The 246,512-nt window shown below is 40.8% G+C and overlaps 10 protein-coding genes across 13 annotated transcripts; 3 read left to right on the top strand and 7 right to left on the bottom strand.

The window, feature by feature from the left end:
• Positions 1-2,152: 2,152 nt before the first annotated feature.
• Positions 2,153-29,443, bottom strand: disp3 (dispatched RND transporter family member 3; the record flags this gene model as incomplete). Its single annotated transcript, XM_084055489.1, has 21 exons — positions 29,334-29,443; positions 21,730-22,734; positions 21,147-21,366; positions 20,215-20,351; positions 19,385-19,519; positions 18,374-18,534; positions 18,068-18,207; positions 17,849-17,940; positions 17,550-17,714; positions 15,624-15,785; positions 15,382-15,540; positions 15,157-15,293; positions 14,889-15,058; positions 14,659-14,789; positions 14,332-14,519; positions 14,096-14,222; positions 13,870-14,015; positions 4,796-4,955; positions 3,208-3,321; positions 2,719-2,891; positions 2,153-2,509 (listed from the first exon to the last, which is right to left on the bottom strand). Exons 2-21 carry the CDS (start codon positions 22,724-22,726, stop codon positions 2,153-2,155), a joined length of 4,071 nt encoding a protein of 1,356 aa, XP_083911615.1. The 5' UTR covers positions 22,727-22,734; positions 29,334-29,443.
• A 3,644-nt stretch (positions 29,444-33,087) lies between these two features.
• On the bottom strand, positions 33,088-50,177 carry LOC311043880 (dynamin-1-like protein). Of its 2 annotated transcripts, XM_084055287.1 has the most exons (18): positions 50,033-50,177; positions 48,834-48,968; positions 47,105-47,246; positions 41,890-41,928; positions 41,314-41,360; positions 41,144-41,215; positions 40,958-41,044; positions 40,600-40,762; positions 39,585-39,705; positions 38,066-38,404; positions 37,587-37,707; positions 37,307-37,462; positions 37,088-37,177; positions 35,472-35,573; positions 35,151-35,270; positions 34,950-35,059; positions 34,695-34,854; positions 33,088-34,569 (listed from the first exon to the last, which is right to left on the bottom strand). In XM_084055287.1, exons 2-18 carry the CDS (start codon positions 48,933-48,935, stop codon positions 34,513-34,515), a joined length of 2,028 nt encoding a protein of 675 aa, XP_083911413.1. In that variant the 5' UTR covers positions 48,936-48,968; positions 50,033-50,177; the 3' UTR covers positions 33,088-34,512. The 2 variants fall into 2 exon arrangements, with proteins under 2 accessions (XP_083911413.1, XP_083911414.1); XM_084055288.1 differs by lacking the exon at positions 41,890-41,928.
• Positions 50,178-50,479: 302 nt separating this feature from the next.
• ubl4a (ubiquitin like 4A) lies at positions 50,480-54,337 on the bottom strand. The gene is made up of 4 exons (XM_084055122.1): positions 54,156-54,337; positions 51,935-52,040; positions 51,249-51,457; positions 50,480-51,087 (listed from the first exon to the last, which is right to left on the bottom strand). Exons 1-4 carry the CDS (start codon positions 54,201-54,203, stop codon positions 50,980-50,982), a joined length of 471 nt encoding a protein of 156 aa, XP_083911248.1. The 5' UTR covers positions 54,204-54,337; the 3' UTR covers positions 50,480-50,979.
• Positions 54,338-57,793: 3,456 nt separating this feature from the next.
• prkg1l (protein kinase cGMP-dependent 1, like) lies at positions 57,794-68,455 on the top strand (the record flags this gene model as incomplete). Its single annotated transcript, XM_084055140.1, has 19 exons — positions 57,794-57,974; positions 58,166-58,283; positions 58,489-58,655; positions 60,091-60,204; positions 61,862-61,967; positions 62,294-62,357; positions 62,697-62,774; positions 62,929-63,023; positions 63,407-63,472; positions 63,627-63,692; positions 63,797-63,896; positions 64,011-64,150; positions 64,488-64,577; positions 64,801-64,942; positions 65,071-65,234; positions 65,393-65,515; positions 67,769-67,831; positions 67,933-67,999; positions 68,131-68,455. 19 exons carry the CDS (start codon positions 57,794-57,796, stop codon positions 68,227-68,229), a joined length of 2,043 nt encoding a protein of 680 aa, XP_083911266.1. The 3' UTR covers positions 68,230-68,455.
• Positions 68,456-70,944: 2,489 nt separating this feature from the next.
• Positions 70,945-84,992, top strand: acsl2 (acyl-CoA synthetase long chain family member 2). 3 transcript variants are annotated; one of them, XM_084056214.1, is made up of 20 exons: positions 70,945-71,043; positions 76,118-76,368; positions 76,893-77,007; positions 77,214-77,278; positions 77,366-77,467; positions 78,386-78,485; positions 78,634-78,812; positions 79,907-79,939; positions 80,158-80,209; positions 80,391-80,464; positions 80,807-80,884; positions 80,976-81,110; positions 81,853-81,987; positions 82,440-82,608; positions 82,730-82,818; positions 82,916-83,032; positions 83,119-83,262; positions 83,596-83,697; positions 83,787-83,858; positions 84,250-84,992. In XM_084056214.1, exons 2-20 carry the CDS (start codon positions 76,120-76,122, stop codon positions 84,388-84,390), a joined length of 2,151 nt encoding a protein of 716 aa, XP_083912340.1. In that variant the 5' UTR covers positions 70,945-71,043; positions 76,118-76,119; the 3' UTR covers positions 84,391-84,992. The 3 variants fall into 3 exon arrangements, with proteins under 3 accessions (XP_083912340.1, XP_083912341.1, XP_083912342.1); XM_084056215.1 differs by lacking the exon at positions 70,945-71,043 and adding an exon at positions 73,439-73,663; XM_084056216.1 differs by lacking the exon at positions 70,945-71,043 and adding an exon at positions 73,439-73,659.
• Positions 84,993-85,256: 264 nt separating this feature from the next.
• On the bottom strand, positions 85,257-126,486 carry bin3 (bridging integrator 3). Its single transcript, XM_084056217.1, has 9 exons — positions 126,365-126,486; positions 116,213-116,261; positions 115,486-115,526; positions 106,375-106,436; positions 104,489-104,625; positions 97,866-97,906; positions 91,550-91,691; positions 89,879-90,013; positions 85,257-86,979 (listed from the first exon to the last, which is right to left on the bottom strand). Exons 1-9 carry the CDS (start codon positions 126,370-126,372, stop codon positions 86,833-86,835), a joined length of 762 nt encoding a protein of 253 aa, XP_083912343.1. The 5' UTR covers positions 126,373-126,486; the 3' UTR covers positions 85,257-86,832.
• Positions 126,487-127,246: 760 nt separating this feature from the next.
• On the bottom strand, positions 127,247-136,651 carry egr3 (early growth response 3). The gene is made up of 2 exons (XM_084055804.1): positions 136,167-136,651; positions 127,247-133,384 (listed from the first exon to the last, which is right to left on the bottom strand). Exons 1-2 carry the CDS (start codon positions 136,324-136,326, stop codon positions 132,282-132,284), a joined length of 1,263 nt encoding a protein of 420 aa, XP_083911930.1. The 5' UTR covers positions 136,327-136,651; the 3' UTR covers positions 127,247-132,281.
• Positions 136,652-143,670: 7,019 nt separating this feature from the next.
• On the bottom strand, positions 143,671-203,566 carry pebp4 (phosphatidylethanolamine binding protein 4). The gene is made up of 7 exons (XM_084056335.1): positions 203,481-203,566; positions 202,451-202,572; positions 201,699-201,831; positions 174,806-174,904; positions 152,704-152,749; positions 152,433-152,546; positions 143,671-143,971 (listed from the first exon to the last, which is right to left on the bottom strand). The coding sequence occupies exons 1-7, from the start codon at positions 203,481-203,483 to the stop codon at positions 143,880-143,882; spliced, it is 609 nt and encodes a 202-aa protein (XP_083912461.1). The 5' UTR covers positions 203,484-203,566; the 3' UTR covers positions 143,671-143,879.
• Positions 203,567-206,370: 2,804 nt separating this feature from the next.
• rhobtb2a (Rho related BTB domain containing 2a) lies at positions 206,371-221,171 on the bottom strand. Its single transcript, XM_084056293.1, has 10 exons — positions 220,998-221,171; positions 218,313-218,514; positions 215,733-215,836; positions 214,991-215,176; positions 213,684-214,624; positions 213,393-213,511; positions 212,204-212,354; positions 210,947-211,035; positions 210,682-210,787; positions 206,371-209,871 (listed from the first exon to the last, which is right to left on the bottom strand). The coding sequence occupies exons 1-10, from the start codon at positions 221,054-221,056 to the stop codon at positions 209,666-209,668; spliced, it is 2,163 nt and encodes a 720-aa protein (XP_083912419.1). The 5' UTR covers positions 221,057-221,171; the 3' UTR covers positions 206,371-209,665.
• Positions 221,172-228,919: 7,748 nt separating this feature from the next.
• ido1 (indoleamine 2,3-dioxygenase 1) lies at positions 228,920-239,273 on the top strand (the record flags this gene model as incomplete). The annotated part of the gene is made up of 10 exons (XM_084055490.1): positions 228,920-229,010; positions 229,749-229,840; positions 229,938-230,057; positions 233,725-233,843; positions 234,598-234,612; positions 235,060-235,159; positions 237,390-237,507; positions 237,613-237,664; positions 237,883-238,031; positions 238,861-239,273. 10 exons carry the CDS (start codon positions 228,920-228,922, stop codon positions 239,271-239,273), a joined length of 1,269 nt encoding a protein of 422 aa, XP_083911616.1.
• Positions 239,274-246,512: the final 7,239 nt, after the last annotated feature.

Genomic DNA, 246,512 nt, shown 5'->3' on the forward strand with positions numbered 1-246,512 from the left:
ATTTCAAAAACTACAAATCATTTCAAAGTAAAACATCTCAAGGATGCATGTCCACAGTAAGGTGGAATTTTTGAACTGTGAATGGAGTTTCTAGGTGAAAGTGTTTTTTTGAGGTCCCAAAATCTTCCATCGGCCTCCATTATAAATCTCTGAACTTTTAAAGGAGTACATTTCTAAAACTATGAAACATTTCAAAGATTCCTTTTCAGGCAAACATGTCCACAATAAGATGAACATTTTAAAGTTTGAATGGGGGTTGTAGGTGTTATTATTTCACTCTATATATTATATATATATATAGGGAGTATATTATATTATATACCCTTCTAATCTGAAAATAATTTTGATTCATTGAATTTTTTACTATATTTGTTTTTTATTTGTCTGATACTTGAAATGAATTTGAGCTGTAGCAATTAATGGAGTGTAATTCATACAGACAGAAATATATATCAACAAAGTGTCCAGTACTATTTTGTTATTTTTTAATCATGTACTTATGATTGTATGCATCTCACATACTATTTAGTAGCTACTAAGCTTTCAGATATACTACAAAGAATTTGGCATACTAAATAGTATGTGATTTTGGACGCAGCCTAAACAATTGCCTGAATTTAGTATGCATCATACTGTACATACTATTTAGTAGCTTCTGAGCTTTCGGACATACAAAAAAGTAAATTGGCATACTAAATAGTATGTTAGCATGTGATTCCGGACAGGGCCATACTCTCCAATGGGTGTTTGAGGCAGTGTCTTGTCTTCTTTGGCCTACCGGTAGCGTGCACAACAAGATTGATGTTGATCGGTCCAGCGATTTGCGAGATTAGCTGAACACAGAGAGAGAGAGATACAGACATACAGGAAAACATCTCCATCCTCAGGCTTCGGCCTGGAGGAGAGGAATTATTAGCTGACCAGTGATCTGTCGCTGTCTAGCTTCATCCAGTACCACTACTATACTGTGGTATGTGCTTACAGAGAAAAAGAGGACAGAGAGCAATGCTTTCACAAGAAAAGACCTAAGGCTTTCTGTGCCTTCTTTATTTGACGTTTTACAAGTAATGCACACACAATATTCACTGCTCCTAGTGAACACTGACTTACTCCCCCTCTCAAATCATTATTGTTTGACACAGTTTGACAAACAGCTTTGACCCGTAGCTCTACATGTCTGAGACCAGTGGAGAAGGAGCAGAGTGTGTCACAGTAAGTACTGTCAAGGGTTGTGGAGTAAAAGTAGAGGCTACACCTGAGAAGCTGACATCAAATTAAACTGGTGCTCCTGGCAATAATAGAGTCCCTTAAGCCTCCACCAAAAGAAACAGTTTGAAGAGGTCTTAGTACATAAAAACACAACTAGAAAGAAGTATGATATGCACTATGTAATGTACTGGCATAGCCTAATATGCAAGTCTTAAGAACAAGTGCACTGGCAGCATAGATGATACATTTCAAAATGTGTGAGAGCAGCATATTTAAACATTAACACCACACTACATTTAACAAAAAGTTTGTTACAACCATGTCATGACATTTGTAAACCTATATTACAGATATGGCTTAATACTGAAAAATCACACCCAAGAAATGATAAGTAAGACTAGATAAATTAACTGTATGATGTCTCATAACATTATTTTGGATGATTTGAATCAGAGATGAATCATAAACACTTGAACACTATGAATGTCAACGTGCAGTATCCTGTCAGAGGTTCTGTTCAAAACACTCGGGTCAAAGAACATTTAGAGACTCACATTTCTCAATTACAACACAACATGTGTCATCTCCGCCTCCAGGCTGAAGTAAGCATCTGACAGAGAAGTACGTCAAACAACTCATCCTCAACCCAAAAATGGTAATTCACTTCTTTGAATTACAGGATTTTACGTTTTGAGTCCGCTGATCAATACTAGCTTAAAAATGTAATCGGTATGTTATTACAGTACAACGAGTTTGTAATTGTGGAATAGATATTGTGACATCTCTGAGTTGTAACGTACAACATGTTAATGATCTGACATTCTGCCCCCAACCCCAACGCTCACAGAATAGACAGCATTTAGCAGCTTGTCCTGTTGGTCCACCTCTGCTGAAGAGAGGCAAAGCAGTGGCTTGACTGTCATTGGCAGAGCAACAGCTTTGTTTACACGGTGATTAGACTCCAGGCTTGTGGCCCCAGCTGTCCTCCTGCCCAGCACAGGGCAGCTCCCAGGGCTGTGGTCAACATCACAGCCAGGCTGGCCTTGAGCACGGCCCCGGGAGGTCTGGTGAAGCTGCCAGGGGCCACGCTGGCCAACATAGCCACGGTCACAGTCAGTGTGAACAAGATGGAGACGGCTGTGTTAATGGCAACAATCTGGCCAAACTTGGCGAAAGGCACAATGACGCAGAAGAAGAGGGGAACCGTGGAGATCACTGTGGTGACAGCGCTGGACACTATGGCAACGCCCACATGGTTGACTGCCTCCAAGGTCCGCCTCTGCCTCTTTGCTGCGAGGCCCTGAAAAACAATGCACAGGCAGATGAATGGAAGGAGCCACTCCTATTTGTTTACGGCTCCCGGGGCAATTCATTCCCTATTAAATAGAGAAACTGACTCATCATCAGTTTGACACAGCTTCATGTAAACCGAATACAAGCCCTCGGAGGGAAGTTTGTTCAGATTGCTCATCATGGTTGAGTAACGTGATCAACAGAGCAGACACATACCAAAGTGTGTCCCGGTGTGGAGGGAACGGTTTCCCAGGCCAATAGGTATCCCTCCACTAGGTGCAGACAGTAGTCGACTGAAGAGCCCACGAGTATAGACAGAGAGATGGCTTCCACTGCTCCCATCTCCCAGCCCAGCAAGTACATGACTGCCACCACCAGACAAACCACTCCTACGAAGAATTTAGAGCTCACAATTACAATCGCATGAACTCAGGGAAATAAGGACATCTAGGATGTGATTTAATCCATTGTTTCTCAATGTCTGGTCCGGGGCCCACCAGGGATCCAAAATGAGTACAAATGGATTTATTTTTATTTTTATCCACACTGTAAAATTATCAGCGTTAATTTAACTCTCAGAGTTACAGTCCCTTAGGTGGTCTCCGGACCCGACTTTGAGAACCAGTGATTTGATCAACTATAGCTCAACATTTAGCATTCATTATCATGCAGTTATATCAAGTTCTAGACTCCTCACTCTTTTACCTAGAATGGTAAGCAGTATTGACAGTAGCAGAAGTGGATGAGCAGTAAATACAGACACAGCTGCCACACAGATGGCGAGAGACAGCAGCAGACTCCAGAGGGCACTTTCCACTCCTACAGAGAGACCAGGGAGAAATGCCTTCAATTTATGTTCCAGGCACACCATGAAACTATGGTGGCCTAGAGGCGCAAAACAAATGACAGTTATGAAGCAAATGGTGAAATTGCAACACACATCTCGGAGAACAAATAAGAAATATACAGTATAGTAAACATAAAGCATGACAGTGCCTGTGTTGCCTGAAACATCACTCTCTTTTTGGTGCATTAAGTGATGTGAAGGGATAGTAGTCATGTAATGTGCAAACTGTTTAAATTCTATACTATATTGCCATAAACGAGTCATTGTATAATACTAGAAGTTCGGGCCGCTACGCGGCCCGAACGTCTAGCGTGACGCGTCGTTCACTTTGCAGTGCCACCTTACAGGCACCTCACAGTGTGAGAGAGAGTTTTGTGCTCTCCTAAATCCACGGCAGGCTTTGAAAGTACCCACTTCAGAAAGAGGTGACGTGCATCACCTCTCCAATGACCAAAACCCACTATGGAAGCCGTCGAACTGGTGCGATCTGACGGCATCCTAGAATTTATAGGTAGGATGTGATGTCATGCGTGATGTCATGCTGTCGTGAGATTACGTCACACTGGCGTTGTGTCCATATTCGGAGTGATGCAACGTACATACAACATACTGACAAACATACTGACAACCGACATGGCGCAGGATTCAAATTGTATATATACTAGAAGTTCGGGCCGCTATGCGGCCCGAACGTCTAGCGTGACGCGTCGTTCACTTTGCAGTGCGCCATGTCTGGCGTTGTATCTCCAGCCGTTGTGGCTTTGGTGAAGTTGTCGTCATTGTGGTGGAGAGAGTTCTTGTGGTGGAGAGAGTTCCTTGTATAGATTATTACTATTTATCACTATGGAAGCCGTCGAACTGGTGCGATCTGACGGCATCCTAGAATTTATAGGTAGGATGTGATGTCATGTGATGTCATGCTGTCGTGAGATTACGTCACACTGGCGTTGTCATCGTGATGTCAGATTACGTCACACCGTCACACTGGCGTCGCATACGGACAACCGACATGGCGCAGGATTCAAATTGTATATATATAGATAGATTCCATACGTAACAAATGTCATACTACAGTATACTATGTAAAAACAAGATCGGGTCTAGTAACTACATGATGTCAGTGTGGAACTCCATATTTGGGCAAGACTAATTGTAGGATGGGTTGGACGGTGGATCTGAGATTATGAATGAACAAAACTAGAGCGTTGGCCGTTAGGCACGCTCCAACTAGTTATGCTGTTGTACGTGTTGCCAGAGTATCCGCTGTTAGAGTACCCGTTGTACTCGTCTATCTGTGTCCCTTTTACGCGTTGTCACATGTTGTGAGCTTGTAGATCGGCTATTTTTGCAACTTTACTGTGACACTGTAGTATAGTAAAGTATGGAATATGGAGATACAAGGTTTCTGCCCAGCACCAGCGAAATGCCAGTCACGTTTTCACTTGCCTATAATTTCCATGAAAATCTGCTTCCAGTGTTCACAGGTCTGGAAACCTCGTTGCAGGGCAGAGGATGGCGGCAGGGCAGCAAGTTGCTCACGGATGAAGGTCTCCCATTGGAGGAAGTCTGAGTAGGTCTGAAAGGAGGATTTCCCCTTGTATGTGGTCTTGGGAATTACAGAAAAGATGGAATAGAAGGAAGCAGGGATTAGTATAAATGGAACTGAATACCAGTGGTGGACAAAGTACTCAACACCAGTACTTGAGTCAAAGTATAGTTGCGTCAGTGACAAAATGGTGTTGGCAAGATGACAATTAAAAAAAAAAAAAAATCTTATTTTAAAGCCATGTATCAGGTTTGTTCAAATGTACATTGTACAGTCATGTTGCTTTCATCTAATTTGAAAAGACATTTGCACCATTGTTCACAATGAACATTACAAATGCGCATGAAAATGTCAAGACTGTAACAACATAAAAATGAGAGATATTGCAATATTTTAAGATTATTATTGTTTTTTACTTTATTTTAAAATATCAAATTAAAACAGATTTTATTATTATTATTGGTAGCACTTTACAATAATGACCCGTTATAAAGCATTTATAAACGTTTATAAGTACTTTGTAGACTATTAACAAATCATTAACAACCTGTTTGTTGACATTTGTAAATGATTACTAAAACCTTTATAACTACAGTTACAAATCATTTGTAAAGTATTAGTAAGTAGTGAACTATTCATGAATAAGCCATTTATATAAATCTGTAAAAGATTATTAAATCATTTGTAACGACCCATTCTAAAGCATTTATAAACGTTTATAAACAGTTTGTAGACTATTAACAAATCATTAACAACCTGTTTATTGACATTCGTAAATGATTACTAAAACCTTTATAACTACGGTTACAAATCATCTATAAAGGTATTAGTAACTATTCATGAATAAGCCATGTATAATACATCTGTAAATGATTATTAAATCATTTGTAACTGATGTTACATAATAAATACAAGCTATTGGTAGCTTGTTCATGTTTAACATATGCTTTGTTAAACATTCCGAAAGTATCTATAAATCCTTAGTACATGTTATTATGTGCCCTATAGTAAAGTGAAGACAGTTCATCATTTACAACTGTCTGTTAATGTGTTTGTTCATGTTTAACATGCTTTGTAAAACATTCCTAAAATATCTATAAATCCTTTTTGTACATGTTATTATGTGCCCTACAGTAAAGTGAAGACAGTTCATCATTTATGACTGTCTGTTAATGTGGACTTTCTCCTTACCTGTTGCAAACTACCTGGCTTTCATGAATTCAGACACCAAACAATTACTAGAATTATCATTCATGTTAAGCAAATGATGCGTAAGACATTCGTAAAGAGTATGTAAACCATTTGCAGACGTTATCATGAGCCTGAGCCTAGTTGCTTCTTTTGGGCTTGTTTTCATAGACCTGTCCGCTTGTTTCTTTTGCAAAATCTGGCAACACACTGATTACCTGCATTACACCTGCAGTAGCCTACTAGGGAGGAAGTGAACAGTGATGCAGTTGCAGACTGGACAGAAATATGTCTAATTCATGTTTTATGTGTTTTAACTGTCTTGTTGCAGGTGATCGAGGTAACATAAAATGGCTAATCTTACACACATGAAGTAGCATTATGACTAGGGGGTATTTTGATGGTGGCTGTTTGTATCCACAATGTTTGTTTTGATGTGTAGGCTAGTAATGTCCTCCATGCTTAGCAGTTTAGCTTAGCAGCTAATGCTAACTTGCACTGGGAGGTGGTGACTGCAGAGGCTCCAAGCTGCTACTCTGTGATTCTGTTGTGATTAATGTCTTTGTTTAAATGTCAGTGTGTGTGCTGTGGCCAAGAGTTGCTACATTTTATATCTTAATAAATTGTTGTATACTTGTATACTATATAACGTTACTTTTGCCACTTTTTGATGTCACATGTTTTACTAATCACTGTTAAACATGAAATAATAATGCATAGTCTTCACTTTACAACAAGGCCCATGATAACGTTAGCAAATGGTCAACACACTCTTTACGAATGTCTTACGAATCATATATTAAACATGAAAGATAATTCTAGTAATTGTTTGGCATCTGCATTCATGAAAGCCAGGTAGTTTGCAACAGGTAAGGAGAAAGTCACATTAACAGACAGTTGTAAATGATGAACTGTCTTCACTTTACTATAGGGCACATAATAACATGTACTAAGGATTTATAGATATTTTACTCTACTCAGAGTCATAAGTTTACAAAATGTACTAAAGTACAGTGAACGTCTGTGCGGTTTGTCTTCATCACTGAAAATAACGTACATGTAAACTGATATAAAACTGCTGTCATGTGCAGTTGGGGTGAAGAAACACAATCATTTCACTCCAAATAATACCTATTTGATTTGACATCCTGACTTGCTGCTGTAGCTGAGGCTTGAACCTGTTACCTGTGGCTCACTAGTCAGTGACTCTATCCATTCACCTACAGCTGTTTCCTTGGAATCTGTGGTTCTGAAACCTTTTGTTGTCAACCCCTCAAATTGACATGTATTTGGGCAGTGGACCCCAATGTGAAAAGATGTAGTGTCAGGGCCCCCCATGAAAAAGATTTATATTTATGCTGTAACACATTTTTTTAAAAGTTATTTGTCTTGTTTGTTGTTCAAGTCAAAGCACCGGGAAGGCTGTACTTGTCAGCCATCTGTTAGCTCAATGGGTTGAGACGCAGTATTCATGATCCAGAGGCCATGAGTTCAAATCCCATTGATGTCTTTCCTATGATTCTTTCCTTTGCAGACTGGCTTCCAGAAGATCAACTGAAAACTACCAGGAAGGCTATATTTGTCATCCAACTGTTAGCTCAATGGGTTTAGACGCAGTATACATGATCCAGAGGCCATGAGTTCAAATCCCATTGATGTCTTTCCTATGATTCTTTCCTTTGCAGACTGGCTTCCAGAAGATCAACTGAAAAGTACCTGGAAGGCTGTACTTGTCAGCCATCTGTTAGCTCAATGGGTTGAGACGCAGTATTCATGATCCAGAGGCCATGAGTTCAAATCCCATTGATGTCTTTCCTATGATTCTTTCCTTGAGTGGGTTCGATTCCCACTCCGAGTCATGTGTCCCCGGTAACTTGGGGCAACGGATAAATTGACTGATATCCTTCGTGATGCTTCCCTTTGCAGAATAACTTCTAGAAAAACAAGTTAAAACCACCAGGAAACCTGTAACTCTCAGCCAACAGCATAGCTCAACTGGTAGAGCGTCTGTCCAATAACATGACTTGACTTGACTTGAGTGGGTTCGATTCCCACTCAAGTCAAGTGTCCCCGGTAACTTGGGGCAACGGATAAATTGACTGATATCCTTAGTGATGCTTCCCTTTGCAGACTAACTTCTAGAAAAACAAGTTAAAACCACCAGGAAACCTGTAACTCTCAGCCTACAGCATAGCTCAACTGGTAGAGCGTCTGTCCAATAACATGACTTGACTTGACTTGACTTGAGTGGGTTAGATTCCCACTCGAGTCAAGTGTCCCCGGTATCTTGGGGCAACGGATAAATTGACTGATATCCTTAGTGATGCTTCCCTTTGCAGACTAACTTCTAGAAAACAAGTTAAAACCACCAGGAAACCTGTAACTCTCAGCCAACAGCATAGCTCGACTGGTAGAGCGTCTGTCCAAAAACATGACTTGACTTGACTTGAGTGGGTTCGATTCCCACTCGAGTCAAGTGGATAAATTGACTGATATCCGTAGAATAACTTGTACAAGTTATTCTACGGATATCAGTCAATTTATCAGTTGCCCCAAGTTACCTGGGACACTTGACTCGAGTGGGAATCGAACCCACTCAAGTCAAGTCAAGTCATGTTTTTGGACAGAAGCTCTACCAGTCGAGCTATGCTGTTGGCTGAGAGTTACAGGTTTCCTGGTGGTTTTAACTTGTTTTCTAGAAGTTAGTCTGCAAAGGGAAGCATCACTAAGGATATCAGTCAATTTATCCGTTGCCCCAAGATACCGGGGACACTTGACTCGAGTGGGAATCGAACCCACTCAAGTCAAGTCAAGTCAAGTCAAGTCATGTTATTGGACAGACGCTCTACCAGTTGAGCTATGCTGTTGGCTGAGTTACAGGTTTCCTGGTGGTTTTAACTTGTTTTTCTAGAAGTTATTCTGCAAAGGGAAGCATCACGAAGGATATCAGTCAATTTATCCGTTGCCCCAAGTTACCGGGGACACATGACTCGGAGTGGGAATCGAACCCACTCAAGGAAAGAATCATAGGAAAGACATCAATGGGATTTGAACTCATGGCCTCTGGATCATGAATACTGCGTCTCAACCCATTGAGCTAACAGATGGCTGACAAGTACAGCCTTCCTGGTACTTTTCAGTTGATCTTCTGGAAGCCAGTCTGCAAAGGAAAGAATCATAGGAAAGACATCAATGGGATTTGAACTCATGGCCTTTGGATCATATATACTGCGTCTCAACCCATTGAGCTAACAGTTGGATGACAAATATAGCCTTCCTGGTAGTTTTCAGTTGATCTTCTGGAAGCCAGTCTGCAAAGGAAAGAATCATAGGAAAGACATCAATGGGATTTGAACTCATGGCCTCTGGATCATGAATACTGCGTCTCAACCCATTGAGCTAACAGATGGCTGACAAGTACAGCCTTCCCGGTGCTTTGACTTGAACAACAAACAAGACAAATAACTTTAAAAAAATGTGTTACAGCATAAATATAAATCTTTTTCATGGGGGGCCCTGACACTACATCTTTTCACATTGGGGTCCACTGCCCAAATACATGTCAATTTGAGGGGTTGACAACAAAAGGTTTCAGAACCACAGATTCCAAGGAAACAGCTGTAGGTGAATGGATAGAGTCACTGACTAGTGAGCCGCAGGTAACAGGTTCAAGCCTCAGCTACAGCAGCAAGTCAGGATGTCAAATCAAATAGGTATTATTTGGAGTGAAATGATTGTGTTTCTTCACCCCAACTGCACATGACAGCAGTTTTATATCAGTTTACATGTACGTTATTTTCAGTGATGAAGACAAACCGCACAGACGTTCACTGTACTTTAGTACATTTTGTAAACTTATGACTCTGAGTAGAGTAAAATATCTATAAATCCTTAGTACATGTTATTATGTGCCCTATAGTAAAGTGAAGACAGTTCATCATTTACAACTGTCTGTTAATGTGACTTTCTCCTTACCTGTTGCAAACTACCTGGCTTTCATGAATGCAGATGCCAAACAATTACTAGAATTATCTTTCATGTTTAATATATGATTCGTAAGACATTCGTAAAGAGTGTGTTGACCATTTGCTAACGTTATCATGGGCCTTGTTGTAAAGTGAAGACTATGCATTATTATTTCATGTTTAACAGTGATTAGTAAAACATGTGACATCAAAAAGTGGCAAAAGTAACGTTATATAGTATACAAGTATACAACAATTTATTAAGATATAAAATGTAGCAACTCTTGGCCACAGCACACACACTGACATTTAAACAAAGACATTAATCACAACAGAATCACAGAGTAGCAGCTTGGAGCCTCTGCAGTCACCACCTCCCAGTGCAAGTTAGCTTTAGCTGCTAAGCTAAACTGCTAAGCATGGAGGACATTACTAGCCTACACATCAAAACAAACATTGTGGATACAAACAGCCACCATCAAAATACCCCCTAGTCATAATGCTACTTCATGTGTGTAAGATTAGCCATTTTATGTTACCTCGATCACCTGCAACAAGACAGTTAAAACACATAAAACATGAATTAGACATATTTCTGTCCAGTCTGCAACTGCATCACTGTTCACTTCCTCCCTAGTAGGCTACTGCAGGTGTAATGCAGGTAATCAGTGTGTTGCCAGATTTTGCAAAAGAAACAAGCGGACAGGTCTATGAAAACAAGCCCAAAAGAAGCAACTAGGCTCAGGCTCATGATAACGTCTGCAAATGGTTTACATACTCTTTACGAATGTCTTACGCATCATTTGCTTAACATGAATGATAATTCTAGTAATTGTTTGGTGTCTGCATTCATGAAAGCCAGGTAGTTTGCAACAGGTAAGGAGAAAGTCCACATTAACAGACAGTCATAAATGATGAACTGTCTTCACTTTACTGTAGGGCACATAATAACATGTACAAAGGATTTATAGATATTTTAGGAATGTTTTACAAAGTATGTTAAACATGAACAAACACATTAACAGACAGTTGTAAATGATGAACTGTCTTCACTTTACTATAGGGCACATAATAACATGTACTAAGGATTTATAGATACTTTAGGAATGTTTAACAAAGCATATGTTAAACATGAACAAGCTACCAATAGCTTGTATTTATTATGTAACATCAGTTACAAATGATTTAATAATCATTTACAGATGTATTATACATGGCTTATTCATGAATAGTTACTAATACCTTTATAGATGATTTGTAACCGTAGTTATAAAGGTTTTAGTAATCATTTACGAATGTCAATAAACAGGTTGTTAATGATTTGTTAATAGTCTACAAACTGCTTATAAACGTTTATAAATGCTTTAGAATGGGTCGTTACAAATGATTTAATAATCTTTTACAGATGTATATAAATGGCTTATTCATGAATAGTTCACTACTTACTAATACTTTACAAATGATTTGTAACTGTAGTTATAAAGGTTTTAGTAATCATTTACGAATGTCAACAAACAGGTTGTTAATGATTTGTTAATAGTCTACAAACTACTTATAAACGTTTATAAATGCTTTATAACGGGTCATTATTGTAAAGTGCTACCTTATTATTATTATTATTGTTATTATTATTATTATTATTATTATCTCTATTGTATTTTTGGCAGGGGACATAATGCTGAGAAACCCTGTTTTCTAAATAATCTTCGACAAATTATGTAAACATTTTTATTACTGTAATGATCCAAAGTGATATCAGCAAATGTACTTGATTAAACAAAAACGTTCTGGTTGATATTGTTTAGGTAATATACATCTAAGGAATGACTAAGATAAGACAATAAAAGGTATGGATTTGAATGACATTACTAGTAAGGCTAAATCTAATCATCTCTCTTATTTGCTGTCAATGAAAGAGTAAATGTTGGTTGCAGAATAAATGTTGGTAACAGATGGTTTTAAGCAAAGGTTGTGAGTTTGAATCTTTATTTTTAGTCTTTGCAAGGCGAGAAGTATGGAGGCAGCCCGCCTCCCTCCTCACGCTCTCTTTTAGCTCCGGTATAGGAAGTAGCATGGAGCCCACCTCCAGAGGGAGGAGCTTAAGAAATGTACATATTAAGCAAAGTGATTTATTTATTTATATCCTATTTATTATATCCTATCTATTAATTGTATGTAACTTCCTATTAACTTGAGGTTTTATTTTTGTCATCGTTTCATATTATTAGTTTTATCTGACAGTTTAATGTATCTTTTTTAGTTGCATCATGTTACTGTTTTAGTTTTTTGAATCTTTTTCTTTTTTTTTGCACCAGTTTGATTTGAGAGTTGTTTTAGTTTGAGTTGAGTTTTTTACTAATTCTAAGTACTCTTTAGTATTTGTACTCATTGAAAATACATATTACATATACATATTTTTACTCACTTTGATACATTTTTTACCACTGTAGTTACTTTTAGTCACTTCAGTTACTTTTAAGTACTTTAAGTACTTTTACTCAAATTGTAGATCAGTCATTTTAGTGTGTGTGTGTGTGTGTGTGTGTGTGTGTGTGTGTGTGTGTGTGTGTGTGTGTGTGTGTGTGTGTGTGTGTGTGTGTGTGTGTGTGTGTGTGTGTGTGTGTGTGTCATTGTGTTGCACTGTCTTCTGTTTATGTTTAATTAGTGTAACTGGTTGCATGTTTGTGTTGCAATCAGCTGCAGCTGTTGAGGCCGTGCTCACACATACATACAAACAGGGTCACTTGCAGTGTTGCCCCCCCCCCCCCCCCCCCCCCCCCCCCGTTTCCATACAATAACATTGGAGGGTTATGGCAAAAGAAATAACACCCACTTGAACTTTTATGTAAGAATAGCTTTTCTTCTCCTTTGAGTAACAACAAACAACAAGACAAATAAAACTAAAACTAGAACATTGCAACTGCATAATTTTCTATTGTTTATTGTGCAGTTGCATGTCTAGATGCTTGAATGGTTAGGAGCCAAAATGTCTATCTGGGTTAAGAGTTTGTCTGGCAAGCAGCAAGTCACGGGATTGACTTTCTTATCTTATCTTTCTTATGGCACAAAATATTTGCCAAATACATAATCAATTTGGGGGTCCTTGACATGAAGATGTTTAAGAACCCCTGAGCTGTTTTACAGAGGCAGCCATGGCTCAATGGGTAGAGTGACTGCCTGGGAATCAAAAGGTTGCAGGTACAATTCCAAACCGAGGCAATCATTCAGGTGGATAAAACTGAATTTCCCCTGTGGGATGATACCAGTTTACTAATTGTACTTCAGGTCAAGTGGAAATGGACAAGATCCTTGTGAATATCATCATGATTAATCTTGATTAAATCATCATGTTCTGCCATACCATTTAACCTTGTCCAACAAGGGCTTGGCTGTAGTTTTAAACTCTCAATAAGATCAATGAATCACTTTTCCAATAGCTGACATACAATAAAACAAGGCTACTAACAAGTGCAACACTTCTAGCATTAATAACACTTTGTTGAAACACAGAGCACGGTGGTTCACTGTGTTAAAACATGTCTACATGGTCCAAAGGTCTATGGTTCAAATCCCACCAAGGATGTCCTACTCTCTACATCCAGACGATCACTTGGCGCACTAAAGAAACCTGTGATGGAACACAGGGATGTAGTGGAGTGAAAGTCCTAAGTATCCAAAAATACAAATACTCAAGTAAAGTACTTGAAAAACAGGACAAAAACAGAATTACTCAAGTAAAATACTCAGTTACTGTCCACCACTGCTGAGTATTACAAATATATTATGGAGAGATATATAGTATCAACATTAACAGTACTCACAGACTCAAAGGCCATGGAGAGCCAGCGAACCTTGCCTCCATGCATTCCCACGGCTCCATGAGACAGTTGTCCAGGTAGGAGATTGGGCTCAGGGAGAGAATGACATTCAGGATGGAGAAGAGGCAGAATAGAGGACAGCTTGTTGCCTGGGATTGAGAGGAGGAGACTGTCATAAATCAGAGACATATTTCATCCAAGGTTGTCAATAGTTTCTATGTCTTGTTACCTGAAGGCAAACACTGGGCTCCTCCTGGCTTCACAAGCTGTTTATTTGCACTAACGACTTTACAGATTTTACAAAGATGCCCCATCTCTTGGAAGATATCAAATTCTGGATCCAATATAACACTGCCCTTTGGAGAGAATGATGTACAGTAGACGTCAATACCACAAGAAGAAGTTATTAAAACTGTGGTTGCGCTGTATTGATTTTGGTGTCACACAGAAGCAGGTGCGCCTCACCATATCGCCAATGACATGGTTGTCCATGCGTTGGGTTCGGTTGACCCCCAGGATTCCAAACACTACAAACACCATAGCGCCAGTGTCCACAAGAGGGCGCACTGCTGGCTGGCCGCACACACCGCTGAAACACGGATTGAAGCCAAAGGTTTTGGATGAATGTTTCAATTTTGCAGCCAGTGTAGGATCTTTGAAAATAGAGGGGGAAAAAAACTCTCATCAGCATTCATTTAAAATACATGCTAAAACCAAAGCGGAGCATGCAAGCGCTACAGTTATTTTGTATTAATGATGCTTTCAGACACAACACACCCCTTCCTCACTTACCACAGGGGATGGGGACATAAAAGATACCCTTTGTGGGTCCATTAGGCCCAAAGCTGATTCCACAGCCAGGCGGATTGGCACACACCCTGCTGGGATGAGGTCGCAGACGTTGCTGGGCAAAGTACAGCCTCCTGGTGAAATGTAATTCACATCTCGCCTGTGAAAAACAAATCCACCAACTAAACTGATTTATGCATGCTTTGCTTCCCACGGCTCTCATTTAGTTTCACCTGCTGTTCTGTTGCTGAGAGGATGCCACGTAGAAAGAGAAATCATACGTCCACCCGTGATGGGGGTCACACACATGAGATGAGATCATCCAGCTGGGGTTGGGCCGATATACATGGGACACACACACCGTCATTCGGGTGCTGTAGTTGCTGTGAGGCTGATTATAAGCCTAGTAGGAAAAACAACATTAGTCATGAAGTGATTAGGGCTCATTTATTGACACGTCTTAAGAGGTGTGAGTCTAATTTGTCTGTTTTCTTTCCTGACCTGAAATGTTGATAATTCTCCGTGTTCTAGGCTTAACAGCTTCCACGGTGAGGGAACACTGGCATTAAGGGAGTAGCGGTAAATGGGGGTAGAAACTCCTAACTCCAACTTTGAGATGAATACCGTCATCAACGGGCCTACAGTGACAAGTGCAACAGTGGTGGGCCTGTGTGCAATATTCCACGTTTTTTAAGTATTGTCAAAAATAACCACAGAATCCTTTACCTGTAGTGTTGGAGTTAGAGCTTGGTTTTGCTGGATCCTTCTGAAACGTAGTGGCATTTGCAGGGCTATGTGTATGCCCAGGGCGGGTGGAAAACTTGAATGTCGACGTGTACGTGCGAGCAGGACTGGACAAAGAATGGGGCTTCTCCATAAACACTCCTGCATGACACAATGCACATTTTAGAGATCAGAGTGCTGGACAAGAGAATGGGTCTCTGTCTCTGACATACGGAAGGTCTCACCAGAGCACATGGGGCAAGCAATGCCTTGGCCACTGAGATTGCTTCTCAGCGCCAGTAGAGTCTGTAGGTTAGTGTCAGGACGGAACAATAGAGGAGCATGAGTGGCAGGCCTCAGGAGACAGCAGCAACCAGCAGATACCAGCAGAACGAAAAGGTACACACCTGGGGACGAGGAGAAAGAGAATAGTAAACAATGACAAGGAAGAGGATGTTACACCTCATCATCAGTTCAGGCCATGAACTTAACCCCTAGTGTTTTTTGTTTGTTATTTTGAATTGTATTATTTTACCCGCACACACACCAATACAAATTCCAATCAATGATTCATTGAAATGGTAATGAATGATTGAATCTTGAATGTGACAGTGACTGAACAGCTGAGGGACACACAAGGAGCCGGTACGGCGGTACGTACAGATCAATTACAATCACTTTTGAATAGAGTGTATGAATAATTCATTGTACCTGCTTGTTCAATTTTAATTCCAGGGATAGAGTAAACAAAGTTGCTTGGAAATGGCGCAACATTTTAAAACAACTGAGAGAAACAATAACTAGACAGGTAGTAGTGCAGAAGAGCGCAAATCTTTGCCAAGAGGCAGCCCTAATACCTATCTCCATTTTTCTCTCTGACTAAACACTGCTTGGTCTCGTTTGAATGCTCTCAGAGTCAGACATAAGACTTTGAAAGAGTGGCGTAGCATGTGATTACCAGTTGTAATTATCGTCTCTGCCTGTACTTGAACAAGCTAGTTACTCTACATTTAGTCTGGGAGGGTTAGCGTCGGAGCTTGGACAGCAGGGGCGCGGCCACTGCGTTGTGATTCAAATCAACAGCCAATGAAGAAAAGGGGGCGGGATCCACATGCAGTGGGTGTTGCATCTAAATAGGATCGACGGGAAGCAATTTCCCCTTGAGAAATTTCGGCCGCCATTGTTGTGTACTGCTGTTTGCCTCTCGTCGGACTTTTTAGACGAGTTGCACAGCTCTCAGACCGGTAAGAGGCGTGTCCGCTCAGATTCAGAGCGTAAGGTACATCCCGCCCACAAATACCAGGGCTCTGGCCCAGAAGTTCCTCGCCAGAGCTGGCGAAAACTTCTGGGAACTCAGATTACTCTACATTAAACGAAGCTTCACTAAATCTACCAACTGACTAACATAGCATGGCAAAAGTAGTTTAATTCAAAGTTTTTTTTCCCATCATTGAATTAAATCAAACAGTGTTCGGTTCAATTGGCGAACAAAAAAAGTGTGCGACATAACAAAAAGCAGCCGAGAGTGCGTGCATGTTTGTCTGTGTGTGCGTGTGAGCACGTTTGTGTGCACCTGCGTTTGCAGGACAAACTGTCAGTTAACGCAAAACTCAATAACTCAACTGAAACCGCAGATGCAAAAAAATAAAGACTTGCTCCAATGGTAACAATATGGCAAAAGTGTGTGTGTGTGTGTGTGTGTGTGTGTGTGTGTGTGTGTGTGTGTGTGTGTGTGTGTGCGTGCGTGCGTGCGTGCGTGCGTGCGTGCGTGCGTGCGTGCGTGCGTGCGTGCGTGCGTGCGTGCGTGCGTGTGCGTGTGCGAGAGAGAGACACGCACGCGCACACACACACACACACACACACACACACACACACACACACACACACACACACACACACACACACACACACACACAGACATCCAGACTGAGTGAAAGAAGGATATGGAGAGGGGGAGGGAGAGAGAGTGAGAGGGTGAGATGAGATGGAGAGAGGGAGTGAGGGAGTGTGAGAGGGTGAGATCTAAAGAGAGAGGGAGAGGAAGAGCAAGAGGGAGAGAAACACTATTTCACCCATGCAATTACCCGGCCATTGCTGGGCATTTACCGAAACGTGAACCCGCTGGAATCTCAGTGAACTCTTGCAGTGTGTGGTCAACTGGTCACTCTCACCTAGAATAGCCTTCCGCCTCTGTACAGCTGGCTCTGCCACCAAGTGCTTCAGGGCCCACTGGAGATTTGTGCTCACCACACCCACGTTGTGCTGCCCTGAGGTAGAGAGAGGTGTCTCCACAGACAGGGACAGAATGGCTGCATCTCCATCTGCGTCACAGGACCCTGGGGAGAGGCAAATAGCTGTGCTCAGTGGTGCCTTGGATGGACACCAGCGTTTTACAAGCCGAACTCATTCTTCACCCATCACCCATTCTTCACCCATCATTCATTCAATACCAGGGAGATAACAATCTCACCTGGCTCCATCTCCACTGACAAGAGTGCCACATCATCATCATCATCCGACAAAGGACTGTGGCTCACTGACAGGCCCGCAAATGACTTGCACCTTTAACGGGACGAGGAAGGTTGGTGAGAGAGACAGATGCTAGACATAAATCACATGTCACTCACGGTGGCACTACTCAGCATGTACAAACTGCCACTCAGAGAGAAGTAAGGAAACCTTGCCTTACCATTTCAACCAGGCATGTTCTTGGACTTGAACACACTGGGTCCAGATACACAGGGCAGCTGGCATTAGGATGGACACTGAAAGCCAGCAGCAGCTGACAATGAGGGCCATGAATAGACCAAAGTCATGCACGGCTGGAATCTAATTAGCAGTTAAAAAGAAGAGCAGAGGACGTTGAGCGATTCACTTTGTGCTTATCACATTAAATTGACACTTCTGAGAGCGGTATTTCTGTCACATTAGGAGAGTACGTCACACACGACATTCTCAAATCCTATTAAATGTTGGGTTTCGCTGACGTGATTACCTGAGAGAAGGTATTAGCGGCATAGGCAGCCGCAGTGGTGAAGGAGGTGAGGAACGTTGCTCGACCAGCTGTTTTAATTGTGTACACCATACGCTCCTCTGGCTTATGCAGATGAGAGGCCTGTCTGAAGGTGCTGATGAAGACAAACACATCATCCACACCTGGCAATAGGAAAGAGAATGAGTTACAGAGAGACCTCCATAGTTATTGTGATATTGTAGTCTGAATCAGTTGTTTGGCTGAATGTGTTCACACAATCTGTCTTGGCACACTATAGTAGGGTTGCTACAAGGGCCATCCCTTGAAATTGGAATTGTCCCTTATTTGGAAACTAAAAGACATGTCTCCCATGGCATTGGTTCTCAAAGTGGGGTCCGGGGGGTCCTTGAGGGAGTTCCAGGGGGTCCGCAGCTAAATCATGGATAGTGAACCAAATGGACCCATATGGGTCTGTAACTCTGAGAGTGTACAAATGGAACCAAATGGACCCTACCGGATCCATTTGTACACTCTCAGTTAAATTAACATTGATTTTACAATATAAATTGGGGTCCCAGAGATAGAAATGCCATTAAATGGGGGTCCATAGCCTAATGCATGTCAAATTGGGGGTCCTTGAAATTAAAATGGTTGAGAATCACTGCTAGAGCTATAAAAAATCTTCTCTTATGGGGGTCCCTGGCATATCTTTTTCAAATGGGGGTCCACGGGCTAATAAGTGTCAATTTGGGGGTCCTTGATATGAAAATGTTTGAGAACCACTGCCTTATTGAACTGAAAAGGGACACACTTTGTTCCTTATTTTTGAGAATCAATTGGGGTTCAAGTGCTTAATATAATATGCTGTACTTATATACAGTGAGATTTTATCTTTTTCTAGGCGTCCCTTATTTTTCTTAGGGATAAGGGACTTATTTGAATTTCAGGTAGTTGCCAACCCTATACACTAGGTTGTGTTCTGTATACACATTAAAAACACAAGCATTATGGAGTATGAAAATGTCTCCTCACCAATGCCGATGATAACAAAGGCAGCCACTCCATTAAGAATGCCGAGATACCTCACCCCGAAGACAACATGGTACAAGAAAAGAGCCATGAGGCAGCTCAGTCCAATGCTAGCCAGTCCAAAGAATGTCAGAAAGACTGCAAGAGACACCCAAACACAAAAAAGACAGGCAGTACATTATATCAGCATTTCACCTGCCAAATTTGAAACAGACTGACAACTGATAGTTCAGGAGGTCGATGCCTATTTAAATAAGATGGGGTTAGGCCTGTCACAATTATTACATAATCACCTAATCGCAATTGTTTGAGATAATTGCAATTATTTTGCATAATCGCCTCCATATTGAAAAACCTTCATACATTTTCAAACATTAATGGGTGGAAATGTGGGTGGAAATAGCTGATCTTCAAACTCATTGCGTTGTGAAAGTATAAAATGATTAAATATGTCAGTCATTGCTTTGTATATTTAAGTTATTTGTCATATCGGCACTGTGCAATTTTTGTTTACAAAACATGTTCCAGTGTTCAATGCCAAACACACAATTGCAGCATAATCAAAATGGCATTGAATGAGGGCTCCAACTAGAGTCTTGAGAGCACTTTTGTTGACTACAGAGGAAATCCTGCCCAAAAATCGTGTTCTTTCATTGACTTTCTTTATCACTTTTGAAGCCATTTTTTCACCTGCCAGTTTGATGTCTGATGAGATTCAAATTAATCTTTTCCCGAGCTAAAAGGTTTGGGAACCACTGTTATCCGCTTCCTGCAGAGATATGGTGTAATAATACACATAAAGGGGTACTTAATAATATAAGGTCATGCTGCACCAGAGAAGGAGGTGAGGACGAAGACCAGCACGGTGATGCAGGCTCCGCTGATGATGGCCAGCATCATGTCATTGTAGAAGGTATGCCTCACTTCATCGTCAAACAGCTCTGTTCCCCCATACAGCACCTTCACCTGGCTGAACCAAGAGACGTGCACAGTGCACACACAGACATCATCATGGTGTTTTAATGCACTCAACCATTTCTGGATAACTTGGAAATGTTAAGTGGGCCCTGACGGCTGCCGTGTTAAGTGGTCAGATGGGAGGGCATGCGCGCGCATTTTCAGAACATGTTAATTTGTGTTCTTTTTTAAGTATTTAAGTTTCTATTCATCGGTATCACAATGAAAACTCATTTTTAAAAGTTGTAAAGAAAAAATACCATACTTTTTTTTTTTTACCTTATTATTTTTTTTTTTTATTAATGTTATATTATCATTAAAATCTTGCCCACTTGCAATATCCTCAAGGCCCACCAGTGGGCCCCGACCCACAGGTTGAGAATCACTGTTTTGTTATTATGTAATATGCATTGCATGCAAAGATTTATGTATATCATGACCTTGGAATTAAACGGTTTTATCTGTGTTCAGGGTGGTTTTGAGATATTGAGCTTCAAAAGTTTACACATTCCATAGCATTTAAAATGTGTTTCTGTATTAAAACTATTAAAAGCTCTTGTATACAGTGTATGTAAGGAAGATTGTACTGAAGTATGGTATAATTAGGCCTATATGACTGACAGTAAGGTCTCAATATATAATCAATGTAATGACAACTATATTCATAAGTACGACACTTTGTGATAAGATGATCACTTTGTGATAAATTGCAACGTTCTTAGAAAGAAAGAAATTATACCATTGCAATTGTGTAGCAACAGTTGCAATCGTTTAGTGAATATTCTCACGCTGTCCCTCTTGTGCCTACCTGGTGGATTGCTTGGCCAAGATTTTAGCATATTGCACCACAAAGCTTTTGAAGCGGCTCCTCTGCTCTTCCGCTCTGTCCTGGACAGAGTAGTAGGATGGAAGCGGAGCTCCGAAGTGGATTTCACTGCGCAGAAGAGAGGAGGAGAGATGCTCGGGGGACAGACTCTCATCCACGTACCAGTAGAACTGTGGGTGTGTGATGGCCAGGCTCAGAGACCCTGCGGAATAAACACAAAAAAACAAGGCAAACCATCACCAACCCTCACGAGGATACCATTGAGGATGGAGAGATGAGAGATGAGAGATATGCCTTTGAAACAGTGGCTCCCAACTTTTTTACTTGACACAAGCTGAGATCTACACACACACACACACACACACACACACACACACACACACACACACACACACACACACACACACACACACAGACCAAAAATTGCCGATCTACAAGCTCACACTGTGACAAACAGTGTCCAAACAGACAAGGCCCTGTGATATTTGGTGCTGCCCCTCCTTCCCCACAGGTTGGGAAACACTGCTTTAAAAGACTTTAGAACATTTGTGACTTTTAGTCTCACCATGGATGTCGGCCAGGTCAGGGCCCATGCCATCGTAGTAGATCTTCCCTCCTCGTTCGCTGGGGAAGAGGTAAGACAGGAGAGAGCTTGGTGGAGAACAGTAGGAGGGTCCCAGGGGCAGGTCCCTCAACACCTCCAGGGGCTTCCAGCAGAACTGATGAAACTGGGGATGCTGCATGAGCAGGTGCTCTACATGGTGGATGGTCTGGAGACGCTCAGGGGTGAAGATGTTGAGATCACCCTCCCCTTGAGCTACAAACACCAGCTCGATCCTCCACAGAGCCTGGCTCTGCAGGTACAAGTAATTTGGTGCGAGTCTGCGCCTCCTGGTGAGAGGCAGAGTGCTATTTCTACCCCATAGTCTCGATCCTGTCTTTGCTTTAATACTGCCTGTCAAGCTCTTGTGAGTCTCCGTCTCCTGCTCGCTGCTCAAACAACCCTTTGTCCTCTTATCTCCACTCTCAGCTGCTCTCTGGTGACGAGCCTCTGTTTGTAATGGCTTATTTGAAAAGGAGGTAGAATTATTTTGTAATGCTGCATCTCCCTGACTGCCCAGCTTGTCCAACAGAAGCTCCAGCAGGGCTGTGGACTCCAAGTCATCCAAGTCACGCCTTCGCCTGTCCCAGGATCCCCCCAGCTGAGTCTTAATGGCGACTGTGAGGGCATCGAACCTCTCTGCAGAGAAGTGACTGTGGACCTCAAAGGCACTGTAAGAGAGGTCTATGTCCAGTGGGGGGCAGTAGAGGAACATGTAGGCGGACAGGGCACAGGGAAGCAGGACTCCTACCCCTAAAACGAGCCCACTGGTCCAGGGCTGTGTGCCCACATAGCCCACAGCCCTCCATAGCCCACACACTGCAGTAGGTCCAGAGAGGCAGCTCCCTCCTCCTGCTGTTTGTGGAACAGCCTCCTCTTCTTCGGGCTCCACCTCCTCTTCCTCCTCTTCCTCTCCCCGCCAGCTGGTTTGAAATACCAACAGCTCATCTTCAAAGTCCATGTTGGCACCTGTCACAGAGAGAACACAGCAGCACCTTATCACTGATAGGCAGTGGTGGAAAGTAACTAGATACATTTACCCAAGTACTGTACTTAGGTATAATTTTGAGGTTCTTTTACTTTACATTTCCATTAGTTGATGCTTTATACTTCTACTCTCCACTACATAGATGTATTATAGGTTAAGCTACCAGCACAATGTAACATAATTAAAATCAGCAGCACCTTTACCACCTGCAACATTAATGGGATAACTAATTACAATCCAATAATACAATGTGAAATAGGCCATTCTGCATAATGGGTACTTTTACTCCAGTACATGAGTACATGAATTTTGAACGCAGGATGTTTACTTGTAACAGAGTACAACATTGTGGTATTGCTACTTTTACATTGAGAAAAACAATCAACATAGTTCTTCCGTCACTGCTGGTAGGCTTACACTAACATTGACACCATTCTTCTCCTTGGGCTGGTGAACATGTGCAAAAAAGAGCTGGCTTATACCAATTTACATTGGCAGTCAGGATGGAGGGACTTGAGCTTAATTTGCAAAGCACAGCCAGCAAACCAATGGCATAACGTGTGCATGGCGTTAGTGTGCATGCAAACAGCTTGTGTCATTGGTCTCATACTCTAGGCTCAAGTGGGAAATGGGCAGGGCAGCCGTATATTAGCATACTGTAGACTAGTCCAGGGGCCAACACTGATATTTTCACAAATTGGTACCACCTAAGGTGACCGTAAAGTTTTTGTATTTTTGTCTTCCTACATGTCTCTAGTTTATATTTTGGTATGATAACCCTTCCAATCTTGTAGCTTAATGGCAGTTATCACTACCTACCGGCTAATGTATCCGGTAGGAGACACAAAGTAGAATCTTTGTGTCTCCTACAGGAAATACAACCGGGTATCAAATTATTGCGACAAAAACCAAAATATATCCATGTATTCAAGGCTTCATGGGGTGTGCAATTGATAGAGAATAAATCATTTTTTGGGTGAACTCCTCCTTTAAGTTTCCCAGGGGGACTCTCTACCCATTCAGCTATGACCACCCTAGACCGAAGGAGGGTCAACTTTTACAAGCTTATGGAAAGCAGTCTTTTTGCAAACACCAAAAATCTGAGAAGTTATCAATTGCACACCCCATGAAGCCTTGAATACATGGATATATTTTGTTTTTTGTCGCAATAATTTGATGCCCGGGTGTAGGAGACACAAAGATTCTACTTTGTGTCTCCTACCGGATACATTAGCCGGTAGGTAGTGATAACTGCCATTAAGCTACAAGATTGGAAGGGTTATCATACCAAAATATAAACTAGAGACATGTAGGAAGACAAAAATACAAAAACTTTACGGTCACCTTAGGTGGTACCAAAATATGGCTTGGCCCCTGGACTAGACCTAGTGCAGAGAGCAGCAGACTTGAGCCCTGTTTTAAGATGCTGATCACAATATAAGGCCCAAGACTAAGACAGGGTAAGAGCTGTGATTTAATTATTCTCACTGTCAGCATATACACCAACATTACACAAGTGTCTGTGGCAGCGTTCTGTGTACCACTTCCAGCAGTCAACTTGGGTTTGTCTGAATTGTTGCAAATTAAATCATCTCAATTGTGTAATTAATGCCAAGGGGTAAGATGAGTGGGATATTAGAGGGAGCCATGGAATGTTTTTTATGTCTTGCAATTGGCGCTTTTTCTTTACATAGAGTTTGCATTGAAATGTCAGTAAGCTTGCTAAAAACGAACTGGTAAGTCATCTATTCTTTTTAGATGGGGACTTAAAGGTTAGCCAGGTGATACAGTGGACCTTGAATTATGTGCTAAAGATAGCTGTGCTCAGCTCATTTGTTAAAGTGAAAATCCATTGTGAAATAGGATTCAATAGGATTTTATTATTTAATCAATAGATGTGAATATGAGAATAGCTCTCTGAAGCTAGAATCCAGAAAAACAAGGATGGTGTCCTATATTGAATGTAACAGACATTCAAAAGATTAAAGACAGGGGCTTTGTGTATGAGATCTGACAACAGAAGGTTTATTTGTGGTACTGAGTAAGAAACCAGAGAATGTGTTGTATATTAATGCAGAATCAGCCTGGGTTCTGTCAGTGTGGCCTCAAAATTGGTCTCCTGTTCACTGTTAAAGGAGCAGCTCAGTCTTCTTGGTGATATAATCAACCAAGTCTTATCTCATTTTATTTTTTATAATGGGAGAGATGTTCCACATGTTCCACAATCTAGACAGATCTGTCCAACATGTAGCAATCATAGCATTTTTCAGAACCAATGTGTTTTAGGTGGATTTCCATAACTCTTTAATTTAAGTAAGTGTTTCTCAACGGGGGCGGTACAGCCCCCCAGGGGGTGTACAGAGAAGTTTGGGGGCGCTGGAAGCAATGTACTTTAAAGGGGGGAGCTGAGGTGCTCTTGGGCGGGAGTGGCAGTTTAATATTCAAGTGCACATTTTCTTAATTTCATGCAAAACTTTTTTCATTAACTCTGCAGTCAAATGAGGCGTGGTTTCTGAATTGTGTGTAGTTGCATATTTTTTATTGGGATGATGATGGAAGATTGGCTACATGATTCTGACCTGATACTGTAATGATACTGACATGATACTGACCATGATACTGACATGATACCGACCATGATACCGACCATGATACTGACCATCATACTGACATGATACTGACCATGATACTGACATGATACTGACCATGATACTGACCATGATACTGACATGATACTGAAATCCATATACTTTACTTATAATCGTCATACCAGGCTTTTTTTTCTCTCCCTAAGGAAGTAGGCTAATAATTACATAATAATCACATACTAACAGTCAGGTTTAAATCTGAGATTTGTAAATTGATTAAATGTTTTCTAACACATTATATAAGCAAATCACAGTAAAAAATAAAGCTTCCATTTTAATTGTGCGTGTGTGTGTGTGTGTGTGTGTGTGTGTGTGTGTGTGTGTGTGTGTGTGTGTGTGTGTGTGTGTGTGTGTGTGTGTGTGTGTGTGTGTGTGTGTGTGTGTGTGTGTGTGTGTGGGGGGGGGGGCGGGGGGGTTCTGAGGCAGTGAGGGACAATTCAACAATTAAATGGAAAAACTCTGATTTATGATACCCTGTGAAAATATTCCTGTAGGCGTAACAAAACCACATTTTAATCTGCACAGCACCCTGTATAATCGATGCCATATCACTCATTCAAGGACAGAAAAGGGCACCAATATATCTTTTAGTGGGAGTATGGCAGACCAACATCTGTCTACACACAGTGTGAATATGAACTTACCGCCCCTTCAGAGGACAAACTCATCAACAAGATAGGGAAGGTATTCTGTGTCATATTGTTGCATATAATGGTAACCAGTAATCTATCCTGGTAGCATACATAAACAGAGTGATTTACCCTGATTACTTTCAGTTAATTTTGAACAAAACAACAACAATAATTAACCAATTATAAATTGAACTAAGAGTTATCATAACCTAGAGGTTTGGGGAACCGTTCTAAATGTATGTGAGGTGGATATTGTGTTCTATAAACTGCAGTAGATTACAATTACTTACTGTAAAGTACTATAAAACTGTAAAATGTTACTTGACCCATTCCATCCCAAGATATTTATCAACGGAAAGTAGAAAGCAGCAGGAGGGAAAGGAGAGAGAGACTGTTGGTGGGGATGGGTGGGTGTTGAGGACACAGGATAGGAGCGTCCTATATAGGTTGCTGTACATTAGCAATCAACTTCAAACAAATGATTAACATCTAAACATCTGTGATCGAGGCAAGTAGGCTACTTGCTCGCTGTTCAAACTGAATAAGGGGACAATCTGTACATCTCCATTATAATCATTATGTTACAGCCTGCCCTTGACCTATGTCTGATTCAACTTTGAAAAGTGCTGATCAGTAACAGGAAGACATAAAAAAAGGCCTGATACTTTGGGCCACTCATCAAAAGATTGCTGCAAAGCATTAGTGAACTTATATCACATGGCTAATACTCTTTTGTCTCAGAACCACTGTATGGTAGGCTACTGTATAGTGGAGCCTTTTGCAAGATCGCCACTACAATGCATCAACATCAAATAATCTCCTCCCTGATGGGGCCTGGGGAGAAATCCTTTTGTCTGTTGTTGATGAATCCAAGCCCTCCTCACTGCCAGCTACACACCTAATGTACATTAATTATAAGTGGCGCGCGCAACTGCAAAGTAATGCATGCAGCACTGAGCTGGGAATGAATAATGTGTTTACAAGCTGCCAAAAACATTCAACATTGCCATTTCTTACCAATGAGTGTGAGTACAGAGTCAATTTGAAAATGTGTGCAGGTGTAGATTAAAAAGTAGAATGTAATTTGGCAGAGTCCAGCTGTATCCATGGGCATAAGCAGTCTTGCAAATGGTTCAGTCAGCATGATTTTGTCATCCTTAAAAGTGAGCTGTAGCTAGTTCTCTTGACTGTAGCCTTAAGTGTTAGCAATATTTATTGGATGGGGTTGGAAGACTTTTTCCTGGTTTTCTTTTCCCTTTTTATTAAATATTAATTGCTTAGAAGCCAAACTTATACTTGTATTTTCACCCTGTCAATTAGATGAATAATATGGCCTTCGTTGGGCTTCATCTGGTGAATAACCTTGCACACACTCACTTAAAACTCACTTGGGAACTCTCTGTGCTGGTAGTTCAGTGAAAACTAAAACTTGTATATACAGTATGAGGGAGAGAGATTGTGTGCGTGTGCATGTTTGTGTGTGTGTATATATATATATATATATATATATATATATATATATATAGAGTATATATATAATATATAATATATGTATTATTTACAGTTTTTTAGGGGAAGATACATTTTTCATTCATACTTCTCTAAATCAGATATTCTTAAGTATGTAATGCATTTTATATACTGTACTATAATGCATTGGTATTCAATTATATGCCAAGGTCTGAATGTATTAAAATTGTCAAACCAGTCAAACAATACCCTGGATTATATAATAAGTAATTGTTGGCACACCTTAATTCAGCCAGAGGGCGCATGGAAGTAATTAGTGAAATCACCTGGCATAGTTTGTTTGGATAACAAAGCCTGAATTCACTTGACCTCCATTGCACATAATAGAATACCATTTAAAAGAAAATGGGTTAACTGTATTTAAGAGAAAAAAATGGCATGTATTAGTACGACTATTGTATACCTAAAGAGAGTTGAGGCAGCTTTAGCCTCCACTGCATCCCTGGTTGTGTAATGCTAGAATGTACTGAATTGTGTTTTCCTGTGCCAGATGGTTCCCTGTACACTGTACAGGTGATGCGAGAGCTCTCAACATCCCCTGCATTCCTTGAGTCTGAATGCCTTAAACTCATCTTCCAGTCATACTGTGTGTACCCCATCTGTCACTTTCCCTCTGTCTTTCACATTTCTCCCCACATCTTGTTTTCGGGTACTGCTTCTCCATATGTATGAGAGTGTGTGTGTGTGTGTGTGTGTGTGTGTGTGTGTGTGTGTGTGTGTGTGTGTGTGTGTGTGTGTGTGTGTGTGTGTGTGTGTGTGTGTGTGTGCGCGCGCGTGCGTGCGTGCTTGTGTGCGTGCGTGTGCACGTGTGCATCTACAAAGGTGGGTGATTTGTAACCTTCGTTACTGACAACATCTAAAAATAGCCCACACCATCTCACCCAACCCTCCCTCTTTTTTCATCTTCCCCCCATCTCATCCAATATGGATATCACACCCTGTTTCTTGCCCCACACAATCAGCCTGGTGTACAGTAAGCATACCACTTGGTTTAAAGGGATGCTCTTTAGATATACAGCATATTGCTTAATGCTCATGTATGTTCTCTGAGCTGTATGTCTACTGGAGGTGATGCCTCAATTCTTCACACCCAGTCCCTTGTTTTTGAGGTTATTGGTCCCTCATATGATCCATTACACCTATGACAGTGTTGGGCTTGTTATCAGTGATGCGTGCATAACCACAGTGGAAAACAGCACATTGAAGGGTATCCACACTATTTGTGAAGGATCCTAAAGATCTACTGTGCAATTTCATCTACTTTGATGAATATTTCCAGTAGTATAATGTTATATTAGAAGACTATAATAATTACTACTGAATAATTAGGTTTATATCACATTGAAGAAAAATGCCAGTGAATTGTTATAATTCTGTAGTATAATATAATAGTAGGCTATAATAATTACGACTAAAAATGTTGGTTTTATATTATATTGAACATAAATCTACATTTACACAAAAAAATCACATGCCTATACCGACACATTAAATCATTAATGCTAAAGCTTATCTACTTAACAGTTATTATGGTGCACAGTGCAGTGCGCCTACTCTTTATTATGCCTACACGTAGATAGATGGACTTTCACTGATGTAATAAACCTTTGACTTTCTTCATAATTTTTAGAGATAAGTGTGTTTAATATAATCCAAGTAAATTACTCAAGCATTGATTTAATTACTGATCTACAACGATCTGATCATGATAATACCTGATTCCCGTCTAAATGTGCTCATACAACAGTGAGCAGTGAACAAGAGTCTTACCTGGACCTGATGAGTTGAGATGATTACAGGTTAAATGCTCTGGCCTAGGTAGTCCTCTTCTGAGGTGAACTTGTGCCCTGCAATTTCATCTTTTTATACGTTGTTGTGACCTGAACAAAAAAATGATTGTTTTATATATGATTTACTAACATAGTTTTTAACACACCAAGGAATGTACATAACAGAGAGCCTATACCAAGAAATGACCGGGGTAAGAAATACCCCTTTTTCCTCACTCTGTTGAAATCCTCTACAGTCTCAGCAGTTAGTGATGTTGTTTTCTTCTCCTTTATGCTTTCTGGTCCTTCTTTCTTTCCTTTCCACTTCCTCGTCTCTACCCGGTTGTCCAGGCGACCGTGTCAGTGAGAGTCAGTTCTTTCACTCCCTCAGCAGCTCCTCTCGCTCATGGCTTTGTTCAGCCTTGTCTCCTGACTGGCTCACTGAAGGAACGATGGTGGGGAAGGAGGCTGTGTCCAAATTGTCAGATACCACGGGTGGATGGACAGTGAAGCTTGACTACTCTTTAAAAGGACCTAAAGAGCGCGCTGGGGTGGTTTTACCTGCAGTCACTTGGTCTGATGTGGGCAATATGAAGCATTATGTCATGAGACAGGCAGCAGAGCTCCCCTCTCACATTAGAATTGGTATGGTCTTGTCTAGTCTCAGTTGGGAGGGGGATTGTTATATGAGGGTAATCAAAATAACTGGCTACAGTAGGAGGAAAAGTGCAAGCAATTTAAAAGAATCACCTGGAGCAGAAGTATATTAGGCGTTGGCTCATTTTCAGGCCAAAACTAATTAAAATGCTTAATTGATCTCCCTCTGAATTCACACTGACATAAATATTAATATGAACATCATCCTTTAATATAATAATTTACCATAACACTATAAATAATATGCCAAAAAAGGTCTGCATAACATCTTACTGCTCCAACACGTTTGCTGTGCGAAATACACATGTGGTTGAAGTATTTGTTTTGCACAGTATAAGTGTGGCAGCAGCAAGCTATTGTGCTGACTTTTTTCTTTTTGACCTTGCCCTGCACCAGCACTGAAGTGGATGAGCATGACATTTTTGTGAATTATTAAATGATATGGTACCCTGTGTAATTATGCAAAACTTAATTGGTATGAGCTTTTCATGTTTGCTTTGCTGTGCCAGCATTGCCTCTCGCTTCCACCTTACAAAGCCATGTTTAGAGAAATAATCCTGTCGCTTTCTCATCTAACATTAATGACTACCTTTGCCCTCCAGTTTCACACTCAGTCATATCCTATTCAACTATCCCCTCACATCTCCATCTTTACTCAAGCTTATTGCGTCCCCTCCCTCAGTACATGCACACACAAAAATGAACAATCTATCATCCAAATGGGCACATCAGAGACCAATCTGGCATCTACAGTACATTTCCTCTGGTTCTAAAGCTCAGTGGCACTGACAAGCAGTGACCAAGGCAAAGAAAGAAAATGGGGTTGGAGATTGTGGTGCCAGTGTCACTGCAAGTCAATCTGTCTCGGCACTCTGCAGCACACTTTGTCTTCATCCTGTTGGGGCGTCTGTGACAGTCTCATCTGACTAACAGACTATTTCAGCCCCTTGGGATCAATATGGGAAAATAGAGTGAGTCGAATCACATGCAGTGGCTGTATAGCTGGATCATGAATGATTCAATAGATCTTATCATAGTGAGCAATTGCTGTAGTTAGTGTATAGAGAATAAAAACCACACAAAGCGTCCTTAGTTCAAGTTTAATGAGTAGCCTACCTCTCACACCGACAGACAGTAATAGTACTCATTCAGTAAACATGTCACACACATTGGCAGGCAAGAACTTCCAGGCAGTTTAACAGATATGTAACAAGTACATTTAAATAATACAAAATGTAACCAACTAAAACTCATTCATTCATACACACACATGCACACTGTGAGGCCATGCCTATGTTCCTTCAGTCCCATGTTACTTCAGTTTAAGGTATGGGGTTAGGGGTAAGGGTAGGGGTTTTGATTGAATACATTATTAACACGTCGCAAACAGCAAGGCAAGTGCAATTTAACACGCTATGCTAAAATGGCAGCATCCATTGTGGTCTTATGTACTAAATTCATCATCAAGCCATACAGGGGCTGAGGGAACATAGTTACGCTCCCCATACTGTACACATACAAACACATGCAGAAGTCTCAGGATAGACTGACTGTACACTGTGCTCTCTCCCTGATCACATAGAAGCCACAATTACTGTGGATGGTCCCATTAAGGCATGTCTTTCTGAGCAAATCGCATCCTTGATTTGTAGAAGTTTTGTTTTTCTTTTTCACCCAACACTTTTGGCTACGAGAACAAATTCACAATTATTAACAGCTACGGCACGTGGGAAAGGTTTTGGATTCATATACACACACACACACACACACACACACTTTTCTTTACACAATGAATAGCTCACAATGCAATTAACATGGGCTCGAAGATAAATGGTCACAGCCTATTGAAGTTATAAGAAAGTTGTACAAAGTTCACATTGCGATTAGAATCGCAGCATAAGTGGAAATGAAACCAACTGCATGCAGGTACTAGTAGCTGGGTGGTGAGGTGGGTGTTTGAGGGGAGGTATTCTGTCTCTGCCTAAGGCGCAGTACAGCTTTAATTGGGGTTAGTTCAGAGGTGAAATCCAGTGAGCAGTTTGTTCAAGGATAGCTACACAACATGGTGAGTTCACAACCTGTATGTGGACTGCATACTTTCTATTTGTAAGCCAGTCCCTCAGTGTTGTACTAACCTCTTGTTGCTGAGGCGGGTATATTATCAATATACAGTATATACATAGCTGTCCAAATACATATGAAAGAGCCTCCTGAGAAACCCAACTCACGACCTGTGCGGTAAACGTTTGGTTACCTTGCTTGTGTCTACACACTCATCTGTTTAGACAGTGCAACAGTATACCCATGGAATGATTGCATAAACGTAAAACCTGACACACAGCTCCGGAAAAAGACGTTCATTCCATACTGATCCTGTGGTGGCTGCAGCCGCCCTTGTCTTCATTCAGTGTTATATTGCAGTCAAGATGGATTTTCGCTAGCCTTTTCTTGCCAAGCAGACATAAAACACTTCTATGCTAACTGATTTACAAGTCTACACCGCTAACTGAAAACAGTCACTCCAAAATAATTTTAGCACTGGATCGCGTTAACTTATAGGAATCTGAGGTCAATCCTGCAGATGCAAACTCAGTCAAGTGAAACATAAAGCTACTACTAAGTGCTCTCTCACATATATATATATATATATATATATATATATATATATATATATATATATATATATATATATATATATATATATATATATATATATATATTATATATATATATATAATATATATATATATATATAATATATATATATATATATATATATATATATATATATATATATATATAATATATATATATATATATATATATATAATATATATATATATATATATATATATAATATATATATATATATATATATATATAATATATATATATATATATATATATATAATATATATATATATATATATATATATATATATATGCGAGAGAGCTAGCTCTCGCTCTCTCTCTCTCTCTCTCTCTCTCTCTCTCTCTCTCTCTCTCTCTCTCTCTCTCTCTCTCTCTCTCTCTCTCTCTCTCTCTCTCTCTCTCTCTCTCTCTCTCTCTCTCTCTCTCTCTCTCTCTCTCTCTCTCTCTCTCTCTCTCTCTCTCTCTCTCTCTCTCTATACATACATACATACATACATACATACATACATACATACATACATACATACATACATACATACATACATACACACACACACACACTTTCAGTTATCCCGCAAAGAATCTTACAGCCTGGCAAACACAGGTACAAATTCAGCTATGATGACTGTTTTAAAGTATGTAAAATACTCTTCTATGACTTATATGTTGTTCGGCAGTTGAAGCCTTTTTATTTCAGGTGTAGACTAAGGGCCAAATTATACTTGCTGCGTCCATGTAGCCTTGTCATTTAACATACATTTTGTCACCAGCTCATGTCGGTGGGACATCCGCAGGCATCCCAGATTGTATAACCACGTATACTTTATGCGCAGACAAGAACACTGACTGCACATGCGCTAGAAAAGAAAATAAGACGCTTTGAGGACTATATTATATTATGTAACAATAAAGGACTTGACATTGAACTGATGCTCATTGTTAAATACAATACAAACCTAAATAAAAAATACTTTGCTTTGCTGAGGGAATTGATTAGCAAATGAGTTCTTCTGAGAGTGACAATAATACACAGAAATAAATGACGCAAGATAGACTATGACCTCTTCTCACAATAGCATCTTGTCATGACACAAGTCCACCAGTTGTCTGGAAGAAGGTTATTAGATTGCATCCTGTACTGATTGCTGCTCTAGCTCTTGAACGCATGCGCGTCTGCGGACACAAATTGTAGTATAATCACAACCCCGTTGCGACCGCCGTCTGCAGACCCTCATGCCTACATGGACGTGGCAAGTATAATCTGGCATGAACATTTCAATGGTATTACATCTTCATCAGAGTCTTTAAGTCTGATGAACATGAAATATCATCAAAGGAGGAGTACTGGAGCACACAGGCAGTTGAAGCCTTTATAATGCAGGTGCAGACTAAGATTTTGATGATATTACATCCTCATCAGAGTCTTGACTCTGATGAAGATGTATTATCATCGAAACGTTTGTCAGCACCTGCAATACAAAGGCTTCAACTCCAGTACTCTTCCTCCTTACTGCTACTTGTTCTGCTCCTGAGTCACACTGTGGCCTGCCTGTTATGGCTGAGGCAGGGAGATAACCTTTCTCTTCAAAGATGCAGATAATCTTTGTTAATATTTCAGCAAAGTCCATGCTGAAAATGCCCTGTCCATGAGTGGTGCTGGTCTCCATCGCTGTATCGTTTTCAAGCAGTGAGACATTACACAACCAGTGGCCCTGGTACGGGCAGCAGCTGGCAGGAAGCCACGTGTTATGGTCACTAGTCTGCAGGCGTACTGCTCCCACCCCTCATGCACACACATTCTAGACTTACACACTCTCTCTTGCACACTCTCAAAGACATCCTATGACAGGAGAACGGTTAGTCTCCTCTGGCTACCACAGATGGGTCTCCCTGATCTCAGAGATTATGTTGGTGGCTTTTTGTAATGCCTGTGAAAGAAGGGAGGGGAGGAGGGAGGGGAGGAGATAAGTGCTGGTTATTAAGGGGTCACCATAAGGAGCATCTCCCGATGCAGAAAGCCAATTCAGAAAATAAAAGCAGCTGCCATCATTACCTCAAGCATCTGGGCGACTTCAGTGCGCTGCTGTGCTGTGTCCTGTGACTCAATAAGCAGATCCTGCAGCAGAGGCTGCTTGTAGAGCTGACCCACCAGCTCGCTCTGCAGGCGTTCCTTCACAAAGTTCACCAGGAAGTGCATCACCGTCTTGGGTACACTGTAGAGGCAAGGAACACAAACGGCCATTGTTAAGACATTGAGACGCATAGCATGGAGTTAGCAACAGTCATTTGTACACTTGTTTCAGCCGACCTGTCCTGGATGCTTTGGCGTACGATGAGGAAGTAGCTCTTGATGAGGCGCTGGATGACCTCACAGTCCCTCTGCTCCCTGGTGCTCAGCTTGCGAGATATGGGCACTGCCTTGCAGAGAGGGTGTAAGGCCAATGTCAGCGGTGTGTGATGAATTCACTACTACTAAGTGCTTAAATTCACTGTTAATCCCACTACTCACTGTGTCTAGAAGGTTAATGGCATGGCCTTTGCTGGGACTGCCAAAACCAGCAGCAGCTGGAGCTCTCTCCTCTGCAGTTTTTTCATTCTTCCAGCGTTTACCTCCATCAAGACACTCTGCCTGACGGGGAGGAAACAAGACGAAGTAATTTAGCTTGAGTCTGGAACTGAAATAATATATTTCAAAGAGATCACAACACTTGGTTGTATGTAGAACATTATAGATAGGAACGGAAGCACTGCAGAATGAGAAGCGCTTCGTTTAGCATATGGGCATGCATGATAAATCAAGAGTTACCTGTTGGAAGAAAGCAATAACTACCTGTTGTTGACTGTTGACAGATGCAGAGACCTGCGCTGCATCAGTAAAGTCTGGATGCTTTGTATTGATGTAAGCAAGCTCTATTGCAACTAAATTGTGGACCTGTGGAAAAGTGTTGAACAAAACACATTTTAACTCTGTGTCAATAAAGACAAATCAAAACCTGACCTACAAAAACAAGACATTAGCTTGAGGACTAAACGTAAAGTGCCAACTTGATGATTCTTAACCCCACTAATGGCAGAGATCTATGGATGGCTATGTCTGTCACTCCGTTGTTCTGTTCATCATTTAGTACCAAACAACATATATTGAAAACTAGTGGGGGGATTGCTAAGGAATTTTCTGTGCACAGACATAAATTTGGCTACTGATTTTGGTTAGCCAATGGCCTTTCCTCTAGCGCCACCGTTAGTACAAAATTTCCACTTGAACACAAAATATCTCAAAATCGATGGCCATGACTTGTAAAGTTTACAGCAAGGATGTACCCTACTGATTTTGGTGATCCCATGGCCTTTCCTCTGAACGTTCCACTTGCAGAGATATAACATCAAAGTCTATTGCCAGTTTGCCATAGAAATTGGCTAATTGTGGTAATCATCTTTTTTCATTTGCTTCCGTTCTCTGCGTCTTCCTCTGTCACTCCTGCCACCTGCATGTATGTACATTCTAAACCTCCTCTTTGGCCTTCCTCTTCTCCCTTGCCTGGCAGCTCCTCCTTCAGCATCCTTCTCCCAATGTATCTCTCATCCCTCCTCTGCACATGTCCAAACCATCTCAATCTCACCTCTCTTTTGTTTTATCCCCAAACCTTCTAACCTGGGCTGATCCTCTAATGCAGAACATTCTGAACTCACTCCTAATGAGAATAGTAGTATCCTCAATTCTGCCATCTCCAGCTCTGCCTTTCGTCAGTGCCATACAGCCCTCTCACTCTTGCTGGTACCCGTCTGTCACAAATCATTCCTGACACTTTCCTCCATCCATTCCACCCTGCCTGCACTCTCCTCTTCACCTCTCTTCCACAATCCCCATTACTTTGGATAGTTGACCCCAAGTATTTAAACTCCTTCACCACCTCCATTCCTTGCATCCTCACTATTCCACTGTCCTCTCTCTTGTTCAGAAATATTCTGTCTTACGCCTGTCGATTTGTATGGCTCTTCTCTTTGGTGCATGCCTCCACCTTTCCAGACTCTCTTCAACCTGTTCCCTTGTCTCACTACACGAACATCATAGTCCATGGTGCCTCCTGCCTGACTTCATCTGTCCAGCACCAATGCGAACAAGAAAGATCTCAGAGCTGATCCTTGATGAAGGCCCACCCCCACCTTGAACTTGTACGCCACTCCTGACTTTCTCATGCAATGCCACACTTCCACTCTTGGCACCCTATTATATGCTATTTCTAGGTCCACAAACACAATAGTTAATGTCCTCATTAACTATTGTCAAGCATACAGTAGGAGTAGGCCAACGTTTTCCATTTTTCACAAAAAGTATCTTATGAAGTTTTACATTAGATATTACAAAAGAACAATAGCATTCAGGCTAAAAATCAACAAAGTGGCCCTTTAATGACTTAATACATCTTATCATCTGTGTTGAATCACCATTTCATTGGTAACTGGCAGGCGCTTCCTCAGTAATCCAGTCACCACCTCCACAATAGAGTCGTGAAGCTTTGGGAAACGCAGGAGCTCCTGGTAAAACACAAGCATATCAATGTACAGCATATTTCCAGGAGGGCCGAAGTGTGGTTTATTGTTATTAATGATGATATGAAACAATAATATTGATGTTCGGGATGCTTCGGTCTGTTCTACACAAACCTGCGTGCTGTAGGAAGAGCAGTGTTGGATGATTCGCTGAAGCTCCTCGTGCACCAACTCCACACAGCGCAGACTGGGCTCCTCCAGCCGTTTGATCTGCCTTTTCACCAATAGCTCAAAAGATATCTCTGGCACAAAGAGGGCTGGGCGTGGACCCTGTGGAGCGATAATGCACCAGCTGTACCCCACACTGGCTTCCAAAATAGAGTGCTAGACAAATGCATTTTCTTTGGCAAACATATCATAGAAAGATAAGGAAGCAATGAGAGCTAGGACTCACTGTGGCATTACGGATGGCAGTCAAGATGTCGAGATCGGTTAACCCCCCCAGGGGGTCGATGGACTGCAGGGTGCGGCCAAAGGTCTCATGGAATATGTAGCATATTCGGGCGCCCCCGCAGCTGTGGAAGGGACAGGATTCAGCCGAGGGATTAACACAGATTTCTTGGTGAAACTGCGTGTCAACAATGTCAATAAAGCTGAAATTAAATGCAGTCAACCAAAAAGAGCTAATATTTACATGAATTAATTGGCCAGGGATATGAGATCCATGGAAATGAGTCTGCCAGGGCAATAAATACCACAACTTAATGATTGCATTTGTTTTTACGCCAACACAAAAAATAACATGAAAAGGGGATAGTCTTGTCAACTCTCCTTATGCATTGAAAAAGTAAATATACACAGATTCTTTAGATTAGATTAAGACTTAGATTAAATAATGACTGCACGCAGCATCAAAGTACTGTTGTGACTCACAGCTCTGAGGTCTGGATGTATCTGGCTGTTCCCTCTATGGTGTGGCAGTAATCACTGGCAAACTTAGTGACAATTTGAAGCAGGGTAGCACTGTGGTCCTCGACAGGCTGCCCATAGCCATTCAGCTGGGCCTGGTACTGGGAAGTCAGCATGGTCACACGGGTCTTCAGCTCTGGCAGGCAGTCACGAATGTGGTGCATGAGCAGCCTGCTGAGAGTTTTGGCCATATAGCGTGAACCGCAGCGGGAGGCCAGTGAGGGATAGTGACGCTGCAGGAAGGCTTGCTCATCCCTCGTCGAGTCCTCCAGGCTCTTCTGGGTGTTGATGTCATGCTGGCTCCTGGAGAGATTACCAGGCGAGGGAAACAGAGAAGCGTGAAAGGGAGAGCAACTGAGATAAGACAGTCCACCTAGGAGCACAGCGAGTGTAATTGGGGTATAATTATGAGATAGCTCCAGCATGGCACAGAATTTTAATGTGCACATGCACCTTTAGGGCCAGTTAAGAGATGCTGTATTTCTGAAAGTATGGTACGTTGTGTAGGATGAAACGGATGAGATGTTGACCCTCTCTAACTCTCTCAAGCGCACGCACGCACACACACACACACACACACACACACACACACACACACACACACACACACACACACACACACACACACACACACACACACACACACACACACACACACACACACACACACACACACACATACATTTCCTCTGTGCTGCTATGGTGTCTGAACTGATGTGTCAATTGAATTAGATGTCAAGCTCTTAGAACTACTTTGAAAATAGCCTGAAAGTTGTGTGGTTTTCAGAAATTTCATTTCAGCAAAAGATAAATGAATAAACTGATGGAGTGTATGATCATTGCCCTGCGCACCACTGCAATAACAGATTAACACTTTCAATTTGTCAGAAAAGCATTCCACCTTATGCTGTGCAGCCAAAACACTGCAGGGCAAAAATTTAGATTTACTACATCACACAACAAACTGGTGTACCATTATTACAAGACAAACATAGGCTGGGGTCACTTAATGTGAAACTAACAGGTGTGAAATCTTAAAAAAAAACCCTGCAAGAGCAGTGGGGGAAAAAACAAGAACAAACTAAAACTAAGACAAGCAATTAAATGTTTTATAGTATCCGCCATGCCGAGACTATGTTTTCGCCCCTGTCTGTCCGTCCGTGTGTGTTTGTTTGTGTGTGTGTTCGTCCGTGTGTCTGTGGACAGCTAATCTCCGGCACCGCTTGACTGATCAGCGTGAAACTGTGCACGCAGTTGCACACTCCCTGGAGACCAGAGCGGAATTATTCACATTGGCCTGTTATAGCGCCACCAGGAGGCCAACTTTTGCAAAACACATTACTCACATTACCAGCGCACTTTGCTAGTTTTCTGCAGCCGTAATGACAAATGACAGCAACAGGCGAAACATGTTCATTATGATTGCCGAATGAAGCAAACCAAGCTCTACTCTTTCTTCCCACCTCTTACACACATAACAAACCTGTTAACTACCCCAATAATCCCGAGTCTAACGGGGATGACCCGACCCAGAAGAACCTCTAGAGCGTCCGTTCCGGCATCCATCAGGTCCAGCTTACTGACCACCAGCAGTGTCCTGCGGCCTGAGAAAGACACAGACACAGTATGTGAGTGACTATCTCCACTGGATAAACACATGTTCATTTTGATTGTGCTGATAAACAAGAATTCCAATGTCATGCCAGACAAACACTACCAGCTTGCAGGCGCTTGTCTGCTGTAGGTGCATTACTGCTCGCTATCGAGCCTGGCTCTTAAGCTGACTGGGCCTTTTAAATACGAGACCCCGAGTTCACCTCCCGGCCGGTGCTACATAACATATACACACACACACACACACACACACAGTTGTATATATATAGTGTGTGTGTGAGAGAGAGAGAGAGAGAGAGAGAAGGCCTTTATGCTTATAGCCAAAGTGATCGATTCATTCATTCATTAATTGATAGTTGATAACCTTACTGATCGATTAATCAATTCATTGATAAGTTGCGTTTTTTTAGGACCTAAAGGATATTTCTTGTCCGAAACCGTAAATGAGTGCAGAAACATAATTGCCTTGATGTATATAACATTAACCAGCATCAACTGAACACAGACACACACACCTCCCCTCTGCAGTGCTCTATGGAGTCTGTCTCATTTCTCTCCAAAATCCCTTGAATATGATGATGATTATGGTAAGCTCACATTTGATATCACACACACCATACATGTAACTTTCACTACCCCCCCCCCCCAAAACAATTTAATAGATTAAATTCTTAACGGCAATTAATCGATTATAGATTAATTGTTAACATCCCTAAGCCAAAGTATGATCTTTGTGGGGTGCAACAGTAGATGACCGGACCGCAAGTAACTGTAATTTCCCCAGTTAGCGTGTCTTTCCCTCTCTCAACCCTCACATCAGATAATTAACAGTGATGGGGGAGTAGATGAAAGAGGAGGGTTGGCCAATATACATAATGGCCTACCATCTGGGTCAACCTCACGAGCCAGTTTGAGTGCGTCAGAAGTGGCCAAGTCGGAGTTGGCAGGGGACACGGCGAGAATGAGAGAATTGGGATTGGAGATGAAGGACAAGATCATCTCTTGTACTTGAGATTCAATGTCTTCTGGCTGGTCCCCAACTGGAACCTACAGTGAAAAGATTGACATTAGCATTACAAACTCTGACTTACATCCATGTAAACTGTATAAATTACAGTAATTTAAACTGCAATAATTAGTCATGTAAACAGTACATTAACCTATGAGTGAGATTCTTTGACAATGCCATCTAATTTGGCAGTATCAATTTGAACACAAACACAATTAGCAACATTGGCTAACCTTGGTGATCCCAGGTAAATCAACAAGTGTTAGATTCAGGACTTTGGGTGAGAAAATCTTCAAATAAATGGGCTCTGGACTGATTCCCTGGAAGGTATAAAGAGAGGACAAAGATATGAATCTTAAAAAATAACTTGACAGGAACTGAGAAAAACAGACTGGCTAGGTAGCATTATTAACACTGACCTTATTGTCACCTGAACAGCGCTCAGTCTCTGCTTCTATTTCCTTACGGATTTCCAGAAAATCTGTGAAGATCTTTCAAGCAGCAAAATGCATGAATGACTCATGAACCAAGAGCTTCATACAAGACACAGAAATAATGAATGTCATCGAAATTCCTCAGACAAATCTACCTGGTTCTTGCAATGCAGGAATGTACCCCATTCATCAGCTTTTATGCCTGGGGTAACGCAGAATAATAATAAGAGTGAATGATTTTGTGAAGAGATATCCGAAAAAGGACAAACATTGAATGGAAAACATTATGGGTTAGGGGATAAAGAAAGTAAAATGAAAAAGAACATTCTAAGACAGATAATCTTGCCAGTGAAGATAAACATAACTACCTGTGAGATGTCATGTGAAAAAAGGAGTAAGATATGCTCATCCCCACAGTTTCTTTAAACTGCTGGACCCAAAAAATGATCAAGTGAAGAAAAAGGAAATGTGTGCACACCACACGATAGGTTGCTCTTCCGTCTTTTCTTTATTATTTTATCAAAACAACAACGTTTCGCCCATGCAGCTTGATGAAGCCCTGCATGGTCAAAACCTTGTTGTTTGGTTAAAATAAAGAAAAGACGGGAGAGCAACCTATTGTGTGCAGACATCTGCTTGTTCTTTTTCTTCACCTGTGAGATGTCGCCATAACATATCAACGGAGGTGATTAGACAAAGTAAATGCAGATTAACTACTTATAAACAGAGACCTGGGTAGCTGTGTTGGGTGTTTTGCGTTAGCCCAGTTCCTGAAAAGTGGAAGAGGAAGACAGATTGAATGTTAGAATAGAAAGTAGAAAGTCTCCGGCACAGTACTGTAGCTTCCAGTTCAAGCAGTAAGATGACATGCATGAGTAACCAGGGTGACTGCGTGTTTCAGTAAGTTAAATTGAAGTTATTTAAAGACTATTTTAATACCAGTGGCTAGAATGAAATATAAGACCCACCAATTTCACTAGGGAAAATACATTTAATAAAAATGTGCTACCTGGTGGATTTCAAACTAGGGATTCAGCGTATTAACAATATTATTTTTGGAGCTCAGAGACTATATTTAAGACTTAAACTCCAAATTGAACTCTATATAATCCTTTGATGCCTGTAAATTATCAAATGATTCAAGACATGCAGGCACCCTGGGTTTGAAATTGAGAAAACATGCTCACATGTCATGCATTAACTAAAGCAAGGCAAGGACAGTTTAATTTGAATACCACATTTCAACAATGAAAATGCAATGTGCTTCAAACAAGCATTAATACATTAAGACACAGCATTAAGGGTGCAAAATCAGTATGAAATAGCATTTGAATATAAAGTTTAAAAATGTACAGTACATTAGCTTACATATCTATATGAATTGCATCTTGTATCAATGCTTAAGGGAACTTTTAAGAAGCACTCATGCAATCATGCATAAAGCTCTCTAATAATGCAGCGAGAGAGAGGTGGTTTGTCTCTTCTAAATTTGAAACACTATTATTGGGCCTTTACGCTTAGACCCTTATTAACCTGGGTTCAGCATGAGGCACCAGTGTCATGGTGGGCTCTGGAACAAAGTCTAGTACAGTCTAATCTGCCCTTTACTAAGATGTTCCAAATCCCATTGTTTCACAATTGCTTGCTATCTGTATGGAGAGTGGCAGAGAAACTATGTAGCTGTCCCTTTGCATGGAACCCATAGTCCCCAATCTTCCTATACAATTTTAGTAATGTCTGTCAGTCAGACAGACAGACAGACAGACAGACAGACAGACAGACAGACAGACAGACAGACAGACAGACAGACAGACAGACAGACAGACAGTCAGTCAGTCAGTCAGTCAGTCAGTCAGTCAGTCAGACAGACAGACAGACAGACAGACACAACTTAGTTAGCTCAAACAGCTTAAACATCAACTTCTCATGGTTGGGGGGAACACGCATGTGTGTTCACTGTGGGGTCCGCAACGTGGCGGCAGGTCGCACGGGCGCGTGTTGGAACAGACATCGAACACAGGGTTCTGTGTTACACAGGTCTTGCCCATATACATAACTAAAACTCTGCAAATACTTTGACTGTGCACATTCCCGGGTATGGACTATATTAATAATGCAAGACTGTTGATTGGTGGTGAGTTAGACCCTTGGCAGTTTGCTTATAAAAAAACGGTCAGGAGCACTTATGATACAGTTAGTAGTGTCACCCACTTAATCCTTAGACATAGCTCTGAAGGAGGCTAGCTATCTATGAGAAAGTCGATTTGTGTGTGTGTCTTCGGAGCCAATCTCGCAAACCACTGGACCAATCAGTGCCAAATTTCTTATGCACACGCTAAAAGTTTTTCACATTTTATATTTTTTGAAATATATAACATTACATTTACATTTATAATGGAAGTCAGCAGGGGCTTGGATCAGGCTGAAAATGTTTTGAGTAATAGGCTACATAACTGATACTGTACATCATAGATGCCTGACATCACAGGCCAGCCACATCAAGTCTGAGATTCACATTGGAGCCACGCTGTTCCCATGTGGATAACTTTAACACAGGCTTAGTGTAGATTCTGGATATATAAGAGGTATATTAAGGTATATAAAGCACAGGCAGAAAATATAATGAAATACAGGTTTTTTGTTTTGTTTACCCGAGTGTACAACAGTGTATGGAGCAGGGCATCACAAGGACACTTAATGCTTCCATGTTTACCCATTGACGCTGGTTATTGTACACTTTTTAGAAAAGAATAGATGAGAGAGACACCTGGAGGACACTAAGGCATAATGCACCTTTATTTTTAATTGATTTTAGTTCAGCTTTTAATACGCTTTAGAGTTATGTTACTGGGCAAACTGAAACAGACGATGGAAATTCTATTTTATTATTAGCTGGTATTTCTCTCTCTCTTTTTTTTTTTTTACTAATTAACTCATTGAGTGCCAGAACTTTTTATTTTTTTTTACGTTTTGTTTATTTGTTTTTGTTCTTTTACATACTCCTAGGTAGTACAATTGAGTGCCATAATTGCCAGATTTTTAAAAATATTATTTTGTCCCAGTGCCAGAGTTTTTTTCACAGAAAACAAAAAGTGCTTAGGAAGCGAGATACAGCCTTTTTCAGTTCTAAGTTAAACAAGGAGTGGATGGAGCTGCACATCTTCAGATGATGATATCTTGGGTTCTGAACATGTTTAAAAAAAAAAAAAAAAAAAAAAAAGCTAATTTTTCAAAAACACGTGAAACACGTTAATGGCACCCAGCGCCATAGCGGTAAAAACATGTGAAACACGTTAATGGCACTCAGTGAGTTAAGTCCAATATGTGAACGTGAATAAATATCTTACCCTAAATCTATTAACATAGGTGCATGCACACTGAGAGTGAGTGAGGTCCCCAGTGCTCTTCACAGTATGGGTGTGTGAACTCCTCAGTTCTCTTCACAGAATACATAGTGAGCTCCCAGGTTCTCTTCTCAGTATACTGTATATGAATGGGTGTGTGAGCAAAACACCCTAAATCACATTATGAAATTATCAGATGTCACTGGCTGCCATTCTCAGCTAATCCTGAGCTAACCCATTGAGACCGGGAACACATGTGTGTCATTTTAGCTATAACCATTATTTTATACTTTGGCTATTCAAAAAAAGCAGATATACAAGCTCATAGAGTGCCGCGCAATAATGAACTTGTAGATCTGCTATTTTTGAAAAATCTTTAAAAAATTGTGCAAATCTATGAATATATATATTTTGAAAGGGAACATTTTTGACTCAAATCTTTGCTTCTGGGGGTCCCTGGAAAGAAATTTCAGATGGGGGTCTTCGGACAAATAAATATAATTTTGGTGGTCCTTGACATGAAAAAGTTTGAGAACCACTGATATAGCAACATACGTTTAGGATTTAGAATTCATTTGTAGGTTAAAAAATGTCATCGGAAAAATCCACACCAAGGATTTTACTGTGTAGAATAGATCAAGATGATACATCACTTTACCATTTTGAAATTGAACAGTGCGCGGATTGGTGTGATGCTCACCACCTTACTGTGAGTTTGAATGTGAAGAAAACTGAGATGATGATAAAGTCAACTGGTGATTGATAGTCCAGCAATAATTCACAATGTACCCATACATCTGGTCCCTTCATATTGGTGTCCACACTGACAGCTTACACATATGGCATGTAATAACTAAACAAAAAAAAACGTTGTTCTAGGCTACAGCACAGGATGTATTTTTGAGACAGTTTGAGTCTATGGTGTAGTAAACGCATGCTTCCGTTTTATCAAACGATTGTAGAGAATACAATTCGATGTGGTATGGTAACCACGCTTAAAGTCTAAGCTTGCACGTCTTTTTTAACTCTCTCAGTGCCAATGAAATAAAAAAAATATTGCGAACTGTGCCAAGATCTTTTTTTTTTTTTTTTTAACTGGATTTTTCGTTCTGACAGGGAGGGTATACATTAAAAACTGGGGATAACTCGGGGTCTGGCACTGAGAGAGTTAAACAGCCATGGAGATAATAGGGAAAAAGAACATCACTAACTTCCGTCTTTATGTATATCATGAAAACGCTGTGCTCAGGGAGACAGAAGATTTTGAACGGTGAAAAACACATTCTGAACACAAACTCTGATTGGCTGCTCCAGGCATACAGTTCAAAATGCAAAATACAGACTGAAAAGGTTAAAAAAAAGATGGGAGAGCTCTCGCCTTTAAAACACAAGGTTCTGAGTTTGATCCTGGGCATCACCAATTCAGCGTATGAGTAGCACAGCTTAACTAAGACATTGGGAGCTGATGTGGCGTTCCACCTCAGCAAACCATCTCTCAGGGGTCCAGCCTCTAGCACATTGTAAGGGGGATAGACGCCCTTGTTGCTCGGCTGATACAGACAATAAGCCACTCCGACTCACTTACTTACTCCCTCAAGATATTAAATAAAAGCAAACAGTGATACTATATGATTTTAGTAGAGTAGTGGCACTATATGATGGGGTCTAAGATATCGGGATGTTATTTTACTATCTGGTCTCATTATATCTGCTCTTGTTATATGAGATTATTGTCTTTTTATTACTTTACATAATAGTTCATTATTTTATGTCTATTTGTCTCACACTCAACATGTGAATGTAAAGGATATGGGGTTCCATGGCAAGATCCTCTTGTACCACACCCTCTTCATAAACATTTGCACAATACCAGTGGCACAAGTTTCCATTTAAGTCTTACACAATACCTTTTCTGACCTTATTGAATCTTGCCCCTAACATATACCCCATATTACAATAAAATAAAATAAATAATAATAACAAAAACTCAACTAAAACTAAGCCTTTTCAAAAGAATTTAACGAACCTAAACTAGCATAACCACTTTGAAATATAATTAAACCTGAAACAGAAATTGAAATCATAGAGCCAAAATGAAATGAGCTCTGGAAGATAGCTGCTTCAAACCTCTCTGAGATGAGACGGTGCAGCACTTGCCTGCTAGCTCATTCTAAATGATCTATCTTGGGCTTGACACTGATCAAAACGTAAGTGCTATTATCTGGGCTTATAGCAGTGGAAAAATGTATTGCTACGCACTGGAAGCCACCCCACTCCCTCTTCTTTCGAGTGTGGGTGCTAACATCTAGAACAGAGATGTAATTCGGTCTCTGTGAACCTTAAAAGTCTTTTAGATTGATCCCCTATCAGGGTTAGTACCTTAAGACCTCAGGGGGAATGGGTGGCCAGGTACTGTCATTTTGGGGGTGAACTATCCCTTTAAGTGGGGTGACTGTATGATTTGTTTCTTACTTTTTGTTCTTCCTTCTCTTTTGTATTACCAGTATTTCCTTATTGACATTGATTTGTTCATTATTATTATATATATATATAAAATAACGATTGATTTTGATCACAAAACAATATCAAAAGTATTGTATACCATTTTCCATTTGCTTTCGGTCCTGCAGAGGGGGCACATTGACCAGCTGCAACACAAGCGGTCGTCTTGTGACTATGCCTGTTCCCCTTGGCAAGAACTCCCGTCCTGCAAGGCTCTCCAACACTGAGCTCTTTCCACTGCTCTGTTAATAGAGATAAAGAGAACAAGTTTCAGAACAAGATTTGACATGTCTGAAAGTAAATACACTCATCTGACATGCTGATGTAATGTCCATAACTGTAAACAAAAATGTACATATTTGAAAACACATATCATATACAGTATACTGTGTATGTGAGTGAGAGGTGACAAATAAAAGGAAAAAGTAACCAACAGTAAGTGTTTTAGTTCGGTATTGGGCCACCACAAGCCACCACAAGCCACCACAAGCCACCAGAACAGCTTCAATGTGCCTTGGCATACATTCTACAAGTCTCTGGAACTCTACTGGAGGAATAGAATACCATTCTAACAAAAGATATTGGGTGTTTTCATGATGGTGATGGCGAGCGCTGTTTAACATGTTGGTCCTAAATCTCCCATAGGTGTCCAATTGGGTTTAGATCTGATGACTGTGAGGGCCAAACATTGAGACACACGCATGAGATTCACATAATCAGTGACCCCTTGTGCCCTGCAGATGGGGCTGGGGGTACTAACTGTCATCCTGGAGGAGACCACTCCCATTTGGATAGAAATGATTCATCATTTAAGTTAAAGATAAAAAGAGGATCAGTGATCACTCTGAATAACTTTGTATTTATTTGCAGTGACCTTCCCTCTAAGGAAGGACAAGTGGATTCAGACCATGCCAGGAAAATACCCCACAAAGCATAAAAGACCCCATCACTGTTGGGGTCAAGCATTCAGGCCTGGAACATTATCTCTTGGTTTAGTACACCACCTGAGGCATACCGTATGCCACACATGCACCCGCCCACTTGTCTAGTGGAGAATAGTGTGACTAATCTGACCATCATTATCACTTTTTCCCCACATCCCTGTAGAGCAGTGCCTATGGTTTTTGCACCACTGAGCTCTCAAATGGAATTGTTTATGGTTATGTCTGAGTCAGAGTGACGTGGCTGTGTTCCGCTGGCCGGCTGGTCCTCCCAGTAGCTAATTTTTATATATACATTAATATACGTATATATTTATATATATACACACACACACACACACACACATAATAATACATATACACACACATACAGACACAGTATATAGAGACATGGGACCCAGCTGCCCAGTTCAGCTACCCCCCAGCCTCATTCCGTGTTGGTTATACAGCAAGTGAGGTAATTTAATTTCAAGTGTATTTTCTTTGATTATGTTATGTTTGTTTTATTTATTCTGAACGTTGTATTCTTTTTTTATGTTTCAATACAGTTTGATGTTGGCCTGTTAATGCCGCAAGAGTGCTTTACTAAAGCCATCAGTGAGAAGAACATCGGACCCGTTTTAATCCACACGGGAGTGATAGATATCAGATATGGTGAGGGTTAGCTTTATAACACCATCATTAAATATCTGAAACACACATGTTGCATAATATTAATCCCTTTGTTAACCACTTGAACCCCAGCATCCGTATTGTGGGGAAAGCTGCTGAAAATAGCAGATCGACAAGCTCACAACGCGTCACAGAGCTTGTCGATCGGCTATTCCCCACAATAACAGAAAATACACTATCATAGAGCCCTGTGGGACTCCACTCAGGCAGACTGACCTGTGATCCAACCACAACTATTTGGGGGAGTTGTATGACATCCGCCCCCACGGTGAGGACAACCTCCTGAAGCCGATTGATGATGGGAATCAGAGTCTCCATTCTTCTAGTAAAATGCTGTGCAAGACTTCACAACTTAGCATGAGAGAGAGAGAGAGAGAGAGTTCTCAGACAAACATGAGAAGAATGAAATAAGCTATAATTTGCAACAGGGTGGTATATGTGCATCGCAAATTAGTCTTTTATGGAACATAACGTTTCAAACGGAACACAAAAAGAAGAAGTTCTAGTAAGTAGTGAATAATTCTAACCCACTGATCTGTTGAAATAATTCAATTTAAATGTCTTGACTGTGGTCTGAGCAGCAGCATGCCCTGGTAAGACGGAGCATGAGTAATCTAATACCAGTGGTGTAAAGTAACTAAGTACATTTACTCAAGTAGTGTACATAAGTACATTTTTTTTTACTATACCGGTGTATCTCCAATTTTCGGTATTTTTACTTCTACTCCACTAAGTCTCAAAGGCAAATATTGTACTTTTACTCCACTACAATTATATGAAAACTTTACATTGTAGATTTTGATTATGATTACAACACATACATTAACCACTTCAGCCCTTTGAAAATAGCAGATCTACAAGTACAAGCTAAAAATGCATGATGCGCACAGAGCTTGTAGATCTGCTATTTCCTTTTACTTGAGTAACAAATGTGAGTACTTTGTCCACCACTGGTTTCAAACGGAACACAAATGAGAAAAGGAGGAAGTTCTAGCAGTGAATAATTCTAACCCACTAATCTGTTGAAATGATTCGATTTAAATGTCTTTCTTGACTGTGGTCCGAGCAGGAGCAGCAGGTTCATCATTGCCCTGGGAAGACGGGAGCATCATAGTAATCTAATACTAATATTTAGTGGTCCTGATGAGAGGTCGTGTAGCCAGTACGTTACACCATCTCTCAAGGCAGGAGTGGAATCGTGCAGCTTTACACGTTCTGGGATGTTATAGCACAAGCTAAACATCACATAATGATCCTTAATTAAACTCCTTGCAGATTCAAATGGTCTACAGAGGATGCTACAATGACATCGCAGCAGAGACAACGCTATCTTAAAATGTGTGAGTGAACGATGCTAACTGGTAGCTAACACTAGCTTAGCTGGCCAACCACAACCAGTTGGCGTTCGCCCTTACCGGTAGAAAATTAAGATTTTCTTTTACACCCAACAGGTCCGTCACTTCATGATTTGGAAATATCAATCCGGTTCCAAACCTCTCATATTATGCCGTCTTGGTTAATTTGTCAAAATTCAGCAAGGAATAACATCACCAATTGTTGTTTACGGTGTCATTGAGAAGTAGGTGGGGCTCACATCAAAGTCTATCAACGTGATTGGTTATCAAATATGAATCACGAGCTCATACTCTTGATGATTGGAGAAAACCTTCGTCCGTCACCGTGTTGACCCCGCCCTCTATCGTCCTTCCACGCCCTGGAGACAAATTAAATTCCCCATCTGCCCCATATGCCTTAAAATTACTTTCATTTACAAGCAAATCGCATTAAATTTTATTTTTTAAACATTCCAGTGTTTCTGAAATACACAAAAGATCGCTGTTAGTTTTTTTTTACTTGTTTTTTAATGGTTTATATAAACACAGTATTTACAAATCATACAATGATTACCAGTTAGATACTGAATAAAAACAGGCTTTACCTTCTGACAGAGTTAACAGAAAACACTCAGCCATCATCCAACACAAACATAACTAATAAATATCCTCCAGCAGAAGTTAGTGTCTCCTTGGAGTTTGAGCAGCCAGAAATCAAGTGAAGCCAACAGCCAAACAGGAGTCCTTTGTATTTCAAATTGGATTTGATCCTCAAATCTAAATGTCATTATTTAACAGCAATGGCAGGACAAAAAACAACAACAAAAACAAAGAGGCCAGGTTTTCTTATCCAAGCCCTATTTGTGATATAATCAGCAGACCGGCATATCCACAACGAGCCATTAAGCGTACACCGGACCTGGGCCCTCTGCAAGAAGATAAGGTCTTCTCTGTGCCTTCCTCAAACCCTGAACAGTGAACACCCCTCCACCGACAATCTTAAGACCAGCGTTCTCCGTTGCAGGCTGTCAGTCCATGTACGAGCTGTCCATGCCTTCACTGTCTGGATGAAGTAGTCGTCCTGCCAGGCGCTCAATATCATCAAGACTGAGTTGTCTAAGTGAACGTTCATAATCCTTGAGGAACAGTAAGCAGATATCAGTCAGTACTTTGAAAATGTGGGGAAATGACTGGGAAATATAGATGGACAATTGGTGGTCTATTTTTGGAAACCTAAAGTCAATTTCAATATATTGTTGCAATGAAGCACAGTAAGTATGCAGTGTTCATCGATTACCTTGATGAGTTGGTCCTGAACTTTGGCTGCATCTGCAGGACTAAAATGTTTGGCAAGGATGGTAGAGAGAGTCTGCCACACTGCTCCTTGTGGGATGCTGCTACTGCTGCTCGCCATTCCTGTAGCTCCAATCCTCTCCCCTGCTGGACGAACCACCAAGTTCAACTTGGCCTCTGGTCCGATAGAGTAGTCACTCAATCTGTGTTCGTCTGAAAGTAGAAAGACTAAACTCGTAACACAATAACCCATTGAGACCTGAAGCCGATTCTACATGTCTCCTAAATCTCAACAGTTTTCTGAAAAACGTATGTTTCTATGTCAGTGGTGCTCAATCTTTTTCATGTAAAGGACCCCCAAAATTATATGCATTTGGCCGCAGACCCCCATCAAAATATTTTGTTCCAGGGACCCCCAGAAGAAAAGATTTGAGTTAAAAATGTTTGCTTTAAAAATATATATATTCAAAGATTTGCACACATTTTCACGATTTTTCAAAAATAGCAGATCTACAAGCTTGTAGCACTCGGTGCCGCGCTATGAGCTTGTATATCTGCTATTTTTGAATAGCCCAAAGTGTAAAATCTAAAAATGAGACAGTTCCAGGTCTTAATGGGATAAGGAGCAGGTACTACATGGCTCAAAGTTCTCATCAGATGGGTGTGAAACCAGTTCCAGTGGAAACCTACCTGCAAGCGCTTTCCCTTTATAAAGCAACCGCTGCTGATTTGCAGGTATGTTGAGACGTTCTGAGACAAGTTCCTTGACTGTTGACACCTTCTCGTCTTCAGTTACCTGAAAGATTAAAAACACTGAGTATCATCCAAGAACAAAATCATTTTTGGCAATCATATAAAATCAGTTTAGTTCATCATTATTCAATTGGCCAGTAAACTCTAAAGGTACTTTACATTTGCTTCCTTCCCATATGCTTCAGATCAAATAAAATATTAATCAAACAATAGATGTTAGATGTTTGTCAGTATTCATCATTAGTGCCGATTTTTTCACCCCTGCCGTGAATGTACTTCCATTCATTGTCATGTCAGATCTGAAATTGGCTTGCAACTCCACATTTTTATAAAGTACATATAAAACCCTGTATTTTAATCTATTCAAAGGCCCTAGCAAAACATAACCCGATACTAAAATATGACTAGCAAATGTGCTCAATGTGAACAAATATAGCTTCAAGTAGGCTAAAGGGGAAATAAACAGTACAAGGACAGCAGAATGGTCTCACAGGAATTCATTTGATCATTCTTTTATTTAAATGGAAACTACTGCAACTCCACTGATCGTGTAGGCACTGCAAATGTAAGTAGCGATTGGCCATGATGAAATAGCATTTTCAGGAATATAATTATTGATTTTAAATAAGGTTCAGTTGTCAAGTTTGCAAGATGGAACTTGCAAACAGAGAGCTTATTCAGTACATATCATTACACAAACTATGCCAGGATGGCAGCTGTATTCAGACACCTCAATCAGTGTTAACACTGCACTATTAAAGTGTTATGTTCATGTCTAGACAGCCCACGTGATATGAAGATTTTTGGCGATTCTGAGATCAGATTAGCAAAAATGAGCAACCAGTGATATTGCTGGTAAATCTTGAAGTTGTACTATGTAACGTTTTAGTGAATACAATGTTATTTTGTACAATCTGCATGGTAAAGTATGTTAATACAGAATATATCATATACAATTGGGGTGGTCTCTTCAAGTGTGACATTTAGAGCCAGACTGGTTTGACACGACTGGTTGATAAGTGGTACTGCCTGAAGGTCAAAATTGAATTTCTCCCCTGAACAAACAGGCAGGCTCTATTAGCTGGTGGTAAAATGTCAGCATTTCAGAGTGCAGCTTGAAAATAAACGCTTCTGTGCTGTAATAAACCACACAATCTGGTCTAAACTCTTTGAAATTAGATTTGAGAGCCCCTTCAAGGAAGCACCTGCAGATGGCATCACACACATTGTAATCACCACTACATAAATATATATTGGACTATAGTGTAATGTCTAATGCTTCTTTTAGGCACAGTGCTGTTTCTGTTGAGGGTGGCAAGTGGGGTGGTAAGAAAAAGGGCCCAATATGCAGAGTGTGTGTTCAAAATGTTCAAAAAAGATAAGTTTCACACCAGCACTGTAGTTACAAATGAACAGGGGATGGTCAAAATAATAATAACAATTAGTAATGTTATCACAAGCAAAACTAGCTCAAGTTTAATGTTAAGAAATTAAGTCTACTACATAAAGCGGCAGTAGAGGAAGGAGATGAGGCCATGCAAGACCCGGCTTTTGGTAGTCCCCAGATGACAGTAAAGTGACAATTTAAGGACTTTTAAGGCCTTTTTTTAATACCTATAAAAAGAGAGAGCACGACCACTACTGCATCAAAAGTAAACAACACACTGACAATATACTCCAAAAACCGGTCAAATATTATAAGGAAGAGGGGAAATTTGTGAAAATAGCCGATCTACAAGTTCAAAACACCTCGCAACACGAGGCATTGTGAGCTTGTAGATCTGCTATTATCACAATTTTTATCTGCGGAACAGAGTCAAACTAAATGTAATGCCTCAACTCCTACATTCCAAGTGCTTGTCAGGGTGGGGGGTCCCCAGTTCAAACATGATTATTTTGGGGGGGGGGGTCATGGCCTGAAAAGGTACAGAGAACCACTTGAGTTACAGTCCAAGATTCAAGTTGTCCGAACTAATTCTTAAGACAAAAGGCATAGTTTATAGAGTTCACTAGTAAGGAAGCCTTCATTTACTTCGACGACGCAGCAATACACGAGCCTTCATCAACAGAGCTAGTTGTTGGCTTGTAGAACAAACAAAAACGCTAACGTTACCGCTAAGCTAACAAGCTAACTGGCTAGGTTGCCCCCGGTGCTCACCTGTACATTGCATTCTTTTCCTTGGAGCGGTTTAACAGTTAGAATCATTTTGACAATTCGCTAAATGTGAGACAACGACTCGTTACGTTACGTTGTAAATGTTAAGAGAGAAAGAAGCCACACCAAAAGAGTTTACTGCCTGCTTCACAACAACCTCACAGATCCTCGTCAACGATCCATCTTCAGCGTTGCCAGATGTTGTGAGAGAAATGAGCAACCGGGTCTGGGAAAACAAGCCCAAAAGAAGCAACTTAAGGCCACATGAGCACTTTAGCAATTTGAAAATAGCAGATCTACAAGCTCAGAACGCGTTGTGAGCTTGTAGATCTGCTATTTTCAAAAACTCTTGAAATAAAATGTGGAATATTTGGAATATTTTTCAACATTCTATAAACATTTCAACATTGGAACATTCTAACAACACAAATGCTCCCTAGCTGGCACAAAACATTTTTGAAAATATTTGAGAACCACTGGTTTAAAAAATAATTACTCAAATTTGTAAGCAAGCCTAAATAAGCAACTACACTTTAGAAACAAGCCCCCAAAAAACGCAACCCGCAACTATCAATATTTACAAGCAACTTTACAGAAAAACAAGCCCAAAGTTGCTTATAATAAGCAGACATGGCAACGTGTCCATCTTCTTCTAAGGCATCGGTTTATTCCCAGCCCGCGTTTCCAACAGCGTCACCCACAGACGGGAGTGTGACATGGCATACAAAGAAAGAAAGAAAATGGGAAAGAAGACATCTAAAGTAACTAAGTACATTTACTCAAGTACTGCACTTAAGTACAATTTTGAGGTATTTTTTTATTTACTAGAGTATTTACAATTTTCTGTACATTTACTTCTACTCCACTACATCTTGGAGTCAAATATTGTACTTTTGTATTACAATTATTTGAAAACTAGTTACTAGTAGTTACTTTGTAGATTTTTATTATTATTACAAAACATGCATTAACCACTTTATCCCTATATAATTCGGCTATTTTCAAAAGATTTGTATACATTTTGAACACTTGTGAAATAGGACATTCTGCCTAATGAGTACTTTTACTTTTGGTACTTTGAGTACATTTTGATGCCAATACCTTTGTACTTTTACTCAAGCAATTTCTTAATTCCGGACTTTCACTTGTAACAGAGTATTTCTATATTGCAGTATTGATACTTTTACTTAAGTAAGATCTACTACAATCTCACAATGTGTTAGCCTGACACTCAGCCTGAATTTTCATTTCGTTTCACTCCATTATTCAGAATCGCCTGAACATATTTTTTTAATGGGCGTGGCTAGCGATTCACGGGCTGGAGCCAGGCTAAAAAATGTGTTGCAAAGCTGGCTACTTTTTGCTATAATTTGAGTGACACTCTTGTACCGTCGACAAAGTAGGGTATTCATTTATGGGGAAAATAAACACAAAAAGTTGAACTATGGAGATACACGGTTTCTGACCAACAGCAACGTATCGTTAATTATATTTAGTAGAATAGTATTTTGATAATGGATGTACATTTGAAGTACTTTTACTTTACTTGAGTATTTCCAATTTTCAGTACTTTTACTTCACTCCACTATACATCTCAGAGGCAAATATTGTACTTTTTACTCCACTACAATTATTTGAGAACATTAGTTACTAGTTACTTTGTAGATTTGGATTATTATAACAAAACATAACCACTTCATCCCTATATATTTTGGCTATTTGAAAATAGCAGATCTACAAGCTCACAACGTGTTGCTTTATGAGCGTTGTAAGCTTGTAGATCTGCTATTTGCAAAAGATGTTTTATACATTTTGAACACTTGTGAAATGGGACATTCTGCACAATGAGTACTTTTACTTTTGGTACTTTAAGTATATTTAGATGCCAATACTTTTGTACTTTTACTCAAGTCAAATGAATTCAGGACTTTTACTTGTAACATAGTATTCCTACATTGCTGTATTGATATGTTTACTTAAATACAGCATATGAGTACTTCTTCCATCACTGATTGTTATCTTGGTCATGTGATTCATCATGCCTACTGTCCTCCTGTGCCTGTACAGCCCATATTGTTATAATATGGTACAGCCCAGCAAGCAAGAGAATCAGAGAGGTCTACAGTCACCTGTCGAACAGGTCAGCATCAGCACCAGGAGCTGTCCAGTCACTCCAGCACCTCTCTCTCTCTTAGTGAGAGAAGTGACACAGACAAACTGTGAAGTGTCGACGCTGTAGCCTAGATCTTGTGGTAAGTGATCATTTTCAGAACATTTCACACGGTTTTATGTAAGTTATAGCGCACGTCTTGTGCAGACAAAACCGAATGTAGCTGTTTAAGAAGAAAAAAAGCCTATTAATAATAGTAATAATAATATACTAGCCTATAATAATAATCGTCTAATATTAGGCTAATAATAATTATTATAACATTACGTAATTTGTTACGAAAATAGGTAGGCTATGTAGGCTGCGTGTGTAGGCGTAGGTGTGTGCGTGAGAATGATAAATAAGGCTATTATAGAGGGCATACAATAGGCTATACATAATTATAGAATATAATTTATCTTAGTCAACATACAAATCAACTGGTGTGATAGATAGCCTATATAGTAACAGATTCAGATACCGATCAGTGCGTTGCGTTGCTGAACCATTTCATAAAGTGTGTTTTCTCCCTATATCTTGTCTATGACTGGACCGTTTTCTGCTGCAATCCAATGACTTAAAGTTTGCTCTTAGATGCAGAGGCAGACTGACGCCTCTAGCGTACTTAAGATTGATTTATATTTCGTCGCACGTTTGCAAAAAAGATAATTGGTAATGTAGGCTATGTAGGCCTAAACGACACCCATTGTGCTATGCAAATCAAATGTTTTCTTCTCTAGAATAGACCTAGTCCTACTTACTTTTGTCCTCCGATATTTCAGTGGGTTTCAATCAGTGGTGGAAAAAGTGCTCACATTTCTTACTTAAGTAAAAGTGTCAATATTGCAACGTAGAAATACTATTACAAGTAAAAGTCCGGAATTAAAAATGTAGGCTACTTGAGTAAACGTACAAAACTATTGGCATCAAGATGTACTTAAAGTACCAAAAGTAGAAAGTACTAATTTTGCAGAATGTCCCAATTCACACATTTTCAAATAAATGTATAAAATGTAAAATTATCTTTTTGAAAATAGCTGCTCTACAAGCTCACCATGTGTTGCTTGTGAGCTTGTAGATTTCTTTTTAGACTATTTTCAAATGGACGAAATGTATAAAGCTTAAGTGGTTAATGTATGTTTTGTAATAATAATCAAAATCTATAAAGTAACTAGTAACTGAAGTTGTCAAATAATTGTAGTGCATGGATACAAGTATAATATTTGCCTCTGATATGTAGTGGAGTAGAAGTAAAATGACTGAAAATTGGAAATACTCCAGTAAAGTAAAAGTACCTCAAAATTGTACCTAAGTATAGTACTTGAGTAAATGCACTTAATTACTTTACACTATACTGCTGGAAAGTGATCTGTGTATTTTTATAATGAAAAATGGGTAAAGGCAAAAGGTGGATTGGACCGCTTTTGTTATTGATGTGTGTGTGTGCGCGTGCACACGCTCATAAATGTATGTGTCATTTGGCCTAGATGTAATGGGCACACTTCGAGACCTACAGTTTGCACTGCAGTTGAAGGTTGAAGAGCTTCGCCAGCGGGACACTCTCATAGACGAATTGGAGCTGGAGTTGGATACTAAGGATGAGCTCATTCGAAGACTTCAGGGAGAACTGGACCGTCACAGGGCCACCATTTCACCCCCAGGACCCACCACAGGTATTTTGGTATCTTCACTACTAGGCTATTTTTTTATCTACATCCCAAAGCTGTGGACTATGAACTGGATCCATACGGAATCATAAAATGTTAGATACTGTAAGTGTCCTGTATGATTTTCATAGCATTAGCAATGAGTTAAGTTCCATAAACATGTTTTAAAACTATAGGCCTAAACATATTTATTGCAGGGTGCTCTGCCCAGGGGGAAGAGAGAGAGCAAAGGAAGACCATCATTTCAGAACCCTTTACTGTGGAGCATAAGACCCTCGAAGCCATTTCACACACAAGCTGTGACAAAAGTCCAGAGTAAGAAAACATAGCATACCCTGTCCTTGCTTCGCCTGAAAAATGCATTCAAAACGTTCTCAAGGCTTCTGGTTAACTAAATCAGTCGAGAATTCTACAAAGCTACAGCTACAGCACGCAACTTCACTCACAACCTTGGATTATTTGTTGTCACATGTAATAATGCACAACAATTAAAACAATGATCATACCTTTCCACTCCCAGGGCACAGAAGCGGATTCAGGCATCATTTTTAAAGAGTGTCTTCTTGAAGAACCTTGACGATGGGCAAACCAGAGCTTTGCTGGACTGTATTCATTCCACCACTGTCAGCCAAGGTTGTTGTGTTATTCAAGAAGGATCCATTGGAATTGAAGCATATGTCTTAGATGGTAAATACATAATTTCTCACTTTTGACTATAAATAGACATTTCACTAAAGCATGAGATTAATTCATCAGACAATTCACAGAACAGTAGAAGATTATGACATTGGAACAGCACAGTGATATTTTTGTTATATTGCATATTACAGTATGTGATTACTTTCATTTGCAGCCAACAGTTATGATAGCGTAGACTCCATTGACACTTTTCAGACACAAGCTCATCAATGACCTGTTTGGAATGGACAAGGACATTGGGTTGAATAAGCATAACATCTTTTGGTCAGTGGTTAATATAGTCTCCAGGAATTTAAAGACGTACTCTGAGGTTAGAGGCATATTGGAGACAGCTGCATTCATCAATCTAGAACTCTAGAAACTATAACCATCTTGCTCTTACATTTTTATTATTCAAATTAAAGTGTAATTGATAATTCCTTGTGTCAATAATGTTTTTATCACCAGTCAATCAAAGGGTGTGCTTTGCCTTTGAAATGTAACGGTCAAGATCTCGCTGCCCCATAATCGCTTTGCAAGACCTGCGAGTTAATTGTATATACAACAGAAATGTACACAGCTCCACAGCTATATCTGAATGTTGGTAAACCATGCCAGCGTAGTCCCATGAAAGAGACCTCAGACCCGTGTCTACATGTGTGAGACACAGGTCACAGGCTCTGCAATTATCAATATTAAATAAAGACATACTCAGTAATTGAGGTCCTTGGCTAGCTGTCAGTGTGCACAAGAAATATTACACTGATAGCCTAGTAGTATGTGATGAGATTAGTTATGGACAGACAGACAGACAGACAGACAGACAGACAGACAGACAGACAGACAGACAGACAGACAGACAAACACACACACACACACCTATACACACCTATACACACACACGTACGCACGCACGCACGCACGCACGCACGCACGCACGCACGCACACACACACACACACACACACACACACACACAAACACACACACACACACACACACACACACACACACACACACACACACACACACACACACACACACACACACACACACACACACACACACACACACACACACAAAGATCCATGATCTGTGAGGGTAGCAATCATCGCCTGCGGCTGTGAATGAGATATGGTGGTCTAAAAGGAGCTGATCTGAGGTGAGGTCACACACCTTTTCTGCTGCTGCCTTGCTACTGTATCTGGGTGAAGGTTCTCAAATGTTATATAATTTAACAATATCTCAACATGTGTGGTCACATAAGCAAAGGCACAAGGAGCCAGACAGAATCATGTACAGTACATATGCACAACTGTCAACTGCATATGCATAAGTACTACTGCTATACACAAGCATACACATACGTCTGGTTTAATCTACATGTTACATTTGTTTTTGTTTTGTTTTTCATTTGCTTGACTGATTATTTGTGTTATTTGCAGATGGGAAGTTGGAAATGACAAAAGATGGCCAGAAGCCACTCACAATTGAACCGGGAAACATTTTTGGAGAGCTGGCACTCCTGTATAACTGCACCTATCTGTACAATGTATCAGGTATCTTGAAAACTGAATGTTATTATTGTCTGGCAGGTTATATAAGTGCATGCTGATTCAGGGGGAAAATGTATATTCGTCAGTCACCTTGTAATATGTGGTTTATTCTGATGTGGTCAGATTGAGTTGGCATTCATATAAATAATTATTGTTCATGAGAATATCATGGGAGTAGAACTGCAGTCTCAGATTGAAGACTTCAGCTGAATTTCAAATCAAAATACTTGTTCAGATCTCAGACAACACAGATTCAAACATGTCTCACTGAGATGCGGAGACTACATAACCTATTCTGCCTGAGTCCACAACCTGTCTGTCTGTCAGTCTCAGCTCTAAGAAAGTCTTCACTCATGGTAAGACCATGACCTATCAAACAAATGTCAAGAGCAAGACATAGTTCCTTAGAAAATAGAAATTGTGCTATTGTCTCCCTCCAGCATCTGATCTCAGAGTCCTCTGGGAAAGCTCTGTCTCCCAGCCACTGCTACTCACATCTGACCCGATTTCACAAATAAATAGGCTGTGGAAATGGACCGGATCAGTGCAGATTGAAAAATCTGTTCCTGCCTTGTCCTGCCGCGCGCACGCACGCACGCACGCACGCACGCACGCACGCACACACACACACACACACACACACACACACACACACACACACACACACACACACACACACACACACACACACACACACACACACACACACACACACACACACAGGATGCTCTCCTTCCATTGCAGTTTTCAAGTCACATCAATGGCCCCTTTTTGCTTTTGTTCCTTCTTTACTATCAGTCACTTCCCTTTAGCTGGTTTTGTTCAGGGGCGCTGTTGCTTTATCTCCTTTGTGACCTGAAATTACTTTTTTTCATAATTTGTTACCATCAGAGAGCATCAATAAGATTATTTCTCCCATCGTCTGAATCAGAGAGACAGCAATAAAGGTTCAGGTGAAAACAGGGCTGACTTGTACTGCAGGATTATGGATGCCCTTGCCCAGACAGGAGACTGGGTAGAAAATGACAGAATTTCCTTTCAAGATCAGCATCTCAGTTATTAACAAGATTTTGCACCATGTTCAAATGAAAATGAAAGGCATCTGTTGTGAATTCGATCATACTGTCCATATGACTGAATGACAGATAAGAAGCATTTGACAAAACAAATAAAACATTGACACGTATGTTCCATTCATAACAGAAATATTGGGATGTCACTGTTCTATAATAGGGGTTGTCAGATCTAACTAGACCAGAGAACAGACTATTTAATTTGCAGGAAGCACTAGTGAATCTGGGTAATTATGAATTTATGACACTCTTTTGAGTTTATTTATTGAAAAAAATAAAATAAAAATTGCTCTAGCAGAGGGAAATATTGAGTTTGTTATTCTATATGATGAGCATTCCTAATGCAGTCTTAACCTCCATACCCGTCTTTCAACTGTGCCCTATCATCCAGTGAATGATCACCAGGGAAATGATTACAGTCTAGAATTTTGTTGTGTTTCACATTGGAACCACTGTACTCTACGCCCCCACAAAATACATTCATCATGTTGAATGCTCGCAAGGATTTCTGTCTAAGCTTGAATCTCATGATACTTGTGCAGCCTTGTGCATTATTTCATTTCTTCTGCTTCTATTTTTCTCTGCAGCACTAACGGACTGTAAACTGTGGGTTATTGACCGCAGGACCTTCCAGACCGTACTTATGCAGACGTGTCTCAGCAGCCTATCTCATTCCATGAAGCTCCTTAGCAGGTGTGTACTGACTGGAGCAATGCATTTGATTTGAAGGAGCTGAGCCATAAGGCTGCTTTGTATTCGAGCATAGACACCACAAACAATTGAGGTATCACATTGTTAGTCTGTCAGCTTACCGCTGTCTCCAGATCGTTGAACCCTCTGTTGTGTGGGTACATTTCCATTGACCACAATGTGAGCATTTCAGTGATACAGCATGTTTTACAGCTGTTTGAACATGCTCATCCATCTGAGATCTGTGGAAAAGTAAAGGAAGGAAAGAAAGGAAATGTTTTCTGGAGGAAAATGCTTTTCAAAAACTTGCTGTCTCCCTTGTATCACAGCGTTCCCTTTCTGCAGGCATTGCCAGACGATGTCATCATGAGCATGTCTGATGTTATGGAGGAGGTACACATTCTCTATTGAATACCTGGTTACTGTAGTAATAATGTGTGCATGGTTACAAGTTACAACATCCTGTAATCAGGTCACATTCACCAAATAGAATCACATTACATAGGAGACATTCTTAGATGTATAACATGTTTTGGGTCATTTGATCGGGACATACCTACTGAACTTAATGTTGAATATGTCATGCATGTGTGTTACATCAGTAATTTGACTTAAATTACATGAAGTACAAGAAAATTGTGCAGGAGAGGCAAAGAAACCAGAGTGGGGTTATGTGGGATCCTCCCCTAATGGATGTATACAAAAAACAAATATCTTTAATCTGTTTCACAGACTCACTACATTGAAAGTGATTACATAATTCGTCAAGGGGCCACGGGGGACACCTTTTACGTCATCTGTGAAGGTCAGGTAGGTATTTATATGCCTGAAGCACAGATTGAATGGAGCTTTCAGAAAAAGGCTGTAGAAAGTGGAGAACAAAATATTAATTCAGCATCTGACTGGTGATAACTGATTTCAGTGCTATTGACAGTAGCACTCTGTCATTAATGCTCTTTCTTAGGTGAAAGTGACAGAGAAGAAGGAGGGCTTTGAAGAGCCTGTCATCCTATGTAGGCTCTCAGAGGGCCAGTGGTTTGGAGAAAAAGCTTTGTGGGGGTATGGATGAAATATTTTATCTTGAAAGAGATTCGGGTGGAAAAGGTCAAGAATGGTTGTTAATTGGAACTGAAAACCACCGACCTCTGAGCATAACCCAAATAATATACAGTACAAAAATGTGCTTCTGTTGTACTGATTGTAACTTCATATGCGGTCTTTGCATGATAGTATTTTGCACCTTCTTCATAATTTTCCACTATTGAAATAACAGTGGGCACACATCAATTCAAAAGGGGTCTGGATAAGATTAAATTATTTTGCGCAAATAGTTTTAATCCATTTAAAACAAAGCGAGATATGAGTAACCTATAATAGCATGTTATGTTGCCAGATTTGCAAGCTTATCATTTTCTCTGTCTCTTCTTTCTCTCTGTGTACAGACATGACGTGCGGACTGTGAATGTGATTGCTACTGGCGATGTCACCTGCTTGGTCATAGACAGAGAGTAAGTCAATGAATAGGAGTGGGAAAACTGCCTGCATAGAACAAAACTGTTGATTTATTTATGTTGGTTACATTTTAATTGTTATTATGAATTTTTTAGCATAATCAGAGACCTGAAGCATATTCTGAAGAGAAGGTATGTTAACATTTTGCAGGGCTTTCAAAAACATCATTGGTGTTTTGGCGGATGATGGGAACAACGATATGCAACTCAGCAACAAGTATAGAGCATTTGCAGAAATCATTTGTATCTTGGTACAAACTATCAGTTGAAAATATGTTTATGTTGCCAAAGAATAAATCAGGCTTCACTTTTTCTATTAAGTAGGTCCAATGAGAATGCTACTCTCCTGTCAAACACGACCCTGAGTGATTTCCAGATCATTTCTAAACTTGGAGAAGATGAGCTTGGTCACGTAGACCTTGTAAGTTTTGCCCTTGTAGAGGGTCATTTACAGACCACCTATATTCCCTGTGGTGCACTCTTTGCAGGATTCTATGTTTCTATAATGCAATATATTGATTTCCATCTCCTCCAGGTGCAACTGAAGAGCAATTCCAAGTGTTCTTTTGCTATGAGGGTGCTTAGCAAGAGACTCATTGTAACTAATCATCAACAAGAGCACATCCTGAGAGCGAGAGACATCCTTACGGAGGCATACTGTCCATTCATAGTCAGGTGTGAACCAAACAAGAAAAATCTTACTCTGCTTCTTTATTTTATATTGTTTTTTATTTCTAATAACATTTTTGTTTTTAATATTGTTCACTGTTCTCAATATTGTAAAGCAATTTCAGCGCTATGTTTTTTGCATGGAAGATGCCATACAAAAGAATATACAAAATAATGAGTAATTATTCATTAAAAGTTAAGATTATTAATATGATTAATTATTACAATATAATCATTTGACCTTAATTCTGATTGAAGGGGTGATTCGATTGGAGGCTGTACTTATGTTCATGGCATTAAGAATTGGCTTTAATAGGTTGTTTTCATCTTTAATTGACCCCAGGCTGCACCAAACCTTTAGAGATGCCAAGCACCTGTACATGTTAACAGAAGCCTGTGTTGGCGGGGATCTTTGGAGTTTGCTGAAAGAAAGGTAGTCATTGTTGCATTAATAGATATTTGAAAAATGCTTCTCTCCTATCTCCATGGAGATAAAATTGTCATTGTTCCACAAGCGTGCTCTGGTTTAGGCATTGGGAGGGTATAATGTTGAGTTTAACTAATGACTGTTAGTGTTGATTGTACACGGCCCTACCTCTCCAAATTTTTCATCAAACATTTACTTAATTAAAAAATATGTTACTGTCTTTTCTCAGGGGATCCTTTGATGACTGCAGCGCTAGGTTCTACACTGCTTGTGTTGTTGAGGCACTGATCTTCCTTCACCATTGTGGCATTATCTATAGAGACCTGAAGCCTGAGAATGTGTTTATGGACCAACATGGATACGCCAAATTAGTAAAAATAACTAATCTTCACATGTATTATATCATTGGGAATTCTCCACATTATTAGGTGTGCTATGGGAATCTGCTGATTTCTTATTAATGTTAATTGAAACTCTACTGCCCCCTCCTGCCTTTTAGATGGGACCTGGATGTTCAAAGAAAATCATTGTGGGTAAGAAAACTTGGACATTCTGTGGTACACCAGGCTATATGGCCCCTGAGGTCATCCTGAACATGGGCCACAGCATATCTACAGATCTCTGGTCACTAGGCATTTTCATGTTTGAACTGCTGACTGGAAGGTAGGATTTGAGATTTGAGATTTTTTTATTTTACTACAGTATTATTAAGCACTTTGTAATTTTATTTTTATACTTTTATTAAAGTTTATTATTTTTGTATTCACCTCTCTCTTTATTAGAACTGATATGATACATGTCCCATTTCCCCCACTCTCTAGCCTTCCATTTAGTGGCTCTGATCCAATGATGATATTCGCTGCCACCATTCGCGGCATTGACCAGGTCAACTTCCCCAAGGCCATCAGCAAAAGTGCCTCCAGCCTCATCAAGAAGCTGTGCAGGTGTGGCTTACACAAAAACACATTCAGTTAAACAAATCATTGAAAAATGGATTACTCGATCTATCTTGTAATTTCTTTTACAGTACAGTATTTACAACCTCACCATAATGTGAAAGCTTGTCTTTGTTCCATATTATGAAAAGACAAGATATGTTTTTCACTACTGGGTAATGAAAAACCCAGTAATGTCAATGATGTCTGTTTAGATTTAGATAACTTGATTTGCATTTCCCATCATTTCGTACTTCATCAACTTCATGAAGTGTATTTGTATTGCACATTTCCTATACACAAAGCAATCCAAAGTGCTTTACATAAGGCATAAAATGGTAATTAAAGACATTAAAGGCATTAAAGACAAGATATGTTTTTCATTACTGGGTAAAAATGTTCAATTTCAAGATGTCTGTTTAGATTTAGATAACTAGATTTGCATTTCCCATCATTTCGTACTTTATCAACTTCATGAAGTGTATTTGTATTGCATATTTCCTACACAAAGCAATTCAAAGTGCTTTACATAAGGCATAAAATGGCAATTAAAGACATTAAAGGCATTTAACCCTAGAATGACAAAAAATCCATAACTACTGCAGACTTTTTGCTTATTATTTCTGTATCATTTCCATAATGGACATAACATTTACTGTCTTCTACACCCGCCCCAGTATGGGTTGGCAGCAACAGCAGGCAGCAATACGTGGTGGTGGGGAAATGGCAATGACTAAATTGAGAAAATTCTATAATTGCCTGATATATCTCTCAGCAAACTGGCTTGCTCAGTGTCATATTGTTTTTCTAGAGCCAGTTCTTCATCAATTTCAAATGTCCTTTTCTCAAGATCAACCTTTTTTGTGTCATGTTCCATTTGAAGCGTCAACAGTTCTGAGTTAAAACTGGCAACGGCAATACAGCAAAACACTGAACGACATAAACATTCTTCAATTTAGCTGTCAAAACCTCCATAGGGAGACGTACTCCACACTGGACTACTTACAGCATTGCCCCCAAGACCACTGCTCCAACCACTTTGTCACAATTCAGCTTGAACGCCATGACAAATGACGGGCACAAGTATTCAGTGGTTCTCAGGGACCCCCAGGGGTCCTTGAGGAATTACTAGTCTGGAACTCTGAGAGTGTACAAATGGAACCAAATGGACCCATAAGGGTCCATTTGGTTCCATTTGTACACTCTCAGAGTTAATCTAACACTGCGGTGTTTACCGTGTAGATTGGATAAAATCAAACTGGGGGTCCTTGAAATAAGAAAATGTTTGAGAACCACTGATTTATCATTTATTTACGATAAAGTAATCTAACTCAAACGATCAAAGTGTTTGTGTGGTGTGGCAATCAGTAACTCACTAATGTACGTCAGTGCATGGAGAAGGATAGTTTGGAGATGTAGAATTTACAATTAGAATTTTACTATTTTCCATTTAGGCATTTAACAGACACTCTTATCCAGAGCGATTTACAAGTGTGAGACTGGAATAAGCAGAGTAAACATGAACTCTAGGCAATAAACACATAATCACATAAATAGAGTGCAGAGAGACGGCATAGTCAATTGCCTCAGGTATCCTAGAAACTAGGACACCAAGTAAACACTGAACCTAGCATCTGCCTAAACAACAACATCTAAATAACATTCTGTACATTTGAAACTATAGGATACCAGGTTTAACCTAGAATGCTGAAAATAACAAAGCCAAATGTACCTGCAGGAAAACACTGTGAAACCGTAGCAGCTCCATCTTGGTCATTATAGTGTTAAAAGCATAATAGTATTTTGTAGTATCTGTCAATCCTGTGTCACTTTTGATCCTTATAAATACCATTGTATAAGGAGAATTTTCAGTAAACAGATAAAAAAAAAACATAATAGTAGGAATAATAGAGAAATACAAAATAATAACATACAATAAATGCACGGAATCTCTGTATGTATGTATGTATGTATGTATGTATGTATGTATGTATGTATGTATGTATGTATGTATGTATGTATGTATGTATGTATGTATGTATGTATGTATGTATGTATGTATGTACGTAAGTCTGTCCGTTTGTTATTCACACACATAAAAATAATTGATGACACATTACATTAATGAAACAGTGCAGATGTCATAGACATGACCTAACAGCCTTCTCCACCACTGGATAAATTATAAAAGCACCATTCTTCATTCTTATTCAGTCATTAACCATGTGTGGGGTCATGTTTGCTCTCTTCCTTGCCCTCAAGGAGCAACCCCTCTGAGAGACTGGGGAGTCAGAGAAATGGGGCCAAGGACATTCAAAAGCACAAGTAAGATCAAGAATTGTGCTGGGAGAAAATATTGCATCAGGCCTGTGTTAACGTATAGGCGTACCTTGCCTAAAACCGTTTTATGTTGTCGTTTCATTTAGGTGGTTTGAAGGATTCAACTGGGAAGGACTTTGCAATGGCACTCTGAACCCACCTGTCATTCCCAAAGTAAGACTCCTGCACTGAGTTGCCCACATCTGCTTTGTTTTGTATTGCTGCTATCTATACCGGTATGTGCACATAGTTTTTTGACTGCCTGGTTTAAGTGCTCATGTTATGAAGCCTATATTGTCTTTCAGTTCAACCATTCCGTGGAAAGGGGCACACCACCTAGTCATTATACTGAAGACGTGGAAGGCTTACCAGAAGTGGAGACAAACTGGGACAAGGATTTCTGACTTGTCAATTGTCATCCTGGTTCTGATTAGCTAATGAATTCAGGAGAAGTCAATATGTTTTTGGAGAAATAGGCCTATGCCTTATTTTGATGACTGCAGAACAGCAGCTAGGCCTAGATGATTGTGGCATCCTCTAGGTTTCTGTCATTTCAAAAATTAAAAAGATCCTGGAAAGAACTCCACATAAATAAGATTTTTCTTTTCATTTAGACATCGTCCAAAATGTTCTCGCTAAAACTATAGAGAATTCACACAGGACACTGGATAAACAACTGCATTTGGGAGTGATTACACAAAGAAAGGAGCAGGCAAAATTGGAAGCTGATAAATGGGTACCGTACTTTCTCCTGATTGGCTGAAGATTGGCCACCCAACTGAAAATGTATTTTCTATTTATTAAAGAGCTGGAGAGACACAGAGAGACCCCTGCTACTGAACAAACACTCTATAGCAGGGGTTTTCAACAGGTGGTCCGTGGACCACTGGTGGTCCGTGAAGGTATTGCATGTGGTCCCTGACCATGCATTTAACCTAGTAATTGTGAAAGTGAAAGTGAATATTTTCTTCCATGGAACAGTGCACTAAATGATCTATGATGATGCATCAATGTTGTCAGTTACTGGGAAGTCGGAGGTCAAGAAATTCCTCAGAAAATCTCAAGAAGGGGAAGTGTACGTGATTACCTGATTGAGTCGTCATTATTAGGAAAAGTGCCCATATAATCATACTTGTCTGCTCACTCATACATAAGATACAAAACATGAGTTTAGTGGAAGGTTGGATAAAGTAAGAGAATGGAATAAGGGTAGCCGTGTGGGGTAGGAATTCATCAGTGGTTCTCAACCTTTTTTTTTGTTGCTCTGGACCACTCACATATTTCAGTTAAATAATGCCTGGGCTTGATATACTTTGTTGCACATAGTATCGTGCAAGAAATTAAATCAAGCCCTTAACAGTCATTATTTAATTGCAAGCTTTTTCTCCCACACCACGCCTATTAATTCAAATACTTTCTTATATGTGATGGACTTATTAAATATTATTTGAATACATTTTACAATGGTATTTTATTACTCTCCGCCAGGAGAGTATTGTTATCACTGCGTTTTCACTTTCTAAACATGACACACCGATTGGTCAAGCCTCACGTGACACGTGAAATACTGTGATCTGATTGGCTAGTGACGCCACCGGGCCTATATATACATGGCATCACTCTGACAGTGTCTCCGCCACTGTCAGAGTGAGGTAAGACGGGAACCATGAAATGGCTGCATGGCTGATACATAATTGGCAGATAGGACAGATAGGACATTTATATAGACAGGAGGGATATGACATAGGACACTTATACAGACAGGAGGGATAGGACACTCACACAGACAGAACGGAAGAGGACACTTACCCAGACAGGTTGGATAGGACACTTACATATACAAGAGGGATAGCGACCTATAAATACATGTGTCACTGTGATAAGCCAGATTCCAATACCGAAAATCCGGCCACTAGCTCACTCCCAGACCTTCGAACCGGAAGTAGTCAAGTAGTCGCGGTCCAATTGTTCCTATCTGTCTTATTGGACAGATAGGACAGATAGGACACTTATATAGACAGGAGGGATATGACACTTACATAGACAGGACGGATAGGACAGGAGGGATAGGACACTTACACAGAATGAACGGAAGAGGACACTTACCCAGACAGGATGGATAGGACACTTACATATACAAGAGGGATAGCGACCTTCGCGACCTTCGAACCAACACAAGTCTTCTGGCGGAGAGTTGTGCTCCGAGGAGCACTTTTTCTAGTTCTATTTACATTTATTCTATTTACATTTTTAAACATTTTCCCATGGACCACCTGCAGGCCTAATTATGCCATGGACCACTATAGTAGTCCGTGGACTATTGATGCAGACATGGGATGCATAGAAAGTGTTACCAAAGCACTAATCTTAGTCCATCCCCACCCAACACAACAGTGGTCCCCAGGTTGATTCTTAGTCAGGGTGGTGGTCCCTGGTTCACAATCACAATTAGACTACCACCACACAATAGTGCTTTAACCAAAAACATATCACTTGTCTTTACCTTACCTTTAAACCAATTTTGTTTCACTTAACATTCTGAGACGCAACTGAAACACGCAGTTAAATCCACACCATGGCATAGACCATTGGTTCTCAAAGTGGGGTCTGGGGACCCCCAGGGGTCCTTGAGGGGGTTCCAGGGGTCCCCAGATAATTGATGAATAGTTAGGAACCAAATGTGGTTGTAACTCTGAGAGTAGGCTACAAACCAAATGAGAGTGTACAAACCTAATGAGAGTGTACAAAGAGCGTACAAACCAAATGGACCAGTTTCATTTGTACACTCTCAGAGTTATGGTGGTCCCATGGTCTAATGCAGGAAAGTGGGGTCCTATATCTGCTATTTTCAAAACATCTTGACATTCTTTGAAAATGTCTGAACATGAAAATGTTCACACCACAAATCTTTTATGGGGGGTCCCCCCCATACAAGTTTTGCGGTGTGAAGGACTACTTGGCACAGAACCTTTTCAGATGGGGGTCCGCGGCCAAATACACATTGATTTAGGGGTCCAGGCTTGACATGAAAAAGTTTAAGAACCAGCCATATAGACTGATCCATCCATACCAATAGTTATAAAGTGACGTCAGGGAAAGTGTCCAGGTCCAGCGTTGCAGTGAGACGCTGTGGGCACGTGGTACCGGGTGGATCTACCACACAGTACTGGGAGGCAGCGCAATCTAAAGAAAAATCGGGTGACCTACATTTCGTTCAGGTAAGATAAGCACCGATTACCTTTTGCATGTCCTGTTGTTCCTGTGTTAAACTCTTAAATAGCATAGATCATCAAGTATTCGAGACTTTACTTTTCAACTCCCTATAGCATACACATCGTTTATTATTGCAGCCAGGCGGCGTCTCCCGTTCTGTCGCTGAGACATCTTTGTGTTGAATGCATCCTGAAGTTGAGTGAAATTAATGTATTTTCATTATAATGAACGAGTTCAGCACTCAGAGGAAAAGATCCATTCCACACCGACAGCAACAAAAGCCAACACTGCGCTGCCAATATCAGTAAAGTTTAATTGTGATGAAAACAAAGATAATGTCTCAAGTCGTCTATTATGGACGACTTGACTTGAGACATATCTTTGTTTTATGTGGTACTTAAGAGAGAGCCACCGGAGGATATGGGGGCATTTGTATACGTCTGCGTTTGTTGAAAAGTTGAGCATAGCTCTGTGATTGTTTTTGTTTTTTTCTTTCTTCCCTGAACCAACCAAGATAATTACTAGTTGGAACTCGTGGCGGTTGGCTAGAAGGATACTCTGTTCTCTGTTTAGTTCTGCAGGGTTCCTTCAACCCATCTCGTTTGTTCCCTTGAATCAGTGGTGAAAAAAGTACTTGAATGTTGTACTTATAAGTAAAAGTATCAATACTGCAATGTAGAAATAGTCTGTTGCAAGTAAAAGTCCGGTAACCAACATTTACTTGAGTTAAGTACAAAAGTATTGGTATCAAAATATAGCCTACTTAAACTAAACTACCAAAAGTAAAAGTACTTATTATGCAGAAAATAACAGATCAACGCGTTGCATCGCCATGCATTGTGAGCTTGTAGATCGGCTATTTTCAAATAGCCAAAGTTTAAATAGGGCTGAAGTGGTTAATGTATGTTTTGCCTCTGAGAGTTGTGGAGTAGAAGTAAAAGTATTGAAAATGGGAAATACTCAAGTAAAGTAAAAGTACCTCCAAATTGTACATAATTACAGTACTTGAGTACATTTACTTAGTTACTTTCCATCACTGCCTTGGATAATGTATTTTGCTTGAGATCTATATCCGTTATGTAGCCTATATCTTTCCCTTTCCCAACTTGGACCACCAACATGTTTAAGTGTGTCCATGTGTGGATTGAATGCACGCCTGAATTGGCATTCCCCATGTCTCCCAACAGAGCATAAATGACAATAATATAGCTACAGCTACAGTAGGGCAAACAGCAGACATCTGAAGGCTGTGCTGTGTACTCAGCCATCCAGGCAGTCTATCTGCCCCACTGCACAAAAACACTCTGTCATTCAAGTGCTCCTTTCTTTATTTTTTCCCCCCTAAAAATGTTTTTCAAGGTTCTTCTCTATAAAACTTTTTCATGTCAAGGACCCCCAAAATGATATGCATTTGGCCGCGGACCCCCATCTCAAAATATTTTGTGCCAGCAGGGACCCCCCAGAAGCAAAGATTTGTACAAAAAAAATGATGATCTTGTATATCTGCTATTTTTTAAAAGACATATAAAATGATTGTGATGCTATACAAACTAATTATGGCCCCGAGGCTGGTACCCCCTCAAGGACCCCTGTGGGTCCCCAGACCCCACTTTGAGAACCACTGCTCTAAAACATCAATGTGCTTCTAATCATGCAGAAAGATTTTGAAACTGTTGTAGGCTATGGCTATAGACCCCTTAACAGACGACGTCACACTGATAAGAACCAGTATGCGTGCAACCAGTATGCGCTAAATGAAACCCATTCTATCAGGTCTCGCCAGGACGTGCCACACTAGCCAACACACAAGAGGGGTTTGGGGTGTGCTGAAACTAGCGCACCCCGAAACAACAGGTTGGAAATTGATTGCGTGAAACAATCACCTGCGCATCCAGTCTCAATGTTAGTAAACAATTAATTGGTCTATTCCACTACAATGACAGCCAAAGCTGTTCTAAATTCAGAAATGCAACGCCTTAGTTTTCAGTGCATTTCATACAGGTGTATATTATGATATGTTATGACCAATAAAATATTATGACCATGAAAGACTGTCTTTTAATTGAGCTATTAGGCTGCTCTTCCAGGGCCAGGAGTGACGTGTTCTCATTCCTCTCCATCTCGGCTCTTTGTATCACAAGCCCTTATTGTGACCGAGTATGTCTGTGTTCTTCATGCTTCATTTGGGAAAAAACAGTGCCATTTCAGTCCCACATCCCCTTGCTCATTCCCTCCCCATCCTCACGTGTCCCCCTGTGCTCTCCTCATCTCTTCTCAGACCATTCTGTTCACTGGGCACATGGAAAGAGTTCATTGCTCTGGGTCTGTGTTGGTGTGGGTACTAAACAATGTCACATTGTCCCTCCCCATAAACCACCCCCTCTTCACCTCACTACCTCCTGTAGTTTCTTTTGTCAGGGATAACATTTCCACTCATTTTGCTTTTACCAGAGAGATTCCCTAAGCTACTGTGCTGTGTTTGCACTGTTCATGTGATTCATATATATATATTTTTTAGTGGCAGCGTTTTCCTTCTGATCATTAAAAGTGGAATAAGTACTACGTGACCTTGGCTCAAGCAGGAGACCAACCTTACTAGTCATCTTGGGTGTCAGGTTTGTGTAGGTATGTAGAAGTGTGGAGGGCTGAAAGCATTTTGTTTTAATTCATTTTACCAGTTAATTCAGATCATTTATTGCCACACAGATCCTGATTGAAAGCAATTGTTGTGCTTGCATTTTTACGTTGTTTAGATTTGTGAGGGTGTCTGGAATGGTGAAAACATATACTTCTGTTTTAATCATTGTGAAAGATTACCTGCCATACAGGTTCTTATCGAAACCTAATTGTTTGATTGACAGGGTAAGCCATGGTGTTGTTTTTTTTGTGCCATACAGAATTTTTGCTAGGTTCTCAGCTCTGTCTCTACTTGTCAGCAGGGGTGAAGTGCACAGACATGTAAACTGCCACTGGGAAGTATTTGCCATTTCCCTGGAAACAGCAGGATGGCGTTTTATAGCACCTTTTAAAATGAGCCTCACCAAGTATTCAGACTGGGGAATCTATGTCACACTTTAGAGGTGGCTTGTGTGCTGGGACAAACATACACTTTAACCACAGGTTTTATTTAATCACAATTTAAACATGTACAAGCATTCTATTACAAGGTGTGTGAAGCTGTTACATTATTGGGGTTATACAATCATTTGTAGCATTGTGAAATTATAGCCTACCCACAGGAAATTCAGGAATGTCTAGGATGCTCATTGGTGTCTATTACAATTTCTAAAGGTAGAAATTTTGCTTGGTGACTGTTGTAGAAAATGTAGCTTCAAAAGTCTCTGTTATTCTTCTTTCTCTGGGCTCTGATAGGGAGTAAGTGCTTTGAGCACAATAGTGCCTGTCTAGCCCTGACAATAGCCATTATGAATGGAAGCGAGGGAGGAAGGGGTGATAGCACATTCGGGCAGATAAAAGGAGAGAAATGGGCTGCTACAGCAGGGGATATTCTTCTCACAATGAAGCATCATTTTTTCCCCCATGTGCCACATCTCAAAAGACCATTCATTCCCATGTTATATACCTAAAAGGATCCATGTCGATCCTCATTTGCATTGCTGGTCCAACAGGTGCAAAGTGGCAAGTTAAACGTTTTTAGTTCACATAACTCAAAGCATCATGAGGATTATAAATGTGTTGAGGAAGTGTGGCATTTGCTTCATTCATCTTTTCCAAGGATAAGGAAGTGGGGCAAGATTGGCCTGGGAGAGAGAGGAGAAGGGAGGGACATCACTCTCTACCCCCTCTTCTTTTAAGGAGGGGGAGAGGGGGTAAACTGGGTGAGAGGTTGAGGGCTATTTGGGCAGGGGGAGGTGGTGGAGTTTTTGGGTGGGGGCATTGGCAGCTGGAGAGGGTTGTATTTATTTGTTGGTGGATCAATTTACGTGCCCCAATCAAATTAAAGTGCATTGGGGCAATTTTGGGGGGCAAATGTGTGGGATAGGCAAGAATAAAAGCAAAAATTGTGTGTGTGAATGAACAGTGAAGGTAATTAAAAAGTTTGTTGTGATGTCGTTGGATGCTTTCCCAGTTTTTCTTCCTGAAACATTACGTTTTTTTGGGGAGCGTGAACTATTAAATCTCTGGCACAGACCTACGGGGCGGAACTACAGGCTATGAGCCATCGCGCCATCCCTCCCCCTCACCCCATCTTACCAACCACCAACCCCACACTACTGTACACGGCTGCAACTCAAACTCCTCTCAACCTTGTTCGTTCTCTTGTCCCATCTTTGTTGGGACGACAAAGCAGCGGTACAACATGACTGAGAGTAACCTCAGCGCCTGTTTCTGTTAAGCCAATCATGGTTACTTCCTGATGCCCCCCCCTTCCCAGTTTACTGGCCAGGCCTTTTCTTTTCTCTCCTGAGTCCCCCACTCTGCCAAGCCTGTGGCCCAGGGTTGTTCAGCTAGGCATTGAAACAGAATCAGAACAGGGCTGTGTGTTACTGTAACAAAAGGGGGCAGGTTGTTTTATTCCTATGCCTTATCAAGCTGGGTTGTTCTGCAGAGTTGAGATGGTGATGAAACGTATATGTGAGGCAGTGTACAAATGCTGTCTTTTCATGAAATGTTTTTCCCTTGACAATTGTGAAAAGAATGTATTATTGAACCACTTTTTTTTTTACAGCAATATGTTTCAAGCGCTGTAATGACTACATTACGTTACAGATGAATTAGATAGGCTGGTACCGTGTTTGTATGCCGTTTGTGTCCGTGGACGTACTGACAAGTAGGAATTTTGTTAACCAGTTAATGGTATGGGCATACAATAGTCAAGGTTCATTCTTTGTGCTGTAGCCTATTTCCTTCAGCAAAGCATCTTTTTTTGTTTTTTTTACTTCACCATACAATGACACTTTTGTGCATAATTCTCAGCAACAGTGAGCAGAGTCTTTGAAAGCACTACCGGTATATAATTGCCTCCCGTTTCACTGGAGTCCATTATCCACGTCATTCATTCATCACACTGCCCCCTCCCCTCTGTCTCCCCTGTCTCTCTGTCTTCCCCCCTCTCAGTTATGCATTTTCAAGAGTGGTTACGATCAATTCGTGCCAACGGTGGAATTAAAGTGCCGGAATCTGAGGACATCTGGAGTCTTCTTCCCTCTTTCCCTCTGTCTTCTTTCTCTCTCTCCTCCCTCTCTCTGTCCCCGTCCTCTCTGTTAGGTATAGGGGCCCTGGCCTCACTTACTGCTTACTGGCTGGTGACACGTCCTCGACCCATGCGTCCCCCCTGTGATCTACAAGCCCAGTCTGTGGCTGTCCAGGTGAGTGGATCATGGTTCTGATCTTGGTTCCATACCAGCCTCTATAGTCTCTATACACAGTGAAATTCAAGTGTTCATCAAAGAGTGTACAAATGTACCAGTATGGCTCATTTAACAAAAACATTATATACAGAATTGTTTTCTGGCTTCTTTTTATGTTTATCTTAATATTTTGAATAAATAGCAGTAAATGATATACTGTTGATTCAGTTTGATGCACCAAACTCACCGGGGCAAATTCCTTGTACTTCCTTGTATGTGTAAACATACCTGACAAAAAAAGAGAACTCCGATTCTAATCTGAATCTGTTGTGAATATTACAGTAGGCCTGATCATGTTCAGTATACTTAACTGTGCGCACCGAAAATTGCTGATCTTGTGATCTTGCAGATCCGCTATTTCCGGTGTGCAACACTATGCGCAACCAAGTATAACTCAGGCTTTATACCTCTGCTGTGTGACATTTTTCAAAAAGGGTGAAGTCGCATAATAAACATTTTTGTTTTTTGGGTGTTTGTTATAGGGAGAGCCCAGCTGTAGACGTTCTGCACTTCTTAAGGATGACTCACTGTTAGAATTTTACTATGATGACACCAGGACTGCGTATGACATGTTCCAGAGAGGCCTGAGGATTGCTGGTAAGCTGCTGTGCTTCGGCAGAAGTCGGGGTGGGGGGTGGTGTGACATCCCTCCGGACGGAGGGATGTCACACATTGGTGACATCCCTCTATTTGTGTCGTTATTGCAGAATAACCGATTAAGAAATAGATTTGTATCTATGTCGTAAATACTTTGGATTAATAGCTTTTTTTAAACTAAATTACATGCATGTTGTGACCCCCAGGAAATGGCCCATGTCTAGGTTTCAGGAAGCCAGGGCAGCCCTATGAGTGGATTCCCTACACAGAGGTCTGCCAGATATTCGTTATTTTGATACACAAGTATCACAGAGGTTTTATATAACACTGTTCCTCACTGATGATCCTGCTATTTCAGGTGGCTGAGCAAGCACAGGTGCTGGGTTCTGGGCTGCTGGCCAAAGGCTGCCAGCCGAACCCGGAGCAGTTTGTTGGAATATTTGCACAGAACAGGCCAGAGGTACACAACATTATGCCCATTCTATTTATTTTTATTTTTATATTTGTTCCCACACACTGGGTGGTTACTTTTGAGTTTTAGAATATATTTTTGGTTATGGCATGTAAGGTCATCTCTGCCTACCAGCTGCATCGCTGGTAGGCAGTTAAGAGTGCAGCTTAAATGAGTCGTTTAAGTTTTCACAGACCATCTAGCTTACATTCTTTTGTTTGCAACTTTGCATACCTCAATAGGAGTTCATCAACAGTCAACTACCTGTTGTTTTGCCTATTTTTAATTATCACTTTCGAGGGGGGTAAAACACCCTGAGGGCAAGGTGAGAAAAGTAATTATGTCATACCAAAAAGGACCACAGAATTGACCTGATTTCTTGTTTTAAAAAAAGTAGACAGTGAAGTGAAACATGATTGGTCCTTCTTCTCAGTCATGGCTCTGTGGCAGCAGAACAATCTACCCAATAATGTATTGTACCACGTCATTTTGATTTACTCAACATCAACCGTATTATGGTTTTGAAAAAAGGACTGTTAAATTCTTTTAAAAACTATTAATAATGATTCATGTTTGCGGCCAAAGCTCTGTACTATTTCAAACTCTTGATGTACTCCGATGTAGTGATGCTCCTGTTGACTCTGGCATGAAACAAACTTACCAGCAATTGCTATTCTCCCGCCTGCAACTGTCTGACATGGTGAAAATTAAAATAACATACTGTAGACCCACATCCTTATGAACCAATATTTAAGCCAGAGGAAAAGATGATAATTTTGCTTTTGTGACTTTTTTTGTTTTTTGAGCGTTTTGTTGACCTTCAGGTCAAAAGTCGACCTGCGCATCCCTACTACACAGTACACAGTTATGATATGAGACAGGAAGTGAGTCTAACCGTGTTACTCTGTCTCCATCTATTGGCAACAGTGGATCATTTCAGAGCTGGCCTGTTACAGCTACTCTATGGCAGTGGTGCCTCTATATGAGACGCTGGGGTTGGAAGCAATGGTTCACATACTCAACCTAGGTAAGACAACCCCCTGAAAGCACCACCAATGAAATTCAATGTGATATTTATTGTCTTTGGGCGAGCAATTAAAATACTCACTGTCACTGTACATCAGTGTGACATTATTGCAAGTTAAGTACAACTGTTAATCATTGTCCACTTTTAGCGGAGATCGCCTTGGTGATCTGTGATAAGGAGGAGAAGGCTACAGCCCTTTTGGAGAACAAGGAGAAGGGGGACACTCCCACCCTGTCCTGTCTGGTGCTTTTCAACGACTTCAGTGATGCCTTACTGGACAGGGGAAAGAAGTGTGGAGTGGAGATTTTGCACCTATCACAGCTCATGGTGAGCGATACATAAGAACTCGGTTATGTAACAAACACAGAGGTTGTAGAGCTTCTATGCTCAATAGTTCTCTTCTCACGGCACTGGGTATGGCATGTTTTTCACTAAAATGGTTGTAGTCAAGGCATATTGTTTGCTGCCGTGTATTTTGTGGTTGCTTTCAAGAAACATCAAAGATACAAAGAGTGTTTAAGATTATAATGCTTTAGTACAGTGTAAACAGGATATAAAAGGAACAGTGGCCTTGAGTCGGATTTGAGCCCTTAACATTGTGATTATGTCGACAGTTGTCAGCATTCTTTACAGGTTGACCAGGGTACCTCAAAGATATCAGCTGTTGTCAGTGTAGCCAGCGGTAGGTCCTGAAGCCTGTCAAATACTTGAATTGCTGTATAACCTATATAATCCTATATATTAGCTAATGGGAGGGTGGGCCGCCGGCAGGCGGACCACAGCCACATCACTCTGACATAACCATAAACAAACCCGATACGGCCATATATAGGCATGTCATTATGACCGGTTGTCCAGAGCCACAGATCCGACCGCTAAGCCCATATATGGTCATGTGCATACTGCATATATGGGACCAACCAACTTCAAACTCGTCGCTCACATCGGCAAGGACTCAAGAGAGTGCGGTTCCCACCGTTGAGTAGTTTGGATATGCGGTCCGACAAATATGTCCATACGTAATTATATAGGCATATATTAGATATCCAGTTGTCCAGAACAACAAATCCAACGGATATGCCCATATATGGCCATGACAATGTATGGGCATATACTGATGACATCAGGAATCTCCATATATGGGCTTAAAAGGGATACAGGTAGACAGACAGATACAGAGATCTCCATATATGGGCACAAAAGGGACACAGACAGAAGGGTGCAACGGGTACTCTGAAAAATCCCCCATCACTATGACTCAGACATAGCGGTTGGATCTGCAGTGCGACGTAAGTGTGAGGGCTGCATAGCGGCCCGAACCTCTAGTACTGTAATATGGCAAACTAAATTATTTACTCTGCCTTACGTGATTGATTCAAACAATTTAATTATAACTTAAAACCTTTCTTTTCCCATCGTAGGATATGGGACGGCAGAACCTCAAAGATCCTGTGGTGAGTTTACCGCCTCTCACCAGCTATGTTGCTGCATCAAAAAGGATCCAATAAATATGTAATTAGCCTTTAAATACAAAGGAAGCAGATTTTCTCATTAGCCGTCTCGCAAAAGATGTCTTAAGCCTTCAGTTTTTGCTGAGGATTAAACCAGAAGTGTATGGAAGCCTTTTGTCGTGTTCATATTCATGTTTTTTTGTATTGCTGTTTACTTGCAGCCGCCCCAACCTCAGGATCTGGCTGTAGTGTGCTTCACCAGTGGAACCACAGGTACCGAGCATTTCATAAAGTCTCCCCATAATTACGCTTCTGGTCCTTAACTCTTGAGGTCACTTGCGTTGTTAGAAAAGCGTCCATCAAACGCCTACTAACAACCGCTCATTATGGCATGGCTATATAGTCTTCCATTGCCACACAGGCCACTGCAGTAATGCCTTGTTTATTTATCCAGGGAAGCCTAAGGGAGCCATGATCACCCACGGCAACATCGCCTCCAACACCTCCTCTGTTATTAAGATCCTGGAGGTCTGTCTGCACGACATCCTCATTCCCTAATTGAAAACAGCTTCACGGCTACATTCAGTTCATCTCATTTCTCTGTCACCATCTACACTAGTCTCCATACGTTCTCTCTCTCCCTGCTGTGTGTAATGGCATGATTAATTGGATGTTTGATTGTCCTTGCAACTGGAAGGCACTTGAGCTAATTGCCTCTGTAAAATATTCTCTCATCTAATTGCTATTGTGAAAGCTAGATTATATCTGTGATTGCTATACATTACATTCGGTTTGAAAACATTTGGTTTTGCCAACGACGTGATTCAAAATATTCCCAGTTTTTATTTTTTGTTTCTTTGTCCATCCTAGGGATCATTTGTGATACAACAAGAGGACGTGTCGATCTCTTATCTCCCCCTTGCTCATATGTTTGAGAGGATGATTCAGGTAGTTTAACCTCTGTCCCCGTTTTGTGATCATCGTCAACGTGTCTGTGTATGCGTTTTTTAAATATAAATCAGACCTACCCGTCTTGCAGGTGTCCATGTTCTGCCACGGGGCCAGAGTAGGATTCTACCAAGGTGACATCTCTCTCCTCATGGATGACATTAAAACTCTCAAGCCCACCTTCTTTCCTGTAGTGCCTCGCTTGCTCAACCGCATCTATGACAAAGTCAGTAAAGTAATATTTTCACCCATACTGCAGTATTATTATTTATGTATGTTGATGTATGTTTTTCCTTACTTTAAAAAAAAAACATGACAAATGCCACCGTCTCTGGGGGCACGGTGGCGCAGTCGGTAGCACTGTCGCCTCACAGCTAGAAGGTCCTGGGTTCGATTCCCGCCGGGGACGCTGTGGGCGCTGGGGGCGTGTTCTCTCCTCCGCGTCATCAGCGCCCATACCCTAGGTGGGGTTGGTGAAAGGTTCTACTCTGTGTGGAGTTTGCATGTTCTCCCCGTGTCTCCTAGGGTAGTTAATACCCTCACAAAAACACGTGGTAATCCTGGTCACTATACTGCCTCCCCCTGGTCAGCCGGGGCGCCTGATGGAGGGGAAAGGAACTGGTTGGAATAACGTGTTCCTTCCACGCGCTACGTCTAACCAGGGAAACTCCCCCCTGTCGGGTGATAAGAAGCGGCCTGCTTGCTCCTCATGCACTGAAGGAGGCATGAGCTTCAGCTTGGGCTCTCCCTAGGCTGGCAGAGGGAGAGTAGTGCCCAGGATTACATAGGCAATTGGCACTGGGTGAAAAAATATGGGTTACAAAATCGTGGGATAAAAATTATTTAAAAAAAAATATATATATATATATTCTGGACACTGGAAATTGATTTTATTTACTATGGTTAATGTAACACTGCTTTAAGCTTAATACTACATTCAGTACGTTTGTGTCGACTTGCCTGAGTAGATCCTCGGTTCAGTGACGTCTCCGCTGCGCCGAGCTGTGCTTCACTACGCTGTGCGGAGGAAGCAGGCAGAGCTTGGCAGTGGGGTTGTACGCAACAACAGTCTGTGGGACAAGCTTGTGTTCAACAGGATTCAGGTCAGTGACAGATCCAAGATTCGCCCAAGACAAGACAGTTTTGTACTGGTTTTATACTCGTATTGAAAATAGCCGACCTACAAGCCAGTGCGCCATGGATGCGATGCATTGTGGGCTTGAAGATCTGCTATTTTCAGTGTGCAACACCGTCGTATGACGGAGCTTAAGTGAAGCATTTAGAACCTTAAGAGAACAATCACAGTGGTCTGAATGACACCGTAGACCACTATCTACAACAGTATCTCTTAACCAGTTTGTTGTCAGACAATCCTTTTATCTTGTGACAATGAAGAAAGCAAGCAAGCAAACCATGTTTTTTCTTTTAAAACAATTCATTAGAGTGTAGCACAGGTGAAGCAGTATTTCAGCAAACATGCTGTAAAACGTTGTGGGACATTTACCATCGCTACAACTATATAACATCTGTATCCCACATCCCCCCTCTATTCCAGGCCAATTTGGGAGGAAATCTGCGGTTCATCCTTACAGCATCAGCGCCCATCTCCCCAACTGTGCTGTCCTTCCTCAGGGCCACTCTGGGATGTCTGATCTTTGAGGGTTACGGACAGACTGAGTGCACCGCAGGCTGCACATTCTCTATGCCGGGAGATTGGAGCGCAGGTATAGGGCCGTTGTTTGCGCAGCATCTGTGCTGAAAACGCCTCAAAAACATAAATGTTTCTGTACCCATGTTGGTCATTCAGGTCCTTAGTATGCATGTATGTATCCATGTGTGCACCAGGTCACGTTGGTGCTCCCTTGCCCTGTGCGATGGTAAAACTAGTTGACATCCCTGAGATGAGCTACTACACCAAGAACGGAGAGGGAGAGGTGAGACAGTCTTGGGAAAGGGAAAGTAATTAACATATTGTTTGAAGTAGACCATCTGTTACCTACTAACACCGTTCCTGGCTTTTCGCACCATTAGATCCTCATCAGTGGCCCCAGTGTCTTCAGGGGCTATTTGAAGGATGAGGAGAAGACAGCAGAAGCCTTGGACAGTGACGGGTGGCTGCACAGTGGGGACGTCGGCCAGTGGCTTCCAGTGAGCTGAGTGACAAATAAAGACTATTCATGATCAATGTGGTCTACTGTACTGTAAATCTAATGTCTTTAAAACCTTTCTGTCAGAACGGGACATTGCGCATCATTGACAGGAAGAAGCACATCTTCAAGCTGTCCCAGGGAGAGTATATAGCTCCAGAGAAGATAGAAAATGTCTACATGCGCTGTGTCCCGGTACTGCAGGTGTTTGTGCATGGAGATAGTTTACAGGTACTGCAGGGCTACACATGATATGCGTAATTTATTAGCCTTTGTGCGTAACTGTGATCCTGGGTTTCTCCAAGGTGGCATACCCAGTTCAGTTTCCCACAGCATTGCATGCTTGGTGCGGCAGTAGATTAAAAACCGGATAGAAAAGACACCTTCATGTGTGTAAATCTGCAGCCATGCCAATCAAGAAAAAGTATCGGAAGCTGAACCAGGTGTGCCAGCTAGTTTGGGAAACCCAGGACTACAGTTACGCACAGAGCCTATTCACATTTTAAATGGTCTTATGAAAATGTCTGAAACCATTTGACTTTATTTTGTATTACATGCTGTCAGTCTCATCTAATCGGCATCGCTGTGCCCGACCCAGAAGTATTCACCGAGTGGGCCAAGGAGAGAAGATTTGCGGGATCATATGAAGAACTGTGTCAGAATCCAGTATGTCATCACCTCTTTGTGCACCAAGTCTGTTAGACTTTCACTGGCGCTGTATGAATTTCTAAACTGAATGTTTGTTCTTCAAACAGGATGTAAAGAAGGCAGTATTAGAGGACATGACAGCTGTAGGGAAGGAAGCAGGGCTGAAGTCTTTTGAACAGGTGAGGAATTGCAAACAACATTGTTCACACCTAGAACAAAGATAGCATGACATTGTCATCATAATCTCACGTGTGTCTGTAGTTACATACATGGTGCCCTGACATTCATCTCATGAGCCTTTCAAGGAGTGTTGCTATTAGCGTTGGTGCAAGTCATATTGACACTTATTATAATTTTAAAATACATCACATTTGTCGAGTGAAGGGGCAACGCGAAATTATGTGACAACAGCGCGTTTTGTGGTTCAACTAGATGATGCCTAGTTGTGACTTCACTGATAAATAAATCCACGATATCTTTATCAAGGCTCTTTAACAGAAATGTCCAAGCTATACAGACCAAGATGTTAACAGTGTTGTTGTCCACCTCTCTTCATTTACCTCCTTTCAGGTGAAGGACCTTTACTTGCACCCAGACATGTTTAGTGTTGCCAATGGCCTCCTCACGCCCACTTTGAAGAGCAGACGTATTGACATTCGCAGAGTCTTCCAGGAACAGATCACAAGCATGTACAACAAGAAGGCCACATAGAATTCCGCTCATAAATCCACCATCACCAAGGTTGTCAATCAATGGACAAAAAAAAGTAGGGCAGAGGACAGAATAATAGTTCAAATACCTTACAATTGGCTCGTGCCTTAATCAAAATATACAATCAGTTATATTTTGGGGTATTGATATTCCCTCCTGAAAACTCACGAGTCCGTCCATCTTCATCACACTTATGTGCATTAACACTTTACGTACCATAGACACCGAGAAATAACAATGAATGGGACCAAAACCATTTATTTTGAGAATTATAGAAAGACTCCTAATGCACAATTGTTGTAGCGCTGAGATTATTGGACAAGCTTGTATATAGATAGGTTTCTGAATCACAGTCCTGCCGTGACTATTTCACAACATTACTTCAGTGGCAACTGGCAAATTGTACTTAAAAATACACATTTTATGATTATGAAGTTATAGAGGTACGTTGCATTTTGTTGACAATGTGCAAGTCTGATCATTCCTGTTCACTCTACCTTACATCTAGGAAGGTGTTTGAAAGGGACACCGTTATGTTTCCTTTAATACCATTGATAGAACTTGGATCAAATACATTTGTAAATGGAATACAAGGGTTGAACTGTAAATATTAAGATCAGAAATTTGTTGAGAAGATGCTACTTTAACTAATTTGTTTAAGTGTCACTGAACATGAATTTTAGTTACTGTGAATGCTTGTGTGATTAAATTGCATCACTGCTGCCATTGAAAAACCTCATGAGTTTATTTCTGGTGAAACATTCCCTTGAACAGAGTTTGAGCAAAATCCTCACATGCATGAAATCTCATATATTTATATACACATTGTCTCACTACAGCACTGATGATAAAAAAAAATGGTGCTGTTAATTAATTAAGATTGTTTATTCTATAATTTGTTGTACGTGAAAAAGGACAATGCAAAATATAGTATGTAGTGTAGAGAATAGTCAAATTGATCAGAATCCTGGTATTCATAAAATATTAAAAAGCATGATAAAACCCACTCGTGTTAAATTAACAACATTTTCACTCATTAAATAACATATTCACATATTAATGTTAACAATCACTACTAACTTGAAAAACCTTCTCGATACAATTACCCAACTTTAAACAAACAGGACTTCAATGCAGAACACAGATAAAGGGCACACATTTAAAGGCATTTCCTTCAAAGAGTAATTTCATCATCCAACTCTTTTCAAGAATAAAACAATCAACTTCTTGGTGTGATATATTCCTAAGTCCACCTAACATTCGCATCCTACCGAGACATTTCCTGAAGGCAACAAGGAAGAGGAATGATGACCATACAGTTTGGTCCTAAAGCAGGGAAAACCAAAAGCTGGCTTCTCCAGCTTGATTTGATATGGCATACAGTGTGTGAAGACAGGACTCTGTAATGTCTATTAAAGTATAAAGGCCCCATCCCAATCGGAGAACCTGTAATAACAAACAATAGAACAAAGGATTCACGTTGTGAATAAACTGCAATTGTGTCAGGTGGGAGTGTTGGGTATGTTCCACTAGAGGGTGCAACCGCTTTGATTTTTGATACAGTCTAGTAATGTCACAAAGATCTCCACACATCTCCACAGATTTTTAGTTGTAATCATTCTTTTGACAGGCGAGTTGTTTTCAGGATATTCTACCAGTCAAGACAATAACGCAGGTACTTTATGTACAAATAATGTTACAAAATTCATCCTGAATACCTCAGTAAAGGAGCTTTCATGCATCATGGCACAAAGCTTAATTAGTGATTAAACCTGAGGGTTGAGTGTAGCAAATAATACAAATGTTATAATCAACACAACAGAAATCCTTCTGACCCAACACCCCAGACAGTGCACCTATCAGTCTGTTTTGACATACTGAATTCTTCTGGAACTTCAGGTTTGCTGCATTATCTGACCCCTGCACGGATTGTTTTGCTGTTGTTAACAAAGCAGGCGTGATGAAAATTATTTTCATCCTCCTTACCTACTTTGGAAACAAACACGTGCAGACATATTTGGAAATCAAGAAGTGTTACCCTGCTAATTAGTTCTGAGAAGAACTGCTTCATTCCTTTATTGGAAAATAAATAGATATATTGGCTTACGATGTAGCGCTGGGCTGATGGCTTAGTAAATGTGGCATTTCATTTGCTTCATTTGTGAGTGGCTGAGTCGAACGACAGAATGAATAGATTGGAGAAAAGAAGCAGAGCAGCGCTCCGTGGGGGGTACAGTGATTGTGTGTGTGTATGTATGCGTGCGTGCGTGCGTGTGTGGGGGAAAGGAAAGAAAGTTGTCAGTCTACCCAGGTTAAGGCCCAATGCTGTCCACATGAACTACACAGGAAACCGAAAGAGTGCAATCCATTCAGTGAAGCATGAAAGGGAGGAAAGTCGGTGTGTAGAAGCGGTCCTTCCCTTGTTAAATGTTTCCTCCTCTGTCAGTCATCAGCGACGATGGACAGAGCGCGTAGCTCACTGAGCTTGGCCTCATTCTCCTTCTCTCTCTGTTCGTCCGTCAGCCCCGCCTGGTCGATCTGATCCGTTAATTCGCTGAAGATGTTGTGCATCTCGGTGAAGTACACCACCTGAGACAAGACAAGATATAAGGGTAGTTAACAGAATGTAGAGGCTGAAACGAAAAGGAAGCGAAGCAGGAGAAACAGACCGGAGAACCCTTGGTTTCCCAATTCAGATTCTTAAAACGGCCAAAGAAATAAGAAAACCACCCTCCAATTTCATATCCAAACTATTCCAACCCACAGTGTAAACTCAGTTTGACTTTTTAACAGTTTAAGGCTGCCGGTCACACACTTCTTCAACCCTACTAACAAGAAGTGATTTGGGAGGAATAGAGGGCTCCCGTACATTATCAAACAACTCTAAGCCAAAAAGAAGCGAGCACTTTGGTGGGTAGTGACCCTGCCTTTTCTCCTCCTATCTGAACAAGCCGTGCAGAATGTTCGCTGAAAGCTTTCTTGACATATCCCACCCCTGCTTCCTCCCCTAGTTCATGAGTCAAGATCCCCAGAGAGTATGCTTTGATGATTAATAGACTTTAATCACATTACAAGACTCCACAGGAGTGGGCAGAGAATGAAAGTACTGGGAACTACAACCCCTTGAAACCCTCCAAAACCACCACCACACACCTCAATATTTATTCACATAATCATGTATAACCTAGTGCTCTTTTTTCCCAATTTCTCCCCAATTTAGTCATTGCCAATCCCCCCCACGTTTGTATAGTCCCTGTCACTGCCAGCCCCTACTGTTTGGCCTGGGAAGGGTGTAGACAACCGCGTGTATTCTCTAATACACATGGAGTTGCCAGTCGCTTCTTTACCGAACATGAGGAGTTCTCACAAGGAAGGTTTAGCATGTGTGGAGGAACACGCAATCCCTTCCTGTTCTGCTCCGAACACGCACCCTGACCAACCTCGCTGGTGCAGTGACAGAGTACGCCCTCCCCTGCTGGCTTCCCACCCGCAAACATAGCCAATTGTTTGCGGGTCCCGGCCAACCTGGAAGCAGTGGAATCCAACCTGTCTCCATGTTGGTTGGCAGGAACTCCCTGCATCACCTCTACAGTGCTCTTACGGCGGTATTGGTCACTCATTTGGTATTGCGCCTGTGTTGTACTGTAAGCTGAGGAGGGTGAACACCGGTAGATGCTAGCAGAAGAGATTTTTAGCAATAAGCTGAGTTATGAAATCAGAATAATGGCTAGTTCAACCTGGAAAGAAAAATATACTGCTCTTCAACCCTTGCACCACTAATACATTTGGCAGAATTACTGGAGAAAAATCCCCAAAAGTCTCAACATTGAATTTCTCGCCAGCTAATGGAGGCCTTTGGGTCAGTGCTTAGTCTCAAAGTCTTTTGTGTTTATACCAAAATTTGCCACCTAAACCACATGAGTGGGCCTTGAGTATTGGGTTACTGCTGTTTGTGGGGGTAAAGTGGATCTTTTTTTTTTTTTTTCAAAAGTGGCTTGTTGAAAGGGCATCGGAAATGTCCATGCCAGTGACGATAATGTACACCAGATCAGTGTGTGTGTGGATGTCCACTTTAGCATGGAGACTCTATCACAATTAATCCAGTCATCATGGGACAACGCACAGGAAGCGACTCTGACCACCTACTGTATAAAAAAGGAACCTTTGGGTAAACCGGGGCCTTTATTTATACGACGTTTGTCAAGGCATTTTTACACACCACTGATTGCTTAATATTTATACAAAGAGTGCTGCACTGTGACTAATACGACATCTCTGAAACCTATCCCAATAAAATACAGACACAAATTATACAGGAAAGAAAAGTGTAAGCAGGGAATACATTATACCACATTGCTGGAAAAGTGCTTCAGGAAACAGATTTAAAAATTGCTGTTTCAAAGACTAATTAAATAGCATGTAGAAAACAAAGGAGAAAAACAAAAAAAACACAAAATATACACACAGCAGAGAATACACAAACTGAGTGTGACAGTGGGAATTCTGTGAAGACAAAGTCTCAATTCAGCAACATCTGTACAGGTGGACAGTTCAGGCTAGAGCAATGTGTCCCATCGACAGAGACTGGATGGGACTCCTGGTGGAGGAGCTGGAAGCCTCCTAACAAAGGCAGCCATTGTGCTTGATTCTACAGCCTTGGGGAGCTCTGCAACGCTAGCCTGGAGGAAAGGGAGTGGAGAACTACACTGAGCACGTGTGCTCGGGCCAGCGATGAGTTCCACTGGTGCACTGGCCACCCACGTGTTGCTTTGTGTGTGTGCGTGTGCGTGTGTGTGTGTGTGTGCATGCATGTGTACGCGCACGCATGTGCGTGTGTGTGTGTGTGATAGATACATGAATGAAGATGAAGTGGAAAACATGCAATAAGGGAAACATGTGTAAGTGAATAATAGCTTAATAGTGACAATTAAGGAAGGTTCTCATGCCAATGACACTAGAGATTAAGCAAGCAAAAACTCAGTTTACACTTTGATAGAGCTGACCTGAACTTGAGAGTTGACCCTGGGTAAGGTAAATGTATAGTTTAAAAGGCAAGTTCATCCTGTAATCCTATAAATTGACATAAGGTCTAAGGATAATCTTGTTTCACTAATTAGGAGCATGTGCCAGTTAACTGTCAAAAAAAAGGAAATGACAAGGCTGGTCTGTGGCAGGCTGGGGGCAATGGCGCTGCTGCAGACGCCCAGCTGCTTTAAGGAAGCCAAACAGCGCCAGGTTAGAGAAGGGCTAGCAGGGCCAGAGTGGAGCCAGACAGACGTGGCCTTCCCAGGCTATACGCAGTGTTGTGGGCCGTCACTGAGGGTTAATTACATTAGCGCTGTGTGGACAGAGACGGGAGGCTAGGATAAGGCACTCCTTCACAACACACTTTCTCCACTGTTTGACCCATCGTCTGCAGGAGCAACCACTCGCTGTGTGCATTAAGTTTGTGTGTGTGTGTGTGTGCACGTCCACGTGAAGCACTAACCTGTGCTCGGATGAGTGCCTCAAAGCTGGGCTGGAAGTAATCGATGCGGCTGTGGTAGAACTTGGGCATCTCGTCCAGCAGCTGCTTGTTTTTGGCCTCAAAGTCCTCCCTGACCGGTCTGAGCTCCTCTCTGGCCTGTTGGGGTGGAGGTGAGGGGTTGAAGGAGCACACACCACCGGTGTTCACCATCACTTTTAGCTTTACGCAACAGTCTCCCATATCAACAAACCAAATCATCCAAGTTTTACCTTTCTTTCTTTCTTTTTCTAATTCTTATTGCAAAGACGAACAAACTACACGTGAGAAACATTTCGACAGTGCAGTTTCTTATAGTTCATTAGAAAAACAAAAACATTTGCCAAATTCCCACGGAAAGAGACTGAAAAAAAAAGAAAGAAAAAAAAAAAATCTAAGAAAAAGGCAGTAATCACGACCACAGTGAGGAGGAGTGGGTAATGTGGGCAGACTTGGCTGTGAGGACTCCAAGGCAGGAGATGTGTGTGTGTGTGTGTGTGTGTGTGTGTGTGTGTGTGTGTGTGTGTGTGTGTGTGTGTGTGTGTGTGTGTATGTGTATGTGTATGTGTGTATGTGTATGTGTATGTGTATGTGTGTGTGTATGTGTGTATGTGTATGTGTATGTGTGTGTGTGTGTGTGTGTGTGTGTGTGTGTGTGTGTGTGTGTGTGTGTGTGTGTATTGGTGGGTAGTCATGTAGGCATGGAGCTAGGAATTATGGGATGCACCATGGATGCATGTGTGAGCCAGAGCTAGTGTGAGGATATCTATTATTGCGGGAAGTTGTTGTTGTTGTGGATACAACTCATTGTGGATATTGCATCGTCCGTGTCAATTAATAAGCGTCTTCTTCAGATTTTCTTCTGCCCCCCCCCCCCCCTCTTTTACATATCCTGAAATGGCGTGCTCGTGTTTTGTCAGGATCATTTCTTTAAGTGCAGAGAGATTCAAAGGGCAGGGATGTACGAGGCCTCTTCAGGCTTTGTTCCCCTGACAGTGCTTTTCTCAATGTGTGTGGGTGGCTCGCCATGTGAGGATGTGTTAGAACCCAGGCAATACTGCAGCACTATCTGTGAATGTGTGTGTGTGCCTGTAGTGGCCTCGGTGTGCGCAGGTGTGTGAGAGTGTGTGTGCTTATGCGTGTGTGTCCACAATTCTCAATTACGCGCCTGTGGATCTGCAGTGATGCCTTTTTTTGAAAAGGCAATACTTGAGAGCCTGGTAGCTTGCGTGGGTGAGGGGAGCGCACATGTACAGTATGCATGTGCTCAACTATTTTTGTTCATATCCAGTCAGCATTTGTCTTGTTCACTTATTGCACTCTATTCAAAATACTGGCAACTTAGCGCATGAACTCTGCTCCTCTGCAGGGACAGAGGGAAGAGTTCAAGTGGACCAACACGTGCAGCGATGCAAGACTTTAACCACTTGGCCACAATCTTTTACTATTTTTTTATTTTTTTAATCTACAAGCTTTGCGACACGTTGTAAGCTTGTAGATCAGCTATTTTTAAAACATTCAGAAAGGTTTTGCATTTTCTATTTTTGCCTATAAGGACATGGCCAAAATTGGGTCGCCAGGGTAAAAACAAAAACCACACACACACACACACACGCACACACAGGATTCAGCTGGATACAAATAAGGCTTTTGTACCTGATGTAGTTTGACCATTATGGGTCCAGTCTTTTCTTTTTCTTCGTATTTCTCCACCTTGGACTGTAAACGTTTGTAGTCCTGCAGTGCCTGCTCTCGCCGTTTCACAGCCATGTTGAGGCTGGGGAAGACACCGCTGTACCTGAGACAGACAAGCACAAACAAACTCAGGCACCTGCACATGTCTGACAACTCAGAGAAAAACAATAGTGCACACTGTATACACACACAAAAGCAAAAAAAAAAAAAAAAGGAGAAAAAACAATGATGTCAAAATACACCAGAGACTTTTTGGGAAGCATTGCAGTTAATGAGATCCTGAACCAAAGTGTTATTCTATCCATAAAACTTTAAGACACACATTGTATGTATCAAGGCCTAACTTAATAAGCTTCGGTATCAATTACAAAAATTCCGATCCTCAACATCTTATTGCAGATGCGATTTCAAACCCCAGGGGACAGCATTGCATTAAGCTGCTTCTAATCTATTATCTAATTACTGTAGTGCAAAATGGCATGAAACAATTCATTTGGCGACAATTATTATATTCCAAATGAAAATACAGTCTTTCTATGAGAATCCTCAGTCTTCAGCACTAAAAATAGGAAAACGCTCATCTGTAACTTAGCAACAGGAGTCTGAGTTTCATCCTGGGACTTGTTGCACTGGTTTTTATGGCTGTTTTAATGGGAAACTAGCAGTATACTGTATAGAGTGTAGAGAAATGGAATAACTCGACCTCAGTGAAAACATCTCTGATCCCAAATAAATTATAAATTAATAAATATTCATCACTCATTTAGCCCCCTCTAAGCTAGAATATATTCTCAGATATTTTATAGCTCGATTTATACTTAGCAGTGTGCCGGTGTCGTGCACCAGCAATAGAGATCTACAACCATGACGTGTCGTGTGCTTGTAGATTGGCCATTTCCAGTGTGAAACACAGCACGCAACCAAGTGTAAATCGGGCATACAATATCTGGGGCGCAATGGTAGTTGACTGGATTGTGTTGACCACATACAGTAATTGTAATGTCCCTGGATCGATTCCGACCATAGTTGTGAATTGCATTTCTTCCCCTCTCAACCCTCAGCCAGCTCCGTCTTTTCTACACTTTCTAAATGTAAAAAAATGCAACAATTGCATTAAAGCTATCTAAATAAAAATGATATGTTAATGTTCATATGCAAGTATGATGACTGCCTACAGGAAAACATAGGCTGAATTTACAGATAATGCCGTACATAAATAATGCAAGGTGAGTAATGTGACAGCAGCATAAGTCGGAACCCCTGCAGACCAGGAGTGTCACTTCTGAGAACACTCATCCAGCAGGGAACAAATAATTTCATCACCTCTAATTGCACAACAATTGTAGTGCTTTGTGTAAAAGTAGGCCACAGGATCGTTCACACAGGTGTCTGTTGTTAAGCGTGAAATGAAAGAGGAGTTACACACTTTTTTCTCTCGCTTCAGTGACTCATTTAGACTATTTCATCACTTGTGTAGGCACACTACAACCACCCTAGTTTATTATGTCTCCTTCCACCCAGAGACATATTAATCCATTAAGACCGGGAACTCATGTGTGTGATTTATTTGGCTATTAAAAAATAGCAGATCTACAGTGAGTGCCACGCGCTATGAGCTTGTAGATCTGCTATTTGTTGAAGATTTATTTTTGTGTGCAAATCTTTTATTATATATATTCTTTTAAAGTAAACATTTTTGACTCAAATTTTTGCTTCTGGGGGTCCCTGGAACAAAATATTTTGAGATGGGGTCTGCGGCCAAATACATATCATTTTTGTTGTTTCGTTGCTATATCAGTGGTGCTCCAACTTTTTCCATGTCAAGGACCCCCCCAAATTATATGCATTTGACCTTGTAGATGAGCTTGTAGATCTGCTATTTTTGAATAGCCAAAGAAATAAAAAAATGGCAGATGCGTTCCCGGATTGAACGAGTTAACGGGCTCAGTGTGTGGGCATGATTTACTTTCCTCTCCGAGCTCAGCCCTGGCCATGCTCAACACAACACAGGTGAGGGGGGAATCCGCTGAGGGATCTGTAGAGTGGTTGCGAAATCCCAGAGTAGTCCAAGCACCGTCTGCCTGTGTGTGACTAACCAGAGGGTGGAGGGGGCAGGACAGTGCGCCGGAGGGTGCAGGGGGTGGTGGAAAGGGAGGGGGGCTCCAAGTGACGTGGGCCGAGACTCCACCTCAGGCAGACAAGCAGGGATTGTTCCCGACAGGAAGTAACACAAGTTGTAGAATAAGGGAGTGGTCTTGTATCGCTAGTGTGACATCACAAGAGCCAAGCCCCACACACAGCCCACGCTCTCTCGCTATTTATAAAATACCACTTTGGCCCAGTTTATGGCAGGGGTGGATGCTGTTCCTCTGGTCTTACTATCTGGCCCTGCAGTCTTAGCGTACCACATACTTGGAAGTGCCAAGGGATTATGTAACTGCCCTCTAGGCATGAGTGCACTGCCGGCACGATTCATTTGGCCGATGACAACTCGCAGCTCACCAACTTTAAAAGTGACACAAAGCCTGGGCCACATTGTCATTGAGCTGCGGCTTCACGCCTCACCTCACACCACCCCTTTGAGTCACCTTGTAAGCTACCATGACACGTTGCTGCTCTCTGCAACTCTTAGAAAAGCATGATGATGACGTTATAATAATACACGTTATTTGTATAGCACTTTTCAAAACAAGGTTACAAAGTGATTACTGGTTATAAGGAATGGCCCGCGCTTAGCCTCAGGTAGAGTTTCTCAATATTGTGGGGGCTGATAATGGCATGAGGACTCTGCCGAGTTTAGAGGACAGTTGCTAACCTGTCTTCTATTTACATGTTTGCGAACGCAATTATGGCTAAAGTGGCAATCCTGATCATTCTGCAAAAAGTATTGTGATCCAGCAAATAATGACATATGATCACTAGTCTCTAGTTTACTGTATGTTTTTGCATGTTGGAGTGTCTTAACGGGAACTCTCCATGAGGATATGAGTGTCTCAGTCTCTCAGGATTCCAGACCAGTGGAAGTCAATATGACTCAGCTCTGTCAGCACAATGTGTGACAGTAGTCCCGTTTTAAGGTAATGATAGTTTGGTGTAAAACTGTACAGGAGGCGTACATTTCCCTCGATATCCCTTGGCCATGGCTTGGCCACTACCGGTCAGCCGGATAGGTCTGTATTTGTGGTCGGTTCTCGTCTGGCCGAAGTCTTGCGCTGGGGCTGAAGGCGGCACAGGGCCAAGGGCACACCGCTGTCCATGTGATAGGTCAGGGTGTGGTAAAGGAGGCTGGATGGAAATAGCATCTGGACCGGAGAACGTGTTTATGAGCAGCTGCCAATCCACAGACGGGCCGGTCTGACCCAGCAGCCAAGCCCCAGTCTAGGCCAGACACCCTCAGTCTGGAAGGTTGACCGCCCCACTTTTTGTCACTATCACATAATTTATGACAAAAAGAAAAAAACACTGCATGCTACAAAAACCAAAAAAAAGGCAGACATTTTTTTCTCCCCATACCCACCTACAATGTGTCAATGGTCTGAGGACCCATTGAATAGGACAATGTTAATTTATGATTTAAGTGTGAACAATGTGAGTACACAAAATCAAATTAAATAAATACAAAGGATTGCCATCTGTTGTGTAAGTGGTTCGATAGCAGAGGACCATTGGAGCCGGCGTTTGTGAAGTACGTGCAAAGCAGAGCCCTCTTTGTTTCAACAAAAGAAAGTTTCACTCTGCCATAACTTGCCTTGTGCTTTGTTGTGCATTGTCTCTGTTCGATCGAAAGTGAGAAGACTCATGCAAGCAGGACACATGATATCCCAGATAAGCTTGGCAAAAAGGGACTGGCTACTTGCCATCATGTCACTATATACTGTACAGCTGGAGAGTGGAATGAAAAAATAACCCCTCCAGAAGAAAGAAAAAAGAAAGGTAATTAAAAACTAAAATCAAATGTTACTGATATGTCAAATGAACGAGGTAGCCCCCTGGGCAGACCTACTCCAGGGACCGAGACTTCCTGTGATTGAGGGGGGTGGTGCTGCCTCGTCCAGTCATTGCTCAACCCAGGGCAGAGGTCTCAAAACAGGCCTGCCTTCTGTCTCACCCAAAAGAGCAACGGAGCAGAAAGGGTTAGGTTAGGAGGCCCAGATAACACAAATGCCTCATGCCCACGCACTCCCCCTCCCTTCACATAAACACAGTGATGTCACTGAGTGACCTCGCTGAGTGGATACAGAATACACGGTTGGGACTGGGAGTAAGGGAGACGGAGAGATAGAAGAACAGAGATGGAAAAACAATAGAGAGAAAAAAAAAGGTAGAGGAGAGACAGACGGGAAGAAAGAGAAAGAGAGGTAAAGAGATAGAAATACAGGCAGACAAGAATGATAGAATCGACTCCTTTCTTGTGTTCATTTGTTTACTATATGTATTACTAGCACATTGAGCAGTGAAGCTAAATGCCTGCAAAAAGTGTCAACGTGTGTGCACACCTGGCTAATTCAAGGCTCTCCATTAACATTAACGTTTTCCTTTTCAACATTCTGTCAATTCTATTTACAATCATCCATAACCACCCAAAAGAATATTTTGACAAAGAGTAAACAATGAGATAAATTAATTAGTGGTGGACTAATGGAATCTTAATGGAAGTGCTAATGTACAGTGGCTTTCATGGATCCGTTTTCCATAGAAAACACTGTGATTGTAATAATAGTGTTTTTAATGAAGGGGGAAAAGCAAATGAAGAGGGCGGTTTACCGTGGCTTTCAAAGTCGTCTATGTACTTACTTCCTCCTGCCTAACTTTATGGCCTAAAAATCCACCCTGTTAAGATAATACCCCCACCCCCCACAATCTGTTTGTTGAATGTGGTCTCTTTCAGAGTGTGCGTGTGTGTGTGTGTGTGTGTGTGTGTGTGTGTGTGTGTGTGTGTGTGTGTGTGTGTGTGTGTGTGTGTGTGTGTGTGTGTGTGTGTGTGTGTGTGTGTGTACTGTCCAGAGACAGTCCTGCTCTCCAACCAATGCATGGCCCAAGACCCAGGAAGCTGGGACTTTTGCCATATTCAGAGCCTGCCCACACGTCCGCCTGCCGCCCACCAGGAAGAGGAAATTAGAACCATTCCATCCTGTCACTGCTCCACCATCAGAGCACACACACGCAGAAACAAAGCACATGCAGACGCTGTCTAAAAAACTATTTATGTCTTACAGAGGAGTCTCTGTAGAAATAAGTGTTTTGGTGAGACGGATTAGTTACTCTGAAAAAAAGAAAACGGCAACGTTGTGGGGGAAAGTTGAGTGCAAACTTGTGCGGCAAACACATGCATGCAGTGCACCCCTCTTACTTTGTGTACACATTAAATCTGTCATACACGCCCCCGTCCAAAAAGAAGCCTCCGGGGAGGAGCCGTGAGGAGGAAGCGGAACCTTAACAAGCATTCGGAAGACGGGTGGGATCACTGCTCCCTGCCTGGCCACTCCCTCCACAGCTACCTTGTGTGTGTGTGTGTGTGTGTGTGTGTGTGTGTGTGTGTGTGTGTGTGTGTGTGTGTGTGTGTGTGTGTGTGTGTGTGTGTGTGTGTGTGTGTGTGTGTGTGTGTGTGTGTGGAATCAGTGAGGGAGGGAGACAAGGGCTAGGCTTCAGGAATGGAATAGCACTCACTGCATGCTCAGATGGGGGCGAGTGTAGGGACAGAGAACCAAATAAACTTTCTTCCAGACACACTACACACACACACCACACTTTATTCACTGGCTTAGGTCTACAATTGAAATTCCCTATATGCGCTTTGCTTAGCTGACCTGGATAAAATGGTATTTGCAAATAATTCTGTGCCTGTTTGAACCTGTTCAGGAATGCAAAATCGCTGGAATGTGTCAGAAAGTTCAGACAATCACAATCTTAACACTTGTATCTTTGATATCAGAATTGTCCTGATGCAGTACATTAGTACATTTTACACACATCATTTTGAAATCCAAACAGGCTAAAAAAAATTGCCCAGTGTCTTATATAGACTTAACAGCATCCATATTCTAGGGGAAGCATTAGCAAAACATCTAAATCTAAAAGTTTGCAACGCGTCACGTTGCGACACGTGAGCTTGCCATTTATTTTTTTGTGGAGGGAAAAAGTGATCCAAGTACAGAGCCAACTCAGGTCCGTTTTACTAAGTCTAGAGGGTTTAAGAGGTTAAATCAGAGTAGACATTCCAACATATAGCTACATCTATTAAATCTGAGATTAATAGAAATGAAGAGTGGACACCTACTTCTTCAGGGGATCAATAACGGTCTTCTGAATCTGGTTGACCTGTAAATAAACAAAACAGAAGTTCAGCAATAGATACAAATTAAGGATGTCCGATATTATCGGCCTCCCGATATTATCGGCTGATATTAGCATAAAAATTGATATCGGGAAAATATCGGTATCGGTTTTTGAAAAAAAAAAAAAATGTTCTTCTTTTTTTTTTTGCTTTATAAATAAGTTACAGGAGTTCTTACTGTATATGGTGTGTGTGATATGAAATTTGAGCTTACCCTAATCACAATAATCCCCGCATATATCGGTATCGGTTGATATCGGTATCGGTAATTAAGAGTTGGACAATATCGGTATATCGGTTATCGGTAAAAAAGCCAATATCGGACAACCCTAATACAAATAATAAAAAATGCAGCACAGACAACTGTTGTCTTAAATCAACATCACTGGCTTTGTGGATTCATTGTCAAATTGAGTTACATCAAGATGTAAGTTGAACAGAGTAGCTTCTACAAAACTCACTCATTAGCAGCAAGAAACAGCTGCCGTTCAAACAATCAACAATTGTGTATATTTCAAAACACTGCACTCAAGACAGAAAGGGGTGGGGGGGGGGGGGTCTAGCAAATAAACTTTCATGACGTTGACTCTTTTATTGTACACAAGCCCCGCGGAGAAACCCTTGAATATTCATCGAGCTCAAGATACAAAAGCATAGGTGTCAAGGGACGGACATGAAAGCAAAGCCCCACTGATTTCAAATCCTGTGGAGGGTGGGCTGCTTTACAAGATGAAAATTCTTTGCAAACAAACATTTTAACAATAACAGTTTATATTTTCCAGCATTCTCCAAGCCGACAGGGAAGGGAAAGGAGGAGGAGAGGAGTGTGTGAGTCTGTGTGTGTGTGTGTGTGTGTGTGTGTGTGTGGGGGGGGTCTTTGTTAAATGGAAGTAAATGAACATCCCATCTCGAGGCCTCCAGCCCCAGCACCGAAGTCTCATCGACAGAAGTTGACGCACATTTAATAAAGTTTCCAGTGTCATTTACAATGCAGATTCAAACAGACTTCAACAGCACTACGATAAGAATGCCAAGTTAACCTGGCAAACAACTGAAGCAAAGAGTACAACTAAGAAGGCTGCAATAGAAAAGCATCAAAGACGTGAAATGACAGCTGCATGGCAACAATGAACTGCTCCGCTAATCATACTGTATGTTCACTCGTTATTGAGAGGGTAGTCGATCACTCATGGCACGACACGAAAAGCAAGATCGCAGCTGTGCTTTGTAAATGCCCTGACCATCTCCGAGAACACACAGCACTCAATGTTTCACACAGGCAGATTTCCAAGTACAAAATGGATGATTGTGGTTTGAGGGAAAACAGAGAACCAATAACAAATAAGTACATGGGAATTCACATTTTCTCTGTTTTACATATTCACACCATCCCTCTCCCTCCATGGATTTGAGCTGCGCTGCTGCTTCTAAGGTGAGAGCATGCAGTGAGCAAGGAGAACAACAGCGGCAGATTTGCTTAAGCATGCTGGTGCCCTCTACCCTCTGCCCCTTCCCACAGAGAGGAGGGGCAGAGCTATTCCTTGGAGGCCTGTGCAGAGCCTGAGGCCGGCGCTCAAGCAGTAGTCTCCATCAGTGAGTCACGGGGCATAGGCCATCCCGGCACACAGGCCTCCCAAAAATACACACAGATCGCAGAGGAAATCAATACCCCTCCAAACGGCGCATCCTCTGCCGCCATCCATGCTGGGGCTCGGCTTCGGCAGCAGTGTGCCGGCGGGGCTGTGCACCCTCCTCAGCCCCAGAAATAAACACACAGACCTGGGCCACTGCTGCCTTCATTATCACTGCACGTTTTATCTGCTAGCTCTCTCACTTGCAGGCCCCGCGGCGGAAAATCTCGTCTCAGCACCAAGGAGAGCAAAAGGGTGGATGCTTTTGTGTCTGTTTTGCTTGAGCAATGGAGTTTGTTGGGTTGGTGCCGTCAGAATCAACAGTCAGCTCGAAGGGAGAGCTGGTGTTCTGTGGTGAGCTGTGCTGGGCTTTAAGAGCCTTACCAAACCTGAGGTGATATTCCATAGATATTGTGCCGACTGAGAAGAGTGTCCGCAATCATTGTTTTGCCTTCAGTTTGCTTTCAGACACTTTTATAAAGCAGGCCAACTTATGAAGCCCAGCACAAGCCCACAATAGAACATTGTTTGGTCAAGAAATGTACAAATCAAACTATCACCGCAACACAGGTAATGATCATGCTGTCAACCAAGAAGTGAGTCTACTGGGATCCTAACTGCTTGGCTGGATCACTGTCTGACACCTCTGACAGTGATCCAGGACAGTGATGTGAGAAACAATTGAAAGGGTAGGTAACCTGCAGTTTCATGGGGTGAACAATCACTGCACAACCCTTTCAACCAGTCGATACATTTCGGATGAGACTTGTGTCGTTTCAATTGAAAATACCCTTTTTTTTTTCTTTTGCAAAGGCTTGTGTATAATTTCCCCTTAACATAACGGTGTGGTTTTGCTGGTCAAGGGCCCAGTGAAGCATGTCCTCAAGATGACGTTCAGTTGTGACATCACAATAGAACACACTGATCATCTTTATTTTAGGCTGGAATCGCTGGATCACTCTCTAACACATCCCAAGCACAGAGATGAGCGGGGAAATTACACTCTACAGAGCCAACCAACGCCTACACTCCTACTCACTGTGCAGACAACCTACACCTTTTGTTACTGACCTAGAGACCGCCAGAAATATAAAAATATAACACCACGTTGAAATATCCACAGTTCTTGAACGAGTGACTGGGGTGATGAGGCTGATAAGAGATGACTGTGCAAGTTCAGTCTGGCACTGGAGGTCCTGGCCCCACAGGTTTAGAAGAGGTTAAGTTTAGGAGTAAAGCCAGAATGAGATGCATTATAACACTGGGAACCCATAAGAAAAAAGCATCACTCACGCGCATTACTGTGTGCGGAGGTTTGTGCGTGACTGTTCTCTGCAAACCTGGCAACAGCTGGATGTCTGGTCAATGCGTTTCAATGAGAATGCCAGGCCAGTGAGAACGGCTGCATTCATTAGCATGGAGCGGAAGATTATCTGGGTCTGTGCGCTTATGCTTGCGTGGGTTTCAAGTGTAATGTAGGTAAACAACAAGAGTGCAATGCTTCAGGTTTTGTCTTAACATTAACATAAGATTATTAAATTAAAAACTACAAGGGGCTGGACAGAGCTCAACATAGTCCTCAAAACATGGCGGATAACATTGGTTAAAGGAGCATTTCACCCCTGGAAGAAACTGCAATCACTCAATGGTAATAGTATTTGTAGTAGATAACAGTAGCACAATTTAAAATTTGCACCCTATGGCCAGAAAAATAATGAAATCTGTGTGTTTGACTACGGTTTGACTGGACTGCTGCATTACTACAATGACCATAATGCTTTGGTTTACTGCCCCTCCTTGTGGCAGGGGAGGTTCTATGTGGGTGTGATCTCCAAGAACAACATTCAAACAGCATGGCAGTGTTGCCATGTCTGCTTATTATAAGCGTATTCTTTCTAAAACATAGTTGATATTTGGGCTTGTTTCCAAATGTTTTGATTGTTGTTTAAACCAGTGGTTCTCAAACATGTTCATGTATTTTTCCACAGTCCCCCATCTGAAATTATAATTTGTGCCAGGGAGCCCCTAACAAATATGTGTCAAAAATATTCCACATTTTGCATTACATTTTTCCCCCTCAAGATTTTTTTGTAAATAGCAGATCTACAAGCTCACAATGGGTTGCGAAGCGTTGTGAGCTTGTAGATCGGCAATTTTCAAATATATAATATCCCATGTCTAGGTAAAGTGCTCTTGGCCTAGTTATCCTCTTTTGGGTTTGTTTTCATAGACCTGGTTGCTTATTTCTCTCACAATATCTGGCAACACTGGCTGAAGAACGTGAACCTAGCACACGTTCATCTAGTTACATATATGTCCAAGGATTCGTTAGTGATGTCATATCACTGACAAATCCTTGCTATCTTCATGCAGTTCTACTTCCGTGTCGCATAGTAGTGACATCACTGTCGAATCCTTGGTATTTTTATCCTAGCCTTTCGCGACGGTTTGTTTACCAGCGCTGCCTCTCCATGCTGTCTTTTTTTTTTCACGCTTGCGCTTATGAAACACTACACAGGATTATTATTTCATGTCAACATTCAAGTACAACTATCAGAAGATAACTCAGGTAAAGTAAAGTCTCACTCTGCAACGGGGGTTGCCCGCTGGGCGCAGCTAATGGGAGTGACTGGCCGTGTGGGGACACCCCATTGGGGCGGTCTTTGGAGCTGGTCTGTGTGTGACACGTCGAGACATGTAGTGCAGAAAGGAATTACGTAACATCTCGTGACGTAAATAACGTCACGAGATGTTCGAAGATTACTAGATATCTAAAAACACAGATTATACACACAAAAAAAACAGGACCTTGTTTCTTGAGTCCTAAACTTCATTAAAAGTGATCTGCGGTGAAATGTCCCTTTAAGAATTTCCTTGCATTAAAAAAAAAGTGAAAATGATATCCCTGTGCAATCTGAAGAATGGAGAAGTCATTCCATCTTGAGAGCAGTCAAAATGGCAGGAGTGTTCTTCTTGGCAGTCAACCAAGCCAAGTCTTGGAATGGACCCATCCCCGGGTCACCAACCCACAAGCACAGTCCAGCCTGCATTCTACTTTGTCTAGTCACTCAAAATGGCTCCTGTAAAATTTGATGAGATGTGAGCACAACCAGTTTGAATGAACATTGTTACTGCTGCCGAAGCGGAATGCAGGGGAAACTTGTTTGCTTGAGTTACAGATGCATATTATATACACTACTACCCTGGCATTTTTGTTCTTTTATTCTTGATGGTGACAGTGAGAGACAGAGAAGGCAGGAGATAGAGTGGGGATATCATGCCGCAAAGTGCCTTGGATCAGATTAGAACCCGGGACAGGTGCTGCAAGGACAATAGCCTTATTTAGGTTGTATGCACTGTTCACAGGTGAGTCCTGTACAAAATGCATTTATTTGGGATTTGACGAGACCTCAGTACTATTTTCTATCAAATTTACTGCATATACACTTACATTTATATAAAAGGAATGAAAGAGCCGTGTACAAAATTCCAAAATGGTTATACATTGTATATATATTGTCATCATGGTGTCATTCTTGCTATGAAAGAGAATATCTGTTCCTTTGAAGGATTTCAAGGTGAGTTCAGTTTGAAGAGACCTCTGCTATATTACAAATAACAAGTATTGAATATTTTAAGTAACACAATATTGAGCACAAAACAGTGGGGAAATGAGTCAAGAATGGATAGAAGGTAAAGGTCAGTCCATGCATAGCTTGTTGTGGTCCCCAGAGGTGTTTTTCATTTTGGCTTTGAAAACCTAACCTTCCATAGTGTAGCTAGTGCCTTGAGGATGCACTCATGTAATGCCACTTTGATTCACCTTACAAGTACCAGTATCGTTTTAATCACATACTGAATTTGCCCTGATGTTATTGTCTTAAAGCAAAAATCCACCAGTGTCCAGGGTAAAAAGAAAAAAAGAGGAAAAATCAAACAGATGTATTATTGGGGGGGTTCAATTAATTGCAAGATTCATTATTCATACTCATCCACAACTCAATGACGCAGCTTTAAATTCTATATTTTGTTGACACCATAGATCAAAAGTCTCAGCTCTCTACTTGTAGCTTTGAAAGACTCATTACTTTCACAAATCTATGCTGAAGTGTGACCAGACCAACATCTGTAAATTTAGTCTGAGGAGGGATTTTCCCGTTAAGTGAAGCTCCTTCCATTGTGTTCTTAATTTCAGATGCCAGTGACTCAGAAATGCATTGCTCTAGTCTACAGGACTAATGTGTGTGCAACAGTGTTTCTTTTTCTTTCCCCTTTTTCGCCCAATTTAGTCCTTATGCCAATTCCAGGTTTCCCCCTCACGTGTAGTCCCTGTCACTGCTAAGCCCTACAATTGGTTTTGTGAGAGGGTGTAGACAACCACATGTCTACTCCAATACACATTAAGTCGCCACCGCTTCTTTTCACCCGACAGTGAGGAGTTTCACCAGGAAGGTGTTAACGCACGTGGAGGAACATGCTTTTCCTCTCAGTTCCGCAACCCACTGAACAGGTGCCCTGGGCAAGGAGTAGCAAGTGTAGGAGTCGCTAGTGCAGTGGCAGAGATGGCCAAACTGGATGCAACGTGGAAGATTCAACCCCCTAATCTCCGTGGTGGTGGGCAGGAACTTTGCCCCTTTGCCACCCAGACATCCTGTGCAAGGGGTTTTCAAATGATGACAGAAGCACAGACAAAAAGTCTAAGTCCAATAATACTGACAATCTGATATGAACAGGCATTCATTTACAAGCCAAACGTGTTTAGTTTTACCTTTTCTACTTTTGCAGACATATGTCCCCCACCCCAATGCTGAATGTAACATAATGTGAAATATAGCAATGAAACTGAGGCAGAGTAAGAGACTGAAAGACAGAGAGCATAGAAAAAAAAGAGAGGAAAAGTGTGAGAGAGATTGCACGGGAATGACAATGACTGACCTTTTCCTGGTTGAAGGAGTCCATTCTCTTCATGGCTGTGTCCAGAGCAGTCATGGACTCTAGAAAGGCTTGGTCTTGTTCACACAGTGGGTTATTCAGAAGATCCCCAGAGATCTTCACTGCTGCCTTGGACATGGCTTGAGAAACACAAAGGATAGGGTTAAGACTTTGATAGAAAAACAAGGTCTGGATGAGAAAAATAAAATGAGGCATGGTAAAGAGGGCAGCAAACTCAATGACATCAGCTAGTGGAAGATGTTTTTCACCCACATTTTCATCAAATTCAGGCAACTGTTTTCTAATCAAGGGGTAAATTAAGTGGTCAACATTAGAGGCACTCGTTATGCAAGGATTGAGGCTAATTTATACTTCTACACACAACAATGTTATAAGACAAAACTTATGACACTTTCACAACTTTTTTTCGGTTGAAAATACAGCATTTATGACATACAACATAGCCGTGTGGTACACAGTAAATTAGCCTTAAGGCTATGAACATTTCACTCAAAAGGAGGAACAGAGGTATTCAGAAGTGAGCTTTTGTAAAAAGCAAACGCAGAAGCGTGCCGAGTCTATTGTAGGAATTCGAGGGGGTGTTGGGGCTTGCTGCTGTGATGAACATCCACCAAAGCACCGGGAAACTGCAAATCTTTCAACTCTGTCAGCACCAATTACTGTTAATCTACAATCATGCCACTTTGTTTTAGACACAGAGCACATACCAGATTATAGCATCACCGTCAAAATAAATGAGCTGCATTGCAGACAAAAGTTGTTAAGAGAAGATCAGAGGTGGAAAAGGGGTCTGCATCAAGATTCTACACTTAATTCCCAGACATATTCACAGTCTCTTGTGACTCCCTTAGGACCCATTTTCAACCAGTCAATCATCTGGGGATTGGTTTGATGTGACCTTGTTTGACACGACCGTATCAAGAACTCTTGATTCCATGATCATGAAAATAAATGAAGGTAGTGTCAATTTTAATGAAAAATTAACATTTAAGTTAAATCTTAAATCACTTGAACAGAACTGGAGTAAAACATAACTATTATAACTCTATTATAATGGTGATTTCTACTGCCTCCCTCTCCTTCTCATACATACAGCCTAATTGAAATTATGAACAGGAGCAGGTCTTAAACACATTGTCACCATTCACCAGCTAATTGTCAGTGAGTTTAATGGGAGTCTCCCCATATCACCACTCCAGACATGATAAATGAGAGCATATATGGAAAGCTGTGTAGAGCATGCAGTGCTGACATGTTGAGTTGGTCCACTCCTTTGTTTAGTGGCAGTTGGTGGAGAGAGGACCTGCGCAACAGATGGAATCCATTAACTATAATGAGGGCCTGACAGCAACGATACTTTGATGAGGCAGACATCCATATTCCAGAGCACAAAGGAAAGGAAATGAAGAAGCCTCTTCTCACACCCCCATCCTTCCCTTCTCCTCTACCCCCACAAGTAGCTACCTACCAGGGGCAACATCTCATCTCATACTCTTCCCAAACACACATTTCTTCACCCCCCACAAAATACCCTCCCCCCAAACAAAAACTGAATTCAACAAATACAAAAAGTTATTTATTTGTGGAAGATCCACCAAATAAAATCCTAAGAGCAGACTGAAAATAAAAAAAGTATGTGCTTCCACTGAAGAATGTACAAAATGACACATGACCTAAATAGAAGAAAAAATAAAATGAATTGTGTGCACTCACCAATACCCCCTGCACACACTATAAAGGTAGCCTTGAAAACCCTGCCACACAGCATCGAGTTTGCTATATATTCCTTCCAAGTGTTACAGCTGTATTAACCACCTGGAGATCAATGGCACAAAAAGGCAAGTACAATGGATGTCAGATGAACATACCTATATCAGCCTCTGTGCTTTTTTTCATGTCCTTATGAAGTTTCTTGGTCTGATCCTCCAACCTAATGGGACAAGGAGATGAACAAGTTCAGTTCAAGTTCAAAATCAGGTGACTCAGCGCTTCAAATCATTATCACGATTATTTCAATTTTTTGCCTCAATTACGATTAATGAGCGATTATAAAAAAGAAAGAAGCAAAAATGGCCGATCTACAAGCTTGAAGATTGACTATTTTTGTACACCACCATTGTACAACAAAGTATAATACAGTTTTAAGCGGTTAATCAGACTAATCCATTTAGCTGATTATTCAAAAAATCTATTAGAATATCTTTTGTTGATTTCTTTGATATACAAGAAATTAAAAAAAATGAAAACAGTTCTTGGTTCTAAATATTGGCAATTGCCCTGCCATACTAAGGACTAAAGCGTAATTTATGCTGTGCCGACAAAGTGTTGAGCCTAAATATGTCAACTTTTGCCGAAGCATATAAACATACACATGGACTGTATTTGTATGAGAAACAATCGCAAAAGTTGGAACTTCCACTTCCAGTGTTGGGGATCTTTCTGTCAGAACCAGAGGACGGGAGAAGACAGCAGAGGAGAAAACAGGCTCAGTACATTGTGTCCAAAACCCTTCATCTACAGCCATAGCTCAAGACTTATTGTAACAGGCGAAGGAATCACCCAATCCACAACCAGCAAATAAACACCTACAAAGAGAAATATGCAGAAAAACCAAGGTTCCAAATGGGATTACACATTTCATTGATTTAATATAAAAACACATTATTATGACATCCGTTAGCTAATTAAAAACACAGAGAGTCCTGCTTGTTACCGTCAACTACATTTGCGCTTAAAAGCATTAATGTCTTCAATCATCCCTCCACACATATTCCAATGATGGGTGTTAAAAATGGCAATTACCAGACTATGGAGCCTGAAACGCGTGCCTTTCATTATATCAATTAAGACACACGGGGGGCTGTTTAGAAAGTCCCTAGAGACTGCTGTCACATCACTTTTCAGGGTTTGATGAAAGGGGAAAGTGGAGGGGGTTCCCATTTTCATCTTCTGTCAGAGTCATTATGTTAACTAGTGAAAACGTAGTTGAGTGATCCGAGGTATTGGGGGGAGGGTGGCCTTCATGGTCCTGAGATGCGAAGACAAGGGTAGTATCATTTGACATCTGATCTGCAGCAAGTTAAACGGATTTGTTTCACACGCATAGTCACTCAGGAGCCTGAATCTGTCCATCCATTGCCAGCCTATTTATTTTCAATGAGCAGTAATAACTAAACTTGAAAAGCTAGCTAGCACAACAAGCAGTTGTAACTACAGAACTTAATACTTGTATCTTTTCAGAATATTTATTGTATTTTAAATGTATTCATAAAACTACTAAACTGTAAAAACTATGGACTAAGGGAACGGTGACGTCACCCATAGGTTTCTACAGACAGCTAAGTCAAATCCACCATCTTGGAACTCCCGATCCCAAAAAGCAACCTGAAACGAATGCTATTGGCTGGAAGGGCAGCGAGGGCGGGTCTCCACTCAGTAGAGCGAGCTAGAGCTAGAAACCCTATAGACTTTATCCTACTTTATCATCAATTTTAAAATGAATGGCACCACTATATTATAATTGGCTACTGGCCCGTCACTCTGACTCAGATATAACCATAAACAAACCCGAATAATACATTAGAAAGGGGCACAAATCTCAATGGTGTCAGGACATTGTTTTGGTGTTATGCGCGTGTATGGAAAGGTGCAGGCAATGGGGGGATAGCCATGGCTATGATAAAGGATGCAGATCGTTAATGCCTTGTGTCAATTATGTTTGCACAGACACAGACTGGGAACACAAGGCAGGGCGGGAATGAAAATGACAGCTGCCCCATTCAAATTGGGAGAGCAGTCTAGAAATGGGTCTGTCTGGAGCAGCATGCACAAGACATTTGACACTAGGGAACAAACTTAGCACCCGCCAACTGTATGTACATTTTTCTTCAGGTTGTGAATTAAGGACACCAACCAGCCACTCTGGCATGTAAAAAAAATTGTAAGCCAACTTCCAGATTTTTCCCACTTTTCATGCAAGAAATAAAATCTGTTTGTTCGTGCTTCTGCCTAAAAGTGCTACTTTTTTTTCTAAGTGGGGCAGCCAACATGTGTGTGTGCACGCACTGTGACCGCTTGTAGCATGAGATATGTGCAACGCTGCATGGACCAATCAAACCAGAAGAGCATCGAGACGGAAAGTGTGCAGATCATGTCCAAGAATCAAAGAAGTTGTCAGTACAAGTAAATGAGGGGAGCTGTGATATTGTCAGCAGACGTATTCACTAGAGGGTATTGAGTGTCACAAAAGAATAGATTCACAAACTGTGACGTGTTGTTAGCTTGTAGTAAGGATGGCGCAATATGAAAGTGACATGTCACGATAATTGTGGCAAACGTTATTGTGATTAACGATATTATCACGATAATCAAAATATGCTTAAAACTTAAAATGTCACTGTTGATAACCACTTGAATGCCCAGCATCCCTATTCTGGGGAGAAAGTTCCCCAAAAATAGCCGATCTACAAGCTCGTAGATTTTTTTTTTACCAAAGTATTTGCTCTTTACAGGTCCGTTTTATTAAGTATAGAGAATTTAAGTGGTACTGAGTTTACAGCTCAACAAAAGCTAATTCCTCCTAGTGTATGACGGAAGACAATTTCACAATAAATTAAAATCTCTGCGATACGATTATTGTGAGCATTTCTTTATCACGATAATTGTCCCATCCCTAGCTTGTAGATTAGTTCCTGTTTGAAACCGTACTACGTACTGAAACCATCCTACAGTAGAGCGTAGGCACGGAGGTATATTGCTGTAGCATTGCAGACCTTTCATTATGTACTGTATGCACATCATACAATCTGGCCAGGTTACGATTCCTATGGTTAGAATATACTTATCAGTACATGGTACAAAATATTATCCATGAGTACAAATTTAAATAGTCTAGATGTCAACACAAACATTTCAACAGTGATGTATCATCATACAAAAAGGTTTTCACTTCAGAGCAGCTGACAGGGTTATTTGAGGGTGCGTGTAGACTGACTTGCAGTTTGCAACTGTATGTCATTAAATGTAAAGTTTTACTCTGATAGGGTTCTATATATTTTCCAGATTGTCATGCCATGCCCTGGATCCCTGAACAGGGGTTTGATTTTGGAACTTTTGGAAACTAGAGGTCCACATCAAGAGTTCGACCCTCACACCTACGTCGCACCGCCGATCTGACATCTGACGACAAGGCATTCACAATTTATCAGCAGCTAACTTCAGGTAGTCTTCATAGCTGTTATATCAACATAAAATGCTTTACATGTAGGCCTACTGTACTTTTGAACTGGAATGTCATCAATGAGGAGCCACAAGTTAAATGAAATCCAATACCATAATACTGACTTTTATATGGACTGTGACAGGAAAGACTGTGTACTGAAAACTACCAAACAAACTAGCTAGTTTCAATGAGCCTTTGCTTTAAAGTTTAAACCAGGAATTCTTACTTTTCTTCTTACATTGAAAACAAATCAGCATGGTCTGACATCCAACATCCAAGCTTATGCATTCAGGTCGCGCTCCAGAATTGTTCATTTACACAACTTGGATTAAACAAAATCCTCCGATGTTGTATGTGCTGCATAAGGATAGCGTTAGTGCACTACCTGTGTCATCCTTAGGAGTGAAGAAGGCCTTCTAGGTTTGTGCCAGGTAAGCCTGATTTTAAAAAGGTGCTAATAGAATGGCCTGATGGAACAGCTGCTACTCAGTTGCTCATGTGCCCTGAAGTTTGCCCTGTGCTACTATAATGAGCCTGCAACATCACTTTCTGAAGCACAACCATGGCTGGATTTAAGATGATATAGTGCTTCAGACACCTAATTGCAGTGGGTTTATAACTTGTCCATGACGGGGCCCAATAAATACTTTTCACGCACCTTTAGAGAATTAAGCTATAAAAACACATTAGAATTTTGCTGCCATCATTCTTAGAACACTCTGATCTATCCGAGTATATGCTACCAGATTCTGCCAGAACAAATAGAACATGCAATGATGTGCCTGGGGATTTCAGAATCCATCAACTTCAATGAACTAGCTTATTTAGGCCATCTACTACCATGACACAATGCAAGGATAGACAACATAATATTATTATACTTATCACTACTGGATGTACTACACTTGTCTGATATGGATCTCCAGGGTGGAGAACTTAGATGTCTGTCTGTACATGCCTGTCCCTGACTCATCTATAAGGTCTATTGGTGCCACACCTCACTGATAAAGAGCCCTCCTACTCACCAAAACCTGTGTGCAAAATAGTGCTCCCACATAGCCTGCAAGGCCCTCAGGAGATCTCCTTAACCTCAGCCACACAGAAGGGGAAGGCCCAGATGCACCAAGCAGTCGGTTCTTAGTCAAATGTTGTTGTGAGTATAAACAGTGATGCCACATTAGTCACTTAAAAGAGAACATAACGTTTTTTTTCTGAGTTGCTTGTGTACGTTTGTTTTCAGGTTTAGACTCCTTCAGAGTGATTTAACTTTCCAAAATGTACGATAATTTCACCATTTCACAAAAAAGGTGTACGAATTTACAGAATTGCCTGGCTTCTGATTCAGGACACATTTTGACCTTTCACCTACAGTATACGGATTGAGACATCTGAAATTTGAACCTAGATCTGAACTAGGAGGCATAGTCATTTAAAAACACTGGTTGTGTCTTTCGAGTCAATCATAATACTTGATTTGAGACGTGTGTGAGCACCGCTGATCAGTGTATAAAGATGATCGCAAGTGGATGTGCCAAATTTACGTGTGTAGTATGCTAATGTGACGGACAGTAACTTCAAGGTATGAGTTGAACTCACAGACTAGGGCTTGTTATGAACCGAGACACTTTTTGGACTTTTTGAAAAGAGACATCATTGCCATGTACAAATACTGATGTAAACTGTACATATCTGCTGCGTTCACCTTAGAAGCCCAGGGGTAGTACTTTTTACACAAACATCACATATGGTTTCTTCTCTCAGATATTTGGGCAGTGAACAGGTCGAAATTCCCCGTCATGGAGGTCATATAAACTCATTGTTACACAAAAGAGAAGCATGTTGGATCTATAACACTTTTGACACATTGGCCCCAAAAGGGCTAAATGAGGTATTTCATTTGTGACCTTTTATAGTGACTCGCTTAAGTATAGGCTATCATGGGTCAGCCTTCTATTCACTTACTATATGACATCTTACGGTATGTGTTATGATATGACCTGTGTTTGTTTGCTCTGTTGAACATTTTCAGCTTGTGGGTCATATAACATTTGCCCTTCTATTGCTGTAGTAGTGTTCATTGCCTTTCATTATTGTCTCCAGGCCGATAGGCATGGCGAGAGAGTATGTTTTGCCCCCCGTCCGTCCGTCCGTGTGTCCGTCCTTCTGTCTGCGAGCAGCTAATCTCCGCCACCATTGGCCCGGTCGCTGTGAAACTGCGCACACACACTCCTTGGATGCCACAGCAGAACCTCTGCCCCACATTTTTCAGATCAGCCTGTCATAGCGCCACCATGAGGCAGACTTTTGCAAAACACATTTTTTGCTATTACTCCTACATATTTTGTCCAAAAAACACGCAAATCGGTACACAGTATCTCTATAGCCATGTGATCAACACGGATCTGTCTGATTTTCCATATTCCATCATGATTGGCTAAAATTGGCTTCCAAAGTTTACAGGATTGGTACATTATGAACAAAATGCCTCAAATCATGAACGCAGCATGCGATTTCCGAGAAATTTTGCACGCACATTCCCACTAGGCCGAGGAAGAAATGCCACCCTTTTCACCTTGGCCTGTTATAGCGCCACCAGCAGGTCTAATTTAGCAAACCACATTTTTGGAACAAAATGCCTCAAATCATGATTGCAGTGTCCGATTGTCGTGCAAGGCCTAAGAAGAAATGTCCCTCTTTTTTCTCTTTGTTACTGCTGGACATAGAGTATATGATGTTCCATGCTCTAGTCACGTAATTACAAGTTCTGATCAGCTCTAGTAGGAACATACACGCTCTGTGACCTGACAGAATTGACCTTTGTATCGCTTTTGTGTGTGCACGCGCCATGCGTGTGTGTTTGTCTGCGTGCGTGTGCAAGGTGTATTTTCTTGGGATTTTAGAGTGCATGTTACTATGCATTATACCATTATACAGTATGGTTTTTCAATGAGATGGTCCAATAAAATGTTTTTCTTCCCTATACTGATTCTGATACCCGCAACCTGTGTATCGGCTGATACCGAGTACCGATCCGATACAACACGCAATAACACAAATCTAGGTATAAATAACAATTCCATTAATAATTGTTTAAGTGCAGCCACAAGTGAGAATATAAAGCAGTAGTGCAACATCAACTGAAGCAATCAAAACAAAGAATATTTGTTTACTATAAATGAAATATCATGTGATAAATGATGAGGTATCAGATTGGCATACTCGCTGATACCGCTACCAGCATTTAGGGCAATATCGGCAGCTTTTCCGATACTGGTACTATACCGTTATTGGAACAACTCCACTTAGTATTGGATTTCACGCATAAGCGGTCTCAATAAATGAGAATTTGAATTTCTAGTAGTCTTGTAGTCTTGCATCCTTTATTTTGGAGTGCCGCTTTTTCCACTTCGGTGGTATTTGATTTAAGTTACCGTATATGTATAGCTGAGCACCCACTGCCGAAACTAAAAAGGCATCCGGAGGAAGCACACCTGCTTCTTTCTTACTTATTGGATTTCATTATCAGGTTGTTTGCATTGTGGTGTAATCTTTTATGGGTCTATGTGTGATATACGTATTCAACAATTTATTGGGAGCCTACTGGGGTCAGGTTATCTCCCAGGTGACCTGGCCAACTAAGTATTTGAAGTTTTCTTTGTCTGCGAAACGGCCAAGATGCTGGAAACATCATCTTGGTGGTAATACAATAAATTAACTATGGGAGCACGATCCAGTGTGCAGACTACTTTTCTATTTTAACATGTTCCTCTGTCCAGCACCTGGGATTTAATATTTTGTATGTGCATGCTTTGTAAACTTTATGCATAATTATTTGCATGTGACATCGCTGGAGGTCACAGTAAACGCAGATAAAACATATGGTCTAAGCTGTGCTGAGGTGAAAACACCAAAGTAAGAAAAGGAAGGTCATTCCCAAGAGCTCCAGGGGCCACTGTGATCAGGTGCATATAGATATGAATGGAATATAAGTTTATCTTGTCAGTGTTTCTAAATACATCCGTTTAGAAATAGAGTAAAAAGAACTGAACAAACTCATGTACTTATTGTCTCGCCCCCCTAGTGTTTTTTTTTCAACCAATCACATTGCTTAGACAGAGTCCTGTGAGGGGGTGGCCAGGGGCGGGTGTGGCAAAAAAGTTTACAAAATAATATTTGTTTATTCTATAGAATATATTTTTTATTGAGATATTTACTTTTTCTTTTCCAAATTTCTATTTTGCAAATAAAAAAATCGTGAAAGTGTGCAAATCGTTGAATATATATTGTTTTAAAGCAAACATTTTTTACTCAAATCTTTGCTTCTGGGGGGTCCCCGGAACAAAATATTTTGAGATGGGGGTCCACGGCCAAATTCATATCGTTTAGGGGGTCCTTGACATGGAAAAAGATTGAGCACCACTGATATAGAAACATACGTTTTTCAGAAAACTGTTGGGATTTAGGAGACATGTAGAATCGGCTAAAATAAGCAAATACATGCCAATTAAGTATCAGCAAGATTTGCAGGGCCTGTCACACTGATTTGTGCATTGCTGCTCACCTGCAGACTGGTTGCTGGCATCGTCACTTCCCAGTGAAATTCAATTCACAACTTCTCTCTGATAAGGACTTCTATTTTCTTTAATCTTTCTCCCCTTCCCTGGAGTTTGGCGAAAAGAGCTACTGACACTTTTGTCTCTATCAACAAAAAATATTTCACTTCTAACTCTCAGATATAGGAGTCTTTAAAACATTTTTAAGTCAAATTATCTCTTATTCTGCCAACCAAAATATAAAAGGCTGACTAAACTCTTATTAAACCTCAGTCTATATCACTAATATTCTAGAAACCCTAGCACTGAATTGTATAAGGAATGCATGAATCTACAAGCCGAGTTTGACTTGCTCTTCACCAAGCAAGCAAAATGCATGTTCTGACACATGGTAATTATTATGAGTACAGTGATAAGGCTAGTTGTTTGTTCTCACATCAACAAGTGGCCCTCCCTCTCATACACACTCGTTGAAAGCAGAGGTTGGGTGGTGTTTTTAACATAATGAAAAAGATATTTGAGAATTGAGGTCCTTGTCCTGCTGGCAGAGTGCAAAGGAAATATAGTGCTGATGGGCCCAGTAGAGATCTCACACACACACATCAGACATTCCATAGGACCCCACGTCGAACGCATTTTTCAGTAATCTTTATTACACCCACAATAGACCTGCAACTGCGAGTGACTTATGCTGCGTACGAGCACATACAAAGATACATGCTACCATTCATTTTCAATGGAAGCCAGCGACATGAAGATACAAAGCAACATCCGACGTTTGTAGCTGCTACAAAAGATACAAAGTATTTGTATCTTTCCGTGTGAACGGAGCATTAGATTCAAAATTGAAACTAACCAAATTAGATGAGGCAATAAAATCAGTGAGGTCTCATAAAGTCCCTGATGGCATTACCACTGAGATTTTAAAGAAATGTAGTGATAAACTAGAGCTGCTTCCCTTGGATGTTTATAACGAGTCAAAAGAGCGTGGTACACCTACTCGGATTCAAGCATCAATTTCTCTCCTACTTAAGAGAAACATGACTCCTGCAACACATTTACAGTAGACTTAACTGTCAAGACTATATGAAGGGCATACGTGTATTTTGTTTTAGGGTGTGCTTCCCCTTGTGTAAAGGCCATTGAATGGTCTTGTATGTTTCATTGACCTTATTATTTAAGTACTAGTTAAAAAAGTTACTTACTTTTGGAGTTTGTCATATTCACGTTCAAAGTCTCTTTCAACCTGGAAACAAATTGGAAACATTTTTACCAATTAAAAAAATAAAGAAATCATGTAAACTTCTCACTGGTTACATTATTTAACATGTGGGTTCATTTTAAATGTCTTTCCCTTAAATTAGTGGTTAATCACAACATATGCTAACATGATAATGACAGCGCCCCCCCAACCCTGTCTGAGACCCAACAAACATTGGTTACAGAGGTTACAGAGGTAGCCTGTCTTGTGGTTCTGTGGGACTCTGGATTTAAACACACATTGGCCAAATCAACGAGGGAGGCAGCTGCCAGTTTGTCACCAGCAGGTCATCTATTGGGCTGCTTCTATCCCACTCCATGGTTAAAGCCCTGGACAGCACAGGAAGCAGGGAGGCCAGTCTGACAGTGTCTGTTGGGCCACAGGCCCCATTACACTGGAAGTGGTTTTGTCCAGCAAGGAGAACACCCACTCATTGGCACTTCAAGGCAACCACCTCTGCCCCCTCGCATGGCTCGGACAAATTGGCACCCCACAAGTCTCTCAGCTGAAGCACAACTGATGAGATGATTTAGGCTACTAGATTAATGTAGCTCTAACTACAAGATCTCTACAGACTCCTAAGCATGTTGTTTGTCAGGTAAAGCTAGGGTATTGTTTTACACAAGTAGATTCTGTTAAACGGACTGGTGAACAAAGGACTGGTGACTTACAGTTTTAGAGACAATCTGCTTCTTTGGTTGTCCAATCTTGAATGGAATCCTGAAATGAGAGGAGAAGATTTGACAAATGACAGATAAAACCATTTGACACTGGCTTGCCCTAAAGACTTTTAATGGCTTTGACTGGCATCAGTAGCCTGACGGGTGGGGTATTGGCCTAAGTGAGCAAGCAAGGCATTCGGATGCCACAGACTGTCAATTTGAAGCTGTTAACCCCTGCTTCTCTGGAGTGTGTGGCCAGAACCCTGTGCATTAACTTCCTGTCATCACTCGACACATCTGGCTCCCATTGCAGCCGGATATCACTAATTAGAAGTGGTTGTCCCCTGTGCTCTGTGTGGCTTTTCTGCGGAACCCCCTGCCACCAATCAAACACAGACACACATGCTATATTGTGCAAAAAGCCATAAATCACAATTGTGGTATTTTTAGGCAACTGGGCACCCCTTCAGTCTAAGGTTTACAGCAGACTTGAAACAACAAAGCCAGAGCCACAGCTTGCCTATAAAACAAAACTTGAATCCAAAACTGCAATTCAATAAGAAAACATTTTTTTACAACTCAAAGATGTGTGATTATTACATATAGGGCAACTGCAGGCAGAACAGGCTAAAGTTAAGGTGTACTGTAGTTGTACCTAATTTTCAGAATGGAATCCAAAGTTTTACTCTTAAAATATACAAAACAAACCGACACGCTAGTTACAGATCCCCCATCCCAAGCTGAAGTTTCCTTCTTCTCAGGTGTTTTATACCCCTTCCAAACCATGCTCATCTTTGGGAATCCATGAGAAAGAGAATGCTTGCTTTAGCACCACACATGGCTGCAAGTTGTCATTGATGTGACACTAATAGCCTGAAATCTAAGGTACATGATGGACAGTTGCTGCTGACAGGCTGGGTGAGGCAGCAGCTGCGTCAAAAGAAAGGTGTGTAGACTAATGAGATGGAAAACAGAGGGTGTGAGGAAGAGCTTTATTGTGCAACCTGGGAACAAGTGATGTGTGGGGAAGATCCTTTTGATGACAGCTCAATCATACAACCTAACATGGCCATGTGAGGTTTAAGGATTAATATGAATTACAGGTAAAAGCCTGCTTCCACTGGTGGGAGAGAAAGTCTCTTAGACACTTGCTGCTTATCTTATTTTACATTCATGTGAAAAAAGCGCTCTTTGATTTGTTGGAAATTGTGGAGTGTTGTACATGACTCTACTGTATATAACTCTAGACCTAACATTATTTTCAGTGACTTTCAGATCCAGAAATCACGCTTAGACTTAGAGGACCATACCAGTCTAATTTGGACTTCTAGCCATTAGCAGAGATTGCCCACCTTCAGAAAATGGTATATACTGTACATATTGTGCATTAAGTCGGGCGCTGCAATTATGATGTGCAGCATTTTGTGCAAAACGGGCCACCCCCACAAACTTTGGAAGCCAGTCATAGCCAATCGGAATGGAATATGAGAAATATGACATATGTCTTGATCACATGACTACAGAGATAATGTAGTCAGTGTCTCATGGTGGCGCTATAACAGGCCGATTTGAAAAACTATTGGGAAGAGATTCTTCCTTGGCCAACTGGGAGTGTGCAAAGTTTCCTGTCGATCGGTCCAGCGGTGCTTGTAACATGTTGCGCAAAACGGGCCCCTCCAGCTAAATTTGAAAGCCAATTGTAGTCAATCGGAATAGAATCCGTAAGATCTGACAGAGACATCTTGATCACATGACTACAGATATAAGGTGTACCAATTTGGGTGAGGTTTGGACAAAATCGGTAGTAGCAAAAACTATTTTACCAAAAAAAATCAAAATGGTGTTAATATCGTCAGGTGGAAATAGGCGTGGCATATTTGGGGATTTGCGTAATGATTCAAGGAATGTAGGGGGAAAATGTTGAATGTATGACCTACGGTTCAAGAGTTATAGGCCAAAACGTGAATCGGCCTGTCATAGCGCCACCATGAGGCCGATTTGAAAAATGTCATAGTAATCGTCATGATTTGATGCATTTTGTTCAAAACGGGCTACTCCTGCAAACTTTGGAAGCCAAGTCTTGAGCACAAACATGACTATAGAGATAATGTGAACAGATCTGCGTGATGTTTGGACAAAATCTGTAGAAGTAATATATTAAAAAATAGGTTTTTACTTGGCCTCCAGGGAGTGTGCGTGCACAGTTTCACAGCGATCAGACCAACGGTGCAGGAGATTAGCTGCTCACAGACGGAATGACACACAGACGGACAGGGGCGAAAACATAAGTCTCTTTTTTTTGCGCCAGTCCCTCCCCCTCCCCATCGCACTGTGAATTAGGCTCTGGGTGAAGTCAGTGACATAAGTTCTCTTTTCCCAATATGTAAAATAAAGATATTTGGAAATAATTTCACAAATATTTTTCAAGTTTCAAACTTTTTATTTTCTTTTTCAAATTGTACCAAAACCGAACTGAAACCGTGACCCAAAAAACATGGGATAAAGTTCTGAACCATTGCATACGATTCCTTATGAATGCAACGGTTGCCTTTGAAATTTGGAGACATTCCCTTTGGCAAATTTGGGCAAGGTTTCGGATCAGAGCCCTGTTGACTTCTGTTATGAAATCAAAATTTCAAAAAACATAAAACATATGTGAAAAAACAATTAGTGGAGGTACTTCTGTGGCCTAATGGCAGTGCCAGGGCCTGAATTTCGGTGTGGTACTGCGAGAGCGCATATTGATTCTTGCAAATGTAGTACTTATAATAAAAGGACAATCCCGCACACATTTACAGAGATGTTCATAATATAATCAGAGCCAACCTCAGTACTGGTCACTGGATACCGCTGTATAAACGCACTCCATGCGCTCTCTCTTTCCAGTGTCTGCCTCTATCTACAGGCAGCGAGCCCACCTCTCCCTTCCCTCTCCGCTGGCTATGCTTATTTATACTCCATCATACAGCGAGGTACAGTGCGCACCAAACCGTGCGAGGCACAGCTCTATGGCGATGCATTGTGAGCTTGTAAATCTCTATTTTTTGGCGCAACACCATTGTACAAGGGTATATTGTAAATGATGCATTTATATAACGCTTTTATCCGAAGCGCTTTACATAGATTGTGCATTGCATTCACCCATTCACACACACACTGATGGCGGAGGAAACCATGCAAGGCGCCACCAACCTGCTCATCGGGAGCAATTAGGGGTTCAGTGTCTTGCTAAAGGAACAACACTAACTCTGGGGGAGCCCGGGATCGAACTGGTAACCTTGCGGTTGCCATCCGGCCGCACTCTATCACTGAGCCACTGCCGCCGCAATGAAGTATAAATCAAGCTTAAAGTGTCAAAACATAATTTGAAGGGATCCCGCTCTGTATAAAACACCAGACCAATACATACTGGCGCAAACATTTCTACTTTTCTTTCCTCTTCTCCAAATCTCTCAGTTAGGTCTCTATTTTTCTTCCCCCTTTCTCTGCCTTGTTCTTTAGTTCCTATCTATTTCTGTTTCTGTGAAGTGTAAATGATGTTTTTTATATTATTATTATGGACTTAGAGTATAGAAGTACAGGAGGAAGAGTGAGAGGCTGTGAAATTCCAAATGATGATTTGGGGTGCCATGTCATCTACTGGTGTTGGTCCACTGTTTTATCAAGTCCAGAGTCAACGTAGCGGTCTACCAGGAGATTTTAGAGCATTTCATGCTTGCGACTGCTGACAATCTTATCGAGATGCTGATTTCCTTTTCCAGCAGAACATGGAACCTGCCCAGTGCCAAAACTACTAATAACTGGTGTGCGACCATGGTGTATTACTGTGCTTGATTGGCAAGCCAACTTGCCTGACCTGAACCCCACAGAGAATCTAGGGGTATTGTCAAGACAGAGGAAGAAGAGACACCTGACCTGACCCAATGCAGACAAGCTGAAGGTCGCTATCAGAGCAACCTGGGCTTCCATAAAACCTCTGCAGAGCCACAGGCTGGGGTGCCGATGACCAAGTGGTTAAGGCGTGTCCCACATATGCTTTGATGCCTGACAGTGTCCCGGGTTTGATTTTCTCTCTCTGCTGCATGTCACTCCCCGACCCTCTCCCCGTTTCCTGTCTCTCTCCACTGTACTATCCAATAAATTCAGAAAAGACATAAAACAAATCTTAAAATAAAAACGAAAAAGCAGGCTGATTGCCTCCACGTCACACTGCACTGATGCAGTGATTCATTCAAAAGGAGCCACGACTTAGTATTGAATGCATAATGAACATACTTTTCAGAAGGTAAACATTTCTGTATTATAAATACTTTTTTTGATTGGTCTTGTGTAATATTTAAATATTTTGAGATACTTGAATAATTTAATTTTCATGAGCTGTATGGCGTAAGCATCAAGATTAAAACAACAAAAGGTTTGAAATATTTCACTTTGTGTAATAAATCAAAGATATATTTAAGGGCCTGGGCCGTGGTGTCGCGGTCCAGGCACCCTCGGTTGAAATCCCTTAACTGACAGCGTGTCGCGGGTTCGCGTCCCGTTCCCGACGACCTTTGCTGCGTGTCTTCCCCCATCTCTCTCCCCGTTTCCTGTCAGCCTACTTTCACTGTCCCTCTCCAAATAAAGCTATAAAAAGCCCCGAAAAAAATCTTTAAAAAATATATATATATATATTTAAGTTTCACTTTTTGAATTACATTACGGAAACAAATTAACTTTTCCACCATATTCAAACATTTTTAGATGCACCTGATATATACAGTATGAAAGGTGCACCTTTTTTTTGCATGACATGCACCTTTGCTGCATGTCATCCCCTCTGCCTTTCTCTACTCATTGTCACTTTAAGAGTAAAGCCGAAAATGCCCAAAATCTCAGATAAAGATAGTTTCACTCATGTCATAGTTTTTTGGTGAGCCAACACCATCATGGAAAACTCTTCCGTCACCCACTGAAATTCCTCAGCGCGATCTTGGATGACTCATCTACTTTCAACATTTGCCAGATGACAAGCCTAACTTTACAATGATCACATCAGTCATGATAAAAGACAAATTCGGCTTGTCTGTTAGTCACTTTCAAAAATAAACAATATAGTTAATCTATAGTGAGTGAATGTATGTAAATATGAATGCATATACCAGTAAATATAGTCAGGGAACCAAGACTTTACTTCCTTGAACAGCCATTGATAATCTATGTGAACTCTGTGAAGACAATACTTCCTTGAGATTGTATCAATTATTTCATGGTGGTACATTCATGTTCTGGAAGATGTTCATATAAACCTAACCAACAGAATTACAATGATTAAAGTCACAATATCTGTTTTGTCTACTTTCTCAGTGAGCAGCTCTGGCTATACAAATGTGAATGCTTCCGCCATGACTCCCTTGGGCATGGGAGAACCATGGCTGTGTATATGTAATATATGAAATGTATGTAATATCACAGCCATTCTAAGGCTTCACTAATGCAGACATTTCTGGTGTGAAGTTGCTATAACATAGATAAAATGCAAGACAATCTGTCACATGTTCGGACCACCACAAAGTAGTGATAAGGACAATGTGTTACAGGCAAATATAGCAAAAGAGTGTGATAGTCAGGGAAAAATAATTATGGCAACGAACCAGATGGAGAATTGCCGTGAGAATCATTTCTGATGTTTCCTCACACAGTGATATTTCAGCAGGGTCCGTCACATTTAGAAATATTGGTTACTCTACTTCTGTGAAAGCACATCATCCCATGTCTTACAGTAGGACCTTACCACACGATAGTTACTGTAAGACTATACCTTAGGCTTACAAGCACAAATCTAGGCCTGCTGATGACACATAGTGGAACTCAGAAATCCAACAGGAGTTTCAGGACGTGTGACATCACTGGTTGGACCAAAAAGAAGATCAAACGGTGCATAAGAGCAAGATGGGCTGCATTCATGGCATGCGGCAGATTCCTTAAATGGAGAAACTACTCAGCATTAAAATGGGCAACATAATTCGCTCCTCGCTCCAGGGAGCTGTTGTCACGCTCGCTATCCGCTCATGTTGCTTCCCCCCCCCGCTCCGCTCCCCCCACCCGTTAACAATCATCCCGCTCCGCTTACATGCACTGACTTGAGGCACCAGGTAAGACTTTGGGCCGAAAGCTAGCGCTCAAAATAAAATTAAAATAAAAAAATCACACCCAGTGTGAAGTGGGCGGTGTGTGGTCATCACAACATGACTCACTTAAAAAAAAACATAAAAGTGTTTTTTTTTAAGTCCATACTGCTATTCATAGGGCTGCACATGTGTCATGTGTTTCGCTAGCCAATCACAGTCCTGAATTTGCAAAGTCAGCCAATCACATTACAGCTAGTGGTGATGACACTAGCTGTAATGTGATTGGCTGACTTTGCAAAAGTACAGATTTGCATTGACTGTGGAAGGGTTAGCGTTGTAGACTGCGTTGTAGACTATTGGCCAATCACGGTGCAGGATTGGTCAGTGTCCAAACCTCACTTATAGGGGGCGGTTACACCGCCCCAAAAATAAAAAATAAATTATTTAACTGAAACATACAGTATATATACATAATAAAATTGGCTTAAGCTAGGACCTGCTGCCAGCTGACCAGTGTCACGCTCATGTCACCATGACTCAGCCATAGTTCCCAATGCAGCTACACCCAAATAGGCGCAAACAAATCAGTCAGCTCCATATATGGGCACAAAAGGGGGCATGCCCATATATGGGCATATACTGATGACATCAGCGACCTCAAATGGGCATAAAAGGACTACAGAGATAGGTACAGAGATCTCCATATATGGGCATATTGGTTGTGCAGCGGTGCAACCTTCAACCTCTAGTTAAACAAGGCAAAGTTGTCTTATCCTTCTAGCAACTTCTTCCCTTTTATTCCCAGGAAATATCGGATATGGCCTACATTCAAGGCTAAATAGTTGCAAAACCTCTTTATGACACAGTAAGCACTGTCATAGGAACCACTAGGCATAGTTGAAATCATTTATCTGATCATTGCTCTGACCTAATGGGCTACACGTCACTCTTGTCCAGTCTGCACGTAGGCAAAGACAAAGGAACAGTCTTCTTCACCGGGCCAGATTATGCATCAACGTGGAAGAAGTAATGGCTTTTCCCTAAAATGTTGAAAGTGTATGCCATCAGAGGGGTTAACGCATCACACAAACTAGCATATTCCACGAAGTACAGAGGGCTAGTTGAAGACACTAGGAGTGGAATTGTTCTGACAATGACCCTGGAGTCAATCCTTTCGCGTCATACAAGCAAGTGTACAGGCTCTAGTGGAATGCATCTGTCAGCAGAGCCAATAAAGGGCTCTTTTCACTGGTCTTGCACCCCACTCTTGACCTTGTGTTTGGCCGTGCGTGCTGGTGGACATGTCGCTTGCCAGCCATTGATTGTCTGGCTGAGCCAAGTGACGCTGTCTTGCATATTGTCTACTGGCTGACCATGATACTGAAAATGGGGCAGGATGCAATTCATTTGGATGAAATTATTATAGGGCTGCAGTGCTGCACTATTATGGCTAAATAGATGATCCCATAAATTTTGCTTAATACTGAAATTAAGATTAATTAAATAACACAGTAATTGATATAGATGATTTTTGGTGGAAAGGATGGCTTTATTGTTCCTCTGTGAGCTTGATTGGTGGCTAGACAAATTGACACTTGTGTAATGGTGAAGAAACAAGGGCAAGGTGCAACAGCTGCCCAAATACGATTTTGTATGTGAAAAAATGTAATCATGATTTTTTTTTGTTTTTTTGTTAACTGTGCAGCACTTTCATATAAATGCATTGAAGCAGCAAGCCCTGATACATGACTGTCACATATTATATGACAGTCATGGATGATCTTCTCCCTTTTTGGTCTGTACATCTACATTAACTTTCAGATTTCAAATACAAAGTTCTTACCCCATGGCCACGGATGTTACAATTATGTACGGCCCCTCAGAAGTACCCGTATATTCCCTATTGTTCAATAAAAAGCATTTTAATCCGATCGGTGGCCATTTTCTCCTTACTTTCTCCATATGCTTTTAACTCCGCGACCCGATTGTTTGGGAGGTGTATTGCACTCTGATACATTATAACAACGAGAAATATTTTGGGAAAAATACATTTTAAAAACGAATAATTAAAAACATTTGCGCACGCGAGTGGGGTTCCCAGCTCCACTGTTAGAACTTCATCCTAGGGGGAAACACTGCTAACAGTACGGTGAATTCAGTGATTGACCAATAAGAATGACCCATAAACTAAGACATGTAATAAACATTCTTATTAATGGTTCCAAGTAAAATAGAGCATTATGGACTGTGTGATTTGTGTGGCTTATGAATCCATGTCTAGCCAACCACAACGGATTCTCTCTCTCTCTGTAGCTATAATAATAATATACAACAAACAAAATGAACATGTATAAAAGGTAGATACATGAGCACAACCGCACACCTACATGCGACCTAATTCTTAATCATGGTAGACAATGAACCTTACTGTCTTTCTCCCTCTCTGTCACACACATCACAGACACATACACACAGCACAGTGTCTGTGTGCAGGGACACACGTAGCCACAGAAAATGTGTCTTTGGTGTATGAGCTGACATGAACTAATAAGCTGCACAACATTCAAAATGGCATGTATGAAACCCCCTTAAAAAAATTTATTTAAACTTGAAAACAGTGCCAGTGCGTGCACACTTTTAAAATATGTATTTAAACTTGAAAACAGTGCCAGTGCGTGCACACTTTAAAGCTAGACACTAACAGCATTTCTCGTCATCTTTTACTGTGGCTAACGATTAGTAAACAGCAGGACTTGTTAACTCTTGTGAAGAAGAGGAATACCACCGTGCCTCAGCCAAAACAAGGCAGGTCCGGTGCGTCACAAGAGTGGGACACTGGAGCACCTCGGACATTTAAGCCTCTCTTATTTTAAAAAGGTGCAAGCAAGGGTGACTGACGTTTCGATGTCTACGACATCTTCTTGTTAACTCTTGTATTTGTCCCATTTTGGCATGGTGACCCACATATGTTCTGACCGTCCAATGCAACTAGCAGTTAGTGTGGTAGTTTATGACAGTGATAGTGTAGCTTGCTAAAAATAACAGATTAAGATTTAAGATTAAGATCCCAGATAAATATAATTGAATTTGTATGGCATAAGCATGTGGCTCAGTTCAGTGCAATAGTCTGAGCCCGCCGTTCATTCATGTCGTCTACGTTTTCATTTAACATTGTGCAGATTAACGATTAAATAAACAATTTAAAGCATTAATTGCACAACTCTGCAGTTTTATAACTTATTTCCTATTCCATCAGATTCGTAACTTGCAAACGTTGGTCTAACGAACCAAACGCTAGATTATAAAGTTGTGGAGAGTGGAACCGTTCCACACCAGTGTTGCCAGGTTTTGTGAGAGAAATAAGCAACCAGCACTAGGAAAACAAGCCCAAAAGAAGCAACTTAGGCCACAACAAGTGCACAGTTGTAAGCCTATATACATCATCGACTATTTGAAAATCTACAAGCTCACCACGCGTAGCATGGAGCTTGTATATCTGCTATTATATACAAATAAAATCTAAGGGGTAATAATTACATATTAATTTGGCGGTTCTAGCCTAATAATTACATATTAATTTGGGGTTTCTTCACATTAAATATTTTAGAACCACTGGTTTAAACAACATAATAAGCAACTACACTTTAGAAACAAGCCCACAAAAACCGCGATCACCAATATTTACAGGCAACTTCACAGAAGAACAAGCCCAAAGTCGCTTGTAATAAGCGGACATGGCAATCCTGTTCCACACCAGGAAATAGTCCAACCCGTAGCTTGGGCTACATTGCGTCGCACGAGTGTCGCTTGGGGAAAATGACGACATTTTCGACAGATGAAAGTGTCGACGCGGCACACGTCGACACTCTCGTGTTCGGAACATTACGTCATGTGTGTCGAGTAACACGCCCGTGCTAAGAAACATAGCCATTAGCCTTTAATCCATTTGTCCTACTTACAAGAACAACAACGGCGAAATTCGAGTCTATGCGTTGAGCTAAAACACGCCACAGTGACACCAAAATGTACATAGTAACAAACGCACACTTACCAGCTCATTTTGTGTGGATGTCTGTGATAATTCCAGTTTCGCAGAGTAGTTTTATGTAGTGTCTTCACAGGACTTCATCCCCCTTCTCATTAACATCAACACTCCACACAGGAACAGGAAGCCAAGCCACGAGTGTTTCCTTCCTCAAAGGAAGTTGTTCCGCAGGAATAACAGAACACGATATGAGAATAAACCACTTCACCCACCAATGGAAATCTAGTGAAAAATCATTATTATAGGATATTTAACCACTTACCAAATGGCTGAGAGCCATATGGGGGTATATATGGGGGTATAGTATAGAGTCCCTCAGGGCTCTATACTAGTGTATTTTCTGTTGTTTGTCATGTGGGGAAAACTTTCGCTGAAAATCGTGACTTGAGCTTGTCGATCAGCTATTTTCTTAGCCCTGAAACATGACTGTCATAGACGAGCGTCATGTGAACCATGGCTACTATTTTCTGTGAAAGCTTTCCCCACAGTAAGGGTTTTAAGTGGTTAAGGTAAAGCCAAATGTATATTTCATTGTAGGACTTGCCAGTAAAAAAGACGGATACAACTGATATACAAGCTGATCGTCTACTGATCTGTTCTAAGTGTGTTTTCAATCGTTTGAAGACTTTTATATACTTTGCATCGTACACAAACGTGCCTGTGTGTGTGTGTGTGTGTGTGTGTGTGTGTGTGTGTGTGTGTGTGTGAGTGAGTGAGTGAGTGAGTGAGTGAGTGAGTGAGTGAGTGAGTGAGTGAGTGAGTGAGTGAGTGAGTGAGTGAGTGTGTGTGTGTGTGTGTGTGTGTGTGTGTGTGTGTGTGTGTGTGTGTGTGTGTGTGTGTGTGTTTTGATTCAAGAAAAATAAAAAACAGAAGATAATTGTATCCTTTTCTTTATTCAAGTACTTACATAGAAATAACTAAACAGTTGCATTACAACAAACTGAAGTGCCAAGTAAACAAGGGAGCACATCTCCCCTTCACAAGGATATAGTAAAGTCCATTACAATATTCAGCTCATAAAAGGACCTTATTATAAGGTATAGTAAAACATGAAATAGGCTAAAAACATCCACGACATTTTAAACAAGACCCCGTTTTCTTAAAAGCCAACAGAACATATTCCCAGTGTGTGTTTCCAATTGTCTATTTTTAGCTGTTGAAAGTTTATCCCATTTCACTCGATGTGACTTCTGTTTTCATGCATATAAAGTAACTGACCCACCGCCTTTGGAATCTCAGGGTGGCAGTTTGAAACACTTTCGTGCACATGCAAATCATGAGGATATACTGCAATGAAAAGGAAAACACAAAAAACTGAGTATTGACTCCATCTGAACAGCAGTGCCACCTAGACACATTGACCACATAATCCCTGATGCCACCTTAGTCCACAGGAAGAGATGAGTAGCCCATCATATCTACACAATATTAAAATCTTTCCCCCCAAAAATATTTTTTTGTATGAGTATCTTGAATTGCCTTATTGCCCAAGGCTAACTACAGTTAGACTAAAACAAACAAGTATAGCTAAACATAAACATTTGCCACAAAGCTGCCTTCAGCTTTAAGCTGACTGGGGTTACATCTATGATTTGTTGGTTCTGTGGAGTTTTTATCTCATATTGTATTTGATCATCCAACCCTGCAACCCAATTTGGCACAAAGATGGCTGCTAATGTTGGAACAGATCCAACATGGAGCAGAGAGCTAGGAGGAAGCAAGCTCCTATTTAAGGGCCTGCTTTTGTTATCATAACCATTCAAAAAGAACATTAAAAACATGGAAAAAATAAATTAGGCTAGTATTAAGAAGGGGCTGTTTTGATACATTGAAAAAGTTATTGACATATCAATAACATACTTGACCGTTATCATACCATCATTATTATTCTTAAGACTTTTCAGCAGCCTCTATTTCCATTCATCCACCAAAATGCATTGATGCACAGGATTCAGTGGTTGTGTGTACATCTGTGTGAACCTGTATGTGTGTGTATAATGTCTGTATGTCTGTCTGTCTGTCTGTCTGTCTGTCTGTCTGTCTGTCTGTCTGTCTGTCTGTCTGTCTGTCTGTCTGTCTGAAGGTGTGTGTGTGGGGGGGGGGGGGCAGGGGGGTCATGTACATTTGTAAAATCTATCGTTCACATTCCATTGAAAACTGTCTCAAAACAAAAGAGACAAACACAGTCAGATGATGTGACCGATGATACATTGAGTTTGCAAAGTTGTAATTACATGGCTTCTGGGAAATATTTTGGTGTAGTCTACGCCTAGCTCTGTATCATTCCTTAACACATAGCAAGATAAACACAGTTATCTTTCAATGGAGACCACATTCAATACTATAATTAAAAGCATCCATTGTCACTAGCATGTGTCAAATGAACAGGGCAGACAGACACATCATCTCTTTTTGTAACACTGGACAGATTTTGTTTCTGTTCTATCTATGGTTTTTGGTCAAATAAATTGGGGTTGAACCAGAGCCTCTGTTGATCAGTAGTTAACATCAAATTATACTTGGCAGCGTAAGAATTTATTTAAACTTGAATCTTAGACTTAATAGTATTCTCTCATAGATTTTAAGGCAGATACTATAATTGACTGTACCTACAACAAAATGCTGAAGTAGTGGTATGCTTTAAAGGCTATTAAGACTTTTTTCCATACACAAATTCCAAACTAATCCTTAAACTTTAGCCTATACTAGCCTGATTATTATGTTTTAAGCTATTATTGTTGTGAGATTTGCATTTAACATGGGTGATCCACGGGAGAATAACATCAGGAAATGTTGATGTTTTCATTGTCGTTGCGGTGGAATGGGTTAAATCAAATGTATTTTATTGTACAAACTATTGATATACAGTTAGACGGTACTGTAAGTGTGAACTCTTCAACTCTCTCAAAGTGCAAGGAGGTCTGTTCATTTACCCATGTAGATGAGCTGAGAAAAGAGTTTGAGGCCAAATTAATTGGAAAATAAGTGGATACTTGCCAGGAAGCACAGCACTGAAAACTGGTTTGCCCTGGAAAAGGGGAGCATGGCCTTGGATGCTCATTTGTGAACGTAGGCTAGTCGTCTCAGTGGCCACGCTTTTACTAAACCTCTCATTTGGCCTTTGCATTTGTCAGTCAATATTTCCTCTAACTTTAATTGCACACTGACCATTACAATATTTTCTCCAGCACATGAAACAAAAACAATGCCTCAACAATGTCTCTGTCTGTTCTCTACACTCCTTAACACGGCGAGAACACAGCCAATGGATACAGAGAAATATATTAATTCCACTAAATGGAGATTCAAACTAGATGAGTGGCTCTAGGCAAACTAAAGTATGATTAGTGTCAAATGTTATGTAAATGGTTACTCATTTTAGCCAAATTGTAGGGTATGCAGTATTTTCTCTAATAATGAAGTGTAGAAAAAGCGCAAACAGAAAATAACATAGAGCATACTATAAGTTAAGAACAGTGACAGATTTACCTTTGGGTGATATGTCATTCTAGCCTTGATGGGGTTAACACCTTGGATAGTTTAGTTTCTTGCTTCATTATTGAGCTATTTCAAGAAAATGCCACTCTAACTATCCAGCTAGCAAACAAGCTATTAGAGGTCTTTCTTTCTTTCTTTCTTGTCATTGAGACAAGCCTCTTTAACAAATTAAGTATAAAAGCACAACAAAGAAATATTTCAAAAAAAATTGATTACTTTACTACCAACTTACTACTAGATCAGTTTATAATTTGTCATCCATTCAGGCCACAGTTGTGCATTTACAAAACAATTACACTTTCAGATACAGTACACTAGAGGCTCAGAGGATGTATGTGACCTGAGGTATTTACTCATATCAAGACGAGAATATCGTAGCACTCACATATCAAAATCTCCATTGTCCTTTAATGTCTTTCACTGTAAAGCACAAATAATCAGTCTGCATTCGGTTACTCATAATACAAGTTTTTGAGTGCAGGTAAATGCACATTATAGAAGTGTAATGGGGCTGATATATATTTGTTTATAATGGAGGAGGAGGTTATTGATTATTCTGATTTTGCCCGAAAAGGAAATAGACAAGATGTTGGGGGGGCACATAAACAAAACTGTTTTGTTTATTCAGAGAAAACATTAGTGCTTCCTTGATCCACTTACCACTTTGAAGTGTACAGAAGGTACAAATTATTTTTGAAATGGAAGATAAGACACCTCATTCAGCACTGTCTCAATGCTCCAGACATTTGCAATGACTTGTGACCACAAAATATTCTGTATTACAGTATAACTACATTACAAAAAAGCCTTAAGACATATTCTGCACAAGCATTCAGTCAATTGAAAGTTTGTGTATTCAGCCATTTGTATTTACATAATGTGCATGTAGGCATGCACGAAAAATGCACAATTGAATACTGTATTATGGTGCATTTGACAGTCTGGGTACGAAAGTGTAAGTTCTACCGCTACCTGCATATATATTTGCATACTGTACAAAATAACATCCCCTTACAACTCAGTCTCTCCATATTGTAAAAAGCTGTAAACATGGATTGAGATATTTAATCTTCTCACACAATGTGCTGCTCATGTTTTAGTAATTAAAAATGAAGTAGTTTAAGTATATATTATTTTGCATTGTGTCTAAGTACATGCTTAATACTGTCAATCACAGACAAAAGGCCTTAATCGTGTTGGTTTTTATCCTTATCTCTGCTTTTGCATGTTTTTGATTTACCAGCCAGGCAGACACTGGAGTGTTTTAGTCTTCTTGTCTAAGCTTTCAGTATTTCATTTACGGGTTGGTGGATGTGTGTTCTAAATGTGCTGTGTGGTATAACTGCAACCTAATGAAAATGTAAGACATTTGTGAGCTGTTAAAATAAAATCTTTGAAATGTTATCCTGTAACACTACTCGAAGCCACCATATGAAAATGTAACATAACGTCCAAAAAGCAATGGTGTCTCACAGCTACAGACCACAGGTTGTGTTCGCATACAGGTCATTCACTTAAATAAATTCACTGCAATGTGACCAGAATATATATTCTATGTGATTGACTGTAAATAAATAAGTCTTGGCAAAGACATTGATTGCTGCAAATGGGTTTGTTTTATAGCTATGGTTAACATGACAGGACATTTGTTTGTGTTGTATATCCCCCAAGGAAATCTGATTCAGCCATGAAGTGGATATGGCACAATTGTGTACAGATAACTTTAAATCTCATAAGCAATTTTCAAGCATTTTGGTAGAGTGATATTTCCTTGAAGTCAATGTGTGCACTAGGTTGTTATCGCTGTTATGTTTGGCAAATGTCAGGCACAATAATGAGAACAAGGTTGGCTGTTATCACAATACATTTGGCACATTCTTTTAAGAAAACAACATTCAAATATAAAAAATACCACATTTCAACAAAAACAACAAAAAAGAAGACAGTCAAGTGCCACTAATAAGGTATCCATGACAGTACACAAATATAACCAATTGCACTTTTAAACAACCCAATAATATTAATGCATACATCTCAGACGACTCTCTTCTATCTTGTCTATTTCAACCCCTGTGATGGATTCTGGCATCCTTTCGATTTAGAAATTCTCATCAAATTTTACATTAAAGTGTATTCACCTCCAAAACATATTGATCTGTTGTGGCTTTTTGGACAGAACATGCCAGGGTGCCTCTCTGCTTGCTGGCACTGTGTTAAGTTATAGTATCTCAGGCTCTGCATTACTTGAAGGAGACAAGCATTCTTTCCCCTCCTACTCAATTTAAGGACATCCATCTCAAAATAGAGGAAGGACAAATCAAAAGAGAAAGGGGTGTAAAAGAGAGTAAAAAGTCACCTATTTATCTCATAGTGGACAGGATCCTTTCCTCCTCAGTCTCTTTATGGGGCATAGTGGCGGTCCAGTCTATGCACAGGTAGTGACGGTCATGATGCTGCCACTATTGCCCCCCACACTGCCACAGGAACTGGGGGGAGAGTTGTGGCTGCCAGCTGCCCCACTGCCTTTGTCAGCAGGCTTCTTGTCTTTCTGTTTTAGGTGAACCTTAGCATGTCTCTTGCGCTCGTCACTTCGGGCAAACTTGCGTCCACAGAACTCACAGGAGAAGGGCTTCTCGCCTGTGTGCGTGCGGATGTGTGTGGTCAGGTGGTCGCTCCGGCTGAAGGACCGCATGCATATTCGGCACTGGAAGGGTTTGTGACCCGTGTGGATGCGGAGGTGACGCGTTAGCTCGTCTGAACGCGAGAAGCGTCTGTCACAGTTCTCTGCTGGACAGGCGTGTGGCCGCTCATGCACGGGAGTTTTGCTGGGCCGGTTCGGGTACTTCCTCGGCCGGATGGGTTTGAGTGTCAGAGTCTGTGGAGGTGGGTGGTGCTGCGGGGCATGTTGCTGTCCACCAATGAAACCAGGGTGAATCTGCTGTTTGTCTTTGAACGCTCTGATAGTCTCCAGTGGCGTGATAGGTGGAGGGTTGACCCGTATGGGGTCCATGGACTGGAAGGGCTTGTGCTCCATGACGCCAACGTCCCCCTGGTGATGGAAAAGATTGTAATCGGGTATCATGGAGAAAAGGCTCCCATCCATGGATGGTTTAGAGGCTGAGTGATAGTCATTGCTGGGGTAGCCAAGGGCAGTGCTGGTAGCAGGGCTGTGATGGAACGAGACCTGGTCCTGGTATAGGTCACCACAGGTGGAATAGGCAGGCAGTGGTGGACCATACACTTGCTCCATGTCTGACGTCTGTCCACCCATGCTGGCTGCAGAGGACGTCTGGGTTGTTACCGTACCAGGTGATGGTGAAACGCCCAAGATTCCTGCGCTGACTAAACTAATTATATTGTTATCAGAGCACCATCCAGAGCCACCAATGCCACCTGACGGTGGAGTGTCAAAGGCAAACTTCCCCAGGTAGGTAACAGTCTGTCCACTGCGGTTAGACTGGAAGCTGGATCCATACTGAATCTCTGCTGTTCCTTTCTCACTTCCCATGCCCAGATCCATGATGTTATCTGAATTAAAGGGGGGTAAAACACATAATGTAAACCATTATTTTGCACAGTTGCATAAAACATGACACAGAATGAACACCTGAAAAAGTGATTGTGAAAAAACACACTCTTAAAAACTAAATCTATTACTACATTAAGCTATACTAATATGAACTTGCTTGATTTCAGTGTCAATCCTTGGTTAGTCCGAAATTCAGCTTTGCTGCATATCCCTGTAATAATCCGCCAAAAAGAGATCAAAAATAAAAGTAGTCCAATACAGTTCATAAAGAAAATGTGAGCGCTGTCAGACCTGTAAGTTAACTGACTGACTGCTGCATCTGAGACAGTGGTGTGTGTCTCTCTCTCTCAGATCCCACAAGCTCTCATAAATCAAGACCTAAACACCCCCTTTGATCCAGTCATTGTGTCCCACTGGAGGACAGCCAAACTCAATGGCTAGATCTTATTCCTTTCACAGCAGGACAGATTATGAGGCAGACAGCACTTAGACCACGATCACGGGTTCAAAAAGTATTCGCACCAAAGAAAGATAAGAAATGAATAAGGAAATACATTTGAAAAAATATAAGAAAATAAGTGCAAATTCAACTGACAAGACCTTCCTGTCAGTATTCTCTGTCAATGTAGTGATGTGACCATTTTGCAGCATTTGCCATAATGCTTTTATCATAATGCAAGCATTACATGAACTTTTCTGGTATTTTTTCTGTTATATTTTACAGCTAATCTGAAAGCGTTCAAATGAATTTATTCCATATCAAATACAGAAATGATTTGCATGAGCCTTTATGGTGTTTATATACTGTTATGCATGGTTGTTTTGAGAAGACATCAACAGTCCATAAAACAGTCCTTACAAACTGCAAGAAATTACACTGTATTCAGTATTCAATAGCCTATTGGTAATTAATGTCTGTTTTCCACAATGCACAAGATAAGGAGCACAAAATTACAAAGACTATAGCTTATTTTGGCATAATTTTGCTTTAGATAAAACCTGAGCTAACATTAATGTATCTACTAAATATACATATAGGCCATACTTTGATTTGGTGGACATTTCAGATGAATTGATTAGCATATAATAATGTGATGATCTTTTATTATTATTATTACGTCAACAAGGAACACCTGCATCATATGTGTAACACCAAGACTTGGTACTTTTTAAATTCTACATAGCCTATTTTGTCATTTAAAATGTAAAGCTTAACAGTCTGTGCATAATTAAATGTAACAATGACAATGCTGCAGTTAAAATAGGCTGCTGCAACATAGTGGACGCTTAACTGTAGCGTGTTAAACCAACATTGTTCCATATTTTCAGTTTGGACCTATATATGAAATATGTTTATAGCCTACTATTATTCTAAAAGGAGCCTATCACTAATGTAAAATGTCTAGGCCTATTTAATTTAGAAACGTAGATTTTACATAGATTTTGTTTAAATCCTCATTCAGAGTATCAGCACATTTTCTCATCAAAAAGGAAAGAAGTGTAGCCTATATTTTCAGGCTCGGAGAGAATTGTGATCGAGGGGTAGCCTATCCCACACCGCAAGGGTATTTTCAATTAGTCTAATCAGCCTATAAAATGATTGTTATCCTCAACACTGACCCATCACCTCAGAAGCAAAAGGTGAGACTATGCAACAAGTACCTATAATTGATTTAACGTCAACCCGTGACACTGAGATTAATACGTAGAAGTCTATTATTAGGCCTACATTAAATTGCAATAACAATTACAATATAATAGACTAATATAGACAAAGTGTTAAAGACATTTAAAATGTGCTCAGGTTCCGCAACGTTGGCAATATAGTGAGTGAATGTAAAAAGGTACACGGGCCTAATAACAGAAAGAACTGCGGCGACACACGCCTACAGAAGCAGACTGGACATTTTTATAGACGTTAATAAAATTATGAATGAAAACCTCTGTCTGAAGAAGCCTATTGAGACTGTCTTGCTCTGACAATAGGCTACACCAGGGTCATCAATAGCCTACACTATAGGCCGTTTAACCTTTATTTTCGCATAGATTCCAATTAGGATCAATATAGGCATATTTATAGTAGAAAACAACAATTTATTTCACAACCTTTTAAACGTGTCATTTCGACTTCTCTGGGTTTCAATAAATGTGTAAACCACTAATAGGCCTAATAGACAACTGTTGTTCAACTTATAATATCTAACCACTCACGGGGCATTAAAAAAAGTTTGTGTTAGTTACAGCAGTTGACATTACAGGTTAAAATCCGTGTCACTTAAAACGTACATACTTTTGATCACAGCTTGGTAACTTAACTTCACCCCATATAAGCCTATTCAAATTAAGAATGTATCTAGAGTTGTCCTTAAAAGTATATATTAGGTGAATGAATCTAATGTAGGCTTGCTGAGCGTCACAGCCGAGCGCTAACAGGTGCCGGGGCAGAGGAGAGGAGAGGAGCGCACCGACCTCCACACAACTGTTGCCTGGTCCGCAGGCTCCACATCAACGGTTCTCAAACTTAACATTTCAAGGTCCCCCCTTAACTGACAGTGTACAAATGGAACCAAATGGACCCGTTAGGGTCCATTTGGTTCTATTCGTATACTGTCAGAGTTACAGCCTTGTAAGGGTCCATTTAGAACCCCCAAAAGGAACCCGGAGAGTCCCTGGAATCCACTTTGAGAACCACTGCTGCTTTATACATAGAAAGTACTTTGAATGACTTCCACACAAAATGAAAAAATTAAAAGGGGGAAATAAAGCCGTCAAAGTCCTTACCTGTATTCATCTGTGAATAATGGTTAATAGAATCCGTACTGGTGAATATGTGATTCATGGACGTCGGGATCTCCTCTTCGGGGTAGAGACTGTCGACGGGAATCGTGTTTATTAAGCTGCTCATGGTAAGAGGGAGCTTGTCCGCCAGTTTCCCTGTCATAGCACTTATTCTAGTCAGACATGGATGATGACAGCGGACAGGTATCCAAACAGTTGCAACAGTGTTCTCAAGCAGTGCTGATGGTAGTGGTGGTGATGGTGGTGATGATGGTGATGATGATGGTGGTGATCAGTCATAAGAGAGAGGAGCAGGAATCCTGTGTTGTATCCAAGTTCCCTGGTAGATTCTCTGGTATCCTTGTCGTTAAAACAGAGCTGTGTTGTTATTAGACTAAAACCAGTGCGTGAGTGACAACTGTTGGTCTGCTTGTGGAGAGAATATGAAGTCTGTGATGATGAATCAACTGTATATACGGTGTGGTGGTGTTGGCTGTACGAGAGAGCAGCGCTACTTGCTCTATTGGAGCCTGATAGGGGACTCCAGCTTGCCATGTATTAAATAGGGGGGTGGAACATTCGCGTGACGTAGATGACCATTTATGGATAGGCTACACAAAGCGAGGCAGGCAGTCCACCGACCACAGCACGTCAGCCCCGTGGAAACCAGAAGCGATCGGAGCAGCGGTCCGTGCATGAGCCTGCTGCACCGTGACCGGGTTCAACTTTTCAAGTTAAAATGTTTAAAGTTACAATTATGTGTATAGGTTCACCTGTCCATCAACTGTCTAGCTCGGTGGTTACCAAACGTTTTAGCTCGAGACCCAAAAAGAGAAATTTGATGTCTGCTCAGCACCCGTCCCAAACTAGTGAAAATAGCAGATCTACAAGCTCACACTAGTGACACTACTTCTTAAAAGTATGTTTTCCCCTCTAATTAATTAACTTTTTCTTTTATGGAATTCTTTTGAAAAAAAAACGTTGGAATTGTTTTTTAACTTATGGAAATTGTCTATAATAGGACATAAAATAAAGGGGTAGGCTATTTACTCGCGACCCATACAAATTGGTCGGCGACCCACATATGGTTCTCGACCCACTGTTGGCGAAACGGTCTAGCTATGCTCTGCTATTAGAGTGGAACCGAAACAAATATGAATTAAATCAAAATAATAAATGCTTGTAGCCTATGCCCAGTGTAACTTCTATAAGCATATAGCCTATAGCCTACTACAACTAGGCTACCACAGTTTATGGAGTGCTTTAGGTGAACGTTTCATACCACAACGACAAATACTACCACTGTCAAGTTCAAGCTGAGTCTGAGAGGGAGAGACACGGGGAGACGAGGAGGGGGCGTCACCACAGCAATAAACCCTAATGTAAGCAATAATGGCCTTAAAAATAAGCTGCCATAATGTTGATTCAAATTCTTAGGTTGAGCAAGTTAATTCACGTTTCTACTTTTGTCTTTATACTGCCAGCCTATTATTCGAATCCACGTTGATCCCCCCAAAAAACAATAACTTTATATTTAAGTTAACAACATAGGCCTACTCGTGCATGGAGTTTTAACCGTCCTGTATTGCAGAACATTGGTTTAAAACTGTCATGCAGCAACACTGGCTGACAAAGAGCGTAATTGACGGAGTTAATCACTTGTAAATATTGCAAAGCGCTTCGTAAATCCACCGGCTCGCTTTGACTTCAAGCGCCAAGTGGCCGCTGAAGTGGAAGCTCCATATTAGGTAGTAATCCGGCGACGCCCCTAAATGTCTGTATTTGGTTAGCAAAGTTCCGGTTAAACTGGTAGTGGAAAAGTGATCGGAACCCACAGCCGTTTAAAGGAATCACAAAGAAAGAAGGACAACGCGTCATGGGTCTCTTCTCTTCGCACTCATTTACCAGCTTGTAAGAAAACACCTTATCTGTGTATTAGCAGGGGTCTTCAGGGGGTCTAACAGGGGGTCCGGGACTCCCTAGGGGGGCTCCAAATCTTTGTGTGATTCTGAGGGAGTGAGGGGAACATTAGTTAAACATTGTAGACATTGTATGTAGAGGGAAAAAAGCTAACCAAGAAGTACAGCGCCAACGTCAAGTTTATTATTGAGGCTTTAAGTGGTTAAATGTCTGATAATTACACATTAACATGAATTAATAGAGAAGCCAATGTAAAAAAAAAAAAAAAAAACATTAATTTGTACAACATTGATTTTAGTGCTGTAAAACAAGTCTATGTGAAATCTATGGAAACATTTAATCTGCACCAGTTTTATACAATGTAGTGGGTGTCCCTGCTTCATCTTTCTCTCAGCTAAGGGGTCCTTGGCCTGAATAACATTGAAGACTCCTGGTGTACTAAAGGCTACCTGATAAATAGTCTATATTTAACTGTTTTGGTAGGCTCCAAACAAATTAAGTGCTTACATGCAAGCATATGGGTATTGGCTTGGCATCATCATATTTTTCATTATCATCAGTGGTAAAACATTGCATTCCTAGTTCCATTTTGGCCAATCCTGCAAAACCGATTTCTTGCAGTTACAAAACTAACAAGACTTGAGACCTGAGAAATTAATAATACCTCAATGAACCAAAACTGAGAACAGAGTGTGTGGGAGAATGAGTCTGAATCATGTTTTGTGTTTAGGGGGCATACGCAAACACAATATGGTGGGATCTCATACTGTATAGTCTCATTGCCATAGGCAAATATGTTTATACAGTAAGTGTGTGTGCACATGTCTAATGGATGTAATTAATTATTGCATACACTACTACTATATTGTCTTGAGATGACCTTTCAGGGTCTCCAGATTATCCTGATATTATTTCATTAATATCAGAATATGCCCCCGGGTCTCATTCAAGTACCAGGCAGGCAGTGACTTTAGTGACCCCACACTATCAGTGGTTCTCAGACTGGGGTCCAGGGACCCCCAGGGGTGCTTGAGGGGGTTCCAGGGGATCCCCAGCAAAATGTGTTTGTAGCATCATAAACAGTGTAACCAGTTTAATAATAATCTGCTATTTGAAAATAATCTTCAAGCTCACAACATCTGATGTCAAGTTGATGGCATCAATTTTAGTCCAAATGTAGAGGGAAGGTGCGACAGTGGATCTGAGATTATGAAAGTGAAAAATATTCACAAACATTTTCTAAATCAAAAATATATAAAGTAGGCCTGAGGCGGTCCGGGCACCTAGGCTTTAAAAAAGTAGCCTGACAGTGCATCGCAGGTTCGAGTCCCGTTCCCGATGAACTTTACTGCATGTCTCTCCCCATCTCTCTCTTTTTTTTTTTTTTTTTTAACGTTTTGTTTATTCATTTTTGTTATTTTACATACTCATAGGTAGTACAGACACTTATAAGTAACTAAGCAAATAAACAGAGTATCTCCAAACAGTGAGAGTAAGATATAAACAACATCCAAACAAAACAAAACAAAAAACTCTCCCCATCTCTCTCTCCCTGTTTCCTGTCCATCTCCACTTTCCACTACAAATAAAGGCACAAAAGATATTGAAAAAATTATATATATATATATATATATATATATATATATATATATATATATATATATATATATATATATATATATATATATATATATATATATATATATATATATATATATATATATATATATATATATATATATATCAAGTATTCAGGGATTTACTTTCTTGGCATTGCAGTGAGCACATCGGTCCAGTGGACAGACTAACAGTGGCCCCTAGGAGCCACAATGTTGTCTAACCCTAACCCACTTCAAGGAGAGGTGAAGGAGAGGAGATAATAATAGCCTGTAAAAACAAAAGTAGTTCTAACTTTGCTGTCAAACCTAATGGGTAATATTAGCATGTGCATATTTATAGTAGCACCGATTGACAAATTCCATTGCAGCTCCTATACAAATGGCTGCCTTGATTGTCACATTTGGAGATAGCATCACAAGGGCCTTATTTATGTACAATCACTGCGGTCACTTTCCTCATGGGAACCCTTTGTATGGCTTTGTGAATGGAAAGTGGCCCAGCCCAGCTGGAACCATGCTACCTGTTGCAGGGCCTGTTTCCTCGACTGTGAGATGTGGTGCTGCCACATGGGAGGGAGGCTTCCAATGACTGTACATAGGGTGATGTCGTTACATCACTTTGACTACAGCTACAGCATTCTGGCTCCTTTGCATATGGGGATTCCGTGGAAACAAATGGCTTGTCCTAGATGGATATCTGACTCATTTTAATGAACACAGCGGAAAAAACATGCACACATGGATATATAATCAAATTAGTTTGTGTCTTTTTTTTCCCAAGCTTCAAAAGTGGCAGTGCAAATGATTGTTCCTCATTATTGCAAGTAAATACAATGCAATTGGGATCCATCTAGTATTTCTTTATTTGTGAACATTTGATATCCTTTTTTGAATCAAAGGGGTAGGGTACGATCATACAGTTTTAGTTAAGTAACTTAATAATATGAAATAAAAATGTCCTTTAAGGCTGGTCAGTGGCTGGGATTCACAATCAACTTCGGCTTTGGTAACACTTAAGACTCATTTCTGGGAAGGTGGCATGGTATATAAATTGAGAGGTCAATTAACATCCAGGCTGTGACCTTTCAACCTTTTACTCTGTTGTAATTTTGTGAAGTTACTGCGCTTATACATCCACTAATTAATAACTAATGGATGTATATAATCCATCCATTAATAATCCAAATTAAGGTTTTTGCACTCAATAATGTCTGATGAGTAGTTATACAGTATATATATATATACAAAATATTGAGTTATTTTTTGTCAGACCACAATCTTTTAAGGAATAATGAGTTGACAACACTTTACTGTTAGGTCCAATGTGATGGATGCCAGCTGAATTAGTGTATGCTAGAGTAGCAGAGAGTAGCTCTATTCTTGTTATCTGACGTATATCTTTTATTTCTCCACACTGAACAATAGGAAAATAATAAAAACAAAAAAACATAATAATAATAACAATAATGATAATAATTTAATACATACCTGATAAAATGTCAGTGGTCATAAGGTATCAGGCGGAAAAAAATCTGTTTGAATTCCTCTTCAGACAAGAGTGTACATTAGGTTTAAATCTCCAGGTGGAGTGAACTGTGCTGGATCTCTGCAATCAGTCAAACCTGTAGGACAATGCCAGGCTGTTGGGGTCAAATGCACAGTAAATAAATGTGCAATGTGTTCAGAGGACCATACTGTTGACATGCATTTAACAGATGTCACATTCAAACCCATTTTGCCACGCTTCAGAACAAGAGCTGAACTTGTGGAGGTGGGGGGGAATAGGAGGGGGGGGGGGGGGGGGGGGGGGCTTAAAAGAAATCATTTTGCACTTCTTACAATTGACAGAAAGATATTTGGAGACTTGAGTCATTATGCATATTAGATCACTTGGTACGGTTAGGCAACTGAATTGATTATACAAATTCCTTTTAATTAATGTTAGTTTGAATAAATTAAGGAAATATTAAATGCTTTTCTCATATCACCAAGGGATCCAACAAGTATTTTTTTCTTTAAAGGAATGCAATATACTGCGCACGCCGCACACTTGAACTACAGCTGTCAGTTTTTCATAATCGTAAATACATCAACTCTCCTGATAATTGGTGTAGAATAAACATACTAAGGAAGCTGGAAGAGTGGCAACACCCAGCTGTTTTGGCAGCATTATCTGTGAGCTATGAGAAAAATAATGCACTTTGTGTTTGCAGATAAATAACTTGGCATCCTATTAGTGAAGTGATAGATTCAAGTAGGTGGTTTTGGAAGAATAGTCTCCCACTTGGCGTACTGTGCACTGAGTGCCATGTTGCGGAATTATACTCTACTTGCCAATTGTTAATAATCTCATTTTATAAACGATGTGAGCAAACCAATGCCAAGTGAGAAACTCCAACTGACAGATATACCACACTTCTTTAAAAAGCGAACGGATTGTCTTAAAGGACCATAATGCCATCAATACCTGTCATTGTCTATTCACAGCTTCAGCCACATATTGCGCATGAAAATAAACCACATTTCCTGTTAATGGCTTTATTTTTAGATGTATCGTTTGTTTACATCTTCTATATAGTCATTACAATGATGATGAACGTTTGAATTTGGTTTACAAATCAATCCCTCAATGCATACTTTAAAATGCATTTAAATGCAATGCTACCATAACTAAATTTGGTGTGTTTCCTATCTCAAGCAAGTCCCAGGTCTCTGCAAGTTGGTTTTCAAACTGAAATAAATGAAATCCAGTGGCTGCCTCAAAAATCAAACGGTATGCTTCAGGAAATGGTCACCAATAATGTCAAGTGTACTGTGAGTCATAGTCATACGGGGGCTTAACAAGCCAGACCAGGTCCTTTTAACAATCTGTGCTAGCTACATGTGTACCGTTTCAGTTGTTTTGTTTGTGGACAGGGCTGTTTTGACTGCTAAGTTGAGGAGGCAAACAAAGTGAATACAGGACAATTTGATCAATGATCTTCCAGAGTTCATGGAGAGGGCACATAGAGGTTTACCAAGGCTGGCTTAACCACCAAAGGAACAAAAACCTCCATTACCTACTCTAGCCTGGCCCGCTGATGAGACACCAAATTGGGGTCAATGAAACCACCAACAAAAGATTGATCATCGCAACATCAAAGTCCCTCATGTAAATCCAGCCTTTTTCAGACATCTGGGGTATTGATACAAACCTTTCCCAGAGGACAGGTGCTGGTTAGAAACCAATATTCCTCATGGGGGGGTACACTGACCCACCCTCTACAAAGACCTGCGGATGTCTGAAAAGTGTACCTCCTAGTCAAAGGGTTGAAAAGTTTATCCACACCATCCTCTACAGACCTGCCAGGTGGGACCCTTATGCAACCGCCTAAAGTTCAAAATGGGTTCATCATGCTAAAGTTAAATTCAAGGACACTTTGAGGATACTTTTTTTCCAGATAGAGGAACTTTTATTTTAGACTTATCTCTTTCAGACAACACACTTACTCAGAATCTTTCCTGTCCACCCAAAATGGTCAGTGGAAAGATGATAAACAATTTGACAAACAGCATGTTCCTTTTACCTACAACACAAGGCCCTATGGCCCCTCCCCCTTGTCCTGACACGCTGAAGTGTATTTTGGTTCAAGTTCCACTGTGGCTTCCGGCTGTGTTGCGGTCTCGGTTTCACCTCCCACTTCCTTTTTTTGGCCCTGACGTGTTTCCTCCCCTGAATTAGACTCAACTCTTTCCACGCTCAGTTGTGATATCAGGCTCTCTTCCCTCTCTTCATGACAGTGGTCGGAAACTAATAAGAAAGCCCCAGTGAGGTCAAAATCAATTTCCCCAAACCCAGAGCCCAAGGTCAGGTGACAATGATAAACACAAAGCTACAACTAAACGGAGTTAGATGACGCAACAGCATAAGGAAATACAGTAAATTTTGCATTCAAAGGCTAAAAGTAACGAGTCGACAGATTAAGACGCATTCAAGCAACAATTTATTTCAGATCAAGTGCATAGAATTATTTATCATGAATAATAACATTCCCATCATACCCCCATATGTGATATCTACCATACTACTACTTAAGCAGCACAGTTATGAATTGGCTCCTTTCGCCTTAAGAGGTAATGACGAGGTAATGACGAGGTAATGACGAGGTGATGACGCAAACCACGTTGAGAATCCTCGTCAGTCTTTGTGGTTCTGGCTGAGGAACTGCACGGAAGCCACTGGCACTCCCAGGTCAAACTTTTCAATGAAGGCTCGTGGGTCCCAATTACCTAGCATAACATAATGTCACAGAGATATGTCCTTTTAAATAGATTACATTTATTTTTTAATACATTTTATAATTATAATTATGTTTTATTGTTATTTTGTTTAGTCTTTTTGCCATGTGTCCCAGGTCGTTATTGTAAGAACTGGTTCTCAATTAACTTACCCGGTTAAAAAACGATTAAAATAAAATAAAATACATAGTGACGGGAGAGGACTTCTTTTAAATGATTTGGTAACACATCTATAATGCATTATAATCACATTTATAATGCACTTATAAGACATTAACACTTATAACACTAACAATATTTATAATCATGTATGACAACTTATAAGAACATTTATAACGTATTATAAGTGCTGGTCATAATGCATTATAAGCTCAGTGGAAGAACACATTATAACTACCGTAACTTAGTTTGTTATAAAGTGTCTTTATTATAATTGTTATGCATAATTATAAACATCTATAACGAGTGTTTTGGAGCAATATAAGTGTATTATAATGCATTATGATGCATTATAATGCATAATAAATGTGATTATAATGCATTATAGTCCTGACCTTTAAGTCAAGTGTTACCTGGTAGTTATAATGTGCTGTTCCACTTTTCCACAGTTCCAAAGTTTATAATGCATGATGACCAGCACTTATACTTCATAAACCTTGTTATACTGTAAGTTGTTATGCATAATTGTAAACATTTCTAACAAGTATTATAATGCCTTTTAGGTGCATTATCATGCATTATAGACCCGACTTTTTTATATATTTCTTTTTATAAAGTCTTACCAATGAGGTTAAACCAAGGTTTTTTTTAAACTCTCGAGTACCGCTTTTGCATATAATTGAAAAGAATTAAGAATGAAGGAGAAAACAAATTCTATTCATTTTCTGGTCATTAAAAATAAACGTGTCTTATTAGAAACAATCTAACCTGTCTCCCTAAACACGCCATCACATTTGACTAGATATATTTAGTATGTTGTGAGTGCAATTACTGAATGCATCTCAAGTGCATTTCTAATGACCACTTGGTCTGTGTTTAAGGGGGTAGGAGGCCGAACGGAGCAGCACGCGGCTTGGGGATGTGAGTCACTGAGAACAGCACTGCTGAAAATAAAACATGTTGCTGTAACGATGGAGCGATGGAGGTGGGAACGCAAGGACTTATTGGCAAGAAGATATGATTCAGTCGCCTGGACTGTTTTTTTCCCCTCCCCTTTTAAACAAACACCAGACGGCCATCCGGCTGGTATGACAATATCACTTCATAGATTTTGACAAGCACCCCGTTCCCTGCAGCTCCCCACTCGCTTTAAGACAAATTCATTATCGGCATTCCAAGACAAAACCTTGTGTGCTTTAAAACTGTGAACTTCAAGGAATCCTGGTGAGTGGGTGGGTGAGTGAGTGAGTGAGTGAGTGGTTGTGTATGTATGTATGTATGTATGTATGTATGTATGTATGTATGTGTGTGTGTGTGTGTGTGTGTGTGTGTGTGTGTGTGTGTGTGTGTGTGTGTGTGTGTGTGTGTGTGTGTGTGTGTGTGTGTGTGTGTGTGTGTGTGTGTGTGTGTGTGTGTGTGTGTGTGTGTGTGTGTGTGTGTGTGTGTGTGTGTGTGTTTCTTTTTTTCAAATACAGTATTTGGCCATGCATATAAGACAATATCCTATACTCTCTATTGTACGGGAAGGTTGCAGAATTCATTTAACAAAAAAAAAATCACTGGATGATCTGGTATTTCCTTGTGCAGCATAACTGCATTAACAGCTGCTGTAGGATAGTGTAGGAAATTAATCTTTTGAAATGAGAGCCAACTATTGAAAAGATCCAAATCTGCAGAGGGAACAGTTCCACAGTGAGGGGTCTAGCTTAGCTGTGACTGGATAGAAACATCACTCCTGTTGACCTCTCAGTGCAGCTGCTTTACAGGACTTCTCCATGGCTGTTTTTGCCATCAGGGAGCCACGATTCCTACATCCTCCAGCAGCGCGAAGGAGATCTGGGAGGAGAAAGATACTCTCCTGGTACCATACACCCAGCATTATCACCTCCCGATGCTACACAACATTTTTCAAAAAGGCTCATATATGTTTGAGATTAAATACCTTGTGTAGGGGTGTGATTTTTCAGGGGGGAGAGAGAGAGGGGGGAGGGGGTTCTCTGCATTTATATTTCTGATCACATCCCTGCTGAATCTCACAGGAGACCGTCTGGAAAATCTGCTATTTCTTGACAGGTCAATTACTGCATTAGAGCGTAATTAAACAGGGTCCTAAGTCCTTGGCATTTAAACTACCTGCAAAGCAGAGGGTGCTGTATAAACCTAACATCTACCTGAACATTTCCATGGTGATTCGACCTCCATCTTTAGCCTAAAAGAAACTGACACGGTGTGCCTGAGTGGCCGCAAGGTCAAGCTGTGTTCTGAGCTCAGCTGTGGACGTTGATGAATAATAGGTCGAAGTCGAGGGGTACCTGAATCTTTCCAATTGTTCTCACTGTGAATGAGGATAGCCTGCAGACAAGGCTGTGAAAATCAAGCGGGGGGGAATGGAGTTATGTGACCTGCCTTTATGATAGGCCATGGCCCCTCTGGCCTATGCTCCGCGAAGATAATGTCCCACCTCTGCACATCCCCACCCTCTCCTGGGTGACCAGAGCAAGAAGCTGCATTCTAGTGAGCGCTTGACCAGGAATCAGGCTAGGCCAGGGGACAGCAACATTTAAATATATAAGGGAATTGATTGTGTGATGGATTTAACTTTAGTGGAGGTAATGGGGGCATTATTTGACATTGGTCATCTGCTTTTCCTGATCAAAGTTACAATGGGTTGTACTGACATTCTTGTACTCTAAGCTCAAATGTTTTCCATAATTGACAATATTGCTGTATACTACAGTAAGACTGATTTGGTGAAATTACTATCACTCAAAATGAAGCAGGGCCCATAAAGTAGCCACATGAATAGACTTGTCTAAAGTTGTGTAACATTATCATTGGCTGCAGGCCAAAACCAAGAAAATTGACAATAGCTTGTGTTGTCACCCAGGCAGGGCTGGTATTCTGCAAACGCCTAAGCTTACAAATAACCTTAAAATAGGTTGATGTCTGTTTTTAGCACGGAGAGACATGTTTCCACCTCTCCAATCTGCCTGCTCATGGAAAGGACAGATACCGTAGGACCTGGGGACGATGCTAAAGGCCTTCCTCCCTCTCTTTGGCTCCTCCGCCTGGATGCTGCAGGAAAAGTGAGGCTCCTGTGAGGTGGCACAGAACTGGCACTCTTGGCAGTGTGGGAGGCGCCCCAATTTAACCACTCCTGTGAATTCCCCAGACCTGGCTGTCCTCTGAATCACAATGAAGTCAGAACAGTACTTCAGAGTGAGAGCTTTCACATAGCCTGTTCATGTAATATTGATGATATCACTCGGTGGCCTGCCTAAACTCACAGCCCACCACCTACACACCGGCCTACATTGATGCCACGGTAAAAGCTCTCGCCATGCCTGGGGACTCCATGTAAAAAGTTTAATTAATATCTTTGAATGTAGAATTTTACATTGGTTCTTTTCCTTCCTTCTTTGAACCACGACGTGTCTGCAGCTTAAGAATGCGATTAGTTGTTATAACTGTCGAATAAATATCTAACTAGAAAATGCACGAGCACAAGTCTCCGCCAGCAGCAGGATTTTTGGTAAGGAATTTATTCCAAGATTGGAACTTTTTCTGCTAATATCTCCTGACTAAATGTTAGCTTGGCTGATGGCACTGATGTCACTTCGAAACATGCAATGCAATGTTTCGAAGTGACTCACCTATTTATAGGTATGTATTTCGTCATGCGTCTCGCTAGCAAATCAAAGCACACCCTTTCAACATATTGTCACGTGTCACGTGAAGCTTGACCAATGTTAGCTTGGACACACAGCGAAAAACGGAACGAAAACATACTCTCCACCATGCCTTCGGCCTGGCGGAGACAACTAGCTATCATCAATGAAATCACATGCTGTTGATGAGAACTGAAAACCACAACATGAAGGAAAAGGTAGGTTAACTGGCCTAAATTCCACACAGTAAAGTACTGTATGCTGTTAAGACAGCTAACAAAAGTTAACAAGCCCAGTTCAAGCGGGGAACCAAAGAAGGACAAATGGTGATTTTTTTTTTCAGCAGTGAGAAGAAAAAGAGAAAAGAAAATACAAGTGCAGAGAAATCATGTCAAAGATCCCCTTCAAGGCAGCTACTGTAGTTCCTGGCTGAAGCTCAGGCCTGTTGCAGCATCCAAGCTCCTGCCTCTCCTGACTTCATGCAGCTCTGATTAATGGCAGAGGCAGTGGGTGGGTGGGAGACATGGATCTGCCCATTACCACAGTGCAACATTGCAAATGGCTTCAATTATTGTGGAGTGTGCTGAGCTGGCAATAGGAGTTGTAGGGAGCCTGAATGAGGAGCATGCAGCATCACCCAGCAGCTACAGTAGTCCAACTACTGAGCGAGAGAGAGAGAGAGAGAGGGAGAGGGAGAGGGAGGGAGAGAGAGAGAGAGAGAGAGAGAGACAGAGACAGAGACAGAGAGACAGAGAGACAGAGAGACAGACAGACAGACAGACAGACAGACAGACAGACAGACAGACAGAGACGGAGAGAAAGCGAGAGGGGGTGGGAGAAATCCATTCATTCACACAATGTGATGGTCACGTCCATCCTACCTAATTTAAAAAGGAAGGAATGTGTGAGTGTGTGTGTGTGTGTGTGTGTGTGTGTGTGTGTGTGTGTGTGTGTGTGTGTGTGTGCGTGCGTGCGTGCGTGTGTGCGTGCGTGCGTGCGTGCGTGGGGGGGGGGGGGGGGGGGGCAACCTGGTGACCCACTGTTAACACGTCAACCACAACTGCAATGTGCACAATTTCAGTGTGATTCCTGCCTCAGGACATGGTCCCGCCATCCCTCCTCTGCCTTCCCTTTCCTGTCTCTCTTCACTGTCCTGCTTAAATAAAGCAAAAAAACACCATTAAAGAATCAATTTGGGCACTCGGGTCATACCTGGCCACCACTACAGAGTCTAGGGGTTTGAATCTGCCGTAGTGCATTCGGGTTGGCTAAGCATCTACCCTATGGCACGTAGACGCTGGGCCAAACCGAGCTCTATATGAAAACAATTGGCCGAGTTTAGGGGAGGGAATACGGGCGGAGAGGGTGTTCTTTGTTGCTACACATACTCTTACGCGCTGGGTCGGCGCCTGGGGGGGACGCTGAACGGGAGGAGTAGGACGGAGACGCTATGTCCTCCCAGTGGTGGCTCCTCACTGGCAGGCAGTGGCGCAGCCAGAACGCTAGTATAGGCTGGGCCTGAGCAGGAGCGGGTGGGCACGCATCCCCAACCTGTGCGCGCGCGTGAATATTGGGCGTTTTTTTTGTTACTTTATTTTGGTTTTAGGTTTAGGGTTAGGGTTGGGTTAGGGTTATGTTATTTATTTTATGTTATTTTTGCCTGATTTTACTGATTTTTTATCCAAAAAAATATTATAAAAAAATAAAAAATGCCCACATTTGTTTTTTTTTGCAAAATCGATTGGGTGGGCCAGCTCTCTATGTGGGTGGGCCACGGCCCACCCAGGCCCACCCATGGCTGCGCCCCTGCTGGCAGGTGAGCCAGTAGGAAACAACAGCAGCGGCAACACAGAAATGTGTATGGAGTTGGGAGAAACAAGGGCTGAAAATAACTGGCCACTCAATTTTTAAAAATAAATCAAAAATACTGATAAATACTGTATATTGCCATGCATCTTTTGCTAAACATTACCTGATGAAAATGAAATTGGTAGATCTGCTTTTAGCTTCTGTGGTCCTACCACATGGAATGACCTGCAGACTTCATTGAAATTATCTCTTGAGTCGTTTTAGAACTCTGGTGACCAAACAGGTCACCACAATTTGTAATTGTTTTTAGATTTTTTTTCATTCTATTTATAACTTTTATATCTCACATGCTTTTTATTTTCCAATTCCCAGATGTAATGTATTTTTCAACTGTGATGTTGAATTGCACCGTATTGTATTACTCGACGACACTGCAAATTAGTTTAATTACTCAATGTAATTTCGAAAAAATAAATAAATCTTGAATGAAAAAATTATAATAAATTAGACCTCATGCGCAATGTTGGGGTTAAAAACAGGAATCCGGAGACGGACTGTCCTTTGGATCCTATCAGACCCACTGTTTCCTGCCCTGACATTTTCTCCAGTGGCAGTCTAACAGCAGCAGGACACCAGTGCTTGTCTCGCCAACTGGCTGAAAAGTGGCATCGGTGGCCCGGCATGCCCACGCCGGCCCTCAACCCTGGCAACGGGGGCACACTCAGGCAGGGACAGCCTTCCTGAGCCAGAGAGAAGGGGCATTCCCAATGTTCACACCCCTATGCCCATGTGCCAGGAGCACAGCCCCCTGCAGATCCCTGTGTAGCAACCAGCTGTCTTCAATAGTTCCATCATGACCCACATTTCATAACCTTAACACAGGAGCCATCACCGCCTCCCGCAGCAGTTCCTCTCAACATCTCTGCTCAACCTCTCAATGGCCCTTTATTACTCAAGTGATGGTCAAAGATGAAAAGAAAAAGACAAACAAATCTGCTGTGAAATTGAGTCAACGACTGCGCCACTGGAAGTGGAAAACGATCATTAGGAGTCTCCCACCCACGGCTAAATGCTTTCCCTTCGCAAATCACATCAATTAATGTCATGGGCTATGAATAATGCCTGTCTGTGTCATACCACATGGAGGGGGGACAGACGTTAATAAGTGAACCTACTTAACAGGGGAGTTGGGGAGACATGGGATTCCTTCCATTCCACTTATCTATGCAGGAATACATTTCAAATGGCCACGTGGAGGTCTTATAACAGGTGAACCCACGAAAACATTTACAGTCATCACTCGTGACAAGGATTCTACACAGTAAAATCATGTGTGTTAATTTAACACTTAATTTAAGTTAAATGAACACTCATACTTATACTTAATTAACTAATTCTGTACAGTATTCTCACACACATACAGTACATCCACGCATGCACAGACACACTATTGGCCATGTTGAATACATTTGGTTGCTGTAGTCCAGTTTTGTCCATTATATGAAACAGTTGATTATCCAATATTTCTTTATTTAATTTCCCCTTTGCAAGCAGTTGGCAGGAGAGAGGAAGTGATCCAGAGGGAATTGAACTCATACTGTACACAGTATAGTGGATTAAAACTGGGTGGATACAGTCAAATGCACATATTTGGGAAGTGTGGTCAACCGCTGCTAAGCACACAATCAGTACAACAAAAACACAGTAACTCAATATGATATGCACAAATTCTTTTTAAATATTCTAAACAGCAGAGTATTATTCATGCTGTCATTCCTGTATCTTAACTACTTCCGACACAGTGCATACCTTGATGGTGAGGTAGCTGCTCATCTCAACCTCCCCCGAATTTGAGTTTGGATGAATAAATGGCTAAAAAAGAATCTGAACAGCTCAACATCAAACAGCCCTCAACCTAATATGTCTGGATTGTTTACTGACAATGCCATCGGAAAACTACAAACAGCCAGAGACCGGCAGCTTGTCAGACCTCCCTGATCTCTCAAATTGCTGGCGGTTGACCCTGAGTGGAGCCGACAGACCAACACCCCCACCCCCTGCAAGGTATCTGCAAGTGTAGTCACCTACGTATCTCATGAGCATTTCCAGACAGACGTAAATGGGAAAACTTGGTAAAGAAACAAATAACAAAACAGAAAACTTTGCAAGAAAGACAAGGTCGTATTTTGTGAGACTATCTTGAGGATATAGCAATGCCAGTAATGTAAATGGTAATATTCAGAATGAAATGTCTCAGAAAGTGGCGAAAATTAAAATACTGTAGTCATGCGTGATGACATGATAGTAGTAGATTTTATGTTTTGGTAGAGGGGATAACAGCAGTCAGGTGTGCGTGGGAGCCTCACAATACTTGAGTATGACCCTGCAGCGTATCGGTGCTGCAATAGATTGACTCACTAACATCATTAAAGCTTCAATGTGAAATCAGTTTGTGTCTGCCAGCGACACCATTGTACGACGAAGTATAAATTGGATTTAAATATAGACTTATAGAGTACAACCACTGTGAGAATGGGCTTCAGAAACTCAAAACGCTTTAAGTGCTCATAATTATTTGTGGACACATGAACAAAAATAACAAATCATATTATTTGAAGCTGATCATAAGGCTAATGTATACTTTCTTGCATAACTGTGCGCTAGGGCCTAGGCTATGTTAAGTGCCAGGAATTTTGTCTTATGGATCAAGTATCACAGCAAACTGTTGATTGTGATTGTGTATGTATCACAGACCGATAGCAATGAAGTGGTGGCCAACAACAGTGTGTGAAGGTGTGAGTGACTATACTTCTTACCCAGTGATGACTTCTCATCTTTGGTGAGTAACAGTTTTCGCTCTGGCTGCTCAAACAACATGAACTGGTAACGATGAAAACCAGATCTTTGAGGAGGAGTTGGGCGGGCATATTCTGATTGAAGAAACAAAGAAAAATCTATTGAAGCGTTATAACCAAAGCTACCTAACTTGTATGTATATGTGTGTATGTAATTATATAGTACACACTTTGCATACATTCATGCACATATCAAATATGACGAGGACACCATGTATATTACAGTACTTACCAGACAGTGTGGAGCCTTTCAATTCTCCTCTCCTTAGTCCATCACCCTGTTGGTTCAGAAACAGGGTCAGTTAGAGCTGAAGCGGCGATGAGATGTAGAATAGGATTCCAATTCCAACTGAGTCAGTCCAGACTCTTCACTTATAGAGGACATTATAAGTGAAGGTTAAAGTTATTAACACTGCTAGTGTGGGGCTCTAAGAATGTCTAAATATTTGTCAGTCCAACACACACGCACGCATCGCATGCTTGCACAGGTGTGGTGCACACACATACACACAAATACAATTCTGGCACTAATCATTTTTCATTTGTAGCCCTACCAGTGAGAGGATGGCACTCTACTGCCAAATTCATACTCTGTTGTACAACGCTGTCTTGTGCTGAAATATCAGCTCTACAAGCTCTCACAACACGTCGCAACACATCACGTGTTGCATCACATTGTGTGCTTGTAGATCGGCTACTTTTGGCACGGGACATTGTACAAAGTATAAATCAGGCTTAAAGATGCCAATTGTCTTTCGTTTAAAGTGCTATGGTCTGATTGGGCGTAAGGAGCAGCAGGCTACCAGCAACTAGTAAAGTGGGGTCTTTCATAGTCTTATTTTTTGTCTGTTTTTTCAAACAAAAGAAAATACAGTGGGCTTTTTTGATATTCACGACAACCCCATTGGATCCTTATTGCTAGACCAAACCTCTTTTCAGGATTCCTCTGTGGGTTAAACCTCTAAGTTTCACCATCCCACCATACCCTCGGCTGAAAATTCCCACAGCCCTAAATTCTCTGAGCACAAATTTAGGTCCTATCTTCAATCTTTTTATCCCCCCCTGGAAGTGAGGCCGGAGAAGCCATTTAATTCCTGGCTTTCCTTGTACTGGTGTATTCCTTTTTCTCTGTCTAACCCTGTATTCAATTCCACTGGGGTGGACTTCATCATAATTTGTCATGCTAAGGGATTCTAGTATGTAGAGTGATAGTAAAATAGTGAGGCCAAGCCAATGACTGGGAGAGGGCCATCATTTGTCACCAGATGCTTGAATAGCCTGGCTTACACGAAGCTTGACTTAAGACCCCACAGTGCGCCAGACTCCTATCAAAAGATTGTGGCTTAAATGTGTCAGTGCTTGCTATGTAAAGGATCTGCAATATTTAATATCTGGAGACAAAGACAATTCCCAGGCAAATTAAGTCAGTGATTGGATTCCCAGGTAGCAAATTCCCATATTATTAATTGTATATTAACTTCCTGTTGCCTAGAAACAGGGATCATGTAGGCCTGGTATGAAGGTAGAATAATTTTCGTGCACATGCTCTACGATATATTTGTCAAGTTAAACTCCCAATATCCCCATGAACCATATGGTCAGGCAGTTCACTGCAAATAGCACACTGGAATGTTTGCTTAATAGGCTCAATTGCTTACTGTACTAACACAGCATCCTTGAGTGGGAGGGAAAGGACTAAATATGTTTTCTGTGAAAGTGCCCAAAACTCACTTGACATAGGAACGGAAGTCCCCATCCCATCCCATCCATTGCATTTGGTCTCATCACTAGTCTATGTATGTCCTCTTTACTCCACACACAGGCTCCCCCTACAGGGTGCCAAAGGTATAGCACTAAAAGACAGCTCACCAGGAGGACAACCGAAATCCATAGGACACCATATCGTCATCTCATCCCTTTCCATTCTTTCTCTGACTTTACAATTTCATGATGACAGAGTGCAATGAAATATCACAGAGGACAACTGAAACATGTTACATTTCCCATTAGAAATTATGCAGCTTCACTTTCTCATCACTAACCCTAGAAAGCAGTTAAGATATGCAAAAGGTAACTCTATACTGGATGTCTCCGCCAGGCCGAAGGCTTGGCCGAGACTATGTTTTCGCCACTGTCCGTCCTTGTGTGTGTGTGTGTGTGTGTGTGTGTGTGTGTGTGTGTGTGTGTGTGTGTGTGTGTGTCTTTCCGTCTGTGAGCAGCTAATCTCCGGCACCGTTGGACTGATCGCCGTGAAACACGCACACTCCCTGGAGGCCAGAGCAGAACCTCTGCCCCAACTTTTTCACATCGGCCTGTTATTGCGCCACCAGGAGGCCAATTTTTGCTACTCCTAAAATTTTTGGCCAAACATCACGCAAATACCTACACATCTCTATAGTCATGTGATTGGATTTTTTATATTCCATCCTGATTGGCTAAGATTGGCTTCCAAAGTTTGCAGGAGTGGCCCGTTTTGAACAAAATGCCTAAAACATGAACGCAGCGTTCCATTGCCTTGAAACTTTGCATGCACATTCCCACAGTGACTAGGCCAAGGAAGAAATGCCACCCTACATTTTTCAAATCGGCCTCATGGTGGCGCTATAACAGCCCACTTTATGTTTTGACTACTAATATAAAAGTAGGTAATCCCAGGCAAAAAAATCTGCTTGCATTGAAACACATTGTTACAATTGACCCCGGTCACTGTGTTACAATTGCCCCCGATCGGCCAGCCATGATAAAATCCCATATTCTAGCTAGAAACACTTATACTAGCATAGGCTGCTGACGTTAATTTGTGACCAATAACATAGAGATACAATTCATCTAAATTTAAATTAGCTGTCATCTAAACTTTAGACAGCAGAAGGAAAATACTGTACATTCAAAAATGTACGTTTACACCTCAAAATCTGTTTTTGTTGAATACTTCTGCTAAGATGAAATGATCATTCTATCCTTCCATAGGCAGAGAGAGGACCCTACTGAAAATGTGAGAAAAAAAGTTTCTTTTGCTTTGCAAAACATTTGTACAATCTCTGAGTGCACTGAGAATTGTACAGAGTAGATTGTGTTCCCAGAGATACAAACCATATCAAAAAGGGATCCATGGCCTAATGCATATCAAAACTGGGGGTCCTTGAAATTAAAAAGGTTGCAATTCACTGAAATAGAGTAGGACAATAGGGGGAGGGCTCTATCAACTAAAGGGGGGGGGGGCTGACCCTTTAATTGCAGATCAACAGCCTGTGAAATACAGACATGACATTTGTAAAATCTTCAGTGTTTTACAAATGTATAAATTAACACTGATAATTTTACTGCGTGCATGAGCACACTTGTGTCAATGGAGGTCTGCTTTCACAACTGGTGCTGTATGACTTGGATGATAATTAATAATTTGATATGTATACAGATGCACATGATATCTTTGCAAGAAGAGTGTAGTGTAGTAATAGTAAAATATATACTTTACAGTAACTCTAACTCGTTATCAGACCATAACAGACCTCACAGGCTGATAACAATGTGAGGATTAGTTTCTGATACTTGTGTACTTGTGGCTGCATCCACAGATCAGCGAGAAAGTCTTTATTTAGAATAGCCAGAGTCCTAAAGCCTGCAGGATCCAAACTCATCGCCATAGCAACAGGTAGTCAACATTTCAGCTTCCACATGCACTCACATTTCTCACCATCATGTCTTAAAGCTCTGCTCTCGCTCGGTCCTAATGAAACTCGCTGGCCTTTTAATATTATTTCCGTACAGGGTGAAAAGACCTGTAAACAATGCAATCGTGGAATTTCAATCATATACTGTACCATGTGGTTGCTGTCAGGTGGAAACCTAGCATCTCCATCTTTCTACTTTCTATGTTTTTACATTTATGCTCTACTTAATCATACAAGAGTGTCCACTAAAGCAGTGGTTCTTAACCTGTGGGTCGGGTCCCCACATGATTTCTTAAGGGGGGGGGGTCCCCAGATGACAATTTAAGGACCTTTAAGACCTTTTAATACCTCAAAAAAGACCATTACAGCACCAAACGTAATCTGGTGAAACATTGTCCAAATTGTCAAATAATATAAGAGAGGCAAAAGTTTTGAAAATAGCCGATCTACAAGCTATTTTCACAATATTTATCTGTGGAACTGAGTCAAACTAAATTGAATGCCTCAACCCCTACATATCCCAAGAGCTTATCAGGGTGGGGGGTCCCCAGTTCAAATATTATTATTTTGGGGGGTCACAACCTTGAATATGTTGAGAACCACTGCACTTAAGTAGTGAAAATATCCAATCTACAAGCTCACAACGATCTACAAGTGAGCTTGTAGATCAGCTATTATCACAATTTTTAAATTTGTGTCAAATAAAATAAAAACTCGACAGCGACGATATGATACTGTAGGTACACCTGACTCTGTCTGAGAAACAGTGTTTCTATACCAGCTCACATACAAGCTCATGTACAATGCTCACAACGCTTGTCTATCTGCTATTTTTGGTGAATGTTCCCCCCAGAATAGGGATGTTGAGGTTCAAGTGGTTAAATCGATTAGTTTGATTACCTGTTTTTCATTCCAAAGGAGAAAATAGGGAAGAGTAGTTCAGGTCAGAGACACTGAGGTTCTGTGGGGACTTGATCACACTCATCTGGAAGACATTCTCACTGGGACATTTTGATTGTCACATGGTAGGCGGGACTCCCTGTGGGCAACTGCAGATGGGGACATTGCATGGAGTGTGAGACAATTTGGCCTTCAGGTGGATGAAAGGGTTTGGCTGTGTTAACTGTATTTAAAATAAGAGGGGGAGTGAAGATTAAGCAATTTCAAAGTTTGATCAAAAAGCGTTTTTTTCCTGCTGTTTGAAATCTCACTTTTGGTCTTTAATTTCACCTCACTTTCTCTGATTCTATTAAAAAATGAAAGCTTCACTATGAAACTTTTTTTAATGAATAAAATGTAATTTTGTTCAATCTGTATGGTAGATCATGTTAATACAATATAACTTATACAATTGGGGTGGTTGTATTTAGTACAACCTAATAACTTCAGGCCTAATAACTTAATATTTAAATGAATTAGTGTCAGGTGCAATGTGTTGTATGTGTACATGTAATGGCTGTTTGAAACACAGGGCAGGTTTCCATATTGCAAATCCATGACAGCTTTGTAAGGGGGATTCAAAAGCCACATAGGGCATTGATGGAAGCTAATCTTTGATCAATGACATCATCAGATAAGAAGCTACTCTGAGTGCAAGGTTAGAAAAGTCAAAAGCATCGAGGCAAGACATTCTAGACATCATATGGTTGTTCAATAAAGGGGAAATACACTATTGATACACAGGCCACCTGGTTATTTGTGAGTATCGCTAAATCACTAACAATGGTTGTAGTTTCTCTTTATGCCTATTAGAATTACAAAGTTATAATCAAGTAATTCTTAATGACATGTTTTACATCAAATAGTATGCTCTGCAAAATAGGAGTGAAATTCCCACTCGCCCACCATACTACCACCATAGACACTAGGGTTCGATTGCTCTACGTCTATGGTGCCTCTGGCTCGACCGGGCGCTCCAACAAATACAATTACTGTAGCTATGTTGCCCAGGGGTCCTTAGGGGGTACCAGGGGGTCCCCAGCTAAATGTTTTAATATAGCTTCACAATCATTTTAACCACTTTAACCATATTTTATACTTTGGCTATTCAAAAATAGCAGATATACAAGCTCATAGAGTGGCACACGATCTGCTATTTTTGAAAAATCCCTGGCACAAAACATTTTTGAGATGGGGGGTCCGCAGCAAATACATATAATTTTGAGGGTCCTTGACCTTGAGAACCACTGACCAAGAGATCCCAAACGGCACACAGAAAGGCCACCCCTACCGGGGTTCAAAATCAGGACCTTCTTGCTATGAGGCAACAGTACTAACCACTGCACCACCATGTGCCTGATATGTATACCGGTCCTCACTGCTCACTATAAAATGTCTTTTATTAGAGCTTTCTCTTTCCCTATGGTTTGTTGACTAAGGTTCATGGTGCTTACCTTGCACATCGTCGCTCTGGATAAGTGTCTCCTAAATTATCAAGTGTAATATCTGTCAAAAGAGTGTCAAGAGGAGCATGAGTACGATGCCACTTGGCTTGACGTACAGTTAGATTGAAAAAAAGGTGTGTGTGTGTGTGTGCGCGCGCGCGTGCGTGCACGCGTGCTTGTGTGTGTGTGTGTGTGTGTGTGTGTGTGTGTGTGTGTGTGTGTGTGTGTGTGTGTGTGTGTGTGTGTGTGTGTGTGTGTGTGTGTGTGTGTGTGTGTGTGTGTGTATGTGTGTGTGTGTGTGTGTGCGTGCATGTGTGCGCAGGCCCGTGCGTGCATGTGTTTGTATTTTGTACATAACTGCTCAGCTACAGTAGGAATCCTCAGAAAAGACCCCTCAGGTAGGAGGCAGGGTGGCTGGCCGATGGAGAGGCCTTGGTTGGAGGGGGTGGTATCAGGAATACCGACTTGCCCAACCGACCTGCTCCTTGCCTGTGTGGGTGAGTGCTTCCCTTTGTCAGCAGTACAGTTACTCATCGGCCCCCTCCTTGAATGCACCCCCCCCCCCCCCTCCCCACCGTTTCGTTCACGCACCCTGTAAACCCACACCTACGACAATCAGCACCCACGTCCTTCTAATGCATTTCTGAGAGCATCATTCTCCCTTTCACTTGCAGTCAGGCTAACAGACGGGGAGAGAGAGCATGACAGATGGTGTTCACAGCTCTATTCTGAGGCTGGACGTGTACAACCACAGCCAGCCCCCACCACCACCCCCCTCCTCCGCTCGCTCCTCTTCCACTCAAGCCAAGCGCCTATGACTGCCTCCTCATCTTCGCCTCAGTAATCAGCCCATTCATTTGCAGGGTTATTGTGGATTAATAGACTGTATCTCATAAGGAATGTCACAGTTTACAGGATAAATACTTTTCCTTTTTTACCCCCCTCAAAGTGAACTCAGTGCCCAGTAAAAATATATATATGCATATAATCACATCACCATAAATCATTAACTGCTGTATAGGAGTAGAGAATAATATATTTGAATGATGTAGTTTAAGGTAACACTTTCTCCTTTGCTTATAAAGTAAAACACTATAAGAATGTATACTGTACATGCTTTGTTAGTGTTATGCTACAGATTTGTGGCTAACTGGCTATAAACCATCTCATTGCAATTTATCAAAGTATCTGATTTGAATGACCTTTACGCTAAGTTTAGAGAATCGGTTAAGAAAATCTCTTATAAAACATCTGTGACATCTGTTTAATGAATTGTATTATTTTATGTATTTATTTTAGCTGTATTACCAGTATAGCGTTTTATTTCCTTACACCCAATGTACAGACACAGCACTGTATGCCAAATGGACAATCAGAGGGGGAAAAAACAAAACAAAATCATTATTTTAGTGACCTGGTGGAGTTCACTGAACAGCCATTGGCTGATAAAGCAGTCTACACGGTAAAATCCTAATTTATCAATTTGTAACTAGAGTGTACAAATGTAACCAAATGGACCCTAACAGGTGTGTGTACATGGGTACAGAGTTAAATGAACACTGAGGTATTTTACTGCGTCTTGGCAAGAGGCGATCATGCGAACTTGCTCGGTGGAATGGTTTCAAGCAGGACAGGGTGAGGGGCAGTGGGGGAGAGCCACTCTAGATCTGCTCCAGTGCATCAACAAATTAACTTAACAAGTTCCCTACTGGCCTAATGGCTGTGATAAAGAAACTCATTTGGCCGTGGTAATGAACTGAGTTAGAGAAACACAAACAGTCCAGTTATTAAGTGAACTCCAGCCATCACTGACACTAGCCGACACACTACAGTCCACCAGGACCACACACTCCTTTGGTCATGCTCATTAGTAGGCCATCATACTATTACTCAAACCACTGACTTAAGAAACTACCCACCCAAACTCATTATCACACTCATCTATTATGTCTAATCTGCATACATTAGCCGCACAAATATGGGTTAAGACGGTGGACTTAGCGGCACAGTCCACTGGCTCCCATATAGAGCAGCGGGGTAGAATATGAGCTAAAGTGAGAGGATATTGATGAGCTGATTCACTCTAACCATGGGGCCTTGCAACAAGGCCCGTAGAGCTCCAGCCGTGAATGTATTAGTGCCTGTGTACAGTATGTGTGTGTTGATGAGTCTGTACTTTAGTACTGTTGAGGGAAGCCCCAGTCTGAGTTCCCAAGGTAACAGTCTGTAGAGTGGGGGCTGGCTGACTCATTTGGAGGGAATCCTGGAACCTGACCAAGGCTGCCCACTCCCCCCCTGCTTCATCAGCACAACAAGCAAACAAGGAGACGACATGTCCCCATATAGGGCTTCCCACTGACGGGGGTGGCAGTGGAAAATCCCAACCTGAGCTTGCCTAAAGTACCAGGAGACACACACACGTGTGCGCGCTCACTCGTTCCCGCACGCGCGCGCGCGCACACACACACACACACACACACACACACACACACACACACACACACACACACACACACACACACACACACACACACACACACACACACACACACACACACACACACACACACACACACACACACACACACACACACACACACACACGGCATCACACCGCTCCATGGTTACAGCTGCATCCAGGCCTAAAGACTTCACATGCATAGTCGTAGGGATGAGTGGATTATAATGAAGCTGTACGTCTGTAAAAACTGCATAACACTTGTAGGGGTTTTGATGAACACAGAGGAAGATGTTGGAGATGTGAGGGGGTGGAGAAGAGGTGGAAGATTAGGCTTATTAAAAGAGTCAATGGTAAAGAATTAAAATCATCTTTGAAGTATAAACGATGACAGTCGAAAAGGGAAGGAACCTGAAACCTATCGGCACTGCAGGGCACAGCAGAGCAGACAAAGGGAAACGTGTGAGAGGATGATGATAATGATGAAGGAGGGCGAGTAGGTGGACAAGGGAACGAACTCTGTGCCCACACAATTAATCTAGTAATCTAGTAATTGGAACATTAGAAAAGATCAACAGGCGTGTAATTGAACACTTAATTAGTTCAAGGTCAGTCTATCCTTGAATGACTTTGAGGTGACTGTTGGCTGCAGGGGCACAAATTAGGGACAGCGCAACATGGTCACCAGTTTTAATGGGAAGAAAAAAATGCTACCATCAAGAAAAAAGCAAGAGAACACAAAAAACTCAACCTTTCTCAGCCTTTTTAAATTTCAAGGACCCCCAGTTTGTAATGCATTAGGCCACAGACCCCCATTTGATATGATTTCTTATCTCTGGGACCCCAATCCTCAGTGTTAATGAACTCCTACACATTTGTACATTCTCTTGAGTTACAGACCCATAAGGGTCCATTTAGTTTTTAACTATCAATCATTTAGCTGGGGACCCCCTGGCATTCCCTCAGGGACCCCTGGGGTGCCCAGACCCCCACGTTGAGACCAGTGACATAACTATGTGCATTGCACTTGTTGATAACAAACTAACAGCAACAGTACAACTAGCATTTCAATAATGTCTCATGCGTGACCCAGTTTCATACTTATATAACTGTTTTTATTTTTCACGACAAAACCAGCTGATGTGTTATCTAGCGCTGACTCTTGCCAGTGTATTCTCAGAAAACACTGGCAATAATTACATGACTTGATTTTTGAGAAGCTGGAGAATAATTCAGCAAATAAAAAAATGTAAAAACAGCAACAACCATTAACCAAAAACTGTTCATGTATGGACATAATAATAGTTAAGAGGAGCCATTTGATTTGCTTCTGGTACATGGTTGTATCTGTTGATGAACTGTATGGTTCATTCAGTGTCTGTAGTCATTAACAGCTGAGAGCTGGTACAAAGGGATTTAAGAGGCAGCATTACTGTTTTGAATCACTGGATGTTTAATTCTTCTATTATAATTGAGGTAGGTGCAGGACAGAGGTTATGGTAACTGCTGGAAACCTGTCCCACTTCACAGAAAGGTTAATGAACCTTACGATTCCTATGGGAGATGGAGTACGCTGTTAATTTGACAAACGTGGGAAATAAATGCTTTTATGCTTTTATTGACTGTGACCAATAGCGGCCTTTGCTGGAATGAAAGGTTTTAGTCTTTTGGGTGCTTTGCTACGAGGCAAAACAATAACGTGGAATGCATTTGTTGGAAGAAACTAAGTACATAATTGTTTGAATAGCAATTTCAGGCCAAAAAGCATCTTCATTATTAATTCCTACTTTTGTGGAAAAACATATTGTGCAAAAATGTACAGTAGGCTACCGCACGTTATGAAACCACTATACCTCTCCTCTGAATACATTTGTGTGAATGAGGGATTTTTAAAAGCTGCGTTTTTTGAAATCTACATATTTCCACATTCCATTTCGCATGCTGCTGAGTCCAGGTTTCATTTTACCAGGGCATCGAGGGTGCAATATACGTACTGCTGGAGAACAGCGGGTATATAACGGACCTGCAGATGAACTGAATTACTCCGTAAGGTTACAATATAATACAGAGGAGCTACATCAGAAAAGATGGCCATGATATGTCTGATCAGGACAAGGGTTTAGGCACAGGTCCAGGTATGTATACAGTGTGCATGATTAACCCATTTAGACCGGGAAAGTATCTGTGTCATTTTAGATTTCTTTGGCTATTTTTGAAAAAACGTGAAAATCTGTAAATCTTTGAATATATATTTTTGTAAGCGAACATTTGTAAAATATTTTGTTTCAGGGACCTCCAGAAGCAAAGATTTGAGTTAAAAATTAAGATTTGCACAAAATGTTCCAAGATTTTTCAAAAATAGCAGATCTACAAGCATACACGCTTGTATATCTGCTATTTTTGAATAGCCCAATTAAGTAATAAAATAATGGTTATGGCTAAAAATCTAAAATAACACATGCGTTCCCGGTCTTAAGGGGTTAAGAGATTAAATGGATTATCTCCTTACCATTCAAAGAGCCTGACGGGGGCAGAGATATGGTCTTTTTCTTTTTTGATATCCCCTCCCTCGACTCTGAGCCAAGACAACCCCCCCCTCTCTCTCTCCCTCTCTCTCTTTCTCCCTCTCCCAGCAACAACACTATGCACATCGTTTCTTATGCCTGCATGTACACTCTTTGCCAGAGGAACACACAAGATTCTTGAGCTCTACAATCCCTCTTAACCTTTGACCTTGGCTTATTGTTACCTGTGAGCACCCTCAGTGGCAAACATGTTGTACAAGTACTGTACAGCCCTGCGAGCTGTTTGTGTTCCGCAAGTATGGAGGGCAGGGGAGGAGGGAGGGAAGAAGAGGGAGCTATTTAATCCCCCCCAAAGGAACTCCCCTCTCAACCCGTATCGTGAACTCGCAGGCAAATCGTGTTGCTGGAAGGCACACCACACACACATTGCTGTCTTTTTAATTTCATCAGCTGAAGGAAATCTATACAGTGCTTTGGATTCAGAGAAGTGAACCATACAGCAACCCTGGAATGTAAACAGGTTTCTCACCAACTGTAGCATAAAAATACACACACAATGCAACAAAGCTTGTGGCTATGATAGTGGTCAATAGTACAGATCAGAGGTCTGAGTAGATTTTTACAGTTCTTTAGTCCTAAACTATAGCAATAAACAACAAGTTGAACAAAATCCAAAGAAAGGTCTTTGAATATACAGCAGCAGCAAGTGTGGTACCTTTAGCTCAGATGATACACCCGTTTATAACGTATATATTATGCACGTTCTTGGCAGCAGTGGTGTAAAGTAACTAAGTACATTTAGTCAAGTACTGTACTTAAGTACATACTTTTACTTCTACTTCACTACATCTCTGAGGAAAAATATTGTACTTGAAAACTTTAGTTACTAGTTACTTTAGATTTAGATGTTTATTACTAAACATACATCAACCACTACACAACCGCTCTATATTTATTTTGGCTATTTAAAAAATAGCTGATCTACAAGCCCTTGCTGCTATTTTCAAAAGAGTGCCATACATTTTGAAAACTTGAAATGGAACATTCAGGATAATAACTTTTTGCCTTTGGTACTTAGTACATTTTGATGCCAATACTTTTGTACTTTTACTGAAGTAAATTCTGAATACCAGACTTTTACTTGTAACAGAGTATTTCTACATTGTGGTATTGATACTTTTACTCAATTAAAAAATGTGAGTACTTCTTCCACCACTGCTTGGCAGTCCTCTTTCACAGATATTGAGTCAGTTTATAGCTGCCAAAAGCATCACTTCCTGACAACATTAGAGGGGGGGATTTAGTTGCCACTGCTGTCAAAAATAGCAAATTATCATCATCATCATCACACATCTTACAAACACAGACAATTTTGTTTTCCAAATGGTTGGTTGAAGTCTGTTTGATTATTTTAACAAGCATATCTTTTCAAAGTGATAGCACTTACTCTAATGATGATGGGCAGACTATTAACCATAACACAGGGAATCGTAACTTATAACAGACTAAAATGATGTTATTATGTAAGATATCAATGCATTTGCACATCACAAACATATTGAGATGTTAATGGTTCTAATTGCCGGTTCAAAATAAAATAGTTATCTGTGCTATTTTTAAGTTGGCAACTTTGCAATACAAACCAGTGATAATCAATAGATTGGGTTTCATACAAGGTAATATCTACCAATTTTGTGCTCATATATCAATCATGCTTAATTATCCTGCCAAAATACCTGGAAATACATTGGCTACAGGAGGCAGCCTATTGAGAAGTCTTTTGTTTTTGTGTGCAATTAACTGGCGAGCACACTATATATTTAAACGAGGGCTATTTTAGGTTAGTGTAATTGTTAGTGAGTTGTTTTTATCAGCAGGCTTCCCGCCCCTTCAACATGCCCTAAACAGAGACCCAGCGCTAACCCTCGGTGGAAAGGTTTTTCATCACCACGATCCCAGCAGCCCCCCCTCTATCTCTGCCATTCATTCACTTAGCCACCCTCCCTCATTCTCCCTATGTTCCCTGCCCCCCTCTTTTCCCTTACTCTCCATTTCCATAAAGATTAGGGCCTGACCGATAGATCTTTTGGGTCCGCTGCCGATCCTGATTTTGGAGTCCTAGACCATAGATTACAGATGTTTTGAATAATGTATTGCATTTTTTTTTATTTATCAAAAGGGCATTTTATTTTATTCAACCACTTAAGCCCTATTCAATTTTCTTTCAAAAACAGCTAATCTACAAGCTCACAACAAGACACATGCACGCTATGCATTGGGAGCTTATTTCTGAGGACATCAGGTTGAAAGTTGTTAAAATCAGGACACATGGGCTGCACAATTACTTATTGTCGTCAAAAAAGTCAAATAATGGCCAACATATCAGCCAAACCAATATATCGGTCGGGCTCTAGTCAAGATCGACGAGTGTACAAGTGAACAGGTACAGTAGGCACACTCCAGTGACACCCCCACCTGTCCTCGGCACTGACAACTGTACAGAGTTCGCATATAGGCTACGGACGACTGCCAAATATCCTGCTTTACTGACTGGGAGAGAGGTGGTGAGCGGGAAGCGGGGGGTGTGGTGGTGGTGGTGGTGGTGGTGGTGGGGGGGGATGACAAAGACGACAGCTTGTGTGGGGGAACATTGTCTGCGGCTGCGACTAGAAATCTTTTCAAGAAAAAACAGGATTTTATGCACAATGGTCGTGGGTGTGAAGAAAGGGGGCACATATTAAAAGAAGCGCCTTAATGTGTGTAGCTACTGGTTTTTAAAGTGCGTTTGCATGGAGAGGGTCCAATCGGTTCTTTTTTAATGGTCTCTATACTGTATGACAGACTGGATTAAAGGATGCTTTCAGGGCTGTCCTTGTTTTCTTGGAGAGTAAACTGTGATATATCCAGGACAATGTGCAGGGTGAAAATTAAGATAACACACTGACACATTACAAGCCTGACACAAAGTACGAGATATATTCTGTCAAATGTGCTGGAGATGCAAGTCGGACGTCTGTTTCGTACAGACTAAAAGAGTCTGTAAATTCAACAGAATTCAATGCACTGGAATTTATCTTAAAATAAACATAGGCACTGTGTGAAACTTTCTACACACAATTATTCCATCCGAACACTCATGACTTTACCAATGATCTAATAAGAAAGGTTTGTTGTGCACAAAACCTCCTCAGTATTTTTGTTACAAAAACCACAGCAGGCATTGCAGGTCAGCTGTTATAGCGATAGCAAGAGGCTTTGGAGGTTATCAACAACAGAGTATTGTGTGTGTGTGTGTGTGTGTGTGTGTGTGTGTGTGTGTGTGTGTGTGTGTGTGTGTGTGTGTGTGTGTGTGTGTGCGTGCGCGCGAGGACTGTGTGGATGGGAGCCGACAACTGAGCGGAGGATTCTTATGTAATTCTCCCTTTAGGTGGCAGAGAACAGTGAAAGCATCAGCCCACACTGAAGAAGAACCTGTTTGTTAATAAACTGCGAGCAAGCTGCTGATGGGGGCCACAGCATGATTACGGGCGTTTCTGCAAAAGGCCAAAGCAGTTCACGAGCCGCAATGTACTGGAGATGCAGCCAGCATTGACACTGGGTCTAGGTTTGGGATTATTACTACAGTACAACATTTATTTATTTCACTGGACAGATTGTACTTGCAGAGCAGCCTCCAATGGCCACTCTCAATCTCGCACTTACTATTACATAGACACAGATGCACTCACACAGACTTTCCGCTCTTGCGCACACACACACACACACACACACACACACACACACACACACACACACACACACACACACACACACACACACACACACACACACACACACACACACACACACACAATAATCTTCATATAAATATAAAAGGAATTTCACACAAAGCTAGCGAGCCAAAGTGGACAAGGATGGGTGGGTGGTTGGAAGGAGTTGATGATGTTTTGCGAGGGCTGAATGACTTCCTAACGTTGAACTCCATGTATTAGGACCTCTGACATTTGTCTGGCTGCAGTGGACAGCAGGATCCTTATCCCTTAATGTTAAGTACCTCCAGCTGGGCTTGCATGTAAGGGGCTATTGTTGACTAACACCAAGGGAGGTGTTGTATAGTTCTGAATAACAAATATATATAGAAAAAAACCAAACATCTAAAAACGCATCGCATTAAATAGGGTATAACTAACCAAAACAGTATTATAGCTGACACTGAGGTAATTGCATTTCAGTTCAAAGTGTCTGTCCCTAGTACAAATCAAATACCAGTAAACATAAAAAAAATAAGAATTATCCACATACCACTCTAAATGATCCCACAGTATCAGGTACATGATGAAGACCTGGCGGTCGAAACATTGTACCTCCAATAAAATTGCACTGCGGGAGCATTTAGAGCAGTGTGCAGTTAATTATTTGTTTCCTTCAACTTTAGTATTCTTTATCCTGCCCCCCTCAAGTTTGTTTTGTATGTGCGTGCATTACTCTGGACTGTATCCATACTGAAATAAGCACAATATGTATGTTAGTAAATGCTTGCACCATCATACTTATGTTACTCCCTATGTTCTTGTATGCTAATCAAAAATGTGTTCATGCTGTCACTTAGTAGAAAAAAAAAAAAAAAAAAGATGACAACAGGTGCACCAACTGTTTAGATCGGATGAATTTGCTTCCCATCACTTGGAGCCAGGAGGTACTTCTGTGTAAAAGTTTGTGAAACCACAAACAAGAAAACTGTTAACCCGGGTTATGAGCATGTTTAGCAACTTTGGAGGGAAAGAAAAAAAAAATCACATTAAAAAGGAAAATTGTTCAATTCCTTTGCGCCCACCCCCTTGTCATAAGATATGGATGTCCCGTAAGGTTATTTGTGTTTGCTGGGAACTGAATTAAACTGGATTAAAAACATACTGCATATGTTTGGAAATCTGTTTCCCTGGGCGTATGAGTGGAGTGAGCGAGTGTGAAGCAGCAGCTTGCGTCTCCTCCAAGAGAGAGGGCAGACACTCTCATCATTAGCTGGGCTACAATGTGCTCCTCTACCTGCTCCAATCTGCACAGCCAGGCTCGGCGCTGACGCCAGACAGATGTTCTCAGCACGAGGTGCAAAGTATCGAGAGGGGGAACGAGAGTGAGCAGCAGAGAGGCAGAAGAATGGAAAATATTCAGCAGAGTACACAATAAGAGTTTAATTATGAATAATACCAATGGTTCTTTGTTCTCACACCGGAGCTAGCTATGGCTCGCCTGGCCTCCGGGAAATTGTTTTTGGCTTCCATATGGGGGCAGCTGTCTGTCAAGAAAGAAAAATCTTAAATATAACCTGCAACAGTAGGGATAATTACAGGATAAAGAACAATGCAATTATGTATGTTTATTAGCGTTACGGAGGGTGGGGGGGGGGGGGGGGGGTATTTTGCTACAACAAATTTTAAGGTTATTGCAGAGGTTGAAATGTAATTTCAAACACTCATTACTTTTGAGACTAGCGACAGACTTTTTGAGGTGGTATTTAATAGTAACAGAAATGCATAAATATCCTTAACTGTCTCTACTGTATGTGCACTGTCATACTAGACTACTGTTAGTGAGTGGAATCAAATAAAATTCACAAATATACAAATCATAATATTCAGGTGTGGGAGCAGGCGATCTCTGTGGGCCACAGCATTTGCAAACGGACAGCAGCTGGTCTGACATGGCCACAATAACTTACTATTTGAATGTGCCTGACCAACAGCAGGACATGGGCTCTGCCCCTCACGGGAGCTGTTGCAAAATACGTGGATCCTAAAGCATGAATCTCCCTAATGCACCATAATCATGAGCACATCTAATTGTGTTCTGAGCTGTCCACCTGGTCATCAAATACCCAGAGAGAGGAAGTAAACAATGGCTTCTAATCGGTGGGCCTTCTTCAAGGAACTCTGTAAAACTGAAATGAGTACTGTACTAGTGTACATAGTAAAATCCTCAGAGTTAATTTAACTCTGAGAGTGTACAAATGTAACCAAATGGACCCATAAGGATACATTTGGTTACATTTGATAACACTCTCAGAGTTACAATTGGATAATTTAACATTACTATGGATGCTCTAGTCTAGGAAACTAATTACTCCACTCCAGTTCTCAGAAAACACGACATGCTCTAAAAATGTCAGGAACATGTTGGGAGACATGTTTTGGCTACAGCGTACGTGATATTCTTTTGTTAAAATAAGTGTTAAATAGCTCTATATTCTGATAGTACTCATTGCTAAAGAGTGTTTGTTCAGTAACAGGAGTCTCTTTGTCTCTCTTTAGTAAACAGAAAACACATTTTCCGGTCGGGATACCAAATGTATCCAATCAGGAGAGAGAACGGCAGGATACAGGATAAACAAGTGCATTTTCATGTGATGACTCTAAGAAACGAGCAGACAAAATTGGAGCTGCAACACTATGAAATTTAAGCTGATAAATGGGTACTCTCTCCTGATTGGCTTGAAAATGTGCAACCCACCTGAAAATGAATTTTCTGTTTATTAAAGAGCTGGAGAGACAGGGAGACCCATGTTACTGAACAAACACTCACAGCAATGATTACCATTAGAATATATTGCTTTAACCTTTTAACAAAAGAATCTCTTACATTTAATGTGTTATGAACATATTAAGAACATGTTATGAAGCACGTTACAAAGAATAGATTGTTAAGAAAGTTCCTTAATTCATTAAAAAGTTAGGCACACCAAGGCAACAGCTTAATTATATTTTTTTGGTGTCAATATTTCATGCAATAAAATGATATGAATCTACCTTATGTTTTTTCTGTACCTGTAGTATTAATACTGTGGCTGAAATTCAGCGTGCCAATGGAAAAAATGTGAATGCTGGTGTGATGACATAATTGAAAAACATACAATAAGATTGTATATTTGCAAGTCACATTCATGAACTGAATTTCTTCCTCTCATGAAGAAATGTGATAACTAATTATTTTCCCTTTTCCTACACACAATTACAGTGCATTAGTGTGAAAAGCTCTTTTTGCGTTAACGACTGACAACATGCATGTTAAGGAGTGTGTGGAACCTTTAACCTTTAACAGGGACACACATTTATCAGACTATCAAATATGATGGTATTAAACGTGTCCAAAAATATGGCATATAAAAAGGCAAATCTGTTACTTTAGGAAACTGTATTGAAGATAAGATACAGTCAAATAAGATAAGCCTTTACTCATCCCCAGAAGGAAATTCAGGTGTCACAGCAGCAACAGGTGAGAGTCAAGAACAAAAACCAGGTAAATAAGAATACAACTAAATCATTACATTAAATTAAATTAAATTAAATACTGAGCTGCTGGCCCTCTCTGAACATATGTATCGATAAATATAAATGTACAGTGAATAGAGGAATTAATATATATACACTATACATCTAATGCCAGTGAATATATGAATGAATGTATGTACAATCTAACAATGAATATACAGGTGGATATATGCAGGGTCTATTAACAGTCTATCAACACTGAGCATATGAATAAATATCTGTAAACAAATCACTACATTAAATATATGAATGAAAATACTAGTATGTCTGAATGAAAATACTAATATGTTCTGTCTATCAAAAATGAAACAGAGAATAGGATAATGAATGTATACATGGTCTTCAACAGACCAGCAGTGTCTGGATGAATAGATGTATATCTATCAGTGAATATACTGTTCAGTATCTCACTTTATTTAACTACTGTATAACAGCCATCCAAGATTTTCATAGTTAAAGCTAGTCTCAGAAAATGAAAATTAACTCTAGAATAGGTATTAATGAGGAAAAATAAGACCCTGCACTTTATTTATATACACTTACTCTATTCGGATACTAATGATTTGCCTGTTACAGTAATTATCGCTGTGAGACCATACCAGAACATCTGCATTGATTTAGACTCAAGGAGGGCAGAGGGAGGGAGGGAGACACTCACAATCTGGACTCCAACTTTGAGAGCGATACAGCAATCTGTTGATGATTATTTTGGTAATTGTCTATAATTGATGCAAAACACAGAGAGAGTTGCAGAAATTCTAAATGACGGTATCTGTCTGTGCGGGAATGGGGGGGGTGAAAATTGGCAAATGCCCTAAAGATACACAGATCAGACATTGACAGTTTTAATAGAAATTGGACCGCTTGTTGTATAAGATGATGCAATTGACCATAATGAAATGATATAACAAAATAAACACGTCAACCGGTGTTTGCTGTACAGAGCAATGATGTAATGCCACTGATACAAAAAAAATAAAAAAAAACAAAAATATTGACAGATCTGGCTTCCTTAAAACAAAGAAAATGAATGAAATTGTCATGCATACTGTATGGAAATCATTACACCTATTCTAATGTATTTTTTATGATGCAAAATCCTACCGCGATGTGTTAAGCTTGTAGAGCATCTATTTTCGCTAGTTTTGCATGAATGACACTGTCACATGACAAAGTAGCGTATGGAAAAACATAAAAAGTTGAAATATGGAGATATGGTCCAAGGTTTATGCCCGACAACAACAATATGAGCCATATAACTAATACTGTGTCAACCATTATCGTACATACTTCTCTAAAATCTACATTTTAGGGAAAATACAGTGACCTGACAACAGAGTATACAGATGTACAATCCATTGTATTCATATTTTTAATCCCAGCTTAGAGGAATTCTGAAGCACTGGAGTAGATTTTAGGCATGGATACAATATCATACAATGAACAGACTACATGCGTTCTGTCAAGAGTGCAGAGATGCAAGATGATGCAGCTCAAAGCAAGGTGAGCTTGTGTCAAACAAGAGCTGGGAGCCAGTGTGTCCTTGTTCTGTTACCATGCCCTCTCTAAAGCCGGATTTATACTCAGTGGCACACCGGTGTCACGCACTGAAAATAACAGATCTACAAGCTCACATTGCGTTCCGGCGTGATGTGTTGTGAGCTTGTAGAGCCGCAATTTTTGGTGCGCGACACCGCACACAGCAAACTATAGCAAGCCCTTAATGAGATCTCTGTTGAGGGTTCAGTGTAAATCTATTGTAGAATGCAGCCTTTGCTCTATGCTCAATTGAAGGAACTGCTTTTTACCTTCAAAACTGTGGCTAAGGATAAAAAATACACACTAATTATGTCAACATCTGCAATCCAAAGCAACCCTTAGTGCCCTTGGATTAATGAATATATATGAATGTGTATGGCTGTTAAGCTCCTATGGTTTGTCTAGTGAGAATCTAAATGCTGATCCAGTTGACATTAATATCTTGACCTTTAGCTTTCTATAAAGAAAATACTTCAGATTTAATTCAGATTTACCAAACAATCTACAATTTCAAACACATTGTATAAAATGAACTTCATTATTCAATCGAGAGTGACGAGAGTTTTATTTTTTTGGATAAAGCTACATTCAAACTATTTATTAGTTTAAACTTTTCTTACTGAAGTCATATTTGCTCAAAGACAAAGAAAACTAAAGCCGAAATGTCTAAACAGTCCAGAACACATACATTTGCACAGTGTCCTGTTGCTGTTAAAATCCCAAATGTACTGAGATACATTCACATGGACACCTGAAAAAAGCCAAAAGGAGGTTATGTGATGCCATCCAGCCATTCTTGGGCAATTAAACACCTCCCACTAAGGGTTGGCATCACTCAAAAGGCTCATTAACCCCCTGACCAACCACCGGCCACAATCAGAAAAGCATCCTGTCACATTGGCCAATCGCTACACTGGCAATGCAGGTCAACGCCCACACAAGTGACAGGAAATTGAATTACTGGAGAGGATGTGCCCTGTCTGAGCACTTGAAAGACATTTGTTTATTAACAGCTGGTCAAGTGGCCAGCCAGAGGATATGAGTCTACACAAAAAGGGAGGGAGGGGGGTGAAGAAAAAGCAAGTGTGATTTCTAATGTCATTTTAGAAAATGACAATTTTACTATGTAAATTACATTTCTCCAAGTATCACTATTGTAGTACAGCATTTGAGCGATACAGTGCAAATGTTCATGCATTTAGGAAAAAACAAGCAGGAATGTGATTCTCTTAAGCACTCTTACGGCTGAATCAGTTGAGGAAAACTACATGTTTACCCACTGTGGGTTCTACCAAAATAAATATCCTAGATACAGCACATTTGAATCTCTGAATCAATACAGCATTTTGTAAGTGTTAAGATTATGCCTTATACTGTAGAATGAAAAGGGAAGCAGGAATACGTTGCAGCAGCGTCTTTTGTGTGGTTGTTTTTCCGACCACTAGTCCTAATCTACTGGGTTGATCTCTGGGTTCCAGGGGGATTAGAGGATGTCTGCAAACCTCCAAATATTTGAGGCAATCAACAACTTAACACGCATTTGGCGTTAGAATGCAAGAAAGTGAAAACACACAAAACGAACGGATGAAAAGGAGCAAAATATGAAGAGGAAATAAGGGGAATCGGAGCGGTGCCCATTTCGGGGGTGTAAAATATGGAGAAGTGTGGATCATTGGGGGAGCTGGTCTGCCTGGGGGAACAGATGAAGGGAGAGCGCTCTGCCAAGATCTCTCCACTGGAGGGGGAGCTGAGGGACCGGGAACTCTATGGGAGAAACGAGTCTGCGCCTTGCCTGCCGCTCTCCTCAATCGCAGTCTCACACTCTTGCATTGACACGTCCCAGGCTCTCGTCGGCAGAGGGAAATTGTTGCTGACAGGGCCTTGCAAACTTTCACAGCCATTTAGAACGATTTACTCCCACACTTTTGTCACAGGCATTTATTACACGATATACATGATATGAAAAATTTACATTTTGGAAATTGGCATCTTTTTTTCTCCACCAAGTTAGGCTTAAAAAACATTCATAATTTTCCAGCCTTTGCAACAGTCCCCATGTGCAGACGTGCAGCCGAGAGGTTATGAAAATGCACAATTTTCAGAAAAATCATGACGGCACGTAAAACTACCAAAACTATCATAGGATTTCTAATCCAGTAAGACGTGACATCCATGTCTCATCACCACCGGCAGTGAGAGTGAAGTGACAGTACCAATAAAGGTCTTACCGGCCCAGATCGCTGGCCTTGTGGTCCGGGCACCTAGGCCCATAAGCAGCCTAACAGCGTTTTACGGTCCCGACAACCTTTGCTGCGTATCTCTCCCCTCTCTCTCCCTCTTTCCTGTCTATCTTCACTTAAAAAATCTATCAATAAAGGCAAAAAGCCAAAAACTAATCTTTAATAAAAAACAATAAAAAAAGGTCTTACCTGTATATCCACCACCAACCAGTGCCTCCAGTGAGCACGAGTAGGACTGGCACGACTGGGAGCATCAGGATCCACCATCATCAAAACATATTTCTTTTTCTGAAAACAGTAAACATATCAACTGATTATACACAGTTAAACTTAAAGTATAATGTTTTTCAAAAATAATTCAGACCAGGTATTCTGAATGGAGTACATTTTACTGTACTGTAATTAACCCAGTCAGACCCGTTACACCTGCACGTCGTTGTACCTTTCAAGCTGGGAACGCCTCTGTGCCATTTTAGTTGTTGCTATACATCGCTATTGTTGGGCAGAAACCTCTAATCTCCATATTCTAAGTTTTGGTGTTTTCTTTCGTAAATTTACGCCAACGTCACACTACACAGCGTTACACAAAAGCATCAAAGAGTAGCAGATCCACTTCGCAACGTGTTTTGAGCTTGTAGATCACAAGTCACAGTTTTGGACATCTCTATGAGATATTTAGCAACCTTTTTTTCCCAGAAAACGTAGGATTTAGAAGTGCGTTTTTAGAATCGACCTCAGGTCTTAATGGGTTAAACAAGTACCCAGTCAATGTCATGTCCTAAAGGTAGAACTACACTGGGAGTTGTATGCTGTTTGTGCAACACATTGTGTTGAGGCACTGCAGCCAGACCAGCTATCTGGGACAACAGTTAGTTTGAGTACTGTAACTACTCTCAGACTTTCACTACATGTGCACCATTGTAACTAAGATATTTGGTGTGAAGTATTATATTTCCCTTCCGGAGATAGACAGTTTTGAATCATTTTCTCATTTCTCATTGTACCCACTTATTTACACTTACGTAAATCCAGTTAGTTTGTACACAACCAGTGGGTGGGTTTGCCATTTATTGGATTGCTGGAATCTTGACACATATTCTAAAGCCCAAAGTCAATGTTAATGTTATTTTGTTATTAAAAACAAAAACTGTAATCTGTATGAAACAAGACACGCATTAAAATGACAGAATTATGGTATAAAGGCATTGACACAAACAAGGCTGTGATATTCCATGGTTGTTGGAGAAAGCATACAACTGCGGCCCACTCGCACTAATAACCATGCTACAGCACTCCCTCTGATATATAATTCCTCAAATATAACATTATTACTGTGACAAGAATATAATGACAATGTTTTGGATCTGATATCATGTTAAGTTCTTGTGAATGCCATCATTCTGCCATTTCAACAGCATCATTATACCCTTCAATCTGTTGATATAGAGAAAGCGAGAGAAGAAGCATCTTAACTAAACACTTGATCACAGTTATTGGACGGTAACTTGGCGGCTTAATTGCAGGAAATATTCCGCTCTGTCTGCTCCTAAAAGTTAGAGAATTATGAGAGCAGATTGAATTATTGCGAGAGCACATTTGTCATTCCTGGTGCTCTGCCCAAAATCTGCCAGACCATATGATGAGCTTTTTTTCTCCTTTTTTTTTCTCTGTTTGTTCACTTCCTCTACACACAGAGATATGAATTGAGGCTATTTCAATCCACAAAGGCTGCAGGCTGTATATGTAATTTCAACTTAAACAAGCACATGGTCATATTTGGCCTAAACATACTATGCACGTGTGGAAAACACATGCAGGATTTCTCATGTGCCTACAATGTCTGCCAAACAACACTATTTGCGGCTCAGAAAGAAACACATTACTATCAAATGTTCCCTTACAGACATAAACCTTGCTCAAAATTCTGTTTGCTGCGTCCTATCAAGAGATTCTTAAAAGACGTAAAAAAAAATGAACCTAAGCCGATGTACTTGAAAGAGATAAAGCGGGAGACACATATTTTTCTCCAGAAGGATTCTTGGCCTACCTGACAAGCAGTAACAAGCGTAAACAACTAAGCCTAATAATAGGATAATACTGTAGTCTCAGTGATAGTGCCTCCAAGTAATATCTAGACACACGAACAACAATAGAGCCTCCTCCACAGCCTGTCAAAAGTGACTCTATATCAGTGACCCCCCCGGGCAGCTTACCAACCATGACCTGTTGCCTTCTCCAGAGTTGTAATCCTCATTTGTACATGATTGCTACTGGGCAAGACAGTGTGATAATGTAGTTACACTAATATTTAAGTCAGGGCCCCAATACATTCAGAAATAGCACAACGCACATGCACGCACACGCACGCGCACACGCACACGCACACACACACACACACACACACACACACACACACACACACACACACACAGAGGTAATTTGAGGTTTCTAAATTAGAAATAACTTCAAGTCATATTTAATGTCTAAATCTATAGCAGTTTATTGGATAATTCACAAAACGTACCACGGATGATGATTAAGTATTAAGGATTAGGATTAATATCTCAAATAGCGTAACATTAACCATTTTCAACCTGGTGTCCCTATTTTGGGCATGTCGTTATAGATTAAAACTTCCCAAAATGTTTTGATCTACAAACTCAAAGTGTGTGGCAATGCAACAAGTTCTGAGCTTGTAGATTGGCTATTTTTGAAAAATGTTTAAAGTATAAAATAGAGCTTAAGTGGTTAAAACATTTGGCTTTATTTCCAACTGTAGAAACAAGCAAAAATATAGACTACTTATAGTGGGCATCGAATTTCAATGTTTTATGCATATATTTAGAGTACCTGTAAGAATCTGGCTAGTCCAGCTGGCACGGACGGCAAAAAATACAAGAGGCTCCCTCCATGCTTGCACTTCACACATTGTGGCATGTACCCTTCTCTCTCTTACAGGGACATTTTTTCTCTCCATCTGTCAAAATCCACATTAATTACACACAGATATGCAAGAGAGACTCCAGGGAAAAACAGATGCATATTCTGCCATCTGAAATAATTTATCACTGACTGTACAAACTAAATGTATATCAAAACATTTTAAATAAGCACATTTTGGTAAACCTAAGGCTGGGTGGTACATATTTTGCCTAAAATATGTTGGAAGTCTACCTTTGTCTTCACATCAAGCTGTGACCCCTTAAGGCTATTATAAATATAAACAAAACATTTGAGCCTGCAGGTGTTTTGAATGTCTAAGAAAGGTTACCATTGCTAACCAGTCATTGAACCCAGACATCACATCATTGGAAAATAACTCCATGGTTTACATCCTCGCGTTCTCTGATCCACTGACCCAGAGCAGACCAGATTCATTGTGTTAGGACAGAGTGGTCAACTCTGGTTCTGTTCTCCAGTGTTTCTATAATGTACTGGGTCCCTACCACCTTCTAAAAAGCTGTCTGAGTCCAGCAATCGTGACAGGTGTCAGCCACAGCCCTCAACGTTGCGATCGTCCATTACACAGCATGGGATATGGAGGCCTCGAGTGCAGGCCGGAGGCGGGGAGATTGAGCCTGCATTCTCCTGGGATTAACCTCCCACTACCTGCTGTGATCACAGCAAAACGGCCCGCTGGGACCATGCCTCAGACGCCAGGCGGCTAGAATTAGCCCTGCAGCCAGCTGGGAGGTTCTGCCATCAGTTCTGGTAAGTTACTTGAAAGGGGACGGTTGGGTCGGAGGTTCTCTCTACAATACCGCCTTCTTTCTGCCTGGCAGGTAGATGGGTTCTTATCTTGGGAGTACTGCATATGAGAAATACCGAAAACTCAACACTTTCTTCATCATGTACACACACACACACACATTATGATTGTAGGGACGATTTTGAAATTTACTTTCATATTGTCGATCTGTTTCAGCTTCAGTGGAGGACAGTGAGACGAAGTGAGATTCGTGCTCCCTTGCCGACAGCCTGACAGAGCGGCAGTATTTGCAATACAGAGGACGGGGAAGAACAAAGGCAGAGGAAGACCAGTGTCTCCCAGGATGTAAACTACTGGCTTACCTTTGAGTGAACTCTGCTGGGGCTGAGAATCAGAGAGACGTCTAATCGCTGCTCTCGTAGAGCTGCCTCGGCTATTGAGCCCCGCTCAGCTCAGTGATGACACCGCGGAGGGTGAGAATGAGATAGCAAGAGAGAGAGAAAGTGAGAGAGAGAGAGACTGAGAGAGAGGGGGGAGGAGAAGCCCCTCTGCGAGTTTACAAGTTCACATTTTATCCCTGACCCGATACCAAACTGTGTCGTCCATACAGTTGCCTATTAATATACCCATTGCTTTATCCTCTCCTGTTCTTTATCTCCTACAGCTCCGGCTTGCAGAAACCCACAACGTTTCATTAAACGGTCAACTGCGCTCACTGCCCGACCTGGGGCAACGCAGCGCATCAATATCAAATCCCTCTTTAAGTAGCAAAAACACTTGAACTCGTTTGGTAATTAACAGGTATCTGTGTTGTGATTAAGAGACGGCCATGGCTTAACAACCATCGACTGTGGCTTAGAGCAAGGTTAGGAGATCGATTCGTAAAATACAGAAAAATATCCCCCTCTTAAACAGTGCGGGAGACGTAAATAGTAAAGTGCCATTCGAGAATATGTGTAAAAAATTACATACATACAGTATGCTCTAGTTTCATAAGTATTCATAGACCATAAATATATTTTTGGCCCTACAGTAGAGATAATGCAATAGAGTCCCATCACAGTGAGGAGACATCAGTGAGAGTGCGGCCGTGAAAGGAAAAACGTGGAGGGTTTTAACAGTGGCCCATGTCGCTCGTTCCATAAGGGTCGGAGGATGAGGTTCATCCTGGCGGAGGCAGGTCAAAGTTCAACCAGGCAGCAGTAATTGAATCCTGTTCAAGAAAGCAGTGGGGGCAGCAGACCCACAGATGAGATAGAGATAGGATGGGGGACAGTGGTTCCATTGGAAGGCCACAGCCGTGTGCTGCTTTTGGGTGGCATTCACCTAGAGGTCATCGGCCTTGGAGGTGAAGAGGTCTTCCTCGTCATTAATAACAGAACCCCCCCCCCCCAGGCCTCCCTCGTGCTCAGGAGATCCATAACCTCGTTCTTCCCCATCACAACCTGCGTTTACAACCCTCCTTCAGAGCCAGTCACAAAAAGTCAGCGCTGTAATCTGCCATAAAAGAATTGGGCGATGTGAAAAAAGAATCTCTTTGATAGGGTTTATGTGAAAACCTCTTGGGATGTATTTTCTATTTTTACTCAAATAAGATGATTTGTTGGAAATCTCTTCATGAAGAATACATTGTTGAGTTATCATTAATGAATCAGCCTGATGTTTCACAAGCTGTGAACTATATAAAAAAATCACGGAACCAAAGGAACAGGTAGAAGAGAAAAGTCAAATGAGGCAACAAGCAAGGGACCTTACGGCTTAGTGTCTTTGTGGCTTCAAGATGAGCAAAAACTTTTATAGTTATATGGAGGTTTTGCAACAAACAAATGAACAGGAGACAACTCAGACTACATATTTTCCCTCAGCAACCACTAAGCAAACCATCCACGTCGTGCATTGCCTGCAGTTACTGTACCAACACATGCGTGCATTTATGGAGATGGAGTATATACTGTATGTAATACTGCCCTAAACTCTGTCTGTGACCTTTTGCAACTTCCAACCTTTCCATCCTCTGTGCATTTCTATGTACATGTGTTTGTTTTTTGTTTTCTTTTTGTATAAAAGTCATAGGAAATAAAAAATATGCTGCATTTACAACAGGTAGTTCCGACAAGCAATCTGGTCAAAATGGGCTCTCCAGCTGTGCTCAAATGAGCATGACAGCACAACTAGCCATGCTCTAATGAACAATTTGAGAACGGCCTAATCACCTGTCACGTGAGTGTGTTGGAGGTGCAAACAAAGGTAGTTAATTCTTGCATGGATTTGGCTCCTTTTTGTGCCTCAGGCTCTTGAAAAACAAATAATTGGATGTCCCGTCATTATTAGTGTGGTTGCCCGAAAGGGCGGCACACACTCGAGCCATATATGTCAAATCAACTGGCTTCATCGGGAATTGTGTGTTTCCATTTTGCTAAGAGATACTACGTTGTAGTTTAATTGATATTAATTTATTAGTGAATACATTTTCCCCATCGACTTATAATGGAAAAACAAGTATTTTTCTCTCGGAAACCGTAAGGGCTACAGTTACAACACTTAATGGGGAGGTTCCTACTTCCTAGTCCAGTGGCCTACATACAAAAACATAATTACACCGCCAAGGTGGCGCTATAACAGCCCACTTTACATTTTGCCCTATAACTCTTGAACCGTATAGAAGCAACATTTCCTTTTCCCTGGATTCCTTGGGTCATGACGCAACTCCCCACATAGGCCACACCCATTTGCGTCTGACTGTATAGATTTTCCACTTTTTTGAATTTTCTTCAAAACACTTTTTGCTTTTCCTCCAACACATTTTGTCGAGATCTCACAAAAATTGGTACATATGATCTTTGGATCTATGCGGTAAACATATATAGGCGGAATTTCGATATTCGATACCGTTCATCCATAATAGGCTCCCGAAGTTAGTGGGAGGGGCCTATTTTACAAAAAAAATGCCAAAAATCATTAATAAAACGTCCAGTCAATCCCAAATTTGAATCACATGTTGAGGGTCGCTTACGCAACAAAGCAACGAAGCAACGAAAAGCATATCCACTTTGACCCATAGGGGGTGCCACAAATGCACAAAATGAAACCGTTTGATTCAAAAACATGATTTTTGGGTGGATCAATCCTCTCAAAATGAAATTGTGGGAGGAGCCCATTTCTTAAAAACACAACACCATATATCACTAAAACAGGATCCAATCAGCACCGAATTTGAATCGCACGTTGCATGGCCTCCGACTCTATTCCTACCAGCGTATACCTCGGGTCCCTGCAAATGGGTTTTTATTTTGAGAGCGAATTGCCCCACAATACACTGCCCTACAAAGCCAAAGTGCAGTGACGGCCGGCATGATTTTTTGGGATATTCAATTACCTCATGAATAAATATACAATTATTGCAGTGTCACTTATGGACCAATATAACCCATTTGGCGGTTTGATTCTTTGCATAGTTACTGAACTTTGGCGTTTTAGGGCAGTACAGTATGAATACATTTTGACTACCGGTCTATGTTTTATTTTGTTGGTATAATGTATAATCACAATATTACAGGAGAGGGTGTGAGAGGGTGTGCTTTACCGTCATTTCAGTGATGTTTACAGAACTCGACCCAAGTGCCTCGTTCTTGACTGCATCACTGTCATGCCAATAAAGGGTAAAGCACACCCTCTCGTGTAATATTACTTAAGTGGATGGAATTCTTAAGATTCAGTAACAATTAATAAATACAATTATAATAATATATAATACATATATAATAAAACTCTAAGCTAGTGGTTTCTCGTTTCTGCATACAGCGAACACTGGCCATTCAATGTTCTCTAGCTCTCTTTTTTTCCTCTCTTACACTGCCTTCAAAATGACTGGAAAACATGCAAATACTATCAGCTAATTGTTAATTCAACATAAAGATATGATGATTGACGATTGCATCAAATATAAAAGGCACAGAGTATTTCTAAAGAGTATTTCTGCCCACTACCTTCAAACCTGCCTATTTTTAACTCAGCCTGCCACCCACACAGGAGTGAAGTGTGGAGTGGCTTATAAATCCACACTTGGAAGAACCACAAGGCCAAAGGGACGCCACATGCGGACTAAACAGCATGTGCCGCACCTGAACACAACACAGCCGCTGGAGCCTCACTCAGCAGCCAAACACAGGAGCACTACGAGGAGGCAGCAGTTCAAGATGAATCACACTGGCATATGAAACATTAGTTTACATAGTTACATAATCACTCTACAATTTGCATTTATCGAAATGTTCACATGTTTTGTGTGTGAGTGAGTGAGTGAGTGAGTGAGTGAGTGAGTGAGTGAGTGAGTGAGTGAGTGAGTGAGTGAGTGAGTGAGTGAGTGAGTGAGTGAGTGAGTGAGTGCGTGCGTGCGTGCGTGCGGGGGGGGGGGCACACTCTTCTATCTTTTTTTTTTCTTTATTGTAGAAAAGTGGTATTATAGACAGTCGGACAGGTGTGGGTGAGAGTGTATAGGCCATCTGGGATACATGTGGCTCCAGATAAAGTTTACTATACAAAATCACAGGCACATGGTGCTCAGATTTTAATATATGATACTGTATATGGCAGCACTGCACTACTGTATGGCTTGAAGCATTATATGCCACAGGAGGATACACGATCGATTATAAACTACATATTCTACATTAGACCAACTAATGCTTTTATCTGCCAAACTCCACAAAGTGTGTTTTACTACAGCATTTGAAGAAAAAAAAAATGAACTAGCTGCTCTCTGATAAATTCTGAGAATTAAAATGTTCAAATGCAATCTGTCCTCAAGAGAATGTGAACCTTTTCATATTCCCAGTGCAGTTTGGAACTACTATGAAGCCAGACTAGAGTGAGATGGTTCACAGTCTGATTGAAGCTTGAGGGGGGTGATGGAATTAGTAGCAGCCTGGGGAACCATTTCTGCATTTCTCTCAACATGGAAGACTCCTTTCACCGCACCGTGCTTGCAAACACAGCGGTGCTCATGGTAAGCTTATTAGTCACCCTGGATGCCATCTTGCTAACTGAGGCTTTCAACACTTTCTAGTGGTGGCTTTACACACATACACCTACTCACTGCTATGAAAGCATTTCTGCAAATGCACATGCTCATATATACAGAGAAACTACTATTAACAGGTACTCTGGAGTCGCAGGGAGTCAGGCACTGGCATTTCAGCATCCCAGACATGAAGCCAGCCCATGTTAAATGAGGCAAAAGGGATATGGTTTTGACATGTGGTTCAGTGGCAGAACGAACACAACACAGTCAAGCAGGTAAAATTACAGAACTAGACTAATATCCATAATTACTATGTCTAACGTGTCACACATGGAAGGTTAAAGGGCTGCCATTTTTATACCAAGTGCAGCCTGTGTAGAGAAGCTGAAGATTACACATACATAAACTTGGAAAACATTGTGAACATAATGCACTTGTATTTCAGATTATATTGTTGAACACACCATTTCACAGTAAAGAAGGCCAACACGTTTTTTTTTAGATAATAGGCAGTGCATGTGCTATTGAATTAAACAAGAGTAAGCTCCAAAAGACATGTTTTGGGAGAGCAATCGAATATTTAACCCCTAGACAGAAATGTTCTATATATAAAAAATATTTTGGAAATTTTCATTTGGATTTTCATTTTGACTCCAGGTGGTTACATGGTTCCCATGGAAACCACTTATCATCAGTGATAACAGGAGGTTGAGGAGGTCAGTTTGTCTCTCATACAAAACCTGTCATTGCCAAATCTATTTCAACACTGTGCACCACAACTCGATTAATTCAAACAGTCCGTAGTGATCGACACTACTTTCTGTTTATGCTTTATAAAAGGCTTACAGTCACAACATCAACGGTTAACACTTTCCTGGAGAAGCCTCATGCAGCAGACGCGCTTCTCAAGATCATCATAACCTTTAGTTCTCTGAGGTACAGCTGAGGGTCTGGCCCTTCAATTACCATGTAACCAAGTTTACAATACAGTAAAACACAGTACAATAATCACAAATATTACACTTAACAATTACATTTGACAAGAATGCAAGAATCAGTAAAGATGAGGGGCTGTGTCCTGCCATGAGGGGAGGATGTAAAAACTCTTGGTCGCACAAACTATGACACCCCTCCCTCTTTGGCCATCAGAGCCGTAAAAGGTGTCAGCACTGTTCACAGGCACTGTGCGTATGTCTCACCAGCCAAGATGGCTTCCACATTTTTTCCATCATGATTAATTATGGTTTGTGATGGTAGTACAGGGAGAAAGTGTAAATTATTCCCACATTTTCTGGTTCCCTCTTTCACTCATGTCTGTGTAGGAAGATGCTATTGACGCCATCCATGGATGCCGACCAAAAGGCAACTACATGGGGTGGCAGGCTCTATTGCCTATTAGGGGTTTGTAGCAATGGTGATGGTGGGGTGTTCTGCATGTGGGCTGCTGAACCTTGTCCAGACTGCCAGTTGACAGGGCCGGATTTTCCAGTATGGAAGACTCTTGTTTCAGTGGGCGACGCTGGGTGTTGGGAGACAGGGAAAGCGAGGACTGCCCGGGGTTGAGAAGCTTGACGTATTTCAAACAAACAACCACAGTCTGTGTCCAAATATCACCAGCCCACCAGTCTGACAATCAGGGCCATGTCATCACACATGCTCCGAGTGATTCAGGGAGTGCTCTTCTCACCTTAGATGGCAAACACAAATATGTCAGAGCACCCTGACACTCCAGAACAAACTAAATTACAAAAGAATACCCATGGACACTGATGAGGGGTATCCGTAGCAAAGCTTGGTGAAACTAACTACAGTACAATTCACACTGCATACAACAGCAAACATCCTTAGTTTCGAGAAATAATTTCTATGACAGATGCTTTAATTTAGTAGATTTTTATATATTTAGCGCCATCAATAAGGACACCATGCAGAATGGCACCGATATCACAAAGCACAAACTGTTATCTGAGGACGTGCAGGTTTATGGTTCAAGGGCTCGTCCATTCACAGAGAACAAGCTCAGCCTCACTGCCTGACACACTGATAAAGACAGCACAAATAAAAAGGCTCCGCAGCTCTATCTTCCCCTTGTCCTCAAGGGAATAATGTATCACCCATCTGAATGCACCACATATTGAATCATTTCCAGCGTCGATGATTCATTTGAATAAATCAGCTTTTTTATTTTTATTTTGCAGACTTAAATTGATACTGAAATAAGGGGGGAAAGTGAAGTGAGGTTTTAAGACAGAAGGACAGGTGTAACAGCATCCAAAAGGATTGTTAATCCTAATCCACCCTTTCATGTGACAATTAATGACTAGAACAATAATCTCCAGCACATACAGTATGTTTTTCCCATCCCTTTTGGACTGTCAACCATAACCTTGTGGTCCAAATCCAGGGGGATATGTAGCTGCAGGCAGATAGGATCTTATCCTGGATTTGCATAGATAAACGCACAATTGCACAGCAATAATTCTAGAGGCATGTAGTGGAGTAGTAGTGTCTTGACCTGAGATATACGCTCTGGCAATCTCCTCGTACAGTCTGACCCTGTACCCAATCAACGTGACCCGTTTCCATAAACGCATTTGTTGAATATGTGGCTGATACACAGACCTCCACTTGCACTCTGTCCTAACTCTTAATATATACAGTGAAAAACAATATTTTTCTTAGAAATAGCAGGTTCTAAAACAAAAACTTTCAATGGATTCAACAGAGAGCTACAGATGCGCAGGATCAGCCTGTCGGCAAATATGAGAAATCAGCAGCTTGTGCAATGAAAAGGGTTATATCCGCATTCAGGCTAAAAGACATACTCTAACATACACAGACACAAATCCTGTTGAGCTGAGCTGAGCAGAGATACCCTACCAGCCCTCCAAGGCACAATTAGGATTTCACGGGGGGAAGAAATCTACATTCCTGCACACATGAAAAAAAAGTCCTTTCTCCCCGTCTACAACAATATCAACTTTTTACTCTAGGAAGAACCTGAAGCACCACTCAATAGGATTTGGACAAAGAAATAAAGAAAAACAAAAGCCATAAGAAATATATATCTAAATTTAAGCTGCAGTTGTTTTAAAAAAAAAAGAAAAAGAGAAGATTCATGGTTGAGGAAAATCCAGTCCTAAGCTTCCCAGCTCCAATCAATTTCTCCCATTCTATGTGATATGAAAAGGAGCAACCACTCATAGTTTGTTTGAAGTGTCTGGCTGTGTTGGTACTGTGCTATAATGGACAACATTTTGTATGAACAGCCATAATCTGAACTATTTTAACATATTTCAAACATCCAGCTGAAGTATGTGAGGTCAAGGGCTTGGCTATTTGAATAAAGAGAAGCAAGAAATCAAACCATATTTTATAAGGTGGCCTAACATTTGAATATGTTTTATACTACAAGAGATTTAGAGATGTTTTAGAACATCATGGCTTCTACGTAATGTAATATCTAGCATTTATTGGTATGTCTCATCCAAACGCAATGTATTCACTTAATCCAGTCACTTTCACACCACTAAACAGCCTACAGAACATTAACGGAACACATGCAAAATGTAAATGTACAATCAATGTGAGAATCCATGGAAAACGTTTTAGACTTAGACTTTAAGACTTCTCTCTGCACAGGGAAGTTTTATTTTTGTTAATAATTGTTATATCATAGCAAAGATTGATTGATCAGAGTTCTACTGGAAGCATAGTACTGCAGTACTTTATGGTACAGTATTTTACACTAAACATGAATAATAAGACAAAAACACACTTGTGTGTAATGTGGACGCATTTTATGATGTGAAAACCACTACACAATGGTCAGATGACCCTGCATTGCTACAGTAGGAGTAGCAATTGAACCATAAGAGCTACTGTATGTCTTAGCCAATACAATGCATGGCATGTTGCACATGGAAGGTGAACAGTAACTCTCAAAGCACTGCAATGTTTAAGGGGTGAAAATAATAGAAAATTGTATAGACCAGTGTGGAATATAGCTTCTGCTTGTCGGTAGGATTGCTACGCTAATTAGTAAATAAGCAGTTTATGGGTCCATTAGCAGCAAAAGTCACTGATGTTTCAAAACACCTAGGAGTCCTATTTGACCAACATATGAGCTTTGAATCACATGTAAAAAAGAGGTACAAACTTGTTTCCTTAAACAAAGAAACATTGCCAAAATCAAACACCTGAGGTACAAAGTGAGATTACTTCTTCAGACAAAGGCCTTCTCATTATCCCAAAAATACGAGGCTGAAAACTAATGGGCGATCGAGCTTTTGCAGTGGTACCCCCGTCCCCCACTCTCTGGAAAGGCCTACCACTGCCTCTAAGAGTCTAAGAAATGGAGAGTGAGTTGATGCCTTTACAAATCTGCTAAAAAGGCATTTATTATGTTTAACTGTTTTTGACTTCAATTTATTGTTACTGTGATGTTTCTATTTTTGTATTATTACAGTTTTTGTACAGCACATTTGTTTTGAAAGGCGATTCATAAATAAACGTTACCTTACCTAGTTATTATTAAATCATGTCCTGTCAAGAAATTATTAATATTTGACAAATAAGACATAATGACAAGTCAACCCAGCAAAGATTTCTTATGATCATCACTCCTAATATGCATCTGATGAGGTCACCAAAGGTCAACTTCAAGGAAATAACATCTGTAGGATGACCATGTTTCCTGTCATTTTTTTCATGTGATGAGATTGATTTAATTGTGATGGACACTAAGTTAAATACCATGATGGCAATAAAGAGGTTCATGCTTCAGCTGCAATAAGTGTTTCCAAATTTAAACATACAGTTCATCTGATGAGATCAGGCAAAGTCTCTGCCCTGCAGCAGATACATAGTGCATTGTGTCAAATGAGGACATCGGAATGCTTGAGTTTGACTAAGACCTTTCAAATGGGCAGTCTTTGAAGTGACGATTCAAAAAACACAACCGTCACTTCCCATTTCCGCATCAAGTTGTTTTCTATCTCGAGAAAAGGTTAACATCATCATCTATCAGACAAATGCCCAAATCTGTACACACACTTAGAAAGTTGCTGGCCAGATAGATCATGCCATATCTGTGGTTATGCCTCCGTTTTCACTTGCCATTAGGGGTGCCATTAGGGGTGAAACAATTAATTGAACGACAGAACATTTTTCAAATACAATTTTAGCAATCAAATTAGCGGTTTAGTGATGTATCATGTAAATATTTCTAATATGTGCCATTTACAATTCCACCAAAATGTGAACGCTTGCTTTTTGTTCAATATTATAAAGTGAAAATGTATGTTTTTGTGGGTCTTTAGGGCTGAGGGACAATTCCCAGCATGCCTCAGGGATGCTCCGATGTTCAATATTCTTAGTTTATTGTATTATTAATTGTATTGGGATTTACTTATGGGAAATGAGTTATGGAAAATAAATGTGCCATGTTGTTTTGTGCTGAGCATTATCCATTTACATTATGTGTGTGTTTCTGGGTTTACACAGAGCCATTTAAGGAGAGTTGCGCCATCTCCGTTCACTTCATAGGGCCAGTCTTCTACAGAGCCTTCTATTGGCGAATAGTGACAAAGCCCTGAACCGGAAGACCCTGTTTCTGCCCCCTCATTGACGGAACTCTCTAATACAAGACTCTGGGTTTACAGTACATCCTGGGTAAGTGCAGTAGACACTGCCTCTGCCCTCTTGAGTTCCAGTTGTGGATGTGAATGCATTTGTGAGCTGTTTGACACAGGCGACAGTGGCTCAGGAGGCAGAGCGGCCACTTCCGAATCGGAAGGTTCCGGTTTGATCCCTGGCTCCCCCTGTGTTACTGTCGAAGTGCCCTTGAGCAAGACACTGAACCCCTAACTGCCCCTGATGAGCAGGTTGGTGCCTTGCATGGCTTCCTCCACTGTCTGTGTGTGAATGGTTGAATGTAATGCACATTGTAAGGCACTTTTAGATAAAGGTGCTATATAAATGCACCATTTACCCATAAAATAGTGTTCCTAGTAAAAGCTGTTTCTTCAGAGGATAAATCTACCGGTCATTACAAAATTAAACAATTTCAAATGTCTGTTTGGGTTCAGATAACTTGAGCATTTATCATCCTTTGGGCTTTATAATCTTATTTTAGCATCATGCCATTGGCTAAATGAATCACATAGATCAACTGAATAATCAAAATAAATAAATAACTAAAACAGCAACAACAAAGATGACAGATGAATTGATGACAAAAATTATCATTAGTTGCAGCCCTACCTCTTATGACATTCACAGAAAGAAACAACGGATCCTGCCAACACCTACTCTATGTGAAAGCTCTTTCAGTTCAGCTCAGAAGCTGAGAGCACCAAACCTCCACACCAGTGTGGGCAGTTCTGGCACTGCCACGTGCCTAAGCGCACTGACTGAGTGCAACAGTTGGACTAATAACCCATTCAATCCGGGAACGCATCTGTGTTAATTTAAATGTCTTTGGATCTGTAGATCTGCTATTTTTTTTAAATCATGATAATTTGTGCAAATCCTTGAATATATATACATTTTTAACTCAAACCTTTGCTTCTGGGGGTCCCTGGAACAAAATATTTTGAGATGGGGGGGGGGGGTCCGCGGACAAATACATATCATTTTGGGGGTCCTTGACATGAAAAAAGTTTGAGAACCACTGATGTTAAAGCAACATACGTTTTGTTTTTTTTTGGGGGGGGATTTTGAAGATATTTGTAGAATCCCCAGAAGCAAAGATTTGAGTTAAAAATGTTCGCTTTAAAAAACATATACAGTATATTCAAATATTTACACAAATGTTCACGATTTTTCAACAAAACAAATAGCAGATCTACAAACACATAGCGCGGCACTCTGTGCCGTGCTATGAGCTTGTAGATCTGCTATTTTTGAATAGCCTTAAGTATAAAATAATGGTTATAGCTAAAAATCTAAAATGACACAGTATGCGTTCCCGGATTGAATGGGATAACAGAACCCCCCCCCCCCCCCCCCCTTAAAAAAAAGAAAGAAAGCTGGATGCACAAGCAGGGACAGCTATACTATAGCTACACAGCAGAAAGGGAAAAAGCCTTGACTTCTGCCCACCTCTCTCATACTGTGAGTTGAAACGTCCACAATGCCACTCAGGTCTTAGTGCCACAAGGGGCGGTGAGCTTGATACAGCTTCAGCCACTTCAGGGTAAAGCAAATCACTTTAATATGTTAAGAAGATTAAGCTGGATAAATGTCTAGATAATTTTTTTATAAAGCCACGTAAATCTCCAGTGTTTTTATTTGGGGAGGGGCGGTATGTGAGTCAGTTGAGACGATCAACACAAACCTTCCAACATGCAATGCGATTGGCTAAGGCAAATTGGGCTTATTCGAGATTTTGCATTTTAAGCTTCTTGGATCTAAGACCATCCCACCTCTTTCTTATTATTTTTAACACCAACCCCAAGGACAACTAAACTATGGAAACATGTTGGTCACAAGCTCATGGATCTGGTCTTATCCTTCTTATGCTGGCAAAAAATACAAAATAAACATAAAGAAGGAGAAATACTGAATGCAATAGTTCATATTTGACAATTTTGTACAAGATAAAGCATCCATATCAAACAATAATTTCTAATAATAATTTCTTTATACATGATTAGCGTCCCTAGTGTGTTAAGATTAAAATACTCTTAAATCTGATATTATAAATAAAATCATGTAAGCAAAATGTTCTTAAAGCAAAGTAGGTGACTGACTTTTTTCCCCCTAAGAGGAGTATTCTGAAGTTATGTGCCTGTCAGCTAGCTGTGCTGGAAATTCAGTGTGGAAACGAACGGGAGAAATGGAACAAATAATGTAAAGGGATTAACAAATCATTTGCATACCATTTTCTGCGCTTCCAAACTACAGGATCAAAGAAATGACATGCAAGTGATATCTGTTCAGCTTTATCACACACTATTTCCAACCTCTGAACGCTTGGGGGTGTCAATGTGTCAACTGATGTGGTGATGACCACTAACAATGCTAATTCGACTGTACGAGTCTGTAACAAAGGATATCAAGTAGCACAGTATCATAGTTTGCTTTCCTGAACACTGTATGCGCTGTGCAAAAATATCTATGATATAGTATAGAAGTCAGGGAAAAAGGAAAACAGGTATCATGTGCAGACCATAGAAATTCCATAACCAGACTCGGAAAGGATGCACTTTTTAAGGTTCTTATACTTTCACTGTGCCAAATGTGTGTTAACCCCTTTTTTCTTTACCACCGTCTCTCCATCCACAGTTAAGACAATAACACCACAAGGAGATGAAGGGGATGGCATTATGGAGAGTTAAGACAGGAAGAGCAGCCCTGAAGCTGTGAATCAGAGGATTGGGACAGCTAGAGCTGGAACTAAACCTTGTGCCGGACCACAGATGAGAAGCACAAAACAATTTAGGCAAAATGCCACTAAGCCAAGCACATGAGGGTCTTAAATAAACTTCATGTGATCACTTCAAACTTTAGGATTATTTAGTTGTTCTAAATTAAAAAGAGAAGTTCCAGAGAAGTCAATTATTGTACCTGAGGTTTATGTATACATTAAATGGCCACACAGTAACAGTGTGTCAGGATCAGGATACAATCTCAATTAAAATATTCAATGATAAGGGACAAAGGAAAGAAAGAAAGACAGAAAGACAGAAAGAAAGAAAGAAAGACAGAAAGACAGAAAGAAAGAAAGAAAGAAAGAAAGACAGAAAGACAGAAAGACAGAAAGAAAGAAAGAACCTGTAGGGAATGCAAGACATAAAAAGACAAATACATTTAAAAAAAGAGCAGACAATTTCTAATCAAACCTCTCTGACAGCCAAGAGGACAATATGAATGTCTTTGGACTTTACGAGGCCACAGATTTGGAACTTCTCATTAAGAAAATGTACATATTACTCAGTGCCAAAAGTGTGATCCACTCGTCTGCAGATCTTACAACTCTTCCCTGGCAAACGTTAGGTTTCTCAGCCTCATATAAATAGAAATTTAATCTTGTATGTTTATCTAAGCATTCACTGCAGCAGATGCACTTCCCGTGCAGATTATGAATCACTGTTTGAACAGACCATGCAGTCAATGTATATGAACTGACAGGTTAGAATTTCAGGGCAAATAATTAGAAGCCGCAGGTTTGGTAGACATTTATATTATCAACTTGGTGTTGGCTTTATACTGTGATTTGCTTGCCAGAGAGCTCTAATTAACAACTTTCACAAATCTCATGCATGATGTCAGTAGGCGATCTTTACAGATTTTTTTTTACCAGACCTAATAATACCTACAGTATGGTACATTATCAATATGGAAAAAATAGTAATAATTTAATAATACTACTTAATGCTTTGATTTAATTACTATATTGGCGTATTACACCTTTGCCCTTGAATAGGTTAGTACAAGAAATATTTAGGGTTAAACTAACAATCTTTGAACAATACCATGGATTTTCAATCAGAGGCCTATTGAGTGCACTTCAAATGTGGAATCACCTGCTGAGTTTTAGTCAAAGGCTGAAGGTCTATCTAGCATCCCTGCTTGCATAAAAATCTGACTATTGTCAGACAAGACAATCACCAGCTTATATGGGCAAATATGGAGATCTGGTTGTCCAGAACCACCGATCAGACCACTATGTCCATATATGGGCATGCCCATATAGGGGGGCGACCGACTTCAAACTTGCGGTGCGTATCACTGAGGACCCGAGGGCGTGAAAAATATTACAGACAAAGAAAATAATCAACAGTGATGGTTTTACATTGAGATTAGATTTGAGGAGGGGAAAAACACATTTAAAATCGAGTGGACAAGGTTCTACTCCAACTTGCATTGTTCCCAAGTTTGCCATTTTTGTTATTTTTTTTAAGTAAAAGTGGTTAACTGTGTCTGGGTTTTATAAATAATCAACCAAATGAAAAGTATTAACAAGAGCGTGTGAGTAAATAATAACTACACTGACAGGATCCATTGGAAAACATCCTTTTTTCCCATTTTCTGAAAATTAACTCATTGAGTGCCACAATCCGTCAAATCCGTCACGTGGCCTGACGCCCAGAGCGCCACAATCCGTCAAATCCGTCATAAAAAATTTTTCCAAAAAAAAAATTTTTTTCAAAATAAAAGTTTTTTTTTTTTTTTTTTTTTTTTTGGGAAAAACATGTTCAGAACCCAAGATATGATGATTTGAAGATTTGCTGCTCCATCCACTCCTTGTTTAACCTATAACTTAAAAAGGCTGTATCTCGCTTCCTAAGCACTTTTTTTTTACAATGAATTTTGGCTGTGGCACTCAGAACCAAAATTCCATTAACATGAATAAATAAGCTTGGCACTGAATGAGTTAAGGGTTTTGGACATACAAGGTTTTTACCCAACAGCAACGATATGATGTTCATATTTGATAATAACACTATGTTATGGGTTTAAAGGAGACATCATGTCTGACCAGTAAAAGGAAGGTCCATCTAACTTTCACTCTGTTATGCAATATTCCATCAGTGGAGAGATACCCACATATTGTGTACTGTCACCACATTTGTGGACTTCCTGATGTGGATCATCAAAATTCTTGACAACTTGTGCAAATCTGACTGACGCAATATCACCCATGACAACTAGCCTATAACTAACTGACGAACAAATATTACTTCCCTCTTCCCCTTTATTGGAAGAACTACGTAGACTGGATAGAGCACACAGATGAGTTGGTGAAATAAAAGCAATAAAAGCCAGTGTTACCAATACATAAATTGTGCCACTGATAAATATTGAAGTTAAAATAAAAGAAAGAATTTAAACTAGAGGACATGTCTTACAATAGAAAATGTAAGTAGCTTAGGACTATGGCCATAGTTTATTTTGAAGAGCTATACATATTTTTGATATAACTCATTTGGAGGGGTGGAAATTGCCGTGCTCATATTCCTCTCAGAGCTCAGCCCCACAGTCAACTCTGTCTCTCCAACAGGGACATGCCAATATGTCAGTGTAAAATAAAAAGATAGAGTTAGTGCAATGCGAATTTATGCTGGGGAACTTCATGTCAATATTGGAAGATGTAACGAACATAGCAGCCTTTTCATCAGATGAATAGCATGTCACTTTGAGCTTACAGAGTAAAAGGTTAATTAACAAGCTTATGTGCAGTGGGTACGAAAGTGGTTGAGGATTCAACAAGGAAAAAAGTTACTAGTATACTCAATGGCTACTTATTGATTCAAACAAATTAATTGGAAACAAGTGTAATCACATCTTGACATTACATTTGCATCACCACAATCAACATATAGTGTGACTGCAGCGTGACTACACTGGCAGACTTGTATGGTCATGTCACTAGTCAGTATGGACATGGTCACAAGTCTGTCTCTGGTCATGGTCACTAGTTAGTATGGTCATCACTAGTCAGTATGGACATGGTCACTAGTCAGTATAGTCAAGGCCACTAGACACTCTGGTCATTGTCACTAGTCAGTCTGCCCTCACACCTAGCTGACTGATTCGTTTGCACCTGATGCCATGACGACACATTGAGGTTAGACAACACACTCCATATTTGGGCGTAGCTGCATTGGGAACTCCTTGCTTATGGCTGAGTCATGGTGACATGAGCGTGACATCAGAGGTCCGCCCGCCGGCTAAGCCAATTTTAATATAGAAACCTAACCTGCAGGCATAGCTTGCTATACGCTATATATTTCCCAGGACAATTACTCCTTTTCTAGGACAATTTGACTATTTTGTCATTTTCCATTGGCTTTTCCATGTCTGGAAAACTGCATCAAACAAAACATTCTAGGTTTTCCAGGATCTTTCTGTCTCTCTACTGTCTAAAACTAAAGCTAAGGGACCTCAACCTTGGGGGTGAACCGCTTGCGTCAATAGTTTTAGTTCGGACTGTAGTGGTCTGCACAGCGCTGACATCTTACACAACATGTAAATCACTCCTCTCGGTGGAAGCATGGCTTATGTGGCTTATTGCCTCTCTCCATTCCACTGAATATGCATAATCAATCCAGCGCTTCTAGTAACAGTGTCTGTAATTCTTCCCTTTTCACAGCCCTGCATGAATCATACATGTTGCGTAGAAATGGGAAATGACTGAACGAAGTGGGTCACGGGTCACTTTAACAGGGATGTTATTATGACAAAGGGGAACATTAGCTAAGGAAATAAACTCCCTGAATCTTGGCTAAACGAGCAGCCGTGATCCAACAGAGCCAACAACGCCCACCTGATGACACTGAATACTCAATTAGATAGACATTACATTTTTCACTTGTAGACCCTCGGTGTGATTTAATGGCATGTGAGGATGAGCATTCAGGATGTCTAAATATACATTCTTGACTCTTCGCTGAATAAGGCCCATCGCCTACAGAAAATAAAATCCCTGTCTTTGCGGTCTCCGATACCCCCAACACGAAGACCTTTCAGGAATCCTGCATGGGTGGACGTGTAGGCTTTCCTAGGAATGACAAGGTCTGCTGGAGAGGAACCCCACCCTCGCTTTCTCCAGCATGCCAAGGCGAAGGAGAGTGGGCAGTGCTGAGACGGCAGCCTGCCGTGGGCACTGCCAGGCTTAAAGCTGCCCTGTCGTCATCAGAGGCTTGCAGAAAAGAACACTGAAATTCACCAAAAAAAAGGGAGGGGGATCGTTGCATTTAAATCCTCTCTTGACGCCCCCGCATGTTTTAGCAAAGCATGAAAATCATTCAGAGAGAGAAAGAGAAGGAGAAAAAGATGGAGAGAAATAGAGAGGAAACAGCTATTAGTGGCGGTAAGCAAGCTCAACAGATCATGGTGAGGCAGGTCTAATCAGAGTAATGGTTTAAACCTTCATTCCATCCACCAGATGCAAGAACGTCTACCTAAAAACAAGGCTTTGAAATCCGCCATGCCTAAGAGTGTGCCCTGTGGCTCTGGTCCCACCTCAAAGAAACAACTCGGGGAACTCTGCACGTTTGGTACAACCATGGACTGAAGAGAACTCCTGTGACCAGTTTTGCTTAAACTGAAGACACTGATTGAGCATGTTTCTAACAATATATAAACTCACAATTATAGCTGCAGTGCAGCAATGGTCGGGGCCAGGCAATTTGAGAAGGAAGGAGAAGTACTATAGGAAGAGGAGGAAGTCATACTGTATAATTTTCACTGGTATATTTTTCTGATAGTCTGGTTGTCCGTACCACCCTCTGCAGTGCTTTGCAGTTGAGTGCATTGCAGTTCTCATGCCAGGCATTAATGAATACAGTCAGGATGCTCTCGGTGGTGCCTCTGTAGAAGGTTTGTAGGATCTTGCCCCGTGTCTAACTTTTTCAGCCTCCTGAGGTGAAATACGTAGGCATTGCTGTGCCGATTTCACCATATGACCCGTGTGCTCATCCAAGGAGAGTGAGATGTGATGTGAGATGAACGCTGAGGAACTGCTGACTCTCTCTAGAGTTGATGGTTATGGGGTCCAGCTACCCTCCTCTCTTTCTGTAGTCCACAATCAGCTCCTTGGTCTCGTTGACATTGAGAGGCTATGTCGTGTGGCTCTGCAGGAGCATAGTCGTCTATCGTCAGTTTGTGTGAACGTTTGCTATTCCCTTTTGACCTCCCCCACCGGGAAACCAGATCCGGGGTCACGGCACCAATGTAACGCCTGGGATTCGAACCCGGGTCCCCCGCGTGGAAAGCCAACATCTTAACATCTACAGTAGGACTGATCACCGCCAACCTTTGTAAGCACACTGTCAGCAGGTCAACTTAGTAAATCCATGCATTTTCCTCCCCACATACATTAATTATGTTATAATATGTTTTCTGAAATATGTAACTTGAATTTTATAATGATGACAATGGGGGTCGGATCGGGTAGAAACTTTGCCCAAATATGGAGTCATATGCCATAAGTAAGTCATAGATGACTCGTCACAGACTGGCCACATGATGGTCCAAGATCCACATTGAAGCCATGATGTTCCCATGAAGATCTCAAAATCCAATTTAATTCAGATTATTTTTTTCCGGTGTGGCTCTGCAAGATGCTAGCGGTCTATAAGATTGTTGGTGTGTGTGTTTCTGTGTGTCTAGGGCTAATCTCGCGAACTGCTGGACAGATCAGCGCCAAATGTCTTGTGCACAATCCCAGTAGGCCATAGAAGTAGATCCACTACATTTTCCACATGTTTTATACTTGTTGAAATATTTAACTTAATGGAAGTTAAATATTCCATTCCATTGATATGCTGATTGGGCTGAAACCTTGCCCTTCTACAAACTCCCGCTTTAAGCTTGGATGGGTGCAATACTTTTCTTCAGTGTTTCATACAAATATGGTGTTGTGAACTATTCTCATATAACACTGACTTTATTGTAATACTGTTTAAGTGGTTAACATAATCATAAAAGCCTATTCTGAAAAGAAAGTGTACTCACGTAATACTGTGACCTTTCTATTAACTTAATGTGTTTCCTACTGGTTTCAATAATTAGTCAACCTACTGTATATTCCATCAAAAGGTTAAGGTCAGGTTTTCTCCACTGGCATCCTTCATTTATACTCCACAGTATTATATTACATATTAAAGATATGTTTTTGCCAAAACAAGTGTTAAATAGCTCTGATATTCTGATAATCATTGTCTCCCTGTCTCTTCAGCTCTTTAGTAAACAGAAAATGAATTTTCAGGTCAGGATACCAATTATATCCGATTAGGAGAGATAATTCATACAGGATACAGGATAAACAAGTGAAATAGGAAGTGACGACACAAAGAAAGCAGACAATAAAAAATAGAAAAAGGAACAGAATTTAAGCTGATACAGTACGTACTCTCTCCTGATTGGCTGAAATGGGCATTCCACCTGAAAATGTATTTTCTGTTAGTTAAAGACGCACTGAAGTGACATTTTCGGTCATTTTATTTTGAAGGTTCAGCCCGAAACGTCGGCTCAACGACTCTAAACCAATCAGAAGGTCCCATCCCTTCAGGCTATGGGACGTTGGATCTCAATCACTTCAGCCGGCTAGTGTTTGTTTACAAGTGAGAGAGAGACGGCCAGTGAAGCACGTTTGCTACTACCTGGCTTATTTCTAACCTATAATGTTTTCAGATACATATTTTAGTGTGCAGATGAAGTTTAAAATGAGTAATACACTCATCTTCAATGAGATTCAAAACGGAGTATCTCTGTAATTAAAATCAGCTGTGTTTGAAGAACGTGCAGCTATGGGAATCAAACAGGTGCATGTAATCAAGATTCATTTATATTCGTGAAGGCTGTATTATGTCATCACGCAGCACGTTTTCGTTTACAGGAAGTAATTAAGATTGGCTTTTTAGGGACTTTAGATGTAAAAATACACAAAAATGTTTTTTTTTCATTTTTTTTGGCATCTATTGTAAGGTATGCCCATATGATGACCACGGATATGCTCTAAAAGTGTGAAAAACATATTTTTCATTTCACTACACCTTTAAAGAGCGAGGGACAAGTTCAGCTCCTGTGGCAAGTCATTACTTTAAGGATCTGTTGTTTATGTGGCCCTTTGCTTTTGTTTTTGGTCATAAGTGCCTATTTAGAAAGAGACAAGTTTACTGGACTACTGCCCATTGTGCTCTGTTACTCTGCAGACTATTGCATCTCAGTAATGAAGTGGATGTCACAAAGGGTGGATTTGGGACTGACTAACCACTGGTCTCTAGCTCAGCTACTGGGTACAACGGTTGAGTGGCAGAGAATAGCAGTAGTAGAAGTAGAAACCCCTGCCCTAGTGCCACAGGCAGAAGACTCTGTGATCTTTCACTAGTGTGTGTTTGCACAAGTGTCAGGAGAAAAGGAGAATTACATCTCAAAGCCCAATAAATAAAGTTTGTATTGATTTAATCTAACATGTAATCTGTTTTGCTGTCTGACACTGATTCTGGCAATAAAAGAGAATCATGTAAGACAGCATTATAGATAATACGACCATAGATCAACTGGAGTTTGGGCAAGAGAAGAGCAATAGATCATGTTCAAGCGAGACTGCTTAGCTCTGGAATTCATAAACTACCTCCTAAATTGAGGTGGCTTTCAATTTAAGTTTTCAATTTAGCGATATAGGATTTGGTGTACGGTTGATGCAGTTTCTTTGTCAATTTCACCAGGGGGGTTCTCTGGACTGGGAACTGTATCTCTCGCTCTTTCTTTCTTTCTTTCTCTCTCTGTCTGTCTCTCTCTCAATATCTTATTCTCAAATAGAACTCTATAGTGCATTCCATATGGGCCTCTGAAATTTTTAAATCACAGACAATTTCAATGCAACTCTAATTGTATCATACCTGTTAATATTTTGATATGCATATACTGTATAATACATATACAGTATATTTATATAGCTTATGACATACTACTACTATACACCTACGTTGAGAAATTCCACTGCTGTTTCCATTCCTGTCATCTTTAGCAATGTTTATGGTAGACAAGGCAGACAAATTACAATTAAAGTCTTTAGTGTTTATGTCACTTTTTTCCCATGCGTGCGCAGGCACACACACACAGCCACACAGCCGCACGCACACGCACACGCACACACACACACACACACACACACACACACACACACACACATACACACACACACACACACACACTTTCATACAAGTACATAACAAGCTGGTAATCTAATGCATCAACATAATTAAGATGAAATATATCAAAATAAAATAAGTGTTCATAATTTGAAAGATTACAATTAAAAATCAGTTTAATTAGTTATTATGGAGGCAGACAATGTCATTCCTTTAAATCAAAATGTGTGTTTGTTTTCAACACCAATAAGTATTATTTTTTTATTCTGAAACCGAAATTGTTACATTAAAAGAGACAAAGGGTTAATATACCATAACTCCAAAACAGGTGCAGCTTTGTCTTTTGTCTTTGTAACTTGAATGTCCTGTAATATCCCTAGCCATCAAATCAAATGAGCCAATTACACAACTTGCTACTTTTACACCAGAATTTGACATCTTACTACTGTATGTCCTAGATTCAATAATACAACCTTACCTATAGGCTTAAACACAGCCATTCTGCAAATGGTTTAAATTTGAGATGCTTGCACCACCCTCTGGTGATATAAGCTACAGTACAGTATATTAATTCAGGAGATAACAGAACATGTGAGATTTATAGACACAGAACAGATACATACCATAAGTAGGAGAGTGTGTGTGTGTGTGTGTGTGTGTGTGTGTGTGTGTGTGTGTGTGTGTGTGTGTGTGTGTGTGTGTGTGTGTGTGTGTGTGTGTGTCTGTGTGTGTGTCTGTGAGCGAGACAGATTGATTGATTGATTGATTGATGTACTTTATTTAGTAAGACATGAGAACAGTACATGGCAGTACATAACAGTACATGGAAGTACAAATTCGCAATACAAGGTCTACTAAACTGGATAGCTCAGTTAAGCACGTAGCTTGTTTAAGATGAGATCCCCATGCACACAAATCATGTTGACATATAAGAGACAGACAGATATACACACTACTATACAGAATGTCATACAATCAGTTTACAGGTTACTGGTATGAAGTATGAAGGGTGAAAAATATGTACAAAAAGAAAGAGAGGGGGGGGGGTAGGTTAGGTTAGGACATGGGGTAGGTTAGGACTTGGACAGGGGCCATTTTTGAATTGCAGCCTCCTGAAGGTGTATCTTTAGGGCATTTTTGAAAGTGAGTAGGGTTTTACACTCCTTTACTCCTTTTGGTAGGGCATTCCACACAGAGAGAGAGAGAGAGAAAGAGAGAGTGGGGCGGACTTAAATCATTACTGAATTGCGTATCATTTTATTGTTAATGAACTTGGTATTGGTACTGTATATTTTTAAGACTTTTTGTTTCACTGTAATGCCTCCATATCCTGCTCTTGTGTTGATGTAAAAAACAAGACTTATTTGCCCTCTAGTATTAAAACTAAAATGTGACCATACATTTTTTTTTAAATAAATTTCACAAAACGCATGTGAATTGGGATCTGAAAATGTTTTGGGTTCACCATGCTTTACAAGAAACAAAAGTATAAGTTATCTTGAAGGTTATAGGCTTTAATTTACATCGGCTAAGCTACCAGGCCAAGTGTCATTATAAAAGGTGACATTTCTGAAAATACCATGAAAACAATTTATCTCCAAAACTTTAGTTTCATTTAGGCATGCGTGCGCGCACACACACACACACACACACACACACACACACACACACACACACACACACACACACACACACACACACACACACACACACACACACACACACACACACACACACAGAGCTCACCATATCTGATTCAGGGAACCTTATCTGTGGAGCATCCCACACTTTGCTGATTCTCTCCCTGTCTCTCAGGTCCGGGGAAATTATGAGGCACTTATTGACGTTGACCTCTGGATAGATAACTTCTAGTCCCCCACTTAAACAAATAAGGACAGATAAAATGTTAAGTAATACAATGAATTTAACATGGCATCTCAATTGAATCATATAAAAGGCCAATGTGTGATGTGTTCTGCAGGAGGGACTCAGTCAGTCCACTACATCTCAGTGGCAAATATTGTACTTTTACTCCACTACATCTCAGTGGCAAATATCGTACTTTTACTCCACTACAATTATTTGAAAACTTTAGTTACTTTGTAGATATTATTACAAAACACACTAACCACTCCAGCCCTATGTACATTTTGGCCATTTGAAAATAGCAGATCTACAAGCTCACAATGCATTGCATTGTGAGCTTGTAGATCGGCTATTTCCAAAAGATTTTTTTACATTTTTAACTTGTGAAATGGGACACTCTGCATAATGAGTACGTTCTACTTTTGGTACTTTAAGTACATTTTGATACCAATGCTTTTACACTTTTAATCAAGTACATTTTTAATTCCAGACTTTTACTTGGAACAGAGCATTTCTACATTGCGGTATTGATACTTTTACTTAAGTAAGAAATGTGAGTACTTTTTCCAACACTGTGCACCAGTCACATTCATGTTTCCCAGAAAGATTAATTGGCAAAGTGGGTGACTTACTGGCAGAAAGAGGCATCCAAGGGACTCAGTGTTGGTCTAGTAGTAGTTGTTCCTCCTTCAACATGATGGTACAGCACGATACAAGCAGCAAAGGACAATGCCAGAAGCGGCCTTTGAACAGCCTGCAGAACAGCGGTGTAGATTTCATACACAGTGGTGGAAAGTAACTAAGCACGTGTACTCGAGTACAATTTTGAGGTATTTTCACTTTCCTCAGTAGGCCTATTTACAATTTTCAATACTTCTACTCCATCTCAGAGGCAAATATTGTATTTTTACTCCACTACAATTATTTGAAAACTTGTTACTAGTTACTTTGTAGATTTTGATTATTACAAAACATACATTAACCACTTCAGCCCTACATTTCGGCCATTTGAAAATAGCCTATCTACATCTGTTATTTTCAAAAGATCGTTTATACATTTTATACATTTGAAAACTTGTGAAATGGGACATTCTGCATAATGAGTACTACTTTTTGACACTTTATGTACACTTTGATACCAATACTTTTGTATTTTTACTCAATTAAGTTTTTAATTCCGTACTTTTACTTGTAACAGAGTACCTCTACATTGCATAGTATTGATACTTTTACTTAGTAAATGTGAGTAGGCAACTTTTTCCACCACTGTCTGCACCTGGCCACACCTACTGAAACCTGTTGGGCTAGATAGGGAGGCAAACCAAATTGCCACATCATACAGTAAACACGACCAAATATAAGCGGCCAAATTATTAAATTATGCTATGTTCATAATGCACAGTTGGCTAATATATGTTTTTGTCCAGTACTTTCCAAAAGATTTTAAAGTAGCGTTTGCTGCCCTCCACTGGGAGAAATCAGAGGTACGAGTTAGACTCGAGGACTGGACTCGAGAGTTAATGTTGTCGAGTAGTAAACCAGTAAACCAGCAGTACAGAGTCAGACAGAGAGGAGGCTTTTGATTAACACGAAGTAAAACAACGTATGCAAAGTATGACAAGTCTTCAAGTTCCCAATTAATGATGTTTCGCGGTACAGTACCATCGATTCGAAACGGTCGCTAAAGTTGCTTCCACTGTTAGTGCGTCGTTGCAGGGGGTATGCAGGATACTCGCTTTAGCTGCGCAGGACAGTGTTGCCAGATGTTGCGAGAGAAATAAGTAACCAAGCCCCCAAAAACAAGCCCAAAAGAAGTGGCCACATGAGCACTTCTTACGTCGGCTGTTTGAAAATAGCCGATCTACAAGCCCACAACGCGTCACGATGCGACGCGTTGTGAGCTTGTAGATCTGCTATTTCCAAAACCATTTTGAGGGGATTGGGGAAAAAAGGGGAAAATGTGGAATATTTTTAAGAACACAAATGTAGCACGGGAGTCCCGCACAAATTATAATTTCAGATGGGGGGGTCCGTGGACAAATAGGGCCTACACATTAATCTGGGGGTCCTTGACATGAAAATGTTTGGGAACCACAATTTCTCAGTTTAAACAACAATACAAATAAATAGAAAGCAAGCCCAAATAAGCAACAACACTTTAGAAACAAGCCCTAAAACCCGCAACTACCAGTATTTACAAGCAACTTCACAAGCCCAAAGTAGCTTATAATAAGCAGACATGGCAACACTGGCACAGGAGTGAGTGACGCACTTTGCTTGTTGGAAAAGTTCCAGCGGAGTATAGACGGTGTAGGTGTAGCCAAAATGAGCAGAACAGATCTACAAGTGTTAGCTAGATCTGTTCTTTTTGGGAAGCGACACCCTCGCGCGGATGTAGGATAGGTGGGCACTAGAGACATCTGGGCACCTCGATGTAAAATTGGCTTTTTTTGTCCAAAATGTAAAAACAAATATATATATATATTTGAAAAATGGTCTAAAGTAATGTGAAGTATACATGATGTGAACATGCATGGTACATCATTATCAGACTTAATTGTATCCTTCAACTTCTTGTTTATACTCCAAAATTGATATGGATATACTGTAGGTTTGTAGAAATATTTGACCTTAATTGTTGTTCTTTTTTTACATTTTGGACTGGATTTTACATTGGGGGGCCCAGATGTCCAAGTGCCCACCTATCCTGTATACATTACATTATGCCTATAGCTTTAAAAGTAATCAAAGAACGAGTGGACGTACGTTCTGCTACTTTCTTTATTTAGTAAACATTATCACATTTTCAAGAACACGTGCTACAGAATTCCAGATTTACAGCTCCTAAACAATATAACAACTTCAGAACAAACAACCCCAAAATACCTGATGACTAGATCAAATATCAATCAGCAGGCTTTGAACACTGAGAAAACATTCAAGTTTTATTTTTTCGTATTTTTTTTAATGTATTTATTATTATTTTATCAACCTCTTCAGTACAAGGCCTCTTAAACTATGCAATTGTGATTGTGCAGCATATTCTTTTCCTGGTTCTGCTAAAGCTCCCTTTGGTTTGTGCTTCTCTGCAGCTGTGATATTAGCACCCGAACATATGGAAAAGGGCCTCAGTGATTATGTTTGTGTGTGTGTGTGTGTGTGTGTGTGTGTGTGTGTGTGTGTGTGTGTGTGTGTGTGTGTGTGTGTGTGTGTGTGATATATACTAATCTCTTATAAGCATTGCCATTTCCTACCCTATTATGCAATTTGAATATACAGCAACCACAAACTGTTACAAAGCAGTGCTAGTCTGTGGTTCCCATGTAAACTTCTTCTTTATGCATAGAACAAAAATGTATTCATCTTGAACTATGCAATAGTCTGTATGAATTTGTATGCCACCTTTGAAAGGCAAGCCATGAAACAATTAATTTTGATAAAAGGTTATTTAAGTAGAATCCAACTTTCAGTCCGTTCCAACTCCGAATCATCATTGTCAGGGGCAGTGTGGCATTTTCTTTGGTGCTGCAGTGGCAGAATGAACAAGATAAAATGTTTAATGTAACTGACTGTTTTTGTTAATGTGTTATCCACTGATGTTGATGTTGCCTATAATTTTAAGTGGATATTCCCAAAGGTATAACTAATGTTACTGCACCTGAACAATGCTTTATGTATTTAATCTAACTAATGTCTAATGTTGTGGCTTGTATTATCATGTCACTCTTAGGCTACCAAGAAAGTTGCTGTAATTCACTTTCTCCAAAGGAGAAACTTTGAGATAAGTTTAACCTGTTAATGATTCTGTCATTTTATCATTGGTAACATTAGCCTATTTGTTATTGTTTTAAATCAGTGGTTAAGTTAACCCATAACATCAGTTGTGATATGTGCAATCCTGCAGACCAGCATAGACACAGACTAAAGATGTAATGTCAATTACCATTAAAAAAAGTATGAACCACACTGTCAAATATTGGGATGCTGGGATGGAAGAATCAATGTTTGCCTAAAATTGTATTATTTTTCACGGCATGGCACCGAAGGGCCCAGCCATCTAGAACAGAGTTGGTATGTACTGTACAGTACAGCATCTCTGTCCCCAAAAACGTAGATCAATCACAGTGCAGCTCACACTGCCACGTGTATACAGAGAACCACACAGCTCAGCTAACACTGCTACATCACAGTTCAATGTTAACACACAAAGCTCACGTTAGCACATCTGGTGATGTGTAGGCATGAATATAGTGTGTAACCCGACCCAATGTAAAAGGATGAATGAAAGCAATTCTCCCACTACAATAAGACAGAAGACATTTTACGGTGTACAGTAGCTAGTTAGCCAGATAACTGCTAATTAATTTAGCGACTATATGAAAGCCTTTTCTATTGCACAGAGAAGCCACGCTGTTACCACGCTGTGTCTTGTTTTATCAGAATTTCAATGTTACTATATGCTAACCAGATATGTGCAATCTGGCATAGCCACATCCTGTTCTTTGTTTTGAGGAATTTGTTAAAGAATTAAATATAATTTACAGTAGTTACAAGTTGACATTATTGACTATTATAAAATATATTTTGTTTGTTCAAAATACTTCAGCTTAAACATTTCACCTGTTTTGTAGAGGTAATCATTAATCAAGTTACTGAATTCTCAATTAGTTGACATTGTAGTGTTAAGGAGAGTTGTTGCACCATTGGTGGGGAACACTAACAAGCAACAATATTTGCTTGTTTTATAATGATACTGACTCCCAATAGGACCTCATTATCATTATGCAATTAGCCTCTTCCTACACGATTAAACACATTTTAAATTCCCTGCATTCATTTAATGGGAGATGTCATTGATTGATGGTCTGTCATTAGGTTAGTCTAGTGAGGTCTCGGTGGCATAACATAAGGCTAAGCACTGTTCAAACTATTAAAAGCACGCTCTCACAGCGCACCCAAATGTGAACACAATTATTTTACTGTCACAATTATGTACTATGTAGCATGTACACTGTCACTTACATATACACATACAACCTAGAGTACCATGGTAAATGAACACACCTTTCGTTACACAAACTAGTAAGTAACAATAGTAACGCTATTTACAGTACTGTAATGCCACACACTTCACTGTACATTAAGGCATGAGGTGTCTTCTTTAATGTACATCAGCAGAAGAAGGTTCACTGAGAAAGGAAATGCATGTCTATGTAAATAAGTGAAATTGATCACCCGTACCAGGAAGGCAAATTAAAATATTTAAGCAATAAAAGACCCTTCAGCAATCAAACCATAAATATGTGTCACCAGTATCACCTCAAAATCGGGCACAATAGAGTTAACTGGCCAAAATAAAAGGAAAGCATACATGGATCAATTTAAACTGAAACTGACAGGAACATTGCTCTGGAGGTTTATCACTCCGCTTATCATTTGGATAAGTTAGGCCTCTTATAAAAAATGTATATCCCCATTTATTTAGAAACACATTAAAGCATCTTAAAACAATGTGAAGCCATTGCTTAGAGCACCAGCACCATCTAATCTGTATCTTAATGTTTAAAAATTACAAATAAATTATTTGGCAAGCCTTGTTCATGCAGTCTAGTTTATAGGTATGGACTTGATGCAGGATTCTTTTGTCACTGAACTACTTCATAAAATCCAATCATTTAAAGCTCCTTGTTGGTATCCAATAAGAAAAGAAGAAAACAATTGAAAACAGTCTTAAATCTAAACAATCCGTTTTTAAAGCAAGCCGTTCAACATGTGCTGCAAAGCAAATTCTGCAATCAATATTTAGTTATTTTAGTTATGTTATATATAACAAATGCATTTCAGTATTCTAGCATATTCTTACTGGGTTCACCATAATGGCTTGGTATTTTCAATTCTACAAACTTTTTATTTTCTTGTGCTGTGTTAGTGCATTTCAAACTACCTGTAATTGTCATGTATATTACATCGCAGACATACTGTAACTGGAGGCCAGCACCAGGTAAAATATGAACTAATAGGAAGGTCACAATGGATATGCAAGCATTTCTGATAATCATATTTGACTGCAATTAGGATAAGTCAAGTCTATGTGCAATTTACTGTATGTATTAACTGAGAAATACTGTAGCTGGCTGCTCATAGCCTGCAGCACTTAATGGTAACTGCACATTAGAGAGGAATGGAAATTACTCAGTTAAACAATTCTTGTGATAGTCAATAAGCACCACACTTGTACAGTATAAACCAAACAATGCCACAGGCTATCTTTCAATCAAGCACAGCAGTGCAGCAGAGCGATTAATACACTTTCTTCAGCATGTGCCATGAAATGTGCAAAACAATTGAAGATAAGAGTCATATGATTTCAATTGAGTCTCTTCATAATATTCATTCAACAGTTTTAACACCATAATCCTATGGCCTGTCCAGGTGCCATTTTAATCTGCTTGCAGCATGTTAGGACACTGTAGCTATTGTCCTCAGTGCCATCCAATGAGATGCTGCAACAGAAGGTTCTTGTACAGTGGGTTTCTGTGGGGTAGAGTCCAGAAAGTGCTAGAGGTGTGTAGAAGCAGCAGGATGAATGACAGTAACCCAAGCATAAGCAAGCCTCCCACACTTGTGTAACAGGCAACTGCATGCAGTCATATCACATCGTAGGATCATCCACGACAAATCTCCAAAAGGCCGATTCGGCAACAGTGACTGACATGTCAAGCACACCATCACAGAAGGATGATGGTGCGAGGAGTCAAGTACAGCCGGACCTTCCAGGAACTTAGCTATGAATTATGTAGTACATTAGATCGGGTTAGGGTGCTGTTCAGGGTGACAGTGATTAAGTAGAATTGATCAAGTCAAAGTTTACATAGCCTACTACATATTATGCATGGGGAACATGACAGGTTTGATCGAGTACAACTGGCAAATTTCAAGGAAAGCTTGAGTTTGCCAGCTTCCCCCCCCCCTTTTCTTTTCTTATACAAAATACTGATATTTACTATTACTTGGGACCTCTTGTGTCAATTCAGAGGACACATTTTGCATTCATGTAAACTGAAGCCCTTTTGTGACGAGAGTCCACAATTCACCACAATACTTTAATAATATTGAGCATACCCAGACTCACATTACCATTAGCTGTGCAAGCCGTACACAAACATTCATCAACAGAATGACTGTACAAAATAAAGCAGGCCATAAACATGCCAGTGGTGTCATGTTCTTCTACTGAGGTTTCAGCTGTCATAATGTTGTTTAACCGTGTATAACTTCAACCAATCACTTCCTATATTTATTTTTATACTTATATATTTCCTGTTGAGAAGATCATACTGTACATGTACATGCCATTTAGATTGTACAAACACTTATGGGCAAAGTGTTAAATCTCTGAGGTTTGAGTTCTGTGTTGAATTGCTGGTCATTACAGCTGATAAGCAGCACTTTGTTGTCAGTTATGGTAGTTTCATTAATTACAGTATCATCTTAGTCATGATTTATAGCATAAAAGTTCTGTTCCAGCAGATTCCCCCTTTATGAACTGAACTCATGTCTCCCTTTGGTGGGATATAGTTTATAATAATCAATAGGTTGACTCTCATAGTCAGTACATTGCAATGGATGTTGTAGGCAAACATAAAAATCTAAAAACAGAAGCTCATCGCTTTCATTGTCAGGTTGAGCTGACTTTGCAAAGCCAGAAGAGGTACAGCTTGACTGCAGAGGCAGAAAATAGAAGCAGAGATTGCAGTCCTAAATTACAGGGCCTGTGTAGCCAATGATGCTTATCCTCTATTATTTGCCACTGTGATCTGGAGAGTGGACCTGACCTTACCACACCTTCAAATGACAGCCGATGAACCAGAGGAAGGAGAGTTTGAAGAGGGGGATGAGGGAAGGTTCCAGAAGAGCCATTTGCGTTTACATTGTCGTCTCTGGTACAGATAATCCTCCTTGTCCCGTTCCTTGCGCGCTCTTTGGTAGTGATCGTCCTCCTTCAGGTACCACACAGGTGGCCATCTGTTTTTCTCAAAGTATTCCTGGTTTTCTACCGAGACAACAATTGAGAGGCTTTAGGAAGTCCAACACATATGGCAGCATAATTTTAAGGTTGTGACCAGTGTTGCATTGGTGAATCTATCTCCGGTGGGACGCTATTTTAAAGACGTCACGTCGCTTAACACCTACACTACAGGTCACACAATGGACAATTGATACGCATCTAGGCCGATCTAGGCTCGTTCCTATGTTAATTCACGCTGGTGTGACACCCGGCAGTCAACAGCCTTTGTAAACTTTGTTGAGGTGTGTACTTTTAATCGATGCATGTGCGTGCGCGTGCTCCTGCTCAAAAAACTGGTGGGATGGCGTGTTACCGCATGCAATGACCAATGCAACACTGGTTGTGACCATTGCCACAGTAGCCTTAAAAACAAATCATAGAATCTAATAAGGTAATATTTAGGTATCGGTATGTGTTTAACATAAACCTAAGAGAGCTTCACATTTTTGTTCTGACATAAATTACACACTTTACTATCTCAATCATGAATTTTAAAGTTGTTTTGCTTTTTTAAATGTAAATGTAATTCCTCTCTTAAATTAAATAATTGTAAAGTGTATTGATTTGTGCAGATTATCTTGTTGAACAAAGTGTGTTATCATTTTATTAAATTTGTATCCATAACCCAATGCAAAACGTCCATGTTATTCTGCGGTGGGAATGGGATTAATTTCTAGCCTGGCCTACAAAAAGATATCGTCACTGAAACATTTGACAGGCATTCTCTAAACCTAAACCTAACTCGAACCCTAGTCCTATGAGTAGAAGCACTTTACTGGGTCAAGAGTGTATTACCTGTAGACTTGGCCTTCATGTCTCGGGGAAACTTGCGGCACACACTGTTATAATTCGTGCAGATGTGGTGAAGGCACCACCCAGTGAGCTGCAGGGCACAATGGAACTGTGAAGAGACAATAATAGTACATCAATTATAGCATTATTAGTATTAACAGTATAATAATTGCTTATCAAAACAGCCTTTACTCAACAATAATGTGTGCAGTGTATGCATGACTATGCTTTGTAGTTCCACTTTGCAATGACTGAGCGACAACTGTACCTGGGCCATATCCAAGTAGACCAGAACATCTCCGTCAATATCGGCCCCCATCATAGCTGCCTCCATCAACACTGTTACTGTGTAGAGTTCTGAAACCACCAAGTCAATACCAGTCAATAAAAGAATAACATGACAGTTTAAAATCATGAGTGTTAATTAACTCTGAGGGCACTATTACGCGTCTTAATTATGAAATAATGAATAAATATTTTAAGTTTTTCAGAAAACTTAGGTCAGGATTTAGAAGGTGTTTTTAGAATCGGCCTCAGGTCTAAGTGGGTTAAGATCAGTGCAAGACGCAGTGCTATTTTCTGTGCTGTGCTTTAGTGGTGAGATCAAAAGAGAAAGAAACATCACATTGAAAGGAGAAATGTCATGTGCGTGGTCGTCATAATTACTGTAGCCTCTCTCTAATTATGTGACTGTCTCATGTTCAAAACACATAGTGATATCTGTTGACAAACCAAAACATATTCACATTCTCAGTTGCCTAATGTTAAAGCATTTTCCCCCTTTCTATCTAGGTTCTAGGCTGCGTGCAAAACAGCAGTAAAAACCCTTATTTCATTGGATTAATGAAGGAATATGTCTTTGAAATGCACTTAAATTGTGAGTGGAACATGAGTCTTTCAGATCGGATGGATTGATACGGGGTGAGTAGGACTTTGGCTGCCTATCAGGCATGCGTGCGTAATGTGTGCCCGGCGCCGCCCGACACTTCCTTTTTACCCTTAATACACAGAATTAACATAGACTCTTCACAGATTATAGAGAACTTTGAATTATGGTAATCATTTTAGAATTGGCTTAGTTAAACTGCCGGTGTCCTACAACCGAACATTTCTTTTTGAACTTAAGACGTGGTCCTGAGGACGTCTTAATTCTATGCGGTGAGTCTAGTTAAGTCAAGGGGCAAAATAGCAGATTTTAGCAGAGGATAGCACCCTTATTTAACGTTTTTTTTGCTGGTGAGTCTTAAGTGTTTGTTTGTATTCAGCAAATAGCAATTGCGCATAAAATGGTGGCATTATTACGTAATTACCGGCTAAGACCTGGAAATAAGACGCGCAAAATAGGGCCCTCAGTCTTATAAAAGAGTGTAACTCCGAGAGTGTACAAATGGAACCAAATGGATGCCAGGTGGTCCATTTGGTTCCATTTGTACATTCTCAGAGTTATATTAAAACTCAGGATTTTACTACTTAACAGTAATGGAGTCCAATTGTTTATATATTCTATACTGAACAAAATAAAAACCTGTAAGTGCAACCAGGTGAGGGAGGCAAAGACGGTTGGCAAGAACAATGAGCTCCATGGCGTCAAGGTCAGGTCGAGAACAAAACCGCCCGGTGTAGAGATATTCTAGCACAGCCCGCATACAGCTGCGAGTTGTATTAGGAAACAACACCTAAAAGAAGAGTCAAAATGCAAAAAGCAAGGCAATTCATCACTTACGGGCCTAAGAATATACAACACAGTGTTTCAAGATCAGCTCTACTTTTGTTTTTATTCCATGATAAAAAGGCTTTATAGAAAAAGCACATTATGTTTCACACAGGGCTTGTCACGCCTTTTCAGTGGAGTTCTATGATAGCATGAGTATACATTATTTGAGTAATTCTTAGTTCTCCTTAGTTAGGAGTAAACAGCAAAGACAATAAGAATATATGAGTATTACAGCCATGGGCTGACATGCCTTACCTGAGCTATTGCTTCCCTACTACTAAAAGACTTTAAGACATTTACATGTACAGTTCTGTACAGTATGTACAGTAGCCTACTGTATTTCTTTTGTTTTATTCTGGAGATTTAATGCTAGGCATGGATTAGGTAGACTGGTGGGGGAAGTGTAGTGCCCAGGATCACTTAGCAAATTGGCACCGGGTGAAAAAAGGGTTACAAAATCGAGGGATAAAAATCATAAAAAAAATAAAATACAAAAATATATAATGGAAAGATCATTTTTGGATATGGATTAAATGGACAGAGGATGTTAAACCTGTACGATCATATTTTTGTTGCATGTCTAAAATAATGTGAAAATGTGATGTATTTTGTATTCTCTCCACAACTTTATTTCTATTCTTTCTCACTAATATGATAAGTTGTGTGATAGCTCCCCATGTTCATCCTGTCTGTGTTTGATTTTATTTTATTTTATTTAATAAAAAAAAGTCGGTCTGTTGGTCAAGAAAATATTGTGTTTCAAACAGGGAAAATTTAAGTATGAAAATGCTGGAAATATATCATTTTGACTGTGACACTGTTGTGAATAAGAAAGAAAATAGTAGAATTAATATATTTGTAAATGGAGATTATGGTATGTTTAGTTATTTTCTCTCAATACTCTGGAATTACTCTACTTAGATGAGACTTGTTTTATCCTTGATCCTGATGTGGAAACTACGGAGGCCTTGTCCTGGGCTGTACATGAAGAATGCCATACCTCTTTGGTGCAGCTCTCCACAAAAGGCCCACCGAACATAGCTGCCATCCAATCACAGCTAGAGATGAGCAAGGGCTTATGAGCCATTATCGTTCCATCGTCTAGTTTGAAGACAACATCTGCAACACCGAAATTACACACACACATTATCAACTTGTACTTTATGGTGCTGCGCAGCGGCACAGCACTCAGTGACAGCTTTATTCAGTACTAACATCATCTAGCATCTTCCATACAGTATATTCCAAAAACACGATGTATATCAAAAAGCAAAGTAAGATATCTTCTCACCGGAGAAGGTGCCTTTGGCCAAGCACTCTTTCACTCTGTTGGTGCGTCGTACGTGGAAGGCTTTGGTGATTTCCTGGTTCATGAAGGCTTCATTGTTGAGTATGTTTGCCACCATCATCCGCAAGTCAAAGACCTCCAACAGCTCAGCGATATGTGCAATATGCATTAGCTCTTTCTCATGTTCATCCAGCTGACCGGTGTACAAGTAGCGAAGCACGGCCCGGAAAGGGCCAAGCTGCATGGACTGGTCCATGTGCACCACAGTCATAGGCCTGGGGCAGTAGGTTACGGGGTCATCCACCAGCTCCTCCTGGATGCTGACAAAGGCCCTACTCCATGAGGCTAACAATCTGCCCCGTCGCCCCCCTGCAGTGTCCTTCAGGGTTCCATCACTAGTGCAGGCCCGCAGATTAGCCCTGTCCCCGTCATCAATGCTCTCACACACATCGAAGCTGGCGGCACGCATCAGAAGCTCTCGGCCAGAGAGGGGAGCCCGCGGGGGCTTGTCAGACTCCTCGGGGCGTGAGTCCATGATGAAGAGGTCATAGAACTTTGAAGAGGATGTTGCCAAGTAGATCTTGTGTGCAAAGATTTTCTGTCGCTCCTGTAGCACCAGGATGACATCAGCACAGTGGGGGTCCTCCAGGAGACGTGCTGGGTGCTCCTCTGTGGTGGATGGCGGAGGGGGCACAGTGATAATAGGTGGGGGAGGTTTGGGTGGCAAGAAGGGGGCCTGGAGGAGAGGTCGCTGCACGTTTCGTAGGTGGGACTTCCAAAATTGCAAGTGACGGCGTGAGATTAGCGCAGCTCGGATGGCATTATCAAAGACGTCCTTAACTCCAAACTGAGCTACAACACTTGTCTCATAATATGGCACTCCCAGCTCCTTGGCTACCTCACGGCCCCTTTCTGGAGGTAGAATCTCATTAGACTTAATGGGTCTGGAAGAAAGAAAAAAGCATTGAACCACAGCTGGTACTGTTTCAATAATATGAAAAAATTATATACAAGGAGAGATGCATATGCATTAATAATCTTAGGTATCAATTTCCACAGCAGGTGTAGATAATTAGGTCTGAAATGATCATCCAATTGTTTAGCAAGTTAGATATTGTGATCACGGTTAAGGTATTCCTCAAGTTATTATCCTTCATGTTTTAGGGAACACTCCATTATTATTTTATTGCAAATTTTGTGATTTGGTATATCAGTGTGCTGCTGACGACCTAATACTAAGCAGCATTCTTAATGAAATGCGATTATACCTGAGAAATATTTCAAAACCAACAGTCCTTGTGAACAGCTACCTTGCTAATGGTCTCCGTGCCCTGTTGACGGCTTCCAGATCAGCGTAACGCAGATCCAGCTGACAGCCCACCAAGATGACAGGAGCACGGGGGCAGAAGTGCTTGATCTCATTGTACCACATGGTCTTCACATGGTACAGAGAGTTGGGGTTGGCAATCGAGAAACACAACACCACTACATCAGACCTGAAGGGAGGAAGAGGAGAAGTGGTCCTGATTCAGTTTATTTAAAATCAGATCTCTCATCTCGTTATTGTGAATGAGTAGCTTGGTCCTCACGTTGATGAGAATCCATGTGTGATACCATATGTAATTAAGTAACTGTAACTCAGAGTAGTCTTTAGAAGACCTAGTTTTGCACTTTCAATTGAGTGGTATTGACTTCTATTTGAGTAATATGTAAGTTAAGTAAGAGCAGTTCTAATTAAGTAGAAAGGAAGTCTACTGCCGTGCCTCAGCCAAACGAAGGCAAGCCCGGCGCATCACAGGAGAAGGACAACAGCAAATAAGAGAAGACATTGGGGCAGCTCGAACAATTGAAGCCTCTTTTATTAAGGTGTACAAAAAGTACAAAAAGTCCAGGAAGATGCATAGTAGCATCGAAACGTCAGTCATACTTTTTGTTCTTAGCACCTTAATAAAAAGAGTCTTCAATAGTTCGAGCTGCTCCAGTGTCTTCTCCTTATAGTTCTAATTTAGTAATATTCTTCCCACCCTTGTCTGTAGGTGATGATAAGCTTACCTGCCATATGCAAAACGGCGGTCCTTGTGATGGTCCCCAAAAGTATCCCAGAGGCGAAGGGAGACACTGACATCGTCTACCACATCTCTGGAGCGCTCTAGAACCTAATAACAGAGTAAAAAATGTACGCACGTATTAATACAAAGAATAAATAAAACACAAATCATATGAAAAGAAAGTGAGAGTCAAAGCCACATCTCAGCAAACAAGGAAACCATACAATGAATTAAATAATTCATGCAAGAAAGAGAATGACAATAAATCAACACAGATCTAATGCTTAAAGAAGTAGTTCACCCAAAAAGTGACTTATTTTCTATCAATTACACACCTCGGCAGAGTCTCCTTAGGAATTTGAAAAAAAAAATAAACAAATCTCCAAGAATTCAAGGCTTCATGGGGTGTGTTATTGATAGACAATAAGTATTTTTTTGGGTGAACTACTCCTTTAAAATTAAGTCACCAGTATGGCGTTAACAACACCAGCCTTTGTACAAGGACTGAATCATCATAAACAAGAAAATACACAGTCATATTATACCAGCTTGTGGCAAGCTAAAACCCTTGAAAAGTATAGTGTCACAACTCTTGCATCTTACAAAACATGACCTATATACATATATATTCCCCTCTTTATATAGCGCCGGTAGGTGTGATGTGACCTAGAGGGTAGCACGGGTCCAAAAACAACCCAGTCCGGAACGGACCTGTGTATAAGTGGACCCGTCCCGAAACGGGTCTGGACCCGTTCCGAAACCAACCGAGGATAATTCAAATTTATTAGACCCGGTCCGACCGTACTGGATCCGGAGCTTATTTAATGCTAAAATCACGTGGTATTCAGATTAGCCATGTGTGTCAGTCACCTCCTGCTCCCCCCTGCCCCAACAGAGAAATCACAGACGAGCCTCAGCTGCGTCGCGTGCGTTCTGCTCTGTGTTGTAGACAGACAGAGAACATTTTCGCCGACTTTATAGACGGGTTTCCGAGCGACGTCATCACAGAGCAGAATGCGCAATCTGCGCATGCCTGGGGGTGGAAGGCGCGTTCGAAAATACAGCCCTGAGCGGCAGTGAGCGCACTGGCCAATACAAACTAATAGGCGAGTGTGCTCCGGTGCGTAATTTCCAAACGCACCCATAGGCTTCCCCCCGCAGCTGCGCGGTCATATTCCTCTCAATGTTTACTAACAGGAAACCTGTCTATACCGCCTGTCCCCGCAGATAATGTCCATAAACATGCTCAACACAGACAACGTTCCAACTTGCATCTTCCCGGTGGCTTTTGTTTGCGTTTCACCTGCTGCGAGAACAAACAATATGGATTTTGCAGCGTAATTACAACGCATATGTCTCATTTTAAAACCAAAGGTTAAAGAGATTAATATAACAATAATAATAGAAAGCTGGTTGTCGGGTCCTCCATTTCAAATGGATCCGACCGAGACCCATGGCAACTGGAACTGAGCCGACCCGTGCCCGAGGGACAAGTCAACATTTTCGATTCTTGGTTCGGGGCTCAGATCTTTGGTTCCGGGCGGACCCGTGCTACCGTCTAATGTGACCCCATAGCCTGAGAGGACGTTCGGGTGAATGTGGTGACCGGAGCTTTTACGCCTATTCCAGAGGGTAACTCGCCCCAAATCACGCTCGCCCCTATTTTATGAGAGACCGCTCGCCCCCAATGGTGGACCTCTTGCCCCCAGTGGCGGACCACTCACCCCGCTTGAGCGAAACTCTCGCTCGACTGGGGCAAGTGGACTTATGTGGCCAGACATACGTGGGTCCGACCACTCAGACGTCGCAGGGTTTGACCCAGGACGCGCGTGTTTTGGGCGACCGTTCTTGTATTCATTCAGAGTATGGGAAGGCATTGCAGACTTCGCTTAAAGGACAGCCAATGAGGATAAAGTGTTGAAAGAAATCACAACTAGCGACTGAATATAGCTATGCTCCACAAGCTGGTAAAAAATACTTTATTTTACTTACTGGCACACCTGGGAAAAAAAGAATCCTTCACAATTGTAAATCTGACAATCCCCTCTCTGAGAAGCATTGGTTGAACAAATTGACATTCTTACTACTGTACTTCAGAAAATATATTGTTAGGAGGAAACCAACAATATATGATACAATTTGAGGTTATTTTCTATCTTTACTAACATCACTATGTCCTTGTACCTAAAAGGGAAATCTGATCACTTTCGTATTTTGTAACTTGTATTTAGTTTGTGCCTTCTCGGTGTGTGGGTGGATTTTTCTTTGTTCTGACTGTTTCTTTTTATATTATTTTGCTTTATTGTTATCTGCTTGTCATGCCTTTGTAAACAAAAAATGGGAATGATCCTTCATTCCGTCTAAATACAAATCTCTTCTCAACAGCAGAATTTCAGCATAATGAGCAATGAGACAAATTATTTTTATCAGTGATGCTCAATTAATATCATACTTTGTCGTACGAGTGTCGCTTACCAAAAAAAGGCATTTTTTGACGAATCCGCAAGACAGATTAAGGGCACAAGCAGGACAAACATGTGCAGAATGGTGAGCATATTACAATCGGAATCCAAGGATTACTTACTTCCTGGCAAACTCTGTACTGGTCAATTGCCCAGACTGTGGGAACATGTGTGGCGAGAAGCTGGTACTGTGTAAGCGTGGCATTGCAGGCCCGGGCACAGATGAGCCGGGTCTTCCCAACAGCATTGTCTCCAACCACCACACACTTGATAGTTTCAACGTTTGGCCTCTCATAGTCCATATCAGAATCTGTCAACTGGGACCTGTCACAATGTAAAGATTCAGACATTATTTCCAACATTAAGTTGAAGAAATTGAAGCAGCCCTCTTGTAACCCTATAATTTTAGTATTCACTTATGCAGTAGAACATGACGAATCAATACAGCAATTAGACCCCTTGACTTGTCTTAATCTGCATTGCTCATTCGGTCTGCAGAGCTATCAATGGAGCATCATGTCATGTGACTGCTCTGTGAAAGTAGCTGGCTGTGCCAATTCACAATTTCCCTTGTCCTTGTTCTTGATACAGAGAAGAGGATTTAAAGAGACAACCAAACAGCAGAGACATTTTCAAATAGTACAAATCTCTCAGTCACATCTAGAAGATATTAATAAAACAAATTCCTTTCTGAGTATAACCAAATAAAGAGACATTTTTAGCTTTAAGTGCATGAAGGCTGATGCAACCAAGCCAATTCTGTAATTTCATCCGTCAGCTGCAAGAACACTGCCCGTCCTCTCTTGCATTTCCTGTTCAAATGGTCATGTCTAATTATGCTCAAGCAGATACTCTGTGCCGTAGAATGTTGACTCACAAATACAACAGCGATTTTACTCAATGTAATGACAGAAATAGCTAAATAGACTACATGTGTTTTGTAATCTCTTGAAAATGGGCCCTGTATGTTGGCATACTGGCATCTGTCAGCCCCTGCCAGGCCATCCTGCATAAATAGTCTGTTAAATCAAAGCATTAGAACCCTTTGATTTAGAATTATTTAGTGAGTAAATTAAGAGAACATAATGACCCTGGATTGTCAAATTGATGATCCACAATCAGTCTATCTTGTAATACAGTATTACAAGATAGCAGTTGCTCTCCCATTCACCTTCTAACCTGTTATCTGAATGCTTTCCAACAGCCTCTGCACTTGCCAATTTGATCAACATATTTGATGCTGCAGTTCAGGGAACATGGTCCATTCATAAAAACAGACCCATTCATGGTTAGGCTGTGTAGCCTTTTGGAAAAACAAAACAAACCATCGTTTTATATGATCACAGTATTGCCCTTTCCACAAATGTTTAGTTATGTTTAAAATGCAATACATTCTAGCATTATCTATGTACAACCATTCAGGAATAGTAGCAACAAAATATAAACTATTATTCACTGACACGAAATAGACTATAGCCTACTTTCATTTAACAAGAGGGTGTCTTTCACTGACAAGATAACCAATATTGATCATCGCTACCAATCAATCCCACAAAATGCATCACATCCATAAGGTCTAAAATAATAAGCAATATAGATGCAGAAGGGTATTTTAGGTATGAAACGAGTAGCTATACTCACCTGCGCGTTGCAATACGTTAATAAAACTAGCCTATTGAATATTGGGCGCAGGTCCACTCGTAGTGAGCAAAAACATCTACTTGAGTCTTACCTTATTAGGCTAGACAAACAAACATGATACCATAAATTTACGTCCATTCTAAGCTATGCTATCCTACATTGTTTTCGTCTCGGTTGTATTTTTCCAAATCTACTGTACATTGCGCAACCCAGGAATGTATAAATTGGTGTGAACTAGGCACAGGCTTCCAGTCCCAGACCATAGATGAACAGATCATCGATATGCCCGCTGTGGACTTATTATCATAAATAATACAAGAGATGATAGGATTTGCAGAGCCTCTATTACCGGTGGAGCATTCATTCCCTTTTCCAACAAGTCAGGTCGCTGTTCGCTCGGCGCCGCTGCATTACTCGTTATGTAACATCCAGTAGGGCTTCCAAGTGGTGTTTATAGCTGTGTAGGCTGTAGGCTACATCACAAAACATCCACATCGACTGCAACCGCTTGATTTACTTGGTTACGCTGCACAAAACATGCTGTTTCTCCTTCTTTCCTAGCTAGAAGGAGTTCTCCTTAACGCTATGTGACTTTAGATCCGTTGCCCTTACACCCCCGGTAGCGCAGCGGTCGCAGCCTCTCATCTCTAGTAAAAAATAAAAATACACTTTCGCTACTCACCAAAACAAAGACGGTTTTAAGTTTTTGAAAGCCTACTTTCCGTAGTGGGAACATTTGGAGCCCCCCACCTCACGTCTAAAATACACTTTTTGACCAAAATATAAAATAATCCACCGGATGGAAAAAATGTTTTAGTTACTCCAATGCGCCCTCTACAGATCCGGTCAATGGGTGTTTTCCATAGAGAAGAGCTGTAGAGGGCGCAGTGGTGTAACAAAAAATGTAAAAACTATTTTACATTTTGGTCAAAAAGTGTATTTTAGACGTGAGGTGGGTGGCTCCAAGTGTTTCCACTATGGAAAGTAGGCTTTCAGCATCTTAAAACCGTCTTTATTTAGGTGAGTGGCGAAAGTGTATATTTTATCTGTACCAGAGACGAGAGGCTGCGGCCGCTGTGCTACCGGGAGTGTTCAGGCAACGGATATGAAGTAACATATCGTTAAGGAGAACTCCTTCTAACGCTATGGACCACAGCTATACTTACCGCAACATAAGGAAGTGGTGCATCGGATTGGTCGATGAACGAGATGAAAAGGGCTCCATTGGATGCGGCTTGCACCTGACGGCAGCTCCAATGTAACCTCATCTTTCAAGGCAAGGTTAAGGAGGCTTGAGAATAGAGCGGTCGGCCGCAGATGTTTCAAGGAAAGTAACAGGAAAAACAGCTATAAGGCAGCAGCCGCAATGCCAAATGCGTAGCGCGGTGCCGGTGTCAAGTCAAGAATCCATTGCAGCGGCGCGCAGCTTTAAGGAACCACCTTCAGTCAGTCAGTCAGTCACCTAGGCCTACAGTACGTAGCTATAATAACAGGCACCGCGCACCAACAAAACCCATTCATTACAAAACAAAACACTGCTGGGTCATTCCCAGTATTCGGTGCCATTTATGTCCGACTGACTAATATGAATGTCCCTGCTCCACTCTAAATGTTAGTCTACTTACTACTAGCCTACTACTTGGCCTACTAATAATAATAATAATACTATAGTGCTTTTCTAAGTACTCAAAGTCGCTTTGCATGTGAAAAAGAATTAAGAAATACAACTACAGGTTAAAGAGAAGCAATTGTGTCTACATTTAAAACAGTACAAATAGGGTGTGCCCCTCCCATTTTTGATGGGAAATGTGTTTCAAAGGGAGGACTCGGAGGCAGGACCTAGAAAGGCCCTTCACCCACCCCAGGTTCAGAGCTTGGTCATGCATGGGGCATGGGGGTTCGCAGAAGGTTGGCATTGCCGGTGTTGTCCTGTTTTGAGTATGTAGACAGTTAGATAAGACACTAGACACTAGATAAGGGCAGTGGAGGATTTGCAGTTTTTGATGGAGATGAATTGATGCCAGTCAGACTTGGAGAGGTATTATTTCAGCCAGGAAAGGGCAGTGCTTGTTATGGGTGGCTCAGTGGCTGAGTGAGGATGGTGTTGGTAATCTTCAAGGAGGATGGAGAACAAGAATCAGCAGAGGAGCATGTCATTGATGATGACCTTTAATTAAGCATTTTCTTGTGCTTTGTATAGCCGGAACACCACACCTGACTGGAATATATCCATTCTAAAGATGGGTAGCCTAAAGGTATATATGTGTGACAGCAAAGTTTATGCATCGCTACATTGAGAATTATTTTCCAAAATTCGACAAAAACGTAGGTAGAAGGAGAAATTCAAGGGTCAGAGCGACTGCCCCAAGCACCAGGTGTATTTAATTGATTTATAGATGTCAGCACAGGTGTTATCTAATTTGTTTGTGTGCTCAGTATGTACAGCTCAGATTTCCTGAGTGTGTCTCTGACACCATGAGTTTATTATGTTTATTTAAGTTTGGTTTAAGTATATTCCACTACAGTTGACTTATGTTGTATTATTGATGACACATACTGTTTATGTTTAAGTTTGCCAAATACTGTATTGATATTGATTGTCTGTATGTTTTGTTATTTCTCATGTAGAACCACATACTGACCGAACCCTGTAATTGTGCCTGTTCATTTAAAAAACCCTAAAAGGAACCTTATGTCTCCCGTGTCGTAAATGTCATCCCAAATTGTTGGCTACAGAGCCTGAATCAAACCTTAACTACACAAAGGCTGCTGAAACTTACCTCTGAGATAGCCATCCTTGCAAGGATGGGAGAGTCCTACTGGTTTAGGGTTAGAGCATTGTCAATGTTCATGTATGTAATCAAGCAGGCCTACGTTTTTAGTGTAACTTAGTTTAGTTTATTAGAAAAGTAATGACACAGTTACGGTATAACCAATCGAGGATATGACACAATAAAGTCAAGGGCTTATTTCCATTGTGGTCATCTTACACAACAAATACCTGTCATAATAACACAAGTGACAATATTATAGGCAGCAACCTACAATAATTAAACAGATATTTCAAGACAATACATGTTACATTTAAAATGTAACATTTAAAACAAACAGCCCTAACTAACCTAAACCAAATACAAAAAGAATCACATTATCTGGAACCTTTTCCATTTAGGCTCAACTGTTGGTAGATTTAGTGGACACTGCCAAAGGGCTTCATACACAATCAACCACAACTGATTTGCCTTTCTGAATTGTGACCGGGTCAACTTTGTCTTTTTGTATTTGATTTAATTTTATTTTATTTGACCTGACCTGACCTGACCTGTGTGTGTGTGTGTGTGTGTGTGTGTGTGTGTGTGTGTGTGTGTGTGTGTGTGTGTGTGTGTGTGTGTGTGTGTGTGTGTGTGTGTGTGTGTGTGTGTGTGTGTGTGTGTGTGTGTGTGTGTGTGTGTGTGCGTGCGTGCGTGCGTGCGTGCGTGCGTGCGTGCGTGCGTTGAGAAAAGGTGAAGATTGTGACACACACACACACACACACACACACACACACACACACACACACACACACACACACACACACACACACACACAGACCTCTCTAAGAAGAAGGGTGGCTGAAAACTATCATACTATAATCCATTTCATGTACACTCAAACAACAGTTTTGAGTTTTGTCATGGTCAAATTGTAATATTCTTCCACACATCTGCAAATGAATTGCCCGCTGCAGGTCTATCTCAATAAATGAACGGGTCATTTATTTTTGGTTAATTAACCTTGCTTTGAATTGTAAATACATATAGGCTAGTGTATCACATGATATGGTATGAATAACACTAACCAGGCTGGCATGATTTAAACTCCTGCAATGTGAAGCTTACTCCACCAGGTGAGGCTGTCACATTGAATTTCTTCACTTTGGTCATTGTCACTGTCAAAGGCAAAGATAGGCATGGGTATAGGGCTGTCACAATTTTGACATTTTACTTGACAATTCATTGTCACACAAATAATTGCGATTAACAATTTAATTGTGTTTTTGTTATTGAACATTGGAGCATATGAATAAATATTACATTTATGTTTGGCTTTTAGGTTTTGAAGTTGCACAGGGCAGATATGACAAATAACCTAAATATACAAAGAATGACTAGCATATTTAATAACTTAAAACTTAAAAAATAAAACATTAAAAGTGGAACCGATGCGTTGTGACCAAGCTTGTCTATTGTATTTCTAAAATAAAAAACACTATTGAGAGAGTGACACGTGAATGTTCATAAACAAAATCTTTGCCTCACTGAGTAAAAATGAATTACATATAATATAAATAAGGAAAAGAGACCAGGAAGTTCAATGAATTGTAAAATATCTCTTTGCACAAATGTTTATACACAAATTATGTATTACCTTTGACTTTATTTTTGGTTTTGATAGCATTCTTCCCGGTGGTATAAAGTAACTAAGTACATTTACTTAAGTACAATTTTGAGGTATTTTTTACTTTACTGGAGTATTTCCAATTTCAGTACTTTTACCTCTACTCCACTACATCTCAGAGGCAAAAATTTTACTTTTATTCGACTACAATTCTTTGAAAACTTAAGTTGCTTTGTAGATTTTTATTATTATTACCAACCATACATTAACCACTTCAACCTACAGTATATACAGAATCAGAATCAGAATCAGAATCAGAATCAGGTTTATTGTCACATCACAGGTTTACAAGGTAAAAAAGTGGGTGAAATTCGTTTTTGTACATCATTTCCATCGCAACGTTAAATTCTGTAGAAAGAAGAGTGGGGAGAGAGAAGAAGAAGAGGGGTAGGGGGCAAGTGGGAAGGAGATCGAACAAGAGAACAATAGAAGGCCAAAAACAAGTTATCTACATATTTACAAAGTACCTGAGATAAGAAACAAACTAAGGTGCCTGAGCATAGCAGCAATGTATGTATACTGTGCACGATATACTTATAGACGCTAAGGTGCTTAGAGAGAAAAGAGCGCAAAAAATTTGTGCAAAATTGTTTGTGCGTTATACATGGGATTAAGGTGCAGAAGGTCAGTGCGTGTTCACCTAGGGGTGGACTGACCCTGGTATAATCCGCAAGTAGCTCCATGAGGGAGAGCAACAAAAAAGTAATCTGTACCTGGTGTAGTCTACAGGTATGTCCGAGGGGGGAGCTAAGTCCAAGTCATTTTTCCCTGGTATAATCCACAGGTGTGTTCAGGAAGAGCCAGAAAAGTCTGCAACCAGCTGGGCAGTACCGCCTGTTGTCAGGCTGCTGAAAGGGGCTCATGCTTCATTCAGCATTCTGACAGCAGCCGGGTTAAAACTATTCCAAAACCTGTGGAACTCTTGATACTGCGGTAGGTCCCCTTGCCCGGTCGCGGTCGTTGTAGGGTTCTGAACAGTTTGTGACTTGGGTGGTACTTGTCCTTGATGATGCGCTTGGCTTTGACCACGCACCGCTTCTTGTACAGATCCTGGAGCGCTGGGAGCTCGTTTCCCATTATTCGCTCTGCCGATCGCACTACTCGCTGTAGGTTGATCTTCTCTCGGGCAGTGCAGTTCCCATACCAGGCCATGATACAGCCTGTTAGGATGCCTTCAACCGAACTGTTGTAGTACAGCTTGAGGATGCGCTGGTCTACTCCGAGCTTATTCAGGCGGCGGAGCCAGTACAGTCGCTGCTGAGCCTTTTTTCTTCACGTGTGTGGTGTGCGTCTCCCATTTAAGGTCCTCCTCGATGTGTACTCCGAGGAACTTGAACTCGCTGACCCTTTCCACTGCAGCATCGTCGATGAGGATGGTCTCTCCGCGGCCTCCTGAAGTCCACGATCAGTTCTTTGGTCTTGTCGACGTTGAGAGCAAGGTTGTTCTCCCGGCACCAGAGCGCCAGTGAGTTGATCTCATCTCTGTAGTCAGACTCGTCGTTGTTGACAATTCGGGCTATCACTGTCGTGTCATCCGCGTACTTTATGATGATGTTGGAGACATGTGTGGCTATGCAGTCATACGTGTACAGGGAGTAGAGGAGAGGGCTCAGCACGCATCCCTGGGGTGCTCCGGTGTTGAGGGTCAGGGGGTCAGATGTGATGCTGCCCATTCTCACCACCTGATGTCGGTTGGACAAGAAGTCCTGTATCCGCACATGCTTGGGTGTAGCCCTAGGTCTCTGAGTTTTTTGTCAAGTATTGCTGGGACAATGGTGTTGAATGCTGAGCTGTAGTCCACCAACAGCATACGTACATATTTGTCCTTCAGCAGCTTGTTGTCCATGTGCGAGAGGACGGTGTTCATTTCGGCCATTGAAGATAGCTGATCTACAAGCTCACAAGATCTGCTATTTTAAAAAGATGTTTATACATTTGATAACTTGTGAAATTGAGCATTCTGTATAATGAGTATACTTTCTACTTTTTGTACTTTACGTATATTTTGATACAAATACTTTTATACTTTAATCAAGTAAATTTTGAATTCCGGACTTTTAGTTACTGTAACAAAGTATTTCTACATTACAGTATTGATACTTTTACTTAAAGGGCAAGACCACTTTGGTAGAGGTTTGGGTTGTGTAGTTGCCATGATGTAACTCCAAAGGTGGACAAGAAATGAAAAATAATTGCTCCATTAATTAGAAATTGATAATTAAAAATATGCTCCTCATTGACTTACATTGTACACTGAAACAGCTCTCAAAGTCACTCTTTTAGCCCGTAAACAAACACAAACGAAGCTGATTCAGACAATATAGAACATCACCAAACCCAGTACTGTTTATTTTTTTAATAAAAATTTCAACTTCCTGATGATTTTACTATTTGAAGATCCGGATCCGGATCCGCCGATCCAGTCCGGGTTTTCTTTCTAATAAAAATAGCAAAATCAACAGGAAGTTAACATTTCTTTCTGTACTGGGTTTGATGATGTTCTATATTGTCTGAATCAACTTTGTTTACGTTCTTTTACATGCTAAAAGAGCGACTTTGAGAGCTGTTTTACTGTACAATGTAAGTCAATGGGGAGCATATTTTTAATGATCGATTTCTAATCAATGGAGCAATTATTTTTTATTTCTTGTCCACCTTTGGAGTTACATCGTGGCGAGGTAACTACACAACCCAAACCTCTACCAAAGTGGTCTTGCCCTTTAAGTAAAACATGTCACCACTGATTCTTCCAAAGCTTGTCAAGGCATGTAGCTACAGGCATATCGCTTATAGAATAGATAACCTTTGCACACAGCACCCTGTCCCATCTGCCCTTTGACTTGCAATGGTTCATTATCAAGCCTTCTTCTGCTTGCCTTAGAGGTTGACTTTTAATTCTCATGTTTTGGGAAATGTTTAACATGCTCAAAATAGTGGGAAGGTCTCCAAAACACGTCACAAAGCAAAGCACAGATTCTGAATTTGTACACAATCCATAGGGTTACACAATCAGAGGGACTGAATGTTATGGCAAAAATATTGTGCAAGTAGCAAACATTGTTGACAATGGTTAAAAGTGAACTCTAGACTGGATTTGTTTGTTGTCTCCGCCAGGCCGAAAGACATGGCCGAGACTGTTTTGCACCCTGTCCGTCCGTCCGTGTGTGTGTCCGTCTATCTGTGAACAGCTAATCTCTGGCACTGTTGGCCCGGTCGCTGCAAAACACACATTCCCTGGATGCTAAAGCCAAACCTCTGCCCCGATTTTTTCAGATTGGCCTGTAATAGCGCCACCAGGAGGCCTAATTTTTACCAAACAACTTTTTTGATATTACTCCTACAGATTTTGTCCAAACATCAAGCAAATCAGTACACAGTATCTAATAGTCATCTGATCAACACGGATCTGTCCGATTTTCCATATTCCGTCCTGATTGGCTAAGATTGGCTAAGTTTGCAGGATTGGTTCGTTTTAAACAAAATGCCTCAAAGTATGAACACAGCATTCGATTTCTATGAAATCTTCACACACATTCCCACTAGGCCGAGGAAGAAATTTAATATTGGCCTGTTATAGCGCCTCCAGCAGGTCTAATTTAGCAAAACTCATTTTTGGAACAAAATGCCTCAAATCATGAATGCAGTGTCCGAGTGGCCTAAGAAGAAATGGCACCCTTTTCACATCGGTCTATTATAGCGCCACCAGGAGGCCACAGTAACCTACCTGACCTGGCGGACACTTGTGCTCTGAGGACTTTTTCTAGTTTGTTTATTTGTTTGTTTATTTGGATCCCCATTAGCTATTATACCTTAGCAGCAGCTACTCTTCCTGGGTATCACACAGAAATAAATGACATTACATAACATGAAAACATTTTACATGACAGTATCAGAAAACGGTTAAACACTTAAGATACAACCAAAATAGTAAAAAGAAATAATCAATCTCAATTATATGGTATAGTAAATCATTGCATAAATTGCATTAAAAAATCTTAATGATACCTCAACAACCATAGTTACAAATTCAGGTTTACAAATACAGTTATACTACGTAGAAACATTAAACAGTGCGCAGTTAGCCGTAATGAAAAAGCAGATTCCATAAGATATTTGTTTAATTTCTTTTTAAAATCAGATTTACTTGTTGCCTGTATGAGTTGTGATGGCAGACTTTGCAGCTCTTTCATTGCTCTATACATTACTGTGTGTTCATTGAATTCGTTTTTTCAGATGGGAAGTGTAAAGAGACCTTGTGATGAATGTCACGTTGTAGGTGTGTTTATCAGAGCTAAACTTCAGCCGGCCATAAAGGACTGCCAGAGATTAATTAATGCCTCTGACAAAAGACAGCACGGAGATATATAAAGTCTGTCCTCCACCAAAGGCCATCCCAAAATGCCATGCATTCTTTTTTTTCTTCTTTTTGTACAGCAGCTCTATTTTGGACCAATTGTAATGTTACTAAATTCTTGTTGGCAGCACTAGACCAAAGCATTGTAAATAATCCAAATGAGTGAGGGCTAGTGTTTGCACAATTTAGGGAATGCATTGTCGTGGACTGGGGTCTGGACTCTGGACTTGACTCTGGACAGGGTGATTCCATCGATCTGAGAATCATTACTGTCTGCAGGATCTTAACACTGGCTCCATGACTCCAACAGACTCCAAGGCTCCTTTCTCCCTGGATCCTTACCATGTCTCTGAAGAGCTGGGCTTTATCCTTTCTGTGCCCCTGGTAGGTACAAATAAATGCTTCATGGAGTATGATGAACTATAGTTTTCAATCAAGTCATCTCCCGCATTATCTAACCATGTAGAGCAGTTATGAACTAAAACAAACTGGATTATATTCCAAGCTTTTTAAGGAATTCAAATTAAATAGAAAGTAAAAAAAATATTAAATGCAAATTTAGTTACTTGCTTATTCATGTTGATGTGTACTTTAGATGCCTGTTGTGTTTTGTTAGTTTAAAGAATTCAGTGTTTCCCTGTCCTGGCAGTTACCCCTGTGTATTTTGAATAAATTATATTCTTGAAAATTGCTAAGCAGGTTTTATGGTTTAGACTGAGCTACTGAAATTAATTTGAGTGTGGTCTTGATTAAAAGTATAATTGCCATAGTTTGCAATGTGGAGCAGACTTAGCCTATATACAATCATTAATTTGGAACAAAGCTTTTTGTTCCAACACGTATGTTCACCAACCAATTTCCTCCCTAATTATCACATCATGATCTATCGATAGCGTATATATTGCACAGTTACTCTCATATACAGACTAATATTTAACAGAAACCTTTTCTTATAGATTAGCTAGAACATTTAAGCATTCTTTCTTGATCACGCTATATCAAATGCATATTTTATTTTTGAAATACATATCAATCCCTTCCCATGCCTTTCAATATCCCATATAGTCTGATCCAGTCATAACAAAGTGTTTCACTTTCCTCTCGACTTGCAACTTCTAAAAGGCAGAGCTGCCATCCTACTACCAGCCATGGATGGATATTGCCCTGCATGTGACAGAACTGATACACTCTCATGAGCTGCGTTCACGTATTCACAAGGTAGTAAGTGAATACATGAACAATTACACTAAACATGATGAACTGGGAAGGAATGAAGAGTGTAATGTTAAATTCCCTTTTCATCCCCTTTTCCCAGATGCCACTGTTGAGCATCCAGTTTTTGAAAGGCTATCGGGAGCAACGATTGGCACACCTGGTGCTGGGTGTTATGACCATGGGCTATGTCTGGCAGGAGGGAGAGAATGACACCATTCAGGTATGTGTCACTGGGTCTCCATTACCCTTTCTCTGTTAAAGGGCAAGACCACTTTGGTAGAGGTTTGGGTTGTGTAGTTACCTTGCCATGATGTAACTCCAAAGGTGGACAAGAAATCAAAAATAATTGCTCCATTGATTAGAAATTGATAATTCAAAATATGCTCCTCATTGACTTACATTGTATGGTAAAACAGCTCTCAAAGTCACTCTTTTAGCACATAAATGAACACGAACAAAGCTGATTCAGACAATATAGAACATCACCAAACCCAGTACTGTTTTTTTTTTTTTTATAAAAAATTTAACTTCCTGTTGATTTTGCTATTTTATTAAGAATAAAACCTGGACTGGATTTGCGGATCCGGATCCGGATTTTCAAATAGTAAAATCAGCTGGAAGTTAATATTTTTATAAAAAAAAAAAACTGTACTGGGTTTGGTGATGTTCTATATTGTCTGAATCAGCTTTGTTCGTGTTCATTTACGTGCTTAAAGAGTGACTTTGAGAGCTGTTTTACTGTACAATGTAAGTCAATGAGGAGCAAATTTTGAATTATCAATTTCTAATCAATGGAGCAATTATTTTTTATTTCTTGTCCACCTTTGGAGTTACATCATGGCAAGGTAACTACACAACCCAAACCTCTACCAAAGTGGTCTTGCCCTTTAAGCTTGAAAACCTAATGCTTTTGGTAAGCAAATGTAGGGCTGGTCGATATACTGATATTTGTTTGACCAAATACCTCGATATCAATATTGTGATGAACATATAGTAATTAGACAATAGACAAATAGACAAAATCGGGAAGATAAGGCTTAAGCAATTAAAACCAAGAAAAGACAACACTTTTGCCAAATCATGGAATCACAATGTCCAAAATCCCAGACAATATCTTCTCATTTCACGATATTAATATAAAAGGGATATATTACCCATCCCTGTAACAAAGCATAAATTAAGCTTATCACTTTATCTCACCTTCACTCTCTCTCTCTTTCTCTATCTATCTAGCACATGACTGCATAAACTTCATGTAATTTAGATAAAAGTGAGCTTTTGAGTTATCCAACTTGGAAACATCTTAAATTGGAGAAAGGTTGTATTGCGCCATGTAGACAAATAGATTAGAACTGTTAGAGGTCAATAATAACACAATGTGACACAATTGTGTCACACAGATCAGGATGTGTACTTGTACTTGTACTACAGTATTTCTGTTGCATCTATTTGAAATATGGATTTGCAATTTGAATATTTTGTCATTTTGACCGGACTGAATAAATGCTGTGTAATTTGTAACAAGATACATCTGAGAAAAATATTGTTGTTTTCTAAATATACAAAATAATACAAAAACTATCGGTAAATTGACAGTTATCATTTCCCCCAAAGACCTTTGTAGCAATAGCCTTTAGATAATGTTTGTCATTTCAATGTGAGAAACAGCAAGTTCATAGAATTACAGTAATAGAAAGTATTGTGGGAATTAAATATTTCCTCTGTGACTGGTGAGAGAATGAAGAATATTTGATACAACAGATGACAATAATATAATGAAAAGATGATATGAAAATGAAGGAGTAATAGATTGAAATGAGAATACACAAAGTAGGCCTAATAAAAGAAAACGGGCAGCGTCCGGTTGCCTTGAAGGCAACGGGAGTCTGACACTGAACCCAGTGTTGGTGAAAACTAGGAGGATGAAAGGTTAACCCCAAGTAAACAAATGTAATCAGACGACCCTGATGCAGTATTTTGTCTAAGCAGTTCTCCTTTCCCAGTAAACACTATGCAGATTATGCAGACTAGCTATAATTGTAATAATTCAGAATCCAGTCATACAGTATAAAAGTAATACTCAAATAAGAGGAATAATGAATGAAAAATAAGTTAATAATAGTAAATCAAGAATTAAACGGGAATATAAATAGAATTTCCAATACGGAAAGTGTGTATCTTCATTGCACCTCGTGCATGTCCCTCGAGGAAATTATGGGCTAATGTAGCCAGTTCACATCACCTGACAAGAGTTATAATGTATCAGTGGTGTGATAGATGCGACCGCACCTATACTAGCCCACCAATTAGGGTGTTTTATTTTCCAATGCAACACGGTGTAAGCTTCTAGATCAACTATTTTCTCTATTTGTATTGCTATTTCTAAGTATAGGGCTTAATCGAAGGACAGGGCAGAATGCCTGGTAGTGGGATGTCAATTAGTATCATTGTTGTATAGGGGCTGACGGACAGATCGGTGTATCAATGGGATCTCACGGAATGTTTCTCCGGAGATTTTGAACTCGCCCCTCTAGACCAGATATCAGACACGCTAGGGTAGCCTAGACACCCATGGTATTCCTATATTGTACTACCGCAGGCTAATGATGCCCTGGGATTTCTATGGAAGTGGATTGGGGCACTGCCAGCATCGAAATAGCGATGCTAGAGGGCATCGATTGTGTCAGAAAGTGATGCCTAGGTATGTGACCAAGCAGCCGTATTTGATGATTTGGGAGTCAGATAATGAGTGGGCCACTACAGACTGGTAGAACATCATGACATCATCACTTGGCTCACCTAATGGAATGGCTGCTCACCCACCATTGCCACTGCTTCTCTACTGTTCCTCGGTGCACACTGGCACTATTTAGGTTTTTGTTAGTTGGTATCATTTTAGTTTTTTAGCCTGTTAATTATGATGTAATTCTTTTTCTTGTAATTGCAGGGATACTTATAAGATAATTACGCGCTACGAAACAAGAAGTCTAAGAATAATGAAGTAGTCATTTTGTATGTATGAGGAACTTAAACATCAATTTTGTATTCAATTATGAATTAAGGTTGAGTAACGATTAAAGGGAACAAAATACTACATGGGAAATTGGGAATATACAGTATAGTGAATCCTCCTGATCCTAGGCAATTTTATAGATTTAGTAGCCTACCAGTGCATGTGCTACAGTATTGTTACAGAAACCTACACCTCTTCTTCTTTGTAGTTACGGAGTAATTACAAGGTATGTGAGCTGTAAAATGAAGCCGTGCTTGATCTCATCTTGTTCCCTGTAGTAATAGTTTAAGTGCAAGGTATGTGGGTTAGAAACTGAAGCAATGCATACCCCCATCATGTTCTCTGTAGTAATTGTTTGTACTGTACAATGTATCTGGGTTGTAAAATGAAACAGTGTTTGTTCCCACCTGGTTCACAAATGTGTTCCCTGTAGTAATAGTTTAATTACAAGGCTATACAGGCTGTAAAATAAAGTAAATTAATGAATTAATAAGTAATACATTACTCATTCTCCTCTACTTTTCAATGTCGCTACAGACTAGGTGCAGTGTATGCACACTGTAAACTGAAGCAATGCTTTCCCCCTTCAGGAGCAGTAAATGTAATTGGCTTCTAAAAAACGCTAATTTGTCTCTGTTTCTTTACAAAGAACACATTACTTTATTTATAAAGGCTCCATTTAGATTCAAACATCTAGTCATCCATACCAACATATATTGTGATTGTACTGTAGTTTAAATGTATTGATTGCATCAAGCTCCCAAGTTAACTTTCTCATCTCAATGAGGTTTTCATGCAGGCTCAGATATATTCCAATACACGCTTTATAAACGTTTGGTCAATGATCATCAATGCTACATCATTTTCCTTTAAGATTTTACCTCGCAACCTGGCCATTCCGTACTGGAAGACATCACAGCGCTTAGGACTTCCCCCAATCCTCACCCATGCAGATGCCGTGCTCGCTAACTGGAGGAAGAGGGATCCTGAAGGGTAAGATTCAACTACATTCTTTTTTTTTCTTTTTTTTTATGTCTCAAAAACAATCAATTTATGCCAGCATTATATATATAGTGTATATAGATCATGAATAATAACAAAACAAAAACAAGATACAGATACAAGGCACACACAACATAAAAACTAACACAACAAAAGACTAAGGAATAAAATAATAAATAAACCCACCCTCCCAGGAACAACAATGTCATGAAAAATCAGGACCAAACACTATGCATAAAGTTCATCCTGCAGTGTAAGGACAGTCTAAATCATGCCCTTATCTTATCTTATCTTAGCTTATCTGCGATGCAAAACCATACTGTACATACGCTTTTCTCGCTATCTCCGTGTAATCTTGCTGTTTATAGATATATACTATATCTAAAAATGTTAAAGCCCATTGACGAAATGTTAAGGTATGTGGAGGTTCCCATCTCGTAGCCACCATCTTCTTTGCTGCTGTTAAGCCAGCAAAGAAGATGCGCTTGTGTGTACACTGTACATCCTAGGCGTAGCTGCCTGGGACACATCATTTAAAATGAATACAGATGGAGAAGGTGTAATATCAACCTCCAAAAGTAATGAAAGTTTAGAGGCAACCATATTCCAAAATGAGGAAACATTCAGACACTCCCAAACCATTATAAAAGAAGGTAGATTCAACTACATTCAAACTGATGTTTTATAACTGCACCTTTTCTTTCTCCTGTTTCTTTTTTCTGTCCACTTTCATCTCCTGTGCCAGACCTATTGACATAGAGTAAGTACTTTGCTAGTAAAGGTTTCATGACTTCATTTAATTTTTTTAAAATTCATGTTTTTGTTTTTTTGTTTTGTTTTATGACCATTAATCCCGCCCCCTCTTCTCCCCGCCCCTCCCCTCCCCTATCCTTCTCCTTTGAGGGGGCGGAGCAGAGGCGATGATTGACAGGCAAAATCCCTCTACAGCGACATCTGCAGGCAAATAGTTTTTTTTTTTTTTTCATTGCACCTGAAAAGGCCTCAGAACAAAATCTGCCATGGCTCACTGGAGTGGAATTTTTCACTTAAAACCTTTCAATATATATTTGAAGGACCATGATAAAGACTTTTAATGTTTTGTAAATCTGAATGTCATGAAACCTTTAAGACACACATTTCATTTTGGACAACATCCTGAGACCTGACAAAAGGACATAGATTATTGTGTTATACATGCCACATCCAGGAACCTAGAGTTGCTGGTCACCCTCCCAGGAGGGGAGAGCGTCCGGGGCTTCTTCATGGTTACTCTCTTGGTGGAATTGGCTGCTGTTCCAGCACTGAGGGTGAATATCTTTATTAAACAACAGACACACATTCTACCTTGTACCGTTGCCCAGAGGAAAATTCAGGTCTCATAGTGGCAACGGCAACACAGTTGAAATACAGGAGAGGTAGAAGATGAATAAACTAGAAAGGTGCATATATCCAATGGTACAGTAGGTATGCCTTAACCCATTTGGTCCGGGTAAGTATCTGTGCCATTTTAGATTTCTTTGGCTATTTTTGAAAAATCGTGAAAATGTGTGCAAATCTTTGAATATACATTTTTTAAAGCAAACATTTGTAAAATATTGTGTTCTAGGGATCTCCAGAAGCAAAGATTTGAGTTAAAAAAATCAAAAGAATGTATTCAAAGTTTTGCACAAAATGCACAAAAATAGCAGATCTACAAGCTCGTAGCTCGGCACTCGGTGCTGCACTTGTATATCTGCTATTTTTGAATAGCCCAAAGTGTAAAATAATGGTTATAGCTAAAAATCTAAAATGACACAGTAGCCTATGCGTTTCCGGTCTTAATGGGTTAATGATAATAGCGATGTACAGTACGCAGTTACATTTCTACCTACAGCCATGAAAATGTAGTGCAGCATGTTATACTTGTTATACTCCCAGGATATCATAGATCATATCACGCATAACATACAGTACTATTTTACAAACCAGCATGCTTGTTTGGCAAGTCTACAGTACATGTCTGATTTCAAAACAGCACTGTATTTGGCTATATTCTTTTGCTGAGCACTCAATACTATCTAAAATGATGGGGAGATAAGCAACCACGCATCAAGCCATGTCAACGATGCAGTGGTAGAGACGGGCTGGTGGTTTGTTTCTTCCACATTTTAAACACAATTCTTGGGCCTTTATGCGCTGACCCTTAATGACATGGCTTCAACCTCAAGCATCCTTGTTGTGGCAGCCTCTGGAAGAGAGACTAGTGCATCCCTTCTCCCTCAAAGACCTTCTGTATTCTAATCTGCCCATTGCAATATGCCAGACTGTTGACTGGTGGTGAGAAAGATGTTCATACACTTTAGGATATTTATGGAGTCGAGGGCTTGCGTTCTTGTCATTATCTATGTACAGAATTGTATTCGATCATCTCTGAAGGCTAGTGGAGTTCTAAAACACCCATTTCATAAACCTTTCACAGCACGCATTTACTGTAGACCCCAGGCAATAGATGCTTTATGGAGGGCTGATATTCTGGACCTGAACCCAGCTTTTGATTGGAACAAAGTATGGTCCAATGTATTGCTGGCCTCCAGAATTCCTGATTGCCAGCAAATACTAACTTTATACATAGGGTGTATATGATGCCCAGGAAGCACTGTTTAATAAAAAATGATTGCTGAGCTGACCCCATTTGCACTCTTAAGTTGTTGGCACTGTTCTGGGAATGCTCTCCAGTGGCCAGAGTCTGGGAGATGGTTGCTTCTAACTTCTTTGACATTACAGTGACTCACTCTCCAGTTACTTAGATTTAAATGATCCGGTCAACCTGGGCTTGCCAAGGTTCAAAAAGCGATCCCTATTACTTGGGCTCAGCAGAGAAAACATTTATTGCTAGTTGCTACACAAGCGTCCCTTTCCAATCAAGTGTGGGTGCAAACTTACTTTAGATTATAGTGTACTTGGAGCTATCGACAGATGCTACTGTACTGTAAATGGAGCAAAATGTGCAAAAATACAGATACATAATACACTTAAAGCTCTGCAGTAAAAGAGAGACCATGAACACTATATGCTGCCTCTCCGTAAGTAGTGGGGGATGGTGATCTCAGATTATCAATTTGCAAAATGTGAAAAGTAGTCACACACCAAAAAAAGTCACAATATGTGAAAGATTCAGGGATTTACTTCCTTGCCCTACTGGCAGCATGCAGAAGACATTTGTTGATGATCAGTCCAGCGGTTTTTAAGACTATAGCTGCGGACACACAGACACGCACAAAGTCTTCTAGACAGCTCTGCCCCTGGTCCCATACCGCCAAAAAAAATACAGAAAATAATAGCGATTCTAAAATGAATGGGTAAATAATAACTCTTTAAAACGTGTGTAACATTGTCACCTTGGTGCTAGCGGGGAGTCTGACTACACTTAAACTAAGGCAGGATAACCACCTCAAAAACAAACATGAATGAAATTGTTTAATGAAGCAATATGTCAAAATGTTCTCAAAATGTTCAAAATGTGCCACAAATTCCAACTTTAATGGATATGTGTTGCAGGCTATTCCCCTTGTGATCAATGGTGTCAGGTGTGAAGATGTTGAGGCTGTGGCCAAAGCCCTAGAGGAGATGAGCCAGGCTATTGAAGGCATGACACAAGCACTCAAAATGATGCACGGTAATGATTCAACGTATTCTATATACACACTGTAATGCATTCATAGTCATTGGTCTAGAATGCGCATTACTATGCAGTAGATATGCCTTTTCTTCCCCTCCTAAGGTCATGTGGATCCATCAGTCTTCTATGGAATTATGAGGATCTATCTATCTGGGTACAGTACATATTGATATTTCTTTACTCTCATCAAAACAAATTTTAATGTTAAAATAATTTGTGTGTGTGTGCCCACGTGCAAGCGTGGCTCTACAAAATGTGTGCACATACAGGTGCATAAAGCACACAACTAAATGCTCGCACAGTACACAAACAAATTGACCCTTATGGGTCATTTGCAGATCCACTTCTGAGGATTTTATTGGACTGCATTAGGTGGAGAGACAACCCCTCCATGCCAAAGGGGCTGGTGTATGAGGATGTCCAGACAGCCCCTATGGAGTACTCAGGTGGAAGTGCCGCGCAGAGCAGCCTGCTACACTGCTTTGATGAGCTGTTGGGAGTCAAACATGAAGCAAAAAGTGGTGAGATCCCTCCTTAAGTATTTATAGCAGTACCAGAGATAAATTACATAAATCTAATCTAAATGTAATGTTTTGATTGAAATATCTGTGAGTGGGATCTAGTAATAAAAGATTATGCCGTTGCACTTGATCAGTTGCAAATGAACACATGGACAATAGACCCCTTAACAGACGACGTCACTCTGGTTGCAAGCGTCATACTGGTTGCAAATGAAACCCATTCTGGCAGGTCTCGCTAGGGCACGCAGCACTAGCCAACACACAAGAGGGGGTTGGGGTGCGCTGAAACTAGCGCACCCCGAAACAGCAGGTTGAGAATTGATTGCATGAAACAATCACCTGTGCATCCAGTCTCAATGTTAGTAAACAAATAATTGGTCTATACAGAACACAAACGTTGGAAGGTGAAGGGCAGTGACCTGACTCCGCCAGATGGGGCGGTATTGAGTTGGTGAAACAAATGTGTGAAGCAAGCTTATTCCAGCTGTCGGAGTCAGGTTAGAAGGGCAGATGCAGGAGAGAAAAAGAGAAATAGTAGGGAAGCAGGGAAATAGAGTCTGGCCCATGTTGCTCCTAATAAACAGTTCTTTATTCAAGTTACATTGCCCATGCTTTCTTGAGAATAAAGAAGACCCTCTTTATACTGAAGTAGGAGTGACCCCAGGAAGCTAATGGGGATCCAACTAACAATAAGCATTTGTTTCAGTGCCTAAGGCAAATAAAGATCTGTGTTTTAGGAGCAACACGACGTGGACACTATTAATGTTTGGCCAGTTGCAAATCAAACTGTATTTTTGTTTGTTGTTGATCGAACTGCTCTATTGTGAAGGTGCCTTCTTAACCCGCATGAGGGACTACATGCCACCTGCCCATAAACAGCTGATCGAGGCCATCTCCCAGCAGACCTCTTTGGGGGGTTTTGTCCAGGAGTGTTCCAACGAGCGGCTGAGCCAGGCCTTCCAATGCTGCGTCAACAAATTGTCAGCTTTGCGGAGCAACCACATCAATGTAGTCAGCCGCTTCATCACAGTGCCTGCTGCTCGTGCGCGCCAGCTCCGCAGCCAGGACCAGACCTCAGAGGAAGAGACTGTGAGTAAGGCCCCTCAAGCACTGGAGGAGAGAGGCACTGGGGGCTCTTCGATTATGAGCTTCCTAAAGACTGTGAGGGACCGGACAAAAGACGCCGCCCTGCCACAAACCAGCAAAGCTGAGGAGAAAGCTACAATTGGGCATCAGAGATGACATGGATCTTTTGCTAAAATGCAACACTCACTTAAAAGATGCATGGAATCATAACTGATTGCAAAATGCACCCCAGAGAATAATATAGCATTAATAAACAGACGTTTTGAGAAATTGTGAAAAGTTTAGAATGTTTGTATGTGTTATGTCTGGCTTTGTTGTGTCCCTATAAGCGAACCTCAGTTTTATGCATATGAGTGATACCCGTCATTCAGTCCAAACCATAATTCAAACCATCACTGTTGAGTCCCATTAAATTCAACCACTAATTTCATCAATCTGAAGAAGAATGCAAAAACTCCATCATGTCCTTTCCAGACCAAGATTACTAAATACAATCGCCCACGTTTTGTGATGGACACATTATAAAACACTCGTGCAAGATGTCTCCCACATTTTTTTGAGAAGTAACCAAGAATAGTCTCCTTGGATTTAAATACAGCACAAATCTGTCAACATTCATTTACCATCATGCATGATTATAAAAGAAGTATTTTGTAAATGACACCACTTGTTCTTGACATTACGAAAAAAGTTAAAACTGTCAAACTACATACTGTAGTATCACACACACAATACTGCAACACCCTGTGAAGCCATGGGAGGGCACTGAATGGCAGTGTCCTTCAAAAGAAGGCAAAACAGAGTACACCAAGCAGCAGTCATTACCTAAGCAAATCAATGATACGTGATCCACAGATTGTTCCCCTTTTATTGATTTATTTATTTATTTAGAGCAAATGTAAGACATTTTATATTGACTAGAGGTTCGGGCAGCATAGCGCCCCTCACATCTAGAGTTCGGGTCGCGTAGCATAGTGTCGGGGCTGTATCACAGTACCCGTTGTACCCATCTGTCTGTGTCCCTTTTGTGCCCATATATGGAGATCTCTGTATCTGCCTGTCTACCTGTGTCCCTTTTATGCCCACATATGGAGATCCTTGATGTCAGGACACAGACAGACGGGTACAACGGGTACTCTGATACAGCCCCCGACACTATGCTACGCAGCCCGAACGTGGTCTAATGATTAGTATATGCCCATACCCTGTATATTGGCAAGCCCATAAATGGGCCTATTGGTTTGATCGGCGGTTCTGGATAGCCATATATGCCCATATATGGACATATCGGGGGGATGGGTGGTTCCGGACAACCGCGCATCTGAACAACTCGGCGACGGGCACCACTCTCCCTCGAGTCCTTGCCAATGTGAAGTCGGTCGGTCCCATATATGCACATGACCATTATGTGCATAGTGGTCGGATCTGTGGCTCTGGACAACCAGATCTATATACCTATATATGGAAATATCGAGTTTGTTTATGGTTATGTCTGAGTCATAGTCTTATGCCTAAATATGGGTGTATCGGGTTTGTTTCTGGTTATGTCTGAGTCAGAGTGACATGGCCGTGGTCTTGCCTATGTATGGGGTTTGTATATGGTTATGTCTGAGTCAGAGTGACATCAGAGGTCCGCTGGGGCCGGCCCTCTTGTAAGGCAATTGTAATGTAATATACCGGTATGTACGGAATAGTATGTGTACCTACTGTATAATGTAAACGATGACGCCATAACATTGTTAGAATGCAAACCAGTTAAAATCCATTTAGTCCTTAAGCTAATTCCTGTAATTTCCTGTAATTATATCAAAACATTGCCGGCTCAACCTTTTTCTTGGTGACCATAAAGACCTATTGTTATGTCTGTATGTTAGGCAATGGTGTAGTTGTAACACAATGCACAATGCCGTAGAAAGACATCAGTTACCTCAGCCCCCCTGCCATGCATGCTCCTGCCCACATCCAGCCCTCACATGCCCTACTACTACTTCCTGGAGTGATAGAGCATGGAAAACCCAGAGAAATACAGACCTGGATTGTGCCATGAACGGTTTTTGCCATATCACCTTCTCCTTTCCTGGCTTGTCTCCATTGGTGTTTCATTACAATAACAGCCTTACAAGATCAGATAAGACTGATGAAGGGGAAACCTACCATGACAATCCAATTCCACAAACCTGTGCAATCTACTGTATCTGGCCCAGTCTTCATACACTCTGGTGGTTATCAGGAGGAGGGATGAAAGGAACAGAGCTCTATCGTGTGTCCCATTGACGCGCTCCATATACAATTGTTCTATCACAATTGAATCTAACAATTGCACATGGAGCACATAAATGGGAGACAAATTTGATTTGTCCAAATGATCCAGTATCAAGACAGAAATTAAATACAATAAACAGCCCCAAGCTGCCATTCCTGTAGTGCAAATATGAATGAATGTATGAATTTATTTGTATAGCGCTTTTCCAAACATAAATAGAATACAAATGTTTAACTGGGCAATAAGGTTAATCAATATTTTGCCTCTCTGACTAACAAATGAGTTAGCCACTCATACTGCTGTACTCTGCTCATTCATGCAATACACTGTGTATATACAGGTCTGTTTTACAACTTGAGAAACAGGGGAAGAGGGGAAGAGGTGAGCAGAGAATGCACAGGGAGGGGAGGGGCAGGGGGAGGCAGCGAGGCAGGGCGCAGGGTGGCGAAGAGGACAAACACAGTGCTCACATGTCACAATGATCTGATTAGAGCCCTTTTCTACAGCCAAAGCAAATAATCCCCTTCCTTATTGCCTGACTGCGGAGGACTCCCTGACAACCCGGCAGTAAACACAAGCCATCTCCAAGGATGTGTTCATTGTGTAGCCGGGCTGGGACGGCACTGCACTAGTCCGTCTGTGAGAAGTTTCACTACATCTCGGAACATCTTGGTTGGTTTCAGCGGGACATGACACACCAACACACACCCTTCCCCACCCTGGAGATTAGACATGTCAAACGCATCAAAGGGAAGAACCCATTGTATCGACAGTGATGTCACATCATATTACAAAATTCTTACGTGCAAAATTGTCATTTATTATTGAATTTAGGTTGTTATTGTACAATGTTTGAACTTCAGGGGAGAGATCTCAGACATGAAGGTTCTGCCCTAGCATTACTTGGGCAAAAACAGATCAACGTGGTTTCCTAGATAGATGTACTTCAGAACTGTGGTTCAAGTATTAAACATTTTGGGCCCAAATCCCTGTCATACAGTTTCTCTCCTTTCACATTCCATCACTCAGCGCCTTCAGGAGCAACAGTGTGGGTGCTACTTTTGGTCAGACAATCAGATTGCTGTGCCTTGGTGGTTAACCACAGGATATCCTGGATTCTCTTATTTTTGAATGAGCTTTTATGATGCTGTTTATCTCAAATCACACCTAAATTCTTTCTGTCACTTGAAGTAGTAGTTACCCGCATTATTTAGCTGTGTGTCACACACACACACACACACACACACACACACACACACACACACACACACACACACACACACACACACACACACACACACACACACACACACAAAGACACATACGGCTGTATTATCTGGCTACAGAATTCAGAGTAAAAAGTTGAAACAAGGTCTTTAGTTTATTTTGGAGCTACAGTAGCAAAGATGACCTTAGGCCTACACTGTGTCTATTCACCCAGAGATCTTTTTTCTCTCCCTGTTTTTGACCCGAGCTTGTTACTTTTAGTATCGCTGGGAGATGCAACTGTGTGTGGGGTCCATGGGAACACACTGAACTTTCTCTCGAAGCAGTCATCTCGCTGCAATGTTATCACTTCCTCTCCCCTATGAAACTCCACCATGCCCACATAAAAAGCTGTCTGTTCACAGACAACTTTGAAAGCCTGCTTTTTCAGGTGTAGAATGGCTGTTGATGCAAATGTCTGAGCATCACAGATGAAGTCATCCACATGACAGTCAAGCATACCTGTCACATTATACTGTTGCCTTTATTCCTCCGATAAAACACTGCAGAGCTCTATTGTGACATTTTGCCCCCACCACCCGTTTCACATGAACTCATTCGCTGCACTCTGCTGTTTCGTTCAGTCTTTGCAGCTCGGTAGGTGATATCTGTGCAAAGTAGTTCATATTACTTCTAAAACATATTCACACTGTTGCTACACACACTGTTTTTGTGTTTGATTTAAAAACAGATGTTGACACTACAAACAGTATAGCCCACTTCATCATGTTTTAAGTGTGAATATACTGCGTCCTAGCTCTGTAATAGTTATAGTAATAGTAGCCAGACAGTAAATTGCAGCACATTAAAGGATCAATACATAATTTTGTAACATGCTGTCAAAAGCAAAGACAAAGAAAATGACACATTTTTCACAGCATGTCAGTATGTTAATAATTTCAACCTGCTTTTCAATCACTTTATTGTGATACCACTATATACATTTACATGGAGGCAAAAAGCAGGTTGCATATTTCACATAATAGTATAGTGAGAAGAATTATGCTCGATTCCCTGTTTGGCTGAGCAGTAGATGTTTGGTTTCTCGGGTTTAAATCAAGGTGCTAACATTGGAGCCTCGCCTGGATCAGGTTTCCCTGTGGGGGGTGGACAAATGTAGCAGATGTAGTAGCCCTGTCCATGCCTAAAGCCCAAAAGTCTCATATCTCTGATATTTTGTCCCAGGGGGGACTCCTATTTTGCTGAGCAGTAGATGTTTGGTTTCACATGTTAGAGACCGGAGTTGGAAACCAGGTGGTAGCATAAGCATCACATATCTCAAAAGGACACACCCAATGAGTGGAATTATTGACGTGACACTAAACCTCATGTCAATATGTTTTGTATATGCATCATAAAGTGGCATATCTTGCAACAATACTCAAATAGCCACAGTGAGCATAATGTGGTAAAATTGGAAACAAAAGTCTCTTTCAATTTGTTACTTATCCACCAATTCCAAAAATAACCCTTTGTTCCACCCAGCGTAAATACATTAAAGTTGAATTACACAAGTGCCTAAAATGTTATAGGAGCAAACTTTCATGAGTTCCTCTGTTCCACAGAACCCCTTTCAATAAATTGAGAATGGTCCCTAATTGTAGCCTTTGTGCTAGCCTCCAAACGTTCAAATTAAATGAACTTGGCACAATCGAAGAGTTACATTGCAGAAATAATTGCACTGGCAAAATCTCCTTACAATTCACAGAACTGGTGAAAGGTTTCCCAAGTGACTTCCTCCACGTCATTATAAAATGAGATTTCGTGATGGCACCAAGAAGAATACGTGACATTCAGATGGCTTGCCTCACAGGATTAGAGGGAGCCCACACACGTCACAGCCTTTTGTCTTAAAGGTTAACACAACTTTGAGCTGAGTGACAGAGGAAGCAGCTTAACCTCACACCACTGCTGACTCACTAGTGGCCTGACCAGGTGCAACACGGAAAGCTGTGCCTGTCTCATACACTAACCCAGTGGTTCTCACTTCTCAAACTTTTTCATGTCAAATTATTCCAAATGTTTCAAATTTGTTGGCAGAATGGCAGATCTACAAGCTCACAACGCTTCAAAATATCCAATGGGTTAAGGTGGTTTAATCTGATTTTGATGCTATTGTAACTAATTTAGCATGATAACCCCCTGGAAACCCCTCAAGGACATGCATACATTGACAAGTGCACAAAACATTGAGCTTCAAGTGTTTGTATTATGCCAGGCTCGTTTACAGATAGAGACACACATACATTTGATTAACCATTTAAGCCCAATATACTTTGTTGTATGACAGTGAAAATAGCCCATATTTAAGCTCCCAACATGTCACAATGCACCGTGTTGTGAGTTGTCATCATCATCATCATCCTTCGACTGTCGTTGAAATCCTAGATGCCACGTCTTTCCATCGGGTCCAGTCGGCCATTGCTGCTCCCACTTCTTGGAATGCAAGTCCTGTGTCCCTAGAGATTGTGTCAGGATATGTATGAGGCCTGGTTCCTCTGGACGATTGGGGGAGCTGCCATAGTAGGATATCCGATATTACTTAGAACGGTAGTAGCGCCCAGAAAAGATTGCTCTACGTCCTAGAGTCTACGACGTGCTACGGTTGTTGTTATTGGCGGCAGCTCAACATAGATATGCTCTTTGGTTGGATGTGTTTTTCAGGAGATGTTTTTGACACACATGAGGAGTATTGTATATTATACAAGACTCCTCATGTGTGTTAAAAACATGAAAAAAACAAGAAGAAGGAATTTCAAGACCGGCTTGATGGCACATATTATGTGCCATCAAAATAGGTAGGCCAGATTGAAAGTGGTTAATTTATGTAATGTTGTATGGCAAAGTACAAATCAGGCTTTACACAAACATAAACAGAAGGACATACACACAGGGGTAAACAGGACTGTGGATGACTCCGCACAAAAAGCCTTGCCCATCATGTGCACACATTTTCTCACATATTAGCCCCTGTGCGCACGCACGCACGCACGCACGCACGCTTCTAGCCCTGTATATGATCTACAACAGGAGATATTGTATATTTCTGCTATCTCCCACTGGACTTTCCTCCCCTGCCACATAACGTCCCCCTCTCTCCTGCAGCACTGATTGACTTCCTCTTCCTCTCAGTTGCCTCTAATGTCACCTACTCTGCTGGCGCCCACACACTGCTGTTATCAACAGCTTCTCATCCGGGTTCCCAAAAAAAAACATATGGGAAGTTCCCTGGGGGGTCTTCTGTATGGAAAAGGAATCTCTCTCTCTCTCTCTCTCTCTCTCTCTCTCTCTCTCTCTCTCTCTCTCTCTCTCTCTCTCTCTCTCTCTCTCTCTCTCTCTCTCTCTCTCTCTCTCTCTCTCTCTCTCTCTCTCTCTCTCTCTCTCTCTCTCTCTCTCTCTCTCTCTCTCTCTCTCTCTCTCTCTCCACACACCTACATTGTTTTATGCATAAAAACAATGAGATGAATTGCTTGATAAGAGGGCCACGACAGCGCTCAGGGGTAGATTACACAGCAGGTATTCGAAGATAATACCACTCACCTACTCGAGGCGGGTGGGGATGGGGGGGTGAATTTGCACATCCCTCAGGAACTGGAGATAATTATCAGCATCACATCTACCTGCTCAGCACCCACATAAGCTAAGCAATTCAGAAACAAAATTCGGTGTTCAGGCATTACGTTACAGATTATGTTTAGGAAAATGGTAAAAACAATTATGTTTGGCATCGTTAAATATGGATTTTGTGTGGTTAAGGTCAGGGTAAGGATCTGACAATGAAAAAGAATAAAGTCTGCACACTGGTAGTTGCAAAAACCGTGGTCTGATGGCCCGGCCACCTAGGCTGTAATATAGCCTGACAGCGC

Source organism: Gymnoscopelus microlampas, assembly GCF_963454915.1.
Source record: "Gymnoscopelus microlampas genome assembly, chromosome: 4".
In the NCBI taxonomy this organism is placed as follows: domain Eukaryota; kingdom Metazoa; phylum Chordata; class Actinopteri; order Myctophiformes; family Myctophidae; genus Gymnoscopelus; species Gymnoscopelus microlampas.

What these genes read in the sequence shown, in the direction of transcription:
- LOC311043880 (XM_084055287.1), bottom strand. Translation starts at nt 48,935, where the DNA reads ATGGAGACTCTGATTCCCATCATCAATCGGCTTCAGGAGGTTGTCCTC. An exon ending in TCGTGAGGTTGACCCAGATG is followed by an intron (nt 39,706 to 40,599) that starts GTAGGCCATTAT and finishes TGTCTTTCTCAG; the next exon opens with GCCGCAGGACACTGCTGGTG. An exon ending in CGCCAAAGCATCCAGGACAG is followed by an intron (nt 34,855 to 34,949) that starts GTCGGCTGAAAC and finishes TTGCCTCTACAG; the next exon opens with TGTACCCAAGACGGTGATGC.
- ubl4a (XM_084055122.1), bottom strand. Translation starts at nt 54,203, where the DNA reads ATGATTCTAACTGTTAAACCGCTCCAAGGAAAAGAATGCAATGTACAG. An exon ending in TAAAGGGAAAGCGCTTGCAG is followed by an intron (nt 51,458 to 51,934) that starts GTAGGTTTCCAC and finishes TTCTACTTTCAG; the next exon opens with ACGAACACAGATTGAGTGAC. An exon ending in TTCAGGACCAACTCATCAAG is followed by an intron (nt 51,088 to 51,248) that starts GTAATCGATGAA and finishes CTGTTCCTCAAG; the next exon opens with GATTATGAACGTTCACTTAG.
- acsl2 (XM_084056214.1), top strand. Translation starts at nt 76,120, where the DNA reads ATGCATTTTCAAGAGTGGTTACGATCAATTCGTGCCAACGGTGGAATT. An exon ending in CTGTTATTAAGATCCTGGAG is followed by an intron (nt 80,465 to 80,806) that starts GTCTGTCTGCAC and finishes TGTCCATCCTAG; the next exon opens with GGATCATTTGTGATACAACA. An exon ending in TTGTGTTCAACAGGATTCAG is followed by an intron (nt 81,988 to 82,439) that starts GTCAGTGACAGA and finishes CCTCTATTCCAG; the next exon opens with GCCAATTTGGGAGGAAATCT.
- bin3 (XM_084056217.1), bottom strand. An exon ending in GTTATTGATCCCCTGAAGAA is followed by an intron (nt 91,692 to 97,865) that starts GTAGGTGTCCAC and finishes TGTCTGTCTCAG; the next exon opens with GTACAGCGGTGTCTTCCCCA. An exon ending in TAATGGTCAAACTACATCAG is followed by an intron (nt 90,014 to 91,549) that starts GTACAAAAGCCT and finishes CCACCCCAACAG; the next exon opens with GCCAGAGAGGAGCTCAGACC.
- egr3 (XM_084055804.1), bottom strand. Translation starts at nt 136,326, where the DNA reads ATGACAGGGAAACTGGCGGACAAGCTCCCTCTTACCATGAGCAGCTTA. An exon ending in TTATTCACAGATGAATACAG is followed by an intron (nt 133,385 to 136,166) that starts GTAAGGACTTTG and finishes CCTTTAATTCAG; the next exon opens with ATAACATCATGGATCTGGGC.
- pebp4 (XM_084056335.1), bottom strand. An exon ending in TTGGATGCCTCTTTCTGCCA is followed by an intron (nt 201,832 to 202,450) that starts GTAAGTCACCCA and finishes TATTTGTTTAAG; the next exon opens with TGGGGGACTAGAAGTTATCT. An exon ending in GGTTGGTGGTGGATATACAG is followed by an intron (nt 152,750 to 174,805) that starts GTAAGACCTTTT and finishes CTGAACCAACAG; the next exon opens with GGTGATGGACTAAGGAGAGG.
- rhobtb2a (XM_084056293.1), bottom strand. Translation starts at nt 221,056, where the DNA reads ATGGAGCCCTTTTCATCTCGTTCATCGACCAATCCGATGCACCACTTC. An exon ending in GGCCAAAGGCACCTTCTCCG is followed by an intron (nt 213,512 to 213,683) that starts GTGAGAAGATAT and finishes TCGGTGTTGCAG; the next exon opens with ATGTTGTCTTCAAACTAGAC. An exon ending in TGGAGAGCTGCACCAAAGAG is followed by an intron (nt 212,355 to 213,392) that starts GTATGGCATTCT and finishes CTCTTCTTTTAG; the next exon opens with GTGTTGTTTCCTAATACAAC.